Source organism: Trachurus trachurus (assembly GCF_905171665.1).
Source record: "Trachurus trachurus genome assembly, chromosome: 9".
In the NCBI taxonomy this organism is placed as follows: domain Eukaryota; kingdom Metazoa; phylum Chordata; class Actinopteri; order Carangiformes; family Carangidae; genus Trachurus; species Trachurus trachurus.
In genome coordinates, this window is record NC_139895.1 from 36517839 (window position 1) to 36806196 (window position 288358).

At 42.4% G+C, this 288358-nt stretch overlaps 10 protein-coding genes across 29 annotated transcripts in view; 4 read left to right on the forward strand and 6 right to left on the reverse strand.

The window, feature by feature from the left end:
- The first annotated feature begins 23260 nt into the window (after window positions 1-23260).
- On the forward strand, window positions 23261-41630 carry tango2 (transport and golgi organization 2 homolog). Of its 4 annotated transcripts, none has more exons than XM_083979460.1 (10): window positions 23261-23393; window positions 23865-23928; window positions 24193-24316; window positions 29342-29430; window positions 31785-31904; window positions 32104-32221; window positions 39112-39179; window positions 39327-39480; window positions 40754-40858; window positions 41357-41630. In XM_083979460.1, exons 3-10 carry the CDS (start codon window positions 24261-24263, stop codon window positions 41475-41477), a joined length of 831 nt encoding a protein of 276 aa, XP_083835586.1. In that variant the 5' UTR covers window positions 23261-23393; window positions 23865-23928; window positions 24193-24260; the 3' UTR covers window positions 41478-41630. The 4 variants fall into 4 exon arrangements, with proteins under 4 accessions (XP_083835586.1, XP_083835589.1, XP_083835587.1 ...); XM_083979463.1 differs by having other exon boundaries at window positions 39330-39480; XM_083979461.1 differs by having other exon boundaries at window positions 23277-23341.
- A 2384-nt stretch (window positions 41631-44014) lies between these two features.
- On the forward strand, window positions 44015-55618 carry dgcr8 (DGCR8 microprocessor complex subunit). Its single transcript, XM_083979454.1, has 14 exons — window positions 44015-44341; window positions 44726-45688; window positions 48013-48175; window positions 48581-48723; window positions 49964-50303; window positions 50417-50614; window positions 50988-51089; window positions 51290-51388; window positions 51572-51654; window positions 51888-51988; window positions 52142-52248; window positions 52552-52679; window positions 53097-53210; window positions 53723-55618. Exons 2-14 carry the CDS (start codon window positions 45008-45010, stop codon window positions 53804-53806), a joined length of 2343 nt encoding a protein of 780 aa, XP_083835580.1. The 5' UTR covers window positions 44015-44341; window positions 44726-45007; the 3' UTR covers window positions 53807-55618.
- An 11-nt stretch (window positions 55619-55629) lies between these two features.
- Window positions 55630-63005, reverse strand: trmt2a (tRNA methyltransferase 2 homolog A). 3 transcript variants are annotated; one of them, XM_083979455.1, is made up of 12 exons: window positions 62963-63005; window positions 60047-60667; window positions 59745-59853; window positions 58934-59115; window positions 58718-58832; window positions 58509-58624; window positions 58314-58425; window positions 57338-57460; window positions 56968-57043; window positions 56561-56677; window positions 56378-56474; window positions 55630-56236 (listed from the first exon to the last, which is right to left on the reverse strand). In XM_083979455.1, exons 1-12 carry the CDS (start codon window positions 62968-62970, stop codon window positions 56059-56061), a joined length of 1854 nt encoding a protein of 617 aa, XP_083835581.1. In that variant the 5' UTR covers window positions 62971-63005; the 3' UTR covers window positions 55630-56058. The 3 variants fall into 3 exon arrangements, with proteins under 3 accessions (XP_083835581.1, XP_083835582.1, XP_083835583.1); XM_083979456.1 differs by lacking the exon at window positions 62963-63005 and adding an exon at window positions 61146-61210; XM_083979457.1 differs by lacking the exon at window positions 62963-63005 and adding an exon at window positions 61146-61166 and having other exon boundaries at window positions 60047-60664.
- Window positions 61984-66491, forward strand: ranbp1 (RAN binding protein 1). The gene is made up of 6 exons (XM_083979464.1): window positions 61984-62117; window positions 63641-63774; window positions 63938-64095; window positions 64473-64601; window positions 64791-64859; window positions 65274-66491. The coding sequence occupies exons 1-6, from the start codon at window positions 62103-62105 to the stop codon at window positions 65417-65419; spliced, it is 651 nt and encodes a 216-aa protein (XP_083835590.1). The 5' UTR covers window positions 61984-62102; the 3' UTR covers window positions 65420-66491.
- A 2455-nt stretch (window positions 66492-68946) lies between these two features.
- On the reverse strand, window positions 68947-134566 carry zdhhc8b (zDHHC palmitoyltransferase 8b). Its single transcript, XM_083979692.1, has 11 exons — window positions 134302-134566; window positions 82764-82885; window positions 78850-79007; window positions 77923-78095; window positions 77698-77800; window positions 77228-77319; window positions 75247-75379; window positions 73541-73646; window positions 72289-72395; window positions 70256-71325; window positions 68947-69720 (listed from the first exon to the last, which is right to left on the reverse strand). The coding sequence occupies exons 1-11, from the start codon at window positions 134403-134405 to the stop codon at window positions 69588-69590; spliced, it is 2301 nt and encodes a 766-aa protein (XP_083835818.1). The 5' UTR covers window positions 134406-134566; the 3' UTR covers window positions 68947-69587.
- Window positions 134567-135444: 878 nt separating this feature from the next.
- pgam5 (PGAM family member 5, serine/threonine protein phosphatase, mitochondrial) lies at window positions 135445-140408 on the forward strand. Of its 4 annotated transcripts, none has more exons than XM_083978736.1 (6): window positions 135445-135918; window positions 136387-136559; window positions 137433-137558; window positions 137912-138000; window positions 139326-139459; window positions 139862-140408. In XM_083978736.1, the coding sequence occupies exons 1-6, from the start codon at window positions 135680-135682 to the stop codon at window positions 140010-140012; spliced, it is 912 nt and encodes a 303-aa protein (XP_083834862.1). In that variant the 5' UTR covers window positions 135445-135679; the 3' UTR covers window positions 140013-140408. The 4 variants fall into 4 exon arrangements, with proteins under 4 accessions (XP_083834862.1, XP_083834863.1, XP_083834860.1 ...); XM_083978737.1 differs by having other exon boundaries at window positions 139329-139459; XM_083978734.1 differs by having other exon boundaries at window positions 137433-137557; window positions 137905-138000.
- Window positions 140409-140487: 79 nt separating this feature from the next.
- On the reverse strand, window positions 140488-160670 carry ankle2 (ankyrin repeat and LEM domain containing 2). 2 transcript variants are annotated; one of them, XM_083978732.1, is made up of 13 exons: window positions 159546-159666; window positions 157950-158456; window positions 156297-156491; window positions 155718-155902; window positions 147005-147193; window positions 146779-146901; window positions 146348-146411; window positions 145697-145876; window positions 145495-145597; window positions 144638-144828; window positions 143670-144546; window positions 142895-143026; window positions 140488-142395 (listed from the first exon to the last, which is right to left on the reverse strand). In XM_083978732.1, exons 2-13 carry the CDS (start codon window positions 158443-158445, stop codon window positions 142185-142187), a joined length of 2946 nt encoding a protein of 981 aa, XP_083834858.1. In that variant the 5' UTR covers window positions 158446-158456; window positions 159546-159666; the 3' UTR covers window positions 140488-142184. The 2 variants fall into 2 exon arrangements, with proteins under 2 accessions (XP_083834858.1, XP_083834857.1); XM_083978731.1 differs by lacking the exon at window positions 159546-159666 and adding an exon at window positions 160557-160670 and having other exon boundaries at window positions 140493-142395.
- Window positions 160671-160991: 321 nt separating this feature from the next.
- golga3 (golgin A3) lies at window positions 160992-177622 on the reverse strand. 3 transcript variants are annotated; one of them, XM_083979435.1, is made up of 24 exons: window positions 177566-177622; window positions 176134-176434; window positions 174807-174962; window positions 173646-173758; window positions 172422-173140; window positions 172160-172268; window positions 170534-170840; window positions 170239-170441; window positions 169975-170112; window positions 169289-169450; window positions 168821-169189; window positions 167609-167686; window positions 166454-166717; window positions 166219-166313; window positions 165726-165942; window positions 165239-165382; window positions 164889-165086; window positions 164667-164783; window positions 164431-164570; window positions 164161-164293; window positions 163801-163923; window positions 163408-163572; window positions 162933-163099; window positions 160992-162819 (listed from the first exon to the last, which is right to left on the reverse strand). In XM_083979435.1, the coding sequence occupies exons 2-24, from the start codon at window positions 176303-176305 to the stop codon at window positions 162627-162629; spliced, it is 4482 nt and encodes a 1493-aa protein (XP_083835561.1). In that variant the 5' UTR covers window positions 176306-176434; window positions 177566-177622; the 3' UTR covers window positions 160992-162626. The 3 variants fall into 3 exon arrangements, with proteins under 3 accessions (XP_083835561.1, XP_083835560.1, XP_083835559.1); XM_083979434.1 differs by having other exon boundaries at window positions 162933-163096; window positions 174681-174962; XM_083979433.1 differs by having other exon boundaries at window positions 174681-174962.
- Window positions 177623-200910: 23288 nt separating this feature from the next.
- The window catches only part of chfr (checkpoint with forkhead and ring finger domains, E3 ubiquitin protein ligase), a 262229-nt gene continuing 174781 nt past the window's right edge, over window positions 200911-288358 (reverse strand). The window contains exons 2-19 of the mRNA XM_083979476.1: window positions 211375-211440; window positions 210300-210420; window positions 209465-209564; window positions 209171-209280; window positions 209021-209080; window positions 208739-208927; window positions 208293-208355; window positions 207889-208063; window positions 207623-207777; window positions 207290-207452; window positions 206438-206637; window positions 206104-206220; window positions 205699-205782; window positions 205344-205414; window positions 205055-205142; window positions 204743-204850; window positions 204507-204579; window positions 200911-203864 (exon numbers count right to left, since the gene is read on the reverse strand). Of these exons, the coding sequence (XP_083835602.1) occupies window positions 203822-203864; window positions 204507-204579; window positions 204743-204850; window positions 205055-205142; window positions 205344-205414; window positions 205699-205782; window positions 206104-206220; window positions 206438-206637; window positions 207290-207452; window positions 207623-207777; window positions 207889-208063; window positions 208293-208355; window positions 208739-208927; window positions 209021-209080; window positions 209171-209280; window positions 209465-209564; window positions 210300-210405 (1905 nt within the window). The 5' untranslated portion in view covers window positions 210406-210420; window positions 211375-211440 and the 3' untranslated portion in view covers window positions 200911-203821. The remainder of the gene's footprint in view (window positions 203865-204506; window positions 204580-204742; window positions 204851-205054; window positions 205143-205343; window positions 205415-205698; window positions 205783-206103; window positions 206221-206437; window positions 206638-207289; window positions 207453-207622; window positions 207778-207888; window positions 208064-208292; window positions 208356-208738; window positions 208928-209020; window positions 209081-209170; window positions 209281-209464; window positions 209565-210299; window positions 210421-211374; window positions 211441-288358) is intronic.
- The window catches only part of fbrsl1 (fibrosin-like 1), a 275251-nt gene continuing 214630 nt past the window's right edge, over window positions 227738-288358 (reverse strand). For 3 of the 9 annotated variants that reach the window (XM_083979470.1, XM_083979469.1, XM_083979466.1), the window contains 14 exons: window positions 262339-262387; window positions 244259-244718; window positions 243173-243435; window positions 241237-241487; window positions 237648-237698; window positions 237352-237447; window positions 235614-235685; window positions 235337-235366; window positions 234968-235039; window positions 234041-234173; window positions 233181-233264; window positions 231820-231903; window positions 230750-231020; window positions 227738-230237 (listed from right to left, as the gene is read on the reverse strand). In XM_083979470.1, coding sequence (XP_083835596.1) covers window positions 228938-230237; window positions 230750-231020; window positions 231820-231903; window positions 233181-233264; window positions 234041-234173; window positions 234968-235039; window positions 235337-235366; window positions 235614-235685; window positions 237352-237447; window positions 237648-237698; window positions 241237-241487; window positions 243173-243435; window positions 244259-244718; window positions 262339-262387 — 3216 coding nt within the window. In that variant the 3' untranslated portion in view covers window positions 227738-228937. Of the gene's footprint in view, window positions 230238-230749; window positions 231021-231819; window positions 231904-233180; window positions 233265-234040; window positions 234174-234967; window positions 235040-235336; window positions 235367-235613; window positions 235686-237351; window positions 237448-237647; window positions 237699-241236; window positions 241488-241659; window positions 241821-243172; window positions 243436-244258; window positions 244719-262338; window positions 262388-288358 lie in introns of all 9 variants that reach the window. The other 6 variants (XM_083979474.1, XM_083979467.1, XM_083979468.1 and 3 more) reach the window with 5 other exon arrangements.

Consider the following 288358-nt stretch of genomic DNA (forward strand, 5'->3'; position numbering starts at 1 on the left):
GATAGTGAAGTTTCCTGATGTAGTCAGAACGTAGTTATGTGTAACACGATTCTGTAACATCTTGAACTTTATTGCAGTCATTGCTTGTGAAAGCAGGGGCATGCCTTCTGTAGAGTTCTCAAGATTCTCAAGTGTCTATGTGGCTCTGTAGTTTGGTGTCTGAGGGCATCAACAAATCTTGTCCAGGTGTTCTTCAGAAAGAAGTGGAGAAGTCAAAATGGGAGTGGAAAGGGGCAAGGCGAGTTGTTGTTGTTTCCTCCACCGAACAAATGTTTTTTAAGGTAGGAGCATGGAACAGTGTCTGACCATGGTTCAGTTTCTTATTTGTGGTGGGTTTGGGTAGGCAGCATGGATGGAGTTGAAGTATGGCAAGGGTAGGAGTCCTTTTGCACACACGACAGTGGAATTCTGGCTGTTGAGGGCTATGGTGTGTGTAGTAAAATTTTGATGTAATCCTCTTGGGTTTATTCTTTGGGCATCATATCTATGCTCGCACTGTTCTTCTGATCTCTTGATGGTTGTGTTCTAAAGGAAGTCTGTCATCTTCTTCTGGGCCATCAGGCCTGCGCTGCTCCTCAGATGTGCTGGATGGGTCTATCATCTTCTTCCGGGCCATCAGGCCTCCTCAGCACTTGTGGCAGTTTTAGGTGTGATGGAGAAGGTTCTATGCGTTTGGATGTTTTTTGTTGATTCCATGGAGTTCCTCTTTGTGTCGCTGTGGTTCACAGCAGATTTCTCTGTTGGCTCCTTCCTGCGGTGACTGGCATGCACCGACGCTGCTCTTTCAGTGATCTTTACAGCTGGAAATCATGAAGTGGTGTGGACGCTGGTCTTTGATCGTGAAAAGGCAAATTTTTACTTGCTGCATCTGTTGTATAAAACAAAACATACACATCCAATATCCCCCCTTTTGACACATGGTTTTACCCATGTGTCACATTAGCAAAGTGGGAGCAAAATAGTGAGAGGAGAGTGAACTTAAACAGTTCTAATACAAGAAAGAACCAAATCAGGTTAGATAGTTAGTTAGTTAGTTTGTTAATGGTTATTCTTGTCGGTCCAGTCTTGGGGAGTCAACCTGTTGGAAGACAGCAATTCAGTTATGCCCTTTCCATCATCTGGTGGGGGGAAAAGAGTGATAGGGTTTAAAATATTGCATCTTATGACAGTAATGTTGGACATTTCTAAAAGTAGGCTAGAGTGTCAAATTTTAGTCATCGTACTGTGGAGAGGTGAACAAAGGTGTGCCAACTGGGGAGTCTTTACAGGGAACAATTACTCCTACTGCTTTAAGAGACTCAAAGACTGGCATTATGTAAATCGATAGCTTCTTGATTTTGGAGTGATCACAATAGGTTCATATTTGATGAGGCCAATAGTGACTGACAACCCACAGTGTCTTAGGGACCTCTTGTAGGGCTGAAATAGTTTTAACTTGTTTCAGACAAAAACAAACAAACAAACATACAAACATACAAACAAACAAATAAACAAACATACAAACAAACCTAAAAAAGTGTTTTAGGTACCAGCTGGATTTTCTTTGAGTGTGCACAACAGATGTTAAACTCTTAAGAATAGCTCTAGATTGATCAGATGTTTTCTTGCCAATTGGCTGCGCGCTTACATTGTTTTTATTAAATGGGTCCCAATCTTCCCTCTAATTATAAGTGTAAATGTGTAGAACCAAATGGTTCGTGGTGTACATGTCAAAATTGAACTGGTGTGTGAGAGAATGATAAAGCACATCTGTGTTGTCCGATTGATGTGTGTTCACATTATCAACTCTCTTTCCCAACCAACCTTTTTCATGTCTCATCAGGTCCTGGTGACACAGAGGTGCAATGCAGTTCCTCTGTTGTCAAAAACTGTTTTTCTGGCTTCTGTAACAAGCTGGAAAAGGCCGTTAAGGGTTTGCAATTTCCATTGATATGCATATTACTGCAGGTCTAGGGTGTGGTGAACAAAGTAGTGTGAAAAATATTTGGTTCCAAATTAGATCAGTCTGTTTTGCTACATCTGGGGTTGAGACCAGACAAAGGCCTAATTTGCACATTAAGTATCTGCCCATCAGGTTAATGGGGCATTTGGTCCATCTGCACATTTAAGTGGGATGGTAATGGTATCTGTAACTATTTTGACCTGATGAACACAACACATAATTTTTTTCTCAGTTCTTTCATAACTTGTGTCAGTGTTCAAACACAATTTGTAGCGATGTGTATAATCTATACACTCTATGGGTGTGTGTGAATGTGGTGCAGTACCTTTTTCAGATTTCACAGGTTGGTCAAGCTTGTCAGCAAGGATCCATTCCCCTCCGACCATCCCCGATCATCCTCAGTCTATGTTTGTTTGCTGGAGTTGATGATGTTCTTAGGGGACAGTTATGTATCCAATGTCCATGTTGGCGACAATGATAGCAGATGTCACTGGGAACTTTTCTTCCTGAGTTCCTGTGTCCTTTCTTTTTGTGTTCATGACTGAGTTGTCCATGTTTCCAGACTGTGTTGATGTCTGTAGTCCATTCACAGAAAACCATTGTTGTACCTTCTGGTCCTGACACTTCAACCATGGGCATGTTGAAGGCTATATCTTGATTGGAATGGTGTAGTCTGTGTGCAATTGGAGAAGATGCTGGAACAGGCACATCAGAATGGGCTGCTCCTGAGCTTGGTTTTTGTTGTGGCGTGGTGGAGTCTGTTTCTCTTCCCTTGCTGGGTGTTGCAGAGTTGTGTGATGGTGGAGCTGAGGGATGATGGTGGATGGCCATTGAGGTCTGGATCCAGCTTCAAAGCTGCCAACTGTGGAAACAAAGAAAAGGAAATCTACGAGCTTGGTGCTCTAGTGTCAGTGTGAGTTGCATTTTTTGCATTTCTTTCTTTTTCAAAATTTTTCTCTTTTTTTTTTTTTTTTTTTTTTTTTTAAAGAAGCAATTCTTGTGTTGCTTTCGCCATCTGTAAACATTCTTTTAACCTTTCATGATTTACAGACTTTTTCCTCATTTCACTTTTTTGTTACCGTTAATATTTTCTTCAATAGCAGTATTCTTCTAAAAACCAAGGGATCCCCCTACTGGGAATCCAGACTCAGCGATACAAACATTCAAATATTTAAAATTTTAGTTCCCACATTTCTTTTGTTCTCATAATATCCACAATTGACCCTCCGGAGACCTGCCTCAACGGAGCCTTACTCCCCATTCCAGCTGTGGAGGCCGTGCACGACAATTTCAATACAGACGTCTCTGTAAGGACCACTTTGTTACATATATCAATATAATAAAATATTAATATAACCCGCACAAGTGATAAAAGCGAAACCCAAAGTATTTAAACTTTGACCCCTGAGTCATAGACTCAGATACAATTGTGGATAAAATCAGAAATGGAAATGTTATGCCAAATTAAATCCCAAATTTAAAGGAAAAGAATAAAAAATGTCAATATTTCAGTGCTCACCAGAGAAATTTCCCTGACTTAGTTCGCAGAATTCCAGCGGCAATGATCCAGGACGACAGAAGCAGCCCTCCCCTCTTTTTGAGGTTTGGAGGCTGGAAAACTTTTCTCTTTCCAGGCTGGCCTGTCGCTGCCAGCCGTCCATCCCAGACGATTGCACGAGGAATCCCGGACGAGCCCCCAAATTGTCGTGGAAATTTTCTGTTGCTGTTGCTGGTGAAAAATGAAATAGAGACTTGGCCGGCCATCATGATTTTATTTCCTTGCAAGGAAAGGTCCATTCGACCCAAGTGGGTGATGTTAATGAAAAGACAAAGACAATGGGGCGACCGAAACACTTATACCTGAGGAAACACCCCCTCAGGTATGCCACACCCCTTTGTCTGCTGCAGGGGTCAGCCCCCTACTCAGGATATCTTTTCAGGTATTGGCACCGACATCCTGGAGTGTGATTAAGAGGTCTAATCAATGTACTTTAAAATACAAAAGGGTTTGAGTATATCATGAGGAAATGAGAGGTTGGGTGTCTCTGGAACTTGAAATGCAATTACAAGGTCTAGACATTAGAATACACAAATGGGTAACAAACAAAAGAAGATCTGATACCTTGGAGGGAAAGCAGGGGGTAGGGACGTCACAAGTGATGGAATATTCAAATTTACCATTACACAAGAATCTTTTTTCTTTTTCTGGAGGGGTGGTGGTTTTGCTTTGCTGTGTATGCAAACTACCTGCTCAGAATATTCATGTCCATTCCCAAACATCTGAATGCAAACTGTAAAACCAGCGGGAGCAGCTTGAAGATGGTAGAGATATGCAAGAACCTGGCATGACATTTGCAATCGGTGTCGAACTGCACTTCTGTGCTGCCTGCGGTCAGTCCGCTGATCTGCAGTCAGTCCGCTGATCTGCAGTGCTGTAATATATGTTCTAAATCCCTCTGTTACTTATTTCTGAGCAGTTTAATAAAGATGGAGAACAGGAAACAACAGATTAACATTCGCTATTATACTGAGACAGGAGATTATTTGAGGCCACTTCAAGCTGTGACCATTCTTGCCTGAAACATTTTAAACAGACACAGGCAAAAGGATTACTCTGTAGTTAGAAACTTGTTTATACAGTTGACTGCGCTGTAATTTCAGAGAATTAACTTAATCTACACCATTTTTTATTCTGGATATTATCTCTACAGGGGAATAAAAGACAGCAAAACAAAGATGACATAGTAGCGCATCACAAGAGCAAATTCAATCTTTTTTTCTGACGAGCTGTTTACACCTTGTGTGCCTAAATGCATAATCCTGATTAGAGAAAACATGCTGTGATTCTGCAAGAATCCTGGCTTTTTCAGTGCTAAAACCATTCAAGTGCATTGCAGGCCTGTTGTCCACGCTGCTACCGTGGTTAGAGTGAGGTAATTGAGGTCATATCACTTGTCGTAGAGTTTAATTATTTTTCAGATTCTTTCTGCATATTAAACAGGACCTGGCAGAGGAACATCTGGGGGTTTAATAGTCATGGGGTGAAGTGTATGTTTGTGTTAGACGTAGGTACCCCAGCATACGGGGTAGGCTTATTACACTGAGGTTGTGGAGTTTAAGTAGATGCAGTCCCCAAAAAGGTCAAACAGGATTGCATTAACAAAATCACATTTCTCCTCTTGAACTTGGCAAAGTTTTGAAAGGTTCATGCAAGGACCTGAGTTAAGATAACTGTTAGAGAGAGACAACTGTTTTCAAGAAAACCCCAACTCCTTCTTTTGTCATAGTTATTGTAAAGCACTTAATAAATAAATCATGAATTAGAGCTCTGACTTCATAGTGCAAATTCACAACACAATGAATGAACATGAAGAAAACTACCTACCACTAGGGGCAGTGGAGTGAACTGTAAACACTGACAAATCACATGAGAAGATGATTTGCAAAGATTCCTAACACCTACTAGATCTAAAACAAACTTAGTATCACTTCATCTTTGTGCTTTAGGCTGCTACTAAATCTAAGTTCAATTCCCTTCTCCTTTTAACAGTGTTTTTGTCGAGAAAATCCTCCTAAATTCCAGATGGTAACTTGCTATTTTCACCATTAGTGGCTAACATTGCACATCTGCTGTTGAGTACTGCACAGGAAGCATAAATTGGGTTCATCAGACCTTTATTCTCTGAGCAGTGACAATGAGCAAAAACAGTCAGGTCACAGTCTGGACAATCAAAACACTTAATTGAAATATCAAATGAGCATATTGGATGGTTCTCTGTGGGTCTGACACTACAGCAGCACCTTTCACATTATATGTATGATTTGATCCATTCTAAATATTCGCAGGTGCAGCTTTAATACGACTGGAGTGTACCAACAAACCTCTCTCCCTACATTATGAAGACTAATATGAGGGCCATGTTTTATTTTGAAGCCCAATTATGAGACATTTTTCCTCAAACAAAATTTGTTTCCTACACAGAAGCTCCTTATTTTAGTCAATCTCAAAACACACAAACACAGAGGGAGAGCTATCTCATTAAAGCCAGTGAATATGAGAAAGGGAGTTTCCTCACTATGTAATGTAATTTCTGCAGGCTGTAAAGGCTAAGGTTACACACAACTCTTATCGACCAATCCGTGATTGTTTACTTTGAGTGACAGGTCTGAACAGATTTTGCTTTCTTCTCATGGACTGTTTGCAGATCTGGTGCATAATGTGAGAGATGGAGAGAGATGGAGTAGTAGTACTGATAGAGATCCACATTGATTCAGCCAGAGCCAGCACACACTCTGATGTGATCTCATAGTCGAAGGAAGGAAGCTTCAGCATATGTCACACAGTATGCTAGTGCTAGTGCATTCATTCAAATAAATCAGCACACACACAATCCTTTAACAAAACCCGCTATATCATTGACCATGACAAATGTTGTAGGCCAATTGGGTCCCTCTGGGAGAGGGCTTTGTCCTCTACCATGCCATGCCAGCAACACTGAGGGATCAGTTACCATGCAATCCCATTACCCCCTCCCTCACGCCTGCCCCCGCTCCCTCCTTTACTCCCTCTACTGTCATCCTATGCACACATCTGTTTGAAGTGATTCAGTAATGAAAAGGGGGTGGGGTGGTGAGGGTGTTGGTGACACAATGTATTGATATCAGTGTATAGAGGATGAGTAAGTCAGTGCTGTGGAATCAGTCTTTGTGCTGCACTTTTTTCACTTTTTTTTTATGCAACCTATAAGAAGTTTACAGTAGCACCAAGTTCTTAACATCATTTATTGAAATATTTGTAAGACATATTTGTTGAAAGATTTGTTTTAAAAAAATGAAAAATGTGTTATTTATTCTGTGGAAGTTATTGATGTAAACAACACTGCGCTCATTAATTTTGCATTAACAATAAACTATTTGAGGTCAAAGTGATTTCAAAGCGGCTGCTTGTAGATACATGTATCAATTAGTTTGAAACAGAACTTCAAATGAATGCTTATGTTTCCTAGTGTAAAGTAGACATACAGGGTTTGCCGATATGTTCTGTATAGTACTGTAGGTGATGATATGTTAATGTGTTCATAGTTTGTGGTCAGAAGAAAACTAAAGTCAACGCAGTTTTCAGTATCTTTAGCGTCAGTAACGTGGGGGCGAGGTTTAGTTCGTCAGGGATCTAAATCAAATCCTTAAAATATAATTGGATCACTTAAAGTGAGCGTGGCTTCACCAACGACACTATAGCATGAAACAGAGCTGTGGAGAGATATGAAGCTGTAGGACTGTTGGCTTCCACCCACACCTCCCTCACACATGTTGTGTTAGCGGGGGCGTGGGATGTGGGTTAAATGAATAAATTACACTAAAATCACAATTGTTGGATACGTACTCAACATTTTGTGCCAGCTAAAATCTAAACACACACTTCTCACTATCATATCGATTCGTTACCAAAGCGTTTCTCTACCTACTTATCCCAACTTTCACAGAGGTTAAGATATGTCACTATTTTTTATGTCTTTCTTTTTTGAATGAATGAAGAGAAAATATAAAAACCACTTGGTACGGTTTGGCGAATGGCAAGATAAGGATAGACATTTAACACAGGACTATGTTCATTTATTTGAACAGAAATGTCATTGTTGTGGTTTCTATTAGTTATGATAATGCTGTAGGCCTACTCATTACATGTATTTGCTGGGAACACAGTCACATTGTTAAAGCCATATCACAAGCATTCAGATAATCAAACATGTTGTAAATAAGCCAGAAATGGTGTCATTGCCCCAATAAAAATAATTAATTAAACAGACAATGATTTTAAGTGCCAGAATTGGAATCAAACCCTAAACTAGTCCTTCTCCTAAACTGACTAGCACAAGGGTGTTGGCTGTTTAGATCTGCCACTGGTGACATGCTTCAGAATATCACATCAGTGCACGCTGGAGTTTCAGGTTGAACAAGTGATCGAAATTTTATCAGTAACACAATATGGCCAAGTGCAATATCCAAATCGCAAGACCTTCAAATTGCATCACAATTTACAATAAACAAAGTATTGTTATGCTGCAGCTACAGAAATGCACCAGCCCAGCCCATGCCCCCCAACATGTTCATCTGGTACAAGACCCAAAACAATATCACATCATCTCAACATCTGCAAAAAGAACCACAATATTATTAAAGCTTCTCTCATCATTATGAGGGAACCTTTTTTTCCCAGAGCAGCTCTTCAACCTATACCCACCCGACACACACTCTCTCTCACACTCACTCACACACACACACACACACACACACACACACACACACACACACACACACACACAACAAAACCTTGAAGGAATGCTCTGAATGATTAAATCAATCTGAGCAGCAGTGATGCCAACAGTTCTCCCTCCATTCCTGCTGCCTCCCTCTTTCCTTTTCCTCCTCACTCCCTCCATCCCTACGGACTTCTAGTAGCTAAGGCCTCCTGCTGGGTCCGTGGCTTAGAGTTGTATAGTGAACACCCATCACCCATCCAACAGCACCCACCCCGCAGGCCTGCAGCACTATCAAAGAGCTGAGCTGAGATGGAAGAGGATGCTGTCTGCGGCTCAGTTGCCGGGGCTCTTGTTTCCACACAGGAAAGGAGATGCACATTTGGCTCGCGCTGATCGATCCACATCACTTGATGCCATGGTGGTGCCTGAGGGCTCCCATGATGCTGTGTGGTAGTCATGCTACAGGATGACTTCAGTGAACTTGCTGAAGAGCAGAGGTAACACAAGCCCAACACCTGGACGTGAATAGAGGCTCACGCAGCTGGAGCTGGAGCTGGAGCTGGAGCTGCAGCTGGAGCTGGAGCTGGAGCTGGAGCTGGAGCTGGACCAGGCCCCCGAGTCAACTGTAGTTCTGCGGCGGGGAAACCAGCAGAATAAGAGGATTACTGTGTTTCCCACAAATATGATGATGACAAGTTGGTGCAGACACCACGGCAATAACAGAGGACGTGAGAAGTGGTTGGATTTATTCAACATACTTGTCAAAGTAGGGCACAAAAAAGCTTAGCCAAGCTCTTCCTGTTGGAGAATTATCAGCCACTGAATTCAGGCTAATTATGTGGATTCTAGTGCTGATTAAGCTTGATTTGTCCTATAGTCTCATGTCACGTGTCTTCTTTGGCAGTTGTTTTTATTTTGTGTATGTGTTTATGTATGTATGTGTGTGTAGCATGTGCATTAGTGCAGTATATAGTTCCATGGCTGAAAGAGCCTCAAAGACACTGCAGTACTGCCCTCTATACTGCAAAGCTCTGCAGCAGCCAGAATTGATTTCATTGCAACCACAACATTGGGTGGCATAGAGACTCTCATTTGCAGTGCTCCTCCATGGTGAACAGAGCTCTGCATTTGAGAAATCTCCACTTCAAATAGAGGGAGAGACGTGGAGAAGGAGAACATGCTTTATTAATGAGCCAGCAGCCAAAAAGTGCTTAGGAGAGGTTCCCAATTAAGCTGTCACAAACTTAAAACAAGTCACTTCCAATCACCCAAATTCCTCATTACAGGATCGGGATACTGTTACTTTCCACGCTCTATAGTCATTCCTCTCCTAGAAGCATATTCAGCTGTACGAGGCCGAGGCGAGAGAGAGAGCTTGCATCCATGGTCGTGCAGTCCCAGCTGGGCAAAGCTCCTGGCTTTCACCCTCCACAGAAGACCACTGCAGCGTTAGGCCTGCACATCAAAAACTCTCCCACACATAAAGCCTGGTATTGATGAATGCGCTGGCATCTCCTCGACCACATTCATGTTCTGACAGTGTCCCCTTTATATCTGCTGCCAGCTCTTAAGTAGGGGAGAAAAACATTTTCCTGTCTTTCTATGACAGCCTCTTCATGGGGCCATCTCGCATGCCCTCCACATAAATTAGCTGTCACACTGCTGCTTGGCCAGAGCAACAAACATGGAAATGGACATAATGTATTTTTCTTGGAGTAAAACACTATCATCACTGGTTTCTTCTTTTTCGCAAAGACAGGTTTGTTTAAAATGTTTTGGGCAACTATACAAACTAAAATGGCAGTACACGTTTTGGCAGTTTTTGTTCCATCCTCAGTCAGTGTTAGCCTTCAAAAGACCAATGTTTCTTTTCTCTTTTTTTTTTAAAGGGAGCAGTGACTAACTCATAGAAGACTTCATCTTGAAGCAGTTGATGTGATATTAATCTTCTCATCTGACTCGCACCCAGAGGCATTTCCTACAATTTCATGACAATTCTTTTAAGTTAGGTCAGGATTTCCCAAAATACAGCATCAGAAAAGGAACATGTGTATAGGGAGCAAAGTGATGTCATGGACACGATTCAGACTCATTTCATTTAGTGATGAACATTTCGATTTTGACTGTGAAAACTGGGGTCTCTGTTGAATTGCTGTGTTTGTAGCTCATTAAAAGTAAAGAAGTATTCACCACTTATTTCAAAAAGAAATTCTGTGAGATTGGGCTAATTACTTCCAGAACGCTGTAATTGCTTGGAGTATTTGTGCTATGATTTTTCAGTTAAATCCCTCAAAGTCATAAATGTATTCTCTCTTACCTTCCAAACCTCAATTACTCATCTTGTGAAAGCTCAGGAAAACTAAATAGTTTGGTTCAGCGCAGCAGGAGAGCAAACATCAATGCAGTCAGAGGAAAGAACTTAACTATCTGAGCCTCTAATGAGGTTTGCACATATCTGCATACATTTACACCCCGGAGGATTTTTTTTTCTTCTTGCTAGACTAAAACTGATGCTGAATGCCTTTCAGTGTGTCCTTTCAAGTCCAGGTCCAGGAATCCTATAGCGGTCAGTGGACTGTGTCTGTACATTTTACAGATAACAATAGTGTTCATCTCTAAGCAGCCTTCCTTCTCTCATCTTAATTGGAATGAAATGACTTATTACCTCTTAGTACGCTCTGGGATTTTGCTTATTGAAGGACTCTGACCTCAACCTCCTACCCCTAACCTAGTGTATGGCTGCACTACATCATAAGCTACTTGGTGTCAACATATGTCAGCCCTTCATCTGTTTGCTTCTCTCCTAAAGTCTGTGCTCACATTTAAAGCATTTACTGTTATACAACACAATTGACCCTTTGTTGGCCTTCTGATTGGTCTGCTGTTCCACCAATCAGAGAGCTTCTCTCCATGTCACGTGTTGCGCAACATTCTAAGGTTGGACAACCCTGGAATGAAACCCTATGAAACAAGACAGCAACTTTTGGGCAAAAACTACTTTATAATTTTTCAATATGGTTAAAATGTGTGCCTGGGGTTCCTGCAATAGTGACTCACAATATCTGGAATGTATTGGAGTCATTTTTATCCCATTCCCTAAACACAAGACATCAATAAACATACTTAGCCTATGTACTGTATATAACATTACTTTATCCTTCTGTTATGTATTTAGTTGAGCTTAATAATAGGGTTTGGGGGAGATCCACTAGGGGGAGCTGTAGGCATAGGTCAGGGGTTAACTGCAAAGTTTTGTTTGTTGTTGTTGTGTGCAGTCCTCATGAGAAGTGAGCCCGTTTTCCCTGGCTGTACTGAAGTGCTATTGAAGCTCATTCATTCTCCAGTCCACTCTCTGGTCGTGTTCATAGACAGAGAACATCTAATACCTTCAAAGTTATCTAGCAAACGTAATATTACTGCTACTAATGTCTTTTGAACTTTGTGAAGTTTTACGAGGAGAAACGGGAGATCGGCGGAGATTAAGCGTTAGCTTGTAGCTAACGTTAGCTAGCGCCGTTAGCTACTAGCTAGTGAGTGACCAAAACAATGATTGTTCCCCATTTTTCGGAAAAGTCGGGTAATGCCCGTTCAATCGCTCTTTAGCCACGTCTGTCTTCTATCACGGACACCATTTTTCTGATATGTAAGTTAATTCAAATTTCCCTTACTAGCAATTTAAATCTACCTAATTTTCAATGGTTTCCAATGGGAGTTAACCCTTCCGTGACCATTGTTTGTCCAACCTAGCAACAGTAACCGTGGGGGGCGGGGCCTTGACAAAGGGTCAATTAGCAATAAATGTTTCTGACTGTAACCATATTTATACTGATACGCAACTAAATGTTAACCAGCAGTCACTTCCACTTCCGCAACAAAGCTGCTGCTCTGCACTGACTTCATATTCATGATGTCATCTGACAAAGTCACTAAATACATCTCCATGTTGCAATATTTACTTCCTGGGGGGAAAAATGTTGTAACTGGGGTCTGAGAAGGGACGAAGTTGGCAACATTCGCTTGACTTCTATAGGGTTGGGCTGTTGCTGTTCTGCCAAAAAAGTAGTCACTTATTAGTTATTATAATAAAAAAAAATTCAAAACTGGCGAGCTATTTTTCAGTTAGACTTCATGTTAAGAAACAAACAATAAAAACATACTGATATATCATACTCTAGCCTTTGTAACTTCCTCTTAATAGTTACATGCCCTCCCTATAGAGGAAAAATAGGACAAAGTGCATTTGAGGGGGATTGGGCTGTAATTGGCTCTGACATTGTCGTACACCAGGGACAGGTCGCCTGAGATTTGACCTCAGCTCTGACATGACTAAAATGCCAGATGGCCAACCTGTTCCACTAGACTTCATTTAACACTTGAATTTCCTTAATTTACTTGTTTCGCTAAAAATGTCCACTGGAGGCATGAGGCTTTTTTTGGCATGAAGATGTCCCTGTCAAGCCCTACTCTCCAGAGGACTGGGGCTTCACACAGCACAAAGTTCAAGAGGACACAGTTTTCCCACACTGGAGCTCACTCCGGACCACCTACCCATGATTTGCTTTTTCCTTCTTATCTGGGTCCAATGAAGCCAGCAGGAAAAACAGTGTGTCACCAAAACTGACACTTTTCATATTTTGGAAATCTAAAACAAACAGCTTCAAGCGAGAATACACTTGACCAAGAGTGACTCCAGAGAGGCGCCTCATTGGGAGTAGGGGAAAACAATGAAGGATTGCTGCCATGTGGCTCACCGCCCCCAAATGAAAGGGTTAATTAAAGTCTTGATGCAGTGTCTGATGATTGGGGAGGTAAAGGTCGTGGCATGCTGACCTGAAGGCTTCCTGAGAATATCATGGCACTGCTGAGAAATATCTAAGTGTATGACATCATGAGGTTCCACCAACCTCTCCCAGTGATGCAACTAAGTACTGAAGCAAATAAATTATAGTTACTGCTCGTGCTCAGGTGCCTAATCCTCCCTTGAACCATCTAATTATATGCCAACTTCATTTCACACTTTCCAGCTCCACTGCAAACATCAAACAGGAACAAAATCACAATTTACAGCTGCAGGCAAATTATGTGCAACTACAAGACATGAATGGATTTGAACCAGATTACATTATATTCTGTCACTGAGATATTGATCAAAGCTTAGCATGGGTAGATACCACAAAGGGACACTAGTAGATTAGACTAGTAGACAGTAGACTGCAGTGGATCTAGATGTGTTGAGCTACTGCAGAGGTGCTCACAGTCACACACCAAATCCTCAATTACTACTGGCACTGTGGTTGAAGAATGTATCAAGTGTGTAATTGTGAAGAAGGTCATAGCTGATAGATGTATACAGTCAAAATTTAAGATTGAGATTTATTTCTATTTTAGCTCAAATGTGTTCTGTGCTGCCAATAGCCATAATAGGTTTAGAAAACATTCCCGATGTAATTTTTTTTAAAGGTGTAAGTGAGTTATATTACCTTTCTAAAAAAGCAATACAGTAGCAATGCGGGGATAGCCTACTGATGTGTCATCTAATCTTGGTTTTAATTAGTGAATGCATTTATGAATTTGACACTTTATTTTTCATATGAAGCACCGTTAATAAATGGAGGAACACACGCAACATCGTTTTTCTTTCACACCTCACAGCTCAACTTCTATAATTAAATGTGTGAAGTGTATTTCAGTTTGATATGTTTAGATATCAGTAACTATCAACAAACAGGCTGAAAACATAACCTTTTTTGTCCGTTAGTGAGAAAATGTGCCGGTCATCTGGGATCTTTCTAGCAGGCCAGCCAGGTGAATGTTGCGTTTCCACATTCTGCTGAGTACTGGGCTTCAGTGTGTGGCCTGAGCTGATCCGTACTCCTGTGTTTATGCTGCTCAGGACAGCTCCAGTGATTACAATTAAGCAGCTCTTATCCCTGGACATAATCAAGCCAGGCCAGAATGTAGACGGTGGGGTTAATCCTCCTGTAGCACAGAGACCCAAGTCTGGGAGTGGAGCAGGGAGGAAGGGTGGGGGGTGTGGGTACAGACTAGTACAGATAGACAGACCGACAGATGAGCTGACAGACACGGTTCTGGTTGGTCACTGTCTCAAGTGGATGCTACCGGATAAACACTGCATTACCATACAGACTGTTTGGAATGCGTGCATGTGCGTGTTCATGTTCGCGTGTGTGTGTGTGTGTATGCTTAGCAAAAAGATGAAAAAGAAAAAGGTGTATACTGTAGCTACTACAATCCATGGAGGGAGGAGGGAGGAGGGAGGAGAGGGTGGACGGAGGGAGACAGGCTTCCGGAATAATCAGAAGAATTCAATCAGCGCTCTATGTTAATGCAGAGCCCATGACACAGGGAGGGCGCAAGAAAGGGGAGTGGATTATCAACGAGTCAGCATGTTACAAAGCACAGGCCAGCTGATATTCTAATAACAATGCAACCCGAGGTCCCAGCTATCGGATAGGGAGATGATGCCACGAAAATCTGATTTAAAACCAATTTTGACACAAGCGTCATCGTGTGTCTGGCAGCAGAGAGCTGCCAGCACTGACCCCGGCTTTAAGGACACAACACAGCATCAGACCGAGAAAAAAATTAAACCTACTGAGAATATGACTCAAAACAAATATCTCTGTTGACTGAGATTAACTCTGCTGGTACTGTATAAAGGAAAGTGGTGATGGGTATTCTGAAAATGCATAATAAGTCTGCTTTTTTTTATTACAAGCTGATTGTTTGCATTGACTGAACCAAACTATGACATTTGAGGATTGTTGATGCTTTCATTTTTTTGTGATCTAATCTTTGGTTGGGTGATTAGAGTTGACATCAGACTGGTAATAAAAACTGGTGATACATGGGCACAAGCATACACTCTTCATTACACTCAGCTGCAAGAGACAAATGTATCACTTAACCGTAATATAATCTTTATGATCAGGAAAACACATGTAGGCGATATCGTATGACGGCCTATAGTATTACTCAAATCCTTGATAAAATCTCATCTTGCACTTTGATATCAACATTGTAACAATGAATCTCCCAGCTGTACCCAACCCCACTCAGCAGGAAAATGAATATTTGCTCCCCGTTACAATAAAAAAAACAGTTTTGAGAAAAAGATTACAGAGCAAAAAGATCAGAGCGCTACAGTTGGAGTTGAGAGGAACACTTCATTGACAACTGTGTAAAACAGTGTGGCCCCAAACATGAGTCTGTCAATATGAACAGAGGAGAAAACTAAGAGCATGTACTTATATCAAAAGGTTTTACAGAACCTCTGGTTTGACCCACAGGAGAGTTTCCAGAAAGAGGCCCCAGATGATATACCACAGATAAACTGATTTGCATGGGTTTAGGGACAGATCATTGTTTTGGGTTACAATGAGCACCTAGTAAAAAAGGTCTACTTCTCACAAACCTTCCAAATGTAACCCCTTGACAGAAGAAATCAGTACAATCCCTCAACAAATCTGTAGTCATGCTGTGTTGGCTCGGAGCAGACACAGACACAAGTTACATCCTATGCAGGATGGGAGGTGCAAAACAGGTGCCAAGACAACAGAGCAACGCCAGGATGGGTGGCCGAGGGACTGGAGAGTGGGAAGGCCGGGGAGGTTGGAGGTGCATGTTAATCACTTCAGGAGCAGGAGGCAGAGCTCTGCAGGTGTCTGTCCCACAAAGGACCATTCACTCTGAGCCTGCACCGGCTTTAGCCCGACCACTTGCAATTACAGACCGCTTCAGTCAGCTCACAACAGCCCCAAAACACAGCTCATGCATGATCCATCGCAGCAGAAGGACTCGATCACAGTCGTTTCAGTTTCAGTATGCAATAAAAACACTGAGGAATATGCCTGTGTCACTTGTAATGTGCACTGTGATAACCTTGCTGATAACTAGTGGTGTATTTGACTCAGTCAAGCAATACTGCATATACCGTACATTTTGAACACAGATTTATGGAATATGTACTAAAGAAATTAGATGACAGATATCATAATTCCTCCTCTGTGGTACTAAGTAATTTCTTCTTAACTTTTGGTGTTTGATTTGTAAACTGGCAAAGGTCTCTGGTGGTGGGATCAAACCTATATTAAATTGTTTTTTAAACTTAACGGCTACATCAAAAACAGCGGAGCTTCAGGCCTCACACACAGGTGCTCTCACTGATAGGTCTCTCCTGGTCACTGTGAGCGTATGTAGCTACAGAAGATATTTGATTGAAATCACTCGGCTCCATAGAGTAGCTCCAACTTCAAGCTAAAAAGAGTCTAATCAACTAGGATGTGTGAGTGAGTGTTACATGATTCTTCTTTAAAGCAATACAAAGACAGCAGTGGCATTAGGCTCCCTCTCTGGCCTTCTCTCATTGAGCAGTCACACATTATATTTTCTCCTCTTCCTCTTCTCTTCTTCTATTTTTTTGGTTTTATAGTGGTCGTTAACTACAGACATGTATCCACTGACAACGACACGGAACATTTCAATTCAACAGATGATTATATTGAATGCACTCCATTAAGCTTTACCTACACCTCTACTGAAGTTCCACCTGTAGGCTACTATAAAAATGTATTGTGAAGAGGGTCTAATAGATTTTAACTGAATTAGAACTTGATTAAAAACTAAAATTATACTTTGTTCTGCCTTTTATCTCAAGAATCATGATGTTTTTACTTTATGTAAAATCTGAATCTTTAATGACTGACGACTGATTGTTGTCAGTCATTAAACCATATCCCCCTAAATATTCACTTTCTTTCCAACAGCTCTCTGAATAAAATGTAAATTAGCAACGGCATGGAGTTAATCACTCTCAAGAATCTGCCATCCCTGTTGTTCAGAAACAATGTGATGGAGGTCTCCCCTGACCACACCCACACAAAAATTAAAAAAAAAAAAAAAAGTTTGAAAATTCTGCAAAGAAGGGTGTAGGCTAATGTGCACATTTCTTGCCTTTATGGCTTATTTAAAAATATATATTTTTGTGTGTTCTTATTTTAGAGGACAACAAATGCTTACTATTCCATTCAATCACACAGTCCAGAGGGGTTTTGAATTACATCATATGATCCAATCTGAAGAGTCTGAAATAATGTGAGAAACACTCATCCTGGATCCCTGGAAGTTTCTGTCTTAATACACCCTACTGCAATACATTGCAACTGATATTGCAGTGTATTGCAAACCCAATTAATGTGTGCAGACTTTTTTTCTCCTGTTTACTACATTCCTTTCTGAAGTGCCATGAAGACGTCTGACATAAATAATAATAATACAAAATACTGGCTACTGTCGGCTTGTGCACAAAAATATTACCAGCCTTCAGAGACACATGAGTGAAAAATCCAAGAGCCTTTTAACATTCATCACATGAAAAAGCCTTCATGCTTTGTTTTCTTGCTTGATTCACATGTCTTTCTGATATATAAGTGGAAATTTTCACACAGGTACAAGAGAGCAGGGCCAGTCAATATCTGCAGACACAGCCCTGAATAAGCAATCCAGAGGATGGATAGAGGGGAGAACAGAGTGAAAGCGTTTTGTCCAAACCAAGGATTCCTATTGCCATGATGCCATGGCTTTTAAGTTCCTACAGATTTGAGACAAACACAGGATCTGACTGACAGTAACAAGCATTAAACCTAAATTACTATCACACTGCAGAGCTGAATCCTACATCTTCTTCAGGCACTGTGCTGCCAAATAACTTAGTGCATTAAAGCATGAACTGCATGTGAGATTAAAACTGACCTCAGGTCTTGTCAAATCCATTAGAAAAATCACATTTTAACCTTTGAGATATTTAAGTTGTGACAAAAGAAACAGTTCAGTGGCAAAAAGACCCCATTTCAAAGCCAGGGCCAAATCTGTGGGTGGTAGTCTCCTTTAACCAGAATATAAATGCCAACCCCAAATTCTCCAGAATAAAAAACATATCATTATGGCAGACATTATGGGCTTACCACAGCGAGGTATGTTTTGTTGGTCATTTATTTAACAACAAATTAACAACTGGTTTTTGCCAAGTAAAGGGAAAACAGAGGCAGAGGACACAAAACGGCTGTTGTAGCAATAGCCTATGTGGGATAACTTTAACTGGAAACCATTGAAATAGGAAGTCGTAGAAAGTCTTCTTGTTTGGCCCCAGTTCCTGAATATTTTTCATTGCTCAGTCAGCACAGTCACAGGTGTTGCTGAGACTCCAGTCCTGCCCAGAGAGACCGTAATGTCTTTCACAATAATGTTTTGTTTTCCAAATGGTCTAATTCCAGTCAAGCAAGACTCTCAAACATTTACAACAAAATCTGTTGGTACAGTAAGGATTCATATCTGCAACAGCCAAGTCTTAATTTGGTCCATGCTGAAACTGAACATTGGATAATTTCATGAATTCTTTTGACTTGATTTTTTTAATGAAACATTGTGGATTCCCTGTTACTCTCTGACACTTCCTGCAGTGCATGAATGGTCTAAATTCAAGTCCTCACTTCCCTGGCAGAAATATTAAAATCTCTGAAACACAGATCAAAAATGGGTTGTGCAGTGATGATTTCTCTCATTCAATGACCAGATTATGCTAGCTACAATGGCAGACAAAATCCTCCAGCAACCAGATAGAGTCTCTCCCTTTTCCTGTACCTGCCACCCTTTTTCTGGTTTTGTTTATTTGTTTTGGTCCTTAACGACATGCCATACAACCATTTGTACGTGGGTCAATGACAAATAAAGCTTCTAAAAAGGTATTTTTTAAAAGTACTTTCAGGATAGATGCAATGCATATTTTTGAGTCCAGAACAATGTGTTTGAACAAGTCTCATTTATTGAACAACTTTTCTAACCGTTTTAATCAATTTTTTAACAGTATTTTTAACTTCACGGCAAAAAAAATGTCAGGTGGCGCAACCAAATATTTATAAAAATATATATACATTCCTAATCTTTATTTTAAGGTTATTTCTTTGGTATCCATCCCTTAGGGTGTCTACAAACACATTCTTATTTTATCATTGTGTTTTTTTTTGTTTTTTACAATAATTTAAGATTTTTGCATTCTGTAGGTCAGGTTTTGAGTATCGTTAACAGCCAATTTTACATTTAAAGACAGGAAAATAATAACACAAATACATAAATTCATATATTCAGTATAATAACTACACACATTACATATAGAAACCATTTGGTTAATTTAACCTATCATTTTTTGGTTTAAATTGGTTGCACCACCTGACGAAAATTGGTTGTACCACCTGACAACATTAGTTATGACATGAAATATGCTAAAAAACATGCATTTTCATTTCAAATAGTAACATGTGTTTAGTAATCATCAGTCTCTATTTAAGTTAAATAAAGACTTAAGGGGATATATTATGGAAATATCACTTTTTGAAGGCTCTTTAACATATTTTGGGGTGTTTGTTTTGCCTTCCGGCCCCCAAAATGCGAGAATTGACAAAAAAATATCTGTAATTTGAAATCTATGTGGTTTTACAAACTGCTTCCTCAGTTGTTGGATAGTGATGTAACTAGATTCAAATTTGCATAACCCCACCCCTACCAAGTACCAGTAGAAGGGGTGGGGCAAGCAGTGGTTCATTTGCATTTAAAGGGGCAGACACTGAAACCAGCAGTTCTGAACAGGGCTGTTTTGAGATTTTTCTTTAGTTGATAGTGGCATCTAAAATGTACAAATTATCATGTAAAATGTTTTAAAGTGTGTATTATCTTTACATTTAAAAATAGTAAACATTTTAGAAGTTTCATGGATAATCTTAGAGCTTTAAATAGCATTATAGTGACATTCCTTGCAGTTGTGCCACCTGACTATTTGGTTGCACCACCTGACAATTTTCAACTAATCTCAAATTAAACAGACTTCTGTTTGGATGCTAGCATTAGCTTCTACCCTTATCATAAAGCTCAAACAGACCACCTTTTTAGAAAATAAAGAGTTTTATGATAAAATAACATTTTTCTAGTTTTACATTGGTTGTACCACCTGACATGGAAAGCGTAACAGCCTACATATGAGTTAAAAGTAGTTATTTTTATCAGTATTTGACAGAGATCTACAAACCTTTTAGCTTAGTCACAAGGGTCTCTTGGGGTCCTATGGCTGAAGCAACATGCTCTTTACAACTATTGTCTCTTCACTTCAAAATAAAAGTCCAATGTTTATGGTTGCACCACCCTGACATTTCGGAAATGTAAATTGCTGGACGGAAGTTTTGCAGTTATTTAAAAAACTTTAAAACTATTGATATTAGAAAAAAACACATTATCCAAAAGACATCAAACATAAAATAATGCCAGAGTATTTTATTTTGAATTTATAATTATTAAAATACCATTTTTAATAGTTTTCTTAGTCTGCTCACTTGCTCGGACAGTTGCACCACCTGACATTTTATGGGTTTGAGAGGCCAAAAACATAAAATAATATAATTATTTGAATTTACAGAAAGATGTATGAAAATAAATAGGTTTTATAGAATGAAGTGACAGAAGTCATGAATAGATTTATTTTAATTTTTTTTTAAATAATGGACTCGGACACAAAAATATGCATGTCATGTCATTGACCGACCAGCACACCTTGTTGGTGCATTTTGACATTCCATGTCTGTCTTCCACTTCAAACAAAATGAGAATGTTCAGTAGCACTATGAAAGTATATTTTCAGTCTGTTTTCACCATCCTTTGCAAAAAAGGGCTAACCTGCAACATGCACTGACCATGGGCACATGGATCAAATGATGTTTAAATGAAAAATAAATGAGTCGTTTTTCACAAAGTTATCTCAATATATTAAGAATATATTATCTCATCATATATGTAATTAAATTTCGCTGAGGTTGCATGCTGTGAGTTATTTCCCTGTAGCTATGCAGCCTATCACCACTCTTCTATAACCAGAGGCTAAAAGCACTTTGTGAGTTGAGGGTTTCAAAGGCATTGACTGCTTCACATTGAAATAGCAGGCTACAGTATCAAATAAATGCAAATTAATTGTACAAGTTCAATTACTTTAATTGCATCCAACCATGCTCCGAGACCATTACTGCCCAGCTGGCTGTGAAAGAGCTGACCAGCACCACTCATAATCTACTGAGAACTCATTTGCAGCCTCTAATGACCTGAGCTCAGGTTGTTGTTTTGAAGCATTCACTCATTCTGGCGGCTACTCACATGGGACATGGATAGAGCAGAGCAGAGCACTATTAACCCAGAACCACTATCAGTCCAGCCACTGACAGCCGCCCCTTCTCCAAATAAGGTAATTAGACGAGAGTAACCGGAAGACTCTCCATGGTAACTCACTCACAAACAGGAGGGGCAAAACAATGGACGAGTAAGGATGGGATGATTGACAGCTCGTTGCGGCTCGCGCTCGCTGCCTTTGACCGCATCCATTAGCAATAAGTGCTCACAACAACACACGAATACACACGCATATATTACCTACATTATGTCAAGGTATTTGGTTCCAATAAACCACCCAGCATCATGTCTCTCCCTGTCGCACCGCATTAAAAAAATACCTACTATTAAACAAAAGCGTGGTAGCCGAAATAAACAGCGCTTTAACACACCGGCTCCTATTTCCTAATCAATATGCTTCACCCGAGCACCTGCTCATTCGCCTGTAAGGAAGCCGACGGTTTATTTTCAGATTTTCCAATGTCACTTAACATTATTGTTATTACAAATTGTCACACCCTCCTCCTCCTCCGCCTCCCCCCCTGAGTTGTAGCCTAATGGCACAGGCTAAAACTTGGCGTTGCAACATAATTACCACATGGATTTACTCTGGAAAAGAAAGAGCTGCAATGATATGAGCCTACCTCAGTTTCTCTTGTTCCGCCTTGTTCTTGCAGGCGAAGTGAATCTGTGCAGTAGTCCGAGTCGTTATTCTGTATTCAACTTGGCTGCTGCAGGGATACTACTGTTACAACCCTCCAAATCTCAATTTGTAGTCGCCAGGCTGCCGCTCCTGCTCCTTTTTTTTTTTTTTTTTTACCACGCGCCACTATGCATAAACCGACGTATCCTAACAGATGTAAAAGTTACTACGTGTTTACGCAGCTTCTGTCCCTAATAATTACTAATTAGTGTCTGCGACGTAGTGTTGTGTGAAAGGCAGAGCAGCCTTTATCCCTCTCATCCACTACAGAGCTGGATGCTGTTGGTCACACCAAGTGTCTCCGCCCCATCACCACTCGCACTGTATCTGAGGAAACTGGTGATTGATTATTGGACATTTATCAATTAAGTATTTTACTGTCGTTATTAGACTACTTTAAACTGTTCGATTTGGCCAGTATGCTTTCATTGTTTCTATTAAAATATAAAACTACATTGTTAACCAGCCCATTTAATGCTGCAAAACACAGAATATGATTTTCATTCAGATTAACCATTTAGATACTATGCCCTATTTAAAAAAAATAAAATAAAATCTTAATTTTATTCATCTCCTCGGTCTCATTTGTCTATTTTCGGCACATTGTTGTGAAAATAATTTACTCTAGTTTACTGTGCATTGTCAAGTCAGCAGAAATATAAAAAACATGTCTGGTGAATATTTTTTCAAAATAAAAGTCGTCGAAGTGATACAAAATAAAACAAAAGCACAAGTGTCAATGTGGAAACGAACGAAGGCAGAAAGAGATTTGACTTCTGCTTGTGGTAGCAGTATTCTATGTGCTATTATCATCATATTCTTTCTCGTATTGTCTCAACATAGTTCACATAATTGCAGCAAACCGGTTATAGTAAAGCTTTTATTTTGAATGTAACTAATTAACCGGAAATGTACTATCATCTTGATGGTTCCTTTACTGCCGTAAACTGGCCAATCACAGTGAACTTGGGAGCCCTGCTGGAGGCGCACTCGTTTTGATGTATGTGCAGTGCCCGGTGGGCGGGGCTCAGGAGAACGAACAGAAGATAACCCCTCCCACCCGGTGTAGAAGCTTATGACGCGGCCGGGGACTCAAAACAAGGTCACTCTACCAGAGCACTTCCTTCTAGTTGTCAACAGCCAGTGTAAAGGGACAGAGAGTCCGGTTAGCCGACAACACACAGCAGTAGCAGTGTAGCAGTCAGCCGGGAAAGAGTAAGCTGAACAAATGTTTCCAGTGTAATGTGCCGCGCATAGCTAAGTTTAGGTAGGTACTGTATCGACCGTTTGCTTGGTCTGTCTCTGTTAGCGTTATGTTATTGGCTGTAACCATGCTAACGACCGGTGCTTAACGACTTGTTACTGTTAAGGTTACCAAGTTATGCTGAAACTAGTTTGTCGATAAAGGTGAAACTACCTACTTATGCAAAAGCGTTACTTCACCACTATTGGGTGTGCAGGGCTAGCTACATAACAAACAGAGGCTATGCTGTTTGGCTAGCTATGTAACTATCAATAGCCTGTCACAAAGCTAAGTTACACACAAGTTATCACACTGATAACATGTTAACTGTGTAGTAAGAAGCTCCAACCTACCAGCATGGTACTATCAGATGATTATTATACAAAACCTGACACATCATTGAATGATAATTGTGGTCAGTGGGGGAACCACTGAACCACAGTTACTTTACTTCTGCCTTCCTGCTCATAGATGCAAATCTGAACGTGTTCACAGGGTTACACACAGCATGCACTCTGGATGGTCCAGTTGTTTGTCCTACTGCAGCCAAGTAAAGTGTGTAAGTATTCTGTTAGGGTATCCTAAAGATATGCATCATTATCAAGTCTTTTCCTCATTGTATATCGTTTATGTGAAGCACATTTAGCTGCAGCTGTCATCTCTATCCAGTTAACATTGCACAATTTCGTCCACCCAGGCCCAGGCCATGATCTGGTTTGGCAACAAATGTCCTCATCTCTCCAATCACTGTCCTGTCATGTGCCACGTATACACCAACACGGGTGCTGATTTATTTGTATCTCTGATTGCTTCTCTTTGTCAGATGTGACTAAGATTTCAAGGCAGATGCGGACTGAGTGAAAACCTGGTCATCTATCCCCCAGTACATCCATGTGTATAATATTCTTCAAGTTTGACCCCCGGCCTGCGTCCAAAAATGCCTACAGGTAGAGAAAATATATCTTTGATTATATATTGATACCAGTTCTGCTACACACAAGGTCAGCAATGGAGTAGAAGGGGAATTTTGAAAGGAAAGGATTTTTTATGAAAAATGGTAATATTACAGATGCTTCCGGAAAATCATGAAATGCGTCACACGCACAGAGAATGTATGTTAAGTTAATTTACAATCACAGTGTTGTACTGTACAGCTGAGTTGCAAATTCACAGATGCATTCCAGGACAAACAAGAGCTGCCTCCAAACCTCTGACAGAAATAACAGCTCAGCAGAATTACTCAACACACGTATCTTGAAACAACCCCTCTTCATGTACATAGGTCAGAGAGCACATTCTGGACAAGCTGAAATATGTTTCTCATGAACATTTTGATAAGGAAATGAAATAGTTGGAAATAGTCTAAACAGGAAGTGGAGAAACATCACTTTTGATTTCAGAACATTAGTATAAGTATATTGACCTTTCCAATCATGAACTACCACTGTTTTGTTCATCTTGATAAATATAAACTATACAAATAATAAATATACCATTGCAAAAGAAACACATGTCTGAAATTTTGACTCAAAGTTGGAACCATAGCTTACATGAACATGCAGCCAATATGCAGCCTCAGAACATTTTTAGAATAAAGTGAATATAAACAAAACAAAAACTGTTGAGGCTGATGTATGAAGACACGGCAAGCCTTCACATCACTTCTGTCATACACTGACAATGCTGCAATGTGCCCTACTTCATCTCATTGCAGGATTGTTTTGTCTGCCACTTGGGCTTTGAGCAGTTGCAAACACACACAAATAGCTGTAACAAAGGAGTTGAGGGAAAGGAAATGTCTCCTCTGTTATGGTATAGTATATATTTAGGCATGATGTTTTTTTAGTGTTGTACACTGTCATAGGCGTCTGTGAAATAATATAAACAGCTGTGCAACACACCTCCAGTCATATCTGGCACATAATGTTCTTACGTATTACGGAAAATAAGGAAAATGTTAAGCTCAAATATCACGTTTTAAATACTAGATGGATCTATCTGCACCCTTTTATGACCCAGCAGTAAATGTGTACCGTACTTCTTTCAGTGGGATGCACAGACATGTGCAGTCCTAGCAGTTAAAGCGAGATGCAGTGTGTTGTGAAGTCCAGCTTATTATAATCCCCCCAGCTCGAGAGTGAGCTCTCTACCTGGCCATAGTCCATCTCTGTCCTTCCCGCTGGGAGTCTGACCCCGCCTAAGGAGATCACATCAGAGGTGTGTTATGAGCACTGACTCAGACCTAAACCTGGGGAGAGGTGAAACGTACTGTGTCCTAATGCGGTTACATCAGTGCTATATATAGACTACCAGTTGCAGATGAAGTTTTTGTGTGCTGCAGTGATGTGTTAATCGAAACAAATGTGTAGACCAAATTGGATTGAAGGCAACATTAAAGTTTCATTATGCACAATTATTTAAGCCCCAGCCCATCCACTATACTATGCTTATCTATGCATCGTAAAGGGGGGAGGGGGAGGCTGATGTAGGGCAAAGGCAGGGTACATGCAGTCTACCACGGGACCGACACATTGTTAAACTTCCACAGCAGAAAATAGTAGTAAATGTCTGTAGGGGTTAAATGGGTTCATGTTAAGGACAAATGTCTCCATGATTACACACATGCTGAGATTTCTGAAATACAACTGCTTCTTTATTTTCTTTTTCTTTTTTTTCAACATTTCTGTCCGCTCATAATGAGAGTCACGCTGCAATCAACTAACTAGCATTGTAATTTGATTTCACCCTTGATTAGAGCACTTCTTTGTGGCTGATCCATGTCACCTAGTGGTCTCTAGGAGCTTGCACCCAAAAAGATGAGAAGCATGGACCAAACAAACACCATTATGACAGTTTTTGATGGAGCTTTTACATCAGTGGAGGTAAAAAAAAAAAAAAAAAAAATCACAATAGAAGTGTGCAACTTCTGACAATATGTAGCTATTTAATATCTTTAGACTTGTGCCAATGGTTCTGCAGAGGGCCACTGTTGTCCAGAGTCCAGACTGAATTTTCTTAAGAGTTATTGATTGGATTGTCATCAAATCTTGCTCAGATTCATTCCCACTAATGATTCCTACTGGATGAGCCCTAATAAACCCTTTTACTGCCCCTTGACTACTCTCCTAATGCTACCAACAGGTTAAACTTTTCACTTATCTGATAGAATGCTATATCTCAACATTTCATAACAGTTTTGACGATGATTATCTACAGCTTAATACACAGAGTTGTCCTTCTGCTCCAAATGACCACTAAACACAGTTTGCTGATCAAGAGGAAATTTTAGTTGACATAAATGCGAGATGAAAGGTCGAAGGTGCACCAAAATGATATGAAATGATTCTATTGGTATCAACAAACCCACTGAGACTGCTCCCAAGTCTGCAAGTCTGTGTTTGTTGAATTAAAAAACAAAAAATAATCAGAGGCTGGCTTTGATACCTCTCTGCTGCTCACCATCCCTTGTACATGATGCAGCTGGCCTACTGTCACTGTGATCTGAGCTGCTAACATGCGATTTTCCCCCGCAGGATCGGAGAGCAGATGCTCTCTCTTGCGCGGCATCATTAGTGTTAGCTTTGTTTTCAGGAGCAGCAGTGGCTCACACAGCGCCATGGGAAATGCCTGTCATTAGCCTTTGATGCGCAGAGGTCCACTCCTATTAGGTCAGTTTGGTTTATCTGTTTGCTCTTACACAGGATCCACGCTCCCTTTTCTGAAAGATTAATAGGAGGACCATTGCCAGGCTCAGAGGAAATGTAAGGCCATTCAAGTCAATAAATTTCATTTGCCCTTTTTCTGGCCCGTGGAGTTAGCCCAAAGAGTGTTTAAGTGCCTCTCTGCTGTGTTTAAATCTATATGTCAATGACCTGAACTCTTATTCTATTAACGCACAGCAAGTGGCTGTATTGGCTTTCCTTTATATGTAGTGTAATCCCTTTATACACACCATAAACTACAATCGTCCACAATACTTAGATGTTAATTTATGTTTACAAAATTCACATGGTGCAATAGAAAGAGGTCATCTTTTCCTCTAAGCAAAGGAAACAGTTGTTTTTCTTTTTGTTTCATAACTGCAGAATAGGAGATGAGCTGGATGAAGACTTGTGCGTGTGTGTCACTGTGTGAATACTAGGTAACAGATGCTGAGGGAGGATAGAGAGCCACTAAGTGATGTTATGTTTCTTTGCCCCACAACTGACAGTAGTGAGTAAGTAATGGTCAGCGTTGCATTAGATACAGGTCACAATTCAGTTCGTAGCAGTTAATGGTCAGGAGTCTAATGGCGTAATTACTCACCGACTCCCTGAGTAATATTGCAGGTCATAGTGTAGTGCATCGCTGAGCTGACAGGCAGCCTCTGTCAGACCGCACAGTCGCATCCAGGGTGATTTATTTGAAATCAGCTCACGCTCTCGTTCAGGCTGTTCACTCTTGTTTGTAGTGGCAAATGTTTGTGTTGTAGCAGTGCTTTAGCAATAAAAACAGATTTAGGATTGGATAAAACACCTGCAGAGGTTACCGATGCGAGGCAGGCACAGCCAGCTTTGCAAAATGAGATGTAAATTAGATGATTTACCTAAATCTGCCACAGTTTTCTGCAAAAATTCAAAGAGTTTTAACCCACTGCATGAACATTTTATATCTTAAAATAAGTAGTTTTATAGCTTTCCACACTAGCACCTCATTTGAACCCTTTACTGAAACTACAGGATGTTTTTCTCGGAGTGAAATATTTTAGACCCGTTGTAAGTTAGTCTGTATCTTTTCAGATGGTTAGTGTTCAGGATGTACTGCACATCATTTTATAGACATTTCTAAAAATTCAGCCTGTGTGGGGAAAAAGCCCTGTGCTGTGGGTTTGAGACAGTGTTTGCCAGCACAGCATGATTTTAATGACTGCTAATGATGAGTCACTGGGGTTCAAGAGTTTAGAAAATTAAATGATTAAATATAAAAATTTTAAAAGATTTTGTGGTTTGCTCCAGGAAAGGAGGACGTCCATTTCAGTGGGAAAAACAGAAATTCGCTTTGTACTTTGTGAATACCTCAGATAATATCATAAAATCAGCACTGGTATAACACTATGATAGCATCATGTTGTTAACTTTTGTACAAAGCCCTAAAAAACTACCCGTAGTTGGATTTTTATAATGCAGGGAAATGAAATCCCGTCTCGAGAGGAGTGTAAAAGCAGTGGAAAGTTTTATAGTAATTTAGAGTAAATGAAAATATAATGAATATAAATGAAAAATATGAATTAAATCAATTGCACCAAACTGCCCTGATGTAGTCAGAACACTAAGACCATTTGGATCACATTTTTCTCACCTTACACCCTGTGTTGAGATTAGTTGTTTTATAACTGTTATATTGGCTCATCCTTTGACCATCTTGTTCTTTTTTGATCCTCTTTCCTTTGGTCGTCATCATCAAAAGGACACCCATCTCCTTCCAACCTTGACCTTTCATATCCTCTACACATCCTGCTCAGTTAAATGACACACTCTCTTTGAAATCACCTGGACACATCTGAGACCTTTTGTTCCAGTGGAAAAACCTACAACATGGTGTGCCCAGAGAGAAAAAAAACTGAGTCTGTTGCAAACAATGCAGCAACTTATTTGTGTAATGATCACTTGTGTAAATGTTGTTGATCAGTAGGAAGGTCTACATCAGTCACAGAGAAGGCACAGACAAAACATATCTTTTTTTCTAAAGAGCTGCAGGATATAAAGATATGATCAACTGCCAACTGAGAATAAAGATAAAGGAGATGGGATGTCATGTGTTCACGATGATGAATGAGCCACTGGTGATGGATCTGCTGCTCAGACCACCGACGACCTTCCGTAATACCTCAGTGCTTCACATCAAGAGCAAATGAACAAGACCCACAGCACGAACAGAAATAACACAACGACACGTCCAACTCCTCTCTTTTCTCTTCTCTCTTATCTCCTCAGGCTGATTTTGGCTGCAAACAGAGATGAGTTCTACAACAGACCGTCTAAAGCTGCAGACTACTGGGGGACCAACAGTGAGATCCTCAGTGGTAAGTCGTAAACATGAAGCAAGTCCGAGCTGTTAGTTGTGTTTTCAAGTTCTGGCTTTGCCTCATTGAATCTTTAACCTTTCACATCTATTTGCGAAAGAGATCTAACAAAAGATTAAACTGGCAATAAAACATAATCAGGAAGAAAAACACATGTTTAACTGATTTAAATGGATCTGTGTTAACCCTGTTTGGTTCTTTCTGATGTGGTGAAGCAAAATAAAAAAAATAAAAGGAAGCAATAACAAAAGATAGATTTTTAAATGTATGACTTACAACTTTGTGTTCCCTGTCCTTCATTTAAATCTAGGCAATTTGGAATATATGCTGAGCTTTAAAACTTGACTCCTTCAGCTCTGTGTAAATACTACATGTTGGGTTTTAGCAGCAGTTCAATTCAAGGCTAAATGCCTTTCACAATAATAAAAAAAAATCTGTCTCCTTCACCTCTGAAACCAGTGCTCCTCCTTCTCCGTCACAGGACATATCCCCCCCAATGGTAAACTATATTTAATTGACTGATGTGCAATACACATTATAGGCAAGCGGAGGAAATCAATCATTCCCTCTTTCTGTTGAAGGAGGAAACACAGAGATAGCCTTGTTGTTCATCAGTCTCCTCTCCCCTCTGTAATAGAGGGGTCAGGACTCCAGTAGTGGGCCTTTAATTGATGGCTGCTTTTATGCGATGTGACAGGAATAAATGGCTCTGCCTTATCTGTGGGGCTGTGGGGGGCAGAGGCAAGGCCCTGAAGGAGACATAGCATGACGAGAGAGGAAGTAAGCTATAGCTCCCAGTGGGATCTGGCTATAGCTTTCCAACCAGCCCAGAGGAGTGAGAGTGTTTGGCCGCCTTGGTCATTGTCAGTGTAAGTGGACCTGTCTTTATCGATCACCAGGAAGTACAGGCGACTTAACCAGGCCCCACCTCTTCTGTGTCACGTCTGGAGGAGGAATAAAGAAAGTAAACAACTGATTTATTGACATAAGACTTATTAAAAAGACTTATTAAACAATGTGCACTTCATATACTTGCTACACTGTTTTATATAGATACAGTCCAGCAGTTCTCTCATCTCTCTCATCTCATTGGATCTATTTTAATGAAGGCTAGTCCATGTTAAGTGTATTTCTTACTGCCTTTTGTACGAGGGTGATGGACATTTTGCTTCACGGTTTGCATCACTGAGGCCTTAGCACAGAAGTAGATAATGGGGGAAAAGATCTCCAATGAGATTAAGGTCAGTGTTCACTTCATGATTTAATGGTTTTCTGCCAAGCCTTACTTTGTTTGTTTTTTTAAGTAGTTACTTTGTTAGTTGCTGAATTACTTGAGGAGGATTTTCTTAAAAAAGATAATAGTTACTTATAATTTGTTTATTAGTAGAAACATGATTTTGGTAACACTTTATAATAAGTACACACTGTTAAGCAGTAGTTAAGCGAATTCATCATTTATAACACATAGTATTTTATACATAGTAGTACACACAGTGCTTATCAACGATGAGTAAAACATTTTTAACTAACTGTATTTATAAACGACATACTAATGAGTATTCATGTGAATTCAGTATTTATTAATGCTTAACTAATGCTTAATAGTGTGTACTTATTATAAAGTGTTACCATGGTTTTTATATTGTATGCTGTTGCTGTATACATCATGAAAACACCCTATTGACCTCTTAAGGGAGACTCACGTGTGGTTAGTTGGGACTAACCTTAAAGAACGTTATTTCTAAATGTTGCTATTGCTATATAGCTAGCATTAGCATTAACAGCTGTTTACCTACCAGTCTAGAAGAAATGCTGTGACTTCAGTGTTAAACTTTCATCCTCATCAATAGCTGGGCTCAATGATGAAAAACAATGCCAGTATTAAATATGATTTATTTTCTTACTGAAGTTAGTGTGCAAACCAGTCAGCACTGGTTTGTCTGAGCTCTGCCAGTAGCCTCCAATCTGCCCTGAAGACAAAGCACTTCCGAATGAGTCTCTTTTTACACAACAGTAGTTAAAGCTCTTGTCAAATGGCAATCACCACCAACTGCTCCCGGCAAGAATCCAAATTTGGTTTGAGAAAAAAGTCCCTAAAACCCTTGAGGGAAATCTGCCAAAACATGACAAACACTTCACATCACTAAATGGATTCCCCCAGGGTATTGCATTTATCAGAACCATTTAAAGAACATGGAAACATGTATAAATACTGTACCACACATTGAAATCTAGGTCGTCATTTTCTATATCGTGGCCGTTCACTGACTGCTGACAGTGATGTACAATATTTGTTCACTTCTGATGAAGTCAGAGCTGCGTTTAAACATTCAGCGACTTCTGTTGTGAACCAGGTCTGGACCAGGAGTATGGAAAGGAAGGAGGATCATGGCTGGGCATCACCAAGAGGGGAAAGCTGGCTGCCATCACTAACTACATGGAGGGACGCCCCAACCCTGATGCACAAGGGAGAGGTGAAGCAGCCACAGATATGATCACTGTCAGCAAAAGTGTTAACTCATACATCTCAAGTCTCCACAGTCTTTTCCACTTCAGATGTATGATCTAACTGTTCCTAATGCATTCAGTCTACTCATACAAGTGTTTAATTAAGATGGTGTTTTGAGTGCATGATTTAAGAGGCATTTCTTTTCTGCTGCTGTTGATCTGCAGGATTTTTAGTGTCTAACTACCTTATGGACAAGGATGTGGAAAGCTACTCATACCTGAAGAAGGTGTCAACAGAAAGCCATCTGTACAATGGTTTCAACCTCATCACAGCAGAGTTCAAGTGAGTGAATGAAAGAAGTGGTGAAAGCCGTATTAAGTGTTGTGGAAAGCTGAGTCAAGCAGTTGTGAGAATCTTTGCACCACGTTTTGCCTATAAAAACGGACTTCCAGTCAGCAGCCATACCATCAACAAGTTGAAATGTATTTCACAGAGGTAACATGAGGCTGCTGGATGTGAAGACACATTCTTTATTGTACTGTGGGGGTGTCATGAGGTGACTTCTGGTCACCTCATGACACCTAGGGACAGTGGCCAAATCCTACACCACCAGCATTTTAATTCAAAGAGTTTTAAGCTTGCTGAGAGTAGGTTGTTACTCTGTTCCTCTGGCCTTTTCTAACCTGGGGATGAAACAAAAGCAGTGTGTTCATCTCTGGAGTGCAAAGCAGGCAGAGCTGAAAAGAAATCTCAGATGTTGAGCTGTGGAAGAGCCAGCATTAAAGCTCTAAAGGAATACCTGCTCATGTTTCAGGGTTTCAAACACAGAAAATCTAGACAGCGTTAAAAATAATGAGTTTTTTCTCCTCCTACTTCTTCTTCTGCTTTGTAGGCCTGACTGATTTGACTAAATTTAGTAACCTGGTTAAGAGGGAAAAATCAAAGTGGGATCAGTGCATTCTGAGGGAGCTGTCATTGCCCTGTAGACAACTGGCATGGAAACAAGTCTCAGTTTCTGCCAGCGAGAGGTTGGCGCTTCAGCACGCATATCCCTGTTGCAGAAGAGGAGAAATCAGGGTTTCCACAGTGGAGTTTGGTGTCATGATCTGTGCCTTTTGTTAACATGGCCTCAAGCAGGATCTCCTCTCAAAAGGGATTTATTTATGCTCGTACATCCCTTCCCTGACAGTCTTAACACTGCAGAGGCTACAGAAATTCACTACACATTTTATAACCACTATAAGTGGAGGAATCTCTGTCTCTCTGTCGGTATTTAAATTTTCCTAACAACTGTTTAGCTGATAATCTTCAAACTATGGTGCATTGCTCATGATACAGCAACTATAATATTGAGTCTGAAGTTATGCTGAATTCACTCATTCAGCAGTCAACATGATTCCAGGCAGAGGTTTTATTTCTAGTCATTGTTTAAGCCCCATTAGGGTTGTATCTTCACACACTATTATGTCTGTGTGTGTTTTTGTTCTCCGTATACTGTCAAAAGTGGCCATCCAATCTCGTTGCAGTGTGTAATGACAATAAAGGCATTCGTTATGTTATTGGTATTCATATAAAGTAGTCCCAGGTTTGCAATACCTGCACAAAAATATTCATGGATCCCAGCGTCTCTTCAGCCTTTTATCACTTTCATTTCAGCCCCTGGAAATCCTTTGATTTCTCCCTTCACAATCGACTAAACACATAACAGCAGCTAAATGGCTCAGCTGTCACTGATATGAAGAGGCTATCAAGTTGCAAATGTCCTGACCATAACTGGTAACTGTCGTTGCCCCTGCACTGCCCCAGTGGCATTCCTCTTAAGGGCCTCCTCAAGTGATTACTTGCATTAAGACAATTATTCTTTGTATTACAATTTTACTAAAAGTTTACTTTTTAATGTGCAAACATGCCATATAAAACTCTGAATATATACTCTTAACCAATTTATACCATGTTTTTAGGAATAAATCAAGCTATAAATGATATATGAACAAACCCTGCTCAAAAATCTTGGGAATAGAAATAGGAATAAAAGTAAAGTTTATCTAAGGAGGTGGAGATTTCTGCCTCAGACTGTGAGAAACATTTTTGTTCTTTGTATTTATGTACTGCATGTTGTTAAATTTCTTCATTTCCTAAGTTTCACTTTAACAAGTGGCTGCAAAGTAAACACATAGCAAACGATGGTGTTTGGCTTCAACAGCATTGTGCAGGGGAAAGAGAGCTTTACAATACAACAATACAGAGTCAGATGAACAACAAAAAAAAGTATAATATAATAATCACCTAAAAGTGACTTTAGATGTTTGCTTTCCACTCGTCTGGGAGATGTTATAGAATCAAAATGACCCACTATGTCAAAATTGACCAGTACATGAAAAAAACAACAACTGTTTTTGTCAGCAGTGTTCCACCCTAATGAAAAAATAAAGTGCCACCTCATGCTCATGATACAGCAACAAAGTGAAAGTGCCCTGTGTTTATCTTGCAATGACGACAAATGTATTTTTTCCCCTCAGATCCCCATCTAAGAGCCACATTCACTGCAGATAGAGATGGCACAGTAATAGACAGCAAGCCTACATCTATTAAATAAACAGCGTCATTACCAGCCCATTCATTTCCACTGTGACGTGCCCAGCAGGTTAGAGGAAATCAGGCGTCTAGTTTCTTTCCAGATCAATAACTACATCTGGTGAATAGAGGATTTCTCATTCATCTGTAACCAGAGAGTGATTTATGATGTGGTGCTGATGCAGGACAGGATGTATCATCTTTTTTTTTTTTAACATTGCCTGTCTTCACCCAGTTATTGAATGTGTGTGTGACCGTCATTTAAATGCTTATGAGAGACTTGGTGTACTCGTAATACACAACCCAGAAGCATTAGAACATTTCAGTTGGCCCAGTGGATGCATGTATTGCCTGTCATTAACTGTGGTACTTGTTAAATCAGGATCGGCCTTATTAAAGAGTCTACAGTACATACAGTATCTACAGTACATGCGAATGATTTGCTCAGTGGCAGCAATGCATTTCCAAAACATTACACTGATCTTTCTCCCAGTGGAGCTAATACCATATATATTTAAATTCAGATCTCAGATATTCTCAGCTTGATGCTCTCAGGGCTCCATATCCAACATTTCATCTAGACTTTTCTATAACGTTGGTTTTTGATCCCACTTTATGTCACTGTTGCTTTAAAGTCGGTGCCCAGAGATTATCCATTTTAATGAATATTTCCTCTGATGTTTGCCTGCAAAGAAACGCTACCCCTGATGCATTTTCAGTCAAGCAGAGTATGGCTATTTTATAAAAACAACTTAAGAAAGTGGTTCAGTCTTATGGCCTCAAACCATGTGTTGTAATTCTTGGCAGAAAGTTGTTCGAGCTAAAAAAGAAAAACAGCAACACAGCAGATACAAACATTCCAGAGTTTCAGGGCTGGATGAACTCCCAACGTTTTAAAAAGGAACATTTTTTATCAGCAAAAGTCGTTTAGTGCTTGTAAGGGGACTTATATGATAACACATGCACTTTCTATGGAATATAATATATAATTTTGTAACTGTTGATAGATGCTCACTGTAAATAGTTCAAATTTAGCTCTCATTGTTCATTGAGTGAATCCAGATGTTAAGAAAAAAGGCCAGAAAAATAAAAAATAATGTTGATTCTGGCTCCGTAGTTTTTCACATAGGATCATATGGTTTTATTAGACAGGAGATCTACAGCCCTCTGCATTGTCCTACATCTATCCAGCTATGAAAGGCAGCCTGATCCTAACCAATCTAATAAGCTGATTTCACAAGACGAAGGTCAGGTGTGGTAGGGTGTAAAGTTATAAAAGAACATTATGGTTTTATGCTCTGTTTATCAAGTCAGAGATCACCTGAAGGCCACGTACAGTAACTAATGCTGAAATAGTAGAATCAGTATTATTCGTTACAGTTCAATCAAGATAATAGTCTTTACTGTGTAATATATCTCATCATAACAAGACAAGAATGTGGATGAATTAATACACTCAACATGTTCAGCATTGCAGTTCAGCATGTTGGCTCGCTAACATTGGTTTATGAAGACTAAATACAAAGTACAGCCAAGACTGATGGGAATGCCATTTGTAAGATTAATCATAAACCACAGCAATAGAAAATTGAATTTTTTACACCGATGTTTTTACAGTGTAGCGGCCTATGGGTAATGTGAAATAGTTTGGGAGATATTTCGGTCTGGATCAGTGCATCTGTGAAGCCGCTTTTGCTGGCATGGAGAAAGATGATTAAAAATGGACAAGCCAACTTTGTTCCTTCCATCAGATGTGTGTGATTGGGAACGAGAGTACATGTTGTACATGTTGTACATGTCGTTACCCAGGAGCCCGTAACAACATGTCCATCCACATTCTGAGCCGATAAGGTTGAAAGCTCGTCCAACCATCTCCAGGCAACTAAACCACAGCTGGCGATGGGGGGAAATTGCTCTGCAGCCTCAGTACAGAGGACTCTTCATTAGAACATCTCCCAGCCAGCATACTGATTACTCTCTGACAGAGATCTGAAAAAGCCTGGGTTTTTTTTCCGACTCTCCCACCCTGGTTTTTCTCTCTCTCTCCATTTGCCTTGACCTCCTGCTGTTCCCTCATCTCAGCCCAAATCAAGCCACAGCACACCTGATGGGGCTCTGGATACTGTAGCCAGTTTCAAAAGGCAGAGATAGAGCTATCTTTCCACAAATCCTCCACCTGCTGCCACTATGGACAGTTTTAAGATCAGCATGGGGAAGGTGTATATATATATAGAGAGAGAGTTAAGAGTTCATTTTAAAAATGTTTATATGTACTGGAACAAAATTATGAAAAACACAAGGCAGAAGACAGAAACATCACACAAAAAAAAAAAACTCTATTTGGTTATAAAAAAGTCTCACGTTAATGTGGATTAATCTACATTACCCACACTTGTTAATGGGCCCATTTTAGATAAATATATGGTTTTGTCTCTATCGTTATTTTGTTTTTATTAGTGGTGGTGGAAATGCTGGTCGAGCCGACCAGCGTTTCTTTACTTTCGGTTTTGTGGCGAGTCATGAGAATAACGCCACCGAATCGCCGTTTATAGTCGGAACTACAACGGTATCCGTACCTCTTTGAACCTCTGACTTTAATTCTTGATGAATGAAAACATGAGTCTGTCTTGCGCCGGTCAAAGAATTTCACGGTGCGCGGAGGCTCATAAATGTAGTGTGAAAACGCTTCGCTTTTCCAAAACTCCTCATTGTCCCTTTAATACTGTATATTTAAATAAAAAGGTTACAGTGATAAATAAATATCTAAAAAAGATTTATTATGAAAAAACTGAAACCCAGAATCATTACATTGCACAAATGCCTATTTTTTAAAGCGTACATTAGGTCAACACTATAGGTTTTTGGGGGATTGTTGTGTTCAGGCCACAGCGTCTCTGGTCAGAACATCAAAACAGTCTTTGATATTGTTTGCTGCAGCAGGACTGACAACAGGTTGGGGAGGGGAGGGGAGGGGAGGGGGTGTACAGACACTTCCATCTCCTTTCAGGTTGTGGTGCCATCTGGTTTCCATTGAGCAACTGTGCACATGCTAGGATGAGGGCGACTGCTATCGGCCGAGTCAACACTAGCCAGAGCTGCTGTGTTCATGGTAACCACAGGAAAAAGAAACAGTCGTTGTGTATCCAGGCTGCTCAGCTGGGCTCTGGGGGGGTCAAGATGGCAACAATATTAAGGTCTTTGATTTGTTGTTGTCAAAGGGACGGTGTAATGTCAACCTACAGCTTTGAGGATTCTCTCACAGCTGCTTGGACACATATTGTCCAGCCTTTAGAAATCGCTCTGCCTCAGGAAATGTACACAAGACACCGAAGCTCTTGCGCAAACAGTTAAGAATGACCTCTGCGCAGGGGCAGAGTGTGTTTATCTCATCATCTGAAGGGTATGAAAGTGAGAGTGTGTGTGTGAGGTTGGCTCATGTCAGTCTGTGTCATCATATTCCCCCGGTCCTTGGTAGATTGCAGAGGTTAAAAGAAATGGTAATGTCCCTGAGGAAAGCGTGGAATGAATTCTGAGAGATGCACAAAATACTAACTGACAGATCAGATGGCATCAGATGATTTTAATTAAATGTGAAAAATGAGAAATGAAAGTGTATTTACTGTCACGTCAGATCTTCTCTTACATCAGTGTCTTTGGAGCTCGGTGGACCCATCAGATAATGATCCTCACTGCTCCTATTACATTTGGCCCAAGAAGAAGAGGACAATTGTGGCATTGTATGAGCCACAGTCAGACTCAGGTCCAAACAAACATGAGTAGTTTAATACTTTTTTTCAGCTTTGAGCAAATATGCAATCTTTGTAAGTGGGTTCTAAAGCCACCAGTTGGTGATAAACGGTATCTAGACCAGAAGCGTGGCTCAGTTTCCTGCTTTGTATTTTGGCCTTTTTACAACTATCCAATACATTTAGCTGCAGAGCAACAGGCCTAGCAGCATATTCTGATCTTGTCTTGGCAGCTCTTGACTGGGAAACTTTCCAAGTTAGATGTTGAAGCAGTGTTGCACCACATTTCAGATTGACTGATGCGACTGGTATGGCTGTCATAAAATTGACATCAAAAAATTCATTCCCGTACTGGTTCAAAGGAATTTGGTCATAATTTATTATTCACTCTCCTGTACCAAAGCCGTCACAGATGCCCTTGATGTCAGCCTGATTTTTCAGGCGGAATAAATTCCCTCTAACTGAGGACTTTGCAAAGAGATCTAACACCGCAACTAAATGGTTTTGTGGTCGTCAAAGGTGTTTGCATCACTAATTTATATTTTACCCAGTTGTCCCTTTGGTGTAAGATTTAAATGCTGCAAATTACTGTGGTATTTGGTATTTTCCCATTTGAATTGCATCCACCAGTTAAACAGCCTTCTTAATTCCTATTTTCCAGGACTGCCAAGAAAATCAGTCATTAAAGAATACTGTATGGTGCAGTATTGATATTCTCCATCACCCCGAGCACCCATTTTACATTATTCCCTCAGAGGGGCTCCTCTGAACATCATCTTTGCTGTGTTTGCATTCATTTAAAGAGCGTAGACACATTACGACTCTTGCCACTGCCTTCATAATTAGATATAAACAAGTTTAATCATCACTAAATGCAGTCTCTAATTTTCTGTCTTACTGTGTCCCATGTAGAGCCAAACAAGACATTGTGTGTTACTATGGAAACAGAGGCAGCCCTGAGCCCATCCATCTAAAACAAGGTCTGTGTTATTTAACATGGTTGCTGTAGAAACCGTTCATTCCACATTAACCTCTCCTCTCGGCCCCATGGCCCACTCATGTCCGTGGTCACTGTCAGGCCTTAACCGGTGTACGTATCTGTCTGCGTCCTGCATGTTGCTCCTCAGCAGGGATCTACGGCTTGAGTAATTCACTCCTGGACACTCCCTGGAAGAAGCTGCTGCAAGGCAAGCGTCACTTCACCAGCGTCGTCAACAACCAGTCCCTGTCATGTGATGGACTGGTGCAAGAGCTGCTCAATGTCCTCAATAATGAAGAGCTGTGAGTGATTATCATACACCTATCAATTCTCATTCTATAGATTCACACACCACAATAACCTGTCATCTTCATTTGTATTTATACACTTTTTTCAGGGGATTGTATTATGACATATTGAGGATATTTACATGTATATTCACTAAAATATCAATTTACTCTGATTGTGAACATGTATCACAATCGATTTTGACATGTGTGGCAATACACTTGTTCAATTCCTAGCTAAGAGGAAAACATTGACACCTCTCTTATGTGTTTCACAATAAATAGGGAGATATGGCCAGCTTTGTTAACTTAGCATAGCCTGACATAAGCAGTGGGAGCAGGGAGACAGCCAGCTGTGCTCTGTCTGATGGAAACAAATCCACCTACCAGTTCCTCTAGACTTCACTGATCTCATTATTTCTCCCTTGTTCAGGCAAATCTTGGTTTTCTGGTTGCCTTGTTTTTTCGGTCAGGTTGGACGTGTGTATAAAATCTGTCTGGTCACTGATGTTTACGATTTGCAGCATGATGATTTCTCTTTGAATCGGTATCTCCAGTTGCGTTTAGTCCTGCCAGCCACATGATGTATCCCAACAGAGTGGAGTAGTCTGATTTTGTGAACTCATAGGAAAGATGGCCAGGGCTGCAGTCCGAGCTGTAGAAAGAATTTATCTCTAGCACCAGTGAATGTGCAGAATTTGAAATATCAAACTCTTGACAGGAGAGCATACAGTTGAGTTGACCGAAAAAAGGAATCAGGTGAACCCAGCATGTCTTACCACCCTGTGAGACCTTAAGGCCAAGCCTGTGGACTAAACCCAAAAACCTCTGCACAGCGGTACAGTTCCACTGGGAGCTGGTTGAGCACAGACAATGGAGAGAGAAGAAAGAAAGAAATAGTCAAATATGAAAAAAGCAATTGTTGCATATGCATTACTGTGGACCATCTTGAAATGAAATGATATTTACCGAAACATTGAGCAGCAAATTTTGCACCTGCAGGCTGCTTCATCAGTTTTGCTTGTGAAGTAACTGTTGTTTTTATAGATTGTGAAATGAATCAAGGCTGCTATGCATGGCCTACTTTTGGCTGGAAATGTTTTCATAAACAGATTTTAGTGAGATATGAGTTAAGAGAAAGTTTCCAAACATTATTGTTCTTTTAGGCTTGAGAGACACAGGGTCTGAAATAAATGTTCACTACTTAAGTATATTTGGGTGTTATGTATCATCACTGCATGTACTGAGGCACATGACTGTTGAAGTAAATTGTGTTTTTGTTTAACAGGAACGCACCTGATCCAGCTCAGGAGAGCCAGGGTGATGGTTACAGTCAGCCCATGATCCAAGCTCTGTCAGCGGTGTGTGTTCGCTCACCTCATTATGGCACAAGGTCAGTGTCGTCCACCCACACAAAAACCACTATCTGTTATCTCCCCCTGTTTCTCTCCACCTGAGTTAACTGACAGGACTGGGTTAGACTGCAGGATCATAGACAGCAGAGAACTGTTGGTACATAAAAATCCCCAGTGAAATCAATCCTCCGCAGCGAGGAAATGAAAGGGGATTGTCTACACTGTGAAGCCACGGTGGATTAGCGGATACAGAGACTGTCCTGTAGCCAAAAGGTCAGAGGGTCAGTCTTTGTCAGAGCCATCAAAGTGTCATTTTGCAGAGCACTATCTGCTTCTGGCTGCTCATTTTTGATAAGGCTGTTTGGCTAAATACCTGAAATGTGAAAATTTGACTGTTAAATGATCCTTCAGTAGTTGCCCAGTGTAACCTTTCCCATCTGCCTGTGTGTTACTTTTCAAGCTATTTCCCTCAGTAATTTTTATTTCATTTTTGTTTGTGTGCTTGTGTCCCCTTTCCCCATGCCCGTCCCATTCAGGACCAATACAATAATCTTGATAGACGCTGAAGGGAATGTGACCTTCACAGAGCGCACCATGCTCAACTGTGATACAAGTAAATGGAGCACCAGTTCTTTCCAGTTCAAGCTGCAGGGGTGAAGACACGATGGAGGAAACCCACTCTGTGCCTTTTTTTGCATCACCTTTCCTTCCGTCACCCTGGTCCCCAGCCTCCAGCTGCACCTCATCATAGCAGCCATGTGAACATGAACACTCATCTGCACTTTCTCCTCAGCTAGTCGGCACTAGCTGCCTCTCTAACTTCAGTGATATGTATTTCTTATTCTCGATTTAAGTTAAAATGCATCTTTTTAAAACATATATTCTAATTAAAAGATTGCCAAAGAACATGTATAATTTTGTAGAGGAAAATATTTCACATAACAGCAGGGTTGCATTGCTCGAAAAAGTGTAATCCATTACTGATCGCAGGTAACCTGCTATGAACGTCAATCAGTACTGTTTTTACCTTTTAAATCGATTATATGAAGTGAATATACACTTACTGAACATTTTCCAGCAACAAAATGACTCTATTCAGCTATTACAAAGTAAAAGAAAAAAACTGATTGAAATGTTTCCTATTGTTTTCCATTTTACACACTGAGGGGTCACCAATGTTTTTCTAGAGAATGTGTAATCTGATGTAAGATCACAGTCAAAGGTAATTTGTCATTCTCCATCCCTGCACAACTATAGTGTCAGTGTTACAGCAGCTATCTCCGTACTGGATGCAAATTGTTTCAGGCACTGGAACTCTGACTGCTTCCATGGTAGGATAATGGCTTTTACAGCTGCTTGACAATAAATACAATATCCAAACAATGACTTACCATGGAATGATTGTTGACAATACACAAACACACTGTGAGGCATTCAGTTTTTTAGTAACCATGTGTATTCTAGAACCTGTCAGGTGAGTTCTGCATTTTACTCTATTTAAAACCAACTACTTCTGAGTGGGGTTTAAAATTGACCTGACCAAAATGTTGGTCAAATCTTGTGCGTAACACAATGAGTGTGAGGATGCACTGTAACAGCAGCTTCCTGTGTTAAGGTCAGACTTCAAGAACCCAGGGCTGATGAGACTGTGAAGACATTTTCATTTGTCTGCTGATGAAACCAGAGCTGTAGGCATATTGTTTTCAGGTTTTCTGTCTGTACATAAACCCATCCATCCCATTCTTGTGGATGCAATTTCTCTACTCACTAATGCCATGTTTTTTAAAGTGTTTGGGGGTTATATTATGCCTTTATTTGATAGGTCAGTGAAGAGAGACAGGAAAGCAGTGAGAGAGACTGGGGAAATGACATGCAGTAAAGATCATTTTGGTCCTGAGCCAAACCGATGATCACTGCTTTGGGCTATGCCAACATAGATGTGCTATAACCATTCAGCCACAGAACACCCCCACTAACCAATGACATATTGACAGAGCTTGGCATAAACAAGATTAAAGGATGAACTGACCAGGTTTGGGGGGGGTCAAAGTTCAAAGGTTTGGTGAATAGTATCTCTGTGACACGTTGAGGGAATTTATCCAGATTTGGTACAAACGTTCACTTCGACACAAGGACAAACTGATTAGGTGGTCAAAGGTCGACAGGGATGTAACCTGAAACTAGTCCAAGTGGCAGAGACAGACAACCGTGGTACTCTACACATGCACTTTTACCTACTGTCACTTTGTGCCATGTTACTGTCCCATATGCATGAAGGAATAGGCTTTATCCTCTACAGAAGGTCAGTGGGTCTTTTTCACTTATTTTGGCATATCATACAAGGAGATGTAAAAGTTCAAATAAAGGATGCCTGAATACCTTTTAGCTGCCTTGGTGTCTGGATGCATGGTGATTTCATTCATAACAACTGTCATTTTTCCTTTCTTTCATAAGCCTGACTATTTAATCAGAAAATAACCTGTGGCACTTTTTAATGAAACATAGCAAATATTACAACATTAATCTTAATGTAAAAAAAAAATTAAATAGTAGCTTTTGCATAGAATTAGAACTAAGTATTATATTAATGAGACACAACAGAATTTATCTCTGTTATCCAACTCCTACTATAATTATGCTAACATTAAAGCCAGGCAGGGAATAGAGTATTGAAATACACTATTCCATGTTGGGTACTGTTAGTCAGTACTGACCCCAACTGGCAAGTTGAGATACTGTGGATTCAAATGATCATGTTCATGTAGTCTGCTCTCAAGACTGGGGATGTTGAAGTTGTGCCTTACATACAACATATTTATTATGTGACCACTGAAACTAAAGTCTGATAATAAGCATGCCACTTCACTTCATGGACATTTATGGCAACAGTGTCATAGACAGTTTCTCGCTGTTGTTCTTGTCAAACAAAAAGCACCTATATTTAACAGGTTATGCATGCCAAAGGCCTGAGAATAATAGGCTAATTAAAAAAAAAAAAAAAACGGCAAATACAAGATTTGTTTGCAACATATCAACCTCACACACAAATCAGTTAATTTGTGGTTTCTATGAATTTCTTTCTTCTTTTTTTCTTTTTTCTTTTTTTAAGATGAAGATAAAAGAAAAGCGTTTCTTATGTTGTAAAGACGTTTTAACTACAACAGAAGGAGGAAAAGAAGATGATGATGATGATGATGATGATGATGACGGGAGTGATGATGATGATGATGCTGATGGTGGTGATGGTGATGATTCTGGCGCTTACGCTGTCACCAAAATGTCAAATGCGTGATTGGTTTAATGGTGCCAGTGGATGCGGCGAGGGACGTCATGATTGGCCCGCAGGTCCGTCACTCGTGAAAAAGCCGGTACTGGGAGGCGGGCGCTGAGCTGGATTTTCTCTGTGGTTTTCTTCAAGATGGCGGGGCTGCGAATGAGTCCTTGTGGTGGCTCGTCGAGAATAAAATAAGTTAGTGAGGTAGTTAGGCGCCTAGTAGGAGACAACCGGGTCACATTTATCGGTGAGTATTTATTTAACTTATACCTGGCTGTTTTTGGTCTAGCTGGCAGTTTTTGCAGACGTAGACATCCGCACACTAGCCCTTACGGTTGCTAGCTAACGTGTTAGCATGGATGTTAACGTTACCAGGGGCCCGCTGTGCAGCTGCACACAGCACAGATGCGCCAAAACGAGCTCATTCCCCATTTTATTGTACAACGGCATGGCTTGTCATTTGAACCTGAGCAAACGTGAATCATATTCCGGGGTAAAATGACCAGCACTTAACGTTTAAGCCATTCGTTAAGTTACTCTTAGAAGTACGTTAAATGTTGTACATTTTTACACTGTTAGCCATGAAGTTGTAGTAACTGACATTTTTGCTCTCCCTGGTCTTTTCTTCTAGCTCCCAGAAGATCCCACTGGAGGATGAGCAGTGCCTAGATCCCATATTAAGCTGAATGCATTGTGATTTCCAATAATTGAGACAGTGATTCTGAAAGCTGTCTACATTAATGAAAAGAACAATGTAGTCAGCTTAGCATTTTCACCTCTGGTACGTGGTCTATACAGGGATGTGCTTCTGCATGCATTCTGGGTTTAGATAAGAAGGAAGTTAATCAACAGGTTAGATTTTTTTTAAATTAAACACTAGTCTGTATATGAAGTAGTTGTTAATACACAGGAAATGGAGATAGATGATGTTCTACCCCCTCTCCCCTTGGAGCCACCTGATGATTTTGGCCAAGATGAGGGCAGAGCACCTCCACCACCTCCCCTGCAAACGTCCAGTGACGCAGAGGTAATGGACGTTAGCTCTGGTGGTGATGGATACACATACACCCCAGGGGACGGGGAAGCCCCACCACCGCAGCCCCTCAGCAAGGGCTCAATCACTTTCTGTAGCCACCTCTCAGACGAGGCAAATCCCAACCCACCATGCCCCAGAACAGCCCGCCACGCTCCCCCGGTCACTACGTTTCTACCCGAACTCAAGTTGCTCAGAGACGTTAAGATTAGCGTAAGCTTCACGGAAAGCAGCAATAGTAAAGACAGAAAGGTTCTGTACACAGGTGAAGGGCAGGAAGGAGGAAGTGATGATGGCTTAGACGGTCTGAATGGTGAGTTGCATGACTGGACTAATGAGCAGGAGGTAGCTGAGAGCAGCTCTGGAGCAGGAAATGCAGGCAGATCAGAGGAGGCTGAGGTAGACGCGGAAAACAAGGTTGAGTTTGCTGTCCTGGATGAGTTGGATGACTTCTATGACAACTTCCTGGATCATGACGATGGAGATAATGGCGGCTTTAAGTCTGAGGTCATAGTTCAGCAGGAGCAAGCAGATGAAGAGGCTGGTCCGTATCCCTATGAGGTATGTTTGTTTATGTCTGTTTATCCCTTGTTTCTGTCAACAGCATGCCCGATTGAACTCAATTGTCAAACAAAAATATTGTACACTTCATGGAGCTCGCACAGAGCAGTTGTTAAAGGAAAAAAGAAAAAAAAGGACATTATCAGGGCAGCGCCATTAAATTACAACCCTCCCTTTCATTTCAGTGAGACCACTGAGTTGGCACAGTGGGGTGCAGGATGAACAGTATTTAAATAATGACTACTACATGCCTGGATAACAATCGAGAAAGCACCCCCATTAACCTTGTTGTGTTTGTGCCAAAGACATTGTTTGTAGGTGTCAGATGAGATCATACGTCATCAAAAGCACTACTAGTTGTAGTCATGGAGATTATTTAAATTTCCTCTATGCTGCTTTATGACACCTCTTAAAGCAGCTGAATACCATTAGAGTTTAGAGCCTTCAAAGCATTAAAAACTGAACAATATGAAGTTGTGACATCAGTCGGTACAGGAAAGGTTGTACATTGTACTTGTATGTATAGTGGAAAATAGCTGAAACCACTGCTACTAATAAAGTAACAATATAGGCTATTGAAAGAAATACTTATTATGGAGTAAGTATAGCTGGTGCTGAATCAAACCCAACGACTTAGAGAAAAATGACAAGTGAATTTCTGATTTTGTGGTTTCACATCACTTGAGAAATTCTGCGCATTGATATGCACAGCAGGTTAAGCCTTGATAAAGTTTCATCATAATGGGGCTCCAGACTAATTTTCTCAGTTGGTTGCACCAGCACATGTTCAGGTTGCATATAACATATTTCTTCATGAAGGAGACTCCTCACCTTTACTTGTGTCAAAGTAAATGTCAAATGTATCACTATTTTTTTGTAATGAAGTAGCTAAAGTACAGCTAAAGTAAGCTAATAATGAATGAGGAGAAAGTTGCAGAGTGCAGAGCGTCACACCTGCCTGTGTGCACATGGCCTGAAAATTAAAATTCCAGCAGAATGGGAATAAATGAATAGAATTATGGGTATTTCTCACTTTGCCCCGATGATGTGAGGAACTTGCCGTCTTTTCTGTCTGTGTGCGCTCGGCCCTGAATTGTGCAGCGACCTTAAACTTACCACAGAACACAATGATTTTACTGAGTGTTAAATTGAGCCGTTCACACCGTCAGACTGTGTATATGCTATAAAGTCTACTGACTGAGAGATTTAATGTTAAAGTGTGATATTTTAGGATATTTAAATAGTAGACGAGAAACTAAGCAGGATTATCCCACTGGCTATGCTACATTTTTACCTTAATTAAAAAGCTCCAGAGCAATTGTGATATATATAAATACATGACTTGTGACTTGTTACAAGTGAGAATGGAGGCTCTCTGCCTTCCACCTGGCGTCTCATGGCTGAAAACCAACCTTGCAACATCAGTGTAGTATTTGGTCACCGTCCCAGCTCTTGTCTCTGCGCACCGCGACACAAACGCGCTCCGTGACCCTGTTTTTATGATAGTTAAGACTACACAAATACACAGTTGTAACATCATATAATATAACGTTGACCATTTAAAAGAAAAGAAGAGGGAGGGATTCAATCTGGTTCTAACAGGTTTTGTGCTGCAAGTTTTAGGTTAAATTGTATATGGTAACAAGGTTACAGTTGTTTGCTTTGCTTTGCACTCATACCACATCCACAGGCACTGGGTGAACTCAATGTCTCTGTCTGCACCTGCATTCTGATCAAATGCAGCTACAGAGAGACTGAGTCAGTGAAGGAAGAACCAAATCAGCTAATGAATAATGATCAATCATTCACATATATGCACATGTGTAGAATTTTCAATTCACACAAAAGATTGTCACGTGTGTGTCTATTGTGATGGCTGCTTGGAGCCCTGCTTAAAGCAGCCTAATTATAGAGAATTGTTTGTTTTTTGTTTAATTCTGTTTTGTATTACTGAAATGAGAAGTGAGATGCTCAAAGAGGTTAGTGCCACTTTTAATTTCTTCTTTTTAAATTCTGAGTTTCCTTTTGACACAAAAGTAATCAATTGTAATCAAAAGGAGGGTCTAACTGCTAAATGTATGATTTTATTTGTAGTAGGTGTTTATGAGTCCAGTATACTCTATTTCTGAATCCAGGAGTATTTCATTTTTATGCCCTCAAATGGAGCAGATAATTTTTGTTGTAGTTGAGGACTGGTTATGGTTTCATCTACTTTTTAGTTGATGCATCACAGTTTAAGTTTCCTCTCAGGTGATGCATTCAAAAACTCCTTTGATACTGGTGACGCATCCTTTTCTCCCAGCCTTAAACATTGACTCTTCCAGGAGGAGTTTGACAATGATGTTGATGCTCTGCTGGAGGAGGGCATGCCGGTCCCCAAAAAGATGCGCCCTGCAGAGGACAAATATGGCGGGGACAGTGATCATCAGTCAGATGGCGAAGGAGGTGTTCAGCCAATGATGACCAAAATTAAGACTGTCCTGAAGAGTGAGTGGTGGGTCCGTCTGTTTAAGGGTTGGGCAAAGACCTTGGTGTAGGATGTGGTTTCTGTTGTGTGGAGCAGAACATGATACGTGTAACATCAGTTGCATTTATGTAAATGAAGTGACCTGATAAAGTAATAGGATTACAGTGTGTTTTTAATTTAAAATCTTGTGTTACATAAAATGATAAGGTTCCCCAGGGAACTCTTTTTGCAAAAATGTTAAGCTCTTCACAGTCAAAGTGGATAACCAGTTACTCCCCTTTTTGTTGTATATCTTTGAAATAATCTATACTAAAATATCTTACTGTTTCTCTCTCTTTGTCATGAAAGTGTATGAATAACTTAACATGAGATAGTAACATTGTAATTATTGCCTGCACTTAACACATGTATTTCCCATTTGCCAGGTCGGGGGCGTCCACCCACTGAGCCTCTACCAGATGGATGGATCATGACATTCCATAACTCAGGCATTCCAGTCTACCTGCATCGAGAAACCAGAGTGGTTACCTGGTCCAGGCCCTACTTCCTTGGGACTGGCAGTATTAGGGTAAGATGAAACACAAGCCACATGTCTAAATAAGCTGTAGTACTGAATAGTGATGGGGTTTTGATTCATCATTGGATCAGTGCTCATTTATGTCAACTCTCCCAACAGAATTTTAAGAGATGTTTAGTTTGTTTGAAGCTTTTGTGAGAGTTCAAGGAAAGGTCACGAACATTTTGTTATGAGTTATATAGAGAGCAACAGGTCTTTTCAGGTCTTAAACAGGACAGAATGTCCCTCAGTTGCTAAGCATTGGTGGGCAGGGCAGCATCCTTCCATCTTGGTAAAACTGCATGTCTGACTAAAAGAGAGGCAAACGACAGTGTTCATCATTTGTTTGTTTCCTTTGTTGGCATTAATGCAGAGAGAGCAGAGCACAAGAGGGTTGGAGTCAAAGTCACAATTGAGGATTATGGATAGGACTTAGAAAACAAGCTAGGTTATGTCCAGTTATACCATGGTCTGGGTGAATACTCGATTCTGATTGGCTGCGGCGTGTCCATTAAAAAATGATAATGGACACCCATAAAGACGTTCAAATTGCCTGATTACGGTTCTAAATATAACTGCGCAGGCTCAAATGCTCAGCACATCATGACACTGGAGTCTGTAAACACACAAGCGGTAAGAAGTGCACTCGCCTTCTGAAATAAAACTTTGTGTCACGTAACATTTAAGCCAACACCTCGCCTCCCTTCACTGATCAACTATCAGGCTGCAGCAGAGTCGCTGTGGCTCTACCCTGCGGCCACAGCGGGTCTCTCTCTTTTTCTTTTTTTTTTTCTTTTTTTTTTTTCATTGCCAACGAGAGATATTAAATAGTCCGCTCAGCCGCTTATTGTGAAAAACGTATTATTTTAACGGTAAAAACAACATTATAGGCTGCTCTTTCGGTCGCACAAGTAAACTTTGTTGTGCTGTTTCTGTTTTTCTTAACTACACAATGACAATAAAATGATTTGATTTGATAGTATTAGTAATTGATTTAATATTTATTTCGTAAGTGACCATGGTATAAGCGGGATAATGCCCTTCAAGGTGTCTGATTATCAGTAATTAATGGACTTCGCGGAAGCAACCGGTTCAAGCCTCCGCGTCATCCATTAATTTCTGATAGTGGACACCTCGAAGGGCATTATCCATTACTTAATTAGTGAGACTTTACTCCTTTTACATTTGAAGTGATGCTAATGTTGACACAGTTTGTTAAAAAAAAAAATGCCCCTCTTAATTTCTCTCACAGAAACACGACCCTCCCACCAGCAGCATCCCTTGCCTACATTACAAGAAAATGAAGGAGGTGGAGGAAAAAGAACTGAACGGAGATGCGACTCATAACGCAGAGGAGTCTCCAGTCAAGCCCAGGCAGGAAGCAAACGGAGAAGACGGAGCAGGCAAGTCAGACACTGCAGCTGAGGATCAAGACGGCGTCCCCCCCTCTGTTTTGACTGATGCCGCCCCAGACGGAGAGGGGACTGCCGACAACAGCCAGCAGGCTAAAGAGTCCCATCTTTTTGAGATCGCCCAAGGAGCGTTAGGACAAGTCAAGGCCAAGGTGGAGGTGTGCAAGGACGAGTCAATAGGTAAGGATTGTCATAGTACTGGTACTACCGCTATACCATGTGTTAGCTCTGGTGACAACTTGTCAGCAAGCCGTTTGACATCGAGCAATGCCACTTTGTAAAACCCTCCCCAGAACTTGAAGACTTCCGCCTGTACCTGGAAAAGTGCTTTGACTTTGAACAAGTCACTGTAAAGAAGTTTCGCACCTGGGCTGAGCGAAGGCAGTTCAACAGAGACATGAAGAGAAAGCAGGCCGAGTCAGAGAGACCTATCCTACCCGCCAACCAGAAACTCATCACGCTGTCAGTCCAAGATGCACCCACTAAGAAAGGTGAGTTATGAAGAGACACAATTCATGTTTATTTTTTATTACCAGCAATGACTGAATCCATTAATACTTTTTAGTTTTTAGTATTGAATGAGTAGCCTGTTTAGCTAAATGCACTATACTGCATCTGCGTGACATAATTTTTGGCCATAAAATTTTTTCCATATGCCTGTCAAACTACAAAGATTTATCACTTTGTTTGTCTGAACTCACTCACGTTGCTGAAGGAACTTAATAACCGTCATCTTGTATATCTCTTTTTTTGCAAAAGCCTGGAACTCAAAATCAAGTGATAATATGCTGCTACATGTCCTATTAGTGTTTTATTTTATTTGCTGATGGATTTCAGTTCTTTTTTCCTATATTTTCTCAACAGAATTTGTCATCAACCCCAATGGAAAGTCTGAAGTTTGTATCTTGCACGAATATATGCAACGTGTCCTCAAGGTCCGACCTGTTTACAATTTCTTTGAATGTGGTAAGTACTTTAAAGGGGGCATCAGCTTACTGTCTCTTGATAAATGTGTGTAAATCTGCCCAGTATTCCTTTTTGTCATCTACAACCTGGCCCACATTTGCCATATCCTCATCGCCAGTCTATGTGCATGTTTGCCCATAAGCACACAAATCTATTGCTGTTACCTCTTATAAAGGTTTGTTATTCTTTGTTCCTCACAGAGAACCCAAGTGAACCCTTTGGAGCATCAGTCATTATAGATGGAGTAACTTACGGCACAGGAACTGCAAGCAGTAAAAAACTTGCCAAGAATAAAGCTGGTAATTCTTTTTTTTGTTTTAAAGTACTGAGCTATGCAACTGGTATTAAACATAAGTGATGTATTATAGAGTTCATCTCCTCTCACAGCCAGTTGTCTCTGTGGCATCTTTCAATACATATTCTGGTAAAGTTGCATGTTGTAATTTGACCTGCACTCACTGATAATGTGATGTCCACTGCAGCTCGAGCCACACTGGAAATCCTCATCCCTGACTTTGTGAAGCAGACCTCGGAGGAGAAGCCTGTTGAAGGCGATGAACTGGAGGTACTGGTTTCTCCTTCTTGATAGTGACTCTTACTCTGAATCATTTTCAATGACATGAAACAGATTAAAGCTCACCTCTGAAGCTACAAAACACAAGCATTGTTAAGGAGAAAAAATAGACAATTTTCCCTTAAAGTTACTGCATTTAAAAAAAAAATATATATATATATATATATATATATATATATATATATACACAACAATGATAACATTTAATTTGTTCTATTTTGCAGTATTTTAATCATATCAGTATTGAAGATTCGAGGGTGTATGAGCTGACCAACAAAGCAGGACTACTTTCGCCATATCAGATTCTTCATGAGTGCCTTAAAAGGTAAGAAAGTGAACTTTTATGAATGTTTGTGGTTGTGTAAGTTAAAGCCTCTTATCTGTTGCTAGTATTACAAAGTTTAAGCATCTTCTTAGAACCAAGGAGTCAGGTTGGAGATAAACATTGAGAAAATGTATTTCTTGGTGTTATTTGCAGAAATCATGGGATGGGAGACACCAGCATTAAATTTGAGGTGATCCCTGGGAAAAACCAGAAGAGTGAATATGTGATGACATGTGGGAAACATACTGTGCGTGGCTGGTGTAAGTAGACCCTGATCCTCATCACAACAAAAATCAAACTTTCACATTACATGATGCATTTCAATGAAAGTGAAGTGTTCCTTGAATTGCCTAGCATGTAAACAGTTACAATTAATATTGAACCATGACAGATATGTAATGAGAATCGAATGAATTGGGTATTGGAGCCTTCAAAATAGTGGTACTGATGTTTGATATACACCTGTTTAGGTTTTATTCAACTTTGGTGAAGTTCATGCCAGAAGCAACAAATCAATGTCAATGTTCTCTCTTATTTTGTATGTTAACTGTGTTTTCCAACAGGCAAGAACAAGAGGGTTGGTAAACAACTAGCATCTCAGAAGATTTTGCAGATGCTTCACCCCCATGTCAAGAACTGGGGCTCATTGCTGCGCATGTATGGTAGAGAGAGCAATAAGATGGTCAAGAAGGTAAATAACCTGCTCAGCCACTATGAAGTGTCAGATCATAGAAAGTTTGGAAAGTATTTTAAAGAGAGATTTTGTTAACTGCTCTTTGGTCAGACTGAATTATATATCTGTGTAGATGATAATTGTATTTATGATGATGATGTGAATTTGTTTTCCATCTCAGTGTGATGCTTGCCAACAGAAATTATGAACTGCCAAGCCTAAAAAGAAAAAAAAAAGCAATTAAAATGTCTCTTCAACATAAAAGTCTCTCACTGCAGTTAGTTGGAGCTTTGGCTTTTTGTCAGATTGTCAATTGCAAGTGCAGTTATTGGTTAGAACAGTTAATTGGTATGTTACACACTGACTGCCACATCACACAGCAGACAGTCAGACTTGAATACACCAGTATTTGACTTGTTACACAATGTTTTGCAGGAGAGCTCGGACAAGAGTGTGATCGAGCTCCAGCAGTTTGCCAAAAAGAACAAGCCAAACCTTCATATCTTGAACAAACTGCAAGAAGAAATGAGGAAGCTGGCCACGCAGAGGGTGAGCAGACTTTTGTTCTGTACAGTGCAGAAGTTTTAAAAAGTAAACTGTAACTCTAGCAGCTGTGAAACATTTATCACTTGTTTTTCTTGTTTTGAGTGAAGGGCTTCTGGCATCAAGTTGAGGGTTGTCTGTTTTTGATATGCACTCATCCTTTCATCTTTGGCCACGGACCTGAGGGGTGTACTCTGTGAACACTGGAAGTTCTCTCACTAGAGCTCATCTGAGGAAAGACGAGGTGGTCGTTTTCATCTAGATAGAACACAGAAGTTCATCTGCCAAACAGTGAATCTACAGGGTTTCAATTAGAGGGTGTGAGGTTGTCTCTGTTGTAGCCACACTTGATACTTGAGGCTGTAAAGACGAGAACATTGTTACACAGTGTAGCTGTCGGTCCCTGCTTGACAAATGACATCGTCGCTGCCAGTATTTGTATATTTCTGAATGACTGAGCTTTCTTTATAAATCTACTCCTCATGTATCATTGTTTTTTGTTTTGTTTTTTTTACCAGGAGGAAACTAGGAAGAAACCCAAGATGACCATAATGGAGTCTGCTCAGCCAGGGAGCGAGCCTCTCTGCACTGTTGACGTTTAAGTCTCGGAATCACTGATGAACCACAGCACTGAAAACCCCAGTCACTGTCAAGACTCGTCACACACCATCCATCACTTAATTATGCATCACTAAGATCTAATGGCAATATAATTAGACATTGACCTGGCCAGTAGAGCGGCTTGCTTTCTTCATTCACCTATATTGGATCAGCCGGTAGATTTAAAGGTAGGATTAAATGCACTAACAGACCCTAGAGCAAATATCGTCTACCTCTCTAGATGCACCCTCACTATGGCACTAGGAAAAAACAAATCACCCAGGGTGCAGAGAAGTTAACATGACTTGACAACATACAAACCACATCGGAATAAAAATGCATGCTTCCTTGACTGCAAAAAGCCACTACTTGGTTGGTTTCGTTTTGAAGTGACGTTTTTTTCAACAGCCGCAACATTTTAGTACCAGCACCTCTTAGTTTTGTTTGTGCTTCAAGTATTTGAAAGGGACTACTAATACTTGTGTATTTATTCCATTCGTTTAATTGGGAAAACAAAGTTACTTGTCCATGGGATACTTTAATGGTAGGTGTTAGATATTTTGGGTGAAACACAAATTATGCCCATTTTGTTTATCTTCGGAATGGACAGTTGCTGTCTCGGTTTGCACGATTTTAAAAACATGCGTTGTGAAGTGATCACTATTCAGAGCTATTGTCATGCACATGCACACGTGTCCTGTTAGATTTTCTTTTGTTGATAATGCTGTTGGTACCGAAATAACTGCTTTTATCACTCCTTGTATTTGGAGGGAGTTGACGCCTTTTTACTTTTGTTGTTGTTTTGTTGTGGCAATACAACAAATTAGACCTGCTGGGGCCACAGAGTATAGTAAGGTAAAAGATCGCTTCTTAGTTTTTTGTCTAGCTTCTTTTTAAAGTATTAATGCCATGCACACCAACTAACCACTTCATACATTTCAGTTGCTTTTCATTTTTTGGTGCCCTTAAAAAGAAAACCCCGTTGGCTACATGTTGCCTTAGTTAATCCATTTCATGAAGGGCTCAGAGTATATACAGTACATTGGACCTAAAAACCCTTCGGCAGGAAGTGGAAAGACCAAGCCCCCTTTACCTGATAAAGCATTTATTGTTTAGTCAATTAGTATTTTTAAAAACAACAGCCTATAAAACAAAATTTATGGAGAAATGCCTACAGCATGTGCAGATTTTTAAGACTCATCTATATGGATTGTGTATTTTGTTTGTGTACGTTTGCCATCATTGTGACACACGTTCAGACTTTTTACCAGTAGAATACATTTTACAAGAGGCAGCCTTGCTAAATTTAGTTGGCACACTGACATGAACAAAATGCGATCGAGTCATTGAGTCCAACACAAGCTGATGAAACTGTGTATACCAAAGCTTACATACAGTCTTATGCATTTTATAGAATACTTAATGTTGCTGCAAACTGTAAACATCTATAACACAGGAAAATACAGACATGTTACTTGCTGGAACAAAATAGAAAACTGCTGTGCATTCGGTCAAGTATTTGGTCTGTGCTTTTTCTACAAAACATAAAAGTACACGTCACAGTTTAAACACCAGGCTGTTGTGACATTGTAGATTGCTTTAAGAATGTGCTTTTGCCCTATGTGCGTGTTGTCCTGCCAAGTGTGTGTCAGTGTGAGAAGACCGGAAAAAGAATTACTGCTTTTAGATGTGTTACTGTTGAGTACCAATGAACTGTTTGAGATGTTGCCTAGAAAATGAAGTATGTATTGCAACCTGAGCTCCATGAATTTTGTGATACTTGTTATGCAAATAAAAAATGTCTTGACTAATGATGAGAAGAGATTTGTTTTATTCAGTCACATGAGAAAAGAGGAAAAGGTGGAGCTATTTATTCCGTAGTTCTGAGTGTCATCCTGCCTAACAGTTGGACCAAGTATAGCATACTGAAAACTGCCACTTAAATCTAAGTAGCTGTATGGTCTGAAGACATAGCCAACACAAATTCAAACTAAACTAAAAAGCATTGCAGATACAGTCCATAAAGCTCAGTTAAACAAATATAATACAGTGCTTACTGTAATAACTAATCGTTACAAAAAAAATTAATTCTGCACCATGACATAAGAGGACTTCACTGTCTGGATGAACGGGTCCTTTCAATAGGAAATGACAGATGAAAGAATGTTAGCATTAACGTGTGGTACTGAGTCCGTGCATACAGTTCTAGTATGGAAACCCATGCTAGCTGTAAAAGATCTGTTTTTTTTAAGACTTAAGAGCCTGTCTCTTCCTTATTTCCACTGTTCTGCTGTTGCTGGGAATTATAGTCCACTCTCTCAAGCAGCAGAAGCATCTCAACGTGCATGGTCTGAGGGAACAGATCCACGGCCATGGCTCGTACAGGACGGAACGGGGCTCCATGAACTCTGTTGGATGGTGCTCTGCACAGACTAAAAGAAAAAATGCCAACGTAAAATTTATTATTTTATAGAACTGGTCACTTAAAAGCACAGCTTCATATTTTCATGTACCCATGATGTACCAATAACACTGACAGCCAAAAAAGCAGCCAAATTAAAATATGAACTTACTCAATGAAGTTAGTCATGGCTGCCTTTGCATTGCAGGCCACATAAACCAGCCTCTTCAGGTGCTCTGCTCTCCGGATGGCAAGTATCACCTTAGAATCTGTATCAAATTAAAACAAGTATTTGTAATGCAACACATCCTAAAGCAAATTAAAATGCATTTTCAGGTTGAGGCTGTTCACTCACGTAAGCCAGCCCTTGGCGGGTCCACAATGGCTGTGAGGTTGGGTGACACAAGAGCGCCGAGAATGTTGGGGAAGACGTCCTCGGCTTTTCCACAGTGAAACTCAATGTTACTAAGACCTTAAAATACAAAAAGGGAGAAGTGACTAGGCAATCAAACAGGAGGAAAATATACAGCATGGCTAGAGTGGACAAAGAATAAACTACAACAGGATGATTCAGTTCAGAGAAACATGGTACCCAAACACTTAAACCCTCTACATCTTCACATTTTTTCAGGGAAGATAACAGTAAAAAAACAAACACATCTAATCATCAATTACAATACAAACAATTGTGTTACTATTCTGACAGTAAAGTATGAAAGTTCAGAGTCATTAGCAGAGGTGTGATGTCATCTACTGACTTACCATTCAGCTTTGCATTAACTTTGGCATCCTCCACTGCTTCCTGGCACATCTCAATCCCAATCACTTTCTTCACCCTCTGGAGACAAAAGTCACTTACAATTACAAACTTGCAGTTGTGCAAATCCACCAACCAAACAGGTTGCAGGAAATGTGGTCACAATTCCCCACAATCTCACTCTGCCCCTGTCACATGCTCATCTTTCTTCAACATACTGATGATGACAAGCAAATTTCCTTGTCTGCTGATGGATAACAAAGGCCACTATACAGTACGTCAGTGCTGGGTGTCTGCTGACTTGTGTGGAGTTATTCTAACCCAGAGTGTCCAAAAGAAGCAATTTATGCAGCGAGAAGATGAGCATAAGATTACCTTAGCCAGAGAGATGCCAATGGTTCCCGTCCCGCAGCACACATCCAGCAGCGTGCTGTCCTGATCCAGCTGGGCCCACTCCCCCACAGCAGAGTACAGCACCTCTGCAGCGCCAGTATTCACCTGCCAGGTAACACACACTTGAGCACCTGTTGCACATAGTTTTTTTTTCTTCCTGACATAGCTGTTAAACGGCCATACACAAACACAGCTGGAACCATCTTTTATGTGTGCATTTTAAAGGGATAGTTCGACATTTTGGCAAATTGGCCCATTGCCATAATCCCTATAGTTTTAGGAGTAGGTTTTTAATTGTCGGTGCAAGCTATTTTCAGAACGGCGAAGCAGAGCCGCAAGCTGCTCAGAACTACACTACGGAGGCTAATGGGATTTCTTGGTTTCCCTCATCAAACTACTACAAATACACAATCCAACAACTCCACAACGCTCTGGTGGACAAGTTGTGACCTGCACATTCACCACGCTGTGAGATAATAACACAACGTTACGAGACAAGAGTTGTTTTTGAGGTAAATTCATGCAAAACCGCTGACGCGCGTTTCTGTCAGGGACAGTTTTTCGGCAAGCAGTCTCTGCATTTGCCTCAATAACAACTCTGTCTGGTAACGTTCCGTTATTATCTCATAGTGTGAATGTGCACGTCACAACTCGTCCACCAGAGCGTTTTAGAGTTGTTGGATTGCGTATTCGATGAGTTTGATGAGGGAAACCAAGAAATCCCATGAGCATCCGTAGCGTAGCTCTGGGCAGCTCGCGGCTCTGCTCCGCCGTTCTAAAAAAATAGCTTGCACCGACAATTAAAGGTAACAAACCTACTCCTAAGACTATGGGGATTATGGCAATGGGCTAATTTGCCAAAATGTTGAACTATCCCTTTAAAATAAAATATGAATGTAAACACAAAGTATGATTTTGCAAGGGGAGAAAGAGCATGTGATTGTGAAAATCTTCTCACCTGGAAGAAGGAATGAGGGGATACCCGAAATTTTAGACCCAGCAGTTCTTCATGAATGCAGTTCTCTCCACCCACCAGTTCACAGGGCAGGTCCTCTGGGTTGGGAGATTTCCTTCACACCCAAAAACACAGGTTCAGATGAATAAACTTGCATAACTGTGTCGACTCTCAGTCATTCAATGCATTCTTTCTCACCTTTGACCCTCTCTGACGAAGTACAGAGACGTTACGCCACTGTCTTTCCCCTCTCCCTCTATGAAGTGCTTCCTCATGGAGCTCTTCAGAGCATCCAGTTCCTCCTCTTCAAGTTTCTAAGAGTCATTGAACAAGCGAAAGATGTCAAAGGGTGAAATCTAACAATCTGTGATTCATGTGAAAAAGTTCAAATGAGAACATTTCATCACCTGTGGATTGAAGAACACCACAGCCATGGCTTCTTTGGTCCTTGTAGTCCGTACGGTCAGCTGCTTCCAGTGTCCTTCATATGTCTCAGGACTGTACACCGAGTATGGGGTGGTCCTGTTTACAAAATTAAAATGAGATCGGATACAATACAAGAAATATGTCTGTGAGAACGTGGTGGTCTTGGCACACATTAAACAACTATGACGCAATAATACCTGATGAATTTCTGAAACTGGCTGACCACGCTCTTGGCCTGGGCTGAGACGTGACAGGACTCAGCCGGCCCCACCACAGCACAGGAGCCTCCTTTGTATTTCCCCAGGCGGAAGCCGATGGTCTTGTCCTCACCGTCCGCACCCACTGAGATGAGGAACTCACACTTGTTTCTATACTCTGTCTGCCATGATAGAGACAGGATCAGGGGGAGATTAGACACTGATCTGTTTCAACATCTGAGAAATGTTATGAAATATTGTAAGGCACTGACAGCACCTAATAAAACTGGGTACTGTTTTTTAAATATAGAATAGTGACACAGTGAAACTTCTGAATATTGGACCCTCAGAAGAATGAACATTTTATAACACGCTGGAAATGTGATCTAATGGTATTCAAGTATCAAAGCTGAATTTATTAGTTAATTAAGTAACCGATTTAAAACCATGTATTGTTACTGTCTTATTTGCAACCCTTGCTGTATTGAAATTTTATTGTTTGGTTGTTTTTGCTCTTGTTGGTTGTACTGTTGTTTGTTTTGTTCTAATTGTACATCTGTTGTATGTGAATGTATTCTGGTCTGGTTTGAAATAAATTATGGAGAAAAAAAATATGGAAACTGGAATTGGCAGCAGTTATGATAACTGTAAATCACTGTGTTCTGGCATGTGGTTAACTAAACAATTTGATAATAAGACCATGAAAGTAGGGCTGGTCAATGTGACCTCTAAGTAAAAGGTTTGGTAAAGCATCTTATGTGGATCACATGTAAAATAAAAGCCCACTTATAGAAGAGATCTAAATATGTACCAGTGTAGGAGACGGTTTAATAGTTTCCAGGGGACAACACATTTTGTTGTATTTCCCTTTCTGCGCGAAGAGCCAGGGCAGCATCGCTTTGTTAGTGCCTCCAATCTCTCTGAAAAGGAAACAAGCATTTACCATGATGATGTGGATCATTTCAATAAATAAGAAAAAAAATAAGATGATCAAAGTTGAAGCTATTGTTAGTAAATGTCAGGCGCTACATGGCATCAGTCAAGATTTAGTGTTGCTATCAGACAACACCTACAGCTGATATGGTGTGACTCCATATAATTGACACCACCTACTTGGCCAGCCTCTGCAGGACCCCCACCACCTCCTGCTCCTTCCTCCTCAGCTGCTCCTCATAAGGCACGTTCCACAGAGGAGTCACCACGTTGGCTATCTGCACGCTGAGCGCCTCCTCTTCCTCGCTCCCCTCGGCCCGCTTGGCCGGAGGCTGCCCTCCTGCGCCCTCTCCTTCCTCCTGCCTCCTCTTCCTCAGGATGGGGTCTACTTTGGGCTTGGCCAGCTTGACGCTCAGCACCTGGCCCTTCCACTGCATGCCGTGCACCATCTTCATGGCCTTGTCGCGCTCCTCCTCATTCTTGAAGGTGACAAAAGCAAACGTCTGTTTGCCGAACAGCTTGATTTTGTGCGGGTTGAGGCCGTGCTTGCCCAGGAACTTCTTCAGGTCGCTGAAGCCGACAAACTTGGGCAGATTCCTGATCTCCACTTTGAAGATCTCAGAGGTGAACAGGTCCTCTTTGATGTAGCGGTACTTGCTGGGGTCAGAGGCTGCCTGGCTCTCTCCCTCAGCTTTGACATCAGACGCTCCATCCTGGTTGCTGGAGGCCTGTGGGGGTTTCTCCTCCTCTGAGGGCTGGGTCTCAGCCACGGCACCGGCACTGACATCTGCCATCACTCTGCTGGGTGGGAAAACAATCCAGTTACTGCACTTATCTTTTATTCACACACACCATATATGAAAAAAAAAAACTTACCGGTATATCAATCAATCAATATACTTTTTGTGTCCTTTTAACGACTTGTCACGGTTTATGAAACTTTGTAACTCTTTAGAACTCGTCACAGTTTTAAGCACTAGAAGAACCGCTGCTGGAGCGACTACAGATAAAACAGTGATATAACTGCATGAACTGCTGAACAGAGTGGATCTGTATCTGTCTGTCACGTAGACAGCTCACTCAGCTACATCACCGTACATATGTCGACTAAAAACTGAGATGGATAATTCATTGACGTCGCGCTCTTTCCGCTCCGTCACCATCTGTTCACTGCCCAACAATACACACTAATACACACTTTACTACACATCTATATGTATTTATACTCTGAACGACAGAGTACTTCGAAACGAGTCCACATACTTCCAGTGAGCCTTACCTCTTCAGCTCCACTTTCGGTTCTGCTTATCGCTCACGCACAGGGCGCTGCCATGATGATTTGACCATGTGGAGGATGAACTTTGAACTTTGTTAAAGTGGTAGTCCCTATTTTTTTTAACAGTCTATGGGTAGTCCACATTTCGGGGCTCGAGCTTTGTGTGTCTACGTTTTCATAGCTACATTTAGATGGCTAAATGGAAAGCAGAAAATATTACACTTGTAATTTTCAACAGGCCTATTTAGAGAGTTGCTGTTGATTCATCCTGAAATGACTGATTGTTATGATTTGCAATAGCTTTCAGTCAAATACAATGATCTCTCACTACTGCAGCTCGTGATGGCATTAGGTTGAAATCAGAAAAACCCATAACATCACAGAAATATACACATAATAAAAATAAAATCTAGTGGAATTCCTTCCTACTTAAATTTAGTCTTTGCTCAAATGCTGCATTTTACTCATTACAAGCGAATAGAGAAATGCGCATGGGGATGAGGTCCATAGAGGCTCATGTAGCTCATTTCAATAAAAGCATGACACATACAGATCTTTGTTGCATTTGTTGCACATGTGTGTGTCCTCCACTCCTAGTGTCGCTTACTTCGTCTCAGTTTGACTTCTTGTTTTCATACATTTAATTATGCCCTTACACTTATGTGCAATTCTACAATATTGTGAAGTGGGCACCGTTCAAACTGTCACCTTTTCTGATTGACAATCACAAAGTATATAAGAGAAAGCTCGGTGTGTAGAGAGCCACGCTCATAGAGAAAAAGTCCCATCCTGATGGGGAGAGGCGGTGCACTCCGTCACAGTGGGCGCGGGCATGCGTAGGAAATTCGGCGCGCGAAAGCTGTAGCAGGAAGTGAGTGTAGCTGAAGCAGGGAAACGGCGGCCAGTTTGGGATTTGAATCTATCAAACTACTTCCATAATCTACAAACATCTACATTAATATGGCAGACCCGAAGGTGAGGTCACACGTTTTAGGTCATCTAATATGTTGTGGCTGCTTTGAAATGTGAATTTTGCGACGATGGTCGTATTTAACGTGTCATAATTCGTCAAAGTTTGTCAAGGGAGAATGCCGACAATGATGTTGTCCCTGGTGATGCTAGAAAAGCTAATCAGTGTTTATGCAAGGCTGGGAGATGAACTGTACGGTCCAGAAGTGTTTGACATGCAGCTAGAAATATCTAGTGATATTTTTACACTCCGGGACATTTCCTCGGAGTTAGCGTTGGTTCGCATAGAAGTCCTAAAGAGTGTGCAGCCAGTCAGCATGTTAGCATTAGCCTCTTATCCTGCTCGTAAACGAGAGACAACGGACACAGAGCTGAGAAGTTCACCGAATTATCGCGGCCGTCAGTCGATTTAACGGGGAGTTTAACAATACGTGTGCAACCTGCTGGCCAAAGACAATAAGGTTAGCTAAGTTAGGTCTCCTGCCTTTGTCTGGCCAGCACAACCGTTGCTAACACTAGTTGGCTAATGTGAGCTAGCAGGGCGCTGGACAGTTAACTCCATGTTGTCGGACAGTTAACGGTAACAAGTTCGACGTTGACTTAAGTTGCAGTTGCCCTGGAGATTGTGTCACCCCGAGTCCTCTTCATTTCTCCGTCAGCTAGTAACTACACGCCGCGGTGCGAGAAGCCCCAGCCATTAGCTCCCGACTAGCCTGCTGGTCAGAGGCCTCGTTATCAGGCTAGGTAACTTCACAATGAGTTGTATAGGCAAAACAAAGTTGAACAACTATTTGTTAACTTCATTGACGTAAAATGTAACTCCGTTAATAGCAGAATGTGTAAATGCCCACCTGCTCATTCAAGCCAGCTGCCCAATTAGACGAATTGTGCGGCCATTGCGTTGTTTAAATTTCAGGATGAGTAATGCAGCTTACCCCCGTTAGCTGAGTCGCAAAGAGCGCTACATAGTGATAGCGCTAACTCACTATAAGATCATAAGCGTAATAAACCAGGAGTTTGCCGCCTTGACGGAAAAGAAAATCTCACGCAATTACGTGTTAACTTAACGATGCTACATGACTATTCACATAGTACTCGTCACGCATTGTCACTGGTCACGAAGCTGCACACTTGAAACAGTAATCGTCTTTGTTTTCAGTTCTTTTTGCGTGAAGAATAACTGTTATATGTGGCGTGGCCATATTGGCTATATGTTTTTTATTCTTACATACACAAACGTGAGAACGTGTTACACGAAATGGCATTAAAGATGCTTGGCTCAGCAACAGTGATGTACAAAAGGCTTTGCCAATTCCCCCTCACAAAAGCTATACTTAACCAATGAGCTCTTAAATCCCTCTATTGAAGCATTCATGGCCCGTTGGTCAGTCATCAGAAGTTAGTTTGTGCCAGACAGTTTGAAGAGTCTGAGCTAACATGTGCCTGGATACTTTAAACTCACTCTGAACAATCTACACATGCAAATGGGTTTGGTTGGGGGTTAATTTAATTACTACTTTTCCTTTTAGGACCAAGAGGACCATGATGCCACTGCAGATAGCACAGAGGAATCAAATCACGATCCCCAGTTCGAACCGATCGTGTCCCTTCCAGAGCAAGATGTGAAAACATTAGAAGAGGATGAGGAGGAACTTTTCAAAATGTAATTTTTTAAAACGGTTTTAATTTGTTCGCTCATTTTTGTCATACAGATGTTACCTAATAAACACATAAATGGCCTGCATGTGACTATTTGGTAAGCATGTACATTGGTATCTTCACATAGCACAGCATCATATTCATTAAGTGTATTGTGGTTTTCTCAGGCGGGCTAAGCTATATCGTTTTGCCTCTGAGAACGACCCCCCAGAGTGGAAGGAGAGGGGAACAGGTGACGTCAAACTGCTGAAACACAAAGAGAAAGGCACAATCCGCCTCCTGATGAGGAGAGATCGGACCTTGAAGATTTGTGCCAATCATCACAGTGAGTCAAGTTTGCCATAATAGATAGGATAGTTGTTAGTACTATAAAGGAACAAAACAAAGAAATCCCGATATGTATTGTAGTCTACTTTTATATAGCAAAGCCTTATGTTTCCTGAAGCACAAGTGTATCCGTACTACAAATACTCAAACTATGATGATGTTACCAGTTGACTTAGATCTGTAAATTAGTTTGCTGTATTTATTTCCTTAAACAGATTCCAATGGGGATCAAAACATATCCGAACACACAGTTAAAATTGATTTTTTTTTAAACTATAGAAATAACCATTTGCCATAATTAGAATCATGTGTGTCTGACACTTATCCCACAGTTTATATGGCTATATAGTAATTATTCTCTCCTGTAAACTTTAGTTACGCCTATGATGGAGCTGAAGCCCAACGCTGGCAGTGACAGGGCGTGGGTGTGGAACACACTAGCAGATTATGCTGATGAATGCCCCAAGCCTGAACTCCTGGCAATACGCTTTTTAAACGCAGAAAGTAAGTATTTATACATCTAAACCAATATTACACTGGAAAGCCTGACCAGATGCTGTTTTTGGTTTCGGCTGTGAGACTCTTGGTTTTCTAAATCAAAACCAACTTCTTTTTTTACTGGTTTTCCTCCATTCCTTCAACGGTGCAGCAGCTGGATTATGGGAATATATAACAACTCTGTTCTGTTTACAGATGCCCAGAAGTTCAAGGGGAAGTTTGATGAGTGCAAGGAGGAGGTCAGAAAAAGTCTAGAGAGCACAGGTATGTAAAATTTGAAGATTTTTTTTTTATTATTGATTATCAATTTAAATATGCCTTTCAAAAATGTGTAATTTAATCCATCCACTTGCTACTACCTAACAGTTTTGATGATGCAGACTCACTCTGTTCTTTGCTGCTCCTCCAGCCTAGAACTTTTTCTGTCTGCTACATGAACATGCAGAATGTAACACTTAACTGGCTTTCTAAAAGGCTGGTGTCATTATGTTCTGCTACATGACAACAGACCTTTTAGGTTAATATTTTTTTCTAGTCTGACCTCAGCAGCAAAGATGTATAATAGTCGTTACATTAGTGACAAACAAGCATCCCAGGCAGACATTTAACTGACTTGAACTGTGTTCAGACTTTCTAGCTTCATCTTACTTTATTGTTCATTTCATTGTTTTGCCCTAGGCGACACTGATACTGCAAACAAGGTAGCAGAGAAGCTGGAGGAGCTCTCCGTAAAAGACAAGGCATCAGAAGAAAAGAAGGAAGAGGACAAAAGTGAGAAGAAAGAAGATGAGAAAAAGGAGGTGAAGGCTGAGGAGAAGAATTGAGAACCAAGAACTTGCTTTGCTGATCTTCAAATTATCAGTTTTCCTCTTTTTCTACAATAGACTCTGAACGAACTGAATTTGGACACTTGCATATTATTAGTTTTTTTTTTTATTCTGTTTTGCCTCAAGATCACAAGTCCTTGATGCCACTGAGGAGAAAAATACAAGATAGAGAATTTATGACAAAAAGAAGCCCTTCCCCTCTCATCCTTTACCCTCTTTGCATCGTGTAATGCCACACTTTCCATCTTTGTCACCTACAGTTCAATGTTACATTTGAGAAACTGTGAAGAGGCTTGTGATAGTGATAATTCCCACATTGGGTTTTTCTGTTGTTTTGTTATCTGAAGCAGAGTTTGTTTGTAGGGGGAGAGGATAATGTAGCCTGCTTGTTAGCAGCACAGGGTCAGGGACCAGGCATTATGGAGGTGCATTATTAATATAAAATCCCATCATTCATCTCAGTGGGCCTTCTCAACCTGTCCACTGTCTATGCTTCCACTGTCAGAAACCGCAAATAAGATGAAGACCTCTCAGTGGATGCCTTGTAGAAATAGTTGGGTCTCAGCTCCTTCTTCCATCAGTTCTGCTAGAAACTGACTAGAAGAGGAATTCCCTCCAGACATTAAGGGGAATCAGATGCATGCTGCACATCGGTGTGCACTGATAGCTGACTGATAGATCAGATGCACTTAGCTAAGCTTATTTTTCCTTTTGTTTTAAATATCAGAAAACCATGAAGTCCAAAGTGAACGGTTCATCAGAGTTTGGTGCAGCTACGCTCTGACTTAAGTTTCTGACCAGGAAACCGAGTTTGTATTCTTTAGATCATAACATTCCCAAACTTTAAAGCATGTAGAGTATATGTAACAGAGTGTGCCCTATCTGATCTGTGTGCTCACCTCCCTCTCCTTTTCTTTCCACTAATTAAGTTCTTAACCTTGCCTCTAAAGTCCATCTAAGTGCCAGTGCATCTGTAAATACATGTATATGGATGAAATGTTACTTCTCATTTGCACTCAAATGATTTGAAATGTTTCCTCCACCTTCGAATAAAAGCTGTCAAAGACCACATGTTTGCAGTCATAGAAAAATCACTTATTTCCTGGGAAAGCTAATGATTGAATGTGCACATATAAATAATGCTGCTTATTTATTTAAACAAAACTGCTCAAACGAGATTGTGAAACTGGTTGGATGCAAAATATCAATCCTTGATTGATGAAGATTAAGTGGTTGCTGTGATAAGACAAGCAGCTATGTGAGTGTGCAAGTATTTGACCATTTCATCAAGAACCAACCTCATTCACTCAAAGAGATGGAAACTTTATTTACTCTTCAGGTCACTGGGAAATATTTCCTCTTCACAAAAATAGGAACGCATGTACATTTATAGTATATTCTATATTTTGATACATTTTCTAGTTGAGTTTCAGAAAACAAAAATCACCTTGTGGCTGATAGACCAGTTTCATTGCTCACTGTCAGGAATGGTCCCTGACCTGCAGTGATGTCCATCCCAAAAACAAGAACATTGGACTATTGGCAGTCATCTGAAAGAGGAATGACATCGACAGTGTTTTTATATGTGGTCAAACCAGGGTCTGAAAATGATCACAGACTGGGGTATGTTGGGGGCAAGTCAGCAGCTAACGGTCTGCTCAGGTATTTAAGATGCTCCTGTTGGCTGTTTGACTGACTCATGTAAAAGTAGCCCTGTGTACCTCAGCCTTAGACCAAAAGCAATTATTAACAATTCAGAAATCCATGACGTGAATAGAGTATCCTGTCAGTTCACATCACTGTGTTCATGGTAAGGCAGCTGGGTGAGACCTTGACAGGGAGACCATACTAGTCAGAAGGTTGTAACTACAGCCAGTTTTGGTAACATCCAACCTTGTCAGAAAGCAAGACTCCACCACAGCCACCAGCCTGTACATTGATCTCTAGAAAGAAAACTATGAATATATCAGAAATCAGGAAGAAAAGACCTGTAAAAAGTAATGTAATTTCATAATTAAGATTAATACGTTTCACTTTGTACATTGGCTGTCCTTCCACAACTTCTGTTGTCAAAATTTTTCATCTAACCCAGTCTAAGTTATGTCACTTGCCATTTGTTGCTCATCACAAAACCTTTGTCACCTAAGGTACAACAATGTTTCACCAGCCACATTTCATTGTGCACGAAACCGCTTTTTTTTTCCTGTCAAAAGGCAACAATGGTTTATTATTAATGTAAATGTAGCTGGACCAAATCTGCCTCTCCACATCCAAGTCAACTGTGGCATGTTTTGACATAATCAGTTGTTGCAAAATATTAATAAAAAGCCTCCACTTAGACATTATCAGTTTATTTTTTTAATGGTCAAAAGTAATATTATTAACAGCGCAAAACAAAAAAAAAAGTTCCATTGTAACTGAGTGGTGAGTAATACTGAAGCTGTACCAGACAGCTGCTGCACATTGTAGCGATGTCACCTGTTTGCTGTCTGTGACAAATAAAGGGGATGTTGCCACTTTTGGCACTGAAATCTCAAGGCTTCCACTGAGCCCAGTCTTGACTCGTGTACAACACTTCTTATTGGCAGTTCAGTGTGGACCATGTGACTGTTCACTGGTCAAGGTTGTGGCTTTATTATTTCACTTCCTCAAGACCACATCAGTTAATTAACATTTCGTCATTATTGTTTTTTTTACACTGCAAGGTAGAACAAGCTATATTTACTTATTTTTTTTTTTTTTTTTACTATTTTACCCATTATTCATGTTCTCATTTATTTATATGTATATATAATTTATCAACAAAAAACTCCACTCAAAACATCCATTCCAGGCTTAAGTATCTGTATAAAAAAGATGTATCAAACATAGTTTTTTAAAGGTTGGGTATATAAAAAGGAAACAAACCAATTAAAAAACAAACTACAAAATAACGAATGGGTGACCATCTACCTTCATTTTACCACATGGGACAATGGCTTGTTTTTCTTCACCCTTCCAATCCTATGATAATAACAAACATAACTTACATACTAAACACTTTTTTAAGCACAAAACATGAACAGAATAGTTGTTTTGGTAGTGCAAGGCTGGACTCGCTCTGATCTATGTGAGAACCGTTGGGATGAGGTATTCTGATCTTTCATACTGTAAATCAGCCCAGCTCTTGGATCACGTTGAACTCACCTAACTGAACTTCACTAAATAAACAGAAGCCTACAATGATGTACTGCACCGCCATGAAGGGAATAAAGGGGGGCCAAGCTATATGCAAGCCCTAAATATCTGCACTAGACTGAGACAAAAAAAGGAGACATTCATAATTCATGAACTCATATCACCTAACATCTCTGCCGCTTGCATTCATTCCTGAGAAAATTCTTTTTCACAAAGATGTAGTTGCAGTTTGTTGCAGTTTACTTTAATTAAAAAGCAAAGCCTTTCTCAATGAATTCTGAATGCAACCACCAGACATGATTGGATGAAATTCCCCTCGATATCACTCCTCCTATCTTCTCCTCTCACTTGGATCGTGTGTCCTACACTTAGCGTTAACGTAACTAATCTGTCCTCCACCGCTTCTCAAAGCTGTACAACTCCACCACATCTTTTGGAGACAACAAGAGCAGTAGGGTTAATGTGAAGCACCTTGACTTCTTGAGGTGAAACGACATTCATCTCTTCTCACAGACGTCCACAGGGAGGACGCCGGTGTTTGATTCATCCATCGTGTGTTTGTTTCCTTCAGCGCTTCTTGGAGCAAAGTTTGTGTGACACTTTGAACAACGTACGCTTCATGACCACATCTGAGAGACAACACTGCAAATAACATTTGATGATCTTCTTCCTGGACGGTCCACTCTTACAACCAAGATGATGAGCCACAAAGATGTTTAAGACAAGACACTCCTCACACACACAGTACAAACTACAGCGGTACCAACTGACAACCAATCCCTCAGGTATAAACACACACGGGCATTTGGCTAGACAGACCTACACAGGAGCAGACAGCCTCTGATTGGACAATAACTCCATAACCGAGGAGTGCTGTGTGCCCCCAACTGGTCATTATCCAGACTTCAACAAAATAACAGAGGAGACGATCTCTTTGTAGTGTGGTGGCTGTTTTTGTTGTCGATGCAGGTGGATGCAGTGTCCCTGCTCACACCGATATCTCATACGTGGTGCCTCCTACGCCTGTCACCTTTTTAACGTTACTGTGGCGACTGGGGCTGAGGGTCACACCTTGGGTGCTGGGGTGGCAGTCCATCTGCCCATTAACTTTCATGGCCTCTCTGAAAGGAAAGAGGAGAGAAAACAGAGACTATATTCAACACAAAGCCAAAGAGATTCAACCCATGACAACATGCACAGTAAGTATCTGGAGCATGACAACTTTATGTAGCAAAAACAGACTTGCAAGTATGGAGGTTTACTTGGACTTGTTAGTAAAGACAAAGGCGTGGAAGTGTTAGAGCAGTGGGTGGAAAAAACATGCAAAAGAAAAAGAAATGAGGAGTCACACAACTTTATTCATCTGACATTCGTGAAACAATACAAAAAAATAGTATTTTTCTAGAAAGGCAAACAATCAGAACAGACATGTAGGAGGTCACACCAGACACAACTTGTGAATAAATGGACAGACAGACATAAATATCCAAGTGCTACATGTTGCCTCAGTTAGGACTAGTACACTAGTGTCCATGAGTCGCTGGCTGTGTCCAGCAGATGGAGCTTGGTTTCCAGTGGGAATACATTCAACGCCCACCGGTCCCCATTGGCTCCCTGTGCATGCAGTCCCACAGGGGGTAACATTAGGATTCATACCTTGGACCCCCCAGACGAGGCGACTCTGTCCTCTCAAGGGCACTGATGTAGGAGAGTTTCTGATGAGTGAAGGAGGGGGATCGGGGCATGGCGGGGGAGTGGGGCTGGTGGGCCGGGGAGCGGTAGACGCCCTCGATGCCCGAGGCCCTGGTCTGGCTGCTGTTGCTGCTACTGTGATCCGTGTGCAAGGAGGTGGACGAAGTCCTTGGGGCGCGGCCCAGCGTGGAGCCGGCGTGGCGCAACACCGGGGTTCGCTGGCCGTAGCTCACCAGCCCCACCCCCATCAGGTTGTCCCGGGAGCCTCCGTAGGCCGGGGGCGTTGGGCCTCTGGAGCCAGGACCGCGAGGCCCGTCTGAATAGCAAGCAGTGGGGGGTAGACCGTAGCCCCCGTCATACATGCCAGAGTCCTGGGCATAGATGTGGGTCTGGGAGCGCCCATGCAACATCTGCCGCTTCTCCCTCTCCTCCATCTCCTTGCGCTCCTGGATGGAGGCCATGATGGTCTGGGAGAGGTTGTCATAGCGCACCGGAGATGGGTCCCTGTCCCTAAGGTGAGGGGATTGCCTACCCACTCTGGGTGGCAGCACTGGGCTGTAGGCAGGGACGACCTGCTGCCTCTGCATTTCAGGCTCCCGGATGTGGCACATTTTGGTGGGCAGGTAGGGGGAGTGGAACCCCATAGAGGGCACACCCACACCGCGATGGGTCACGCACTCACTGGCAGTGGCCGGGGAGATGCTGGGGTTGAGCAGACTGTCGTAGGACAGACTGCCATTACGGTTGGAGAGCGTGTTGGGTGAGAAGACACTCTTGTAGGGGGTGGATGTGACCGTGTGTGGCTGCAGGGCCGGGAGCTGGCCTTTCTCCGGCCGGCGCTGACCCTGCTTCAGGCTGAGGGAGCGGGAGGTTATGGGGTCAGTGTCCAGCTGAAGGGGAGAGGACTGGAAAGTTCGGTGGAGGGGGGCGTTGGTGTACTCCGGCAGGTCCAGATTCGGTTCAGATCGATAGTCATGACCACGAACACCCTCCTCCAAGATGGCTGATGTCTTACGCTCATCTGACATGATGATCTGAGGAGCGAACAGCAGAGTGACGCGTCAAAAAATCTTAGTGAAATTCTGATGCAGCTACTGCTGAACCACTTTGGTAGCAGAACTGGCTATTAAAGGAGAATTCCGGTCATTTTCTAAATAACGCTCTACAGCTCTAGGTCCCCGAGTGCTATGATAGGAAAAGACCAGAGATAAATATGTGCATCCAGGACCTAGCTCTCCTCCTGCTAGCTGCGCAACATTGCAGCTAAACAGCAAAGTAATGGGGGCAGAACTTTAAAACCGTGACTTTGGCCTCTGTTATCCTCAAAATATCACTACACATGCTTTGCAACATCCACCAGTGCCTTACTACACAACACTGACTGTGCATAAACTCTGTTAATATGAGAGAGCAGTGCTACGTGTGTGTTTTTGTCATGTAGCTCTGTTCATGCTGGCTTCCTTGGTAGACCTTACTAATCGACTGTCGAGCGCATGCCCAGTCTGCATCGGTGCAGAAAGTGGAAGAAGGAGAAAATGTCCGGATCCGATGTTGAAGAGATGGAGGAACATTTTGAATTTGATGGTCGTGTGTTTATTCAAACCAGAGCATAGAGATGAGGAGCAGTCTTCATTGATATGGAAACAGTCCCAAGCTTGACAGTGTTGTGTGGTTATAAGGCACTGGTGGATGTTGCAAAGCATGTGTAGTGATATTTTGAGCATAACAGAGGCCAAAGTCGCGGTTTTAAAGTTCTGCCCCCATTACTTTGCTGTTTAACTGTAATGTTGCGCAGCTAGCAGGAGGAGAGCTAGGTCCTGGCTGCACATACAGTATCTTTCTCTGGTCTTTTCCTATGGTCGCACTCGGGGATCTAGAGCTGTAGAGCGTTATTTAGAAAATGACCGGAATTCTCCTTTAAGTTGGTGCTTGAAAACATAGTATCATAGCACTAGTGATACTGCCACTGTTCATGAGTGTAAAACAAATCCTCTTACCTTCTCTCCAGCAGTGTGGTAGTGGACTTTCGGCATGGTGCCAAAGGACGGCCTGAATTTGTACATGGCTGGAGTGGAGGGGTGGGTCTTACCAGAAAGGGAACTCTCTACAATACACACAGACAGAAAACCACAGTTAACAACACAGAGATAATTGAAATGACACTATTACACCAGCTCTGATTAAAAGTCCATTCAGGGAGAAAAAAGAATTCTGAGCTGACTTCTATTGTCACGAGTAAAGAGGCTGGAGGGAGTTCTTGATTCTCACGCTATCATCATTCCTACAGGATGAAAGTGATTGGAGTGGCTGAGAAGCCAGGCAGTCAGAGTCCGTTCAGTAATTGGTATGTAACACATGTGAGTGCTGCAGCCAGCTATCCATTGCTAACAAACCACTTGAATAAAACACAAAACCCTTAAGGTACTCCTACACAAGTAGTTGCTCTTGTGCAGAGGTGCTTGAGAGTCTCAGAGGGAGATGTAAAGAACCCTTACTAGTCCTCTAAACCTCTTTTACAAACAGGCAATTCATTTTCAACCAGATGCATTACTTTAAAGTACCAGCAGGTAGCAGTAGTGCTGCGTGGGCGAGCAGGGAGTGTTCACTCCCTGACATAATGCACCATGACACTGGAGATCCTCTGGTAGGAACCTCCTGTTTCAGGTTCATACTTTATATTACAGACACTTCATACTATTGAACAGGATAAAGAACACACTGGCAATGGATAGGAGCTCCAGATGACAGCACAACTGGATTCCTCACAGTTTCTAATTTGCAGAGATGACTTGCAGAGGCAGTCAGCCCTTTATTAGTTGGAGCACTCATTCTAGAGAGCATATTCCTTTCCCATCCCTCCATTTGGCAGAACTCCACGGCGACACACCACCAACAAAAAATGTGGTGATTAACACTGCGATGATTCACTCTGAAATTTATCCACAAATCTGCTGATGCTGATTCAGTAAACTGGGCTTGCCTCCTAACTACAAATCACGCCCGTTCTCTGGCTTGGCATATGAAGGGGCCATCGCCCTGCCAGTGAGACACACATATATCTGGCTAAACTAGCACCGAGTCACACACTGGGACTCTGATGATCTACAGGGGCAGTTTGGGGAACTGCCATTTGGTGCAGACTTGACAGGAAAGAGAAATCGAATTGATGATGACTGTCAGGAGAGAGGGAGGAGAGGAGAGGTACAGGGAGTTGGTGAACACAGGGGAGTGTGTTTCTGTGTTTCTTACCTTCACTGGAGGTCATCTGGCTTTTCAGCTGGTTGTACCTGTCAGCTTTGGGTGGCAGTGGCGGCTGGGTCTCTTTGTCATCCAGGCCATCCAGGCTGCATTTGGACTACAGAGAGAAGAACAGAGTGTTAAAAGTATTGAGAACAGGTGGGGGGACAGCAGATGAGCACACGTTAGGCTGACTGTTAGGGATAAACCAACACAACTCACACAGCTACTCCACCTCATCTTCAATTCTTTTTAGTGGCTAATGCAGTAAAAATGTTGAAAGAACATTATGTCAGAGTTGGACAGATCATTATTTTATCTCATAGCAGTACTCCACCTATTACACTTTGCACTCCTACACTGTCTGATTGCGTGAAAGTCGATGCAGCACAACCAGATATTGTCTTTTTCGTTCCAATGCGGTCCTCTTACTTTTCAAATCCAAGCACTCACATCACCCATAATGCAACTCAACTGCTGACAGTGTAATCTGAGATTTTGGGTGCGCTGTAAACATCTGATATACTGTATCTTTGAGATGGTGGAGCTAGGTAGAGGAGCAGGCCACAGAGGTCTGTTGAACTCAGTCTTTTCCTACTCCACACATCAGGACTCTTTTCATTTTCAGACTTTGTAGTCTTTTCACAGCTCCCCTGTGGAGCCACAAAACCTCTAATCTAGTTTATGTCAAACCCACAACATCTGTAAACAGAGAATGGAGTAATAACATCTTCAAGTCAAGAGAGATTTTTCCATTTTGCCTCTAAATTTCACCTAGTTCACAGAAAAAGACTCCTCCACTGAACCTGAACATCAGAAATGATTTGATCTTTATGTTACTCTTAAGGGGAATTGGACTCTCTCCTGAAATGGAGCCACATTTTGTACTTTACGCTGATAAAATGAGACTATTTCTTACAAGCAGCGACAGAATCAGCTATGAATGGTCTTAAAAATACAAAACCACTACAATTGCCCATGAAGCATGGGTGTTTTATATATATATATATATATATATATATATATATATATATATATATATATATATTTTTTTTTTTTTTTTGGATACATGTTTGACTTTACATGAGCTATCTGTAAGTACAAATCCAGCCTTAGTAATAACAGCTGTTTACAGTTCTGCCAAGAGCTTCAGCCATCATTGGATCACTGCATTTACAGCACAAGAGGTTATAATACGCTCTACTTCTTCAGAGTGGACGAGACTCCACTGTGACCCAGAATAGGAAAAGTGACTTTGTAGGCCGAGCAGGCTGGAGCTAGCTGGTTAGCATTCCCCCACCAGTGGAAGAGAAGAATTGAAAGAGATAGAAGCAGCTCAAGAGGGTTGTTTTCTACCTCTGGAGACAGTTTGATACTGAACTCACAACATTTCTTCCAGACTGGTCTTACTGACAACACTGACCAATAGAAAAGCATATTAAATCATTTATCTATTATATTATTTCATCATCTTTATCAAATATGATGAAATCAATTTCTCCCTTATCTGAGTGACTTGACTCAAGTGAGCTAACTGTATCCTCCCATTTGCTGCATTGACTATTAGCCTGCCCTGCCTAAAGAAAAATAGGCAACAGGGAAAGTGAAGTACAAGAAAATGAAAAACACCACCTTAGAAAAGGGATTAGCTGTGTGTCAGTCTTATTATGACAGGATAACAAGAAAGAAAGCAGGTCTGTTAGGTTTGAACAACTCACCTTAGAGCTGATGATGGTGCCGTGGACACCGTTGTCACTGATCTTAATGGTAATTTGTCTCTCTGACAGGTCTGGTCTGATGAAAGGAGGCTGAATTTTGATGTGGGGCTTTTTCCTGGGGTCCATCGTGTACCTGTGTGGAAATGGGCAACATGCTTTAACCAGAACCTTTCCTGTCATGTTGTGCCACTTTGGCTGTTTAACAATCTCTAATGTAGTCCCACAGCATTGTCATTAGATTCACAATGTAATCCACTGCCACACTGGGAACGACCAGGATGAGAAGTTCATATCTCTGTTGCACAGCTGTACCAGCACATAATGAACCATTATAGTGCTTCACATCAAAGAACACACCAGATATCTGAACAGAGGCACCAGCATACAGTAAAGACCATTACTGCAAACTGAATATGCACTTAACAAAAATATAAATGCAACACTTTTCTGCCATTTTCTCCTATTTTTCATGAGTTACCATAAAGGATCTCAGAGTTTTTCGAAGTACACAAAAGGCTTGTTCTCTCAGATGCTGACAAAAAAAACAAACAAGACTGTTTATGGTAGACGTGCCAAGTGCTCGCTCTCTCAACAAGTGCGACATCTGTGGCTTTGTGTTGCGTGATGATTCTGCACATTTTATAGTGGTCCTTTGAATGTGACTAGTCCAAGACACACCTCTGTGTATGAATAGATGGATTATATAGACAAAGAGGAAGAGCTCACTGACATGGATTTAAACACATCAGTTACCAACACTGAAGAGACATCTTTTATCTAAAAATGTCACAAAATCAACATTCATGCCAAAGCTTATTTGATTTGGATCCTTTCTTATTCTAGTGTCAGCAGAAATTTAATCTACAATGTTCTGATTGTGTATTTATCATAAACTTTTAATATTCCCCTATCAATTCATTGTTGGCCTTTGGAGTACACTGATGATGTGTGAATTTCACATCTGCACAATCCCATTGTGTTTGTTACACAGTTTAAAAGACATTTCAGACACAACTCCCTGACAAAAAAACAGGGTTTTAAGTGAGTCTTACAGGGTTTGTTCATAATTAAAAGGGTTGTCACTGTGAGTTCTTTTAATGTTTCATGGTTAGCGTGGGAACTGAGGGAATAAATATGTGATGTATTTCCCATGGACTCTTTACATCTTTGTAATCAACCCTGACATAAAAAATCCATGTTACTAAATTAATGTTACTGATTTGCTGTTGCTGCTGATTTAAAAACAGATCATTCACTATAAGAGGCAGGTCCAACATTCTTGAGTCAGCGGTTTAGAAAATCTGAAACCCTCAATCACCGACTGTGAAACAAGTTGAAGACAGATGTTTGTAACACAACGTTTCACCCCCACCTGCTGTTGTCCCTGCAGTCACACTGTTGTTGTATACGGAGAGAAACTTGTCCCAGTGGGATATAAAACCGGTATTCTTGGTCTCTGATGTGTGTGTGTGTCTGTGTGTGTGTTAAAGAACGTATACTAGCTCTGCGCTCTGTTTCCCATTAACTCTTGTTCTACAGACTGTTTCAGTTCTCTCAGCCATCTGCCTTTCCCCAGGGTTGCTGGCTGCTTTCAGGCAGAACTGGATACACACCTCCACAACCACCTCAGAGCACGTGAATATACTCATTACACACACACACGCATTCACAAAGAGAGAGAGAGAGAGGGAGAGAGAGAGAAAGAGAGGATGGATGGACAGAATCCCTGCAGTTAGATGATGCTGCGGTCGAGCCATGGCATAGATGTCATGGGCCTTGATGAGTCATAACTTGTACATCCTGTACATATGCAAAAGAACATATACCTGCACACACACACAGTATATTCTCTCATGCATGCAGGACAATCCATTCAAAATCAATACTGAGTTAAATATATATTAACAATCCTGAAAAGCATGACACACATACACAACACAACACAACACAGACACGCCTGCAGTAAAATAAAGCATTTTACCTTGGTGCCAGTGGACTACATAAGACGTACTCCACGTTGCCACAGCAACCCTTGGTGAAGGGATTTACTCCCCCACGAAACTTGCCCGTCACCTACGGAAGACAACGGCTTGTTTAGAGTCGGCAGCAAAAAAAACACACACACACAGAGACACAGACACACACACAGGGGTCCAGGGCTTGAATACACAAAGGCTGTGGTGGTGGTGATGATTGTTTGTGATATTCCCTCTGTGTTTTTTCTATGTAGTTCTGTCCACACAGGTTAATTGGACATTGCAGCACCGTGGCGACCAGAGGTTTGCACTGACCCAGCAGTACAGCTGCTGCAGCTGTAAATGTTTGGATCTATCGGTGAATGTGAAGAAAGACCACACCGGTCTGTTCACTTTACCGGTCAGTTCAGAGTCAGTAACTGTGTATGTATGTGTGAGTGTGTATGTGTGTGTGTGTGTGTCCATGTCTCCTCACCTGTTCATTGGTAGTCCGACCCCGAGCCACGAGCACCATATGGAAACCTGTGAGTCCCATGACTGGAATGAAGAAAAGCCCTGCTATACACATTACCACCAGACTGGACAAAGGTCAAGGTCAACAGCAACAATAAAAGGTACACAAGAACATGAGCAAATAAACGATGAGAATAACCCAGATTACACAGACGGACAGAAGTAGGTCCTGGCAGTGGAAGGATACGTGACAGTGGTGTGCAGCGCGCCCAGCCTCTCTCGGTGGTGGAGCACGAAGAGGAGGCCGAAGGAAAAAACTCCAACCATGTGGATGCTGAGTGACAACAGGAAAAGGAAGAAGTATCGGTAGTTCCTCCGTCCAATGCAGTTGTTCACCCAGGGACAGTGGTGGTCAAAGTCCTGAGGGGGAGAGAGTGGACTTCTAGTTTACATTTACACAGCATGTTCATGAGACATTTGCAGTGTGACCAACAAAAAATCTGGATTTGGGCTTCAAATGTGATTTAAATCAATGTTCACCAAGGCATCAACTTTTATTATTGATATCTTGACTAGTCAATCGTCAATAATATCTCCAAAAAATAAATTGTGATAATAGTCAATATCATCATTCTTTTACAGATTTTCTATTACTTTGATTGTTTTGATTGTAAATTAAATAAAAAAAGTAAGAAAACAGGATGTAGTACGACCTGTATAATTCTATTAGTAGACTGTGGGACCAAAACAAGGATTTAAAGCTCATACTAATGACAGTGTTTTTGTTAAAGCCGCCAAAGGCTGATATTTATGCCGGTAATTATGATCCCTAATGATGACGTTTTTTCTTGCCAATAAACAACAGATTTTTAGCAAAATAAATTATATATTTATATTCAGTGTTTATCTCATTTTGTAATTCTTGGCAGGACAGAAAAGTCTGTGGATTCAAGCTGCAAAAATGTATGTAAACAAAATGCGTCATATTTCATAAAAAACATTCCAAACACAAACAGGACAACATCAGATATTGATTCAATGCTAATACCGACCTATACTCTATATCAGTCTCATCTTGATGCACATTTAGATTGAATGTACAGTCCCTCTGTTTACACATGTGCATTCATTTGTATTCACACATACTTGTGCACACAAGACAACACACACACACCTCCACACAGTTGTCACAGACGCTGCAGTGGGAGCAGCGAGGCGGCCTGTAGAAGTGGCAGGTGGCGCACCACTTCATCCGGACCTGAATGCCCTTGATCTCCACGTTCTTGTAGAGCGGCGCTCTGAAATCATCGTCCTTGTCCTCGTCCTCGTCCGCTGTGGAGAAAGACATTAACACATTAACAGAGATGCAGATGCACATGATGGGGTGTGTGTGGGAAAAACAGTGCAGTACACACACAAACACATGGTAAGAAGAATGAGTTTGATTTAGTTTGACAAGAACAACAGGGGAGCAACCTTAAATGAAGCTCACCCCTGCTGCTGGCTGTCTGCAGAGAGAGCAAACACAGGGAGACGTGTACATTTTTATAGACATGACCTATTCACTCTGTTTTTAGCATTTAGGCTGATTAACAAGCAGCTTGTGACTCATGTATAGCAGAAGCTGAGTTTTTAGAGATGGGACTTAAACCTCACACCAGGGCAGAGACGATTCTTAGCTCTATCAGACCTAAACATGTAACTCAGTGTTTTTCAACCTTGGGGTCGGGGCCCCACGTGGGGTCGCCTGGAATTTAAATGGGGTCGCCTGAAATGTCTAGTAATTGATAAAAAACACTAATAAAAAATATTTTTTAAACTTTTTCTTTTTTTCTTTTTTTTAATTATGATTAAAACCCTCCTGCTGTCCTCCTGGTTCAAGAAAGGAAGGAAGGAAGGAAGGAAGGAAGGAAGGAAGGAAGGAAGGAAGGAAGGAAGGAAGGAAGGTAGGAAGGAAGGAAGGAAGGATAAAGGGATAGAAGGATTGTGGAAAGAAGGAAGGGAGAAAGGAAGGAAAGAAGGAAGGATGGAGGAAGTGAACAGATTGGGTCAATTTTACCCAGAAGGAGGAGGGTTAAAAACACCACAGACAATCTTAAACAAATGTATTCTATACTTTCACTTTCTCGAATATAAAAAAGAGTTCAAATAAAATGTAAAAATATCTGAGCTGGCGCATCTTGGTTGACGGACGCAGGGTCGCCAGAAATTTGTGATGTCAAAATGGGGTCACTGATGGCCACTGATGTAACTTAACCTTGCACCTTTAAACTACAGTGTGAGAATACAAGCAGCATTTGCACTGCCCTTGGTGTGACTGCGGCCAATCAAACTGTTTGTGTGAAGCTGTGTGCCTCTCTTTTTTTCAGCTGATCAAAGGCCACATTCAGACGACACGCACAAAGCTGCGACGTAAGAAAATAATTTCACAGCACAATAGTAACTGCGGGGAGATCCAGGTAGCTGAGCACACACAGAAAACGCGCAAGAGAGAGAGAAAAGAGAAAGCGAGGAAACAAAAGTAGAGCGCAGGAATAAACAGTTCCACGGCGGGAGATGCTCTCTTATTATGGCTCTCAAGTCTCTTCAAATAGATTTTAAAGGTAAACTGCCTGCCAGAGCAACAGACACAAACAGCGGTTGTGCTTGCATCTCCTCTGACAGCTTTGTTTCTACAAATGCTCAATGCAAGACGTGGCCTATTTTATATAATACACGTTTACACTGTAACAATAACGTGCACCTCAGTTCAACTGCAGCCAGGTTTGATGATTTGCATTAAACACATAATCACTCATTGTTCACGATTGTATTTTTAGCACTGCAGAGTGAGGTGTGACACCTTATTATATCCAAAGGAAGGTACAGACTGTATCAAATATATTTAAGGCTTAATCCTGTTTCATCATTCATGTTAAAATCCACTAATCCTCAAATGATCAGAATTTAAACTGCAACCCTGATACAACAATTCCTTGTGTGAAGGTCATGTGCAATCATTTGGGTGATTTGTTTGGAAGAACAAGTTGCTATTGGTTATTTCAGGGCTAGCATGCACGAGTGTTTGCTATTGATCAAAAGAATACCATTCCTCATGAAAGGGTGAACTGTGCGTCTATGTGTTCCAGTGAGGATGCAATAGCTCTTCATTTTGCTCAATGACACTTGGATGCTTCTAAAAATAACCGCTCGCTATAAAGTTGAGAACGAGGCGGATGAGAGCGTTGAGACTGAACAAAAACAGTGAAGCTGCGGGCCATGAAACCAATGAAGTGAAACATGCTAAAATGTTCTGGAGAGCGGAGCAGCAGGAATCGGTGGCAATTCTCCACTGGTTCCTCACTTCAAGAGACTTGGTCTGCGTTAGACAGTCTTTTATCCTCAGCTAGTGCAGCAATTGATTGACACTTTTTGTAACATAATTTAGGATCGAATCAGGATGTTCTGAAATAAAACTCACTGCATCGCTGGTTTTCAATTTTAGTCTTAGCCTGTGATTACCAAAAGCTGAGAGCTAAGGTCAAACTGCAGTTTTCAGACGTGAGATCTTGCATGATGTCAACACACCTTTTAGGTATCAGGGAAATGTTTAACAGTTAAAGGGATAGTTCAACATTTTGGCAAATTGACCCATTGCCATAATCCCTACAGTTTTAGGAGTAGGTTCTGTACCTTTAATTGTCGGTGCAAGCTATTTTTAGAACGGCGGAGCAGAGCCGCGAGCTGCTCAGAGCTACGCTACGGAGGCTAATGGGGTTTCTTGGTTTCCCTCATCAAACTTATCAAATACACAATCCAACAACTCCAAAACGCTCTGGAGGACAAGTTGTGATCTGCACATTCACCACGCTATGAGATAATAACGGAACGTTACCAGACAGAGTTGTTTTAGAGGTAAATTCATGCAAAACCACTGATGCACGTTCCCGTCAGGACCAGTTTTTCGGCAAGCAGTCTTAAAAGTCTAAAACAACTCTGTCTGGTAACGTTCCGTTATTATCTCATAGTGTGGTGAATGTGCAGGTCACAACTTGTCCACCAGAGCGTTTTGGAATTGTTGGATTGTGTATTTGATGAGTTTGATGAGGGAAACCAAGAAATCCCATGAGCCTCCGTAGCGTAGCTCTGAGCAGCTCGCAGCTCTGCTCCGCCGTTCTAAAAATAGCTTGCACCGACAATTAAAGGTAACAAACCTACTGCTATGACTATAGGGATTATGGCAATGGGCCAATTTGCTAAAATGTTGAACTATCCCTTTAAGTAAATTTTTCTTTTTAAGTATATTGCAATCTGCTGAAGTCAATAAGTGACATTTTCAGTAAGAAAACTGCACAACTACCATTATTACTTGCAGTTATCTCTTTGAATTTTCCCCAAAACTCAAAGATCCAAATAGAAAAATCCTGAGTACACATCAACCTTTCATCTGAACTTTTACAGTCCGGATGACAAAGTGATTTTTCTGAGCAGAAGTCATTTATGTCACTTCTTCATTATAACCTCACTCGCAGATCCTGCCGCCTTAGAGATATATACAACATGGAGAGCTTAGAAAACAACCCATCCCTCAGTAGTCTATAAAACCCAACAGGGCAGCAGCAGCAGAAGGCCACTGTCACCTCTGAGGAGGAAGATAACCTGCACTTTATACAACCTAATGATTATTACCCCCTTTATGGACAGAGAAAGCTCTTTCCAAAGACAGGTGCTTATCATTTACAGGCACATTACAAACATCCCTGGGGACTGGTTCAATCATCATTACTTCACCCAGACAGCACTGAGGACAAGGAGCTCGCATCAGAGGCATAAGTCAGTGCTGCTTGTTTGACAGGCTCAACAGCTGAGAGATACTCAATACACCTCGCAATATGAAGGCTTGTATAACTTCCCCCAGCGTGCTGCATGTGGAGCATGTGGGCTTTACAGGCTGTAACAGGATGATAATGGGGTAGTGAAACATCGTGCTCTGATACATGTGGTGTGTGCCCTCTACACCAGGAATAAACACAGAACTGCCATTACTCAAACATGTGGGACCAGACGCTGAAAACTAGTTCTTACAAACTCACAAACATGCAGACAAACCTCTGGGGTAAACACCAGGGTCCATGAAGGTTGCCATGCTGAAGTTGGCCAAGACAAAGAGGAAGACCAGGCCATTGTAGAGAGGCACAGCGGGAGAGATCACCTTCGTCAACCAAGGGCACCTAGAGACACAAAAGAGGGGACAGAGATTAGGATGTGAGTTATCATATTAAGTTAAGTTTTATTTGCACAACTGTAGAATCAACAAAATAAATGAAAGAAAAAAAAAAAAAAAACATGTGCACGTGAGGTAGAAACCCACTCTGGGCTTATTTTTAAACCTCACCTGTAAAAAGTAATTACACAAATAACAAAGCAAAACAAACACACACAAAAAAATCATTAATATAACTTGAATAGCATTACAAACATATCAGCCCCTAATCAAGATATATTCATATTATGATTCTTATGAGTCTTGGTTGTAAATGAAAACCCAAATCAGAGAGCAGCGTAGACAGTAGTACAACTTGTGACATACTACAGAAAGTCAAACAACAATAAACTGTAATTCTTTACAAATTACCCAGACGCTGTGAGTTTCTGTGGAAACACTTACAGTAAAGGGTTGAACCTTAGCCTGAAGGTTTCTTTAGAATTACAAACAAAATGAATAATGTCACAGCATCAGGTCACAGCCCATCCCAGCATGTGAGCCAAGCTGCTGCAGTGACGTGTTTACAACAGAAGAAGCGGTGCGCTGTTAATCAACCAGCTTTTGGCCAAACCGCACCCAGTTACACAAACTACTATTACACGAATAGGTGAGACATTTGGCAGTGTGCCACCATGCCACTAAATTGCAGGTATGGTCACCCTTCACTGGAAAGCAGCCTGTATCTCACATGTGTCTGAACACGCTGCTGTGCAGGTAGCTGAGGCTTAATAGCAACCTGTCAAATTAGTTATCAATGGGAATCCTGCTTTAAACTCCACCACTGTTTTAGCATCAATTCAATTCAATTCAACTTTATTTAAGCGCATTTAATGCACAAGGCATACTCAATGTGCTTCACAACACAAGTAAAAACAGTCATAGAAAATCAATTCGGAGAGTGCAAGTGCAAGTCAACAATCGTATGTGTCAGGACTGACCTTCACCATAACTCATGAATCTCACACCCATGGCCCCACTCAATCACCTGGACTCAGCTGTCATGACAACATGTGCTTCCCAGGACGCTATATTCAAATCAACTGTTGGTCTCTCCACAGATGAAACACCATCAGAATGAAAATAGGTGTGAACGCCTACGGCTGGATGTTATACAGAGAGAACCTGCAGGTCACAGACCCTCAGAGAATTTATGAATTAATAAAGGGAGGAGGGAGGTGGGGGGAGAGAGAGTTATTTTTACAGAGATTTGAGAATGTCTCTTGCTCTCTTTCCTGAAATAATGACTAGCACGCTGTCGCCCACGCCCACTTGCACAAGTAAGAGAAACACGCACACTTAACACATTCAAAAATGCTTTTCTAGCTTATTCTGACGTCAAAAACTCAATTTCCTGGCACCCGTGCCCCGAGATCATCTTCAATCCACATCTTTATCCTGCTCCACCGGCACCTCTTTTGCTTTGTTGAATAATTCAGAGCCGCGGCTGTAGAGAGCCACTATCAGAGAATAGAGAGGCGCTAACAGGGATGAGCTGGCCTGTCACATGCACATCCAGTCCACACTATAGGCCTGATTAATTCTTCTAAGATATCACTGCGACATGTCAGGGGAGCAGTGGGACTGATTAACTCTATTCACATCATCTGAAAACACATCTCAAATTTATACTATTTTCCAGCGATGTATCACAAGCATATTATAAACTCATCTGAGGCAGAGATTAATTAGACAATTCTCAGGAAATCCTCTGCCAAGTGTTATTTGTGATATCATCATTCAAATTGTGAAGGTAACTACCTGAGAATGAAACAAGTAATAAGTAGTAAAAAACTGTATGGCTTGAGGAATTACAATGCAGTTGCACCACTTTGGTCCAAACTGGATTATTTATTATAACTACTACTGGGCACAATTTTCCCGTAGAGACATTTATTACTCCCCACTGATAAACCTTAATGACTTTGGCTCCCTGTCCGTTCCTCCAGCACCAGCAGCTGCTTTAGATTTTTACTTATGATTATGCATATCTAATATATGAGATATCTTTCTCTAGTGCCACTGCCACCACACTGACAGTTTTCATGATTCATCTAATATCATCACGAGGTGTATATTACGTGTCTGTCAATGATCTGTGTGTGTGTCCATTTCAATCCCTATGATATTTCTGCGAACGTAGATGAGACAACTCAATGAAAAAAGGATTTAGTAATAATTGGTTAAAAACTTGACAAGATTAATGACCAATTACCTAGAACATTGTTGACATTCATCAGCTTCAGGTTTACGTCCAGTGCTAATGATCAAACCTCTCCATAGCTCCACAGCGACAGCTTCACATAGGCAAGTAAGACTGCAGACGACACAGCTCTAAACCTGGACTTGACTGGTTAAAAAGTTAGTTGAGTTGTTAGACTACATATGAGATACTGTATAAAGTCTGTAACAGTACAATCTGGCCACTGACCACTTTTATTTACCTGTTTGTATTATCCTTTAAAGGGGACATATTATGGAAATATCACTTTTTGAAGGCTCTTTAATTTAGGTGTTTGTCTAACCCCCAAAATGTGAGAATTGACAAAAGAATCTGTAATGTGCAGGCTCCCTATAGGTTGAAATCCACGTGGTTTTACCAGCTGTTACCTCAGTTGTCTTCCAGTGATAGGTAATACCACCCCTACCCAAGTACCAGTAGAAGGGGCGGGGCAAGCAGTGGTTCATTTGCATTTAAAGGGACAGGCACTGAAAGCAGCCGTTGTGAACAGGGCTGTTTAGAGAGGATGAAAAGAGCTGTGATGTTTGATCCTTGGGGGATTTTGACCAAAGCATGTCACAGACATGTCTTTAAGACACCTGGGAACTATTTTAATTTGTGGAAAGGGGGGATAACATGTCTCCTTTAACTTATTGTTTAGTTGTTGTCCTCATTCTGTACGTCTTTTTATATACGTGTGTACAGGGTAATGTAAAAAGAGTCAAATTCCTTGTATGTGTGCACATATTTGGCCAATAAAATTGGTTCTGATTCTGATTGTGACCTCAGTCACCACCAGTGTACGTTCACTCTGAATTGGCAATGGAAGTTTTGCTGCCACATATTCTCTGAACACAGTTTCAGAAGCGTATTTATGGCACATATTAAGTTTAGCAAGCCAACAAGCACAAAGTATATTTCAGTAGAAATGACATTGACTCAGCCGACTGCAGCAAGTATAGCACCATGCTGCGTTGGCAACAAATAGACAAGGTACAAACCCTTACAAAATTGATCAAAGAAAAGCAAAAGCATGCAGCTCCACCATCTTACAAAATCCCAATTTACTCGCCTGTCAAAGGATCATGTGTTTGTGCCCACAATGTGATACAGAGGAGCCGGAGATAAGGGACAAATGGAGTGCAGCTGACAGCGACCATTTTAGGAGCCTGGGTGCAGACAGCGTGGGAGGAAAATGTGACTGGGAGAAAGCCTGATTAAAGCCACAGACGTTGGTTAATTGTGTAGGAGTAACAAGTAACCACAGACTGCTTATCAACTCTGTTTACAAGCCACTTTCTTTACTACTTGTGTAACCGTGAGACAAGAAAAGCCCTCGGCTCGTCAAAAAACTTGGGAGAACTTTATCAAGCTGAGAGGACTTCTCCTGCCAAAGGTGCAGTAAAGTAATGAGTCGGCTTCTGTCTATGTTTCAGTCCTGAGGCCGGCCAAAGTGGAAGAATAGCTTCGACTCTCTGTGGTAATTAAAGGGCCGGCACACAGGAGCTGGCAAGATCTCAAAGCAAGCAGCCTCCACCCAATCAGCATTTAAAATGGAAGCTGTGGGACCCTGGAACATGCACTGCTCACTTGTTCAACAGAGGTGTAAAAGGTCAAACTGAGGAATCAAATGAATGAAAATCCAATATCATCTCCTGGTTGAGATGAGGAAGAGAATATCATTAAAAAAACAAGGGAAACAGAGGCACACACCATATGTTTTGAAGCTGAATAAGTGCATGTATATTTTAAAAAGTTAAACCAATACATGTTTAATATTACATTGGAAGAGATTTTGGTAAATCCAATTATTATACCAGCATCAGAGAATGTTTGAGTGTGTTTCGGCTCATTGGTCTTTGCAATGACAGAATTGTGCAGTGTGTGAATGCAGGGCCTCGGGGATGTGTTTGTGTTAGGGATTGGCAGGTAGGGGTGGGTTGTGCGTTTTTCCCAGTTCCCATCAGCCCTCTCTCCGGCAGCAGCAGACTGACTGACAGCCACAAACTGGTGGTGATCACACTGCGGCATTCAGCAGCAAGGATTATTTCATTTAGGAGTTGGTGGAGACCAGAACTGAGCCAATCAAATCAAATATTGGACCCCAAATAAATAATTATGTGGCGTTGCTGGATGTGTGAATAGAAAACTGTTTTCCAGTTTGTTTAGTATAACCACTTATCAACATGATGTCAAGAAGTGATCAGTGAAGATCTGACAGATCCCCTCAGCAGTGATCGCCACAAACCAGGACCAGTTTTGTGTGAAGTGCAGATTTAACTCCCTCAAGCACCCCCCCCCCCTTCTGTATCATGTCACATGTCATATAAAAACGATGATGGCGCATCTGCTATCCACCCCAAAGACCTGGTGAGATCATGTAATACACACAGCCGGACACTTAGCTTTGTCCAGAGTCAGCTCAGGGACTGAGAGACAGAGTCTTAGCCTCAGGTGTGTGATAGCCTTCTCTGTCGCATGCAGCAGCAGGGCTGTTTGTGGTTGGAGAAAACACCCTGGCTTCCTGGTGATGATAACCCAGCTGTCTTTCCAAAAAAAAAAAAAAGAAAGAAAGAAAAAAAAAACCCAGGACACAAATCCTGTCTTAAAATTTCAGCTGATTGCCAGCCACCCTGAAACACACAGGCTTCAGTCTGTTGATTAAACAAAATCTGGGCAGAGGCATCTAATCCCACTGCTGAGGAAAACCTATAGAGAGAGGGAAAAAGCACCATGGTCCATGTGAAGTAATTAGAAGCTCGAGCTCTGGAAGGATTGATCAGTTGGCTCCTATAGCGGGCTTCAATATTCAATCACATCTACCATGAAAAGCCATCTACATGCTCACTACTACACATCCCAAAGCGATTTGACTACTCAAATCTGTCTGTCCTTTATTTGCCTGCTTTTGGATCAGAGCAGAAAAAGCAGCCCTCTCTTTGAAGTTGCTCTTATCTGTTCTCTTTTAGTGGCTCTGGGAGAGGGGGGGGGGGGGTCGAGGGGGGGGGCAGAGACAGAACAACCATCAAAGAGAAAACTGAGTCAATCCAGGGAGCTTTTGGCACTGACACTGATGGGTAGCACTTTTCCCAGTCCAACACGAAGGTCGACGCCTTTTAGGAGATGCCACTCTTTGTGAATGAGGTGTGATGGCCAATACTAACACACAATATGCTGTCCATTCACTCAGGTGTTGAATGTAGCGTGAGTGAAGAGTCAGCTTCAATAAAACTGGGAGAGATTAAAATGAGAGCTGCCAAATGTGTTACAGCAGGGAACAATTTCTGGATCCTACATTTCCCATAATACAGCCAACTATACCCTGTAGGGAAAATGCCAAAGTCCACACCCCCAGTTTGTATTGCAGAAATGTCTAGTGCCAACTCCAGCTGTTTCTACAGAGCCACAGAACAAATTAAACACCTGCTTTCTCAACCTAAGGAGCAGTGTGTGACCTCGCTAATCTCATCTGCTGATTTAACTCCTCATCTTGCAGTAATGTACAAGTGTTACCCAGGGTGCACAAGTACAGCATGACTTCCCCCATCAGTGATGCAACACTAGGTAGTCGAGGTAAAAGAAGATATTTGTCTCTCTGCTTCTCATTCTGGTTAGTATCAAACACAGAGATGCTACCTTGCTTTTGAAATCAGAGTATTAACATAAGACGTATTCCACAGAAAAAACCTAAATATCAGCTTTTCATGGAAGATGTTCATCTAGCAGGATCGGAGCATGAGTGACACCTGTAACCCTAGACAATACCATTAGCCCACTGGGAGTACTTAGTGTAATGTATTCAGCATATGGTGAGAACGCCATCCCATTGATTAGTTCATTAAGGCTCAACCCAGTGGGACACTCATGGGAGGCCTGTTCTCCTGCAGACCGCCTGCTGAGACCGAGTCATCCAATCTCTGATACATGTCTGGTGTTGTCTCACCTCAATGGCAGTGAACCTTCATGATTAAAAATTATAAATTATATTTTACAATGAAATAAGAGCGATATTCAGTCCTGATGTTCATGTCATATTGAGATGTTTTTCACATTTGGTTTGTCGCATAATTTCGGCCCCCCATCCTCACACTGTGAAGCGCTGCACCAGCTGAAACACTGCTGGGGTTACATCCCATATTCATCCCCGCTCCTCAGAGTCTGTCACACCTATTTTACCCCTCACAGGATTCATGAACGGCAGCATCATCCACTCTCTACTCGCTCCTCTGGAACCTGCCAATCCCTAACGCAAACACATCCCTGAGGCCCTGCATTCACATACATGTCATTTGGTATTCCACACACACACACACACACACACACACACACAGCAGCAGCAGGCCTGTTGCCGGTGGAGACAGCAGTGATGTTAGCTGGAAGTGTGGAGCAGAGCGGTTCAAGGCAGGTCAGGCGAGAAGCAGAGCTGCACGGATTGATTGAGTAACAAGAAATTCACTTCCTCCGGTCATTAAGTTATTTATAAGGGAGCGTTATTGTAGATTTTTTCCCCCCACATAGTCTTTAGCCTTTAGTCTAGAAAATGGTGACTATCACAAGTTCAGGCTGAAATGTTTAGACTTGCCAATAGACAAATCAGTTAATTAACTAATGGTTTAAGCTGGGGTGCAAGTATAAGTATAGGTCTTATAAAACACTCAAGAACAAACCTGTATCAGAACCATTGTATATTCAACTGCTGCCTCCACACATCTTGACATAGCCTATAATCTTTTTCTTTCTGAAACAATAATTTCAGTTTTTATGATTTGAGAGTTGAACTCTCTAGGTATACATTAATTTTCTCTGCTCTGCTCTCATTATTCAGAGTATCTTCACTGGAAGCTTACATAATCACATTGGGTAAGCTGTTTACGGGACAGTGACTGGCCCATAAACTAGCTGTGACGTCAAAAGCCTGAAGTCTTACACAAACTTTTCACCTTCAGGATAAAACCAGTTTCCAGTTTGAGTGAAACAAATTTTGGTTGAGAGTTGTTATTTTTGTGTTTTGTGTTTTTTTTTAAATGTTGATTATGTATCGGCGGATTCAGAAAATAATACAGATTTCACAGAGCAGGACAGACAGTGTGAGTTCCACTGATGAGGAGCGAGAACAGTTGATTTTACTGTAAGACAGCAGAACAGAGAAGGAAGCTGTGCAGCTGCATGGCACACTATTACATCTGCATTTCAGCTGAGAGCTTAATGTCATTTGCATTTTCATAATTACATAAGAGGTCTATTTGAAATGAAATAAAATGCTTTGCCCTCGCACACGCCCTTTAGTATTTTACATATTCAATCATAACCCCATTTTTATTGTCTGTAGAAAGAGGAAAGCAGGAAAAACATTTCTACTTCGCTCATGCAGCCACAAATGGTTTACCACAGTAAACTGCATCACTATAAATAAGCACGGTGAGCAGCGATACTATTTCAGATGCTGTCTGGCTCCATACGTACGCATGAGGCTCATATTTAAATCAACAGTTTTTTCCATTCACACGTTCCAAAATCTATATTTGCAGTTGATACCTCATGCAGCCTTGAGCTTTGACAGATTTCAAAGATTCAAGATCACCAGTGTCAGGCCAAGATAACATAATCTGATTCAGGATAACAAAGTTTCACTCATATTCCCTGCAGAGTTTCCTCTTTATGTGGGCAAGCATTTTGTGGGAGCAGATGTCACAGTATTTCCATATGGGAGAGGGATGAGGTAGTGGTGTGCTTTCAAGTGTGTGTGTCATGGGGAGGGCTTTAGCATCACCTTTCTTCCTTTTATCCTCCTACTCACTGTCTGTGTAGTTTAACATAATACACTCACACTTTGTTAATCTCCCCATTTATTTATCCCTCTGGAGAATCTACGGAGACACAAACCTCACAAACACACGCTCGAAAAGATTTCCTCATGTGTTCTGTTCAGGCTCAAATAAATCAACAGTGTCTCCTCTTATAAAGCAGTAAATCAAGTCTTGATCGCTTTTCCTGATGAAAAACAGTTCACATTAACCATGTGTCACTGAAGTAACATTCCCATCTGCACGCAGTAACAACCACAGTGTGTTGTGTGGGCTGCTGTGTAGGGGAGGGGGGCGGGGGGGGGGGGGGTGACACATGTGCTGCCTGCCCGTCAGCCTCTTCGTGGGAAACTGGAAATCAGTACAGGTCCGTGGGTCTGCTGGAATAAATAGGAGGCCAAAGACAGTGAGGCTTAGCAAGACAAGTGCAGTAAATATCTGTGGGTATTTAGACCACCGGAGCAAGGCCAGTCACCTCTGCCAACGCAACTGTTGCTTCTGTTATGTGTGTGTGTGTGTGTGTGTAGCATATCAAGCTCTTCCACTTTTAAATATGCATCTGTATGAAACCCAACCGGCGTATTGGCTTTTGTGGGGGAGACGAGTGGGTGGATTCAGCGAACATAGATGCCCCCCGCATCAAACGACCAATCAGTTCCCATGGCTGATGTAGAGGGAGGGAAAGCAGTGCCTGCAGAAGTTGGCTTGCCCTGTGTCACATTCCTAGCCACTCTTATTCTAAGCCCCGAGCACTGCGGCCTGTGTGTGTAGCCACTGTCAAGAACTTAAAGAGTTATGACCCAAAGAGGCGACAAGCAGAGTCGTTCAATCTGTTTCCAGGCAGTTGACTGCTGAACATTGGTGTTACAGAGCAGATTCCAGATTCCCAACCTTTTCCAACTCAGAGCCCAGTAGTAGCTGGAGGCTGCAAATGTCGGTAGCCAACATCTGACCCTGGAACATTACAGAGGGCAAACAGTAAGTTCTCACAGTGTTTTTCATTTGAATGAACATTTAGTGTCGAGCTGAAAGCAGGGGAGGATCAGTTTTTCTTTGACAAGAGAGCTCACTTGTTGATTCTCTTGACTCTTAAGCTGTTGCTAACCAGTATTTTGTTTTTCTACTTTTATAATGAACGTAATCAAGAATATAGACATCTAGACTGACATACTGTAGTACACAAGAATGCCAAGTGGTCCAGCTGGCCACAACAATTAGATTCCTATCACTGTCACATTAACACAGTGATCGGCCTTTACATTAAACAAAAAAATTAAAAATAAATAAGGCTTTTACATATCTGTGTATTATTTCATTGTAAAACAAATAAACAAATACATCAATTAGAAAACTGAATGAGTTAAGCTTCCAAAAGTCTCCTGCTCTGTATGCAGCACATCTTGCTGACAGCATGTCAGTTCAGAGCACTTTGGTAAATTTAGATTTATTCCTAGCCAAAACAGTGGGCGATGATGCCAAATCGCCTTTACTAGCAACAGGCGAAGGTGAAGACTCAGCAGTTCTAGGAAAATGAGGGGAGGAGGTGATAAGAGGAGCTGATCTGAAACCTGAGGAGCTACTCCAGAAATACAGCAGATGGTAGAGCCACACACACACACACACACACACACATACCGGGCCAGAATGTTGAAGTCAGACGAACACAAAACCCTGACAGAGTTTTAAAAAGCAACACTATTTGTTGACCTGAACGTCCACGCTGTAATGCACAATGACCCCTCACCGTCTTAGTTAGGGCTATTTATCTGTAAGCGCCATCTGCGAGCCACTCCATCCACACTAGTGAGGTCAGTTCAATTCTCTTCTCACTTCCTGCAGGAAGCCACACACACACACAAGCTGCTCTCCAGAGAGCAGAGCAATCCTCTAAGTCTACAGCAGACACCATGTGGAAATGTTGGAGAGTTTAATCAGGGATACAGTGGGAAACAAAATAATCTCCCCTGCTGTAGAAAAAAACAACAACAACCCTTTATAGTTCACCTGTGCAAACTGCTTTTTTATGACCCACAAGTACATTTTTGGTGTTAGGCGTCCTGTGGCAGCCATATTACTGTAAATAGTGTTGTCGCTTACTTACTTATTTTAACCCAAACCACAAACCAAGTAGGTTTTGTGCTTAACCAAACTAAGATGTGATGGTTCTATACTGAACCACAATATTTTTGGGTGGCATGGTGGTTGACCTCCCATATGGTTGGAATAGATAACCTGTGTAATCACAGGGTGAAGGGCTTGCTGGCGGAGGCAGCAGAGTGGTGTGTAGATGAACTACCTTGAGATAACAGGTCCTTGAAGAACACAACCAATACTAATGTTTGGGCTCTGGAGCTGATGGTAGCTGAGGTGTAGCTACATGAATATGATATGATATGGTACACAGAACCTCTGTCAGAAAACAAATGGTTCAGTTTCCATTTATAAATGAAGGTTAAACACACAAACACACGTGCTCTCTTCATGCCTAGTACAATCACATAGCTTCTCTGCAGGCAGTGCTGGCAGTCAGTGGTGGACCAGCTGCTTGCCTGCCTTCTGGTCCTGGTGAGATTTACAGTACAACACTCACCCACCTTTTCCAAAAATCCCTGATTAAATGGAATGGGTAAACACTGTAATTTTCACAGCTCAAGAATGTCTTTCCCGCTTATCCACTTAATCACATAACTGAAACACACGCCCCACAGAATGAGAAGCACAATGGCAGAAGCCGTGCAAACAAACCTCAGATACTTAGGTGACTAACAAGAATGTATTTTTTGCATTCAGTAAATTCAGAGCGTGACATCTATCACAAAAGCTGCGGAGCCGAGCTGAAGTGAAATGCTGACGCAGCTGGTGTCACAAGCCACAGCAAATTCTGGTTGTATTTTAAATCCACTTCTTGTCGCTGGATGCGTGTCTGCCCCTGCAGAGCCCATCAGCCTAATGAAGCGTTCATCAATCAGTTTAATGTACACACACACACACAAACGCTGGGCCCTGGCTGGTACAGAGGTTGGCAGAGATGGATGGCACAAGACCCGGCTGGTAATAAAACAAGGGGAGATGTCCACACACATTCCTCCTCCCTTCCAGCCCAAGCTTCATTTAAATAGAAGAAGATGGAGAAGTTTTCCACCTGGTGAGGCCTGTGTAGACACAAGTGCCAGGATCCTGTCAAAGTGATAAAATGCTGCTGCAGAAGAGCCACAAAAAGACAAAAGAAACAAAGGCCAGCGTCATGTAGCCGACTGCTGCAGCCTCTGTTCAATAATTCAATCACACAACCTGACTAATCCCGAATATTAAATCACAACACCATCACACTTAACAGATATAACTCACTACTGGCAATTCTATCATATTGTGAGATGTACTGCCTCCATCTCAAACTGTTATAAGTATCTTAATATCATCATAATGAAAATAGTAAAGACTAAAGTTGTTGTGGAAAAACACTATAGAGCAGAATAACTGTTGTAGTTTTTCTTAAATGATGTGGCACATATTGTCAGACAGTACAGTAGCTTAACTTGCGGCTGAGTGGCAGCTATTGTCGCCACAGGTGACAGTTATATAAATGATAAAACATGGTGTAGCTGTAGCAGAAGAACAGAAGTCAGCAAACTACACACAGCAGTGTCAGTAACACAGTCATAGCTGTTTTAAGTCTGCTATCAATGGCTAACATTAACCAAAGGAAGCAGCTAGAGCCACAAACTGAGCAGGGTTGTGCTTTATTCAGATGTGTCATGTTATACATTATTTCATCACTTAGACAGGACAGTCTCACTTTATGTGTTAAAAAAAGCAGCTGGTTTATAACTGATAGGTGAGTCATACTCTTTGGAAACTGTTAAGAAACAAACAGACCAACTCTTATAAAGCTAAAACAGAGCCACACCCTCCCTTCAGTTTTTGATGAAATATCACGTCTTAAGTAGAATATGTTTCAGATCCAACTATTTTTCCTATTGATTCACTTGGTATCTTGGATTATAAATGGGTACTGGACAAAATATTCTGAACTGGGTGCAGTTAAACATCAGTCAAGTCCAGCCTTGCAGTATGCTGAGATAACATCATTAACTTTCCATTCACCACAACAGTAAGTTAAATACACATGGATTTACTTTGAGTTAATAGTTGCTGCGCAGACAAGAAGTGAAATACTTTCAGCTCCAACATGCATCCAGCCAAACCCTGTCTCCAGGCTTAACACCTCAGAAGACTTCATTTGCAACTCATCTGGCCTTCCACTCACCTCTAACTGTTTGACATCATGGCAAAAAGTCATCATTGGACTTTCCCTAAAGACATTACTATGGGATATTCAGAACCAGACTTAAGAATATGAAATTCTTAATCCCAAGTGATTGTCCATACGAAGCTCATAATTCTGTACTTTCCAATTCAATACAGCCGCTGACAGATTTAGAAAGAGATTGAATCCACAGTCAGACTGAATATATATTTAGTACAAATTACCATGGTGCACTGTGAGCGAGGCTGGAGCAGTCCTGCTGCACAGTGCTGACAAACAACGTAAGCAGAATGATACAAAGACTTGATATTCAAATTGAAACAGGGGGGGACACCTCTTTCCATAAATTTACTTTGTGTGACAGTTTAACATGACAGTTTAAAATAAGCAACTTCATTTTGAATAAAACTAAAGACAAATGCACAACTTTGCATAGTGGCTTGCACAAGACGTCTTTGTTCATGAGGCTGGGTGGGATTTTCAAAGTGTATCTGATGTTTTTTTTTTCTCTTTCCATTTACAGTATGTGCATGTGTCCCATATGCATCGAACGGCCTTGAACTTTGAAGGGAGGTTTCTGTGGTATGGTGGCGGGCTCCGTAACAGCCTACCCTTCAATGCCATGTATGCATTATGACAGACCAGGCCTGGGACCAGACCCTCACTGCTGATGTCCAGATGTGCCTCCCTGTGGGTCTTGGTCTGATGCCTACCGTACCACTGGAGGTGGAAATAGCTATGGTTAGTGTAGGAGTGCAAGAGTCTATCTTATTATAGAGGTGTTTGTAGCCTTTGTGACCATTATTATATTTGGTAAAATTAACTCTTAAGTAATGTCAAAAATGCAGCTAGCTTTAATCTCTGTAAGTGTTTCACACAGTTTGACATTTGAAGAAATCTATTAGGCTATCAACTGTCTTGCAGTGAGAGAAGATGCATGAAGCTACAGCCAGGAAACCATTACCTTAGCTTAGTATAAAGGCAACATAAATGGGGTAAAACGGATAGCCTGTCTACTACAGTACTGTAGCTCCTCTGAAACTCACTAAGTGTTAAATCAGACTCACTGTTTACCTCAGTCTTTATGCTAGGCTTAGCCTACCTAAAACCGTTTTGGCTGTAGCTGCTCATTAAATGAACAGATTTGAGGATGTATCTCACTCTTTGCATGAACGTGGACAAAAAAAGTTTTACCCAAAATGTCAAATCCATTGAGAGCACATTTCCTAGCACAAACACTATTTGGACGATTAATGAACATTTGTGCAATAAAACAACAACTTTAAAAAATCCCAGCCAGTTGGCAAACAATGTGAAATCCAGTTAAGACACAGAGGAAGCTGCCAATCTGCTTGTTACTTTGCAGTGAATATACTCCGTGTAAAAATGAATGTGGTAATGATTTATTGATGTAGAAATATGAACGTCAACTTGAAAGTCTCTCCGCTGAAAATGGAAATGGAATCATAGCAAATCTTCAGAGGTTTAAACAGGAGAAGAGAATTAAATTAAAGCATCTCTGGATTTGTGGAGCTTTTCAGGGGAGAAAGAAAAAAATAAAATCCATCCTGGGACCTTTCAAAAGAACCTCTTTCCTGAACTATGTGGATTTAACATGAATTAACCCCATCCCCAGTGTCTTTGTGTCTGCACTGCACAGATGTGTGTGCTGAACAGGATAAAGTAGAAAATTTGTAGGAGGACAAAATGTCCTTCACTTCAAGCTCAAACCTGCCCCCCCGCCCCCTTTCCTTCCCTCGTTCCTTTCTCAGTTGTTCCTCTTCATCCATCATGAGCCCCAGAGCTGAGGCAGGTGCTTTCACTAAACCTCCCTGAAGATCCCCACCCCCACCCCCACCCCTCCTCCTCCTCCTCCTCCTCCTCCTCCTCCTCCTCCCACCTCTCCTTCTCCATCCAACCCACCTCCCTCATCTCTGCCCCCGCACCTCTCTGTTCTCTACTGAAGGAACTCATCAGTGGCCCCTTCACATCTGCAGGAATCTTAATTGTATATTGTCAAATGGGGATTTTTCCCCCCCTTTATCCAGTCAGAAGGGGTGATCTAGATCAGCTGGAGGGCTGTAGGGACTGTACGCGTTCACACATACACAAACGCACACACACATGTACAAACACTCACTGATGCATGAACACAGCACTCATGTAAACACACACAGAACACTATCTATAGATGGAAAGCTCATTCACAGAGGCTCAGAGGGAGAAAAAAAGCAGGATGGACTAGAGGCCTCTGAGGAGACGGAGTATGGAGCAGCTCTGTGATATCACACTTCCCTGTTTCTCCTCTGTTTCAGCAGCTACAGAGACTGAAATGTGACTATCTGCTGGTCCTTTTCGCCACCTTTCAGAGCGACACACATACAGTATGATCTGCTGAATCTACGCTCAGCGTGTCAGTACTTGGGCCGGAGCTCCACATCCTACATGGAGGGGAAACAAAGAGTCCCATTGATAAAGCGCGCTGCAACAAGACAAGACAATGATTCCCTTCAGCAACAGAGGCTGGCAGCACTGGGCAGAAACCCACCACTGTTCTCTGGGAACCGGGAAACAAAGAGGAGGACAGACAGAGGGTGGGAGGGTCAGTAAACTGGGTTGACCTATCTTCAATGCTAGCTCTGTTAGCCGCGGCACACAGCAGCGAGTCACGGAGCAGCATGATGGCACATACATGACTGGGCACATTCACGCCAACACTGAACAGTTGCATAATTAATATTACAGCAGCGTTAGCGTTTAACGGAGACCGTCAATATGTTCTTTCACATCAAGTGCCAATTCACACGCCACTGCCCAATGAGCCTTGCTTAGTTGGCAAACTTGTTGCCAGTGGACAGATGTAAATATAGGGCGCTGACGTTAAACCCTCACAGGGACGGTTACAGCGTCCAAGCTGCGCCGCCTACCCCCCAAAAAAGAACCTCTGCTGTAATGCAGACTCAATTGAAGAATCCATTCTTTCCAAGAGAGCATTTATAAACCTGCTGACGGAAACAGAAGAGGGATGGATGGCAGTTAGAGGAGCTCAGGCTAAAAATGTGTCCTGTGGCAACATTAATGGTGGGACAGAGGTGGCAGCTGTGAGCAGGAATCATATCACAATGGACGGTTATAGGATGGAGATCAAGGGGTTGAAGACAGAAAAGTGGAAATTCTGGTTTAATTCACACAGGAGACATTATGTGTAAATTCCAGTGCAAGGAAATCAAAATGATTTTAATCAGTAATCACACATTAGTGGCCATAATAGATAACAGGCCTTAGATGGTTTTAGAATGGATATTCTACAACCTTTGATTATGTCCATAACTACTTTGAGAGTGCAGTAAGATTGAAAAAAAATGATTAGATTTCACAAAAGCTGGAATGTGAGCTCAGTAATTGCTGATGGAAACTGATTTACAACAATTTTAAGAAAAAAAAGAAAAGAAAAACGTTGCCCTCTGGCTCCCTCAAAAGGCAAACCAAGATTTACAGTTTCATCTGGCTCTGCTCACACACCAAAAGGATCTTGTGAATATCATATGAAAAGGCAGGAGTTATCTTCTAAAGCGCCTGCTGCTGGCCTACTTCCCTTATTAAGGGGATTCCTCTGGATGCCTCTCCCTTGACACTCGGGTTGCACCATCTGCTCCGCCTGCGCTGGGGAGTTTGTTACAGCGCTGACAGTCCTGCAAATTGTGACCCTTAATGAAATTGTTGAGCAATATGTAAGGTCTGATCCGCTTAGGGGTCTGCTGAGGTCTTCCTCCCTGCAGCCGCAGCAGGGGAGAGAGCTGGAGAATGGGAGCAGCAGGAGCCTGGCTGGAGCCATATGTAGGGATAAACACTGATGTCAGGTCACTGCTGATTCAATAATGCCAACTCCAGGGCTTCTCTGCTGGGCTTTTACAATAACAACACATTCACATTAATGGTGTGGGATTTCATTACTGAATTGTTAAGTGATTCCTAGGCGTAGCTTTTGCTGAAAGGCTCAGAGCAGGGATGGGGAGTAGCGAATTGGCAACATGCTGGAATGACGACTGATGGATTTTATCAAGATAAATGTATTTTGTTCTTTCACCGTATCAGCTCCTGTTACTATAAGAGTACAGCCCTGGAGACGATGAGAGGGATAAAGATTTATTTGCTATGCAGAGTAAAACTCTATCCTTCCTCGTTCCTGTCTTTCCATTTCATTACAGCTCATACCTCAGCTCCAGCCGCCGAGCGTTTTATTCTGGCTAACGCTCAAACTGGTTATTTCACAGGACGCTAATGAAAGAAACTGATAATCGCTGCATGGTGTTTACTTGGAGCACAATTCAGGCCATTTAGTGCAACTAGCTCTGTTTTGTGTTTAATGTGTTTGGAAAGACAGATTCTGTCTATAAATACACATGCTAACCCAATTATAGGTGGAGTAGAGGCATCTGTGATTTAGACTGTTTGAAGCCAGCCAAAAAAAATCCCCTCGAGTAGGCTGGGTGGGGCTAGCCAGCGCTCTGAAAACAATTAGAGCTGGATACAGTCAAAACGAAACAGTCAGACATCCGTGTTCCTCAAGAGTTTGATTTAGAAATACTCTTAAACTTGTGTCTGTCTTAAAGCCTTTCAGTGATATGTTACATGAGGCTAAAAGGGCAAAAATAATGTGAGATCCTATGAGTTCAGCCAAAATGCACAATCACTCAAGAGTTCATACACTGTATGTGCTGCATGTGTGTTGATTTGAAATGCATCCCTGTCCACACAGAAGAGCCGCCTCGCTGTACGGCTGAGCACACATATGCATCCTTTTATCAGGTCTCAGAGGGAGGGTTTCTGGATATGGATTTTTTCCACTTGCAGTCATCTTTTCCAAATGATACTGAAACCAGAAAATCCTTATTTGGCCAGGTGGGAGGGGAACTTCTTGATGATGGTGAGTTACAGTATAAGGAAAGGTGGAGGCTAAAAATCATCACCAAGGCAGACAATGGAAGAAAAAATAAGGCACAACTTCTTCACTCGCTCTCAGCAAGAGGCCACTTTCTTTCTTCCAGCTGAACAACTGTGAGCAGAAAAGCTAAGTCTGACTACAATGGACACACATTTGTGCATGCAGCTGTCACATATACCTCGAATCTGTATCTGAATGTGAATGAGTGACTTGCTCATGCAAGTGTTAACACAGCATTTGACCTTCTCCTCACCTGTTGTGACGTGATCTGCTCTCACCAGCATCCTCTAAGCCGTCAGCCTCCCTCCTTATCACAACACCTTGCCTGAGGCACAGTAGACAGTAACATCCCTTAATCCAACTCGTCCAATTATACATGCTCTTTCAGCACTTGTAAATAACATAGATATGTGAATATTTGCATCAGGGATCTGACCAGTAGATCAGCAAGTGTTTCACTCAAGGGTATCTAACTGGCATTTGCTAAGGAAGAGAAGAGCTTCCCCAGTTGGTTCAGGCATCTGCACCAGCGATGTCTTGGTTTCAAGCCAGACAGAGACTTCTCACAGAGCATAAACCAGAAAGGAAAGCACCAGGACCCTGGTTCACACCCAGGCAGCCATTAGGACCCAGGGCGTGATGGGGAAACATCCCCACTCAACCAAAATAGAGCTTGGCTTCCTACTAATCCCAGATGAACAGGTGCTTCTATTTAAAGGACCAAATCCTCTCCAATCCACCCCCTGGAATCTGAACCCTCTTTCTCCTCTCCCACTCTCTACTGTATGTGTGTGTGTGTGTATGTGTGTGTTTTTCACAATTCTCCCTCAGTTTTTCAACTGGTTCTGGATTATGAACAGAGAAACAAAAGCACTGAGCCCTGAATGAGCCGAGGAAATTGGCATGAGGAAAACCACTTGAGCCACCCAGTACCTCGAGTGCTGCAGAGTTTCCTGCACATACTGTCAAATACAGTGCTAAATTCCCATTTGTCATTAAATCTGTTTTATACTGAAAGAGGGTAAAACCTATAGATGACGACCAATATTAACTTGTCACACCCACAAACGCCTTACAGCCTTGATTTATACGTTTCCAGAAGCATGACTACATTAAACAGCTGAGGAACAAGCTGCAATTATCAGTATTTTAATATTAGTAGCCTAATAGATTAAATAACTGTGTAATATGACATTATCACCTTTGCAGCTCACCACGGCTCTACTGAGCCTTCCAGCCTCCAACTTTAATCTGTCAGTCTCACATCTCTCATTGCTCAATGCAATTCCTTCCCAGCATAATCCAACAAGAAGATAGTCAAAGACCAGTTGGTGAGGATAACAGTGGTAGCTACAGTGAACCAGATATTTCCAGGTGGTGGTGAGACCAAAATGGAGCTAAAGAGTGAGTGTCAACTACTTAAAAATGGTGCTGGATGCATAATACCACATTTAAGTGTTTATGTGTGTATTTTAATTTGTTAATTCATGTTTAACTTTTTTTTCTGTAAAGCTCACTAAACTGAATTGCATAAGTTAATGTGTGGCACAACTTTTTTTTTTTTTTTTTGCATTGCCTTAACATAGACTCTTGAATTTGGCAGTTGTTACTGTAAATCACTGAGATTGTCATAACTTCATAGCTTTAATCCAAATTAAATAACATTCAAAAATTATATACTGTTAATTTCTAAAAAATTAAAATAAAAAATAAAAAGTCAGTGTATCTCTCTGAATGTCAGAAATAGATAAACCTGTCTGTTTTCCATTTGAACAGTTGATGACAGAGAGGATACAGTGTTTTATCAGCCCCATCTGCACCATCTGCACTTCTACTTCCATTGTATGAAGCTGAGTCATTAACAACCCAGACAGCAAAGAGTGGAGATTTCCTTGTTCCCAGACTGAGAGGACATCTTAGAAAGGTTCACACAGCACTGAGGCAACATGGATGACAGAGAGGGGCCCGGGTGGGAGGACAGGAGGTAGAGGTGGAGGGAGAGAAGAGGAGGGGGACAAGGTTTACTTTAGACTCTTCTCGGTTTTAGTTTGACCTCAAGACCTCTTGAAAAACTGAGAGGCCTGTCAGGCAGCGCAGCACCTGGCAGACACTGAGTGACAGCAAAATATGGCGCGAGCCTGGCTCTGACAGCATCAACAAGACAGATTGATGGCACCCTTTGAGTGCGGGATCATCACAGCAGCACAATAAGGCAAACCAAAGCTCTCATGAAAGCAGCTGAGTTTGAGGTCTGCTAATTATAATTTTCCCCTTGGGCCAGAAACCAATTTGTCTCGTTTTCAATACCTCCAAGTTTCTCCTATCATGCTGACAGAATGGCCCTGGGCCCTGTTTGAAAAGCTGTAATAAAAACAATTTCTTCTAGTAACGGTTGGGGTCTGGATCCAGCCTTGAAAAATGCAGAAAGCGTAATCCTTCCACTCCTATCGCTGTAAGTGGGTGGGGGAGCCAGGGAGCAGGCAGACATAAATTCTATTGTAGAAGTCCCAATGTGTTATGTAGTTAAAGGGGGACTAAGGTTGACAGGCCCCTGGGGCTAGTCTGGGGAGCCAGCTATTCACACAAGCACAATCACGACCTTTCTAAATATGAATGTTGTACGGCCTGTGCAGTCTTGGCTTTTGTTGTGGACACAATGTGTCATGCATGGGCTGTGTTGGCTCAGCGATATACAAAAAGAAGGGAAAAGGCTGGAGGTATCTTGTGTGGGACAGTGTTCCTGGCTTTCTTAAAAGCTCTGGTTCTCTTTCTGTGACCTGAACTGATGAGTTCACCAAAAAAAAAATAGGGCATTACATAGCCAAGACCAAGATAGACAGACAGATAACAATAACAATACTAATGAAATTATGCAGAAACACAAAGCAAGTACTCAGAATGAAATCAGGCCTGTGGCAAAACACTGCGATGAGCTGGATTACCAAAAATCAAAGCAATACAGACTTTCAACAATATTCACAATGTTTACAAGGAAAGATGAAATTAATTAAATAGTACAAATATAATCTTGGATCTTTGTCACCGCAGTGTTTGGGAGAATGAAGTTGCATTGTGGCTAAATTTGTGCCAGGTTCAAGTTTGTACTGTAGTAGTATGCATCTACCAGAGCTCTCCATGTTGGGATTCACATGAATGAGCTCTGAATACGGCCTATAAGAGCTCAGCCATGCAACCAGCTCCACAAGACTATATACTATTGCCTTGAGCCGAATGCTGACATCATCATCCTAACATGCTAATGTTTAGCAGGTCTTCTAAAACCTTCAGTCCATACAGTTATTCATGCACTCAGCTGATATTCAACATAGGGTAAATGGGCGCTAACATACAACAATACAATTTCATTAAAAAGCATCAACAATACTGTTAGCCAGGCTGGATGTTCTGATCATTGTATGAAGAGCAGTTAATAAAATCATCCTTTCAAACGGTGGCACAAACAGATGGTCCTCCTGACTGTCAAACCGTTGAGAGGACCATCTGGGAGGGAAAAGTTGGGACCTATTAAAACCAAAACCACCACCCCCAACCATGAGATCCAAAAAATCAGTGGGAAAGAGTGTGTGTGTGTGTGTGTGTGTGTGCTGTCCACTTCGTGACTTGGCTGAGATTCACTGAGCATTTTGGGCCCACACTCTCTCCTGGTGCTAAATCTCAGCCATGTCCAGTGAGAGACAATGAAGAGACAGACACCCAGGTGAAGAGGAAACTGACAGAGCAGCTGCCTTGGTGGCGTGACGCTTCACGTGTCAAATGAAAGAGTGGCCTGACTGTGAGGTCAGACTTCTCCCATCTGACGCTGAAGACAAAACTGTGGCCCCTCAGTGAATGAGCCTGAGACATACAGTACATCACACAAATGTACCTACTTCAGAAATAAATATATTAAAAGTATAAAACATTGTGGTAAGGTCACAAAATGTGTGATGTTGACCAAGTATATGCAGCCTTAAAGGAGCTGACCTTAGACATCAAAGATAGAAGAGACTATCGCAGCTGCTGTGGTTCACCATCGTCTTTTATTCAACCTCCTCCTCCAAAGTTTTAGCTGCTCCACTAAAAAGTCGTGCTTTTACAGAAAGTCATGGGATAAGGCCTGATAGTTTGTAAAAACAGAGCTCACTATGTGACCATTAGCTGCAGATCATTCAGACATCATTCAACTATTGTAACTGACTAACATTCACATGTAACAATAGCATGTTAGTAGCTAAAGTAATTCACCAGCTAAGTGCTAATAGCCACCGGGCTTCAACCAATACTGCTTTGATAACATTGTGAACTTTGCTATGCTGCTGTTCTACTTCATCAACTCTTCAATATCTAAAATAACACACAAACACAACATAGACCCTGGTACCAGTTACTGCTACACAACTGTGCTTGATATTCTACCTTGTGAAAAAAAAATGCATTATGCAGACATTAAGTGTGAAATTATGGATTCGTAGTGCAATCTTATCTATAATCAGCTGCAATGCAAATATTAAGTGTGCTGATATTGTTGCATTTCCATATCTGTCTGCTGACACCAGAAACATGCAAATATAGTGAGCCAAGATGGGGAAAACTGTAAATGAAGTAGACACTGAAGGCACACAAGAGATAAGAGTACCTTGGTAATAGTTCCCATTTTATCTTTCCTCTCTCTTTGCGTGCATTTCACACATAATTCATAAAAATTAAACAGGCCGTCAAACGGCAATTAAATCCGAACATGGGTTTACTGAGTCAACGTTCTGTGCGAATCTAATAACAGCAGAGCGAGGCAATAAAAGAATAAATGAGCTGCAGTTAATCTGGAAGACATTAGCTATATTTATGAAACTCCACAGTAACTGTATGCAGATAGTTTCTAACATTTGAGATTCATCTTGACATGCCCGCATGGACATCAGTTTACATTGCTTCAGTTTGTATCAACATATCAACGAGTACTGTGCTTTTTGCAGTGAATGATGAGTCAGATCCATGCAAATCTGCCCACCAGGCTTTGGACTGAACAGCACACTCATTGAGGAGACAGTATCAGGCCTGGCATCATCAGTATGTCCCATGACACTCCATCAGAAGGCTGAAGCAATCACCTGAGGTACAACCACTGGGACATGTGAGAGAAGGAGTTTTATAACCGAGAAGTATATTCGGACGGTTTAACAGCATCGACAGTAGAAGTACAACAAATATGAGTAAAGTCAGCGTCTCCTCTCTGTGAGCTCAGTGCAGCTGAAACACACCGAGTCGTTTCACACGACCCGGTCTGACGCAGCCGGATACAGCGGGTACTTTCTGATCCTGCTTCCAAAGAAATCAATCTCTGGGCCAAAAGTTTCCTTTTGCACTTACTCCCCGTCAGGTCAAGCACAAGGGGGAGACTTTTTCTTTTTGATTTTTCTTCAGTGACTGAAAAGTTCAACCCTCCACTCTGTACTCTGCTGCTTCATCAGCCCTCTCTTCACCGCAGTAACCCGGCCATGACTCCAGCTTTGCTCCGTTTTCCCCCCCTCCTTCGTAGAAAGCATGGAGCAGCAACAATTTTAAAGCCTTAGTCTTGTCAGGTATCACTTCATGACACCATGTATCACTTGAAATCACTCCATCTCTACATCTTTCTCTGATATTTCTATCTACAGAGTCTTGCATTCTTGACATAAAACTCACTGAGCACTCGCTGCGATCTCTTCTTGGTAAGAGCATCGGCTTAAACGTGGAAGCGGGAGCCAAACAGTTTATCTGTTTATTGAACCACCTCCCTGCTGGTGTGACATGCAGGAATTCAAATCATATTCCAGCAGATTTAAGAAGACTGAATCAGCACAGGGATTCCTTGAAGTGAAATATTGCTTCCCAGAGGAAGGTTGAATTATGGGGCTTATATCAGATGTTTACAGTTTATACAGAGAGCTGCAAATTCATGGAGGGCCGATGAGAACATTAAAATTCTTCCATAGCATTGCAAAAAAGATGTTAAAAAAAAATTTAAAAAAATTGCATCTGCCAGAGTAATGCAGCTTTTCAGTGGGTTTAAACTGACTAGAGATTCAATTCTCATTCAATTTGTGATGGTGGCTGGCAGCCAGCTGGAGTACAGACTTCACAGTGCGTCTCTTATGAGAGCTGGGGGTGGTCTGTGTGTGTGTGTGTGTGTGTGTGTGTGTGTGTGTGTGTGTGTGTGTGTGTGGGGGGGGGGGGGGCAGGGGGGTGCTACTGGCTCCTCACAAGTCACTATCTGTAAGAAGGGGAGAAATGGCACATGATCGTGAGCCTTTTAAACAGAAATATTCTTGATCTGTTGCTCCTACCTGGCCGGACTTTAAATAAAACACTGTTGAAATAACTTAACGATCCAGCATCAGGCCAAAACAGATTTAATTAGAGGATTATTTCTCTTGTTTGCTGGCTCTCTGGTTGTGTTTTGTGATGGGGTGGTGGTGGTGATGGTGGTGGTAGTGGAGGGGCTCAGTCTCATTCTGTCTGCAGAGAAAAGTGGCAGAGTGGGGTAGGCTATTAATTGTTGCACTGTCAACCGCGGGCGCTCATCTCATCCAAGAACCATTAATCATAAAGTGAGAGGCGGGCGAGGGGTGCAGGGCCAAAATCACATATGCATGAAGGCAATTTGTAACACGAGGAGTCTGATCAGAAAAAAGCTAATTTTGATTCATATGTTGTGCGTATTTGATCAGCAGTGACTGGTTCTTCTTTTGTGTCTTGTAGATCCTCAGGAGGCCGACACCTTGCTCATCAGTCCATTTCAGACTAACTGGCAGGACGAGTTTACAGTAAACACACATACGTGGACGCAGGGTCTCATTAAAAAGTGACCACTGACAGAGAAAGGTCTGCCTCTCTCTCCACGCAACAATGCAGCCTCTCTTTCATTCCCCATAACCTCCCTGGAGTCTGGATTATAACCAGCGCCGGCCTCTCCTGAGCCATGAATATAAAGAACAGTTCATGAGTCAGAACCTTTTTACATCCACACCTATTCACGAGGAGAAGAGAAAAGCAGCCGTTACTTGGTGCAGTCTCCACCTCCCTCCCTCGGTTCAATGAATGAATGGAGGCTCTATTGAGCCTGGATGGTCTGTTGCTTCAGCCCACAGTGGAAAATGTGACGACCCGGCACCAGGTAGGAGAAAGAGGCTTCGGGGATAGCACGGGTGAGCGTGGATGTTGAGCTGACAGTTATAGCCGGGGTGACTCCAAGGCTCAAGGTTCAGCTTTGTCTCCAAACTGAGTGATTGAGCTCAGAGAACATGGGCAAATTAAGTCCTAACATGGGAACTTCTTCATCCAAGGCAGAAACATGACCCACACGTGCACCAGAGAGACCTGGTTCTGGTATTCCCTTTTTCAACACAAATCACAGGCTCTTAGGGAACGTTTGCATTTTATGGACGTGAATTCTCTAGAGTGTTGCAGAGACAACACGAACCATATGATGCAGGTCAAACCGTGTTTCCAGGTCTTGCAGTGCAAACACAAGAGAATTAGTGTATTTCACCACTGACTGCAACAACACTGTGTCCATTTATGTGGGATAACAGCAAACAGCTGACAGCATTACTAGTTCTGAGCACTGATATAATGTCTCATCTTAAAGGGATAGTTCAACATTTTAGCAAATTGCCAGGTTCGTTACCTTTAACCCTAGAACACTAACGTTACAAAAAGTAACATCATCACTAACGTCGGGTATTTTTTACCCGATATAATATACCCATAAAAAAATATTTCTCACCAAAGTATATTAAAATACAACAATACATGGCAAAATTGAAGTACACTTCCTTAATTTTCCACTATACAATGTTTCACAAAATGAAAAAAAGGTATCATGGTGACCCTATAAAAAAATGTCCAAAATTTGTGATTTTTTTTTTTTTTTTAACAAAAACTTCCTTAAAAAAAAAACTAATGGAGCTGGGACTTTGTCCTTCAGACCACCCATTTGTGGGACATTTGAGCCTTATTTGGTGGAGTTAAAAGAAAAAAGAAACATTTTCAGCATCACCAGAAATGGTGGCCAGATTTAGATACATAAACACTAACGTCGGGTGAAATCCACCCGAACATGTGCCTGCTGAAAAAACTAGGGATGGGAGCAGGGTAACATGCCTACCTTCAATGACATCAGTGAGCAGTATGAAGCTACCCAGGGACCCATGAAACTCAGACAACAGCAACATAATGAAAATTATGAAACAATAATTTCACGGGTGAAAATCACCCGACGTTAGTGTTCTAGGGTTAATTGTCGATGCAAGCTATTTTTAGAACGGCGGAGCAGAGCCGCGAGCTGCTCAGAGCTACGCTACGGAGGCTAATGGGATTTCTTGGTTTCCTTCATCAAACTCATTAAATACACAATCCAACAACTCCAAAATGCTCGGAGTTGTTTTCGAGATAAATTCATGCAAACCCTAACCCGCTGATGCGCGTTCCCGTTGGGGGCAGTTTTTCGGCAAGCAGTCTCTGCATTTGCCTCGAAAACAATTCCTCCTGGTAATGTTCTGTTATTATCTCATAGCGTGGTGAATGTGCAGGTCACAACTTGTCCACCAGAGCGTTGTGGAGTTGTTGGATTGTGTATTTGATGAGATGAGGTAAACCAAGAAATCCCATGAGCCTCCGTAGCGTAGCTCTGTGCAGCTTCCGTCTCTGCTCCGCCATTCTAAAAATAGCTTGCACCAACAATTAAAGGTAATGAGCCTACTCCTAAAAATATAGGGATTATGCCAATGGGCCAATTTGCCAAAATGTTGAACTATCCCTTTAAGCTAATGTAGCAAACCTACTAGTAAACAGGTGCTTTTTAGACAAGCAGCATTAGCATTTCTGTTGGGTTGTGTTTGTTTTTTTTACAACCTGACACTCTATAATCTATCTAGTCTCTACTAATTCCTAAGAGAAATGTCCCCCGTCATTGTTCCATGCTCCACTGTGTGCACCAGCTCATCACTAACTGTGTCGATTGGTGCTCAGCAGCCAGTGCATGGTGGCTGTAGAGCTGGAGCAGCTGTCGGCTACAGCTGAGAACAAAGCCATGACAGCAGTGAGTGTAGAGCAGCGGGCTGACAGATAAACACCGAGCTGAAACTCCCTGTAAAGCTGTGTAAAGGTGAGGGGAAACTGCACTTTCAGGTGATAAATCATTGTACGTACTCTCTGCGTGACCGCTTCCACTTTTGTTCTCCCACTGTGTGATATACACCACTTTAAAATGTGGTGACAGTGAAACAGCCACAAAGAAGATGAAGCTGTCACACAAGATGCATTGTGTCAGTTGGCCACTGTATATCACTGATTGAGAAAAACCTGCAACTATCACAAGCAAATGAAAAGATCATATATTTAAAGGGATAGTTCAACATTTTGGCAAATTGGCCTATTGCCATAATCCCTATAGTTCAATCAGACAACTCTGGAATGAGAAGAAATCATTTATTGAGCATAAGCATAGCAAGCTGAAGCACAGCATGGATAGCATATTCTTGAGCATGGCTGCAGCAGGTTTGGCGTCAGGCTCTGACTCATATTCGTTCCCTGAATGATCTGCCTTGCCAGACATTACAGGGAATGAAGCGGACCCCCCACAGGGGATCAAGAGACAGAGCCCACAGGTGGATGCTGGGGAGGTGGTGGGTTTGCTAAACCTCATGGGCAGCAAGGCAGCAGCAGCAGTAAAGAAAGGCAGAGCAGCAGCGGACTAGCAGCAGAAGCATAGCCAGGGACGAGCAGGTGAGCTGGGAAATAACCCGCCCTATTTGGGCGAGGAGAGCATGTGACTGATCAGCTGATCAGGATGGGCGCGGCTTGAGTCGTCTGCCTGAACTAGCTTTGCAGGCTTCGCATCATTTATAGCAGTAGGTTTGTTACCTTTAATTGTCAGTGCAAGCTATTTTTAGAATGGCGGAGCAGAGCTGCGAGCTGCTCAGAGCTACGCTACGGAGGCTCATGGAATTTCTTGGTTTCCCTCAAACTCATCAAGTACACAATCCAACAACTCCAAAACGCTCTTGTGGACAAGTTGTGACCTGCACATTCACCATGCTATCAGCCCCTGTTGCGTAGCTCTGAGCAGCTTGCGGCTCTGCTCCACCGTTCTAAAAATAGCTTGCACCGACAATTAAAGGTAACGAACCTACTCCTAAAACTACAGGGATTATGGCAATAGGCCAATTTGCCAAAATGTTGAACTATCCCTTTAAGATTTTCTTGGAATGATTTTGTACAAATTATTTTACAGATATAACCACCACACATTAACACTCACGTCATTTCATCATATTTGAAATAGCTCCACTAACAGAGCACGCCAGTCAACAGCCTCTAGAAACTTTCTGAACTTCACTGTCAAAAGGTCAGAGCTTCCTCCTCTTCCTCTTCCTCCACCCACTCTTTGACCTCACCAGAGTTGTGCTGATCATTATCAAACATGCCTGATATTTCTGTTGATGGTCGTACAGTGTCAGCAGCATGAATGAGCCTTATTGTTACTCTGACCAGAGGCAGAAATTACGCCCATTAGTGCGAGGTGAAAAACAGTGTGTCGCGGCTGCGTGGCCTGTTAGAGAGCAAAGGTTTTGTCTGCAGCACACAGACATAATAACACAAAATTACCTGGTAATGGAAACAACCAGCGAGGTGAGGGAGATTTTTTTTTCTCTCCCTCTCACTTTATTATGAATGCAGTGTAACAACGCAGAGAATCAATATAAGGTATTAATATGGTTCTCATGACAACAAGCGCAGGTAATGAACAGCTCCAGCGCAGTGCTCTGGAGCAAGAGGTTGCTGAGATAACTGGCAGCCTCCAGGAAAACACACAGCACCTCTTGTCTGGCCTCCCTCCACTTCCATCCTCCCTCTCCTCTTTCCACCGACCTACACGCTCCGTCTCTGATGGCAACGCGCGAGTGAACGTTTGCCCAGCCCGTAAACAAATGGGACTTCACCCTAAATGTCTCACTCCTCTGCAGTGAAATAGCTTTTTGGTCAGAGAGCACAGTGACATTTTAACTGGGGGGAGTACAGTAATAATCTGACACATTTTCCACACAAAAAAGAGCAGTCCACAGTCAGAAACCAGCAGCACCATGTCTGAGTAATTAATACACAAAGGACGACATTAAACTGTTTTAAAAAACTAGGTTAGACTGATCTGTTTGTGATAGAACCAGCTCATACTAACATTTTCTCACCACAAAACCACCTTCAGGTATCAGCTACCTTCAGCTTTGTTTCAAATGTTTTTGGCCTTTAAAGATGCATTCGATGAACGTTAATGGAGTTATATCAGCCAGGCTTCATTGTAATCATTTTTTGAAAAGGCAATTTAGCAGACAACGCCGTGCTGCACACATCATCAGCATCAGCTAACACCCTCCAACATTATTTATGAGTGATTGATGTAATTTCATAGACGGCATCTTCTACAGCTATCAATCTCCTGCTAACGGTTACGCCATCCATCAATTCTTACCCAAGCAAAACAAATGACTTCTCAGAGATGGTGGAGGAAACAACATGGCGGGTTCCCTCCGTCTACAAGTCTAACATTAGACAAACCCGTCAACTTCACAGCCGCTGCTCATTCAAACGGAGAACCTAGTCTTGTTGGAACTGTGCAGAGCAAAAGACAAAAAGAAATTTCCATTGAAGGATGTGAAATATTTATAGCTGCCAAATGTAAGAGGAACTTGTTCTAACTGAGTCAGAGCTGCTGCTAATGTGGCATTTAGCAAGATGTAACCCACGCACACTCAGGTGCCTGTGAAGCCCTTTCAGACCACATGCACCAGAAGATGCTTCAAGTGTGTTTAATTACACAACTTACTGTGCATGATATCACATTCAACCTCCGACTTCACTTTCAGCTGAGCACTGATTGATGTCAGTGCTATGACTCACAGAACGGCTCAATAATCCTAAAAATTAATTAGACACAAAATTACACTGTGCAGCCTCTGTTGTCTTGTGTAGTGGAGTGATGCACTGGCGTTCCCACAGAGGTGTCACTGCAGCGTTTCTCCACTCAGACCTCAGCTACTGCACGGACTTCACTGATGGACACACCCCAAATTTAGGTGATAATCAGCTATACTTTGAAGGGATTCTCACACTCATTTTTCAAAATTTGATTACCTTCACTGGTCTGCATGTGACCGTCACCTTGTGAAGCAGCAGTTCATTGAGTGCCCACACGGAGCAAGAACAATACTTCCACATTTAACAGTTTTAGATGCCAGAGACAATACATTACTTACATAATCAATCCTCTGTAGATGTAGGCCTTACTTTATTTGATTTGTATGGTAACCCATGGACATGAGTTTTCCAGGGTTATTATGTGCAGTACATGTCTAAAATGTTTCATAATTAGTGAAAATTTCATTTTAAATTCATATAATCTCAGTTCATATGACATATTTAACAACATCTGGATAAGGTATATCAACAATATCCTAGATGGCCTCTCACAGAGTCAGTTGGTTTAGTCAGTGTGCAACAAATACACTTGGCAGTTAGTAGGTGAAAACATCTAGTAATCCCTACATAAGAATTAGTTTGTGTGCTGTACTTTTACTTTAGTGATGCATAAATATATCCACTAATATCCACTTAGTGCACACTCAGATTAGAACTAAGCCAAGCTTCAACAGCTGCTGCAACTGGCTCCAGTCGCTCATATTCAGTACAATGGGTAATAGTACACAAACCACACACACACACACACACACACACACACACTGGAACCAGCTGATGCTAAATTAAATGTTGGCCTTCTATAGACTCCAACTGGCATTAAGGTTAAACTGGACCCATGACTTTCCATTGAAACGCGGCTACAGACTAACTTTAGGCGGGTTAATCTTGCGCTGCTCTTACACTGCCACAGATAGTTTCCATTATTCCTCAAGCCACCCATACTGAATATGTGCACTCTCTAATGAAGGCACTTTGGATAAAAGCAGTACATTACAGCACTAGGAGAGTGTCTATACACATTTGGTATGGGTGGCTCCAGGAATGTGCTTTGGATAAAAGCATCCATTAAATAGCAGATAATATTATACAAAGCAGCACAATGTGCTGATACAATGGGCAGTAAGAGGAACGTAATCAGTGTGCTGTCATTATGTGGAGACAGGCGTCTCATGCTGCAGGGATTAGTCAGGGAAAACTGGGCCTTGCTTGTTATGTCACCTTGCCATGACTTCACACCTCTCTATAGCTGTGACAGGTCACAGTTCACAGTTCACACACTTACACACACACAAACACACTCGCACAGCTGCATAGCCAAAAAACCATAGCAAGGATGAGCACCTTGCCCCCGGCTTGCCCCTGCATTGTATGTGAACAGCTTGTTTTGTAAACTCGTGTGTGTGTTTGTTCTGTCCATTCAAGCTGTTCGGTCTCACAGTGGGAGAAATGTCAGTGCATCTTTGTGTTGAAATGCTTATATTTGGAGTTTAGCACAAAGGGAACAGTATGTCGTGTGTCTCCTTAGCGCTGACTCTGCTTATCTGTCTGCCTCGACGGTCACCCCCTGGCCTGCGGGGTCAGTCTAATAAAACACCGACAACCCCAAGTCAACATCACTATACAAGAGGGCTGCCACTGTTTTCAACCTGCTGACACACTCATAATGATTGTCACAGTTTCACATGGAGAAGGTTGAGTGGGTGAAAAGCCATTAAGTGGGTTTCCAAGGCTTGCAAATGTGAGCACTTTATTATAGACCCATAAAAGCTAGTGTCAATTTCTGTGCATTATTAAGTGAAATACGGTAAATTAACAAGAAGATTGTGGTCCCTTAGTTTAAAAGTCTTCCAATTAGCCGGAGCACCTTTGTGCTAATGGTAATCAATTACCAATTTCAAAAGCAACAGTAATTTAAATGCTCCATTACCAGGCTTCACAAAAGACCCAATAAAATGACTTGAATCTCCTCCAATGTCATTATTTCAAATGGGCTGAGCATCCAGCTTTGGGAATAAACTCTATGTAAAACAAAGGTTATCATTCCAGCTGAACGCCTGCTATAAAGCTTTATTCCTCTGTAATTGTAATGGTGATCCCTTTGTGTTTGTTTATGCGTTTTGTTAAACTGCCAATGATCAAAACTAATTTCCTCTGTGTGACAAAGATTGGAATTGTTGTTTTGTGTCGACTAGCAGGAAGAGAAGTGTTGGCTTTGGAGCAACATTATCATAGATTATTCATGAAGAGAGATGTGGGACAAAATGTTACAACAACCTGCTGCGTTTTACTATTCAACCTCAGCTCACTCAGCAAAGCAGTTTACAGTTTCTCCCTCTGCCTCTGTTTTTCCAGCAGACTCAGGTCATACATAATAACCAGCCACTGCCTTCTCTGTGTGTGTCCCTGGGTGCTCTTCTATGTGTGCATAATCATGACTTAGGCCAGGTGCATCTGCTGAGTGTTATGTATGTTGTATGTTGGGTCTCCACAGAGCTCCAATGGCTGTGCTAAACTGCAAAATATGTTACTCAACCCAAAGCCATAGACACATGGATACAAAGAAATTGCAGAACGAGCACGTATTTCTAAAGCCAGTCATTTGAATTTTAAGGTATTGGAGCCTAATACATATAAATCATTACACTCACAGAGACATTTAAATAATCAAATGTATTCATGAAGGCTACCCACAATGTTTTTCCATGCTTTACCACAGGCAGAGTGCTGTAGTTTTCTCATTGGTAGTCCTTCAACATGAATTAGCATGAACCGTTTCTATCATGTTGTCAGGTGACATGGCAGCTTATTGCCTTTGTTACCGGATTAACTGACCTTTCCGACCCCTTCAGTGACACGCTTCTCCATCCTTATGCCAGTGTTATACTTTCCAGATCTGCAGGTCCACCAGGGTCTGTGTGACATCGATTTTGTCACTGCAGAGTGTCGCCTACGTGCAGCTCTGGTCTGAACGTCCATGTTCTCCAAGCAGAGTGTAAATGGACTACTGTCCTTGTACACATCAACAAGCCAGTATTACTGTTAGTATTTGAGGCCATGGGCCCTGATCAGACAGAGTGCTCTTTTATTGTTACTAGGCAACCATTAATCACCTGTCCTTAGCCTAACCGTGTTGTTGTACAGTAACCTCACAGATCTGCAAATGTTAAAAATGTCGGCTACAGCCGGAGGGCTCCTCCTGAGGATGAGAGGCTGCTCCCAAGTAACTCAAAGGACACAGGGAAGACCAGATAGATCTGAAATACTGAAATCTAAGAGATCAAGTCAAAGAAATGACATGCAAGATGGACGGGTGTGAGTGTGGCTGTGATCCACAAAATGCAACAACCTGGACGATGGTATCAGGACCCTGATCCTCATCTCCTGAGTCAGTATCCAGTGTTGGGACTGGGCCCCTGCCAGCTGTGGCATAAAGCAAGCCTCATTAGGCCGGGGCATCAAAGAGATTGGCAGTGCCCGGGCGACAGAGTGTCGCTAAGACACTTCATTTCCTCTGAAATGCAGCAGGTGTAAGATGAGAACAGAGGACTGATCTCCATTACAGGCTAATGAGGAAGTCAGCAATATTCAGACTGATTCCAACTGTGCTGTGTCACAGCTCCGTAACAATGAAATATCTTTATTTGATGAGCAACTGATATGTCAAGTCCAGTCCACCATGACGCAGGAAACATGAGGGCTTGCTCTTTAAGCCCTATCACATCAATATAAAAGGTATCTGTGTTTATTTTTCTTATATTTGTTGTTAACAGACTTATGGTTCAAAGACTATAAGCCTCAAATACTCATAATAAAGCCACACTCTTTGACTCTTCGCTGACGCAATATATATAAACCCACGGCTGAAAATAGCCTCTATTATGTACCCTTTACTTGTGGGTTAGGGTTAAAAAAATCCAGCTGTTAAGGGAAATTACAGAGCCTTTGTTGAATGAAACTATCTGTGACCTGTTTACAAATCTTAAACAGGATTGGACTAGGACAGTCAGGAAGTACTGAGTGGACAAATAAAAATAAAATAGTAAGTCAGCCTTATCTATCTCTAGCAAGTCAAGTTTCTATACTCTACACTGGCTTTGCTGTGAATGGAAAACCATGAGGATGAATATGGACAGAAGACACACATCACCTAAACTGTGTGACTTCTGTTTGGGGCAAAACACTCACAGTCTAATATAGTCACATCAACTAATTATGCCCATCTGGCTGAGGCTGATCCGACCTCAGCCTACATTATCAGATCAGTGTGTGTGTGTGTGTGTGTGTGTGTGGGTGTGTATCTCCAGGGCCACGAATCCCCTTCATAATGCACAGGTGATCAGCCCATCTGTTCCATTCATACCCAAAGGAGACGGGTCACAGCCACAGCAAGGCATTACCAGTGGACTGATGATCACCAGGTGCTCAGACGTAAAGGACTCTTTTAGAAATCAAATGTAACAGAGCTTTATCACCAAGAAGTAAACGTCTCCATCGAGATGCTCGAAAGTTTCAAGATTCACTCATGTGTTCACTTTCCCACCATTAGCATGATGATGGTTGAACTGTTCTAGAGGAGGAAGATAAAAAAAAGAGGTAATCTCAGTAAACTACCCGGGCTGTGTTGAATTTGTGCACATGGAGCAGTGATAAAAATGTCCTGTGGATATGGTTTGAAGATAAGGACTGGCAGGCGCCCAGCTCACTGAAGCCCAAAAAGCAACTGAGATTCCTGAGAGTCCCACAGACAAGTTCAACTCCTAATTTCTCCCTGCAGCAGCAGCATTATAGTTAAGTGCAGATCCCATAGGTGCCAGATAAAACTGGATTCTTCATCCACTTGTTTTTGTCACACAAAAAAGGAGAGGAGGAAAAGAGGAAGATGGGAATCAACCTAATCTACAACTACGCGTCTATAGTTGCTGATTGACAACTACCTGTCTTTTAGCCCTGTTACCCATTTCAGTAAGAGCGCAGTGCTCCAGTTACAGGGGGAGTTAAAAATAGGCCTCACTCAGTCACCACTTAGCCTGGCAATGTGGAGAGCAGATTGTAAATGAGCACAGTGAAGTGCTTGAATGGCAGGCCTTGTCGCTGGCTCGCTAGGCTCTGACACGCACAGTGAATGTAAAGCAGCAGCGCACACTGCTAACGACTGACCAGTAAACACACTTATCGTGTATTAAGGGTCTGTATGCGAGGCGAGATAAGGACAACAGCCGCTCTGTTGCTGTGTTAAGAGTGTGAGAAGAAATTACGCTCAGTTGTGTGGTTAGACCGCCACAACGACACTACAGCCTCCAACTATAAGCTCTGTGACACACGTGAAGCAGCTGAGGACGCGTCATTCTCTGAAACAAGTGCTTGACAGGTGATGAGCTCCCAGAAGAGTCCGACACAGCGGTTCCAGATTGATGAGCTGGTGGCAGCGAGCCTTGTAGGTGAAGCATTGTCACTGACACAGAGGAGAGAAGTGGCTGGTCTGGGCTATACTGTAGAGAGTGTGACAGATGACTGCTTTACTGCAGGCCTCCACCAAAAAATGAAAAGTCAATTGCAAGTGCCACACTGACACATCCCACTGCAGTCTCTATTACTGTATATTCACAAAGCCAAACAGCACATAAAAGAGAGTAAAAGCTAAATTTAAAGCAGAGAATTCATGTCACTCATTAACTCTATGTCAAGTGTATGCTGCTATGGACTCGCACCGTTACGCCACTCTGACTGCCTTCATGCACTCTCTCTATACAACATTGTCTCTATATCTAAATAATGAGCTCCTGCTTATGCATAGCCCATTAGAGGGAAGATCAATACCCTTGCTCGTTCAGCCTGTGCTTCATTAAGCGCACCACGAGGCATCACTGCGACAGGGCTTGAAAAATGTGTTGGCAGCAGCAGCAGCCTCCCTCCTCGTCGACTGCGCTGCTCTCGGGGTGTAGAGCCACATGTCTCCAGACACCCTGCATCAGAGGCCGACAGCAGCACATGTTTTACTGCTCGTGCTAACCCACAGGCTCAGTCACACTGAATTCTGACCCCGCAAGCTATGAAGACAAGATTATACAGTGATTATACTAATGAAACGGATAGTAGTGCGGAAGGTCACAGAATAAAGCACTTTTCCTGCAGCCATGCTTAATGTTGCTGCAAATTCTATAGTTGTTCTAAAAAAGAACTAAAAGTTCACAGGCTAGCATAAAATAAGAAAAAGTCTGTCTAGGCCTAAGCAACTAAAGTCTATTGTTTTGGCTTTGGAAATGTGTGTGCGTATGTGTGTGTAGGAAGGTGTGAGGTCATGTCAGGCAAAGAGGCTGATGGGAAGATGTGACCTGAAGTGTGACCTGAGAGTCTGTTAGCAGAACCAACCTGTTCCTGTGCTGCCATGTGGCCTTAAGTCGCCCGAGCCACATGTTACGCCGCGGGCTGAGCTGATGCTCCTCTGATGTCTACGTTACAGCACTGGGATCAGTGTTGGATTACAAAACGGATATCGCCCAGTCACTGAAAGCCATGTCCAATATCCTGCAAAGACTATACACTTGTCGTCTGTGGGAAACCTATCCATCTGAATTGACTCTAATGCTCTGTTTCGCTAAGGCACAGAACAAATGTGTAAATATGATGTCATCCTTCATCATTTTACAGAGCATGGGTATACAGTAGTGTGGTGTAAATGCCATTTCACATGGTTTTACCTCCCTGCCAACAACATAAATATGTGAGGACATTGAACACTGGAGACTTTCTGGCATGAAAACCATCAAATTTAAACAAAGATCAGGCTGATCCAAAACTGAACCTGTCAGTAAGGAGGAACATGATCATATTCAAATACTTATTCCACAGCTAACATGTTTTGCAGAGAGCTTGTTTCTTCCAGATTTGGTTTGCCATTTGTTTGACAGAGCTGGGACAGAACATTCAGCTGTTTTTCTGCTGTAGGCATATAAACACATAGTTTGACATCTTTGTACAATTTCAAACTTGGCTTGAATTTCATTTCTACCGTCTTTTCCCATGTGAATAACCTCTTTCTATCTTTTACCATGGAAAATATGGCATTTCTAACATTGTACAGCGCGTAGACAGTGGCAAATTTGTTCAAGTCAACAGGACTAACATCTCGACAGGCCCCTGAAATTGCCAGACAGATGCTCTGATTTATATTAGAGATGGTCTAAAAATATTCTGTGGGAATCTACAGGAGAAGCAGGAGGCTGATGTACAAACGCTGTTCCTCTCTCTCTGTTTTGTCTTCTTCAGCTTCAGCTCTGCACATCTGAGCCAGCACTCTCCAGTTCCACCTGCCACCACACCTCAGCCCATGCCACATGAAAGCGCCGGCTGCGCGGGCAGCTGTTGTCACATTCCCTGCCACCCCCTGCTGAGAGCGGAGCCTGTTCTCAGCCACTCCAGACACAACAACATCAACTCCTGGACCAATCACTGCCAGAGCTGAGCTGACGTTTTTCTAGAGTCCAGGGCTGAAATTTGACATCTGAGTTTGCGTACGTACGTGCCCCTTTGAGCCTGTACTCACTTGGTGAGACAGCTGTACTGCTGCTATTTCACACCATCCTGAACAATTGTTTATGTTGCTAGTGCTTCCTGAAACCAGGTGCAGCTTCTGACTGCTCAGCAATTTCTTTGAGATTCCCGGCTCCTCTTCCCCCACCTTCTCCAGGAAACTATTCATTTGCACTTTCAGTCAAATCAACATTGTTCCAACATTGTTGATATAAGTTGTGGCTTCTTGTTTGGTTGTCTCAGTTGTTCTTGCCCTCAGACTCCTAAAACACCCCCAAAAATAGCTGTCAGTCACCAAGGCCACCTCAAGACCAACAAAATGCACAGTTAATTTCTTGCAGGAATGCCTGTGGCCTGCAACACCATAACTATTGGATACACTGCCAACATTACAGTCTGATTTATCACACTGGATAAACACTGTTACTTTTAAAGGGACAACGAGGAGTTTGTCCGTCTTGTGCCGGTCCAAGAATTTCACAGCGCGCATGGAGGCTCATGGTAAATGTAGTATGAAAACACTTCGCTTTCCAAAACTCCTCGTTGTCCCTTTAATGTTCAAAGTACAGCAATGTGGGAAAAAAACTGGTCAAAATATGTAAAGCTGGAGTAAAAAAAACTATTTCTAATTAAAATTAACTTAACAAAATGAAATGAAAATAGACATTTTTCAAATCAGGGAAGAAAAGTTTGTTCTGAGGGTAAAATGTGAATGAGGTCTCTGGGGAAAGACCAAAGAGTCACTAATAACATTCTTCACACACTCTCAATGGGAGCCTCTCAATTTGCAGCACCCAGCGCATTAGTGCAGGCAGAAATATGCTCATGAGAGTGAGGAGCGCCAGGCCCTGTTGCAGATAAGCGCCGCCACCCTGAATGATTTCATTAACACAGCAAGACAGACTTAACCTACAGGCATGTATTGGAGGGGCTTTAACCTGCCATACTGCCATAAACATGTACATCTCCTCAAACAACTTCCCTTGTCACATACTGAATGCACAGACTGAATCATAGCATTGTGTTTGGGTTTTTGGTTTAACAGATAGCCTATGAATATGCTTATCGCAGGTGTCTGTGCAGCACTTGTCAACCTAACTGCAGCAACCTGCTTTTCATTTTGCCAAAGACTTTAGGCAGATTAATACTTCCAGAGTGGTGAATCTAGCCAAAGGGAAAATGGGAAATGACGCAAGGCAACATCTTTATAATACACATGGCAGAGGAGGAAGTGCAGGATCTGAATGTAAAATGAATTAAGGAGGGAAGCGAGTACAGAGCAGGCTGTGGCCTCGTATAAAGGTCGATAAAACAAACTAATTGATATTCACATATTATCCTGCCTGACATTCAGTGATGCTAAAAGCCAGTGCTCTTGTGGGTATAATGCAAAGAAAAAACATTTTAACTGTTGCATTATTCAGCATCTGTGGGAGAAACTGAAGTATAGTTTCAGTCAGAGAGAGGGGAAGTGTCCTGAGACACTGCGCTGGGCAAATATTCAGCTGGAACTTCAACATGGTTCGGTTGGAGCTTGTCTGGAAAACTTGGCTGTTGCTGCACATTCACAGACATTGCTCATCACACAACACACAGCTGGACCCACTGGGAAGGATATGGCACCCCGAGTGGTGCAGTTAGTAACATGACATAACACCCTGCCAGGAATGCATCCATATCTGCCATCAAGTGGATACTGAACATTGACATTTTCCGCCACCTCTGCCATTTTAAAGCCATTATCTTCAGAAACTGGAAGATAACTGAAAAATAAGGGCAGTAGGTGTCAGTCTAGACTCTGTAATTGGTCTTTGTAAGGATGGTGGCCCTGCTGTCAACAGAGAATACCATAAAACAATTTGAGGGATCAGCTGGATTTGGCCGGGTGGCTTGTAGTTCCACAGCAGTTTAATCAGTACTTGAGCAATTATTCACACTGCTGAGAGTGCACATGGTGGCAGGAGTGGGGTGCTGTGCGACAGACTTTGGGAACAGCAGAGTCTGCTGTTCATGTCAGTTCTGATCAAATGCTTAAAGGCTGCTGAACCAACTGGTTGCAACCGGGTCAGTGAATTAAATCACTGCAGATTAGGAACTATCTAACCAACCAAGAACCTAATGCTTCTCATTTGGAGTAAAGTGCCATGGTTGAGTGGCAGTGAAACTGCGGTGCAGCATAAGGCTCTGTTTTACTTCGCCACTCACTTGGCTCCAGGTCTGCTGGTATTTTACACATTAGGCACAGTATAATTTGCCTGAGTAGATAGTGTCTGAGGTCTCAGCCTGCATTAACCGTTTTAGCAAAAGGTTCAGGCTCCCGTTATCTCATCGCCCAAGATGGATGAATTCACTCAATTCCTCCGAGAGAAGCAGCAAAACAAACAAAAAACATCCTCATGCCAAAAGAGATAAGGCGGGATAAAGCTCCTTCCCTGGGCCTTCAACTTGTAGTGGACCAAAAGTGCTTATGATTTCACCTTCTGAGTTATCTCCAGCTCTGCACATATGCACTTTAAAATGCTAAAAGTGATCTCCTTTTTTTCCTAACAGTCAGAAGTATGCTTCACATTTGTAGCCGGTGATCATCAACTTTGCCATCTGAAAGCTATGAGTGGCAGATTTGAGGGGAGCATACGTCAGTCCGACCGCCCAAAAGTCCGACCGCTCCGACTACCCATTAATCCGAATTATTCTACAGTGTTACGGTTAGGTTTAGGGTTAGGGTCGGAGAAATGGGAGGTCGGACTAATGGATGCAAAAATAAAGAAATGATGGTTGACAGGGCATGTTTCCAGTTGATGCGTTTTCAAGTTGTTCTTATAAAAGGGTTTCAACTATGACCCTCTGAAGACTGAGATAAAGTGGTGACATTAGCCTAAACTCTACTATGCTAGTAGTTGTGAACATGACTGTAACCTATAATCACAATCAGTGTTGTGCTAATTGGCTAACTTTTACTTTAACTTTTCTGACTGTTGCAGGGCATTTGCATTCAGATTTTGCTGATATTGAGTAGAATCCATTCTGTCCTGTTTCTGTGCTGTGTTTTTATGTCCTACAACATTCCCCCCCCCCCCCCCCCCCCCCGTTTACTTTTCATTAAATTCTGCCAATTTTTGTCTTCAAACACAATTTAGCTGATTGTTAAGGAAGGATGGGCTATTAGGGCCACTCGTGAAAAAGAAAAGGGAGATCAGAGTAGGTTTCTGAAGTTATGCAACTGCATACTTAATTGATATCATATCATGTGTATCGACAATCAATTGTAATTATTTCTTACCTAACATTTCGACTTTATTCTCGATATTTCAACTTACGAAACAAGTTATTTCTCCTCTCATTTTTTTTTTCACGAGTGGCCCTAATACTCTTCTGTAGATTGTGGTTCAATTTTAACTTGATCAATCTACAGCACTTGTTTCCCATTAGCTCATCCAGATGTTGCTTTGCAGATTTAGAAACCCTTGTGTTGAGGTAACGGTCAAGGTTTCCTTCTGATGTATTTCCATTTTAGACCCTCTTTGTTCGAGCAACACTGCACAGGGACTGACTCCACCACCACTCCTGTGCCAACTAAACCCTGCAGCTTCTTTCCAGTCATCTGGGGCTTTTGCTTTTGACTTTCTGCCCAGCGGTTTTTTATCTGAATGTTTCCTTGGTCTTCAAAATGTGGTCTTGACTTCCGCAGTATTCCCTGACATTTTGAACAGTGGAGTCTCAGGCTGGAAGTGCTTTGATCCCTTTAGCTTCTCCTGCTTTCCAGGCATCAGTCAGCTTCATGTTCAGATTCATCAGTCGATTGCTTCGCTCAGAGCCCACGGCTGTTGAGTGTTACTGCAATAATTATCATCAGCTGAGAACTTCTAATGACAATTTTTAACCTGCCTTACAAGTCCTAATGAGTCAATTAAGGGCTAACGAGTTAATGAGGTTTTACAAGCAGTTGGATGCACACAATTACAATTACTTATTTTTTAAGTTCACACAATAATAATAATAATAAAAAAAAACATTTGATGACAGTCTGTTTTCAATGTCTGCTCGGTCTATGTGTTCATCTATTTGCTGCTGGAGAAGGGATATTAATGCTGAAGAGTTTATCCACTCCTTACACTTTTTTTTAATCCTCCAAACTCTTTAAATTCAAGTATCGCCCTTACTACAGCTCCATGAACACAGCTTGGTCTTGTGGGGAAATTTAAAGCTGAACACACCTGCTGTGCCTGCTAACGCTATGATTTGCCAATCATTGTTCAGGAGAGAGGTTTAGCAAACCGAGACAAGAAGCAAAATAAACCAAACCCAGCCTCATCCTGGAAGAGATAAGGTAGCACAAAGCCAAAGCATGCAGACAGCTGCTGAACCCCACTGCACACTGCCCAACTAAAACACTCAGACCACCCAATTAAAGTGCTTGACTGACCCGTATCACATTAACATGTGAGAAGGTGCTGTGTAAATAGCTCTATTAAAGCCAGGGGAACCACTTTGTTATCATTTCAATTACGTCCACGTCTGCTTTTTGTGTCGATCATTGTATCTGAAAAAGTGAGTGAGAAGTAAAGACAGATCCAAAGTCAAACTTCCTGTCCTTGTTTTCCAGTCAAAGATAGAGCAACCATGACTTCATCAGCTGTGCATAGACGACACTCACATAAACTGCAGGGCTTTTTGCAGAATTTTGCACTTTGCTGTGCCAAAGAAAACAGTTTGACAGAGGAAATCCACAGCTCAGGGCTGGCTGGCTACTCTCCCACAGAGTCCTGTCTATGTCACAGATGCCGTCAACAACTTCCTTTGGTGAAACATTTTTCATTGTGTGTCAAATTGTGTAATAAAAATATCACAGCTCGGTAAGTCTCTTTTACTAGTCTGAAAAAACAACTACTGCTAACTAAAACAACCCTCAAAGTCAATTCAGAGTCAACCATTGCATCGCAAACACAAAATGTGACCATATTCATGTCCAGATCTTTTAAAACAAGCTTCAAGATCCAGACCCTGAGTGTTATTTCTCTCTACATGACACGCGGACTATATTAGGAAGAAGTAGACCTGAAATCCACAGAGAATGGCGGAAGCCTGAGGGCTGGACACATTTGTCCTTTGTGAATTAAAGCCAATTTAAAAATACCCCCACTGCCAACCATGATGCCATTCTTTTAAATAGGTATATGACACAAGGATAAGAGTGACTGAGTGGAGCCCAGTGGTTCTCTTACTAAACGGCCCATGGTGAAGCTTCACTGCACTTTACTTTCTGTCCCTACATTCTAAATCTATTAAGTCCAGCATAAATCAAATGGTATTTATATTTGTTTTGGAGCCAGAGGAGTTCACTCACTATTTTAGATGTGAAAGTGGAGGATGGAGAGTGGGTGAAAGCTAAAAAGGTGAGGCTTGTGTGGAAGGCATACAGCAGCTGATGCACGACACAATGGACCACTAAAAGTATAAAAATAGGTTTTGCATGCCTTGAACTAAACAACTTATAAATATGAAGGAAAAAAAGCACATTCCCTGGATACCACAGAAAAGTACCCAAGTGTATTATGATGGGGCTTTTGTCGAGTAAATTTGTATGAAGGTTTACAAGCAAAAAAAGGGCATCTCTATCTATAAGTACATGGCTTTTGGCAGGTTGGAGCTGTGATAAATATTAATATGAAACTGATGTCTATTCATAAACTGTCCAGAGAGGTGTGAAATAAGAGCATGTGACAGATGCAACAGGATAAGGTCATCTCTACACTGAAGTACAAAGGGAACGGGCAAAAGTCTAACAGAAACTAGCCTGGCTGGAGCCCCATGGATTCATGGCTTCAAAGAGACAGCCACTTGTATTTATATACACAAACACACACACACACACACACACACACACACACACACACACACACACACACACACACACACACACACACACACACACACACACACACACACACACACACACACACACACACACACACACACACAGTATACAGATATACTTGTATAGCTATTAGTTGTTAGTTAAGATTTTTTGGCCACTTGGGGTTAGCAAAACAGGATGAAATACAACACTTATAGATTATTAACTTTTATGTTGCCATGGCTGGACATGTGTTAAGAAACAGTTGCTTTTACTGCAACTCCAAAGCAAAAATCAACTGGGATTTTAAAGCTTTGTCACTTGTCAGCTGCCTGCTGCATCGGGGAATGAGTCTGATGAAAACAGTACAGCTTCTTCACACAGTAAAGGTGTGGGGTGAAAAAATGACCTGAAAAATGCTAAAAAGCAAAAGTGGATATCGTTTGTGGATTTACAACTAAGAGCAACATTTCCCTACCAAAACTATTTTAATCAGAATAATTTGAGAGATGCTATCACCTCTTCAATTTCTTATCGTGGCTTTAGGTTCAAAATTGAGTTGATATGTGTCGGCCTATACGGTAGCTGGATGGTTGAACTCCACTACACAGATGAATGAGTGGTGGCTTTGTTTGATCAGCCCTCTCATCTCCACAGACTTTTACTTGAAAAATGTGGCTAAAAGATGCGGAAGACCTGCCCTTATAATCACAGAGTCTATCTGGTTGTCTTCCTCTGCGTCCCAGAGATGGACACAGCCACACTCTTGTAAACACTGTGAGCTTCGGCTTGCTACACACTCCTTGATCTCTCAGAAAGCCAGTCCAGCCGAGGGTGTTAAGACACAGAGCTCTGTTTCTACTTATTACGAGTCATGGTCTCCCTCTGGCAAAACAACACGAGGGGAAACAGGGTGGAGACACCCATGGAGGGAGAGGCTGGAGGTCTAAATTAATCCCACATGTTCCCCAAGAGGAGTCTTTCCAGGCGGCCTCAGTTTATTCGGCTGGTGGGAGGCCGATGGAGTACAGCAAACTCTGAGAGCACCTCGCTGCACGTTCCCGCACTTTTCACCCACACACGGCTGTGCACTGAATCCACATGTATTCCTTTACCTCAACTATGGCATCGCAAGGCACAATTTAGTTTCTTTGGCAAGCACCAGAACTGCAGAGAGCCGGTGCTTCAGAGAAACCAAAAGGGTTTAAAATAGACATAGAGAAAGGAGCAGAGTCACGAGTTTCAGTGGGAAACAAAAAGAATCTCAATGTTCCTCCAGTTCTATTGATCTACAGCCGAAATTACACATTTGGACAAATTTAGGACATTTCTTCCACATTCTTCAAGCCCTATAAAGTTTGTTTAATCCATGCATATTACAAAAGTTCAGCACTTGGCAGAAAGATCATGGACTTTTATAAAGCAGTGACTTCAATTAAAGCTCAACATGTACTGGAAAATCATAATAAAACAAGATGCACAACTTAGACTCCTCATCTCCTGCTGTTGAACATTAAGACATCAATGCCTTTATTAATTCATGATAAATGGTGCCTAAGAGCAAGCAATATTCTTACCCTGTTTCTCACAAATTGTCTTATGAAAGTGGGTTTCTGCCTGAAATCAGGACGTTGTTGCATCCATTTGGATAACGCCACAAAACATGGAACACACTGGTTTATTTGGAGAAATTATGTAATACATCTATTTCAGTAACAGCAGTTTTACAAACTTGTAATATATACTGGCATTGACTTGATCACACAGGAAACTGTTAGTCTTTTATGGAGCCAGATAGGCTTATTAGCTATCAAATATGATCATACAAATTACAGAAGAAACAAATCAGGAAAAACTTGCTTCGACCTGACGCTTAATGTAATTTTGGCTTGGCACCAGTTTGTGTTTGTGCGCCATGTAGTGTAGTCCGCCCTGCTCAACCATGCACGGTAGATTGCCAGGGAAGAGGATCTGTCAGCATTATCTTAACCTAGTTGTCGAGCAGTGACAGGAAGGCTGGATGGAATAAGATTAGATGACCTGGTCTTTTATTCTCCGGGCCTCTTTCGCTCATCGATACTGACAGAGGCAGATCACTTTGACTGTATGAAAGCTTAGCAAGTCACCCGCATGAACTCTGGTGGTGGGAAGCTCAGGACACTTTTCCCCTTTTAAGTTTTAAGTTTAGGTATGAGCCACAGGTACAATGGTTAAGCCTGAACAAGGCTGTAAGCAGGAAAGGTAGTGCAGCACACAGGTGGAGTAATTCTTTTAGTGAGATAATAATAACAGACAAATGACATTAACTTCTCTATTTCCCTGTGGTTCCTTAGGTGTCCTGAAAGAAGGTCTGCTGGACTCCTGACCCCCAATGAGGACCAGTACCCCACAGCTTCAGTCAGAGAAGACACAACAGCTGGACATACCGTGCTTTAACAGACAAGCTGATATATGATAGTTCCCTGACGCAGTGGATGGGACACTGTGTGTGTGTGTGTGTGTGTGTGTGTGTGTGTGTGTGTGTGTGTGTGTGTGTGTGTGTGTGTGTGTGTGTGTGTGTGTGTGTGTGTGTGTGTGTACTTTGGAAGTATTAGCTGTTTGGTAATGGTTTGCTCCAAGCCAAAAATGTCCCATTCAGAAGTCCCTTAAGATCTACACTCATCATTATTAGATCAAGACATTTGTCAGAAACTCACATTTGATCCCATTACTGTCAAACAGTCAGCGGCTAAAAATATATGAGTAATGGAGTCCAGATACAGAGCATGGATTTCCACTGGAGTAGAGACACAGGTTCTCCAATTTTCTGCACTCTCTGTTTGCATTACAGAAAAATTCTAATTCTAAAATAGCTTTTTGTAATGAAAATGAATACTTTTCTGAATCCAGAAAACATTCATAGTATTCCAGAAAAAAATATTCTGAGCTTGGCCTTTGTGTTTAATTTGTTTCAAAAAATCTGTCAACATCCAACAGTCTACAATGGGGGAAAAAAAGAGTTGACAGCTGCTAATATGGAGGTCTTACTTTACCTACAGTGCTCAGAGCAATATGATATGACTGTTCACCGCCTTGTTTTTCAGGTTAAGAATTCCCAAATTAATTATAATTCATCATGGGGACATAAATGTCTGAATCAACTTGGTGCAAACATAGCAACTATGACACATGAAAGGAAAATTCAGTCAGTAAGATCCATCCTGGAGACCATTAATTCCTGTATGTAAATTTTCCTGGCAAGTTTGTACCAGAGTGGAGCACCAGCCTGTCGACATCACAGCAACATCCCAGAGCCGTGTCAGTATGGTGGATATACAAACAGACACACATCTGGTCAAAGAAAAAATGTGGGGACAAATATATAGGAAGGTATTTTACGCTGATTAAACGGTAAATTGTATAATATAAAGGCAATGTTAATTGAGTGAAAACTGACACTAACTAGCACACTAACTGGGATAGGTTCAAATGAATTCTCCTGCACTGACCATTTTCTCATTTAGGGACTTGCTGGAATTCTCAAGGACACCTGAATCCCCAGAGCCCCTCTCAGGCCCCCTGGATGTCTAGCAGCAGAATATGTTGAGTTTCAGTATCAATGTTCTTCTTTGTAAATGAAAACAACACAGTGCTGATGGATTTAAATAGAAAGTATCTCAGATTGGAAATGCATGGCATCAAACAAATAGAAAAAAGAAGTACTGATGAGATCACAACTTTGGAGGATGGAAAACAACACAGGAAGGGACTATACTGTAAGTATAAATAGTTCACAGTCAATGAGCTCAAGCACTTATTTAACCATAATACTTTAGAAAATGGACATAGGGTTTTGTAACTACCAGATGATGGAGCTGGTCTGAACTTTGATGCTGTGAAGCTGCAGGGGCGCTCACTGGTCAATCTGTAATAGCAATAAAGGCTGGAACTATGCCTTGTGGTAAACCATAAACCATAATGAGAATGAAAATTAACCATAAACCACCACAGACACTAAAAATACCCTGTAAAAGCAATTGACTATAAAGTAAACATACGGCTTCTGTTTTAGTTCAAAGTGAAATAAGGGTCCTTCTTCATCCATTACTGCGTGTCCCCTTAAGTAGCTACCCCCTGAGAGCTGAAGGGACAACCCTGCACTGCAAGTGTCAATATCCAGGCCCTCACTCCAATGTGCTGATGGATGAGGACCTACAGAGGAAATTACATCGTTATCTAATCTGACAGAGATAGGCAGGCCACACCAACCTGCTACTGGTTTTATCCATGTAGAAAATAATGATATAATAAAGCAGATATCAGATTACGTAGATATCTCTACAAACAGACTGTGACATGTGGACTTTATGAATAGGCCAAGGGGATATTTTGGCCCCGGTGAGCTCGTACTGTACGTCTATCTGCTACTTTTAGCCATGTCAAGATTATCAAAGTTTTATCCTCTGTGTGACACGAGGAAGGGATAGCTCCTTATCCACCTCAGCTGAGGGGCTGAAACCTAATGCTGTGACAGTGTGTGAGGACAGAATAGTAATATCTCAGCGAATGTTTCAAATGGAAAGATGGGTAGTATGTTGAAGAGGAATAGTGATGAGCTTGCCTTAAGACCTGTAATTTGCTACTCTCGTGGGAGTTGTGGAATATTTTTTGTGAAGCTTACTTGCAGATTAAAGTTGTGCAAGCATGTCAGAAAGCCCCGTTCACTTGCTGTGCATGAGTATCACATCAGTGAGGCTGGGATTCTCTGGTTTCTAGATTTTATTGAGCTATTCGATAATAACATGCCAGTTTGTGATTTCCTTCTTCGGAGACACACTCTGCCTTTGCAACTTTTCTAACTTGACATCATACCTTCAATCATACATTTAAATAAACAAACGAAACCCAAATCAGACCATGTCACATGGGCAATATTTAAAACATGCAGCCAAGACGGTCTGGCTCCCACACCAACCATAAACAAGACGGGTTAAACCAACAATTCATTTAACTACATTCAAACATAGGAAGCCTCGAAGCCACCATCGTCACAAAAGAGGAAGGTGGACAGGCTCTAATGGACACTAATACCAAGCAGTGAGGCATTAATGATTACAAGCTTGTTAACCGGACCCCTCGACAAAAAGATGACAGCGGCGCAGCATACATAATCACACGCAGGACGCAGATTAGGATCAATGAGCAAACACTTTAGAACTTCAATTAATAAGAGACTGAAAACCACGATGTTACACACAAGTGAAGAGGGACAGGTGAACGCTGAGAGGGCTGTCACCTCAGAGTCAGTTCACAAACACCACAGGGCATGGCCACATTAATGTTCAATGTAAAATAAATTACAATTAAGATTTTTTTTTTTTTTACATGAATCCTGTTCTTTTAAATTATCTAATAAAAAGGCTTTTAAAGGAACCCCAGGTGTAAATCCCTAAAATAAAGAAATATTTGCAGCAAAAAGGTACTTACAATTTACAGAAAATAAAATAAATCATTACATTGTCCTTTGGCTTGGTATGAGCCACAGGTACAACCTAGTACCTGTTGCCAAATACTGGTGGGGAGCATTACAGCTGCCATATTGTAGGCTACAACCAGTTTCAACCAAAACAGTAACGTTTTGGTTGTGTCTTACTTGAAATGCCTGCTGAATGCTCCCTGGATCATTTCCTGCTCTTGTACTGTGTAAATGAGGTAGTCTATGTAAACACTTCCTCCCAACACAAACATTTTGTAAAACAGAGGTACTGTGTGAACCAAGATATAGAACCTAAAAATGTTTAGCATTTGTCTCAACAGTCGATCATGGGTGATTGTCTTCCCCCTCTTCCACATCTTTTGACAAGTCTGCACGCTTTCCACTAACAGATCGGAAATACCTTTTAAAAAATCTCTGCAAGAGATTCAGAGTGGTGCACAAATGCAAAACAATGGCTGCTTCGGGATCTAAATGAAGTGTGATTCAATGTACAGTGAAAAGGAGGAAACAGATGTGGAAGCTGAAGATTAGAGATTCCTGTCAGGCCTGCTCTCTTGAACAACTCTGCTCCCAGTCTGCTAACATGCTGGCTTCAAATGCCACCACTGACTACCTTTCTCATAATTCAACCGCCACACAGCAGAAACTGCTGAACACAGGTTTTCTCTGGGTGATAAGTTGATTGATCCACCCATCTATTCGTGCAGACGCCCCAGTGTGGACTATTAGGCTTGGCAACAAATTTGAACGGCCAGTCTGGCTGTTCTGTCTCCAGAACAGGTTATACATTTGGCATATGGTCAAGGGCAGTGATTAAGCCATTCTGAAGACCGTTTGACTAAAAAGGTAGAATAAAGCTTGTTCAATCTAGCCATACAGATCTGGGACAAATTTAGATATAGTGAGATTTCTGAGCTACTGTATAATAGGATCTCATTATAAGACCCAGATAAGGTTGGAATAATATTATGATGGCTTAACCATGACTAAAAGCTTAATTTATCTTCAGTATTTTTTATGATGAGTTGTGGTCATCCTGTGAAGATATAAATAATTCTGCACTAATGTGTTCTAATTCAATCTCTGTGGGAAAGACAAACTGTCAGGCGTCAGTAAGCCAAACACAGTAACACACCACGGGCAGTGTGTGTGTGTGTGTGTGTGTGTGTGTGTGTGTGTGTGTGTGTGTGTGTGTGTGTGTGTGTGTGTGTGTGTGTGTGTGTGTGTGTGTGTGTGTGAAAGAGAGAAAGAGAGAAAGAGAGAGAGCCAATGCTGACCACAAGTCTCATCCTCTGTTACACCAAATGGCCTGTTGGCAATACTGAGACCTTTAACACACTGTGGCCTAGGAATTAAAAAAAACTGACACACTGCTCTACATGAGTGCATATGAAAGGGTGGTATAGTTTTGTTTTGAAAATTTGATAACATGAAAATTTGGCATTTTCCTACTGTTGCACTCGCTGCATGTTATCTTTTAGGCGACTTTAGATAAAGGTGCACCACCGCTAAGTGGCTTGTGCTGTAAATGTGGAGCTTTGCACTCCAGTCACAGATGACAGATGACTGGGTTCAACATAATGGACGGAATGGATGTGTGTTTGAGGATGAGGAGGCATGGCCTAGTTTGGACATACACTGCTCCCCAGGGAGTTCCATTATACACAGCTCAATCCTCTGGGCCTTTTACTGGGAAATAAAGGAGCAACAGAGTAAAGTCTTAATCCTCACCCTTGAACCATCTGCCGGCAGATGAACCTTATAAAGTAGAGAGTGACCTGAACCCCAGCAAAAGAAGGATTACTAATAATTTAAAAAGATATGAGCAGCAAAAATCTTCTGCTATTTGCAAACAACATGGCTAAAAGGCTGATTTCAAATTAAATCAGAATACATGTTTATTCAAAGCCCTAGACTGTGCACAAAGAGTGCTGGGATTGTTAAAGATACGACCTACTGGCACATCCCACAAACACCATATGTTTCCTTTAGTCTCGGTCGTTGACCTGAGACTGAGAGTGCAAAACCACGAAGGGTGCAGCTGAAACCTTTTCTGTGTCCATGCATTTTTCCAGGAGGTGGACCGGATATTGCCTGTGCTGCAACTCGCTAATGCTGAACTAGAATGTGATATGAAGCAATTAATAATTGGGATGATCGAGCCCTAAGGTGTTAGTCTAGATCAGAGGTGCCCTTAATGATTATCAGGTCCCCTCAGATAGCCCTGTGGATGTGAGATTGAACATGGCATTGATTTCATTGATAATCCATTCACCTGGGGAGGTTAGCAGTAGAGGAGAATGGATGTGGGAATGGTGACTCAGAGATCAGACCAGAGATATCAGTCTCTCGGCTGTCAGCGGCCACGATGCAGCATCAGCTCTGCATTTAAGTCACAGCTTTAACCTCCTCATCTATCAGATGAAAGCCTTCCTACGTGGGGGTCCTTTTGGCATGATTGTGATGCTGGCTGGTAAGGCTCTGTGACTATGTAATCATCCAGATTGCAGCTGGTGTGGACAGCCCATAGTGTCACCAGCTGAAATAAAATCTGTTTTAGAGATAGCAGGCTAAGGACCTGTTGGCTTCAGTCAGGAGCAGAAGGTTAACCTCAGCTGATCACATTTTCTCCAAAGGAAACATTAGATTAGGGTGTAGAGCCAAGGTGGGGCGTGGTTAGTAGATGCACTGAATCCTTAGGTGGAGACTCCCCCACTTTGGGAACCCCCTATACCCCCCCCTATACCCATAATGACTGTAACGATTCCTGTAAGTGGTGTGCCTGTCTGTGACTATCCCAACTGAGCGTGCACGAATCAGACACAATCGCCCGGACGGACACAGCCGCCTGCTGCACCAATGCAACCATTTTAATTGCACCTACAACCGCCTGCGGCATTTTCTTCAATGGAAAGTGAGTATCTGCGGCCTAAACTGGGGTCTCGTGCACGCCCCGTAGCATTTTTGAACTTGCATCGCTTATTGGAAGTTTGCCTTGCAGGCACTGTGGCTGAATGATGTGTCTGGGGCTGCACAGGAAGGCAGCATCTGAAGGCTGCTCTGTTGCAAAACGCATTTCAGACCCCGCTGCGAGGTTCCACTGGGATAGATAGACTCCTATAAAAAAAACACTTATTCCACATAAGTGACTGAATCCACCCATACAAACTTCGAGCTGCAATCCACTCTTGTCTGTGTAATCTCAAGACACACGGTTTACACACAATCCCCCAGCATGCACAGAATAAGAACAAGAAGCGGCGCAAACTTACGTGAAAACGAAAAATAAAGTGGTCGAACCGACCAGGAGTGTGGCAGCAGTGGACACTGGGATGTATTTGGTGGGTTTAAATCTCTTTCCAGCGCTGTTGGGCATTCTGTAATTTCCACATTCCTCAATTATTTATTCCCGATTGGAGTCGCATGGAGAAAATGATCCAGTGTCCTATATTTGGTCTTTCTCTGGGAATGAAAGGTACAACCAGTCCGTCTTTGCTATCGTTGAAGCCGCATAGATCCTAAGATAGAAGAGGCAGGAATACATGGAGCTCTGTGAAAGCCTGGAAATCCCACCCTTACAATCCAGCCCACTAGTGAGGTCACTGAACCGCTTGAAAAAAGGCGGAGCCTCTCTGCGAACCGTGCAGGCGACAGGCGTGCTCCTGAGAGAAGTGTAGGAGCTGTAGGATGATGTTTGTTATTTTCATTTGATCGGGAAGCATGAGTCAGTTATTGAAGCGCTTTCCCAAAAATGCTCAAAAATTAAAAAACAAACAAACATGATGATAGGCTAATCAGTTTGAAAAAAATTGTGTCTAAAAGTTTACGTGATGTCCTCATGTTGTAATATCAACCCCTCGCTGCAGTGCAGGTAGGCTACCTGCGGATGCAGCTCTCCCTAACTGAGGAACACAAAACTGCATTTAAATCTGGCAGGTTGATCTATAAGCTTTTAAACAGATGGTCAGTCCAGGCATGATACAGTCTGTGCACTTAACTCTTAATTTATGTAGGGCCACTGACTGTAAAACAACAACAACAAATAAATAGCCTATCAGTTGTTAAAATGACATTATTCCTCTGACTGTGTAGCCTATGTCCCAAAGTGATGAATGGAAACCATCAGTGGTAACATGATTATTGTGTATGAGTAGCAGCCTAACTATAAGTGCATGGACATGTTGTGTCTGGTTTACAGTTTTAGATGCTTAAACATGTGCACCACTGAGGAGTTGTTGACCGTTTACAAAGCCTCCTCAACACAGCTGAATTAATAGTGTGGTTATGGCTTTAGATTTTGGGACTAGAGCGCCCTCGCGTGGCGCTCCTTGGGACTTGTGTGAAAAGCAAAGCCAAATGTTTGGGTTCCGCCCGGCCACCGTACTGTTTGTAGGAAGCTGAATAGATTAGCTTGCTATCTGTTGTGCCGACTGTAGTTTTAGTTTCTGGCCAAGGGTCGCCGCGCGGTAGCTGCCACGGGAAGCTCGGTCTCCCCGGAGTTGAAATTAACACTCAGGCGCCTTTTTTAATTTTTATCAAAGCCGAAGCCATACATTTGTGAGGAGGGACAGCGATACACCTCGTTAACGGTACACCCGATAAGCTGAGCTAATTAGCTAGCATTAGTTTGGTTCCTCTGCGGCTCGCAGGATGTCGTACAGGAAAACTTTAAAACTTGTGTGCGGGCTGGCTGGGGGCTCCGCCGTGCTGCTGTTCACGGCGGCGGCCGCCGACTCCCGGGGATGGGGGGGAAACCCCGGAGAGCAGCGCGGGGAAACGGCCACTCGTTGGCCGAGACTGTCCGTCCTTCGAGCTGCGCAGCCGGCGTGGACACCTGCCAAACACACGCCAGCCCCGACTGGACACGCCTGGGACTTCAACTGGGACAAGTATGTTCCTCGACCGTCATGATTTCTGCTGTATTGTCTCTGTTTTCCACCTTTTCTCTTTTGCACGTCAATCAAAATCTCTGTCAAATGTCTATGAGTCCAATGACCCAGCTGCTCACCACCGCTAACATTAGGTTGATTTCGATAAGGACAATATAACTTATATTGGACACATTTCGCATTGTTATATTTAATTGGCGTTTTTGCATGGCGAGTGGCCTAACAGGATTTGTTGTAAGTTAGATGTCAGGATACTTACTCCTCGAGTGACTCTTGCTGACCAGCCACCCCGCTATAAATAGTCAAATTGGAAAACGACTAGGGAGACTTCAGATCTGGATGTGTGTTGTAGTTCTTGAACGTTTCATCTGAAACCATAGTGACATTAACCCAGATTGTCCATGCCTGAAGTTAACCGTGTCAGACAAGGCCACCTCTAATCTCAAGATCTGGTCGTATTAACTGCAGGAGGGACCCGTCTGTACTGACCAACGGGAAGAAGAAGGAGAGTGCAACCGAGGACCCCAGCTCCGAGCAGGACAACGGGAAACCAAAGGCTACACGCAACATCCTCCTCATCAGACACTCCCAGTACAACCTGAGTGGGCTCAGCGACAAGGAGAGGATCCTCACCCCATTAGGTTGACTGATTTAATGGCTGCTTAAAGGACTAGTGTATAGGATTTAGAGGCATCTATTGACAGAAGAGGGATATTTATCCACAAACAGAAACTAAGAACTGCAAAGTTTTCATTATCTTAGAATAAAGCCTTTATGATGTATATGGGATTGTGGCCATATTCCAGGCTAGAGTATGTTAACTCCACCTGACTGGTATACAAAAGAAGGCAATGTGATTCGTCCTGAATGTGCTAAGTTAGTATTTCTGTGCAGCTACTCTGAAGAGGTCATCTTCCATGCTGCTCTACAGTGTTTATTGCTTTATTTTTACTTGGCTTTATTTACTTGTAAAGCTTTTCTATTTTACTTCACTCTAATTTGGCCTTTTGCTATTTTTTTTTATTTTTTTTTATCACCAATCTTTTTATGTGTGTTTCCTGGTGGCTGTGATCCTTTTAGTTACATTTTTACTTGACTAAATTGTAAATGCAGCTTCGACCTCAATGTGTGTCAGAGCTAAAATGCAGGGTGGAATTAATTTCGTACGTTACCCGAGGGTCATTAGTTCTTCTGAACCTTTGGAGAGGTAGGGGTGAGCTGAGGTTCATTTGTTTGCAGTCTACAACCTCACCACTGGATGCCACTAAATCCTACATACTGGTCCATAAACTTGTACGTCTATGTCATTTGGAAGGTATGCCACTCTGCAGGCTGGGGAGTAATTTTAGTCAGACAACTTTAGATATATGTCTGGCGTTGTTGTAGACTGCTCTGTGAGGGTATCCTTCTCTTGCTCGTTGCCTCACCCAGATTTTAACCCAACATTTTGATGATTAATATTAATCTGACATATCAGTAGTTTTTGTTACAATGACAGTTGTCTCCACTTGCAGGTCGTGAGCAGGCAGAGTTGACGGGCCAGAGGTTGGCAGCGCTGGGACTAAAGTATGATGTTCTGATTCACTCCAGCATGGCCAGGGCCACAGAGACCGCAAATATCATCAGCAAACACATTCCAGGTAGTAAAAGGATACGCTGCCTTTCAGCGCTGCGCTGTCAAACACTCAGGCTTCTTACTTCTCCAAGCTGAGAAAATTGTGTGTAAATTTTATTTTTAAGGTCTTAAAATGTCAACTTTCTAGCTTTACTCTTCATACTCACATCTCCCCGACACATTCTGGTGTTGAGATTGACTGTAATTGACATTACTTTCTGTTGAAAATATTTGTCACTCTGTTGATCTTTGTTGTACCTGTCACTATTATGTTTTTAGCATCAGCCCCAGTCATACAGTAGCTGAAGCAGAGATGCTGAAAATCACAAACGTATATTAACATTTTTTTTCCTTGCTTCAAACGTGGTACGGGTCCAGGAGTGGAGCTGGTGAGCTGTGATCTGCTGAGAGAGGGAGCGCCTATCGAGCCCGTTCCCCCCGTCACCCACTGGAAGCCCGACGCTGTGGTGAGAGAAGCTACAGCCTCTCTACCTCTAGGGGGGACTGTAGGCCACATTTTCTACATATCCTTGTATAGGCAACCTTGTGCCACCAGTGTGTCTGTGCAGGTGTCCTGTCGAGTGCTTTTTTTTTTTTTTTTTTTTTTACACTTGCAGCTCCAAAATCAGCCAATACATCAGGGCAATGTCTCGGGAATGGACCACAGGAAGAGTTAATTTCCAAAATGCCAACGTTAAAGGAGATCCAGCAGCCATGAAGCTGTAGTTAATACAGGTTATTCATTAGCCTTATTAACATTCATACAGGTAGTTTTGTCATTCTTAAAGGGATAGTTCAACATTTTGGCAAATTGGCCCATTGCCATAATCCCTGTAGTTTTAGGAGTAGGTTTGTTACCTTTAATTTTCGGTGCAAGCTATTTTTAGAATGATGGAGGCTACGCTACGGAGGCTAATGGGATTTCTTTCTCATCAAACTCATCAAATACACAATCCAACAACTCCAAAACGCTCTCGTGGACAAGTTGTGACCTGCACATTCACCACGCTGTGAGATAATAACGGAACGTTACGAGACAGAGTCGTTTTCTGGGTAAATTCATGCTAAACCGCTGATGCGCGTTCCCGCAGTTTTCCCGCAAGCAGTCTCTGCTTTTGCCTCGAAAACAATTCCATCTCGTAACATTCCGTTATTATCTCATAACGCGGTCAATGTGCAGGTCACAACTTGTCCGCCAGAGCGTTTTGGAGTTGTTGGATTGTGTATTTGATGAGTTTCATGAGGGAAACCAAGAAATCCCATTAGCCTCTGTAGCGTAGCTCTGAGCAGCTTGCAGCTCTGCTCCAACGTTCTAAAAATATCTTGCACCAAAAATTAAAGGTAACGAACCTACTGCTATGACTATAGGGATTATGGCAATGGGCCAATTTGCCAAAATGTTGAACTATCCCTTTTTAACAGAATTGAAAGGCATTGAAAATCGTATACCAACAACATTTTTTTATCCTGGAAAACTTCATGCACAGACTATGCTCCTATACAGAACCCATGTGTTAGTCAGTATCACCTTACCCTAGATGTAGGACATGGGATTATTCATATGAATGTTAATATAGCCAGTGCAGCAGCAGCAGCAGTGATTCAGTGGTGATTCAGATTTATCTGAAATGATGTTTTCTACGTTGTTGGCCATATTTTGGCATGACACTCTTGGTCCATTCCCTGCACTGTCCAGCGGCATCATGTATTGACTCTATACTGACTGAGGGGTTCAGACTAGAACCCCTTTCATGTGACAAAGGTGGCTTTCAACCTCTCTACCGTCCTCCAGCAGTACCATGAAGATGGAGCTCGCATTGAGGCAGCCTTCCGCCGCTACATCCACCGGGCTGACCCCAAGCAGAAGGAGGACAGCTATGAGATCATCGTGTGTCATGCCAATGTCATCCGTTATTTTGTCTGCAGGTTTGTGTCGCCGGCGGCCATGGTGATCGCTGCTCTGCCGAGGCCAGAGTGTGGCCTCTTGCTTTGCTAAACCTTTGTGTTTAAACTATGCTGTAGTTTTGTCTCATGAGGTTTTTAATTTGAATTCGTGCTTCAGTTGTGTCACTGCAAAGGAAATTTTCCTGTTTAATATAAATATCATAGCTGCTGCACACAGCCTTGTGCTTTTCTTGGCGACTGTTTGTCCTGTGCTTCTGGTTAAAGGCATATGTAGTACATTCTTCTAAATATAAATATCTTCCATACGACTACTTATTTGACAATAGCACACACAAGTAATAAAATAAATGCCTTTAATATACAGTAGCTCATGTACGTAGACATCCATTGTCAGTTGCTCATACTTGTCTCCTGTTCTCTCAGGGCCCTGCAGTTTCCTCCAGAGGGCTGGTTACGCATGGGTTTGAACAACGGCAGCATCACGTGGCTCACCATCCGACCCAGCGGCAGGGTGGCCCTGAGGACTCTGGGAGACGCAGGATTCATGCCTCCAGACAAACTAACACGGACCTAAGTAAAGACCGCTAGTTCACCGGACTCAAGTCGGCTGCAGGGTCAAAGCTCAGTTTTCTCCTTAAGTGTCTTGAAAATTACTTTTTGATGTTTATTATTTTGTAAGTGGACTACCATCAAATAATGAGACTCAGTGGTGGTGGTGATATTGTGATTACTTCTGTGCCATACAACGCCCACTGAAGTGATTAACAGCTGCATAGCAACTCCTGCTGAATGTAACTGAGGATTTTTACACAAGTGACTGACTTTTAAACCAAAAAAAAAAAAGTTGTATTTGTATAGCTGTTGTAAATGCAAATCATGCCGTTAGCTTTACATGTCTTTACAGTATCTGATGTGAGGAATATGTGTGATACAGTGCAGCTGTAGTAAATAAACTACCACTATAATTGCAGCAGATTCTGTCACATTTCCTTTCTCACTGAAATGAAAGCACGTAGACACATTGGCAGTAAAGTAGGAGTGATGTTTTATTGATTAGTTGAAAGCAAATGAGGTCTAGACATACAGAAAGAGAATTCACCATTAATTTTTAATAAAGCACAGAATGCTAAAAGCACAAGAAGCATGTTTTAAGTTGTTTAGGTGCATTTTTGCAAAGTTCCACATTCATAAACATTCAGCGACCAGAAATAGATCTGTTGTCACCTGAGAGCACGAGGATGACAATACAATCTTCTCAAGTGAAGTAGTTTGTGCTCTCAGATAAAGGTTTAGTTCACAAAAAAATTTACATTCAGAACACTTGTTTCTCTCAACCTAAATAGAGTGGCAATCTGAATATTTAAAATGATTGGCTTTTTTGTCCTCGACGTAGCTGATGAGCCCTGATACAGCAGCAAATTTCCCCCTAAGTTACAAATTATTTGGGTGCAGCAGGTTTCTACACAACCACGTTCCAATTGAGGTAACATGTGCAGGAACCTGCTGTGTGTGCATGAGTTCACTGTGAGTCAATTTGAGATTCAAGCCTAACAACTATGATAATTCAAGATCTATTGAGCTCTAATTTTTAAATTAACGCTGAATCACACTTCTATTTGGATGTAAAAAGGGTTGCGAGTATCAGGTGTGTTCTCTGTAAGCTTAAGGCAGTTCTTTGTTAACAAGATGGCCACAACAGGCCACAGAAAATATCAGGATTTTGTTGCTGTTGAGTTAGTTTTCCATCTCTCTGCCCTATAGCAGTTACAAATCTCCTAGTACAGCTTTAAGGTCGTCTCAAACTGAGCACTTTTAAGGTTCAGCCCAGACAAGACAAATTTGAAAATATATTTTACTGATGGGTGTGTTTTGTCACTCAGACTCACACTGTGCGAGATGGTTGTGATTGAAAGATAACTTCAGGAAAACATGAAAATAAAAATTGCACAGTCTAAGGCCGCCGTTAGTGGCTGAAAGGAAAAGTCAAGACATGTCCAGGAACCACCGAGAAAAGATAGAAAATGTATGCATTTATTGAAGAACAAAATAAAAACATGGAAGATCTCAGTCTTATCAGTTTTTCCCATGTTTGCCGTAATCATCTGTGACCGATGCAAACTGACAGAGAACTAGTCCATCACTTCAGAAAATTAAGGCAATTCCTGAACTGAGGAAAAACATAGGAAATGGCAGTCGGTTTTAACACCATTAATAAAAACATTTAAATTTTGTGCTACTGACCAACATACAAAAAATAATTTTTTAAAATATTGACATTTTACTTTTTTTTTTTTTTTTAAGAACATCTCCGGTGACAGATTCCTGTTGAGGATTGCACACCAAGGTTTTAGTGACCAACTAACTTTGGGGAGTGCGGCTTGAATTCACGATATTCAAAAAAGTTGACTACAGGTGCTTCACACTTGCCACAATTAACATTACCGTCAATTCCACACGATCCACACCCATACAGTACATAAATTACCAAGGTTTTTTTTTTTCTTTTTTAAAGTCTTGAGTGTACATCACAACCCAACGTGATGAGAATTCCTGTTTTACATAGGAGTAGTACCATACATCATTAATACAAATTCTTCCAGACAATTGTGCATATTTCTGTTAGGTATGTGGTTTCTGAGCGTTGGTGTAGCCACCTTGGTGCAGCTGGGTTTGTAGTGGGGAGGGAGGCGGTTGGGGTTAGGGTATGGCCGCAGTGGGATAAAAGGCGGAGGGGGGTGGGGAGGGGTTAGACTGGTGGCTCGTTCAAGTGCTTGAGGCGAATGCGCTGGATGTAGCTAGCATTGGCAGGGCTGTATCGGCTGGGGCTGAAGTCTGGTGAGGCAGCGTGCCGGGCAGGACTGAAGCGACTGCTGGGAGAGATCAGGCCGCTGACCGGGGAGCCAGGAGTCTGATGCTGCTTCCTGAGTCGTGGTTTGACCACCGCAGGGCTGGGCCAGCTGGACAACATACATCAACACTGGTCAGTGGTTACATTTACAATATTGCTGTGTTGCTACTAATACTAAAAGGTAAATGAGTACGGTACAGGTTTACAGTCTGCAGCACAAAAGACCTCAAGAGTGCTGACCTTCTGCAATTGTCTTTACCGTAAACACTTAATTCACTGGCATTTCACCTCAGTATGAACTCCTGAAATGTCCTGTGAGTGTAGTTGCAGAGCATTTTAATTGCAAAGTCTTTCTGTGTTCATTCAAAATGGGGCTTCTCTTCGCCTTAATGTTGCCTAATTTCTGAATTTTAACTTTTAATGGACTGCTCTGCAGTTTCAGTACTTTTACACAATTCTCCTTCTGCATGAACATTTTAAAGAATATGCTTAAGATATTTAACTAGCCAGTTTATCAAAGACTGTTCTGATGAAATGATATCACAGTCAGGCATCAGGCGTTCTACATGATCCCTAAAAACCAGTAAACATGTCAAATGTACACTAACCTCTGCATGTCTGACATAGAGAACGACGTCATTGTGCTCTTCCACTTTTGAATGCTGGGATACTTCTGGGGATCGATGTCTAAGCCGTCTATTGCCGACATGACCTCTCTGTCCAACTTGGTTGGTGAATCTCTGTGAAAACATGGAGAATAGGGATGTCACGATTATAGACTTTCTTGGTATGATTATTGTCAGAGAAATAATCACGGTATTATGATTATCACGATTATTATGCATCAGTACATTTCACAGCACTATGAATGTGTAAAATCAAATATAGTCCAAATATAATTACATTAGTAATCTCTTAATATAGGACCAGTTATTAATCCCCCGGGGGAGGTGTTTGAGATATTTAAATCATTAATTGCCATCCATACCAAAAGTTAATTGTAATCATTATTTTAGATTACAAATGACACGCTAACATTTAAATTCCTACCAATTCAGCATTACGTTAGATAAATGGACCAGTATCTGAGCATTTTCCTTCACTTTGGCGCGCATCTGCCGATATGGTTCCGACATAATCTTTTTTGGAAAGTGACGGTATTTAGGAATCTTTACGATCAATTAGGCTAATTGTGGCGTTTAATACCGCGATTAATTGTGAAAACAAGTAATGGTGACATCCCTAATGGAGAACTGATCACATTGCCTCATTGTCATCACAACTTTCAAGTTAAGGGCATCATCAGTCCTAAGATATCATCATCATCCAATGACACATTAAAGGAGACGTTTCCTATTGTGCAGAAAAACCAGAGTGACTCACCCTTCGATGAAAAGTCCTCTTCTAATGTGCGGTGGAGTCCTGGGTAGGAACTCATGGGAGTTATCTAAGGACTTATAAGAAGACCCAGAAGACCCTGAGCTGCTCAGGTCCCTGCCCCCATGGTCCCATGACTTGGACCTCGCACAGAAGTTGCGCCCCCCTGTTACCGGCCCCCTAGTCCTGCCCAGTAACTCGAGGCTTTCCTCAGCGTCAAAGTACTCCTGCGAGCTGCCGCTGCTGCGCCTCTCCTCCAACTCCCCTCCCTCGGTTCTCCAGCTCGGACCTTCCAAGGCCTCGCCGTCCTGATTACTCTGACCAAGAGACAGGCGGTTCAGCCCGGAGCTCAGGTCTGTGGCTGAGGAGGAGCTGTAGGAGTCCCGGATGTCCCTGTGCCGGCTCCCGCCGCTGCTCCTCCTCTCCCTGCTGCTGGGGGGGCTGTCCAGTGGTTCTTGCAGTGACATGCGCTCAAACTCCACCATGAGGTTGGAGATGGGCGACAGCAGGCAGGAGGACGACGGGGACGTGCGAGGGGAGACCTTGTCTCCGTTGTGAGTCCTGTCTCTGGAGGAGGAGGAGGAGCACAAGCCGTTTTTGCAGACGACGCCAGGCGAGAGGAGGCCGTCGTCGCAGCAGCACAGCAGGTCCTGCTCGGCCGCCGTCTCGATCAGGTCGGCCCCGCGGTGGTGCAGCGCCATGGGCAGGATGTGGAATTCATGGCCGCCCACTGCTCCCTTCAGGCCGTCCTTAGATGCAGCAGAGGCGGTGATGCTGGTGAGTGCTGCGTTCTGCCGGTTCTTCATCTCCTCGAGGCTGATGTCGTCACCCTCGTCCAGGAAGGCACCAACGGAGATGGAGTTGCAGAATTTTTTGGGCTTGCCTGCAATGAGGGATAACAGAAACTCTTTAATTCTAACTACATTTCTTCATGACAGCAGATAATGTAGCCCACTCAGAGCAGGTGAGTTTACCTGGAGAGGGGGTTTTGAACCTGTTGCTGGTCTCGTTTTCTCCAGCCTCCTCATGAGCCCGTGGGCTAAAATCCTTCTTGCTCAGGTAATCTTCGAGCTTTCGAAGGCCCTCGGTCGACGACAAATCCACAAAACTGTCCAGGAAGTCCCAGTACTCAGCCCATGGGTGGCCCATCTCATGTGCCAGGTCTCTGTAAAAAATGATTACATAAATGAATAAACATGATCTCTGTATTTATTAGTCACAGATGGTGTTGTCATGTTGCTGGTGCACTGACCTACTTTCACAAACCAACTTAAAATCAACATAAGATCTAATTACTCTGTAGCTTTATACATGTTTGTCTGTGAATCACTTGCCGTTACCGTGGCAGTGAACCATTTATCAGATGGTAGAGATAAAGTAGAGATAAACAATTACTGGTTTCACCCTATATAGTACAGTAGGGCCCCTTGTGGCTGATGACAGATTGATGTGAAAGAAGATGTGCAATATGTAGGTTGAGGCAATGTGTGGATGTGTTGCATGCCATTAAAGTCTCTAGTTAGTTAGTCTAGCTAGTCTTATTCATTTTCCTTTTTAAAAACATGATTAAATGTCACATTGAAATCGATGTTGCATGACTAAAGAGCACACACAGTCTCAGCAGAGAGAGAGAGGGAGGGAGCTTTATCTGCTGTATGTATCAGACCTGAACACCGTAGCTGCATTGAAGGACCACCTGCTCTCCTACTACCGACTGCCAATCCGAGTCCAAAGACAGTTGCATAATAAATTTAAAATATTTTACCTTTTCAAAAAGATTAAAACTTAGCTTCGCTGCAGCACTGCAGTGAGGTAAGCATGTGGGACTAACCTTCCAACTCTCTCTGCCCCACGGTCAGGATCAGACTTGAGGATGTGGTGAAAACGGTCGGCTCGGTCTCTGGGTGGCGTCTTCCAGGACCGACGAAAGTCATCTGCCTACAAGGAGATATTGTATGTTATATATTATATGTTATTTATTATGTTTGTGTGTATTCTCTGCAGACAGAGAGACTGATTTTAAGGTAAAGAACTTGCTTTTGACGGGCTCAGCGGTCCAGCAAAGGCGGTGACCGTCATCAGTGGATCCTTGGGGCTTCTTGTGTGCCGCTGGATCAGGGAGAGACTCTCTGAGGCCTCGGGTGACCATGGAGCCCCTATGATGGGCTGGGAGGTGTTGTCGGTTGCCCTCAACAAAGGGATATAGCAGCGGTCTATGAGAAAACAACAATTTAAATTTGATTGAGAAGACTTTTATTCACAGCACTTCACAGAGCAGTGGTGAGAATCAAAGCTCAAGCTGGATGTCTACTTCAAGACAAAATCTAATTTAGTGTGTTGTGAAATCTATTGCAAATGGTGCTGTCAGTCTCTGCACAGGACAGCAAGAGATACTGTATAAAGAGCTCACTGCCAAGTAGCAAGCGCAGACAACAAATCCAGTATCGTGCCTGTCTTACACTGCTTAATTTATCATTTTCACACCCCAGACTGACTCTAATGATGATTTAATCCTAAATCCTTCCATCAGCCAACATGGCTGACACCATAACAGACTGAAAAGGTTAAAAACTAATAATACTGATGAGTGTTTGTAGACAAAATGGTGTCCTTTGGGAAACAGGGGAGCATGAATTGTTAATGTTTTAATGTTTTAATGTTTTAATATATGTGTATATCCTTACCCTCCAAATATTCACTTATCTTCTGCCTCACCTCTTGGGTTTTATTTTTTCTGCTACAAATAACCTGTGGAAAGGAAAAATAAACAGTTAATTGTACGTGCAGAGCCATACAGCTGTTGCTGAATCAATTGAGGAAAGAATCTGCTCATCTAAGTTTAGCTTACAATGTGCAGAGTGACTGTTGCCAGGTTTGAAAAGCAAGCTTAAAGGTCACAACTTCAAAACCTGACTGAGCATAACTCTATCTCCCTCAGCTAATATTGCCAGGTCCTCTGTGTTCAGCAGTACTGTGTGAGGCTGAGTAGCTTCCAGACAGCTATTGTATATATGTCCACACATTCAGAAATATTTTGTATTAACCTCCCACAGTGGCGGTCCAGGCTATACTGAATATTCTGAGTGTACATGTAAAGTTAAATAAACCTCCTTACATCACAAGGTCTCAGGCCATCTTTGTTCTTACAGTTCTTATCAGCGTCAGGATGCGAGCACAGAACATTGACCACGTCTGGGCACCCAAATTTACAGGCAAAGTGGAGCGGTGTTTCAAACCCCTGGAACACGCAGAGATACACAACAAAACACAATGTGAAAACGGTCCGGTGACTTCATTTGGAAACACTGTTATCTGGTTTCAGCTGGTATGAAAGAACTTACAGCCTTATCTGGAGTGTTGAGGTAAAGATCTACAATGTAGCGGATACGTTTCTGCAGCATGACTTCCTGATCATCTGGGTACATGAGGCGCATGAACTCTGGATTCTCCAAGGTGTCCAGCAGCAGCTGGGCAATGCCTGCCTGGTTCTCCTTGGCCGCCACGTGCATGACATTGTATCGACAGCCCTCCTAAGCAGACAAATAGAGGAACAGCTGTGTAGATCAGGACATAATCTTTTAACCAACAGGAAAGGATGCTTCATTTTGTTCAAACGCAGCATCTGTCCTGAACGTCACCTTCTAAAGTTAGGGATTTATCAATCACCATTTTTTCCCCCTAAGGATTAGATCTTAAGAGTCAACTGTTGGAGGCAGATGACCACCCACCCCGGGTGTGGTTCGAGGTTTCTGCCTCTTAAGGACATTTTTCCTCACTACTGTTGCTGTGTTGGTGGGAATTGTTGGTTTTCTGTAAACACTATAGAGGAAAGGTCTAGATCTGCACCATTTGAAAAGTGCCTTGAGATAACTTCTGTTGTGAATTGGCATAACAGAGAAAAAAACTGATCTGACCTGACTTAAGAAACTATTTATTTCCAGTTAAATCTAGTTAAAGATTAAACTAACAGGATAAGAAAACCACCTCTGATGCACATTAAATGTAATTTTTATCATTCAAATTTGAATTGGACATTGGTGTGGCCACTTCGTGACACTAGGGGAGTTCAAAAATACAGATTTTTGGCTGGACCGCAGTGGTGAGGCCAGCCCTATGATTTGGATCGGCCCTGACCGACTGATCAAATTTCCACCTTCAGTCAGCTGAATGCCTCATCACTGAGTTTGAGTCTCTGGCACAAACAGTTTCTATTACAGGGGTGTTTACAGTCTGCAGTGACAGTGATGCCAACTTAATGCATTGTCACAGCTTGGAAATGTTTTTTTCCATAATATATATAGAGCAGTGACTGAAAACAAAGCTTTGCACTAAAATATAGCTATGACTATTCTGCCCTACAACGGAAGAAAGGGGTAACTCCTCAGAGTGCAGTTCTGAGAAAAATGAGTTTAAAGTATTTTTGTTGTCCAGTCAACTGTATTGAATTTAGGATTCTGAAAATTGGTCAAATCCTTGCTTTTGCCAGTAGAAGTCTAGCTGTGTAAAAATATTCAACTTAAACTTAACCTTTCACCCTTATTTTAGAGTTACCTTTGTCTATCTGTGCATTGAGGTGAAATATAAGCTGGCCATACAACGCAAGAAAGGGGTAACTCCCTTGATTTGTAAAATGGTTGCCGATCACTATGAGATTATTCACAGATTACTCACAGATACTCTATTATAATAATGATAATCTTCAAAAGCTAATGTAGGAGCACAATAACATATAATATATAGATCAATACAATATAAAATTTAGTTTTAATTATTGTGTATATGTGTATTAACGTGTACATGAAAATACCTTGACAGCTCGCAACATATTTTTAAGCCCGATTGGTATTGTGTTACTTACTGTGTACTAAACTTAACCATTTCTCTTTATTTAATGTTATATTATGTTGTAACTAATTTTTTCAAAGCCAATAACAGATACTGAAACAGTAAAAGCAACAGTTTTGCTAAAAAATATGTATGAAAAAATTGATAAGATATAAGTTGAAATGTGTACCATTTAATAAGATATTCATCAATATTGACAACAAGACATGGGAATACAGTATATTATTATTTAATTCAGTACAGAATATTCAATTTCACAGACATTAAACTATATACAATCAATGCATAACATCAACCACCCTCTGCAGTCTGCCTTCACACAGAAGAGGAGCACATTCGGTGAGAGACTGCTGTCCCAGTGGTGCTCCACGGACAGGCTGGGGAAGTCTTTTGTCTTAACAGATACTGAAACAGTAAAAGCAACAGTTTTGCTAAAAAAAATATGTATGGAAAACATTGATAAGATAGAAGTTGAAATGTGTACCATTTAATAAGATATTCATCAATTTCGACAACAAGACATGGGAATACAGTATATTATTATTTAATTCAGTACAGAATATTCAATTTCACAGACATAACGTTTATAAAACAAACATAGACCCTATAATCAAACTTCAGAGTCATTAGAATAATAAACAAAGAGTGCTATTGTGAACCTACCAACCCACTATTTATAAGATCTAATGCATTAACATTTTCAGATATTGTGTTCCTAAAGACAATGGAAATCATTTTTCGAGTAAAGAACAACAGCCTTCCAGCTTGTATCCTTCAGTTATTTAAATTAAGAAAAAGAAACTATAATTTAAGAGGGTTATTGATTTTTGAAATGTGTAAAGTGAGAACTAATATAAAATACAAATGTGTTTCAGTCTTAGGAGTAAAAATGTGGAATAAACTCAGTGAGGAGTTGAAGACATGTAGTTCTTTGTTGAGTTTTAAGAAAGCCTTGAAATGTAAAATAATGAACAATTATAAAATACAGTAATGATTACTTTCATCTTATTATTTTGGACTGCTGACATTCTAGGTAATTTAATTTCATAGAGTGTAAAGGATAGGCAAATATAAGCCTTGGGCTTCAGCCTATTCCCTTTTCGGTCACTGTATGATATATTTTGTGTGTGTGTGTGTGTGTGTGTGTGTGTGTATGGTTGCAATTGTGTATAATATGTGTTGGCTAAATTGTCCACACAGGATGGTTGATTTTGATGTTGGTGTTGTATGACCGAAATAAACAAATTCCAATTCAATTCAAACTATATACAATCAATGCATAACATCAACCACCCTCTGCACTCTGCCTTCACACAGAAGAGGAGCATTTAAAAAAAAGGAGATAAAAGGTTGCACAATTCTCTGGTGGGGAGGGGGGAGGGAACTGAGGATACAGAGACATGACATGGCACTACAGAACTTTATGGTGCACTAGAGCACTTTTGAGCAGGACTAACTAATATTATTTTAACTTGTTTTATTTATCTATGAATTATTAATATTGATTCTGTGGCATGTTTTTTTATTGTGTGAATGAGCAGCTGACCAATGTGGAATTTCCTCCGGGATCAATGAAGTTGCATCTAAACTAATCTAATAATACAAAAGAGTATCCAAATGCAGTACAAAACGAGGCAGAACAATTTAGCCTACTCTTCTTGAGAGATGGTGACAGGCAGCGAGCACCAGAACTGCCTCCTGGTGGATGGCATGAGGGGGCAGAGGGTCTTGACGATGTCATTTTTTACAGACACCTCAATGCCCTTATCCTCTGGCCTCCAGGCAGTGGGGATCTGCAAGAGGTATTTGTTTTGCAGGAAGTCACACTCTCGAAATTCCTCCTCCCCATGTGCGCTCTTGGTGTACATATACCTGTACCCACGCCGAAACTGCAACACTTTTATTTCAGCCAGTTTGGGCACTCTCCTTCCCTTCACAGTGGAGTGGCCATCCATCCAGTTAAGGACATCTTCATTTGCCAACTTGACCACTTCAACCTTCTTTGAGTTACTCTCCCTGACCACTGAGAGGAAATCTTCGAAGTCGTAGACCCCTCCTCCTGGTCTGTACTTCATTTGTAACTCCACGCCATGATGTACACTGTCCGCAGACATGAAAGTGTGTCCAGACTCAAAATATTTCAGTGTAATGTCCTCTGCCGCAATGGTGTCAGAGTTGACAATGGAGACAAGAGATGACAGCAAGCACCAGTTCTTATTCTGTGCGCTGCAATTATCCACCCAGTAAATAATGTGCTTTGCATCCCTCTCCCTCTTAAGTGCAGCAAAGTACGCCGAGGTGACCTCCTTGGCACTCCGACCAGCGATCCCATCATGCCAGACCACTGAGAGGTGTTTTCTCCCTTGGACTCTCCCCACGGTGGCAAAGGTTTCGTGAAATGTTGTGAGTCTTCGCGTGAAGACAGCTGACTTCACGCCCGGCATCCGAGGGAGCATTATGACTTTTTGCATGTCCACGCTTCTGATGGTGGTGTCTGGTGGAACATGCATTTCAGCGTCGGACCGGTACTCTGCTCGGCTCTCTCTTGCTGCGTTAATATGTTGCTGCCACCGCTGGCAACTTTCGCAGGTCTCCCCTGCATGTTCCTCCTTCATGTGTTCCTCATGTAGCAGACAGCCCTCACACTGCTCCTCACCAAGCTTCGCGAAGCTGATCTTTTTCTTTTTTACCACCCTCCTGGAGAATATAATAAAATTGTATTATTATAATGGTATATTTGCTGATGTTGGAATCAAAGGAGGAAGGTGCACACACATCCAAAAGAGTTAGCAGGTGCAGGACAGAAAAAATCTTTTCTAATTTTTCATATTTGCTGATGTCCTCATCAATCCAGCATTTTACAACTACAAATTAGTCTGATAAATATTCTATGACCAACATAAACACTTACATGAATATGAATAATATACAATACTTATACTGTTCATATTCATTTGTCTCTTTATATGCAGTGATCACTATTTGTATATCCTGAGTACTAAATGAAATGTACCTGTAGGCCTCGTAGGAGCAGGTGTTGCCTTTGTCCAGGAAGTCCGAGTGCATCAGTTTGATTGTGATGTCACTCGGAAGGTACCGGCGGTTAGGGGCGTGCTCCCTCCTATAGTGACTTATGGCCGGATGGAAGGACTCAATGTGTTGATCCATCAGATCCTCATCCAGCTTGTTTAAACGGACATGCTTCCCTCGCTGGTCGTTTTTTGGGGCAAGTGCCTGTGACAGGTCACTGCCAATGACAGAAAAGATTATACTGTCATTACTGGGGTGGTAACCAAGAGTAGACAGGTAAAAGAGCTTGCAGACACGCTGCATGACGTGATGGTCATCCACAAGCTTGTACATCAGCGATCTCGCCCGCCGACTTGCCTTTTCCTCTTGAACAACATTTGTTGTAGCTGTTGGACCTTTCTCCACAGTGTGGAAGACAAAGGACCTCTTTTCAACATAGGTCAGCTTCCAATACTGCTCCCAGAGCACTCTCCTCCTCTCCTCTGAGAACTTTAATGAACATCTCCTTCTGCATTTTCTGCCACATCCTTCTCTTAAAGGCGGTCTTGGAGTGGCCTCTGGAGTAGGGGCTGGTGTGGGCTCTCCTAGCTCTGACATGGGGGCAGACGTGGACTCTCCTAGATCTGACATGGGAGCAGACGTGGGCTCTCCTAGCTCTGACCTGGGGGAAGACGTGGACTCTCCTAGCTCTAACTCTGGTGTACTGGAGTATTCAGGGAAGAGGGAACCAGGAAAGAGGTCCTCCTCGGTCAGGCAGTTGTCAAGAATTGCCCATTCTTCCTGTTCAAGGCCTTCTGCAACATCCCCACATGAAACTGAAATTAATAAAACAAATAATAATTAGAGACCTCCAAATAATAATTACAAATATGTCACATTCACAATGATATTGTAGCCTATATTTCAACATAATATTATAACAATATTTGTAAATACATGTCAACCATAATATCCTCCTGAGACCCAGCAATGCATTTTTGTACACTGTAGTGCACATCATATTCAAGCCCATTTCTTTTATACTATGGATGTCATCTTATTACGTCCTGTTGTTCACTACAGAGGACAACTGGCCCTTTATAATGATATCTTGTGTGTGGGGTGTGACATTAAAAACTTCCTGTGTGTCTCTTGGCCAACATCTCAACAAGCACATTTTATGGGAAAGAGTAAGAGAGCATGGTATTGACAATTTTAAGTATTTTGATTGTTTATTATAAATAATCATCTCAGCAACATTTAAGTGATTTTTCATAACTGGATTGTTTACTTTTCATATGAAAAAAAGCTAATTTTACTAATGTACTGTACACTGTAGTGGACATCGGGACTCTGTACTTGTGTTTTGGTCACATGTTTTTCAGGGACAGCTTTTGACAGAAGCTGTCTCGCTCTTTTGCTCTAAAACTTCTAAATGCTCACTGAAATACCATCTCAGGAAGAATGTCTAATGATGAAATCACAAAGATAAGTAGTGTGGTTGATAAAAAAAAACAAAAAACATAATTGATATTTATATATATATATATATATATATATATATATATATATATATATATATATATATATATATATATATATATATATATATATATATATATATATATATATATATATATATTACTGTATATATATATATTACTGTACTTCACAAGATAATTAGTCTTTCCATGTACATTATCATCAAAATATTGCATGTTTAGTAACAGTGCACATGTTGTAAAATCAAAATTAAATTAAATGTTCATATTTTTTTCTTTGCAATTTGTTCTTTACCACCCCAACATTATGTAAAAAAATAAAAAAAAATAAAAATCAGAAAACTTTTTTTTCCTGGGTCTCAGGAGGATATTGAGATTAAGCCTATAACCCACCATCTGCATGAGGCAAAACTGGAACCACACTGTCTGGTGTGGTGGGCACTGCAAGAGCTGAAGCAGAGGAGTTAACAGTTAGACATTCAAATATGAATTGGCTTAATATTTTCATGTTAATATGATATTTTTAATGAGAACTATAGACTGATAATCGATGACAACTTTAGCAAATAGGGCATGGATGTACCTGCAGAGGGCACTGTGGCTGATAGGAGCTTTCTTTTTCCACTGGAAGCTGGAGAGGAGGAGGAGGAGGAGGAGGAGGAGGAGGAGGAGGGGGACATTCGTGAAAACATTCAACAAGTAGAGAATATTTTGATAGCAAAGCAAATGCTGCCGTAGTGCAGAGGTAACTATTATGTTTAACAGCGTGGAGACCCGGGTTCGAGTCCCACACAGAACTTTTTATTTTTTTAAATAAAAACTATTATTTTTGAAAATAAAACAGACAGGGGCAGTGAAGGCAATCAAACTATAAATCAGATTGCACAATCTTTCAAATAAGCCAAAATATTAGAACTACGTTAGAGTAGTTTACAAAGTGATAGCTTCTTTTTTTTTTCAAAGTAAAAGCTTTGCGTGAGATAGTCTGTTGTGAGATGTGATTTGAACTGGGAAGTAGGACTTCCTCGGAAGAAAGAAGGATAAAACAAGAGGGATCTGGCAGCTTAAAGGCTGTCCGCATCCTAATCATTTACATAATGTGTGGGTTAGTATGTATATTACAATTAAAAATGAATAAAGATTGTTTAAAAAAAAAGGTTTGCACTCGGGATCGAACCCAGTATGCTCGCACTGGTAACGGCGATGTTTCCTCTGTACTAACATCAGTTACAGATGTTATTACACTGAGCAGACCCAAACTACTAAATAAACTGTAAAAATGACAGATCTGCTTGGATATTCAGAGTGGCGACCCTTTTTCAAAAATAATTACCGTCATAAACATTATGAAACATGAGAGTAAACGTTCGGAAATGTGGGCTTATGGGGTTATGCTTCTGTAACTTGAGTTAGCTAGCTAGCTAGCTAGGAGACACAGCGGAGATCCACCGGTCTGTCAAGCCGTCAACGCTGATTTATTTATTACTTACCGGTACTATGGAGGCGGCGCTTCAATGCCAAATCCACCAATAGCTTTCCTCTGGAAAAATGGGCCATCTTGCAGACGAAAATCTATAGGCTGTTATATCTATCGCTCTGGCTGAAACGAATCTCTAGCACCAATAAAAATCTGTGTTGTTTTATTCAGGGTTTATGAATGGAATGCGTAGTCAAAGCGCGGCAAAGAATCTGACACGTCAATACACAGAAAGAACACGGTAACTCGGGTGGGGGTAACTCAGTGTGTGTACAGTAGAGCTTGTTGGTGTACGTTCTACAACGATAGAAAGCGGTATCTCAAGAGCGTCTAGTAGTCCGTTGTACAGTAGGGCGTGTTGTGCGTTCTATACACAGATAGAAAAGGGTAACTCGTGTTACGGTGTTCTCCTGTTGTTTCCCCACAGCTTTGGGTAGTTCTATACACAGAGAGAATAAGGTAACTCTAGTTACGGTGTTCTCTTGTTGTTTCACCGCTGTTTTGGGGAGTTACCGTGAAAACCAACCACAAATATATCCCAAATAAGATCAAGATAAGTCAAGATATTTATTCACATGATGTAGCAGACCTGTATTGTCCCAAAAATGTCAAAATCTCATTTTTGACAAAAAATGAGTTACCCCCTTCTTGCGTTGTAGGGCAGTATTATACATAATATATCAAAAAGAGGAAAATGGAAATAAAGACCTACATCTATGACAAGGCCACCTCAAAAAGTAAATAAAGGCAAAACTACTGTGGATCCCAGAGGAAGGATGTGCTCTCTGTGAGACAAAAAAGAAAGATGGTCTGTGTCCCCAAACTTTTTCTCCCAAGTATCTATTTAACAAATGAAAACAAAGCTGAAATCACAGCACTGTGCATTTAACTTATGTGTTTAGTGGTTTTGTCAGATAATGCCGCAATTATGAAGTGAGGGTGTTGACCTAGTCAGGGTTTTGAATGCAGTCATTCGATACATCTGATCGGATATGTTTTCATTTTAGAAACTCTCATCTCAACAAATGCAGTGGCTAAAAGGTTGGCAATGATGTAAATAAAAAAAATAAAAAAAGGGGGTTATGAGTGAACAAATAATAACTTTCAAGTCAGAATATGCATCTATAAGTGGCAAATGCCTCTGCAACACACTTAGACAATGATCCTTTTTACTTTATCTATGGCTTTTATGAATTCCTCAGGAAAACGGGCAGTACATACCTGCACAATAGTGGGATTATCCCCTGACCCAATGAGATAGCGTGGGTTGCTCAGGACCAGCTCGCTGAAGGCCAGCTCATCACCCTTTTCCACAGCTTTCCGCAGTTTGGCAGTCAGGTCCTGGGTGCGTGGACTCTTGAAACTGTTGGCTCGCTCCCGGTTGATGGTATCAACCTCCATGTTGTCTAGCATGGAGAGGGGAGAAATAAATGAAGGATGAGCATAGCTATTGAAATACTGTTCAAGGCTGCTTAATGACCCAAAAAGAGTGTGTAGATTTGGCTCGATCTGTCTGTGACATGCTGTCTCAGCTACTTCAGACCTGACTTTGACACAACTTGGCAAAATGATGTATCTTGACGCTGTGCTGACATTTTTAAAAATTAAAATGACTAGATCAAAGATGGCACTTACATCAAAGGCAGCAAAAAATATTCACAAGGTCACTATCATACCAGGAAGAAACCTAGGCGGAATGTTGAATAAAATATATAACAGATCCATTGTTATATATTTTATTAGAGAATGATTGACTTTGGCCATTTCTACAAGGACGTCTCTTAAATCTTCTCAACTTACCTTTACTAAGGACCAGGCCTGGTTTGACAGGAGATACACAGGGTGTAGATTTGCTGGGAGAGGGGAAATAATCACAGATCCCCTTAGCAAACCTCTCAGCATCCTCACGGTTGGGAAAAGCTTTGAAGCGGGCTCCCTTCATCATCTTTACAGCTTGAAGTGCGTCTTTCTTATCTGTGTATACATGTGCTCTCTCTAAAGAAGACAAAACAAAACCAAAAAAAGCAATTAGCCATGTTCTCATATTGTCATATTTTCTACACAGTGACTACCTGTTTGTGTTGTTTTACTCATCACAGATTGTTAATGTGCCTTTTAGAGGTTGGTGTTTATTTCCTTTTCTGTAAAGTCAGCCCGTAGAGTCACATTTTGATAAGGATCTTCAGAGAGTGTAGCTGGAACAAACGCTTGCCCTGACATATTAACATTAACAGAATTGATTTTTATAGTAGCTCAAGATTCATTAAGATCAATAGTCTATTTCAGAGAGGTCAGGCAGATGGACTGCCCTGCTGCTGACCACCACGGAAACAACAGCAAATTATGTCATCCACTGAACAGAACAGACAAACGTGCGTGTCTGACCACGACAGTAGCAAGTAGTTCAACATAAATACTGAAAATGGACAACACACACTATATCACCAATAAACAAACAACCGACAGGATTATCTGTCTCGAAAGATTCTTTTCAGTATAAGGCCAAAATCAAACTGTAAAAGAAATAGTGCTCAGACAAAAATATTAGAGAACCAATCAGTTAAAAAACACAGATAATTGGTTTACAACTGTTTTATGATAAATATTTAAATTGGAACTATATCAATATGCTTGTTTCAATGTGCTGAAAGTACTGTACATTGATGTACTACAGCTTTTGTTGTGGAAAAGAAACATGGAAATAATTTGTTAATGATGGGAGTCATATGTTTACAATTCCAGCTGTTGCAAGCATTGACTCCTTAACCTCATTATAATATCATTGTTGTGTGGCACTAAAGTCAACATAAAAGTTCTGGGTATGAAACTTTATCTACGCATGACAATAATTTTTCTAATCAACCTGCCAGTTATTGTTTAGTTATGAATAAGTGGTAACATCCTTATTGTTTTTAATTTAATTTTGATACTGGTGATATAACTAGATGCTTAACAGGAAAACAAAAAATCTATTTCGTTCAAATAAATGTGCAAAACATTTGAAAGTTTCAGCTTCTCAAATTAGAGCAATTAATGCTTTTCCTTGAGTATCACAAACTGACTATGGTTTCAGAAATGTTGACCAGAAACAAGCAATGTGACTATGTCCCATTTTCGCATAGTTAGAATGGGCATTACGTGGACAAAAAATATTAACCACTGAAAATTATCTGCATATTATCACACAATGAGAGTAATAAGTTCGCTGTCATTTTTAAGATTAATCTTTAAGATTGTTTCATATTGTGCAGATAAAGTACAAGCATACAAGAGATGTAGTTATCTTTGGAAAATATTTTTTGCCCATGTTACAGAAACTTTTTCCTGCAGTTTCTAAAAATTCTCGCCAACATGGCAAGTAATCCTGAATGCTGCTGCAACTTTTGTCAACTCAATAATCACACGACATACAAACGTAACAGCACACAAAGTAACAAGCTCAGTGTCTCTTACCATTTCTAGCCAAGACGTCCTCCCACAGTGGGCAAACTCCATAAAAAAAGGATGGGGACACTTGTGCAGGCTTTGAGGGGGTTTCTGTTTTTGACTGAATGTGACTGCCTTCACCAGAACTGTTTGCGGTTGCCTTTACAGAGATCTCCTCTTCCTCTGGGGGGTTCAGACCCAGACCGTAGCCAAAGTCCAACTCTTCACTTGCGGCCTCAGAGCGGCTCCTGCTTGTAGCAGCATTGGTGGGAGCTGAGGTGGCACTCGGCACTGGGTTGGCATGATTGGCAACAGTGGCTGTACTGTCTGAACTTCCAGCTGAAGTGCTGTTGTCCGATTCGGGGGCGCTGCTCTCTGGCCCGGCCAGGACTCGGGCTAATTTCCTCTCAAAGGTGGCTCGGGTGGTAGCTGTGATGGGGCCGCACTTGACGTCCGCTCGGGCGAACTCCTCCCGCAGTTCATCGGCACTTAGCCCCCTCAGCCTGGTCAGAACCGCCTCCATACTTCAGCTCCCTGCAATACATCACACAATACATATCAGCATCATGAGCAGCTGTTGTTAACAAGCTGTACAACTTCCATATAGGGAAATGTGATAATTAGCACAAGTGTTGTTAGTGTTGCAGACTAAATATAACACAATTAACACTACATCACAGCTGCAGTTACATTTGAGGTGTCACATTTCTCAAATTTGTAGTACTTGTATATCAAAATGAGAATGTCCCCTGATTTTGTCATTATCATTGCCAGTACAGATAAATGCAAACCATCCAGTCTGAAACCTTTTAACAGTCTGAGCATAAAGTTTCTTAAGGTTTGGTATAATTGAGTGGACAATACAGCTTTGACTTTACTCATTAAGCTCATACACGTGTATTTGACATCCTTGGTGAGTTTAGTAAGTTTCCCCTTCCTCAGTATTCCTCATAATAAGAAATCCAACAGCCTGCAACAGTTGTGCGTGCACATAAATATCACACCACAGTAAGTAGTCACGCACTGAAACACATACAAGAGTGATCTCACCCCAAAAAAAATAAAGTACTCTGCAGTTACGAATATTTCCATGTTTAATACACAACTACATAACATGTAGCTCACATATCTGTACAAAAACAAAACACTATATTTTACAACTATAAGTACATGTAATGCAATGACACAGCAGATGCTACTGGACTTCTAGGTTTTCACATTATTAACCCCAGACATTATGTTTTTTGAAGACAACACCGCACTGTTGTGGGACTAGCATCTGCTAGCTAGCCCGCTAACCAACAACAAGCCAGCTTTAGCAGGCGGGGGCTGTGCCGGGCAAAGCTAGCACAAGGGAAACCGCTTAGACGGAAAAACATGACTGACATGGTCAAGTCGGTAGTTTTGTACTGAAATGTTAACGATTACAAATATGTAGAAAACTGTATAAAATGATAACAACATTAGTCGGTTCATTCCCACACTGTCACGCCCAAGTATGTCATGCGAGGTGGGTTTTCGGGCTGCAACGTAACACATTTGATACGTCTTCTTGGTGATGATACCGACGGAAATCAAAGTGTACGTGATGACATCTAGTAACAAATGTATCCCTATACTTACCGAGGAACATTTTTATTTTGTATACGCAGAGATAAGGGAAACCGCGGTTAGTTTTGCACAGATAAACTGTTGGACAGACACAAAGCTGGAGACGGTCTGGAATAGTCTCATTGTTTACAACATTTTCTGCGCATGCTCCGTTGTAAGGGAGGGCGCACGCTGCATTTCAGACCAGTGGGAAAACTCAAACCCGGACGACATGAAACTGACAGGCGCCAAACATAAAGTTAATTATTACGTTTCTCCCTTAAACTCACAGGAGCGACATACAACAGCATTATGCGCGATGACTAACGTCGACTTGCAGCACTTTACTGAGGAGCGCCACCACTAAAATCCCTCTACAAACCGGTGCCATTGCTTTTTCCATTTAGGAATTAAGATTATAATGAAGCACAACACATGATTTGAACGTCACTGGTCCATTGTTAAAAACCACCACATGATATCTGAGGTTGTATTTTGAGAACGTCTCTGCTATTTACACACTTTCCTCAAGATGTGAATGTAGCATCATGCCCTCTTATTGCAGACGTGACTAATCCATGAAACGGTCAACTAGCAATGTCGTGTCTAAAAAATTATGCTCAACAATATGTTAACTATCAAAAATAACAGGCAGTTGATCGAGATGTAATGTCATGTTAGTATACGGCAAACACCATTTTTAATATCTTGTTGGCACAATCCCATGAATGCAACCCAACTCAGGCATGCATTCGACAAGCCCAAAGCAAGATATGACGATCTGTCATTGTAGTCACACATATACTAGGACAAACAGCAGTTACACTTACAGATCAGTGTCTGCTTAAAGGCAGAAGTAAAGACAATTCAGACTGACGTTAACAACACGGTCCTTTCTGGGAGCTGAGCTCATCTGGACAGGCATGCTAACAGGCATTAGCCGTGTAGCAAGGCGAGAAGCTAATCACTCAAGCCGCCAGTTAGCGATAGCATGCGTTAGAAAAACACGCAACGTTACGGTAAGAACCGGTCTTGTATTCTTACCATACACCCGACACTTAAACCTGTACCACAGTTTAACACTGAAGCTGAAAATATTGTCGGTTTTACAGAAGCATGCCCACCTCCTCCTCTCTCCCCGGCTACTGTTGCTAGGTGGAGGTGTCCGCGACCAGTCCGCGACGGTTTCAAAATGCAGAGGGCGAGGACCCGCTTCCGTCCAACACCGTGCCTGAGCTAAAAACAACAGCTCCAACGTGGGGACCTATGGTGGGGACACAACCTGGAAGTCCCTGACGAGTGACGACAGGCAGTATACCTTAATAATACATCCATGCAGTATACCCGGAATGAGCACAAGCTGCGATGATGGATGGATGAATAGTGCAATTTTATGATAAATACAATCACATCTCCCAAACAAATGTTAAAACAGGAATGAATCGATTCCAATCTTTAAAGAAAAGAAAAAACAGCAGGTACAGCAAGGGTTATGCATACAGCGCAGGTGTCCCAGTACATGTTATTACATACTGCGTATAGTGAAAGGTAGTTTATACAGTCAAAAAGTTTTTTTTCAGAATACATTATACCAATCTCTTTATTGTTATTAGCCCCCAATAAGCATTCTCCTTAAAATATTTATTGTCCCTTTAGAAATTCATGAGCATACACTGTTGTCTAAAAAAAATTATAGTATGGGAATGAGCACTGACAGCAGCTGCAGCTCAGTTGCATGCACAAAGTTATACCATCCAATGAACCCTCAACACTGAAATTTTAGTGCAGCTGTACCAAAATTAGTATCTCCACTTTGACTGATGGTTTGCATTTTCATATCTTGTTTTTTTATCTTCTTTGTACTATTAAACAATTATGATGAATTCACAATCATACAAAATTGTATTTATATATTAACTTCTGGAAACAATAAACTTATGCCCTAACCCAAGAAACAACGATAAAACAAGTATGACATCTGATTCAAGGGTAGTCTTTTTTTTTTTTTGTAAATACAGTATGTACCAAATGTAACATCAGAAAATGAACACATCTGATTGCACCTGCAGTAGAAGTAACTTTTCTGCTTTATCTTGTGACTTCCTCTCTCACTCAGTTTAGGTGCAATCACTTCATGTGCAATGTCAGTTGATCCACCCACTTATTTTTACGATAAACCACTCTTCAGTAAAGATTTCCACACATAAACAATAAAACATATAACATCTTGCACACACCCTCAGCAGAAATACGTTTCTCCAAACTGACTTAGTCCTTTACAGCGTATTAAAGATTGCTTAAGGCTTTTTTGCGTGCGAATTACTGCAGTCCATGCTTGACAAAACACCTCCGTACGTAACTGAGATTAATATTTTTAGACTTTAAGAACCCAAGGTGATATGGTAACAACAAATTTAAGAGACACTGCATTTTAACAACAGACCATACAAAAAACTGACCACAATTGTATGACTTTTAACTTCATGAAAGTAAGTGATGATGTTTCATCACAAGCTGCTTGGAAACCATGTGGAAGTGTATAAGCATGTCAGTTAAATCATAGATGAGCGACTTCACTCATACACAGGCACAAAGAAATGGAAGAACAGTTCGTTGCCAGTCTGGTGGCAGACTCAGAGTTGTTTCTGTCACCAAGAACACTTCTTAAAATAATGTCAGTCATCATTAAGCAACATCAAAGCTGCTGAATTAATATTATAAGAGGATGACTAAATACCCTTTAGTGAGTAAAACTGCTGATTCAACGGGGAAAAACTGGCCCAACAGAGCAGTTTAATTAATATCTATGATAACAAAACTGAAGATGAACGGTCCTCTCGGAGAAGCCGTCAAATAAAAGTTGTAATTCCTTTTAACTCTAAATAAATAAATGTGACAAGAGCATAACAAAATATAAACAACCGTCAAATTAAGAGAAAAGAATAAAGCTATGGTATATAAAGTATTACTCTGCGAAAGCACTTCTGTGCTGATGGGAGAATGCCAAATGTTGGCAGCAATTGTTAAGAAAAGAGAAAGGGATTATGGGGCTAAAAAGTGCCTTTGTGGATAAAACTCCACTCTCCCTCTGATGGCCTGAGAAAAGTTCTTCTGTTATGACTGCTGCTCTTCTGCCTCGTTGTTATTTTCTGCCACCGTATTGTTTAGCGGCATTGATGATTTGGAGATGTTGTTTTGAAGCTCCACTTGAGCCAGTCCCTCCTCTGTGTTTGTCCATGAGCTCACTGACTCATGCACTGTTACTGTGTGTTCCTCCATCTGCCTTTGGAGGATGTCCATCTCCTCCCTTCGAAAGAAAAAAGAAAGACAAACACATTTCATGTACAATCACATTCACCACAACACAACAAAAAGCTCAATGTAGGTATGTTGATAATGTGTAACAGAAAATGGGCTTACTTGAGCTGCCGTAGACAGTTGTGTAGGTTATTGAGAGGCTCCTTGTTGACTGAAGTTGATGGTTTCAGCAACTCATCCAGTAACGAGGCAGGCACTGGGCAGTCTGGGATCTTAACTGGTGTCACTGGGTTGGATGGGTTCCCCTCAGTCTTAAGCTCCATACGCTGCTGCTCCAACATAATTGTATTTAGTCATTTATCATCAGTAGGCACTTCTTATTTTGCATCATACTGAAAACACTGGCCTTTAAAACTGTCTGAAGACAGGCTGCTGGCATTGTAAGCATTACTCATGCTGCAGAAATTAAAGGGTACGCCCAGTTGGGTAACAGCAAAACAGCAAATTGTTACATACTCTTAGTTCAGTGATACTGTCTTATATCAATTTCTGCTAATATTCATTGACAGGATTTTCAAACTGCCAGTTCAAGAGCATTAAAATAATCACATGACACAAGGAGAGGGAGGTTTGTTACCTTCCTCAGGCGGCTCTGTTTCAGGTCCTGTTTGAGTTGCTGGTTCTGCAGTAGGACTGTCTTCATGCTGTTCCTCAGCTCGCCCACTTTGGCCTGCAGCATGAACTTATCCTTCCTGGTGCTGCTCAGCTCCTCCTGCACCGACTCCAGTTCCACCTTGATGTTCTGGACCCCAAACAAAATCCTCTTAGTATAGAGGAGTGACTAGAGTGTCACTCCATCTCGATTCCCTCTGGATTCTACCGGTTTACTGGGCTAACATTTTTATGAAGTACATGTAATGCAGTGCATTCATAAATCCAAGAATATTTCAATTACTTTTAACATCTGGTTAAGCAGCGATCAATATTTGGCAGCTTTGTGCCTATATTTTATAATGAAGTGAACACTTGCCTGGAGAGCTGTCTGTAGGTTGTCCAGCTCCCTATGATGGCACTGCTCCATCATCTCTACCTGCTGCTTCTGAGCGTCAATGTCCCTCTGCCTCTGCTCCACCTCCCACTTCAGGTCCTCCACCTGTATGGACATGAACAGTCAATTTTAGTTATCAGTTGTTTTCCACAACAACAAATTGTGGATCAAAGACTGGATGGAATTTGAAAAAACTGGGATCATAAAACTCTTCACGATCATCCAGGGCAATGATTAAAGAGTTGTATTAGAATAACTTCCAAAATGGATGAGCTTGGCTTCTCGCAGTCACAATATTCATCAGCCAAACATGTCAGTCTGACCCTGGTTAAGAAGCCCTACCTCCTGGTGAGTGAGGGGCTGCTTGGCCAGTTCCTCATCCAGTTGTTTCCGGAGGATCTGGAGCTGTGAGTGAGCCTCAGCCAGCTCCTGCTGGAACCTGGAAACCTCCTGAGTGTGCTGCTCATCTTGAGACCTGTAGAGGATCATACACTCACTGATAAATAACTTCTCAGATGTACAACTAGTACAGACTTTGGAACAAAGTATTGGATTTTTAAAAAGGTATCTTTCAAAAATGACTGTATTCTTTCATCAAACAAATTGGTGTACCGTAGTTTGTGCGCTTCACTCTGCAGAACTTTGACCAGGTCCTCTTTGGCCTGCAGGTCTTTCTTGATCTCTGTCAGCTCCAGCATGGCTGCCCTGTAGTGCCGCTTATTATGGGCTGCTTCAGCCTTTGCTGCTGCCACCTACAGGACAAATCACATAAAGACCCAAACATTCAAACATATGCACATTGTTAACTTATTTTAAAGTCTTTCTGGTATATGACATAGAGCTCTTACCTGCTCCTTCAGATCATTGACTTTGGTTTTCTCTTTCTCCAAGGCAAGCTGTAGAGTTTGCACCACTTGCTTCATTTGCTGGTCCTCCTCCTCTTTACGCTTCAGAACAGCTTGAACCTGTAAAAAAGGATAAATGTCAACACAACGTTCTCTTAAAGGATTTTTTTGTTGTTACGTAAATAAGTATTCCAATATTTATAAGATGTAAACAGGTTTTTTCACCTGTAAGTTGAGTTGAACAAGATCCGCTTCTCTCTTAGCTAGGGCAGACTCCAAAATGTTGGAATGCTCCCGCAGTGAATTGTGGGACTGTGCCAGTCCTGCTAATTTCCCTTTTTCATGCTCCAGCTCAAGTGCTAACTTCTTGTTGGCATCCTCTAACTTTCTGATCCGTTTCTTGAAGCATCGCGACTCCTGAAGCTGTGAAATGAATTCATGTCATTAATAAAAAGCGGCAAATGTAAATTGTGTGATTCCAGCTCCTACAGGGTTGTGATCTGTATTATTAAAGGTACAGAGAGCAGTTTTGTGTTCCAAAAACCTGACTGGATTATCACAAACTGATAGTTTACCTCATCCTCAAGCTCCATGACTTTCTCCTGGTACTCCTCCAGCTCTGTGGAGGTGAGGGTGATCACTTCCTGCAGCTCCTTCTCTAGCATAGTCTTGCTTTTGGCCACAACCTGCAGCTCAGCTTGCAGGGCCTTAATCTTCTCCTGGACAACAAAAGTACAGCCACACTGAGTTTCATTTTTCTGATACTAAACAGGTGCACCCAGGATTTTTCACAATAAAAAGAGAAATATCTTAATGATGAAGGGACATCAAAGCAAATTTAAAGCAGCACCCTAGTGTCTTACTTATTACAGTAAGTATAATCATTGCCTTGTGGGTGTTCGCCTTCAACTGACCAGCTAAGTATCAGAAAATATGGTCACAACCTCTCCTTCCTGAGTTAAACCCATGTTTTAAATTGTGTCATAATTAATGTATTAATTCCTGAGTTATGTTGGTCAGAGGTCACAGTGACTGCCAAGGTCTGACAGGATGTTCCAGTACCTGTAATGCCTGGCTGTTTCCCTCATCCGACACCTGGGCTTTGAGTTTGACCAGCTCTGCCTCAGCCGCCTCCTTGTCAGTCAAGGCCTCTTGGAGCCTCCTGCTCAAGATGCCCACAGCGTTCTCGTAGGCCTTGTGTTTGGCTTTCATCTCCTTCTGAGCGCTCGTCAAATCCGTCCCCAGCCGCTTCATGCGCACCTTCTGCTCTGAGATGGCCCTTTTCGATGCGTATAAGAAAGAAATGTTACTAACAACAGGGAAATGTTGGAATGAAGAGTGTGCATGTTAAAAATCTCATTTAATTGACAAATACAGGTGATAAACAAAGAGTGCAACAATGTGGATGGATGTGCTTTTCAACCATGTAATGATTCAGGAATTGTATAATCAATGTCCTGCATTACTGTTTATAAATAGCCCCTGACAACATGATCCAAGTCATTACTGTAGGAATCATTGAAGCTCCGCAAATCTGGATGAGCACATGACTCACTTTTTGGCTCCAGCCTCCATTTGCTCCACCTGCTTCCTAAGGCCTTCATTCTCCTGTGTCACTGCTGCTAGCTGGCTCTGATCAAACTGCAGAGACTACAGGAGGAAAAAAACAAAACAAAACAAAAAAACAACTAACATTACAATACAAGAATTTCAACATTTCTTTTTTTCTTTATCTTGTTTTTAAAATATGGTATGAAGTAAATTTAGTGAGAAATGTATCAATGTAATACCTGGATCTGGGTCTCCAGCTGATCCCTTTCTTTCTGAATAGTTTGCAGATGAGCTTCCAAGTTATTCATCTGCTCCTGGACTCTCACCACCTCCTTCTGCAGCCGGGCCTGCTCCAGCTCTGCCGTCTGCTTCTCCCCCTGCACGCCCAGCAGCTCCTGCTTCAGGTCCTTCACTTCTGCCAACAGACGCTTCTTGGTGGACTTGAGCTCGCTGATCAGCTGGTCTTTGGAGCTGGCATCCCGCCGATACGCTTCCACCATCACCTGTGAAGTAAACCACATTTTGCGTTTGATGGAGGTTTATGGCAAAACAAAACACTGGTCAAGTGTTAATGAAGTGAGTATTTTCGCCTGCGATGGAGTAGGCTTGCTCATATGTGTCTCCACCGAAGCAGCAGGCTAAATGACATTTGAGATACAATGAGAGAGTGCTGCAACAACATTTGAATCCCACACTGCATCATGTCTAGAGCTCGATGTGCTTTTTTCAGCCCAAATTTCAGCCTTTGTGTTTGTTTCTAAAGGAAGAAGGACATTTCACATTATGTTAAAGGGAAACCACCATAGGAGAGCTGAGAAGCAGCTCCTTTCTTGTTTAATATATTCAAACAGATTTACAGATTTCAATGTAGATGTGCTATAAAAATGACCACATCAAACATTGACAGAGAAAGTGAGTGAATCTGTCAAATACTGATAACACAGACAGTTTTTCTTGTTTGGCACCTGAGGGGGCACAGCAATTTTCCCTTTATGAATTTCTGATAGCAGTCTGATTTCAAAGAGGAAAGTTAATGCACGAGTCCGAAGACGGTCTACAAAAACCCTGTAAAATATCATTCATATTTCTGTCATTCTGTCAATTTAGTGCACGCTCTTGATGACAGCCTGTCAATGCCAAAATGCATGGCATCCTCCACCGCCTAGTCCACGCGGAGACCTATCAACCAGCACTTTGGGCATTCTTCAGCAGTGACAGCCATCTGGTTCTACAATACATCCTCCCACAACACTGTCAGTCTTATCAAGCTGGGAGATTTCTGACAAGTGTTCTAATGTCTATACAAAGTCCACACAGTCCACGCTTTGTTCTGCCTTCAACTATCTTTACACAATAGGAGAGAACTGTACATAGGAGCAGTGGAGATGTCTTACCTTCTGTTGTTGGAACTGCTCCTTGAATTTCTGAGCTTGTTTCTTCACGGCACTATTTTCTTGTTGTAGCGTTTCAATCTGTAACAAAGTAAAAGCCTTTTATTATTCACTACATAGTTACAGAGAGGCAGTCTCAATGGGATAAAATGCTACATAATATTTAGATTAAATTAACTTAAAGCAGAAGTAAGCTAACTTCCTGTCAGCCGATGGAGTTAGCAGTCCCTGCCCTCGTCCCTACGTCACCACATTCACGCGCATCCCTTGGCTGCACACACAGAGAGGACCGCCCCTTTATGCCGTTCTCTCTCCTCATTGGATAAAGGTTGTAGGATACAAGGAAAGTTTTCTCCTCGGCTTACAGCAGAGCAGAGTGACTGACAGACCCGTGTTTCAGACCAAACACTCTATAGAAGTGATTGCTGTCGGAAGATACAACTATTTAAGACTTATATTAACACAAACATTCCGCTTACTTCTGCTTTAATGACAAAACTAATTGTAGAAAACAGATACATTCAACTACATGCATAAAAAGTTGTTCTCTGACTAAGTCACAAGCAGCTCAGCATTTTCTGCAGTACTTTATAGTAGTGCTGTCAAAGTTAATGCATTCATTTTGGAGATTCATTTTTAAACATTTAATGCATTAAAATTTGCATGAAAAAAAATCGTTTGGTTTACTTCCGGTGGCGGCTGACCCATAGCAGTAAAGCAGCTAAGCAGCTAAAAAGCTGCTTTAATTGTAGAGCTGTTAATACGTCACTTTATTAAGTTTTAATATTTTTCATGTGAGAAAGTAACCGTTTAGATCCCAATATGTGGTCAGTGTGGCAGAAGCGGTCTGGAGTGGTCTTGATGGTTTTGATATTCAACCTGCACTTCAACACATGTAGCCTGGGTTATGTTATTATTTTTTGTGCCATATTTGTACTTCACAGGAGAGAAACTGTGTTCTAAGTTTAAAGAAAGCCATTAAAATAGTCTTTGAATTTAAATATACTTTCTTTGTGTTTATTCTATGATTTTACATCAATAAATATTCATTATTAGCTTTATTCTTAAGTGGACAAATGCAATTAATTAATCGATAAATTGATCGCGATAAATTACAGAAAATTGTGCAATTAATTTGTTAATTTTTTTTAAATTGATTGACAGCCATACTTAATAGCCAAAACAACATCTGCTCACCTCCCACCCATTTCATACCTGATTGGCTTTGACCTGGACTTCCTGTCTGAGCTGATCTAAGACATCCGAGGCCACCAGAACGTCCTCTCCGAGCCGCTCAGCTCCCTCGTCAAGTTGACTTTTGTCAGCGCGAGCAGCTTGCAGTGCTACCTCCAGGACAATCTTCTCGTTCTGGAGGTACTGGATGTTGTCGTCCTTGGCATTGCTCTCCGTCTGTAGCTCGGCCAGCTGGGCCTCCAGCTCCAGGTAGCGGGCCTCCAGCTGGTTGATGGACTGCTCTTTGGTGTGCAGGTTCTCCTGAGTGGTGGTCAGCTGGCGCATCAGCTCCAGATGTTCTTTCTGGAGCGCCTGCAGCTGCACATCTTTCTGGGAAAGGGTTAACTTCACCTAGGAGAGATGCAGTATGGTGTGAAGGGAGTTTTAAGACGGTGTGCAGTAAGAATCTTACTGAACATATGAGGTTATGGTGGCACTTGGTGTAACTACCTGCTCTAGTTCCCTCTCCAGGCTGCTGGCTGTGTTGGCCAGTTTCACTAAACGGTCTCGCTCTTCCTCAAACTCTTCCAGTTTGTGCTGCAGGTCGTCTTCCACCATGCTCTTTGCATCCTGGATCTGCTTGTAAGCTGCTTCCTGGGTCAGCATGTCAGCCTACGACACAAACAGTAAAAAGGTTTACATTACAACAATACGCTCCATCTACTTCATACTACATTTTATGTGCAAGTCAAACATGCAAACCATGGGCCAAAGCCGGCCAGCCAGATGAATTTGCCAAGTGTGAAAATTCCATTAAAGACAGAAGAGGCATAATATTGTTGAAATTGCACTTTTTTTTCTCCAGAAATTTTAGGTTGTTCATAATATGTTTTGTAAAAGAATAGTTCATTTAATGTAAACATCTTAATAATGTACTTATTTGCACTAAAACAAAGAGAAAAGTTAAGAGTTTTCATTATTTATAGGTTATTACGCTATTATTTTACCGGCCCGGCCCACTTGAGATTAAATTGCACTGAATGTGGCCCCTGAACTAAAATGAGTTCGACACTCCTTATTAAAACCAATGCTGTCTCTTTAGAAAAGTCTGACAACATACTGATTCATGTATGGGAGGATATAAACACAAACATGATGATGGAATAAGGTCAAAAAACAGATCCTCAAGAATGTACCTCGATACTCTGCAGCTGAACAGCTATACGTTCTTTTTCTTTGATGGAGCGGTGTTGGGTCTCATTGAGCTGGTGAGACAGCGTCACATTCTCCAGCTTCAGATGTTCCATAACACCAATCTGAGTCATCTGTCCAGCCTGGGTAAGAAAAAAAAGCCCAAGGTGAAACACCTCACTTAGGATGCTTTGTCTTTTACATAACAACTTTTGTCTGTCTAGTACAATACATGATGACAAAAGCAAATGCATCGACCTCAGCCTTACCTGCATGTTCGCCATTTCTCCTTGCAGTCGCACCCTTGCCTCCTGGGCCATGGCCAACTGCTGCTGGTACCACAGTCTGACCTGCTGGAGCGAGTCGATCTCAGCCTGCGAGGTCTTCAGTCGGCTCTGCAGGGTGCTGCGCTCCAGCTGGACCTGTTGAAGTTGGCTGTGAAGGCCACCCATCTGCTGACGCAACTCCTGAACTGTAAAAGTAAACATAGATTTTTAACACAGATGAAGGTGGCAATATATTTTTTTTTTTTACACTAAAGCTCTCTGGGTTGCCATCACTTACCTGCATTGTCTCTTAAAGTCACAGTGCTTTGCATCTCCTCCACCTTCCCCATCAGCCTGTTGTACTGGTCCTCAGCCACTTTCAGGTCGTTGCTTAGAGAAGCCAGACTGGCATTCTTGCTTTCCAGACTTCCCTGAAGCTCCACCATGGCCTTCTCTAGCTGGCTGCAGTTCTGTCGCAGCGTGCCAACCTCGGTGGTGAGGGTGCTCTGTTTCTCCTGGCTGACCTGAGCCTCCTCCTTCTTAGCCTGTAGCTGAGCATTCACTGTAGCCAGCTGGGCCTGAAGCTCCGTCTTCTCCTTCAGAGCCTGGAGGACAGCAGAGTGTGGTCAGCACTTACGCTCAATTATTCCCGCTGTTTTGAAGACGGCGTTATTATCTGGGCAGCCTGCCCAGGTAACTTAACAACCATCAATATAAATCTTTTTGGGATGCTGTGATACATGACTTGGCTCAGTAGCAGAACAGACATTTATTATGGTGTTAAATGATCCTAATTAATTGGATATAAGTTATGTCAAATGATACACAGCCTTATTAGCATATTGAAGTGTGAGACTTAATGTGCAAGAAAGAACTGTTAAGTGGACGACCTCATAGCCAAATGGTTGGGATGCCGACCACCTGCCCTGAGCACTCAGTCCCTGCTTTGTTTATGGTATGTCATTCCTCCACACTCTCTTCCTGCATTTAAGAACTTAAAACTCTATCTATTTTATTTTATTTTACTTTTTTTTTTTTTTTGCTCCTGCTTTTAACTCTGTGTTTTTTGTGTTTATGTTTTAAAAAATGTTTTGTCTTTATGTAAAGCACATTGAGTTGCCTTGGTATGAAATGCGCTATATAAATAAAGATGCCTTGCCTTGCCTTAATGTCTTAAGTAAGGTTCTGTGACGCTGCATGTACTTAGGCAGAGCGGTACATGCTTCACTAAAAACAAAAATGTCACCCTCATTCTGGCATCACAGAAAAGTATGAAATCACAATACATTGCAACCATGAACATCTGTAACACATTTTGCACCCATGTATGTTCCATAAAAATGTCATAGTATCTCACGGTGAAAGGAAGCTGTTATCTAGTGCCACCAGCATGACTAACACTTTTTTTAATTATAGCTTGGGCGGTTGCTGTTTATGCCACTCAGTGCAGTGTATAATTTGTAGATAAGAAGGTCTATTTTACTACAAAACTAACTGTGTTTGAGAAGTCCATTCAACTCTATGGACATTTTTGAGGATGCAGCTTGTTAGAGAAAGTAGAATAAAGATATTTCAAGGTGTCGGTAGTATGTACAAAATGTGTATGGATGAATACTTTCTCCAGAACAAAGAGATACAGTATTACGATTATAGAAATGCGTAATTTCATGTTAATGCCCAACCACTGCTCCACACTGTTCATCCTTTTTTGTTTTCTCTCTCTCTTTTTATTCCCAACAAATTCAATTTGCCTGCTCAACACCCCTTATCACAATTCCAACCCTTGTTCTTTGTTTTGTTCTGTCTTTCTTTGTTCTGTAATTGCCCCTTGTCCCATATTGTTCTGTACTTCCTGCTGTAATGTGTGCATAAATGTTCAATAAAAAAAAAAAGAAATAAAAGAAAAAGAAATGTGTTATATAACCTGATTGGCCTCAGATGACAGGGACTCCAGCTGGCCCTCCAGTCTCATCTTCTCTTTCATCACCTGCAGCATCTCATCGTGGCCCATCACTGAACTCTCCAAAGAAACACTAAAACAAATGATTGAGAGAAAATGATAAACGTTAATATTATTAAAATGACGGCCTTAAGCAGGCATTGTAAGCTTTCTTGTTTTGTCTTTCTTTTGTTTTTTTGTCTCTCAAAATATGTCAACAGTTGGTTTCAGAGACTCTGACCAGTACCTGCTGGAGAAACTGTCCCTGCGACTACGAGACTCCACTGTTCCCTCTCTGTCCTGCTCCAGCTCCAGCAGGTGCTGCTCTTCGCTGGCGGCCTGCAGCACCTCCTGCAGGGAGGGGAACTGCCCCATGGCCTCGGGTGCGATCTCCCTCCCCTCCACCGTGTAGGGCCCCCGCTGCCTCTCCACTGCTGTGGACAGCATGCCGTACGTCCCCCTGGTGGACACGCTGCTGTAAGATGAGCTGTCACTGTCGTTGCCGTCATTCCCCAGCCTCATCCCCGATTCGCTGCCGTTGATTTCTGAGGCGTTGTCCCCGACGTTGGAGCCCGGAGCGCCGGGCTGGGACTCTGTCTCGCAGGTGCTGCCCTCTGACATCACACTGACCTCAGACAGCGTGGACACGGAGCTGATGGTGGACTGGAAGGAGCTTGTAGTGTTATCTGCTGCTCTTGCTCCACCTCCTCCACCTCCATCACTCTCAGGGGACTTGTAGTCAGCTAAGGAATGGATCTTGCTGGGCCGGGGAGACCTGGACTTCCTCTCCTTGGAGGGAGGGATTCCCAAGCTACCCAGTTTTGGACCACGTGGGACACTGGTCCTCAGGAAGGAATACTCCGTGGTCATGGCCACAGTGCTGGCCCGCGGCAGAGCCTCAGGATGCAGCATGAGCTCTGGATCCAGAGTGCTGGAAGGCCTGGTCTTGCCGGTGCTGCGATGAGACTGGAAAGCAGATGAAAAGAATCAATGGTCTTGCACCGCTGAGAAAACCTGAATGTGAAATCTGAAGGTTGCGCAGTTTGAAATCAGTAACTTCTAACTAAATCTAAGCAATGACAGAAAATCAATAAAACAAATACACAAATACAGAACACTTATTGGAGCCAAAGCTGCACTTGCAGAATATTTTCTCCAAACTGTGAAAATGTGTTTAAACTGTGAATCACCTGGGTCACAAGAAAATAACACGCATGATTTGAATGCCAACTAGAACACACGTCTTATCTAATAGCAGAAATCCAAAGCTGAAAACACGAATACACCGGGTCACAACTCTATCCATCAAGCTTCTTCAAATTGTATTGATTGCTTTTGGAAGCATATCTCTAATAGACGGGCAACGATTGCTGAGTGGATGACAAAGGTGGGTGAGGAAACTAGGGTTTTGAAAGGAAACTGAGGGCTAACCTACAAGTCAGGATACATTTTGAGTGCTCCGCTCACTCACCCTCTCCTTATGCCTTTGCACTCTGTACTGCTTCAGCTGCTCCTCCAGGCGCCGGCGGGCCTCCAGGCGGATCTTCTCCTCGTTCTCCATCTCCAGTGATGGCTTCTGGTTGGCTAAAGGGACAGTACATTAGGCCAAAAAAAAAAGAAATCTGTATAACATCATGCACAAGTACACAAAAGTACTCTATTTAGTTTTACACGGGACGAGCTTCTCTACAACTGTAAAAGAGGAAATCCTGGCAGTGATCCCTCTGCTGTATACCTGGTCGGGCATACTTGTACGATGTCGGCCGTATGTAAAGAAGAATAAACTGCTTTGAACTCTGACCAACAATTAACAAATAATTCAAAATGGAACGCAGTTAATCTCCAGGCTGGAAACAATGACAAGTGAGTAACAGATTACACCTGCACTGTTTTTACATGACACCTACAGGTGACAGCATTGGTGTTGTCAGGCACAAGCTTCACCAATAAAGGCTATGTGAATTATTGAGGTGGTTCCCTACACTATATCACTCTCTCCTTGCTTGGTTTGTTAATACTCACATAGAAAACTTGACCTCAGTTATGACAGCAGCCGATCTGTAGTCAGTAAATTATAGGATTCTTCATGTGGTGAAACACATATAGATTGTGCGTATGAGCTATAATATAAAGCCAAACAAATTCACCACAAGCCCTAAAAATACATTCCAGGTTGTGCTCATAGCATTGATGCCTTTGAAATCCCACGTAAGAGATAACATAACAGAGGGATTAGTTCCAAAATGCAGCCATTAGTCCAAACAGTGATCCAAATGAAGCACCCACACCAAAGTCTAAACAGGCAATTAAATGCCTTGGGAGTTGCAGAAAGGAAGCAAACTAAACAACTAAAAAGAAATTCCCACCGAATCCATTTGTTAATCAGATAATACACAGACAAGGGAGTTAAAAAGGATATGCACATAACCAAACATCCCACAGCAAAATGAGGTTTAAATACGGGGGACATAGAGGGGGCATTCACTCCATATAAGTTTATGCTTACACAATTCAGTCTCCTGCATAGGCATACTGAGTCTGAGCGACTGCAATGCATCACTCGTGTGAATCGTGACCCCAGCACTAGCCCCCTCAGACTTCTCTAGCATCATGGGTGGATAAGCAGCCACACCTGGGGAGGGCCCTTGAGTCTGGGAGTTGACGGGGGAGCTGGTGTTCTGTGGAGGGGCCGTCGGCAGCAGGGACCCATTTATACAGGCATCCCCTGCAGCAATGAGGCCCTCTGCCAGTCCATCTCCATTTGGCATCAGATCTGAACTAACAGGACCTGGAAGAGAAGGGGAAGAAGAAGCCCCGGAGGAATGTGACAGTTAGCCATGATAAGACAAGAGCTACGCTGAGTAGTAATCAATTCTCTTGGGAAACTGGTTTGACAACTTTATCAAGCTACAGTACCATGCAGCATATGGCAACTGAAGCACATCCAGCTGCACCTACTCTTAACAATTACAATAATAATTACCAGGCTCTTTGTGCTAGAAAAAAATTTGAATCACATTCAAATATGCACTGAATATTTTTTTCAACTTTGACTGCTGCTTATTCAGTCATGGATATTGGATATACTATATCTACCGGTAATATTTAAAAGAAAATTATCATCATTGCATATTTATCAGGGGTATAGTCATTCTACAGCTTTAATTGATTGCTAATTGAAGAAAAACACAGGAAAACACAGCAAGTCTTTATCATTGTTTGGGGTTTTTGCAAGTTAGTGAAAAGGATCCTCTGATTAATGAACCATCTCTGATTTGGACCATCTCTTGTGCACAACCCAACTCTACATTGTACTAAAAGCTCACATTTTCAGTTTGGCTTTCTTCTCCTAAAACTTAAGTGTTTGAGGCTATAAACACAGTTGCCTTCTGATGGCAAACTAATTAGAATTCAGCTCAGCTATTTAACACATTAGTTCAAAGAGTGGTGTAACACATAGCAGCAGAGGGCCTCGGGCCCTGTAGTAGCCAACAAAACAGGTCATGCGTGGCAGCACACATTGTTAGATAAAATAGATACTAGTAATATCCCCAAAGGGGAACAAACTTTTCAAATAGGAAAGCTCATATAACGCAGTAGGAAGCTAGTTCTCAGTGGGAGAATATCAAAAATAACAACAACAAAAAAAAACAATTATTTCTAGGCTATGAAGGTCACCAAATCACTTCAACCTAAAACCACTAGGCTACTTCACTGCTGCAAACATACCTGTATAATATGAATTTAATAGAAGTGAAAATGAGGCAATACGTACTTTTAATCAAAAATTTTTAATCTAACAAATCCACAGATAACAAAATAGACTTTCTTAACCAGGATTCACTGTGGTGGTAAGACACATTCTGCTTTGCACAGGATTTGTATAGCTTAAAATTACCATGGTGTTGTTTGCATAGAATGAATATGCATGTAAACAGACACACACAGACCGGACTCACCATTACAAATATTCCCTTTTGTATTTTCTGTGTTTGTGCGTCCCTGTTGTTTCAGTAGTGTATCCCCTTCCATGACATGGGCTTCAATCTCTTTGGATTTGATAACTCGGCCTTCTTGGTAAGCATTGGCTTCTGTTTGAGCTACTTCTGAATGGTTAGTTTCCATTTCCATTAAGAAACTGGACAGTCACAGTCCTTCTGGTGCTGCTTTGGAAAAAATGTCTCACAAAACCATTTTCTTAGGAGGCAGGCCAGCTGGGCGTGTGTCAGTGTCCAGGAACACTTCTGAATACTGGCAGATCTGTAGAGAGAAAACAGTTCATATGTAGTATAATTGGGAGGTTTTGTTTGCAGAACATGAATCATAGTAAAGACCAATACACATCTCAGAAGGTGGGACTCCTTACTGCTGATCTCATTTAGACAGTGCTAATGTTATATAACAACACAACTGGTTTTAAGCCCAAGTAAAGGGCTAACAAGATGGCCTGGTGGTTAAGAAGATTGTAGCGCGTTAAATATAGATTAGCTAACTAGCAACTAACGCCCGTTGAATCCTTTCACTTTCACAGAGAAACGAAGTGGGCAAACACATATGACAGGCAGAAAGTGACGATCAGCTAAGGTTCAGTCTGTAAAAATGTAATTAGATTACAGCAGGAATCTGCTGATAAGTCAGACACGCGCCTTGTCAACCAGAGGATGGGCATTTAAAATTAACCCCTTCAGCCGGTAAAGACTGAGGAGTGTCAGTTAGAAATGGTGGAGACGAGTTTGTTGAATTTGCACCAACAACTCTACATAATTTTGTACACTTGTCGGCACCCCGCACCATAAGAGATTAGCACATCAGGATTTTGAGACTTAGGCGCGGAGGGAGGTGCACAGCTGTCCTGCAGTGACTGCGATATTGTTCAAAATTGCTAAACATCTGTCACTATATTATCATAATTTGCCATATGTTACTGATGACTGCAGGACTGTGATGCTAAGTTCTTGTTGTGATCTGACAGTAGCAGGATTCCTCTGCTAGCCTCCGTTGAGCACCATCTCACATCATTTTGCTGGGCTCACCAGGACAGTCGTTGATAAGACGAAAACCACGGAGCGGTTATATTAGCTTTATACGTCACTGACGCTGGCTAAACTCTAGCAGCTAATGGTAATAGATAATAGACTATATGGGAGGCGAATGAATCAAGCTAACGGCGCTAGCGACAAAGCTAGCTGACTGTGTTTACGACGGGAGCTGTCAGGCTAAATGTGCTAACTCGTTAGCTCGGCTCGCCATCGTAGGTTCAGCAGTGATTTTTGACATAGTTTAGCTAATTCAACGGATTACTCTGCTGTCGCGTAAATGCGTTACAAATCCCACGTGTAAATGATAAAATGACATGTTCGGTAAATGTATGAAAAGACATGAAATGCTCACCTTTTTGCGAGCTTCGCCTTTTACTACGTGGCTGTTTGGTTTCCGTCCCTTTACCTGTCCGACTAGAAACACAGGGCGCAGACAGAGCAGAAGCCTATCTGTCAGAGCAGGGAGGCTGCTCAGGGGGCGGAGAGGGGCTGTGCGTGCTCATAGCGTTTGGATTTAAAATTTAAAATAAATACATAAAATAAAATAAAAACTACTGTATTGTTATTTTATTCTAGAAATATATATTTGAAATGCCTATGCCAATGATAGCCTGAAGTAGGCTACATTAGTTCTGCTGGATTTAGCGGATGTGGTACATTGCCTCACCCTTGTGGCCAAAGAGCAGCGCCTTATTTCCCCCGTCCCTGTGCTACAACGATGAACCTGAAACTGGCAGAGGTGACTGACTACACACAGGTCATAACTGCCACTTCTTGAGCCCTGTGCCATACTGTCCACACAGTAGGCCTACATGGATTGCATTAATGTGCACACTGTATCATGCACTACTTAGTATAATGGGATTAAACTGGATTCTACATAAAGGATTTACATTTAGTTACAATTGCACTGGTCTTCTTTCCTTTTAAATCTCTGTTTAGTCTGGGTTAAGCATCACTTCCTAGGTTGAATTTTGATTACATCTGTCCAGAAATAACACCACTACCACTGACCTGACCTGACCCGGACCTAACAGTAGGCCTAATAATAGTATTCGGTTCATATTTGTAAAACTGTTGTGATGCCATGTGGCATGTGGCATGTAAAATAGAAAAATAAACAAACAAAATGATGGTATTCACACATTAGGATTCTAAAAAAAAAAAAAAAAGAAGGAGAAGAAGAAGCAATAATTCAACTGATACAATAAAGTCCTATAGTTTATTGTCTTAGGTTACAGGCCAGCTAGGACACCTATAAGCTATAAGAAGGAAGAGTCTGTGTGTAAGGTGCAAAGTGTTGGGAATATGACATCCAACTCTCTGGTCATGTCTACAGCCTACATGATAGCCTACACAAAGTTAGATCCTACCTCCAATGTCCACATTACTGACATTCTCATCAAAAAGAGTTTGTCCTTACAAAATATAATTACCACTACTGATACACTTTGTAATGCAAATAAAATGTAAACTAAGGTTTAGGTTAAGACTAACACTTTTAATACATAATGTGTGTTACATAAAAATGAGACTCATTTAAAGCTACTGTGTAGGATTTAAAACTCTCTACCTTTGACACCATCTAGTGGCAGTCTTAAGGACAACACAGTGAACAGGGGACTGGACTGAAAACATCAAATTCAACCACCAGTTGTTCACCATGAAGGTTTTGTTTTTCCCAACTTCAAGACATCAGAGTATGAACTGAATAGGAGTGAAAGTCTGCAGTCCATGTAAGAAACAGCCTCTCCTTTTATCCATCTCCCTTATGTTCTGCCAGTCTGAGATTCTGAGTGACAGTGATTGAAGATTTAGCAGAAGTTTTGATGCTCTCTTGAAGATATAACATGATGATGATGACACTGTCTAATGGATCAGAGGAAAGTGCAGCCTTTGTTTTGATGTGCATCTACAGCATTGATCTTACATTATAAATATTAATTATTTGGTCTTATTATGCCTGTGACATGCTGCAGAACATAGGTAGACAAGCATTTCTTTTTCTTTTTTTTATCCAGATGTCTGGATAAAAATTCATCTCTCTGTGCAGGGCTGCTGATCTTTACATAATGAAATGCAAGCCCCTGTTCTGATTATTGGAGGTCTCATAAAATAATAGTTTAGACTTAAAAGCTGATGTTTCCAGATATAATTGTTTCATCAGTAGGCACACAAACACAATGCTATATTATAGACTTAACCTTTCTGGACCAATCTTGACACAAATTGTAAAATACATAGGCTAATCACATAAGACTGCAAAACAAGATAGCCTATAGCCTACTCTAAATGAATGTTAAGAAATAGAATTTGTTTACATGGCTTTACCCAGACTCCACAGGACTAATTCATTCTTTTAGATTGTAGGCTAGTTACATTCAGGTTGTAAATTCAACAATTACAGTGTACACTGGAGAATGCATTAGGTTGCAGATAGACTATATGGCCATCAAAATGAAAATAACAAGTTTCTCTTCAGATTCAAGATGGGTAGGGAAAAACAGACAAAATTATGTCATAGATAGACCTGGTCAGTTTATTGGACGTGCAATTTATAGTCATATCAACTTTAAAGCATGTCAGTTTCATAAACGGAATGGTTACGTAGGCTGTCTGTGAGGTCGAGGACAGGGGAGTTTTTAGGGGTCTGGTCCTGTGTTCGAGTTCGCCCATGAACGATGGAAGCGCGCTCCCGACACTTCAGGTGAATGAGAGGGAAGCAGCGGAGCGGGACACGGTTCACTGTGCGTCGCATTTAAAAAAAAAAGAAAAAAAAAAGGAACAATTAGAGGAAAATGAGTTGTGTTACGTCGCTTGGGGCACATGTGTTTATTACAACCTATCTTCTCTTCGTGATGGGATGCGTTGCACAGAAAGTAAGTTGACATTTGTTTACTGCAGAAATAATTTCCAAGCATTACCTCCAGCCCTGGTGAGCGCCGTGCTCAACTTGTGTGGAGTAAAAACCAAGTCACGAACTCCGCTGGTAAATGTCGTTATTTAAGAATTGTTTACTTCACGACAAATATTATGACCTCGGAGAACTATAGTGAAGTTATCCTAAGGAAAACCAGGTTCCACCGTCCACTTCGGCATACATTTAATACACAACAGAACAGGTATACCAACTACATTTGAAATTATAATATTGTTTGTCTGTTATGTACCCAGGTCTGTGCTTCAAAAATACAATGTAGCGTTGCAGGCGGCAGCAAAAGCGTAACGTCGCACGAGCCAATTCCCAAAAGTTGTGAGTTAAATATTGCAGACGTTGTTGTTAAATCACAGCTAGGCCGACTATATTAGAAAAACACTTTTCTTCAGAAAAAGTCCAAGTTCATGTGTTACAGCATAGGTAAGTTTGGCAGCTGGTGGGTGGCCTTTAAAATGTACTATTTTTACTATTGAGTTTTGCTCACGATGTGTTCGATAACAGCAGGACGTAAACTAACCTCCTCATAAACACAGACATATGCTGCCTCTGAAATGACGAAATCTGTGCAGGAAACAAACAAAAGTGAATGAAACAGTTGTCAGAATGCTCCGGTGGTGTCAGTCCATAACATGTAGTCAACACATCCGCCTCATGTAGCCTGCAAACTCTGTTAATCAACTGAGGGTGTTTTTTTATTTTACTTTTTATTTTTTTTGAAGTGCTGTACGCAGTTCAAAAGGGGAGGTTCAAGTTCAGTTTCATTTTTTTTTAATTTTATTAAAATATTCCATGTGGTTATTTGACCACCAAAAACAGTCAAATTTGGAAAAATAGACTCCTTCAACATTATATCCAGACTTTTTAAATCACGTTACGTCATCCTCACTGACTCCCCTCGCACCCTTATCCACAACAAAATTATTAAAGTTTGGGCTTTATTTTAAAATTTCTAAACTTGGAATGTGGCACATTGTATGCTCTAGGGCTTTTAAAGGGATGTTTTGATGGCACAGGCATGTTTTGATGTTATGCACTTCTCAGAGTTAGAGAATGGCATGCGGAGCCCAAACTGCTGAAATGAGAACCACATTGAGAGCATGTTAACCTTATGTTGCACTTCTCAAACTCATTGAAGCAAATTCCCCAGCTTTGACTCTTGACATGCGAGGTGCTGGTGAACAAAAGTTTGTCTCTGATGAACAGGAACGCAAACAGTCAGGGATTGCTACTTGGGGATGTTTTCCATTCAGCCCGGCTGTCATTCATGCAGGACATGTTTTAGCCTCTCCTGTGGGAGAGACAAGCTCCTGTGAGGTTAACGAGCCTCATAACTGCCTGTGGGTGCCTCACAGGTGATTGGTTGAGGTTTAGAAGTTGTTTTGATGATAAACCTGAGTTGTCACTCACTCTTTTTTTGGATTACTTGGGTCCAGACAGGATCACAGACAGGGATGTATGCTTCACATTTTGTGCGCATTGACAAGTGCCCGAACTGTAAACTGTGCCACCCACACAGTGCTCTGATCCCATATTCTTCTATTTTGGAATCATGTGTGCTGCAGCATAATGCCCCCATGTGTGACAGTAGCTGGTGTCATAACACAAACAGACTACCCTTGGCACACATCGCCTCCAGGACATCAAGACCATGTTGTGAGCCAGGAGAAGCTCTGTGGCTTCCACCTGTCAAGAACCGTCCTCTTCTACTGATGCGCTCAGCAGCACAGTTCTTGGAACTAGACAACAAAAGCCCTTGGTATATTGAATTGTCAGCGTCTCCAGCTTTAGTTCCTGTGTGCATAGGGTGCTCACTATCTTTGCAATTATCTGCCTGAGGGGGCACGGTAAATGATGGCTTTGTCCTCTGCTCCCCTTTTGTATTAAGTTGATTTTTGGAACAGCATAAACAAGCTTGGAATTTATTCTATCCCACTCAGAAAAAAATGGGAGGCATCCAAGTCTGTTGGTCCACAATTCAGCGTTGTGGACGAGTGAATTTGATCCTTGTTTTGTTGCTCCGCTCTGTCCTCTGGAAGGTTTTATTTGGAAAGAGGGGACATTCATCTCTAATTGAACTGAATTGTAGGACCCTTTTGAACTGTGAATTCACTTATTCCTCCCATGAGTTATCGGACAACAGATACCCACAGTCTGTCAACAGATAAACATATCACCACGTGACCGAGGCGTGGGTGAGGATGAGTTAATGGCTGATAAAAACATTTTAGCTTTCAAAATAAAAGCAGCAGAAACTGCTATTGTAATTTCCAGAGTTAGGTCTTTTTCCTATAAGTTGTCACTGTTTTCTAAGCCAAACAAACATGGCAGTTGAAAATAACATACAGTATGCCTGAGGTGAACAACATGAAGCAAAATTCTGGGATTTAATGTATGCTTGTCTAGTTTGATGTAACATTCTTAACTTCATGTTTTCATTTGTATTTTTTCTGTTTTTGGATAGAAGAAGGCTCCTTCAGTATTTTCCATCCATATGCTTGGAAGGCTTTTTGCATTACTGACAGACATTCAAGCAGCAGTAAGATTTTTTGAGTAATGTGTTGTTTTTTTAAATAAAGTATAGTATTTATTGTTTTGATTGAAGACTTTCACAAATGTAAAATCTATCTATTGCACGTCTGCCCGTCCTGGGTGAGGGATCCCTCTTCTGTTGCTCACCCTGAGGTTTCTCCAATTTTTCCCTGTTCAACGGGTTTAGTTTTTCCTTAGTCGATGTGAGGATCTAAGGCCAGATGATGTTGTTATGATGCTGTGTAAAGCCCTTTGAGACAAACTGTACAAACAGGCTATACAAATAAAATTGCATTGCCTTGAGAAATAGAGTGAGTTAAGTCTCTGCATTTTGAAGCAGAGAGGAGTAAAGGGTCTGCTACAGCAGAGACCTTCAGTGATGCTGAAGACAGATGTGAAAGCATCCTGTTGTTCAAGCGGCTATCAGAGTTGCTGGTGCATTTTGATGCTGTGGTTACGCAGGGAAATGTTATTGTGTCCATTTAAAGTCTGTGATTACAACATCTGCGTCAGTGCAGTGTAGCCCAGTTTACATGATTGGGCTTCTCACTAAGGTGCTGCCCAAAAGACTGATTATCATGGATGCGTTCAGTGGATTACATTCCAAAATCTGGAAATGATTCCACCAAATTGGTTGAAACCACCATAAAGATAAGGTCATGATGCACCACAGGCTTTCACAAGCCACCACAGCAGCAGCACTTCTTTTCAATAGCTTTTACATCACAAACACAGAAGAAAGAGCCTGCATCTGCTTGTCCTCTCGCCCACCCATAGTGACATATCAATGTGAGTTTGAGGACCACGGGGCGAATAATTTCCAGTGTCCCACATTGCCATGTAGGATGGGTCAGTAAATAAAATGTCGATCAAACATAGTTTGGGCTCAGAGAGGCTTTTCATAAGTCACTCATGGCGGTGAAAATGTGCTGAGGCAGCGCTACAGTTACTAACCAGGGTGACCCTAGAAATGCCACCAGACTGCCACACCGGTTGTTTGTAAACTCAGCCTGGCTTGAACGTGCAGGGGCTGACATGAGCCCACCAGGAGAGGCATTGACATCACAGGGGAGATATGTGATAAATCCTGGGCTCGAGTATCAGTGCCTTTTCACAGCTGTGCAGAATGACCTCAAGCTGCTTCTTTTCTATCTGTGCATTTGCAGGCAGCTGTACAAAATATGAAAACAGAAGTGAGGCATCTTGCAGAGATTGAGTTGCTTTCGGTTTGTCCACATGGATCTAGTCTGTGTCTTTTTTACCTGCTTACCCCTCTCTATAACCCACATATTCTATGAAAAATCTGTGCTTTTTCACCCAAATTCAACGCAGCGTTGTACCTCAGCCCTCAAACACTGTCGTCTTACAGTAGGTGAGTTGTTGTGTTTGTGTGCTGCATTACTTCACAGGATATCTATATCTTGCAACTCACCAGTGCAACTCAGAGAAATTCCTATACATTTGTTGCACTTTGAGATGAAGGCCCTTTTTAATGTAATTAAATTAGTGGCCTTCCTAATCTTGTTAAACAAAAATAGTCCCAGCTTGGATTTGATTTGTAGCATGAGTGCCTTTATTGTTGATTTTACAGTACATATTGTCACTTTTTTAGTTGAGTATTCACTTTTCACGTCCCCTCTAATGTGCAGCCCATCACATGAATGTGTAGCTGCGCTGTTTTCTTAATCTTATTTTTTTCTGAACATTGTTTTGTCCTCAGGTGTGTATCACTTGGATCTCAAATCAAGTCACACTTAAAAACACTCAAGGGCTCTCAAATTGAGAATGAGTATAATTGAAACTGTCCTCAGGTTACGTGCCGCTTGTCCACAAAGCTTTACAGTGTTGATATTGGTCCTGACCTGAGAAATTGAGTGCGATTGTAATGCATCCCGAGTGGACTGCTGCTGCCTGAGCGCTAGCCTGTGAAGCAGTGTCACTTTTCTCCTCCAGTAAACAGGGCTAGTGAGGATTCCTGCCCCCTTTTGAGGGGCCCGCCTGCCTGTTTATGAGCCAGTCCGGAGCTGTTTGTGCATGAGAGGCAGAGAGTGTGTGTGTGCTTGTGTGTGTTAACAGTACTTCAGCAGAAGCCAGCTCGTGTTGCAGAGTTTTCACAGTGGTGTCGTCAGCCTGGGTGGTTTAAAAAAAAAAAACATGTTACAGCGAACAATCAGGTCAGACTGCAGATCACCGTTTTGAACCAGAGGAACTGTTTTCCTTTTTGTTTCTGTCTCATCTTTTCAGACCATTTCTCTCCATTCACCTAGATGACAACACTGAAAAAAAGTGTGTTAATTACTTTGAAATAATTAAAATCACTAATAAATTGATTGATTTAAAAACAATAACTGATGTAATTGTATATATGGCATAATGAATGGTGTTGTACAAACAAATCAGCTCTGCAGCATCAAGTCAGTGGATTTAAAGTTGCCTCTGTGGTAATTAGACAGACATATGAACGCCATCATGGAATGTCACTGAAACACTTCTTAAAGATGTACTGATACAAAGTGAAAACAATAGAACAATAGCATTTTGTGCCTCTTTGGGCCTCTTAGCAATGACAGCAGCTGGTCTGATGTTTCACTGAACAAGTCATTTCAGACAATTATGAGCTCAGTTGATCTACTTCTGTCCAGGAAAGCCCTTGTCAGTGGCATAACTGGGGCGCAATGACCAGGCTTCTCTTATGTAAACTTCCAGCTTGCCTTGGACTTATTAGCATCACTTCATTAAAATATTATCTGCCCTTCCCGTTTGTGGAGTAGCTCACCAATACGGCACTGCGGCCCATTGTTTCGCCATGAGAAAAGGCATCCTTGAATAATTAGCGGCCTGCCTGTGAAGCGGCCTGTGATGTAAGAGAACTGAGATGTTTGGCATTATAAGAATGTCCTATTTCCATTGACACTGTGGCACTTTGGGGCCCTTTAATGTGTAGTCTAGCATGCACATCCCATGCTGCTGGGGACCTCCTGGCCACCTTGTCCTGGTGGGACCAATGATAGTGTCTCTGCTGATGGCCCAGTTTCTTTTTTCATATGTAGCATTCTCAGCATACATGAGAATATTATGACTATTAATGTGATTTTACATTTTTGGATGCAATATTGTGTGAAATGAATTTGTGATAGCTAGCAAAGCGGCAATTTGGAAAAAAAAAAAACTGAACAAGCATAAATTCTCTGTGGTCATTTTTGTCTTAAAAAGAGGACACGCTGTCCTCATGCTTCCCCCTGTTATCCCCCCATATTGTGAGGCGGTTCCCCTCATTGCGCAACCTCGCTACAAGCACTGCAAACCCCAAATCAGCTTACTCCCTCTAACCTCAGCAGGAATGGCATTTGGCCTGTTCAAATGCCATTCGTGTAATTCGTTGCTGTAGCACATTAATTTCTAGCAAAGTGTGTGGGCAGCGCAAGCGTAGCCTGTCAAGAGCTAATTTAATTGTCTCCAAGTGTCATTCCGGGAGAAAAACAGAAAAATAGAACCATGATAAAGGACTGTAATTATAGCGATATAAATATTAGGATGAGGGGGCGGGGCAACCATTTCATGAAATATATTGCTCACTACCGCAAACAGTCCAGTGATTTGTGCACTGCACATGCAATAATGTTCTGCACATTTTTTAACAGCTTGTTGTACCTTCAGGATTTTTCTGTCCATTTGCATGTATTGCGTCATGGAGGAAAAACAGACCTGATCATCAGAGACCACAGAAATATTGAATGTAAATGCAGGTTTTGCCTCAGGATAAATATTGAATAGACAGTAGACATCAGTGACATCATACAAATGACTTTGGTGAAGGTTATTTGAACACCTCACACCTGAATCAGTCATCATGATCACCATGTCAATTAAATAGGTTGAAGTTTAGCGGAAGTTGAAGCTCTGATTCTCTTGATCTTCTCTAAATAGAATAAGTCTTAACATCTTACTAACACACAGCAGAGCACACACACACACACACACACACATTCACACAGGCCATGCTGCCCTCTCTGCCCTCCTGTTATATGCCCTTGTCTGGATGATAGATTGTCATTTCTATCAGCTATGTAGAGGAGAGAGCTTTGGGTTTGATTTTAATGACCAGAGGGCAGAGTGAGTGCTCCTCTCTCTGTCATGATTGTCAATTATGTGTAGATTTTGCTACTTAAAATATACTGACTGAGAAATGCCTCTGATAAATGGATTCAGATGGGGGATAGATGGTCCATGGAGCAATCAGAGAGCCTGTCTGGCTCCGTAGACTTTAGGTTTCCTGTTGCCCTTTTTTCCCCTCCCATCAGAACTGCATTCTCAGAGTGATCTCTTACGCTTCTTAGCCCAGTCCAGAGCACAAGTGACGCCCGAGGGTGTTGGTTTGTTACCTGTCTGGTATTGGGGTCTGCCAGTCTGGGTCATTCCCACCGCCCAGAACTGAGGCCAACAGGAAAGCTCATAAACACGCAGGCCCCCTACAAAGGTCTCGTCGTCAGCTCCCCGGCCCAACCACACATCTGCCGCTGCTTAGGGCCTAAGTCCCCCTCACATCCCCGCACACCTGGGAAGAATTATAGCCAGCATGTTTGAAGAAATGCCCTCCCTAGGGTTACCCAAGCAGGCAATACAGACAGAACACAGGCTTTGATATAAAGGCAGAACGGTGGGGTCGAATAGTTTAGTTTCAAGCTGGTTTATGTCAGTGAGCAATCAGACCACAAGTCGAGTGTATTATTTGTTGACTGACACCATGGTTGTTGGTACTTTTGTCATAGTGAACTCAATCACCTAGTGGCCATTATCTGAACACGTGACTCACCCCAGAATTTTAGACAGAGTGTAATATGATACCAGTCGACACTTTTAAACATAATGCCAAACAAAAACGTGAATGGGTGGCACCGGTGCGAATCAAAAGCACTCACCTTGGCAGAGCTTGTATTGTGCTCAACCTGTTGAGTTGTGTGAGTCACGTTAGTTGTTACTCTGAGCTAGGGTGTTGGGTGTCGTTAAATGCCTGAAATATTTAAAATATAAGGTTCTTAGATCAAGAACTGTCTGCCGAAAAGAAAGAAAAGAACAAAAAGCAGATTCAGATTTGTGACACAACTGATTTTCTGTAACTCCTATTGCAGGTGTACTTTGACTGTGGCGCCAAGGTGGATGTGGTGGACGTCCAAGGCCTGATTCTGTCCCCTGGCTTCCCCTACAACTACTCCTCGGGGACACACTGCGTTTGGCTGTTCATCGTGCCCGTCGATTATCAGCTCATTCTGGAGATATTTGACTTTGATGTGTTTGAAAGCCATGACTCTGCAGCACAGTACTCAGCTGCCACTAATTTTGAAGAGGAAGCGGCAGATGAAGATATGACTTTCACCCCTGGCAGCTTGATGGCAGATGAAACTTCACAGGCAGCTAAAGGTCCTATGCTTCAGAGTGTAGGCGATGTCACAAAGACTCAGCCGTCCTCCCAAGACGGTGAGGTCAAGCAAGTAGTGGTCCAGGAACAGTCCACAAAGATGGAAATTACCAAAGTCTCAAATTCTGCCAAAAGATCTGCAGATGCCTCCTCTGGCCTTTCTTTGCCACCTCCTTCCTCGCTCTTCCTTCTACCTGAGACTGCGCCTTCAAAAGATAAGGCGGTTAACTCTGCCTCCTTGTCTCACCTGAGGGGAGAGCTCAACCCCAGTTCAAACCCAAGCACAGCTGTGGAGGAGACAACCCTCGCCTTGCCACACACGACTGACACTCCAGCTGTGAGCCCCGAAACCCAGCAGTCAGTGCTTGACGCCTGCCCCCACGACGTCCTCTACATCTCAGACCTGATCACCTTCTCCTCCAGGTTCTGCGGGTCCAACCGGCCTCCCAGCAGCCAGCTGGTTTTCGGCTCCAGCCAGGAGATGGTGGAGGTCATCATGGAGCTCATCACCACCACGCACTGGGGCCGTGGCTTTGCTCTTCTTTTCCACTACCATAATCTGACAGAGCCCGGGGGGGCCAGCCGTGCCTCCGCTCCTACAGCCAGCAGGGTAGACTCTCTGCTGGCGGCTGTCAGTGGAGCTGCCTTCTTCGCTATGATACTTACAAGTGCCCTTTGCATCGTTTTCAGGTAACAGAAACACAGTGACTGTATTTAGAAAAGAACAGGAAATACAAAAATATCACAAACAAACTAGGTCAGGAGCATTAAGTGCAGCCACGAGATCATCAGTCATTTTAATCCAATACTGTTGGTCATTGACTTGCCACTAATGAACAGCAACAACACAGCAAAGTTTTTGGATTAAATTGCTACCTGTCATCAGTCATAGTCACATTTAGACCATTTTTACCTTTTTTTTGTTTGTTTTTTGTTTACATTTTCAAACTTTACTATAGATCAAGCTGAAAACAGCCAAAAAAAGTACTTTTAAAAGCCAGAAACCGGCCACTACATTAAGCTTCTGTTTCATATTTATGAATCATCATTTCGGAGGTATGTAGATTTTGGGTGAGTTAAGTTTTTGAGATTGAAACTTTATTTAATTTCTCAGTCTACCTCTGTGATTCAATACATAATATCTTAATAACAATATCTCAGTTGACTTCAATCACATTAGCTACATTCGTGATTACCAGAGAATAAATAATTTTGCTCTACTGCCACAAGAAGGTCAGTGTTGTTGCTCATGTGTGTCTGGACAACTGTTGGATGGTTGGATGAAAACTGGTACAGATATTCAAAGACCCCACTGGATGACTGTACAAGATCAAGTTATTCATTGATCTGTCATGCATCTTCAGCTCACTTTTCCGTTTGTTGTTATGCTGATGTTTGCATTTGGCTCAAAATGCTGATGTGAGCTCCTGCTAAATCGTAGTTTTGGTTAAAAATGTACAGTGCCTGCTGAAAACAGATTTACTTTGCCTTGTGGAAACTAACCCCCTGTAAGTCCTCAGTAAATTGTGTGTTTTTGAAAATCATTCATAAATCCTATCTTTGATTCATCATGAATGAAAAGGGGGTAGTCCAACAGTGAATACACACACACACAGACACGCATACGTACAGTACATATTTGCACATACGCATCCACCACTTTGCTGTGTTGACTCAGCTGGAAGCCGTAGTCCCTGATGTGGTGACCCTTAGTGATTAGTTGGGTTTGGCTGCAACTGTGCGGCTTCCTTGATGTGGAGCATTCTCACCATATACAGCGGGGCATTCAAGGTACAGCACCTGGCATCAATTCCAGCACACAAAAACACAGAGGCTGCATGAAAGTGAATGGGTGGGGAAACAGGGAAAAGGGGACAACAACAAGGACAATTAAAGGAGATATCAGTGAAATGTTTTTGTTAATATAAGTCCTAATTAGTCATATTTTCCGTCAGCAATCACTTACATAGAGTGTTTCGACCGGAACACGAGTCTCTCCGTCACTCTGCTCTGCTGTAACCTGAGGAGAAAACATTTCTTCTGGGATACAAGTGTTATCCAATCAGGAGGCAGAACGGCATGAAGGGCTGTGTGTGCAGCCAAGGGATGCGCGTGAATGTGGTGACGTAGCACGAGGACCAATTGATGCCTGACAAGGGCGGGGGCTGCTAACTCATGGTGCGTTCAAAGAAACTCGTACTTTGTGTTTTTCCTTCCTGTGAAGTCATACCAGTTCGATCTGGTACGAGTTCACGGGTCGGAAGTTACGAGTGGCCGTTATAGGGAACTTTCACAGACAACAGGATGGTAAAAACACGAGCTACGGGTTACCTGGAACGCTACCAAGTCGTAGTTGTGACTTGAAGCTGCAACTTACGGTTTCAAAAGCCTGCCTTGAACGCAGCATTAGCCGAAACGGCCGCGAAGCTGATATCTGCTTTAAAACCGAATGTGAGCACCGATGGTCAAATAATCAAAAGATGCAGTTGACAAGCTGTTTTCTCTGGGATCCAAGACGTAAATCTATAGGTTGGGCTGGGATCGGATGTCCAGCATTCAGAATGGTATACATTTGCATCTGTCCTATTCAGCTTTCTGGGAGAAACACCCCTGTTTAATATGATCTGTGTTAATTACAAATGCAGCTCAGTGTCTCCAACTCATCCGTCAGGCACAATAACTCCACAGGGTCTCACTATTAATGACAGGGAAATTGGAAACATGTGTTCAATAAAATGAAAGTGTAATTAGCAAGAACAACAACACGAGTCATTCAGAAGCCAGGAAATGCATTACCATGAAACGTCAAGCTCATGAGCACCCTCAGTAGCTGTTTTTTTTCCTCATTCATTTGTTCCCTATTAATTTAAACAAGTTCACAGAAATCAATGGAAAACAACTAGCCTGGCGAGCTAGGCCAGACCTTGGAAGTTTAAAGCAGCAGTGAGATTAACTTACAAGGTCCCTGCTGGTCAGAAAACAGCCAAAGGTGGATGAGGGTCTCAGCAGGGGTTGCCCTCAGCTGCTGGTAATGAACTCATTCAGCCATAAGAGTAATTTTTTAATAAGTGGGCACTTGCTCATGTATTTCTGCATGCTTCATTGGTTTATATGGATTTTAAGAATGAGACAGGAAGCCTGGATGAAAAGCCACTGATATCAAATATTTGAGAAAATACCACAATGAAACAGAAGGTTTAATCTAATGAATGATCTAATATCAGTAGCTGCGTGTACCACTGGTAGCAGCTTGGGTGTTATATGCGATATGGTTTGGGTACAGTCAGGGATTGCTAACGCACATCTTTCCAGATGAGAATCAGCAGACAGCAGTGCATCCCGACTGTAAAAAGCAATGCATAGCAATGACATCTCAGAAAACAACCACTATGTGAACTGCTGGAGTTGTGGCATGTGTGTGAATGCAACATTGTGGTGTATCTTGCTCCATCATTCAACACCACAATAGAGCATCTATTGAGGGAGAAATAGCCACGGGTATGTTGGAACCATTATAAATTGAGTGAGGTGGTTACTATGTCAAAAAGATCCCATTTCAGTACCGTTGCATGAAACAGTGTTCATTTATACATTTCTGGTCAAATTGTGAACACCACCGGAGGGATTTTTATTTACTTGAGAAAACACTGCCAAAAGTGGGGGAAAAAAATGAGGACATTCATAAAAGCTGGTTTTCAGATATGTCTGTAATTATAAACTGAGTTGCTGTGGTGCTTCATGTTTTCCAGGCCCAAGCTGTGTCCAAAGCGAGCCAGCTCCTGTGCGTCCACCAACTCTGAGGTACAGACACGACCGTGCATCCTTTCGTCCAATCTCTCTCGGCCTGTGTCATATGATCTACATGTCGCTCTCTCCCCTCCCCTACCTGTCTTCTTCTCTCTTCTGTTCTTCTGTCTTTTGCCTTATTTGTCGGCCAGACATTCCTCTGAAAACAGAGCTTTACCTTGGATCACTGGACATTTCTTTTAATATTCTTTGCCTCCCAAGCCAACACTGCTGTAGCACTGCCCCTCCATTCCCCACAGAGCCACGCCACCTCGGGTTCATACGAGGTCGCACTAGTGTAAAACAAAAGGAGGATAAATGTGAGGATGACATACGGGCACATTAGAAATAGTTTACATTCATTTGCATAATGATTTCATGACTTGACTCATTATCCTTACCAGTTGTACAACTACATCAAAGTACTTTTATAGCCTATTTCTCTGTCAGTGGAAAGTAAGATCAAGTCTCTGCCCTTTTATGATATATTTAACATGTGATCAAACAGATATATTTTTTTATTTAAAGGGGAACTAAATAATTTTACACATCAACATCTGTTCACAGGTCACAGGGAGTACTGCTGCAAATGTGAAAAATGTGAGGATTATATCTCTTGTACTAATGTATCAGTTTTAGTTCTATTTTCCTGTTTTGTTTAAACTGTTTATTGTCAGTCATGCAATATTACATGTAGTGTAATGGAGTGTAATGCTACAAAGGTCCTAATCTAGAGCTGCAGCAGTTAGTCAATCGATTTGTCAATTTGTCAAATTAATTGTTCTTTTTTTATTTTTTGTTTTAGCAGAAATACCAAACATGTGGACTGTTGGTCAAACATAACTTTATTCAACAATCACATTATATGTATAAAACATTTTCTCTGACACAGAGCTGCAGGTATTTTAACAGCAGCACTAAGTGTTTGTTTAGAATGCCAAGTTTGGGTGACTTTCACCTCTGTGGACATTTCAGGAGCATTTCTGTTTCTGACAAAACAAATAAAATGAAGACAAAGCAAAACAAACAAAACAGGCTGAAATATAGATGAAATGGTCTTTTTAGAGTTCCCTAATTCATTTACCGGTAGGTCTTTGTCATATCATCTGCAGTTGTAGGTATAACTCCAAATAATGCAGCCATATCTAGCAGAAATGCTTCCATTGTGATGGTTAAAATGTTTAGTTTTTGTTTTGAAGAGGTGTCAGGTCTGACTGTATGATGACTTTAGGACATAGGCAGGGTGTAGTTTGTGCAGCCGTTGTTGCTGCGTGAACACATGAATAGAAACACCTGTCAGTTTAATGCAATGCAGCTCAGCAGCACTAGAAACTGTAGCCTCCAAAATGGCCATAAAGTTGATTCAACACCTCTCTAAAACTGTTTCAACAAAAACTGAACACTATAACAATCCTGGAGTGAGATTTACTACAGAACTGTTGGATTAGACTTCAGTAGTTTTAGCTTCGTGTTCTCAATAAACTGCCAACTGAGTGTGCTTGAAATAAGATGTAACACTAGCGTGATTTAATAAACAACCAAGGAAACAGTTTTTATAATTGGAGAAAAATGTGGCCTGATGTCTGTTGAAGGTGAATGGCATTGTTCTGTGTTGCAGGTGCCAGAGAGTGCCCCGAACACAGTGGCCGAGGTCCGCGAACTACAGCTGATGGCCGAGAATCAGGTCAACCTAGAGACGACCGCAGAGCAGGGCAGCAACGACGACAGGCCGCCACACACAGGTGGAGAGACAAATGCACACACACACACACACAGACAATAGACAGGCTGATTTACTGTAATGCCAATGTGCACCCTTGTTTTTTGTTGTTGTTTTTTTAAAGGTAAAAAGTAAAGCTGTTAATGTTCATTTGCCTTTACAATGTTCTCAGAGTTTGCTTAATCTGTTTCTTTCAGTAGAACATCTCTTTTTCTTCCAACTAACAGACAGACAATGAAAAACATAATAAAGAATAATCATACAATGTGATAAAAAATGAAATAAGAAAAGATAAATAAATAAATATATATATATATATATATATATATATATATATATATATATATATATATATATATATATATATATATATATATATATATATATATATATATATATATATATATATATATATATATATATATATATATAAAAAGAGCAACTACTAATTCAAATAATTTCAAAAGGTTTCAGTCAGAGGATACATAGAACATCTCTAAGAGGCACTGCGTCATGAATTGCTCATAACTGTGGATGTCATTCATTTTGATTTACATTTGCACCACATGTTTAGACTCTTTACTAGAGTAATTTCAGGAATGATAATAACACCTTCAAGAATATAAATCTGCCATTAATTAATTTCTTGGTGAAGTGGTGATCTGTTAAATGTGCGAGTGCAGTAATTCAAAAGTAGTAGGCCTAGGGTTTGAGGAATGTGCCTCAACTGCTGTGAAGTTTCTCAGGAGATGACTTGTCAGTCAAACAGTGTAGGATATTCTGCTGAGGAGTATCTCTAGGTGGTGCTCTTTCTATGTGTTTTCATTCACTGTGTTTATCTCTGCTTATGAAAACCACCCAGTTCTTCTGCTATTTATTCAAACAAATTACCACAGCTGTTTCTGGGAATGAAAAACAGGAAATCTTTCTTGCCTTACAGGAGTTTTCCTAGGAAAGACTTACCTAACACTGAGTGTAACAAGTTATCATGAGGTGGTTTAAGGTTGAATCACTTCTGGGTCACAAACATGTTGTTACTTCAAATTAAAAACAAGCTGTGTATGAGGAGCCCTCTGTGGACGGGGTGTGTCAGTAGGGTTTTCAATGGAAAGGAAAATTGCATTCGATTTAGTGCAGCACACAGGCTTGATCCAGGAACAATCCAAAGTCTCTCTCTCTCTCTCCCCTCTCTCCCTCTCTCCCTCTCTCCCCCAGTGGGACTGAACACAGGCTGAGAGATTTGTGGGTTGTGGCATTTAACCCACAAAGCAGCCTGGGAGTAGTTTGAACAACAGAGGAGTACAGTCCCCCTCTCTGTGTGCTCTAGTCATGGTGTTAGGAGTTTACACCAAAACACACAACTTATAAACAGAGAAGGAGAAGGTGAAGGAGTTGAGATTAGCCTACTCTGCATGTTATTTCACTGAACCATTGAAGTTGCAGTAAAGCATCATAAGCTCTGCTGCTATTTCTGAGTAGTAAACAGTCCCTACTTGAAGAAGAAGGCCATGTGAAATCAATGTTGAGCATTGATATACATTTCTTTGAAAAAAAAAAAATCTATTACAATGTACAGCGTTTGACTTTACATGTAACACTAAAGCAAGACAGCACCATGCTGCTGTAGCTACTGAAAGTGCTCTGAGCTCTAACTTATTTGTATAATCACTACAGGTGTATGTCAATAACAATGGCATTGATGCTAAAAGACCTATCTTTTTATTCTTCCTGTGTTTCGTAGTCAGCGCTTCCATCGACATTTCCCAGAATGCAGAGCTGGACCTTTCCTGCAGCGGTCTGACTGAACTTGACCTCGGTGCGGACGAGGTTTTCATTGTCTCTTCAGCCCCAAGCCCGAGCAGGCTACCCTTCTCCCCTCACACAGTAAGAACCATTTCCATGAGAATGCAGTTGTCCATGTTGTCTCCAAGTAAGACACTGCAGTGTCCAAAAGTAGAGACACAGGAGTCTTAAAAATCTGCATGCTAATAACAACAGTTAAGGGAAAAAAAGAAAGAATCTGCATGCTGGCAGCTTGGCAGGTTGGACGGCAGTGTGAGTTAGTTGGTTGGGGCACACAAAAACATTTCAACAAATATTGGATGGATTACCGTGAGTTTTAGTTCACATTCAGAATCCCCAAAAGATGAAGCCTAATGACTTCTGGGATCACTGAAGCACCACCAGCATGTAAATGGACTTGGACTTGCATTTACAGAGCTTTCCTGGTCTTACTGACCACTCAAAGTATCATCCATTCATTCATACACACACTCATACACTGCTGGAATCGCCACCACGGGCAATATGTTAAATCAGTTGTATGGTACTGTCAATTGTGTCATATGTTTTCTTCCTCATCCACCGATTGATCAGCACAAATCTGGTGCAGACATTCGTGGTTCTCCGATGACTTTAGTAACCCTTGAATCTTCATGTAGCGTCACCTTCTGGGCATCATAGCACAATAAACTAAGATAATAGACATATGAAACAGTATAGCCAGAACATGAGCTTGGTAACATCAGCATTATGAGCATGTTAGGATGCTGGTGTTTTGGCTCAAAGCATCGCTGTGCCTCACAGAGCAGCAAGCACCGCTGTGGACTCTTAGTCTTGTCTCCTCATTCTCCAGGTAAAAAGAGAGAAGAGTTTGATCTGGCAGTAGCCTTGATTTTACACACAAATTGTCTATTTGTCAATTAAACGCAAGGCCAAACTCCATGGGTGTTCTCCTCGCTCCAAGCAAATGATCCCTGAACATCAGAGGTGACACAGCATTCACTGCATTGAATTGACCCAGTGTTCCTAATAAGACTGACACCATTTTATTGGTGTACGCGTGGTACAGTCTAAAGCTATGAAAACTACGAGGACATAAATGGGAAATGGGGATAATTAAAAGATGGGAGGAGCATTGAGGAAGAAGCAACGGTTCCACCAAGCATTTTTTTCTCTGCTCTCTTTTGTATTCTCTTGGAATAAGAGTTGGCATAAAACAGCTCTGGCAGCTTTTTGAAGGACTGGCAAGCTTTTCTGCAGCCTAGGCTAATGGAGTATTATCTACAGAGCCAGATTCCCAGCTCCAATTGTGTGTGTGTTTGTGTGTCGGTGAGTGCACACTTTGGCACACAGTGTGTGGTCTGCCTGTGTGTGTCCTCAATGCAGAGGTCCATGTAAATAATGTTTTAGAAATGTTACATGAGCTAACAGTGGAAAAGGTCGGAGAAAATGGCCTAATTCACGCTGATTGGCAGGTGAGCTTCCAGGTTAGCGTGGTGTTTTCCTGCCTTACACCCCCAAAAAGGTAGAGCTTCGTTACGCCATTCATCCCCAACTCATAACATTTTGTTGCGAAGGACCCCTTCTAAGAAAGACTTCAATTTAGTTACAATAAAGCTGGGGTCGTCTTCTTGTGTACCCCCAGGACAAAGTTCAAGGAGCCAGGGCGATGATCAAATATTCAAATATTGGAAGTCTGCATCAAAATATCCATGTCCATGTCGTTCCTCCTCATGCATCTCAAAAGGATCTCATAGCCAACCTTTGGAACCACGGTTTATAAGCAACTGCATTAGGTGGCTGATTTCTTTCACTTCATTTGTCAAACCTTAACGTTTCCATTGTGTTTGTGGGGCTTTAGTGGCCAAAAGAACATTTTATCTAAACCCCTAGCTAATTCTTGTCTAGACAAAGCTAGCAACGAGTGATTCTGTGGGAGGGATTATCTGGACCTGTTCTCTGTCTGTTGGGTGCAGCCCCTAAAACCTTCACCCTCCCCTGACCAACAGCAGCTGACTGACCAGGGAGGATAAAGTAACATATCCATCATTACTAGTTTCTGCTTTAACAAATATGACCTACACAAGTTTCGATACAGTACAGTGCCCTATCAAATAGTGATTTGTTTATACCTGGAATGTACTCCTCAGACGATAAGACTTGTGCAAAACAACAGTGACTGAAATGCTTCCAAAGCCCCTGCTATTCTCTTGACAGCTTTAATATACTTAGACTCATAGAAATAATGAGTGAGATTGGTACATGAGCCACACACACGCTCAGCTGGCTGGCTGGCTGTGTGACTGAGCGGGCCAAGCTAATCAGCACAGTTCCTTCTTGTTAATCCATTAATGTAGTACACAACACAATCTGTCAGGAGGAATTCAGGTGTGAGGTGGAAATGCAGCAGGTGCAGCCAGCAGACTGGCAGCCTGTCGGTTCCTAATATCCCTACTCTAAGGACTATGTTGTTGTTGTTGCATGCACTGATACTTTTGTTAAGAGTTGTAATTCTGATTGACAGCTATTAGCCGAAGTGTTAGGCAACAAAGAGTACTTTCTTTCTGTTTGAGATGTAATCATTTGGCCATTTTGGTCATTTTTCTCAGTGTTTGTGTTTCTTGATGTCTTACTTAAACAATTATATTTCCAGATCTGATCCCCTCCCCTTGTGGCCTGATTGTACTGTCCATCTCCGGCCATTTACATCAACATTTGTAGTACAGTACAGTTTTTTCCATTGATGCTCAGTACCAAAGATGCATGTGACCAGCTCCCTGCTCAGTGCAGGTCATTGACCATTGTGGCTGCAGTTGAGTGCTTGAGCATAATGCCACCTCTGATAATGAGCTATTTATGTTGTGTGGTCACCTTCATTTCTAATTAGTTTGTTCATCCTCCTTATCTTTCTCCTCATGTAGAAATACATGTGTCTCTCCTTATTTACTATACATACATGAAACCAACAACCCTCTTGTGGGACCCACTTCATACAGACATACTCATTTAAATTTTCATGTATTCTGTGTGTCATAGCAACGGGAGAGGTTTCTCCGGCACAGTGACACTGGTCCCGGCCCTGTGGGTGACTGGCCTTCCCCAGACTCCAGCAGCCCATCCATTGGTGCTAGGTCCGCTAAGGACTGCAGCGGTGGCGGCTGCGCCAGACCACGAGCGTGGAGCGTACGCACCTTCCAGGACTTCCTCCCTCCACTTCCACAGCTGCATAAGAAGTGGTGCAGCTGGAATTCCACCAGTCCATTCACCAAGCTAGTGGACAGCGTCAGTACTAGAGCCTTTGCTGTTTTAATACCGAGGGGGTATTTGAGGTTAATAAGGCATGATCACTGTGTCAGCAGTTGCTTGTAATAATTCATTTTTCCCCCAATATACTGTAAATGAGTTAATCTGTAAAATTACAATTTATTACAGAATACCAAATTATACATTTTCCCCTTACCTTTTGTGGTACATGGATAAAAATCTGGTTTTGGAAAAAACAACAACTCAGTCCTTGTGTTTTGAATGTTAGCTCATCAGTGTTTTTCTTACTGTGATGATCCATCATTAAAACTGTCTCATATCATTGCAGGCTCCATCCAGTTTGACGGCAGATGGCAGGGGAGGAGACAACAGGAATGTCTTCTCTGAGGTTCATTTGGAAGCCAAGGCAGACAACAGCATCAACTCTGATTCATCCATCAGCAATGCCTCCTACCCACTTTCACAGGCTGCCCAGAGGCAGCGGCGTCTCAACTCTACCAGTAACCTGCGACGCTCTCGCTTCACAGGGCCTTGCTTTGGCCTGCTCTCTGGAACAGCAGACCCAGTAAACGTCTCTGGGGTTCCTCAGTCCCAGGGATCCCCCTCAGAGCTCAGCAATGGCTCCTCTTCCTCCACCCAGAGTCAGATGGAGAGCGGCCAGGCCGGAAAGAGGCGTGATTTCCCAGGCGAGGGCGATCACGTCAGCGTGCCGGTGTTTGCCATCTCCGAGGAAGAGGATCGGCAGCCTTTGGTTTCAGCTGAGCACCTGAACCAGATGTCTGCCCCTGCTGTGTCGAATGGACTGGTGAGGGGAACATATGAGGGGAAGAGGCCTGTAGCAGGAAGCACAGACCTCAGCCCCCAGAGCCAGAGGGCCCGGTCGGAGTGGAGGCCATGGGGGAGCCAGGCATCAGGAGGGGCTGGTCCACTCCCCTCCATCACACCCACCACTGTGACCGAGTCGAACGCAGTCAGTGACAGCCAGCTGTGTATTGGTCAGTCAACAGCGCTGTGTAGTGTGACCAACCAGATGTGACCAGATGGTGACAAAAGGAGGGACTCTGGTGGGTCAGTTTTGCATTTCTGAACTCTGTTAGTGCCACTTTGTGAAATATATATAACCTACTTTCTGAAATCATCTTTTACAAAATTACCACATATTCTTCTCACTTTAGTTGTTGTTTATTTTTATAAAGTTGTGTTTGGACAAAGATTGAATAATATGCTGCTTACTATGCCCAGGCACTGACTGCTGTGATATTACGTGTTTATATGTTGAAAAAAGATGACTGATTGCAAACGTGAACACAAAAAGTATTTTGTGAGTGAGTACTCCATAACCCCCAACTCTTAGGAGCACCTTTCAACCAGATTTATTAACCAGATTGATGCTATTCAGTGAGTTATAATACTCCAACCATTGCACTTTGCTTTCAATAGCTCTTTCATTGTGGATTTTGTGCTGCTGTGCCAGCTCTCCACCTTTCCTTAATGTGGTTCTTCATGTGTTTTTTTTTGTTTGTTTTTTTTAGCACAGGCTAATGAATGCTTATACAATTATCCAAAAGTGTTCTGCACAGCATAGATCATACATTAATATCAATGCTGCAACAGTGTATGCATAGAGTATGTACTCCCATGGCTGATACTGGATTATAAAAGGGAAATCAAAATAATGTAAAAGCATATACAGCACTAATACACTATTATCTAGTATAAAGAGAGAACTAGCAATCACAATAGTATTTAAAATGAGTTATGAATTAATGTAAAGGTTTAATAAAGGCTATGTCTTCCACGTGTTTTGTTCTTGATCTGACTAAGGTTTTTACTCACTGAGGACAGGATTATCAGGAATCGTAAATCGGGATCTTATGCTGATCTTTTGGCTGAGTTGTGAGTTTTTAAAAAAAAACCATTAAGATGTTTTTATGAACACACTGACTTTAACTTCAAATACAAATATAGAAAATTGATTGCATTAGGTGATGCTACAGTTTTTACTAAAATGGACAAATACAATTTTAGCATGCAACATGCAACATGCAAGATGTTTCCTCTTCCCTCATAGAAGTCGCATATTGGACCACGGCTGGCTTCTTGCCTGGTTGTGACGTCAATAAATCATCTATTACAAGATGAATGTGAAAACAGCCTCCTTTGTGTCAAAGTGTGCAAATTCACTGAAGCCCAAACATCCAGTGAAGTAATGAGCCACAAATTTCTTTAAGTAGAGGGGAGCATTTACAGTGTTGACAACCGCAAGCCAGTTTCTACAGACAGCAGTCTTTTAATTTGTTAAGATAAACAAGCAAATCAGATCCATATGCATTTTTAAGACAGAGACAAAGATTTTAGCATTGCTAATACAACATTAAGGGAAAAGAAGCATTTATCAAACTCTCAAACTTAAGTCCTCAACAATGTTTTCCATGTGCCTAGTGCTACTCTATAGTGATTTAACTAAAAGTGGATTATAGTCTAGACTAATTGTTCAAATAGTGCATTGCATACAAAGTTTACAGGCATCAGTGAGGACGTCCATCCCTCATACTGCGAGATCCATGCCCGGCGTTGAACTGATGTGACTGATGCCCTTTTTAGTCTCCCACATTCCTGGAAGCTGTGATGAGGTAGAATGAAACCTGCCTCTTCCATACTGCTGAGCAGCCTGGTCCAGACTTTTGCACACAAGGCGAGTAAATATTTGTCTCAACATACAGCATAACCCTGCACATCCCACCCCAGGGAGAATGCAAAACACTCCTCCAAAGCTTCTTTAATACCAGTTCCTGATTGGAGCGGCTTGAGACTGTTGTTGGCTTAGGGTCCCCAGATCTCCTGTAGGGAATAATTAAAACTCAGCCACTCCGTCGGGGGGGATCGACTCGGCTTGTGCTGAGGGCCTGAGCCGCTAAGGAATGCCAATGTGGACCCACTATGACTTAGGGGGCCAAAAAAAAAAACCCCACCTAAACCACCTTGCTAACACTACAAATTAACTAAGGAGCTCAGGCACAGGCCAAGAAAGTGCCCATTCACAAACCCATTTTGCCAGTCTTGTAATGAAAATATGAAGAATTGTATTCCAAAACAACACATACTGCTAATAAATACTAAATGCACATCATTTCTTAAATTTCAGCACTCTCTAGGATAACCTTTAAAAAAGTTTATTTTTCTAATTTGCACTTCTCTCATTGATGTCTTATTTTGGAATGAAATCCTTCATATGATTACAAATGAGATATAAGCCAGAGTGATGACATCCCACACATTGGATACAGACAGGATGCTGGCTTCATATCATGGGTTCACCTCGTAGACTAGAAAAGACACCTTTAAATATGCATGAAACAAATCCGTGCAAATATCCTCAGTTGTACTATAAAAACACAACTAGCAGGAAAAAACTAAATAAACACTGAAAAACAAGCTTAACGTTTGTGTGGAATAATACACAATAATGAAGCCATGCAAGCAAAGGCCTGCCCTCAACCATTTCTACTCCTCTATTCTACACACAAACAACAGTGACCCTACAAATAAAGATAACAGGAACATCAAAACTATTATCTCATCCTGGTATTTCAACATATAAGGCCTCCTGAAACCAAAGGATGTTCTTATTTCACCTGGCTAAATAAGTAAATTGTCAATTTTTTTACACTGAACAATACTGTGCATGTCTGTATAATGGGGACTTACTGACACTATGATAATGATGATAGTCATAAATTAGACGTTATCAGATTCAACACGTCTCTAAGTGACAGCTTTTGCATTTTTGACACATAACTTTTCTAACCACCGAACATGGTTAACCTGCAATTAATCCAACAAAACAGCAGCTTTGTGTACCTGAGGAACCAGAGAAAAACTATCTCACTTCAATTTGATCTAACCAAATCTGATCAACTAATATCTCCAAAACCGTACTATACTCTGAATCAAATCTGATCAACTAATATCTCCAAAACCGTACTATACTCTGAATTAGAACCCAAATGACAGAACATATTGGCACATTTCTCTTCACCGTCAGCTTCAGCATATTCAACCGGAACTGGCTGCTCGTCTATTTTGTCCTACCTGGAGTCTACGTGGAGTAACTGTTCTGTCATCACAGCTTACTTAGCCTTACTATAAGGCTCTGAGAACGTGTCCCTCCTACACTACTTTAATCACCTTGGAGATGATTATCCAGAGCAAAGCATACAACAGAGGCCCCTGTGCCCTCTGACAGCATTACCACACATTGATCCCCTTCCCACAGACATGAAATCCTATACAAATATCACATGGGATTATGAATCAGTTGGTGTGTGGGGCTTTGACGTGGCTTTTTGCCCTTGCCTGGGAACAAAGTAATGCCTTGGCAAAACAGGAACAGACCCTCAGAGGCGACACACTCCTGTGTTCGTTTTGTTTAAAGTTAAACACTTTGGATCTTGGAAGAGTATTACTGTTACAGCAATACCATCTGTCATTTGACTTTAACAGTAAAGGTAACAGATGTTTTCATTGCCATCATGCTACTTGAAGACCTGGATTCTAAACTCAATATTTTCTAAGACTGTTAAAAACACATCACAAGTAAAAAAGGAAAAGAAAAGAAAATATGCATCAGGTCCTCTCAGTCTTGATAACCAAGAGTGGAGGATATAATATAAAAAATGCGCACCATCATTTGTAAGTGTACATACAGTACATGGCCATAATCCAGACAGATTGCCTCTATCGCTCTATATCTGAGAGGAAAACTAACATTTTTGTCACACAGGCTGGAGGAAGCACCTTTAACCATTTCACCACCCAAAACAAATAAGAGGTGGTTGGGTATCGGGTAAATCTGACAAGACGCATGAGCCACTGACAAGATTAAAAATGGCGGCTGGTGTGAAATGCCCACCCAGGTTGTTAAGTCACAACAACTTCAGACCTTACTAAACTCTGAACTTTAATTTGAATGTGCATAGAAATATTTCACTGTGTCAAGTAAGACACTGGTTTCTATTGTAAATGGATGTTGATTGTAATTTCTGCATCAAGTTATTGCATAATATTGAAGGCAGTTTGCTACAATGGACACAACAAAACTGAACAAGGTCGTATCACTCCAATGCATTAGATGCTCAGTTATCTTCATGCAGACAGTGAAGAAACATGCCTCTCAGTTCTTGAAACGTGTCTGCTCACATATGTGGTTGAATTTCCTGAAATGAAAATAAAAAGGGCAAAATATATAAATGTATGATTAACCACCTTGCACAGCCTAACAACACAGCAAGAAACTGTGGGATTATCTTTATACAATGACTCCTTCTAGTGGTAAAATAAGTGAACTACATGCAGAGAGGTTGTACTCCGTGTCTCACTAATACGTATGCCAAGGTAATATTCATTCACATCCAGATGGCTTAAAGGACAGGCTTTAAATTGTTGTTTTTTTAAATAATTGACTATAAATGCTCAGGAATCTCTCTGAAATCTCACAAATAACTATGTTCACTGTCAGTAAAATACTGTGGCTCAGAATCTATTTTATACCCAAGAAATCTATTAAATATGTCAATGTGAGATATGTTAACATGCATGCATGCAGTTAGCTCTCGGGCAAACTAGACAATTACAACTCAATGGATTTTTTTGTGCTGTTGAATGAATATTAGAAAAGAGACCCAAAGAAATTAAGTTATTCACTTATCATTCCGTACAAATAAAACACCCTGAAGCACTTTAATATAATGTGACAATGTTGACCCTCAAAGGAGCAAGGGAACATAAAGGAGTGTCGGACAACCACCATCACCTGTCTGAGGGAGTTTATGTGGTGTTGTGTTTCTAATAAGACTTACATTGCATGATGTGCCTTCACCTGCGTGCGACAGTTGCGTCCCCAGTAACAGTCAGGACGAGTCGCAACAGCAGCTGAGAAAAAAAAGAACGGGTGTCATGTCAACTTCTTATGTGAAGTTTTTACAACTGTTTCCGAATGGATGAAAATCTTGAAGTAAAAACAGTTGTATTCCCTTTTTTGTCTCAGTTGCCTATGAAGTGTGGTTTTCTTGAAAATGATTCTGATTAGACTGACCTGGCAGTTCGGATGTAGGGATGTTCTGTCTGTACTTGTAGGCCAGCTCCTTGAATGCCCGCAGGCCACAGCAGAAGCAGAGGATGGTGTTTGCAGAGATGCGGCAATCTGAGAGTCGGACAGGACAAAAATGATACCATTTCTTCTTTTGTATGACAGTGTATTTATTGTATGGTTACATTTTAGTGAATGAGTCACTGTGAGTGTCACAGTAAAGCTTCCATATGTATCAGTTTTCAAATCCTCTATGGCATAAAGTTGACTTAGTTTGTCAGAAAAGAAAGTGCCTTGAGTTTTGATGTGAGAGCTCACCTGTCAGGTAGTTGTTTCCATGCTGCGAGCCATCCAGAGCCTCCTGGCGGACATCTCTCCATGACTTCCCTCTGGAGGACAGGTAGTTCTGGTAGAAGGATCATAAGACATGATAAACATCTTAAAATCATGCAGTGTGTGCAGACTTGGCAGTTTGCAGAGAGAAGTAACATTTACAGTCTATTTTGTTTAGACACAAACCCAAAGTGTCTTAGAATCAACCACTAACAGATGACGTAAATGGCGACCTTTAAGTCATCCATATACAAACCAATACAGTCCATCTTACCTGGAGGATCTCTGACTCATAGTTATTGTTGTTTAGCACTCCATCCAAGCATTTGTCTGTCAGATTGAGCTCTGAAAAAAAACAGTGAATTTTAACTACAATGCATAAATGTTTCATTAATTTTCCAATGTGTTAAGGTAAAATATTCATGGGAGACACTGTCTTTTTAATTTGAGAATGACAGTCATCCAAATTACAGATGCTGATGACAGTACTCAGAACAGTATCTACCTCAATTAAAGCCAAATTAGTTACAGCCAAAAAAAAAATCCAGCACTGCTCAATGCTTGCTACCCAGTAATAAGGCCAACAGTTGAGAGCCCCCTGAGGCTGTTTTGCTGGAACAGATACATACCACTGAATCGTGCCAGGCAGCCTTGACAGCCAATTCTCTGGCACCCCCAGTACATATGACAGAAGGGTCGCTGGCACAGCACACCTGCCAACACACAACACATCATGCATCCAAGGTGTATAATGGAGTTTTTGAAACAATCTAACCACATATGAATAGGCTGGATGGAAAAGTTGTACTGTATTAATCAGTTAATTATATGTGCACTACTACAAAAACACTAACCTGATATCTTTATTAAATATAATATCACACTGTACTCACACTGACTCACTTCTTTTTGTTAATGAATTTCCATTTCCATTTCATTTAACTCCCTGCCTATTTCACTCTAGTGTTCTGGCTGGGTATATTTGTATTCATTTGATTTGTTCAGAGGGTCCAACAAGTTCAGGGACCACTCACATTGTTGAGCAGTAACCTGCTGGCTGTTTAGCTCGGCTCGTCTGTCTGGCATGGGTTGGAGGCAGCAGGCGCAGATGAGATGGCAGCCCTGAGGGGGGCAGCGGTACTCCTGAGGAGCTACAGACAGGACAGGGGCAGGAAAACACATTTAAGACAGGTGCTGAAGCTTGGTGATGTGAAAAGACGGCAGGTAGATTTCCACAGCACACAGTAATTCTTGTTAACCGTTTTTGGTATTAGGATTCGAACAATCTACTGTATCCCGCAATGTCCAGTGAGTAAAATGATCAACTTTAGCCAATAAGCATCCCATCTAATCCCCACTCATAATCACCCAAGGGGACATCAGTGGATGTTGAAGGCTGTTCCCCTGCAGGCTTGGCAGCCCCCTCATCAGTTGCTGCTTTGGGAGGAGCAGGAATAGGTGGTGGAGCAGGCAGACCAGGGAACCAGTAATTTGAACCTGTAGCGAACAGCACCTGACTGACCTCCCTCCTGTAGCCGGGACACTGTCGACACACCACCAGAGGCTGACTGGACACAGAAACACAACAGGAAACTCATCACATGGAGAAATGGTTCACTGCTAGATCAATCAGTCGACTACAGTTCCATCCATGATATTTTACATACATTGTTCTATATAGATTCTTAAAGGGATAGTTCAACATTTTGGCAAATTGGCCCCTTGCCATAATCGCTATAGTTTTAGGAGTAGGTTTGTTACCTTTAACTGTCGGTGCAAACTATTTTTAGAATGGCGGAGCAGAGCCACGAGCTGCTCAGAGCTACGCTACAGTGGCTCATGGGATTTCTTGGTTTCCCTCATCAAACTCATCAAATACACAATCCAACAACTCCAAAACGCTCTCGTGGACAAGTTGTGACCTGCACCTCACTATGAGATAATAACCGAACGCTATGAGACTGAGTTGTTTTCGAGGTAAATTCATGCGAAACCGCTGATGCACGTTCCCGTCCGGGATGTTTTTCTCTGCATTTGCCTCGAAAATAACTCTGTCTCGTCAAAAGGTAACGAACCTACTCCTAAAACTATAGGGATTATGACAATGGGTCGATTTGCCAAAATGTTGAACTATCCCTTTAATGATTACCTATGCAACAAGTTGTTAGAAATATTTGATATTGGGTTTCCTGTAAATGCTAAAAAAGTCAGAGCTTTTACCTAAAGTCTGAGGAGTCACTGTCATTATCGGAGAACTCAAAGAGGTAATCTGAACTGCCCTCCTCATCAGAGAATGACCGCTCAACTTTTGGCTGCAACATGTCCTGAGTTATCTTGTTACGGCTGTCCATGCTCTTCAGATCCTCCTCACTTCGACATTTTTCTGTGGGACAGAAAGGGGCACATATACATTCAAAGGGTCAATGTCCAATAAGAATTTGAGGGAATATACTACAGTCTATACCACTTTTATATATTATAACATAAGTAGACAAGGTGCAACTCCTCCTCTCCTGTTTTACACCGTGTTAAAATGATCTGATGTGTTGAGACCTGGGTGCTGAAGGAGGTAGGCCTCCACCAGATTGTTGAGGATGTGGTTCTTATGAATCCTCTCCACAGGGCAGCGACAGGTGGGGCAAAGTGAAGAACGCTCCATCCAGCCTGAGTAGCAGGCAGCGCAGAAGACATGCATGCAAGGCTGCAAGCTGGAGCAAAAAGAACAGACTCTGAATTATTTACATGTCATGTATGTTAAGTGCCTTACAAGACCAGAGAATCCATGTGGTGCGATCCCTCTATGGCCCTTGTGATCTTACCCAACACAGTCATGCAGCAGGTCCTGGCAAATGACACATGTCAGAGTCTCCTCCATCTTGTCTGTTTTAGTCGCTTCCACTGGAGGTTTAGACAAAAGACTCCCAAGACTTCCCCTGGCTGAACCAGCCACTTCAGTACTGGAGGTATGTGGCAAACCAGAATCAAAGTCTTGATCTGTGGACACAGAAATATATAGGTTATATTAAATGTTACACTGATTCATTTTTGGGAATTGACAAGTTTGGCTCACAAAAAACTCTAAGCCAGCTGTATGGTTGAAAATACATGTTTGGGGTTAGAACAAATGCTCCTAGTAGAGCCCCCGTAGAATTTAAATCTCCTATGAATAATCAATGAAAACCGGGTTAATATAAAAAAAAAAAAAAAAAAAACAGCAACCAACCATCATCTTTTCTCCTGCGCTTGCTTTCTGGCTCCATGTTATCCAAGTCCTCTTTAGCTTGATCTGATGAACATAAGAGAACCAACAGACCTGGGTCACACAGTCATACTTCCATAGGTGATGCACTGGGGATGTGTCATACTATACAATTCATCATTAATGAATGTTAAATAGACAAAGAAGAAGAGAATAAACACTAAAAAACACAAAGGTTATTTACCCTGCCATCTAGTAATGATGTTTGCTGCAAGGCAACCTGTGCCAGGACCTGACTAAGTTCAGTTTGATCTCACTGTATGTTCACCTTGTGGACAATTAGTCAGGGCAGATGTTCCTAAATATTTTGAGGGAATTGTAGATCTTACAATAAATATGATGCGATATCAAGATATGATGATATCATTATTGCCCACTTTAACAGCACTGTACGTTAGCATGGAACCTACCAGAGGCAGGAGAGGCTGGGGTTGCCATGGGACCAGAAGTGAGAGGGCTCTCAATACAGAAGTGGGAAGTGGAGGTGGAGGGCTGAGGTTCCTCCTGAGTTGGAGCCTTTGTGAGCATTACGGGCTCCACAGAAAGCACCATATCTGAAGCTGGAACAGGATCAGGACTGCAGGCTGGTTTGTCCATCTCTGAAGTTCAGATACAGAGTGAGGGGTTCGGGTTACCAGTGTAGCTGTGGAATTAAAGTGACGGAACTGGACAAAAAGAGCCACACTGCTTACCATAGCTATCTTGGGAAATAGCTTGCTCTGTTTTGATTGAGTGGTAAACATAGGCGATGTCTACAGGGAGACAAGAGAAGAGGTTGTCCATCTGTCCTTCTTACAAATTCATATAAATATATCATTCAATGGCTAACAAGAGGAACTCACTTTGTTCTGGCTCACTTTTCCTATATACAAAGTAGATGACATCGCCATTTTGCAGCATGTGAGTTTGCTTTTTGACCAGTTTAGATGTGTTGATCACGGTGCCATTAGTGCTGCAGACAAACAAATGTGTAATTATTTTTCCCTGTGCACTGTAAAGATTTGTTGTGTTTGCTTCATGAAAGGACAAGTATGGTTTCACATTTACAAACACTTTGTTTAGTGAAGCTTCTAGTTAACACATGATACATGCAACATCTCTCTTTCACAGGTAAGTTGACATTTAGCATACAGTACCTCATGTCTTCAAGCCACACCAGCCCTGAGCTTTCATCTTGCACAATCTTGCAGTGCTCCCCTGAGACTAGCTTGCTGGCCGGAAATGACAGGTAACATCCTAATAATGATTTTTATTTTAAAAGAAAAGAAAGAAATAGATGTAAATTAAACACCACTATAAAGCTCTCTATCTTACTCCACAACTTACTCATTGTTTTCAGCTCTCCTGAAAGTAGTCTCCTGAGTGTAATGAATAATACATATTTATATTGTGTGTATGATCATCACAACAAAACACATTCTCTGTGATTCTATCTGATATGTCAATGCAGTTCTACAGCCTAATTTATTAAATATATACATACATACTAAATTTTACCTCACACCACTGTGATTCACCTGAAACTGTTGCCATGCCATTTTTAAATCTATTAATGCTCAGACATAAGCTAACCAATTAAAGCTAGTTGCTTTGCATTGCAAAGAAGTAGCGCCCAAAAGCTCTCAACAAAGCAGACACTGGGGGAAATATAGGCCTAACCTTTTCTAAAGCAAAACCCATACAAAAAAAACTCTACTTAATATTCCGCACACACGTTCTCAATGGACGCCTTTTGTTATCATCACAAGGGGCTGTCTAAGTTTGGTGCACTAAAGAAGGCTTTGTGTTTTCAAGGGGGAGGTTTCAAAGGTCCTAGACACTGGCGGTAATGTCTACGCTACAGACAGGATTGTCTTTTATTACTAGGTAGCCCGTATTCTCAACTTCTCAGAACAAAAATGTTAGTTTTCTGAAATAAGATATTAAGCAAATCTCTGTTGCTCATTCCATGACATCCATGAAGCAACTGACCTTTTTTTCTACCAACTGTGCATTCCCTGTTGAAAAGCAGGACAGTTTCACTGGAGTCCACTTTGACCAGTTTCCCCCATGGTTGTCCTCTCCTACTACTGTCCATCTCCTGATGCCTTTTCTGTAGGAAATTAGGAGAAAACAGTACAAGACAGTTTTAAACAAATATTCTTGTCCATGTGGTTATAATCCATAATTGTTACCACTGTGCCATTGTTTTATAGTCTACTAGGAGCATGACATGGTAACAAAGAGAAAGTGAAATTATGTAAACAGTGTATCACACCACAATCAAACATTTTATTTGGCCATTTATGTTATAGGCGGTTCTATTTGGCCTGGTGGCAGATGTCTAGGTAGAGAAATCTGACTTCTGAAGAAACTCATCCTTATAAAACAAGATACAAACACTTACAGAGAAGAAACCACAATCCTGTTCACTCAAAACAAAACAAAAACCAAAAACTAAACTGTATTATTTCAATAAGATAACAATTTATAGAACTGAGAAATATTTAATTCTCTTTCTCCTAAGCCAAAATACAGATCTTAGAAGTAGCCAGTTGTGAGTTTGAATTTGATTTTGACGCCATTGCTTTTAAATACCTCAGGTGCTGTGTATGCCGAATTCACATGTGCGCTTTATGGACTCAAATATAACAATGTACACCGGTCATATAGACACGTAGCCTCTTAAATACACAAGACAACATTAAACTGAAGAGGTTCTCACGAAGTTTGTCAAATAAATCCCCAGGACGAAGTCCGCTAACCAAACCTAGCTTCACTTGTCTTATTCTGGGCTTCCTGGGTTTCCAGCGTCATTAGCCGACTGCACCGTGTAACAAACTGAAACTAAACCTGGTTTCAATCGTCAGCAATCACTGTGGGAAAATGTTTCATCGTTGTTGATATCAACAACAGTTGACGTGAACACACAACTTCGTTCACACTAAGCTAACGCAGCAGCTAACGCTAGCATCCCACCACACCGTGTATCCAGGAGAAAATACACTAGTACACGTAAACTACCATCAACGTTGTGCTTATCTCACGTTTGACACGGTTACTTTACCGTCAAAAGCTTAGTTTGTTGTCCCGGTAGCTCTGAATAAACCAGCTTCTTGTCCTCATGATCCAGCTATACGCTCCAGATGCACTTCCTGCCAAGCTCAGCGTTGACAATATGCATCAGCTGATGGAGGAGGGGCAGTGTGGGCTGGTGTTTCAAACTTCACGTTGATCCATGTGCTGCTGCCATAGGGCTGCTGCTGAGGCTGACATCCACACAGCCAGCTGCTGGGGCCAGAGTAACACATGGTTAATATCATGAGAAACAAACATGATGTAGAAGTATTCACGGGATAGCTCAAATTTACATGGAAAAGATTCAGATATCGTTTCTGAGAGCGCAGTGGCCTCCATCATTCTTACATGGAGGAAGTTTGGGTCAACCAGGACTCTTCTTAGAGCTTGCCATCTGGCCAAACTGAACAGTTTGGGGAGAAGAGCCTTGGTAAAACAGGTAGGCTAACCAGGAACCAAAGATCACTCAAAATGTACCTTATAGGCATATTTCTAGCGTTTGGTCATTATCAAAATACGGTGATTTTCCGAGTCAAAAAAGTAAAAATTTTTAATTTAGTTTTCACAAATTTAATTTAGTGGGAACTATTTATTAGCATGTTGACCATGTTACCAACTATAATGGACAACTATAATATTTTTCTTTTTTTATCATCTATCAAACGTATTGAGTTTTCTGTCATTGGTGTTACCACATGGTAACACCAATGACAGTAACACCAATGACAAATATCTATAAAAGGCTAATTACACAAAATAGTGTCCGAGCTAGCTCAAAGCCAGCATGAGTTAGCACCTTAAAATCTATAAATTATACTTATTAAACAGTTTTTTTTCCATAAAAATATTTCATTATAGCGCAAATCAAAGTAACACCAATGACACAAAAAAAGAACCACATTGAAAAATGACATTTTAATTGGAAATATCTTACTTTTTACTCATGAAAGAGACACTCACAATGTATTGTCTTAAATGGCTCTTTTTCTTCTTCTTCTTTCTGACCTTGCAAGTTCTCTTACATATTCTTAACCTTTCAAAATAATGGCCTGTGATACCAGTAACACCAATGACACCAAATTGAAGGACAGAATTCTTTTAAAAATATTTTTATTATTAAACAGCCAATTTAGATTTAATTTTATTCATATATTAAGCCCAGTGTTTGCTCATTATTGACCACTTTTTTTTTTTTTTAAACAAAAATGAGGAAATATTTTTACACTGTCCAATAGCGTTGAACCATGGCAGTGGGACAAGTGTTTTTTTAGGTACAAAGGAAATTAAAACTGAAAAAAATAAAACAAAACAGTAAATATATAAACTGAAATTATCATCATCATTTAAAATGGTTTTAAATTACATAATTTTGGTTTAATGTGGATGATCTTTTTAAATTTTCAAGCATTTGTGTGTCTGGAAAGTGCAGGGACATGTTTTTCACCGTATTTTGATAATCAAATAACACTTAATTACATAAACATTCAAATGAATTTCCCTATGGAATAAAAGGCATTCTATTCTATTCTACATGTGTCCAGAAACCCTCAAAGACCTCGTTTGGCGTTAAAAAAAAGTGCTAAAAAATATATATAGGCTATATAACATGACAATTCCAAGCTCATTAGGCACAGATGAGCATACAGTCATAAGCTGCTCAATTTAACATTAGCCTACTCAGTAACTAGACAGTCAGACCCCCACCCTGAAATGTTGTCTCTGAAACAATGGAAGTTTTACCCCAGACTGGATGTAACCACTTTGTGTATTTACACCCTTTCGTTATTAGTGATTTAATCAATTATCTTTGTTAGAGTTTCACCATTTGATGACTGTCTCTAATCACAAGTGTCTCAGTGCGAGAAGTATAAAGGTGTAGATACATAGTCATTTGAAAAGACTCCCTGATGAGCAAAGGTCTCCAGATGCGAATGGTGTCTCCATGCAAAGTCCCAATTGTTATGTTATGTTCTGTTATGTTCTGTTCTGTTATGTGAATTAGAAGTGTTTCTGTTCTGGTTGGATACTTAAGGGAAAGAGCAAGAACCTCACTTTGAGTTGATCTGCTTACCAGAGCTCCCACACATCGAGTGTGTTGCATTATCTGTTTCTTAAGTATTGTTAGCCTACTATTTAATTGGCTAGTTTGTTTATTTTGTATATCACAATAAACTGGAATGTTAACCCTTCATTTCTAAAAATTGTCTTGTTGAGACTTTTGTTCTAAATAATTAAGAATCTGCTATTGGATATTTATTTGATCTTTAGTTATATGGTAAGTTTCATTTGGTAACATTCATACCCTTAACCTCTGAGTTGAATAGAAAAGATTGAGTATCATGTCCTTTAACCATTGAGTTATATTTTATGACCTCTGAATATCTCAACCTAGGTGTCAGGGCTGTTCTTCTATGTTAAGAAGGTCACTGAATAGTTTAAGTCTATATCTGCCATCCCTGAACTAAGTCAATCTAAAAGATCTTAGTTATATGGTAAGTTTCACTAGGCACTATTCACACCCTTAACCTCTGAGTTGGACAGAAAAGATTGAGTATCATGTTCTTATATCTCTGAATACTTCAACCCAGGCATCAGGGATATTCTTCTATGTTAAGAAGGTCACTGAGTGGTTTTAATAATCTACACCATCACTGAACTAAGACTGATTCCAGATTTCTTAACAAAAGAATGAATTCTAAATGATTGATTAACTTTTAATTCCACCAAGATTTAAGAGTAAAGTTATTTTTAAATGGAGTCAGGGTAAACAAGTTTTTACTTTACTTTATTTTGAAAACCTCATCTTAACACCGGAAAGACAAGACACCTATTTGGGAGATATTGTTTTATGTCTCTAGATATTTCCTCCCTTACATAACACCATATGGGTGACCAGGCCTTTGCTGCCTGGGCCCCTCAGCTGTGGAAAGCGCTGCTTGCCTGGAGATCTCAGGCAGGCACTCAGAATCCTCTTTTGAATCACTTCTTTAAAAAAAACTAGTTTTTAATTCTGTATTCCTGCAATTTAATGTTATTTTATTGTAATGTATTTGGGAGCCAAAATTGCATGCTAAAGTGCCCTCTTTAGTGGCGAGGACGCGCTGTATGTACCCTTTTTTTTTCTTTTCGCCCGTGCCCTTCAAAAAGTCTGTGCACGCCACTGCGCATGTGTACCTGCGTACCAGTTATGTGCACCCCTGGATATAACTGCTTCTATGTGGTTCACCTCCAGGGACATAACCTACTTGGCCAGGTCATAGTTCTCTATTTTATTTTTTATGTGCTTATGTCAGATTTTTCCAGTTTGTTTGGGATCATTGTTGTTCAAAATTCCTTTCCTGTAGACTATGCCAGGAATCATCCTGTCAATGAAAAACGTTCCCGCCTTCTGCCTTCATGTTTGGTCTTGGCAGTCATCGTGGTATTCCCAGCTAGGTCCACAACAAAAACAGACCCCATCTATTATATGATTTAATCTCCCCAAAGGTGCTACATCTGGGCTGCCTATTTTATTTATTTTAATTTTAGCCTTGTTTTCATGGTTTCCAGCCAAGTTAATCTTGTGAGCATTAGTTTTCTTCTTCTTTCTTCTTCATGAAGAACTGTTACACAATGCACTGTCTAATCAGTCACTGAAACGCCATTTCCACAAATAATCCATGTCATATTTTTCAGTGCAGAGGCACATTTAACAAATACTCAGAATATGGTGTCTTACTTGTTTATTTGACATTGTGTATCCATGTTCTAGGCATTTTACCAGACACAAACAAGACCAAACCTAAGGAAGCAATTGTTTTTAAATGGAAACTACAGGTATAATCACAGTCTCATTCAACATTTCCTGATATTGGAAAAGGGTGGACTTAGTTTTGTTGTATGTATTCAGGAACACATTAGCTGACAATGATGGTCATGATCATGTGAGCAATGGTAAATTGGTGATGTGTGTGTGCCATCAGGACAAATATCAGAATATGTGCAAGGATCTTCATTAACTACAACACTTCTCTCATGGGACCTCCTGCTGAAGGATTTCCTGCAGACCTTTCAGGGTGGCAGCATCCTGGCTGTATGCAATTTGTGGAATAAGAGGCTCTGAAGAACAGATACTGCCTTCAAATATTGCATTCATAGCTATTCCAGGCACTTATAGCAGGAAAGTGCTGATAAGGTCAACAATGTGCTACTCTGCACATCATTGCACATCATTGTTGAGGACATTGGTTGTGATTTCTTCAGATACTATCTCCATCTACTGAGTTAAATACTGTCCAGCTAGAGCAAAGGAAACAGCCAGGGGAGCACTGGTATTCATTTGAGGAACACTGCCATCATCTTCATTCTTCTTCTTCAGAGCTGTGATGCTAATATGCTGGTGTCCTCAGCCTCTTCTGGCAGGCCCACTGCTGGCTTCAGCTCTGGAGCACAGCAGCAGTCTTCAGTCTTTAGTTGGTTCAGTGAAGCAGGTTCCTCCAAGCAGTCTGCAAGGTTCAGACTTATAGGAAGACTGTCTCACTACTCCCTCTTTGCCAAGAACTCGGTGTCTCCTGCGTTCCAACAGCTTCTGCAGCATCCAGCTAATTCTGGATGAGGTCTTTCTCCTAGTCTTGACAATCTCATCCAGCTTGTGGAAATATCCATCAATGCGACACTTGGCTTATAAGATCCAGCTGTTGGCCGCTGATGTTGAGGGGATGAATCAGACAAATGACTGATGCAGTCATGAATAATGACATTCTTTGTCAGCCGGATTTTTAACAGGTCCCTGATGAATAAGATATTTGCAACCAAACTCTGGGAAGCCATTGTTTCATTGGGCTGCACCTGTACATGCTCATCCCCCTACAGACAGATTGCAAGTAAACATATACTTGACTGCATTCTGGTTCAGAAACACCGGATTGGTCTAATCAAAAAAGACAAAGCAAGCATTATTATCTAATAGTACTCGAGCAACACAGGAGGGAGACAGAACCCAAACTTTAGGCCCATAAATGGAACTGGACATTTTCAATTAGTTTCTGAAGACATTTCTAAAGGAAGACATAACACCAAATCTGAGATTAAAAATGGATTCTGTTCATTTCCTCAAGGTTTAAAAGGCAACGGCACTAACAACTGGTTTGAATCAGCTGCATGTGCAGAGACTTAGGGTCAGATTGTTGTCAAGAAAGCATCTGCTGGTGTTTTCCCTCCTACTTCTCCATTGCATTTATGTGACTAAACGTGCAAAATTATTTTAATTTCAGTTTTGATTCATTTGTCTTTAAACAAGCTTTTTTTTATCTAGCAACAGATGAGTGACTTACCCCCCATGAGGCATGCAGCAACACATGCTTGCATGTAGCAGAGAAGAGGAGCTGGGCCTCAACATGGCCTTCTCAAAGACGAGGATTCTTGTCTGTCCTCAGTATGAATATACCTCTGATAATGGTGTTAATCAAACTGAAAAAGTTTGGTTTCTTTCCATCAGGTCTTCTAGGATGAGTAGGAGGCAGCTTAAATGCAGCAAGGCCCCTCTTGTTCATCTTTGGTTTAGTGTTCCTGTTTTGGAGGCAGTGACAGCTTCTTTCCTCCTCGAGGATGCTGACCTCTCTACAAAAACAACAGGTGGCTTCTTCACCTCCTTCTTGGTTGACATAGCTAGCCTCTATTTAAACACTACAAGTGGCCTATGTCTGTTCCAGCCTCATCTATTTCCTGGGTTGTGGATGTTTCCCAGGCAATGTCACTGTTCAGACACGACAGGGTCCCTCTAATGTCAACTGTTCTTGACCTTGTCATTAGACAAATTCCTCTCAAATGTTGTCTACCTATGTCTGCTATATAGGAATGACAAGACTGCAAAAGCAGTAAATTTGGCAGTAAAAACAATGTACAACAAAGAAAGTACAAATGTAGTGTACAAATGATGAATGAAATGATACATATATCATGTAATGTTTATTTCTGTGTGGCTATTTTCAAATTTATGGAAACCTTTTGGAGGTTTTTTATGTAAATATCAGACAAATAATAGGTTTGTTCTGTGCTTGGCTTTTGGGTGTAGGTGGAAATCATACACTTTGTGTGTATGTGTTAGCTCCAATTAGCTAGTAGACTACTAGTGTCTCCACTTACCATATCTGGCTTAATTTGTTAATTCACCAATTAGCAAGCAAATGAATCAGGCTTGGGTTAGCCTTTCAGCGGGATGTCCAGATACTCAGCTGTGCTAACAATACTAACAGGAGCATGTGCATGCCACATTTATCAATCTAGTCCCCTTGTCCATTTTTGGATTACCAGGGAGTTAGATGGAGTCAGAAACTGCCAAGATGGCAACGGTGGTGTTGTTCACTCTAAACTGCTTGTCAGAAACCTGTGTAACTGAGTGCTTATCTGCATCAATGTCAACTTCCTTGCTCATTGCCCTCTGTTCTAATTTCCATTTTAAAAAGGTATTTAAAGTAACAGTCTGACAGTGACATGAAATGCTCACCAGGATTATGGTAAAAACACCAGTCAGTCAAGTGGTGATTTTCTCTGTTCATGTGGGAGTGCTTGGTGCTTTATAAACACTTACATCAGCACCCACTCGGGGCAATCAGCTACTGTCAACCTTTCACCTCAGATGTCTTGAGCAATAAATGCCACATTAACCATGCACAGTGAGCCTACAGCTCCCTGGCTGCAAAAGGAGACAGGTGGTCTGAATCAGACATTTTCACTTAAGTTTCATGCCAGTTGACAAAGAAATATTCACAAATAATACTTTGGCAGTGAAAGTCAATCGGCAATGAATTAATATTGACAGAGGGGGCTCCCATTTTGGCTGCTCAAGACTCATTTATGGCTTAAAGAAGATAACTGGTGCAATGTTTTGTGCTTCTGGTTTTTAGATTTTGGTAGAAAGTAACTGAAGAACTGCTCAAATGCAATTTTATGTTACTTAGCTGATGTGGTTGAGAGATGAAACTAGATGACGTTTCTTCCTTTTAGACATTTAGTCACATTTCAAATGTTTATGAGTTGCCAGCAGTTCCACTTGACAAAGTTCCAAACCTTATAAGATTGTGCCATTTCAAAAGTTTGAGGCTATAGGCTAACCCTGAGAGTCAAATGGTGGACAGATGTGGGGCAACAACACCAAACATTCTATCAGTGAAAACAAGTCTGCTGCAACAAGAAAATGCTACATACACTCTTTTGCATAAGTATTAATAATTTGATAATGTCAAATATTGTAATGTATGACTTGCATTTAAAAAAAAAAAAAAAACTTTACCCTTGCTGATAAGACTGATGTTTTCTAGGATTTTGAATGCAGGATCTTGTGCATCTTCAATCCAAACACATTTAATACCCCATTTAACAAACAACTAGCCTACTATAAACACTGAGCTGGAAACGCTGGATCACTAATATCCAAATTACAGTATAAGGAGAATGTCTCTGTGGAGGGAGCTGCAGCATTAAAATGAAGGTTGAGGGGGTTCTTGGCAGGGTAATAGTGTTGGGTTATGATGGCCACACTGCACAACAGCAGGAATATGAATGGGTGCTGTCAGCCAATAGCTACACAGCTGATGAATGTTTTGCATGAATGAAACAAGAAGGCTAATGTAAGTGTAGCATTAGAGCCTTGTCTGAACCGACTCCAAATGTTTATACATCCTCATTTTGCAATTCATGCCAAATGTCAATTATGAATGCTAATGTCGTTCAATTACAGACATACATTGATTTAAATGTTCGTCCCAGTGTGATCTGTGCAGTTGCAATAATACAAAAGAAAAAAAACCCAAAAAACCCTGTTTTTTGATATTAACTGTATTCACTAATTCCACACAGAAAAACCCCAGTGGAGTTCTGGTCACTGCTCACATTGAAAAGGAATTACACAGCTGGCTTTGCTGGACCGCTGACAATTTTGATATAGGGTTTTACAGTCCAATTACAAGAGGGCTGATCTTTCTTGTTTTAGAAAGCCCAACATGTCTCTAATAGAAAAAGCAAACGAGTCCTTAATGCAGGACTAATCTCAGCACCAACCCCCATCTATTCCCTGGCAGTGCATTATTAATGGGCAGTGCGGCGCTGGTGAGTACAGGGGCCTCTCCTCACTAATGCGTTCATTCCTCATTGTTAGATGTCTGGCGAGGAAAACACACACACATCCTGCCTTCTCACACACTCATACCTACAGGCGTGCATGTAGGCACATGCACATGCATAGACACACAGGTGTGCCATCTATAGGCAGAGGATATTCTTAGGGGAAATTATTATATTTTTAGCTGGCATTTAGTGTGAACAGTGAATCCTCTAAAGATCCCCTGATAAGGTCACAATGGCAAATTGAATGCAGCTTATTGAATCCCACTACCACACTGTCAATCAGCATTTCCTAATTGGATCAAAGATTACTTGTGGCAGCTGTATAAAACATCAAACGAGTAATTAAATGAAATAATGAGAAAATAAACCTTAATGTTGCCAAGTGGGAATGGAAGCGAGCTGAGGAACGTGACTCCGCTTTGCTCTCTGAAATTATCTCTCTCCGGCTCAGGCTAATTGCTGGAGGATGTCCTCTTAACTGAGTGTGAAAAGCTGTGTCTAATTACTGCAACATTAATCAGGCATTAGCATGTTATCACAAGGTTAACTTATCAGGAGGGGCCCATGAGCAGCTGGAGGTGCCATTTACCCACGCTGCACTGGGCCAACAGGGCCACAAGGGGTAGTGCTTGTTCTTCCTATGAATCATTACTCATTGAAGCCTGGAGCTGAAATCAAAGGCAACCATGTTGAATTGGACTGAGTGAGCGTTTCGGTTTTGAGATTCCTCAGTGTCGTATGAGAACGGTCAGGATCAATATCAGCTATTTCCTGCTCATTGTGGAGCTGAAATGGGAACATTTATCCTCAGGGGACTCAAATTTTTTGGCTGTAATTTGCTAACATCTAACATCTTACTTTGCACAGACACACCAAAGGAGAGATTTTCACCATACACTGTAATGAAGAATTATATGTACTGAGAGAATCTGCAAAATCAATGACAAGCAATTGTGTGCTTGGTGGAGCAGTTGAGTCCAATGTAATGAAGATTGACTGGATGGCGACTGCATCCGAAATTACCCTACTAGTCAAATATGAATACAGATACAACATCAGCCATCACTGCTTGTTGCAAGATGTAAAATGTAAACTATTTTACTCTGCTGGAACAAGCAGAATTTATATCTAGTCAAAATTCCCTTTTTAAACAAAGGGGAATGCATCGATGTAAGGATGTCAACTGTGTGTTTTGGGCTGTTTTTGTAACATCTCTCTGGAAAATGGGCTAAATATAATTGCACAAAGGTGTGTATGTGTGTGTGTGTGTGTGTGTGTGTGTGTGTGTGTGTGTGTGTGTGTGTGTGTGTGTGTGTGTGTGTGTGTGTAATTTTGAGTCAGTGCATGCCAAATGACCTGCATGTGTGTAGATTAAAGGTCATTTCTGGCAGCAGGTTGGTCCTGTGCCCTGACTTCATTACCAGCAGCTCCAGAGAAGTCTCATCAGGATTCCAGCAGGGCAGAGAAGCTGTACCTCCAGCAGCCCTGCCAAAGGCGCTCATTTGTCAGAGAGGCATGGAGATCACAGGCCGACAAATCTCCCACGTCTCCCAGACTGTCAAGCTCTTTGCCTGCATATCAAAGACAAAAGAACAGAGCTGGAGAGCAAGAGAGCAGAGCAGCTATTCTATTCAGAGATGGTCAGCCGTTTAAACCCCCCAAGCATGGCCTTTGAAAACGCCTATTAGCCTGGGTGAGAGAGATTACAAGCAAATAAAATTACATTCATTGTGATATTTGATTTCATAATACCCCCGGAATTATAATTACACTGCGCTCACACTTTTCATTTAAAAACCATTCGCCGACAACAAAGCATCATAGATGGGAATGAGCAGGTTGCGCACCTAGCGAGTGAGTGCACATTATCAGGCCTGTTTCACTAGAAGTAACAATAAAGGGAAAAGAATGGAGGCACTAATAAGAATGTAATCAGCTGAGAGAGTAGGATTTAATGATATGGAACACGGGGCTTTATTTTCATCTGTCAGTCTTTTGGTTCAACAACAGGAGTGCATGTCGGAGGAAAATGCCTTTTTTCTGGCGTTCCATTCCTCCCAGAGGCTGCAAAATGGAAGCTTTTTTTTTTTTAAAGGCCTGTTTCTTCCTGCCCCTCCCCCCATCATATCTCAGCTGCAACCGGTCTGTCTGTCAGGGTTGCACCAAAAGCACAACGGTGTATTACAGGGGGAAGGTGGGCATATGCTGTCTGGCTTAAACCAACAAGCAGAAGGGAAAAGATAAGAGACATTCTTGGGCGGCACAGAAACGAGGCATGAGAAGGGCCAGCTTGATAGCAGTACTTGTTGTTCTGATGTGTTAAATAGCTGGCCTTCAACACCCCAATCAATCGTTGAGTGAGCCACTGTGTAGCCAAGGGTTCTGTGAGATAGCCAGATGGCTGAAGTCAATGGAGCTTTGCCTGGTCTCTTGTGTTACAAAGGGATGATCATGAATCTGGCCACACAGCCTGGACAAAATACATGAAATATTGCGGGCTGAGTGTTTCCCGAGGTTGATAAGCTCAAATAGATGTTGTTTTAAAATGTAGCACTGATTAAGGTTCGCTGCTAATCAGCAACAGAATAATAACAAGTCATCCACAAAACATTCAACAACATAGTTGGCCTTGGGTGGCTGTCGAGGACATTTTTGTTTTGGCTTGCATGGCGAGCTTGTCTGATGAGATAAGTATTACTGTAGATCTCTCTGTGTGTAATGATGCCTACCAACCATTGTGTGGTACTCCAGCCATTTGACACAGGAAAGCAGGAGGCAGCCAATACGCCAATGTGCGCATACAAAAACGTCTGTGTGACAAGACAAGCATTTTGAATTCACTCCAAGACCTCCAGAGGCCTTTGTTGACTAATCTGCAAACAATCCGCTCTGCAAGCCCCATTGCAAGTGGAAGAACAAGCCCCTTAAGCTGTGACATTAACGAACACAGCGAGATAAGATAGGGTTTGTTATCTTGGTGCATGGAACTCCTGCCCAGATAGGAGATAAGAGCCATTCAAAGCATGTTTGCTGCCAGACAAATTTCCAAAGAAGCATGGGAGGCAGGCAAAGCCAGGCCTGGAATGCAGAGGAGCTTCACTCAAGCCAGTCTCATGAAGAATATGATCCTCCTGCCCTTTTCCACCGTATTATAACCTCCTTTGGTATTTTTGTGAGAGGGTTATAACTCGAAAATGACATAAATGCACTGAGACTGTACTGAAAGCAATAACAATCCAATATGCACCAAGAGAGCAACCTCATGCAAGGCTGTGGAGCACCTGAAAACTCAAGAAAAAAAATCATAAAATAGTAACTGCAGTTTGAATGTAGAGTAGTTTTTTTTTATTGGTTTATATATTATTCAATGCTCGGGAGTGAATAGCCTTTAATAGTCTCTCCCTGTAACAGTGATGTCACACAGTCATAGTTATCAATGAGCATCAGCACTGATGTCTGAATTGTGTTGTTTCTTTGTCCACTCATATTTGCTGACACTGTAACCTGGATGTTGAAGAGTAGTAACCACTGTCAGGCCAAGTGCTGCCTAAACACTATACATGACCTGTATTTAGAGGTCTTGAGGCAGAGGATGTTGTTTTGATGCTGTGTTAAGCCACTTGAAACAAACTGTTTGTAAAAATGGACTATACAAATAAACTTGCCAAACCTTGCCTTGCCTATTTCCATTTCTTGGTAACATTGGGGCAACAGACCTTCAAGAAAAAGAGTTCAGGTTTATACAGAAATAAATCAATTTTAAAATGTATGAATTAAACATTTTTTTTCTAGTTTAATGAAAAAACATTCATTTGCTTCCAGTTTCTACATCCATTATAATTTTTCTATGTCTCGACAGCCACTTCCAAAGCTGTAACATGCCTAATTTCAACACCTTTTTTTTTATTACCACCACCAAGAGAATTACACGTTCATCTGTGTTTGACTGTTTGTTTGTCAAGGATTTTGTAAAACAGATTTGCAGCAAGCTTGGTGGAGGGATGAGCTTGGACCAGGGAAGAATCTATTAAATTTAGGTACTTACCCAGTAAAAGAAGTGGATCCAGGAATTTCCCATAACATTCCTTTCAGTTTCTTCATTCCTACATATATATGATTGTCAGTTTCTCCATGAATAAGATTTTCACTCTTGTGGTGTTCCAGTTAGTAATCCTATGTGTCTGTCAGATAATAATTCAGATAATAACAGAAACCTGACTGTTTGGCCTTGGCAGAGATACATACTGTACACACTCTACTGCGTGCTGTTCTGGTTGTACAAGTTACAATTCCACCAATTTCTCTGGTGAAAGAAATGAACTGAACAACTTACAGACTCAACATTAACCAGCAGTAGTATTGGAAGGAACTCTTGAGCACAATTATCAAAGTGCAAACTTGCAAAAATACCTAAATTTAAAATGTAGCTATCTTAAAAGTTAGTAGTGAAAATTTGACAGATGACTGTTAAACATTTTCAATACAAGCCAAGACACTGAACAGCTAACTTTAGCCAGCACTCCATTTGTTGGGTTAACTATCATAGTAACTATTTGTTTGTAGATGGGCCAGCTTCCAGTGCCTGAGGGGAGGGAACTCCTCATCATGTTTACGCCTGTGGTGATGCAGTGTGATCTGACTGCAGTTACTGTGTACCTGAGATGTTAGAGTCTTGATGTGATCAATCTCAATTACACAACTGAATACAGTTACTGTGCTCTGTTGCCGGTTGTCTGCTGGTGGTCTCACTCAAAGTCGAACCCTAGCTGGCTCCAAACACTGACAGTTTAATGTAAGCTCTGTGTTTAGCTCTGTGGATAGCATGGTTTTATGTGGAAAGATAGGATGTTTTATTTTTAAATGTGTTATTAATTCATAAGCTGTAAAAACAACCTTTTTTGTCAATTTCATAATGTCATATTGGAAAGGAAATCCTCACACATGGAAGCCAAGAACTAGGTGTTGCGTCTCTGCCAGCGTCAAACTGAATAAACGCTTATGAATATGCCCGCACCACCAGAGGGGATGGACTAAATCGTAATTCTCATTCTGCGGCTTGGAAAAACTTCCGCCTTCCCCTGTGCCAAGCGGCTCTGAGGCGATCCCAGTGATGAGCCAGGGAACGCTCTGCTAACTGAGCTCTGGAGAAATACGGTCACGGCAAGATCCATATTCAAATAAACTTCACTCTTGGCCCGTGCACACAAGCCATGTTGTCACCAGCTGGCAGTGCCTCTCACCGCCTCTTCAAATACTGAGCCACTTTTGATTAACGTCTCTACGGCTAATCATGTGCATTAGCTGTGCCAAATTGGACGAGCCACGTATGGCCTCCATTTGCCTTGAAATCTCTCTCTCTTTAAAAAAAAAAAAAACTCATTCGAAGCGTTTGAGAGCTTCCCTTTACACCACCCACCCCTCCCCTAAGTCTTCTCTTGTCTAGTGCCCATACATAGAACAGAGAGGGTGGTGTGGCGGCACGGTGCCATCCTGTGGGTCCCTGAATGAGAGGACTATCGCTGCCAGATGCACCCAGCTGCATAAATGTTATTCATTTTTTATGGCTTGTGTACATAATATGGCCAGTGTGGGAGATTGTGAGGTTCCACTAAAGGCTGGAAAAATACTCAAAATTGAATCAAAGTGGAAAACTTATTTTGGCTGGTAGCTGTTCTGGACCTCCTCCTTTTCCATCTCCCTTAATTCTCTCCTACTCCTCCCTGTCTCACATGGAGCTCTCTGAGGTTCCTCTGTGAGTGATTTACAACATATTCTTTCTCCTAGGCTGCACTGGCTGCTCTCCTTACGCAGCCATAGCGGTGGTGGTGTGAGGCAGCCAGAATACTTGTCATAGATCCAGAGGTGCAAAGACATTAGACAGCACTTTGTCACCAGTGTCTGGAATTCACACCATTTGGCTGTTTCCAAGTCACCTCCTTAACCGCTGACTGGCCTGCTTTCTGTCAGCTGCCGCTCTGTTGACATTGAAAGCTAAAAAAAGATGGCAACATGGCCGGATCTATGCTGTTAGCCTTTTTAGGTGGTCAAAACAACATGCAGTCTAAGAAGGGCGCTGTGACCACGCTCCACTGCCAAAGCCCTTGACTAGGAGCTCTCTCCCTCAGTTCACAGTTCAGATATAGTTTAGAGGTTTAGAAAGGCTCTTGTTAGGGTTTGCTGCTCCCCGCAGAGAGATGGGCTTGAACTCCAAGCAGAGCCACGGTCTCCCAAATCACCAGGCCCAGCGGAGGCCCCAGCAATCCAAATGTGATAGTGGTGGGGGCCTCCCGTCTCATTACCAATCTCCATTTCAAAACAGCCTTCAAATGGGAACTAATGCATTAGCTCTCGCTGGGGTAAAAGTCTAGGGAGCCACTACATAGCGGCTCAAAAACGCTTTCATACATGTTTTATCAGCGGGGGAAGAGCAAGCAAGAGAGAAAAGGAGCTTGGACTGAACCATTCATTTGTTGCCCATCTTATTAGCTTGGCACTGTGTTATTAGCGGCCATTGTGCTCCATAAAAGCCCCTTAGGTTTGTTCCACTGTTCGCTGAATCTGGGGTGAGCTCTGTGCCAGGCGCTTTTTGGAGGTATTTGAGAGCATGAAAATTCAATCCCAAACCCTCAGCATTGAGTTTTCTCACAGATAAATGAAGAGGATTAGTGGAACAATAAAACAATGTCTTACCTCAGATACCACCGTATCCTATTAATTGGGATTATAGTGGAGAAATGTGTAAAAAAAAACAACCCACAATCTTGTATCACAGTCGCTTCTTTGTGACAAGCTGATACATAAAGCCCTGTCATAGCAACGTTTCATCAAATGGGAAATGTGTTCCAAATAATGAAGGAGTAAATATAGAAAATCATAAACAATGGCATTAAAAAAAAAGCCTGAACATATGAAGAATAGCTCTGGAAAAGCTGACAATATTGGAGACGCTATAATAACCCACCTTGGGTTGGATATGCTAGGCAATGTGTCAATTGATTCCCATCTGATGATGGACTGTGTGTTGAAATAAATTGACCTTGCCAGACGATGAGTGAAATTGATGGAGCTTTTCATCTCCGGAGGGCCGTTCCACACTCAGCCGTAAAATGGATAGAGCATAGGACAGAGTGATTGAGTCGGGGGGGAAATGTAAGGTGTGGATTTTTCTTCTACCAATGCTTGCTTGGTAAATAATAGTTACAGGAAAAATCACTACGCTGTAACTACAGAGGTTAAGTACCTGCTGTTGACTAGATGATTAGGACTAAAAGCACACAGCACTAAAGCGAAGCTGGCCACTGACAGATGCTACCCGTTGGAGGAATATGTGGCTCAATTACCGGGCGCCTAAATTGAAAGTGATAGTGATTTAAGTCTTCCCAATACGCCAGCCCTATTCTGGCAAGCAGCCTTTTCAAGAAGCCCTTTTAAAAAACCCTGCTGGAGTGTGTGAGACACAGGAGCGCCATTGATTTTCAGTAACATCCCCTAATGACCTGGCCACGGCTTGATCCACGCTGTTATTATGGGCTGATACCATGGGACAGGATTGGTGGGTCTCACGGCGCACAGCAGCGAGATGAGTAGTCAGGGCATTATCAGGATGAATTGGCGGCAAGCACAGCCGAGGTCTTGTCAATAGGAGGACAGGGTGCCTGGGGGCTCCCTCCGCGGCCCACACCACAGCGCCTTCCGGCCTCATTAGAAAAGCAGATGAGTGGTGTGCATGAGGAGCGGAGGCGTGTGAGAAGGGAGAGGAGCCTCTCCTCCACCATCTGATAGCTTGCCTCCCAGGCATTGCTCCTCTTAATGAGTCCAGACCACGGGTCAATATGCCACTGGGCTGCCAGTCAATACCGGTTACCTGCAACACAAACACTCAAAACCTGCTTTCATACAAAATCAATGTCCTATTAGTCCCTCCCTGTATTGCCTTGGCTCAGTCTCATCGATCCCCTCTGAAGAGCTCTGCAGCCCATGTATGACAGATTATGGCCAAATGATCTGATGGCTTAGGCTACTCTGCCGGCCAAGTCTGTTGCCTTTATGATTTCAAAGTAATAGCTTGATATCAGATGAGCAAATACTCTAAATGCTGAAAACCTGAGGCTCGAGCGTTATTGGCAAACCCATCAAGCTAACATCAACATTCCCCTCAGCAAGTTTGGCTTACAGACAAATTCAGTAGTGGTGTCGGCGGCGCTGACAGCGAGCACCGGGATAAAAGACAGGCGGCAAATATATGACATTAGGTCCAAACTTTATTCCGTACATTTTAAACCATGAATGTTCATTTTCATTTTTTTGCAGGCCTAAAACTCTACTTGTTTTGTATACAAGAGTCTAAGAAAAACAACTGCACAACACCACAAGGTTGACAGAGAAAGTCCTTTTGCCACCCACTAAAAAGTGTCCTTCTTGTCTGTCTGGGGCTGGTCCAGTTTCTGACTTGGAAGTCTTTCAATAATTCATCATTATTTCATTGGTAAATATAAACATGTGTCGATCCAAGTTTCTCTCAGTATCACCAGAATCGTCTGCTCCCTCCATGTGATCTCTTCATTAGGGTGCTGTGTGCTGCTTTGCATAGATTGCAGATGATCCTTGTAGGCCCCTTTACAACACCCTCCTCCTCCTGTCACACTTAACATCCATTGGCCAGGCTTGTCTGTTACCATGATATTTAACGAGGAAGTGATTCCCCATGTTTCATTTAATTTTGTTTTTCTAGAAATGGTTAAAAAGCCTAATAAATTTACATGGTAATTTTGCAGTGAAGGAATATCAACAAGTTATTTACATCAGTTTTCTTTACAGAGACTGAACAAAGACCTCATAATATATATTTATCTGCATATCTCAAAGGCAAAACAAATGAACAAAACAAATCGGTAATGTAACAATTGTACATTGTAATCATTGAGGATATCCTGGTACCATGAGGTTAAATTACTGAAGGTTGAAACCAAAGTCCAGTCTTTACAGTGGGTCATAATGGATATGTCTCACAATCAACTGGGATAAATATTGTAAAAGGTGTGACTGATGCACAAAATACATAAAATTCATAGAAATGATATCTATACATGGAACAAGGATAGGAAATGTACAAACTCATTTCAGGACCTCTCTTTTTGCACAAAGCTGAAAAAAGGTATTGGATTAATATATTAATAATTATCAAATATTTAAGTCGGATATAAACATACACACATTGTGTTCTTTTTACCGACATTATTCAACCTCCAGTCCACTAAGAGTAAAGTCATGGCATGTGCTTTATCAGCCTTACACACCTTTACTTTGTACAATCATACCCTTTCCCTTAGGGAGTTTTGCTCTTCTCTGGCGAAGAGCAGTGCATTTTGTTCACAAGAGAATGTCAGATTGGGGGGGGGGGGGGGGATGGGGAGTGGGTCTAGTGAGACCCGGTACACTTTTCTCAGGAGCTACCGAGCCTCGACCTCTTTTGGGTTGCGAGATGGCGAGTAGTCCCGTGGGTCCTGTGTAGTGAGGGGGGTAGTCCTCCGGGGTGAGGCTGGTCTGGCACTGCCAGCTGGCACTAGGGGTGGGGGTGCACTTAGTGCAGCAGTAGGGGGTGTTCTGTTCAGAGGGCCGTTGTGTCCTGTGGACGGGCTGAGTCTGGGATACGGCATGCCACCAAGGTGGGGCATGAAGGGGGGCATGTGGGGTAGATGGCCCTCCATGGGGGACTGGTGCAGCTGATGCAGGCGCGCTCTGTCCAGCTCCTCCCGTAGGTGGAGGCGCTCTCGCTCCTCGGCCTGCTGCCGCATCCTCTCGTGCTCCCTGCGCACCTCCAGCAGGTGCTCGTGGTGAGAGTAGTCGTGGGCCTCCCTCTCGCGGTACGCCCGCTCCTGTTCGTACACGCTGGGGAAACGGTGTCCTTGCTCGGCCCGGAGCTGGAAGTCCATGCGCCTCTGCAGGTCCAGGCTGCGGTACGCCTCTCTGAGGGGGTCCCAGGGGAAGGCCGGGTGAGGCAGGCGCTCCCTTCCTGCCAGGGGGCTCACCCCCATGAAGGGAGCCATGCGAGCGCGGTCCAGCACGTTGAGGCTGCCCATCTGGGGCATGGCGTTCATGGAGAGGGGCAGAGAGTGTGCCATGGGGACACCGTGCAGGCCAGGTGCCGGGATGTCACTGCCGCGAGGTGAGGGAATGGGGGGCTGCTGAGACAAAGGCGGGTGGTGGTGGTGGGGGTTTAAAGGCTGACCGACGGGAAGAGAAAGAGTCTGGGACGGGGGCTGAGGGGCGGGTTCGGAACTCACCACCATGACCTCCTGCTCCTCCTTCCTCTCCTCCTTAATCTTCATGTCATTTTTCACCTTGTGGAGGAGATCTGCAGGTGGGGGCTCTTTCCTCTCGCTGTCCTTGAGTGTAGGGGGGGGCCCACCTGTCATCTTCATGCTCTGCTCATTGATCACTGCCTTGGAGTACGGAGAGGGAGAGCGCTGAGTGGGTTTGATGGAGTCTTCTGAGGGTCTCCTCTCCAGCATCTCCTTGCCAGGCGAGCGGCTCTCCTTCACCTTGATGTCGGCCAGTGTGGAAGACTCTCTGTGGCGCTCCAGCAGCTCCTTCTCTGCTTCACGGACCCGGTCCACGCTGCCGCTGTGATGCCGACCTGAATCATTGGAGTTCTGACTGTTCGAGCGAATTAAGCTACTGATCTGGTAGCTGACTGGTGCTGAGGCCGGAGATGAACGGTTGGAGTGTCGGTTGCGATCCACAGAATCCCTGTAATGACATAATAAAATAGTTTGGTACCAGTTAAAGGAGGCATCATGTAGGTGGGCTGTATTAAATTTCAACATAAGAGTTTTAATTCTCACAGGAAAAAAACACATTTTGCCAGGCTCTTCCTCAAATAATATTTACTGCCTTTAAATCTGAGTTCCTTCTCTTTGAGCTGCTTGTCGCCTGTTTGATTTGTGTTGGTCTTATTGGATCCATGCCTTGAGTTTCTCCACAGAGGGGATTTGATGATGTTCATTGATGAATGTGTGTGTGTGCTTGCTGGAAAATGGATACTCAGCCATGTTATAATGTATTTAATATTGTTTTGTTTTGTGGATGCATTGTGTGTATAGTCAGATTTGTTAACCTCTTGGGGGAACATCCTGTGCAATGAGGTGAAATCTCAAATGTTACAATATGGTAGAGGAGTAAAAATGACAAAAAAAACACATCTCAAAGCTAATGTACTCCAAATAAAACTCTACAGGTGGATAATAAGACCACAGACTCACCTGTCTTTATCCTTCTCTTCCTTCCCAATGGAAGAGTCTCTTTTCTCTCGTTCCCTTTCCCGTTCCCTCTCTCTTTCCCGTTCCCTCTCTCGTTCTCTCTCGTGGCTGTTGGCCGAGCTGCTTCTCTCAGCGTCTGCGGTTTTGGGCCACTGTGGCGGGGTGGGGAAGGACGGCGGGGTGCGTCGAAGTCTGTTCCAGGTGTCGTGGTGGGGGCTGCCAAACGTGGGCAGTCCTCCTGGCCCCTCCTTGGTGCCAAACACACTGTTGGACCCTGGAGGGAAGAGGGAGACAGGCGTGGGACCCACTGTAAGTTAATTGGGCACAAAACCTTCTTGAGGACACATAAGATGAGAAAGACTCAACAACAAAAGCTGCTTTTGTCTTTGTCTCTGGAGGCTCTCTCACTGAAGCTGTTTGAAAGAGTTAGAGGTTAATGGCTCCCCCCACCAGTGGAAAAAAAATACTCATTTGCTTTTGGACTAAAGGGCCCCCCAACCCCCCTCCCTATTTGCACCGGATGAACAGGGGAGACTCACTTGCCCTCTGGAGTCGAGGGCTGTGAAAAGCCAAGGGAGACCTTAGCATTCCACGGCATGTCTATTCCAATCACATCCATTTTCACAACAGGATTTGGCACACAAAAATAGGAGGGATGAAGAGAAAGAGAGAAAGCGTAGAGAGAAGGATGCAGGGGGGAAAGAGAAAGCCCTCCGTGGTGGTGCAGAAGGGGCTTGTCAAATAATTAATAGATGAATTGCCACCAAACAGCAGACCTGAGAGTGCCGGTTGGCAGCAGCGCAGCCAGATTAAAGCCAGGCTGTTGGGGCCATGCTTGGTGGATGAAGTGGAGGCAGGGAGGAGGTTTGCTGTGGTGTGTTGTGCTGCCTTGTTGGGCCTTGCTGGGCTAGGGCTGCTTTTGACACAGAAACTAGAGCTAAGTGTCTTAATTTTTTTTCCTCCCCTCCTGGCTCTCCCTGTGGTCTAACTATGTCCTGCTCTGTTCTGTCACTGGCCACAGGGGCCAGACTGAAGGGGGGAGCGGTGGAGGAGGAGAGGGGGCCAGCGCTTACCAAGCGAGGGGTTGCCTAATCCTCCGAAGGCACTGCTTGAAAGGTTGCCGAGGCCGCCAAAGGAACTGGAGCGACTGAAAGGATCTGCAAAATGCCAAACAGGGATTAGCAAAAGGGGGGGTGCTGGCTAGCAGTGCTCACCCCAACACCAACCCGTTCCACTCGGCTTTTCTCTTACAAGCGAGCTGTGGTTTTTTTTTTTAAGCGCTGCCACCTTAGCTCTCTGCCTGGTAATCCTGCAGTAGCCAGGTCGCTGGGTGCTGGATTCACTGCCACTAACTGGAGTGGAGTGTCTCTGACCCTGCTGGGCCTAGCGGAACAACGCTGCTTGATGGGGAAATTAGTTTTGAGTTGTTGGAGCTTGGCTGAAAATGGACTGTGGTAGGGCAGGGGAATTAGAAGCTGCAGAAATTAGTCTAGACAGACCATAATGCTTTGACTGGAGAAGCAGGGCCTGATGAGCTCAACTGGTGCAAACTCTCAATTTAGAGTAATGACACAAATATTTACCCTGAGAAGTCAGTGAACAACATTCATCTGCTGATTATTTGCAGTCCCATATTAATTCAGCAAAAATCCATCAAGAAATGCAGAAGTTATCAACAGATTAGGGTTTAAGGATTTTCAACTCTGGGGGTTGTTAATATATCAGAAAAGACAACAATTGAGAAATCTCCTCTGCCTCACACATGAATTCCCTGGGCAGGAAAATTCTGTCTGCTAAGTCTTCGTCCTCTGTGGACCGTGTGTATTCACAAGCGCAAAATGGATTGACTCAAGGGCTTATTCCATGAAATCAACTTGCCACTCTGAATCCAAACAGTGTCTCAAATAGAATGGTGCAAAATACACAAATGAATGAAAATAATTACATGCACAAGTAAATCCAGCAACATTAACTATCTCACTCCTTCTGCGAATTATGAAATCAACTTTGCAAGCCTAAAGGGAAGTAGTGTCATATACGCTGCTGCACTGCCTTTACATTCTCCAAACAAATGAGGGATGACAAATAGGGCAGAAGAGTGAACACTAGGCTGGCCTCGTCTTTTTAATAACCCCACACAGAGTTATTTAAGGCGATGTTATGAATCATACTGTCCAATTACATTATGGCTACACTCTCCTATGAGTTTGCTCAAGAAGTGCCGCAGCAGACTGTCTACACTGGCCAACTGGATTCCACATTAACCTTCAAACGAATCTGAGATCAAAACTAGAAGGATCTCAGTTTCAAATTACACCCCGGTGGCTTGTAATGTGTTTAAAACATGAGAGCAAAAGAGAGAGAGTGGGTGAGAGAGAGACAGAGGGAAAGAGGAGATAAATGTATAAAAAAAATTGAACATGGGGTTACTTACACTTACCTGCCAAATGGCTAGGAGGCAGGAAGCCGCTGGGATGTGGGGCAGGGCCGTAGGGGGAGGGAGCTGGGTGGCCGGAGCCTATCGGAGACAGAGGATAGAAGAGTGTTGCTATCAGACACTCATGAACTCTAATGAGCATACAGTTAGACAAAATTATGGTCCACCCACGATAATCACACTACTGACCCCCGTGATTAGACAAGAACAGAAAAAAAAGTAAATGTGAGTAAATACGAGGTGTTTTTCCTGCAACAGCATCACAAACTTGTTGAATGTGCTGTAAATAGAAGCACAGAGGCGGCTGAGTAATGCCATTGAGGGAATTAGCAACTGATATTTTGGTTTTTATTGCAGCTGTTGCCTGTTTGTGTTCAGGTCTATAACTGCTTATTGAGGTCAGCTCCAGAGTGTGCAACAAGCTGGCCTTTCTCACAAAACACAGCTACCATCACCCATATTCCATGAATGGTTAATGAAAGAACCAATTACAGGAGTGCCTCTGACACACCACTGCATAATTACCAGTCAAAGGCCATTCGCCTCTCTGTTGCCCTCCAACGCAGGCCAAATCAGTCAATTACCTAACTGGGAGTCATCCATATTCATAGACGTAGCTGACTCCCTTTACTGGCAAAACATTTGCTACAAAAGCACTATAATTAAGTGAACATTACATGAGAAGAGAGAAAAAAAAGATACAATTTCTTCACACTGGCGGGGAGACAATTATGACATGCAGCTCTAAATGCGTATTAGCCTAAAGACAAAAATGCAGTTGAAAAGCCTTGAGAATGGGATCATTTAAGTGTTTTGAAAGATTTGAATTGGGAGATGCACGGAGAGAACCTACTGACCTGTGGAGGAGAAAAGGGGTCGTGCCAGGTCATGAGGGTACGGGAACCCTGGGAAGACTCCTGGAGCTGGGGGTCGACTGAACAGGTCCAGTTTCCCATTCATGTCTAGTTTGTGAGGATCCAGCTGCATTTGCTATAGTCAAGTGAGGCAGAGACAAACAGAGGGAGACGGACAAAGAAAATTAGGTCGGTAGGCAACAGTACTTAACATTTCCAACAACAGTGAGAGGGATTTATCCTCAGCTACACACTGGGTGAGAGATCAGAGGAATACAGATACATCAACAATGGATCCATGTCTCCAATTCTGGCCAACTGTGTTATAACAAATATATGTAAGCTGATTAGGGACACTAAATCCTTGGTTACGGGGGTTCAGAGCCCAAGAAGGACTGACATCACTAGGCCAGAGGCCTTAGCAGAGGATCTCCATGGCGAGGCCACACCATCCTCTGTCAGTGAGAGGAGTAGTTCCACACAAGCATTTGTCTGTGCTCACATGTTGTAATTTGGTCAATGCAGCCATCACTATGATCACTGATTCTGTTACAGCTGTTAATGTGTCAGGTCATGATCTGCCCGTTTCTTTTTCGGGTTGAGTGAGCGACGCACAGAACATTTACTTTGCTTTAGGGAACACTAAACAAGAGGAAACACAATTTTGTTGGATTGTGAATCATTATTACATGTAACAGATTTCTGTTCTTATTTTGTCATCTGTCTTTTCCCACCCACATGGTCTTTCTGAACCCAGTAACACGATTATAGATAGTTTCACTGGTAAAGATCCAACTATGACATGATAAGACCTACTGTGTATTCAGTGAACAAGTATGTTATTTGGGTCGTTATTCCATTACCAATATACTGTATCTGGTTTAAATGACAGCAAAACTCCTGCAAGACATCATTATCCATCTCACGCACCTTCATTTTCTGCTGGTGGTGGTAGATCTGCCATGCGATCTGGACATGCACTGCACACCACTTGCCAGGTTTCTAAAAATTTAGAGAGAAACTGAGGTTAGCCTGCTGGCTTTAATATGGGGAACTAAATATGGATTCTGGCATTGTGATTTTCTGGCCAAACTACAAAGCGGGAACTCGTCAGAATTTTCAACCAGGCAACGGATTAAGAAAATCTAACCCTGACTTTAACCCAACAGAAACCTCAAAGCTAACTGTAAATGCAGCCAAAAGCCGGCAGGAATTGTTGAAGAATTTGCAGTTTTAGACTTTGTGGCCTGGCCAGAGAGATGTCACATTTAACAAGAGATGGACAAGCCAACCACTTACCCTAACAGATGTCCTGAACGGATCTGTTATCTGTATGGATAAACAGACAAGCGTTATCATCAACAACAAAGCAATGCGGCCAAATAGTGCAGGCACTGTGGATACATGCGTGCAGCGACAGGCATGAGGAGAAAACATTCCATCTCAGAGAGATGCTAATGCAGAGACAAAGCAATCACATCTCTCTGAGACACATACTGTGTGTACACATGTGGCTTTCACCAGGAGGGACAGAGCAAGAAGAGACTTGTTGGGACACTGTCAACTTGACGCTTACCCGTGGGTCCTTCTGTAGGAGTGTGTGAGGTACCGCTCCAGGACGTGCAGCTACGTCGATGGGATTTGATGCCTGAGAGAGAGACAGAGAGAGAGACAAAGAGAGAGAGAGAGAGAGACAAAGAGAAAGAGAGACATGGTAACCCATCAGATCTGTAGTTGTTTAAGTAGTTAAAGCCTGAAAAGACATTATAAAGCAGAAATGCACTAAGGGAAATAAACCAAAGCATGTTGCGTAACTACTTTATGCAGGAGGTAAATTCATTCTTAATCCAGTAATTCTCAGTGGGGTTGGAGGCATCTGCGCCGTCCTCGGTAGAGAGCTTTTCATTTTGGACTTTTTTTCTCTCTGAATAAATACTAGAAGTACCCTGAGACTAAATCTTGTGTCCAGGCTCTGGGTGGACGTCTGTGGCATGGAAGCATGTCAGAAAGTGGCAGTAGGAGATCCTCCAGCTACAGACGCCAACATCACCGCAGCTCTACAGTATATCCTCCCTCAGTAGCATTATAAATCTCTAATCCTCAACTACAGCTGTTATATATCTGATGTCATAGATTCAACTGTAATGATGCTGAAGGTGCTGAGTCACGCCAGTGTAACACATCTCCTCTTTAAGTCACTGAAGCGCAACAGCCTTATTAATCCATCCCTATACCGGGGACAGGAGGGTCCTGCAGGGTCCTGCAGGGTGACCTGAGTCACCAGCCCCCCACAAACAAACACACATCCCAAGCCTTGCCTCCCCAAGCTCCCCTCCAAGAATACTTAGCAGGGGTTTTAAACTGTTCCTTGAACCATCTGGAGGGACCTTTGACAAAAGGGCCCCTTCCATGACACAGTCTGCTGGGAATAGGGCCAGCGGATTTAGGGCAGCTTTGATTAGGGGCTTACACCAGGTCACAGCCGCTGGGCATCTGCCAGACAGACTCACACCCTCACACCCCTTCCCATCCCTCACATCCCTGCCGCCCCACATCTTCTCCTGTCTTGCTTGTCCTGGCTGGGGTCAGCGCGCGACTCTGACCCTGGTTCAGTTCCAGTCAAGTCTAACAGATTATAATAAAAGGATTTCAATGGGATGTGGCCAAGTGCATTAGAATCTTATTTCATCGATACTCAGCAGCAACAGAGCTCTGCTGCTTCGCTCATTCAACTCAGAATATCTGATATCAAAATATCTAATGTACTGTAAGTGTAGTGTGAAACTGTATTTCTGCTATGGTTTTACTCTCCAAGGATCCTTAACTCACATATACAACATAGTTGCAAACAGTTTTTTTTTTAATCTAAATCTAAACCTCCTTGTTAGAGGTGTACTAATCATCCATGGTGCTATTGCTTCAGTGTTCGGTGAGGCTGAAAACCTACAGAAAATTGGCTCATAGAGGCACATGGCATAGAGCTGTTGGCATACAGTATATTACACACCTGCCTTTGAAACCCCCATGAAAAGTCTACTTATTATTCCTCTCATTCATTTCCCTCAGTGAGCACATGAAGCCATTGTCACTCATGCAAAGTCTTTACTGTATATACAGCAGGGCATTTACACAGCCTCCGCACTGAGAGAATTAAAAGGAAAGAGAGAATTAAAAACTTTGTCTCTGTCTTTTGTGCTATAGTTGAGTTTTTGTTTGTTGTGTACAAGCTTGTGTGCGTCGTTTTGTGCCCATGCTTCCTAATATTATCTGTCTGTTTGTAGACTGTGGGTTGAGGGTAGGGATGTGGGGCTGACCTTGGGCTGGAAGGCTCCTTGCAGCGAGCTGAAGGGTCCTGAGTGTGGGAGCAGCGGGGGCATGCCTGGCATGGTGGGGGGGTAGGAGGGGAAGAACTGGGGAGAAAAGAGGAGGATGGGAAACACAAAAAGACACAAAACAAAATCAAACAGAGATACATACAGGACTCAAGCATATGCACACACAAAACCACACAACACACAATAAATGCTGTCATGGCAACATTCAAATATGTCAAATATTTGATTTGCCGAATGCAAATAACAAATTTAAATTTGTATGAGGAGGAACTCACGTTTGAATGTCTGATGAATGGATTGTCCAGTTTGGGGGTGTATTTGTCGAACTGGAAGAGATAAGAGAGAGAAAGAATTAGAAAAAAAGGAGTCCACAAAATGATTTACTTCACCAAAATCCTTCAAGCAAAGGCCTTCTTTAAAAATACCCTCTCATTATTTTTACATCATAAAAACATAACATGTGATCAACATCTGTAACTGGTAATAAGCAGGATTGTGCTCCAGAATAATAAGCCCAGGAGTAAAGCAGCTGGCTTGCACTAGTCATGGGTTTACTTAAACTGCATGGTCAGATAGGCAGTTAAATTACTAACAATACAGCCGCTTTAGCAGACTGCCAAGATGAAGGCAGCCTGCATGATTTTCCAATTGAGCATACAGAGGTTGGGCGTGGAGGCCCAGCTTCGAGAATCATACCATTTTAAAACCAGACCAGTTGTTTCTATTCACTGGAAAATTTGTAGAAATGTGAATCTAATTGCTTTTGACTGCTATGGCCTTTTTTTTTTTTTTTTTACAATGCTCCATGATGGTATAGACGGGAGGGGAGTACACGGAGACATATAGCTTGTTTTGGGTGTTAGACAACCAGACTTCAAAAGAGATTTAGTGAAGAAAAGAATCAGATTCTCCATGCATTAAATCATGGAAAGAATATATGGAACCTCTTGTGAGAGCAGTCTGTCTTTTATGACTGAAACTGAATCGAGTAGACGACATTTGCAATGGTTAGGGGCTAATTCAGGACAGATCAGCATGAAACTGATATAACCTTGAAATGCTGAACTGATGTGAGGAAACCATTTCTGTGGCAGAGCTTCTGCCTACCAGAATAATCTCAGTTAGAATTTGCCATATAAAAACTGTGTTGTTGGATGAAAGAAATGTTTCTGATCATATCCCGAACACATGGGAATCTAGTCAGTAAACTGAGACGGAGAGGAGGGAGAGCGAGAGCGGCGAATGTTGCCCCACGTATGAAAGGGGGCTTTGTGTGTCTGTTCACTGGCCCTCTATTTTGAAATGGGCTAATTACAAGTGACAGTAACTTATTCCTATTCCGCAAATACACAAACCATTTGCAGGTACTTTTTGCGAGTGTTTTCACAAAGCTCTCTTGGCAGGCGCAGCCGTTTTGGGTTTACATAAAACAAGAAAATGAGTGGGTATGAATCAGTGTTTCTGTGTGTGCGTGTGCTGCAGCACGGGTGGCTGAGGGGGTAGCGGGCGTAGGGGCTGGCTGAGCTGCTGGTGGAGAGGCAGGGGCCGGGTCAGGGGCCATTCCAGGGCCATTCACATATGCACACAAAATGGCAGCGGCAGCAGTGATGGTGTTGACGGCCCTGTTTGTGGGCGATAATGGGCCCAAATCAAAGACAGATAGCCTATTGAGAGGAAACGCCGCGCCAGCTTCCGAGCTCATTAAAAAGCTCCTCTGCATTTCTGAAGGCGCGGCCTGTTTAATGTCTGACACTGGGAGAGGGATTTTGGCTGCTTTATGGCCTTGTAAAAAAAAAAAGAAAAGAAAAAAGAAAAAGAAAAAAAAACTCTTGCCCTTGTAATTTATGGTGCCTGTCACAGTTTTATAGTAAACAGCTTTGGCTAATTAAAGCTTAATATTTCATCTTATAACAATTAAGGATATTCCTTGTCCAAAGACAAGGCTGGGGCAAGGAGGCGGGGTTGCAAAGACACCGCTGCCATTTGGCAAGCCAGCTGCTTGAGGGCGTAGAACAATAAACAAATATAGAGGCTTCATAATTTCATTAATTACAGCCATTAGCCAAGGGCTGTTACATAGCTGAAATGACATGGGACATCTAGAGAGCAGGAGGAAATAAAAGAGAGAGAGACACTGAGAGAGAGAAAGAGTGGAGAGAGAGAGAGAGAGAGAGAGGGAGGAAGCACAACTGGGCTATACGTGGCTCGCCTTCTCACAACAAAACAGTAAGACAACCACAACATCATCATTACTGCTGCCTCTTTAAGCAAGCACCAAAGAGAAGAAAAACAGCATTGTTACTGAGGAGAGGAGGGGAGGGGAAAAGACATAAGTTAAGTAACAACACACTTTCAATTAAAAGGGGAAAAAAAACAGCAGAAGACATTAATGGCAGTCTCAAATCCCATCGCAACAACACAACAAGAGATGGGGGAGTATGTACATCATGGGCTACATAATGCCAGCATTAGTGAGATGGGAAAATCGCCTCTTTCATCTTCAAAGGGAGGACTGCGTACTGTATATAATTCCTACCATGTCAGGAATGAACAGAGGAGCAGATTAAGGCATGTGTGTCGGCTGAAGGCCTGAAGGACGGCCTAAACGCTCTCAATACTTATCTGAGACTGTGCCATAAATACCAGAGCTTTGATTTCTAATGTACAGGATGGGGATAATCTTGGAGCGGGGCCTTAATGGGACCACAGGCTCTCAATCAGAGGTCATGACATGATGGATTAGATCTATTAGACTAATGCCAAAAAGCTACAAATGGGGCCCCCGTCTGAATCGACTGTGAGAGATTGCTGTGCATTTCAAATGATGGATGAATAGTTATAACCTTTTTTCCTCAGCACTAATCTGAGAGTTGCCAGACTTTGACCCCCCCCCCCCCCCCCCCCCCCCCCATATCCAGACTTGATGGCAGTCAAAGCACGGAAGCAATTAGAAACATTATCAAAACAGTTTTGCAGTGATGTCATCCACACTGAAGTTATTTGACCGGCTTTGAATTTGTCATTGGCAAGTATGGTTGCTTTTTAACGCACACACACGCACACACACACACACACACACACACACACACACACACACACACACACACACACACACACACACACACACATGAACAGCAAGGAGTGTGCATACAACTATGTCTGCAGAAATGCACACAGATCTGTTTGACGGCGCCTTCGTTGCTCTTTGTTAACAGGCAAATGAAAACATTCAAAACCATTTAAAACACATCCATATGCAAACAATTGAAAAGCCTGCCTTCAGGCAGTTCCCCTTTTTTGATCCTCAGCAAACTCTGAACAGCAAAATCTATGTCACAGTTAAGAAGAAGATGAATAATCTAAATGAAATTTGGTAATGTTGGTTTGGCAGACGTGCTACGAGTCAGGTAAGGACCTCTATGATTATATTGTATATGTGGGGTTTTATATATGATTCTACTATGGATGAATAAGTTGAAAGTTGTAAAAATAAACATGTGCTTGGTCAGGTTTGACCAGCCTGAGCAGGAAGTGGCATGATGTATGTAATGTGTGTAATGGGAGGTGGCAGCCAGCGGGCCGTGTCTGCCCTGCATTTGTCCTTATTACAGAGGAACAGATGTGACGCTTTAAGCTTCTTGTCAGCTCTCAGGCTTTAGAAGCAGAAATCAAAGAGCAGAATTCAAACCGAGTCAGTGGCATTATTTTCTTTGAAGGGAGGGGTTCCTAACAGCTACGGGACATATTTGGTGAATTTTTGGGGTAAAGAAAAAAAGGGAGAAACTGATCGAAGAGGGGAGATCGGGAGGGGTGACAGGTGGGTGGGTGGGAAGTTACTGGAATTTTCTTTTTACTTATCCTCACATTTCTGGCTTGGGTACGCACCATGGGGGGTGCGGTGGGCGGGGTGAGGATGGCGGCCGGGGGCAGACTGGCGGGGAAGGGCGTGAAGGTGTGCTGGTGGGTGTGTTGGTGCTGGTGCATGTGCTGGTGTTGGTGAAACTCGGCCCTCAGGAGCGACACGGGGGCCAGCGGCGAGGCGGACGGCCCCCGGCCCCGCTCTGAACTCTGAACCAGGAAGCGGTTGTTCAGCTCCTGCCTCAGGAGGTCATGCTCTGCAAGAAAGGAGAGCGAGGAAAAAAAAAAGGAAAGAAATAAAAGAAAAAAGAAAAAGAAAAAGAAAAAAGGGGAGGGGGAGGGAAGGAAGGGGGGGACACAAGAAAAAAAAAGGCACGGGCGCCCAGTCAGTCTTCACAACAAGGGTAGAAGAGAAGAGAAAATAGTCACCTGGCATTCTCTGTTTCTCCAGCTCATGCTGTGAGGGTTTTCTACGTGGGGACTCATTGGTGGTGGTAAGAGAGTTGCCTGTGACAATGTGCCAATCAGAATCCCCGAATGAGGCTGGCAATACATGATTGGTTGGTTGAATGATATCAACAGACTGGTATCTAAAGACAAGAGAGAACCAAGAGTCATCCCAGCAGAAAACACACACACTCTTGCCCTCTATTAGAAAGTCAGTGCACAACTGGCATATTTAATACACACTCTGGAGACACCCATCGTCGCTGGAGACGGTTGTTTCCTTCTATTGCAGAATACAATTGCTCGTTTTGAGGAAATTGTAAAACATATTATTAAATCTCTTCAATGCACACATTACTGGAAAGAGAAAACACAGATCTGGTTGCTGGTCTTGGATCAGATTGCATGACATTTTTCAGCAGGTTTATTCCTTGTTTTCAGTAGCCCAGTGCTCAGGACGTCTCCAGCTGTGATGACTGTCCACTTGTTAACTGACATTTTCCAATGATGCATCCAAGTCCTTGTACTGTGACCTCATCCATGCTTCTATAAATACAATCCATCTTAGAAAATGATGCAGGATATTCTCCAGTGGAAATAAAACCTGACATTATAGCATGTGACTTTTAAGAGAAGCAGCTCACTGTTGATTTTTACATTTAAATCAGATGTATTTCCACTCTATGCTGTACAAGGGTGATTGGCTAATGAGGCTCTTTTATCAAATTATTGATTACTGGTAATTGGTTATTTGAAGCATCTGTGGCTGCTCCACTAAGTGGACCACATTCCTTATATTTATGGGCAGACATTAAAGGACTATGTTGAGGTTTTAAGGAAAACCTCTTTAACTTGCCTTTACTGTTCTAGCTTTAGTATATTACATGAGACATACACTGCTTTTAAGATCAATGCAAAATTATTGCTGTATTTTTTTACTATTCACTATTTATAGGAACTGACATATACTAGCCATTAAAGACAAAACCATGATTTACCAAAATGTGTTTTCTCTAACAAGTGAGTGCAACCACCTGTTTCTGTTCAGTACAGGAGTATGATTGGATAAACTGTTCTGTGCTGTATCAAAGGATAAAAGAGTAAAGAACGAGCACTTACCTGGTCAGCAAATCACAACTTGACAAGTTTCAACACCATATAACACATGTATTATGATATTAACAACATACTGTAATAACCAACTAATTATTATGGCTGAAAACTAGTTAATGAATGTCAGGTCACATGCATGGGTACATATGTCACATAAAGATAGTAGTGCTATCTATATTTTATATTTATATAAAATGGGAACTATGGGAAGAAATGCTGGAAACTCGTACAGTGATTTTTTGCTTTTTTCCTTTAGTCAGAAGGTGTTGACAAAGGACAATAGGGAAAGGCAGTGTTGGTCTTTTTAAAGTTGCCATGCACCATATGAGTTTGTGTCTGCATTGGCATGCTACCATCTAACACGTGAGGTGCACGGCTTTACCTGGGTAGGGGGTGCCGCCGGGGTGCCCAGGCACAACTAAGCTGTTGGTTGGTAAGGTCGGTGGTGGAGGCAGTGTGGCTGGGGTTGCAAACATGGCCGGATGGCGATGGGCCGGGCTCCGTAGAGAGGAATAATGTGAGGTAGAGAGATTGGCTATGGACAGAGGCAAGGCGGGGGCCGAGGATGGGAGCCCGCTGAGGTGATGGTGGTGAGGGGATGGGGGCAAGTGTTGTTTGGGAAGTCCCACTGGACTGCTGCTGTGGCTGAAAAGGTAGAAAAATACAATTAAGTAAATGATAATTTTTACTGCTAATGGACTGATGATGTATTCAATGCAAGGATTTCTAGCATGTGAAACTTCCATTTGTTGGTATAGTACACTAGTTTGCTTGCTTTGTTGGTAGCTCACTATTAGATCAGCTTTACTGATATGTTTGACACTCTGTTTTGACAACAGAAGAATGATTTTCCAATAAAGTTTCTTACGTTGATCTAAAAAAAAAAGGGTGAGAGCAAATTCTGAGAAAATTTGATAAAATGGGAAACAGCTGAACGTTCTGGAGAGCTGCTCAATGAAATACAGTAAATCTGACAGCTGGTTATTGCAAGTTTGTGTGGTAAAAAAATCTATATCCACCTAACAACAGCCAATATTGTGTAGAATATAAAATGCACAGTATCTTGTTGGAGTACACTATATTCATTTTTAAATTGCTGCAGTTTATTTCATTGCCGTCTCCAGTAAACTGACACATTAAAGCAAAGTAGAGGTTAGCAGCAGCGTGACACCCTGGCCTAGTACATAAGTTGGTACAGTGATAATCTCTGCTCTGTAACTGTTAGTCTCCAGTGGTCTGACACAGACCGAACTGATCTGGCCACATGAGGCTGAAATGTTGCTGAATACCACTAAGCTAACATGAGTGTTACAGTTTCAGCATAACCACATTAAAAAGTGTGTGTTTTATTGGCCTCTTTTTCGCTGCTGACTCTGGGTAGCCCGCCAATTTTAACGAAGCACAAATGTCTGCAGTCTTGTGCGTGTCCCTGCCTCGGGACACAAACATCCCCCGTGTAACAGCCCACCTGATGTCGTGGAGGCTGTTGTACTGCAGCGGATGATGCACCTGGTGGCTGATTACTGGCCGTGCGTGGTGCTGCGGAGGCGGAAGGACACGGGGCTCCTGGTGCAGGTGAGGGTGAGGGTGAGGGTGCGGGTGCGGGTGCGGGTGCGGGTGAGGAGGGTGGGGCTGGGGATGGGGAGGTGGTCTCAGCAGCAGGGGAGGGGTAGGGACAGGGGGCGGAGGCGGCTGCTCCTTCTTGACACTGAGGGGAGGCGGGGTGGGGAGGCGGGACCTCGGAGGCTCTGGAGGGGCCGCCGCTGCAGCGGGGGCGGGGGAGCCCGTTGGCGCCGAGGCCGGGGTGGGGCTGGGCACGGGAGGCGCGAAGGGCACCTCGCTGAGGCTTTGCTCCTGGCTGCGCTGAAGCCCTGAGACTTTGGCTGAGCTACAGGTCTTGGACTCGGGACTCTCATTCGTCGGCACACCTGAGAAGAGAAGAAACAGTGAAATGTAAGAAGAGAGTCTGAAACCCTGATCTGAAGTTCACCTGTTTTAGATATTCCTGTTTGATTTGAAACCACCTGATGACAGATAATGACTAATGACTGAATGTGCATTCAGAGGCCTATATATGATCAATGATGAGTAAAACATAGTCCCTTTTCCTCCGTTATAATGTTCTCCACATGTCTCCTGCCTGAGGTTCCTCCTGTTTCCCTCTCCCTAGGTTCCATTAAGTGTTTAATCAGGTCATTTTCATGCTTGACTATAATCAGATGATCCAATTTCTTCTCGCGATCCAGTCAGTATGAATAAATCACAGCTAATTAAAGTTAAATGTCGGCCCCTATTCAGGGCTTTGCTGAGCACACAATCTGGCATGAAATAATTATGTTTCAATTGTGCTGTGAAGAGAGATCATGGCCCCTTATCTTGGCCTCTCTGCCACTGTGCTTTTCTGTCCTCCCTTCCTGATCTTTCAGGGGATTTGGGAAACCGCAGCAAAGCACTCTGAACTTGGCCACTTTGTCTTTACCATTCATCAGGGGTCTTTTCACCAGACAAGAAGCTTTTATGATCAGCATTCCACTCAACAACGACTTTTCATACTTAGGCTGTTGCAATTTAATCACTGTAATTATGTGCTGTTGTAGCGGCAAAATGGAAATGGCAGAAAATGCAGCATCTCGATACCTTTACACAGACAAAGAATGTCATAGCACTTATGCATCAATGAAAACGCCATGGAGATATTTGGTGATGTTCTAGCTCTCTCACAGTGAAAAAGGAGAACAAATGGGCCACAAAAAAATGAGTTTGCGGAGATGTTAGAGCCACAACTACAATGGAGAAAACACTGAACTCATCAAAGTGGTGAGTGGTGGAATTTGTTTTAAGTACAGACACATCATATGCATAGAAAAATCGGAGAAAGAGAATGTTCACACACGGATAGAGACAGATAGAGACAGAGGCGGAGAGGAGACAGCCCGGTGCAGATGAGGCTCTCTAGGCGGCTCTAATCTACAGCTAAGACGCAGCAGTACTTCAGTCAGAAGGCTTACTAGAGCTGCAATTAAAAAAGCTCCATGGGCACTCTCAACGGTAACAAAAAATGAGAAGAGCCGGGAGCTGCTGTCAAGCCAGTGAGAACTCGATATGCAGCCTACTAATGGAATATCCAGTCCCTATTAACAGCCTGCTTAATCTTTCAAGGATCCTAACACCCATAAAAAGCCCAATAAAAAGGCAGGGCAGAGCTTTTATTTTTTTATTTGTTGAGCTCCCCTCCCTTGCTCCTTGCATTTTATGGGAGAACTGGGGCTGGCTAAGGTGTCACGATTTTCAAATGAATTCTGGGGTCTGGGTGTATATAGACCTGCAGATTTATAGGGGTCTGGGATTTGGATTAAACTGTCAGGTCTCTCTTCCTGCAGGCGAAGGAGAAAGAGGAAGACTGAAGGCAAAGACGGAGAGACACCGACAGACAAACAGAGGCGAAGAAGCAAATATCCACAGTCGAAATGTCGCCGTTGGGTGATGTTGCCGTGGCAACCTGTTCTCCCAGACACAATGTGAGGCGAGTGATATGGAATGAAGTCTCACTACGACCACTAGGAGATAGAGAGGGGTTTCTAATACTAATGCTGGGAAGCCAGGGCCAGGGTTATCTTAATGATGATTCTAATGGGCTCTAATGGAGGCAGGGAGGTATCAGCTCAGTCCAACCCATCCCTCATTAAAATCCCTCTGCAAGCAAAGACACTCACACTCGCGCACACACCCACGACTGGAGACAACGGAGGGTGGACACAGAAAAAGTTTTCAGTCTGGGCACATTACTCACACACAAGCACACATAGAGAGTCCCATAGTCTAAATTCCGGTAAAGGGCAGCACAAAGCAGGAAGAATCTGAGCAAGTCTGCTACAGAATACTGTAGGTACATCATGTCCATAATGCAATGATTTAATGCGAGGATGAGGATTTGCTATGGAGACATAAAGTATTAATGTGTGATAGCTCCTTAAACTACAGGTGCTCCAGCTTGTGCAGCAGCATCAGTAAGTCACCTTTACTGTGAATACAACCTAACACATGACCGATTTCACTAGTTTTCTGAAAGCAGAAGCCATTTTGAGGGTAAAGACACAGCGATAACAAGATGACAGGAACACCTTTCTATGACACATGTCACCCACTGGCTGTATTGTTGCTGTTTTTCAACAAACCTTCAAAAATGGAAAAACCACACACGACTGTCAGCTGGGGTTTCAAGTGTTTCAACAAACTGACAAATTTGTCATTGTATTGTTCGTCTTCTCCTCAGGACATGGAAGACGCTTTCCCTGCAATCTCATACTGAGGGAAACAGTGGGCAAGCCACAGGCAGTCATGTGAAACAAATACCATACGAGTGTATGTACAAAAAAATGTGTTGTCCTGAAGCCCTGCCCCACAAACCTGAGCAGATGGTGCGAGTGAGTCAGGCAGGTTGGAGGGCAGCCCGGTGGTGGGGGGTGGCAGCCCCCCTCCCACCTCTCCCGTTAGCTGGGTTAGTGCACCGGGGGGACAGGGACATTCCCTAGGGGGGTGTTGGCAGGTCTGCTCACCAGATGACATCTCATCCCACTATTGATCTTTTTATAGTTGTTCCTGCAGCCCTGCTTACTCAGGAGAATTGGGCCTTGCCCTGTGTGCACGTGCCTGGGTTTGCAGTGATACGAGGTAGGGGGCTGGGGGGAGGAGGGACACGGAGACTGAGGTAGCAGACGGACAACAGGCCGCTGGGATTCACTGGTGATGACTGATGTGTCCAGCGGGGAATCTGGGGTGAACGCAGTGTCGCTACACAGCTGTTCCTGCCTCCGATATCCTTCACTTGTGACCCTGTTTGTCCCTGTGGAACATCTGGAGAGCTGGCACAGATCTGGTCCTCTGTGGCCTTTATGCAGCCAGATGGCCCCACTCTGAATGGTTTGGACCAGTCTGGAATGGCTTGGCCCTGAATTGGACTAGGATGGGCTAATTGCCATCATTCAGGAGACCCCAATAAAGGATAAAATTGCTGCTTGTTGTGACCTGGATATCCCACTTAAGTAAGGTCTGTTGACACACGACGTGTCAAGAACATAATGCGGAGGCCCTGGAGGACAGCTCTGCACAATTTTAAATGCTTTACAAAACCATAGCCTTTAAAAAGCATTCACTTTGAAGCTTTTTTAACCACTTTAATTGAAACACACACCTAGCTACTTGCAAAAATGGACGCAACAACCTCCTCAATGAGACGAGAGCCCTAGAGAACATTCTCATGTGGCCTCTGCAAACGAATGCTGTGCATGCAAACCAGTATGTTACATAAATTACCTGCTCAGTGCTAACACTGATGCCAGTGTATACAACTGCCATGGAAATAGAACCTGTATGCAAAAAGCCTTTTCAGATTAGATACGAGCGTATGCAAATTTTTTACCAGTGACAAGGGGGTAGGGGCTAAGAGTAGCTTAAGGCCACTGGGTGTTCTCATTTACTAGGCAAACACTGCGGTTCACTCGCCTTCATGGTCTTGCCAAAGCATAAACAGGCAGGGCACTGATAAAATAAGGACACGAACAGGTAGATATATAAATAAAGCGGCATATCTGCTGAAAGACGTTGGGGGATGCAGAAGGTATGTGAGAATGCACGCTGCCTTGATCCGTCTCCTGCTGGCTCTGGTTGACAGAATATTCTGCTGCTCTTGACGGTTGAGCTCACAATGATTTGGTTTTTGTACGTCTCTAGACAAGCAATCTGCACAGAGCCAAGGCTTAGCTCACGAGTGAGTGACTGTGGAAGATGGCTATAACAGATACCAGCAGAAGGCAGGAAACCGCAGTCTTGCCAATCAACACTTCATTGCTGTGAGGTATTCAGTCATAAAAAAAAAAGGTGGGGTGATTTCAACAAAATGATTTGGTATGAGAGGAACAGAAGGGCTGAGCAGTGTTGAATCATTGTGCTAATAATAAAATCATAGGAGAAATTTGCAATGGCTTGCTTTCCCTCACACTATTTAATCTGCCTCGAGCATCTCCAAGCTGGTAACGAGGGGAGCCAAGGCGACGTTTTTGCAAATCACTCAGAGATGTTAATGGGGGAGTGGACGAGCAGAAAGCTGGCCAAGATAGCTAAAGAGTGGGGACAGCTGGCACGTTTCAATTATTTCTCTCCGTCTCTTCGCTGCAGCTGACAAAAGGAGTGGATGGCAGCAGAATGGGGATGGGTGTTAAGCTGTAACACGTTTACAGTCAAAGCCCAGGCATAAATTGAGAACCTAATGTTCATTTCAGAGAGCTGGCAGCTCAAGCTGTGGGATGAATCAGTTTTTCCTGCGCATATCGGATCCCGATTCAAATCCCAGCCATATGGTACAGGACACATATGCCACTCACCTCTCATGGCACATATACCACTGTTGTGGGTGGGAGAAAAAATGATTGGGGGGGGAGAGAAATACAGAGGTCTAGATGTTGACTGTCCAAATCCTATTATATCGCACACGGTCCAGCGGTGCTCCAACACAGTGTTAAACCTTCATTAACCCCTGGTTATAATGTGCCACAGAGAAGCGGGGACACACTCGCACTCTCCCAGAATCTCTTTATCCCCCCTCCCCCCGGCAGAGCTGCTTCTAGCAGAGCTCATGTGGGACAGCCATCAGTCTCAGCTTCTTATGAACACAACCAGGTCGTCTAAGGTCAGTGCCACTGGGCTGTCCAAAATAAAAGGGGTGGACATCTTGGAACTTTCAACAGAAAAGCTCAAGTCTAATGGTTCCTCTTGACGTGGCCCACCCTGCCAGCCTGGAATCTGACCCCTTTCACTGTCACTGACCCGGGCGACCCCTCTTACCCCGAGGCCGCTGAGGACAGACAGCCAACAGGCAGGGACAGGGACAGGGAGAGGCCACCCCAACTTTAAGGATGAATTTTGTTCTTAAGAGAGGGGGGGGGAGCCTTCAGGAGTTATTTGTGCAATGCTGCGAGCACCAGCCTTATCATTTCATTAATTAGTCTGACACGCCCGCCTTATGGACTTGAACGCAGCAGTGGCAGCTGTCTCAATTGATTACGGCGGTGGACGTGTTGCTGCAATTATGGAGGTGACTAGAGACAACGCCTGCCACTTCTAATAAAGGACTTAACTCCCGCTTCCCACATCACAGCACAGCGGTGAGTGGACAGTAGCAGCCTCCCTGTGTCTCCCATACCTTTAAGACCTTTTCAGAGTCTCTCTACGGGCTGCCGTGGTGCTCAGTGTGGGCTGTAGTTCTTGAGCAGCGTGTCAGCTTTACTTAAGCTCGCATAACGCCTTAACAGTATCACTTTGGTGCCCCACAGGAAACCATCCTCTTTTAGCCCACCAGCTGGCTGACAATCCATAGAGAATGGAAGGAGAAGAGGTAGGAAATAAAGAGAGTGAGAAAGAAAGAGATATAAAAGACACAGACACAGGAGCTTTTGCCAGGAAGCTTCAAGTCCAAGCACAAATGGAGGAGGTAAGTGCTCAGCAATGTAAACAGAGGCACTGCTTTCCAGCCTCATTTCATGTATGAACATGCATAAAGCCCACATGCCTCTAAGTGGATATAATATTATCTTTCAGTGCCGTACTGATTACTTCTCAATGGAAGGGAAATGGCTGGGTGAAAATCCTTCAACAAATCCTAAGTGGCATGACAGTGGGCTGAAAGAGCCTGCATGTTTTTCTTTTCCTCCTCCTCCATCTCCATTTTCACTCCCCACTCTGAAAGCAAGACAACAATTGGAAGCTGACAGCTCCTAACCATTCTCCATACCTCATTCACTGTTTTGACATATGCAGCCTTTGCAATTTAGAGCCATGAAAGGGGAAGGACAAACATCTTTGCCGACATATCATATTTCTTTTGAGTGTTCTGCAGATGCAGGGTTTTGTCACCACGAGTATCACAAGCTAAAGCTAAGACGTTGCTCGACCACTCACCTGCTACATGCGTATAAAGTCATTTTCATAATGTCATATGATACCCTCTGATAGCCAAGAATGCTGAGGCAGCAAGCGCTGCTCTTCTGTAGGTGGCGGCGGCTAAAAACAAATATCTCTGTATCAACAGCTGCCAGGGAGCCAGATCATCAATCAACCATCACATTTCTTCTTCTTGTCATGTTTACATGTTAAAGCATCCTGTTATTACAAGCCAATAGGCTGCTGATCTTCACTACGCCGATCAAAGTTCAGGGCTACTTGTCTTGTCATTCAAGAGCCTGCCAGAGTCCCATCTCTCACACTGTACATTACTGCATGCCAGAGACATTTCACTGTACGCAGAACAAGCATTAAACTAAAAACACTCCATTTTACCAACTGATTTGTAACCACAACATCAACAAACAGCTGCGTAAAGAAAAGATTTCACCTGGTTTAACTTCCCATAATGCAGATGGTTAAAAATGACATTCATGGAGGCCAACAAAACGTCCTTCAAACTACAATTAGAAAGGATTTCTCTGAGCCACCGTCTAAAACCCAACCACTTAAAAGAATATCAAACAAACAAGCAAATTCTCAAATGTGAAAACTATCACCAGATTAGGTTTCAATGATGAACTGACTATTAAAAGCAATGTTGATAATATTCGTCACTGTTTCAACCAACAACATAATCAATTCATACTTGCATAATTTACAGTTTGACAACTTAAACGCTTGTACTGGTTTATAGTCTGTGGCAAACTTAGAAGCATCCTCTACATGATCTTCGGGGATGATAAGTGCGATAGGTTAAGATCGTATTTGTCTAAAGATAGCACCCCAGTGTGCATTAAAGCGCCTGGGGTTAAGTTACACATATCTGTAAGCCCCCCCAGGGAAACACACTGTCCGGTATAGACCCACTGATGTAATCAATGCCTCTTCTATACGAGGATCCTGCTGCTGAGCTGCTCCTGGGGTGCTGTTGGATAATTAGGCTTACAGATGGAGACCCAGCAGCTGTTGAAGACTAGACTAGGCTGCCATTTTCCCCTTCTAATGGCTACGTGCCAAAAGAGCTGCGTTCTTATGAGTCACAAGCCTTTTTTCTGCTGCAGTCGGAGCTTGTGATATGTGAAAGTAGAAAAAAAAAATCTTGTTTTCTTTTTTTTGGGGGGCGATGAATTACGTGTCAAGGCTGATGACACACTTAGAGGACCAAGGTGGAGATGTTTGAAATAGCTGTCATACAGGGCTTAGTTAGACAAACACACACAAAAAGCCTACCCCCCCCCTCCCTGTCCCCTGTCCCAACTACCATGTTCTCACCCACCACAGGAAAAGAATGACAATTGGAGGGTGTATCAGGTTCGCAAACATTCAATGTCCTTCCTTGCACCCCATTCATCATTCTTGATTAAAGCGACAGAGAGCATGACAGAGAAAGACGGATAGAGTGACCCAGACTGGGGGAGAAAGAGGGAAAGAGAGGTTAGTTAATAAGGCAGAGGAGAGCAGAGGGCAGGGAGTTGTGTCAGGTAAACTAATGGAGACAAGGCCGGGATCCTGACCTGAGGGGGGGGCTCACCCAAACCTACCACTGTCTACTCCCATCTGCACAAAGCCCTCACTGCACATGCAGGTGGCCACAGAGATGTAGGAGAATCTGGGTCTGGCCTCCTCAAAGCCTCAGTGGACAAGGAACATAAAAAAAACAACCTGCACATTTTCAGGGCTGCAATGAGCTGCCGCATTTCGCTGCGGTGTTCCAAGTGTGGCAAGTGCAGAATTGATTTGTTTGGAGTGTGAAGGCGGCGTGTCAGTTTGGGGAAATGTGTGAATGTGAGTATGTCTGTGAGGAGAGGGGGTGGGTGGGTGGGGGGGCGCGTGGTGAAACAGGAGCGGAATTGGACTCCAAAACGAGCCAAATCGCTTGTGAGATGAAACAGACTACACCAGGAAGAAAAAAAAACAGAAACAACAAAAAAAAAAAGACAACAACAACACAAGGCACCAGAAAAGTGTCGAGCAACGCAGGCTGGCACGAAAGCAAAAGACGGAAACAAAGCAAAACAAACACCCTTCTCTTTCTGCTCGACATATTTCAGACTGCAGATGACAAAAACAACACTGAACGAGTTAGAGGAATCAAAATCAAACCACCAAATGTGTCTGGCTGTTTCATGAATCCGTGTCGAAGCGGAGGCTCCACACCACATCAAACCCTGTAAATTCTCCTGAAAGCCTCCTCTCTCCCTTTAGCAGCCAGTGCTTAGATTATTGTGTGCAGCTAAAAGGTAAGTGCTGGGGGTGTCACACTTGATGGTGTGTTTTAAGCACCATAAAGTATCAAGACCCAGATGGCTCATCCTCCCTGAATAACATGTCCACTCTACCTCGGCTCCAGCAGCACCTGCTACCAGGATTAGGTCAGTGCTACGCCAACCCAGCACTAATACAGTGTGCTGCAGCTGATAAGGAGCCCAGGGCACTTCAGCACCAGCCCTGCACTTAACAGCTGATGAGTCAATACCTGTATCATTAGTGATAGCAATAGCTGTATATTGATCTTTTCCAAAAACACAGGCAGTCATGATTTTGATGCAATTTGTCACTGGTGAGCTACAACAGATGTGGTCTCTTCATGGTTGATCTAAGGGATGGATAGATTTGACGGAGCGTGAACAGAACTAGCTTTTATTTATGCTTCCAAATACATTTGAATGTTACATGTTTCATTTTGCTCATAAAGATCAAGAATAAAAAATAAAATAAAATAAAAAGTCCTAAGAGTATTAGAACTAATTCATACAGGTGGATTATAATCAAGATTCCTCAATTTGGGTTATGGACTTAAAAAAAAAAATCAGAGTAAGCACAGATAAGTTCCATAATTTGTATATTATAAATAAAAATGTGTTATAAAAACACAGAAAAAAAATATCTTATCAAAAGGCAAATATCAGCATATCACCATATATGAGTCTGACCCTGGTAGATACTGCTGCAGGAGCTCTGTGCACAATACTCCATGGGTCGTGTGGCTTTGGAGCAGACTTTCTTGCTTCTTCCCAAAGCAAACAGCAGTGAAATCCCAGTCCTACTGCTGCTCAGCCCTCGACACACAGCAGCACTGACCCAACAGCCAGGGAAGCTGGAGCCCATGCTCTGCTGAATGGGGTATTACAGTCAGTCAGAGGCCATTAGGGGCCCCACCACCAGGGCCCAGTGCAGGGAATTCAGCAGTAGCCAAAAACAACAGCCAAACAGATGACCGCTTGAATATTGGAGGAGACCACACTGTGCATGTTCTCTTTATAAAAAAAACCACCCTGAAAGAGCCAAAATGCAAGCCCCTGTGTCTCAGCGAATTACCGCCTGTCTGTTAACAAACACTGGTTTGATTAATGGTGCTAACGCCCAGTGAAATATGGGACAAAACACAAGCTCCTTCTCAGTAGTGCGTGTCAGGTTACTGTGTTGACTTCAAGGCTGGATCTAAATTCTGTAGCAGACCTCTCCAAACCCAGCTCTCTGTCAAACACTCTGTATTAGTCCAAGCCTGTGGTAATACTTCTAGACAGAGTGTCTCTGATAAGTCACTGATAGAAACATGGATGCTAATATGCTAGAACTGGAGAGGTACAGGGCTCAGAAATGCTAAACAAACAGCCAAGGAGGACCACCCATCTAGAAATACTTGGAAACTAATGTACATGGCTGGCTGATATTTGTGTTTGATCTGGGATCTTGTTTCCTGGGTTCATCTCCTTTCTCCCGAGAATCCTCTCTGGCATGTTCTTCTAATGCATGGACGTCCTTGTCCATCATGGAATCTGAAGCATTTTACATCCGCTCTGTTCCTGGCGATGGTTTTTCCATCTTTATAAGCCTGTGTGAACTGCTTCCCAAAATGTCCAATCCATTACAAGCATGTTTGTAATATCCATCTAGGCTGACGACTGTCCCCCTGCCAGAGATTGTACATTATCCAAGCGTCGTGTTTGGCCACAATCGCCTACCATCTGGCTTTGTCAATGAGCGTTACAGCCTCATCTGCAAACAACATTGGCTCTGAACTGCTCAACACAGATGAGCTTAAAAGTGGGGAACTGGGATCTTCAAACAAATGCAGGGCGGGCGGGCAGGAGGGAGGGAGGGAGGGGGTGGGGGGGGGGGACCCACTCCTGCTGGCAGAGTGACTGGAGCTTGGAATAAAGGATTAAAAACAAGAAAACCTGTGAGTGATCACAGACGACGCGCTTTACATTTCAGGCCTGACAGCAGTGATAAGACGCTGGTCATGTATTCTCTCACAAGTAAACAATGAAAATGCCTTCTACACTGCAGCTGGCTGTGCCGTCATTGGAGGAGGAGGAGGAGGAGGAGGTGGATTAAGATTAGACATAAAATGTGATGAGAGCTACTGCTCTCTGGAGTCATCCTCTCTAAATTCTTTTCTTTATCTTCTGTGAAAAACAAACATAACAAAAAAAAGAAGATCATTTTCAACAGTGGCAACAGGGGTCAACTAACTGGAGGGAGTCCAGCTCATCTGTCAAGTCTTGTCCACAGTTGAGGTTTCAAAGTCTTTCATAGTCGAGTGTACCAATTTCCTATGTTTCCCACAATCCTGTGCTGTTTACACTTTCTGCCTCATGGCTATGTGGGAAAAATAGTGAGAACATGCAAAGTACTGATGAAGAAAAACACTTTCAATCCTTCAGGATGAAGAGTTGAAGGGTTGGTTATCATGCTTCACCGGTCAGTGCTGTAGAGAGAGTGGCCGTCACACTGAGGGTTCTCACACCGGTTGCAGCCAGCATGAAGCCTTGTTGTTGTTGTTGTTGTTTATTTATATTTACTGCATCATCTATTCTCTTCGGTGTGTGCGGCTTAGCTGAAACACAGTAGCAGATAATAATTCAGCCACTGCCTCCATTACAGTAACGCTGTTTCCTGGTTTCACCATCCAGAATACCGTCTTGCTGCTGTGTGCTTGCGACTGATGGCTGCACAAATAGAAATGTCAGCTGAGGTGTAAGTGTCACATCTGAGTTACAACCACAGCAGAATTCACATGGGCTTTTTTTTTTCTGGTATAGCGTGAAGCGCGGCTGATGGTGTGGTAGCTGAGGTGCAGTAGGTGAGGGGTATCATGCACAAGGAAAGGGCAGGGTGGCAGTACCTAGCATTTTATCATTTAACCTGAGCTGGAGAGACAGCAGTGGAAGGCCTCAGGGGAGCGCTGGTCTCTGTTGTGTATATAGGAGATGACTTTGAGGCTTCACAGTAATGCTCAGTATTGAAGTGATTCAATATATTCACTTTGGCTTTATCTGATACTCTGTGAAAGCCTCTCTGTATACGCCAGCCTGCTCTGGACCATCAGATGGGAGGCACAGCTCCGGGATGACACACTCCTGCTATTAGAACCTGCGGATGTATGGTGAAAAGTTCAGCAGAAAGTCCCTCATGGCCTTTAGTGATTTTGTAATTGCTCCCTCAACACAGTTGAAGCTGAATCCATATTCAGTCAATGAACACAGAGACACACAATGGAGCCTAATCACACAGCTTTCAATGAGACTCCCATTTTCTGTCACAATAGCTGATCACCACCCACGGGCCTGCTGACACAGATGACAGGCGCTGATAGGACTGATTGACAGGTGTCGAGCGCTGTGACATGTTATGGCCAACATGGACGAGGGGTGGATGTACACAGAGCCTCAAGTTCAAGACTGAAGCTCCACCAGCAGTGGCCCAGTACCCTGAACAGTTAATATTTCATGCACGCTGGGCTCTCTGCAGCGAGCAGACACTTTTCTAATGGATGTAATAGTGCTCTAAAGGCGCTGCGGAGTGCACACGGGGATAGCCTGACATGCTATGACTTTACAAGCCGGCTAATTGCAGTGCATAGAAAATCAGTCTCTGAAAAACAGGCAGCTTGTCAGAATTGGTGCAGTTTGAAATCACTTCCTGAATCACACAAAACCAAACAATTCCCCCCTGTCAGCGTTTTAAGGTGCCAGGCCATAGAGGGGTTGTGGGTAATGTGGCTTGGTCCTTTTGACTGCCTGCCGCTCTACATAAATAGTACATGACGCTGTAATCGTAATTTAAAACGCTATAAATATTGAAGAAGAATTAAAATAATTTATGGAACACCGCAGTGTAACAGGACGTGTGTGTGGGGGTGTTTTGTCTCCTTTCACTCCTCTCTCGCAGCGCGCAGTGAAACGATGGGCAGCAGCGGTGCAAGCTGGGAATTCTGTAATTGCTTTTTCTGTCCCTGAAGCAGGCCTTCCTGCTTTAAATCAAAAAAGGCAATCTCTGTCAGTAATGGCTCAATTAATAATTAAACACATGTCTTATCTCCGCCAAGCTCCCCCTATTTATTTTCATCTCTCTGACAGGGATGGCTGCACAAACAGCATTAACACCATCAATAAAGGGAGCATTATTATCAGCCCCTTTCTCCAAAAACAAATCACCCAGCTCATAAGCTGTCCCATGTCTGTGAACAGTAATATCCCAAAGATGAATAAAGAAACAAGTCATAGCCATGGCCAAGTGCTTTCTCTTCCTGAACTAAGAGTGCTGGCGTACCCTCTGCTGTCGGTATTCTGTTGGAGAGGTCGTACCTTTTTAATATCTAAATTAAATCAGCAAAACAGATGAGCTGCTGTTCAGGCTCAGTAACAAGTGAGGCGGATTTAGGAGCAAGAGGAATGGCTTCTTTTATGCGCCCTCAAACTACCGACCTCTGGCTCTGTTTTGCTCCCAGCATGACTGTCACCAAACCTTAACACTCCAGAGCTTGACCATAAGTGTTATGTCAATACGGGAACATTGGTCTTCTTGATAGAGAAAGTGTTTCCTGCAAGCTGCCTGGACTTTGTCAAACAAATCACAGTAGGTACAGCAGGGGAGATTCTCCAGGCTTAGATTCCACAGCAGTGATGCCTGCTTTCAATTCCAGCACTTGCTAATCTGGCCGTGTGAAGCCTCCCGAGCCCCTTTTGTTTTCCCAGCAACATGTCTGCCCTCCAGTCATATAGTCTGCTTACTGGCCAGACAGACAGCCAGCCAGCCAGCCAGCCACACTCTCCGTCTACCTCCACTCTATCCTGATTCAACTGCAGTGAAAAGCTGATTAGTTGGTCAGAGGGTCAACCTCCATTCATTATTTAATGGGTGAGAGGCTGCAAACAGTCAGGCCGGCCGCCGAGGTTAGTGATACATTACACTGACCTGGCCAGAAGAGAGCTGCTTGGCCGAATACAAACATGCTCTCTCATCTACTTCGCTATGCCTGAGCCGCCCTCAATCCCCCCTGCCCCTGACCTTGCTGCTCCCTCTCCAATCACCATCCTTCCTCCCTTCTCTGGCATTCGCAATCCAGCAGGTGAGACTGTGTTTCTTTTCCCTGTAAGCTTGCACTGCAGGAGCAGGAGCAGGCCTGTAGCTCGGGCTGCCCCCGGTAACGGAAGAGGCGGCGGGGATGGAGGAAGAGGAGGAGGAGGAGGAGGAGGAGGAGGAGGAGGAGGAGGAGGAGGAGGAGGAGGAGGAGGAGGAGGAGGAGGCCATAGTTCTTTTATTGACACGCAGCAAACAGCAGTGGCGGAACAAAGGCCACTCAGCACCTATTGAGACAGCGGGCCTAAAGACAGGGTGGTTGATTAGTGATTCGACACGGGGACCCTGGACTGTGTAGCACATAATGAGAGCTTAGGGAGCGAGCCATGAGCCGATGGGGGGAAGGAGCTACAGTGGAGGCTGGACAGAAGAGAGCAGAGACATAAGGAATAGATTTCCCACAACAGCAGAGATGGATATATGAGTAAAAAGGCTCCATAGAAAAAAAAAAAAAGCAAGGGGTATGGCCAGATCCTAAATCCTTAAGCTACAACATTGGCAATGTGTTTATATATAAACAGTTAGAGGATAAGCCCTAAATCCACTGCCAAGCTAAATGGTTTATGCATCTTTTTTGTTTGTTTACTTCTATGTCAATTAAGCAAATTGGTCCGACATCCCTGACGAGCAAGAGATCTAAAGTGAGTGGATTTTGCATTCATGTCCAAAAGCTTCTATCTCTCTGAACCGCACAGTAACCCTGTCTTCACCTTTCATGTGGTCTCAGAGAGATGTTAGCAGAGTTAGCTGTGCACGATGGCATGTGTGTGTGTGTGTGTGTATTTTCTCTTCTTCGTCTGCACGCTCTCTCCTTTCTTTGTTCCACTGGTCTAATCCAGTATGTGTGGGCCGGTAAGTTTAATGGAAACAATTTATTAAGTCCGGCTTAAAATGCCATCTGCAGCTAAGCCTCCCAAAGCCGCTAAGCTCCTGGTTTCGCCCCGGAGCTTGCTGTGTTCACGCTTACTGTAATGCTCTGTTTAAAATGAGCACAACGGGTCAAAATTAATCAGGATTACAAGGGCACAAATCCACTTCAGAAATGGGTTTTCTACCAATCTTCCTCCTGCTATCCTAAGATGCCCCAGGTTTGTTGGTTGGCACGCTGCATGACTTTTACCTTCAGCCCACGGCAGGTAGCACCTAGCTGGAACAACAAGACCTCAGAGACTATATATACACATCTATACATACGGACACTGTACCTATTACGCTAAAACGCGCAGATACAACATTCAACACGGTGACTGTAGATTCCAAAGTGCTCTTCTCAAATATTTCTAGCTGCTGACAGCTCGGTGTTAACTCCCCACCACTTCCATAGGCGCAGCATTGTGAAATGTCATAAGAAGGCTTACCAGTGAAGTGTTTATCTGTGCTCTGTGGAGGTGCCGTGTACATGCTCGGCAGCTACATTTAGCTTCTCATTTGCCTTCCAGCAAGTGACAAGAGTAAACTCTGACCTGCAATTCAATAAGGCTAGCCCTGAGTGGAGCACAAGTCCTCACAGCGCTTTTACTTAAACATGCCATCCTCCAGGAAATCAATAATTTGCAGGAGGTTTAAGACAGGAAATAAACAAAAACCAATACGTGTTAGATAATGCTTGCCCTGCTCTGTACCTTCCTACCTCATAACCACCAACACATACCAACGTTGAGCAGAACTTGTGCTGGCACTTTGGTAACATCATCCAAATAGGACTGTACTGAGTGTACTGTGTTATTACAGACGCTATTAACCAGTGGTATTACCAGTAGTGCCACCTTTATCCATAACAGGTTGTCAACAGACTCGCAATGTACAGATGATGAAAAGTAAATATGAGAGAAAGAAGGCAAGGGTGTCTGGGTTTTGCCCAAAACCATGTTCTGTGTGCATAATTACAGCGCTCTGCCTTCGCTGATTACAATGTTGGTCTTTCTTCTCCTCTATTAACCCTGAACCGTTTCATTAACATGACAGACTGTGGGCCTGTGTGCAATTTGGACTTAACCTCAACTGTTTGTACCCGTAACTGCTCACAAAAATAAAGTTCAGAGCACCATGCTGAAGAAGAAAAAGAAACAAGACTTACTATCTGGCCAAACATCATCGCAGCACTATGTATTTATGTGTGTTGTGTGTGTGTGTGTGTGTGTGCGCGCATCTGTCTCCCAGCCAACAGCTCAAAAGGCCTGGTGATCAGAGGAAAGCAGGCTTTTCATTGATCCCACAGGACCGTGAGCGAGACCGGTAATGGGACACATACGCTGCATTCTAAACCAGAGGAAAAGAGCCTGTGGGCTGCTCTGTATTACACACACATTATACACACACACAGAAAAACCAGTCTAGGCCAAAAACAAACACTCTCCTAGAATCCATTAGAGCTGAAAACAACAACATTGTAATGGCAGATGACAGCTGGCTGGTGGCATCTCTGAAATTGTAGCATGATAACTTTTTTCCTCAACGTCCCTAAATCACTTCATCAAACTGCTGATTTCTTTGCTGCTTCACCCTGTCTAACCCCTTTACTCTAATCTGGTACCCGTCTTCCGCACTGCCCCAAACAGGATCTAGTTGATCTGTGTGATAATCACAAGAGACTCTGATTGGATTGTCTGGATGTAATTCCAAGGTCCTAAGCTCCAGCCCTGTGTGTGCACATTAGCAAGATCCACAGAGGCCTCCATCCACCAGCTGTCTTGAGTGGATGAGCGGAAGAAAGAGACAGTGGCTGTGTATGTGCCTGTACTATCAGCTCTGCTCTGCGCAGCAGACTATATGTGTATAAGCAGCCATGTTGTGTACGGGCATGCAGGGAAAATAAGTCAACACTCTGACAGCTGACAACAGCAGTAGTCCAGCGGCCCGGTGGAGAATAAATGGAGTCCGACGTGGTCTAGTTGTTTTCTAAACCATGCAAGTCTGGAAGTCATTGTCATTGTGAACGCTGGTTTCATGAGGCCAACGCTGGTCACAGGTCATCTACATCACACGGCCGGGCAGACCTGCTTTCTCTCCGTGTTGTCAGCTACGCTTTTCCACTCAGCAGTCAGAGCTACTGCACTAAACCAAGGAACACCTTCAGACGCTGTCGAGGGGAAATCTAACTTTCACAGCTGATGCTCTGCTGCGAAGGTGAGTATAATAATGAAACCTCTTACTTGTGAAAAGGCAGGGGGTAGATTTACTCTGATGCTCTACAAGTAATTACAGTATTACAGTAATTGCAACAACAAGACAATGAATGCGATCTTGGTCACACTAATAATAGTCTTATAAGAGTTAAATAATAAAATATGCTTATGTGACAATCCAGGTTACACTACTATTACAGTTGTATTGCTGAGACATTTGTCCACTCTGTCCCTCATGTCCAAAAAAAGAGTGAGAGAGAGAGAAAAAAATATATATATCATAATTGACATTGTTCTGCACTTCCACCTCCTTCTAACTCTGCTTATGTTAATAGCCCTCCTTCCTGGTCCCTGCCCTGGGGGGACATGGTCTGCATGCTGCTGTCTGTCACTAGTCGGCTGCTCACACCTCTCCTCCCTTCCCTGCCTCCCTGCATCCACAAATTGACACCTTTTTCTCTGCTCTGACCTGGCAAGCATATTGTGTTTAGCGAATATATAGACACAGCTGAATGTCTGCGTCCATATGGCGTCTGCAACGTGCCAAATGCGCCAACACATGTATGTGGTTGGACACGCAAATGCATAAAAGTCACACAAAATCACACATGAACATACAAAGGCCTTATAATCCACATATGTGCATATGTGAATGCGCACACACTGAGTTTGTGTTGTCTGGGGGGCTGACAAAGCTCTTTCTCTCTCTTTCCTTTGGCATCCATTATGTTCCAGGCCTGCTGTCAGAGAGCTTGTATTGCCTGAGGGGAAGTTCCCATTTGTGGGAGCATGTGGCAGGGAGGCTCTAAATCCCCTCTAATGAACCAATATGTAGGAGGGCTAAGCCTTTGGCGGGGTCGTCCAAGAAACGCCACTCGGCACCCAGGCAAAAATGTATGCATATGTAGTCACCAGACCTTGCTTATGTCTGCTGACATTTAAATCTGAATGGGAGCTACAGGATTAGAGCAGGCTAGATTCTGACTTATTTGTAAACCCTGGTTGTTGTTAGGGTTAGGACTGAGCAGGGAGTGGAGAAAACAGAGTAGGTTCTTACCTTTGGGTGTGGTGGGGGAAAAGAGCTTCTCCGATCCTACATCAGACACCTGGAAAAACAAGAAGGCAGGCCTTTAGTGGATTTGTCTGAATCAGAGGCAAACTTTGGATGATCCTATTTAAAAAAAAATGACTCACACAATTTAAGATCATTCAACCCAATGCAAGCACTGACACATATCTTGTCTGCCTAGTGAAAGGCTTATTCAGTCACAAACATGACCACAAATGCTTGTAGTTAAAGCTCAGATCCCATACACAACATTATACACCGACAGTCAGTCAAGATCTTCCAATCTGCCAACAAGAGGAGCTCCCTCTGTACCTGATGGTCCCTGCATGGCTTTTTCCTTGTGAGGTAACATTAGGTGGCACTGTTGTGCCACCTGAAAACCCTCAAAAGAAACGCTGTCAAAGTCAGAGGAAGTCAGTAATGTAGCTTTGCAGCGTTCGAGCACAAAGGCTCTGGTACATGCTGCTTGGTACATGCTGCTTGCTCAGAAACCACATTTTGTTCTGCAATATTTTTGAATGGAAAAAACTTATCTCATGAATAGAATGTGGTTCTTCTGTAAAAGCAATACAACTATTTCACAAATTCATTCATATCAAAGACAATACGCCGTTCTGTGCTTGGAAGTGCACAGATGATATGTTAGTTACATGAGCATTTCCTGGGTCAAAAACAGTCAGTGATTTGGTTGATGTGACTGACAATGAGCAGTGGGAGTCTGGTGGACTGCAGTCAGATGGAGGCTGAGTCAAATAGTTGAGGAAGAAAGGCATCTGACTATGAAGTGATAGTGGAGACTTCTAGACTAAACACTGCAAGGTATTTTCCTCTCTCCTTTAGATGAATGTAGATTCTGGCAGGCACCACCTAAATCAAAACACACCATACATTTTTACAAAAATACACATCCACTGGCCAGACTGGACATCTTTAAACACTATGACCCAAAAGCAGTAAAACCACACACTAAAGAAACGTCATTGTGCAAAACAGCATAGCACAAAGTCAGTGTGCTTGGAAGATAATGTTAACAATGAAAATCCTCCTCAGCATATAATATCAGCCCTTATAGGGGCTTTGTTTACAGCCCAGGTTTCCCTTTGCTTTAGCTCCTCTCATCTGGGTTCGACTGACTTGTAAAAAACTGCAAGAGCTGAACATATGTTCCACCCAAAGGGCCTTACTGTCCTTAACTGCGATGTATTTTATGCAGCACAAAGGGAGCATATGTAAAGAATGAACAGTGAATCAGAGTGAGTGCAAGAGAGACAGAGACAGAAAGAGAAAGCAAATGATTTTGTAAACACAGATGGCTGTCCTTGGCATCCCTGTTAGTTCTTCACAAGTGTTTTGAGGACGTCCTCTTCTTTCCAAGACCTCCCAATTTCTCCTTCACTGCCACTGTGTTACAGTTCTCCGCAGTGTTTGTCTGTCTGCGCTTGATGTCTTGTTTCAGCTCGAATCACAACGCCTGCCCAAACAACCTCTCAGCAATCTGCTTGGTTCTCTGCAGCCTTGTAAATCACAGGTATCTTACAGCGTGCATGTAATCGGTTATGTGTATTCAACACATTATAACAACAATAAAAAATCTAATATTATATAAGCCGTGAGGCAAACTGTCAAACAACAATGCAAACAACCACAAATAATGGAGAAGCTTAACAACTTAGTGCCTTAAATCTTTGTTATGTTTGTTCCAACTTTCTATCATTAAAATCTTAAGTGCAGTTTCTAGCTGTGACCTGTCTGCATGAGCAGTTGCAACAATAGTTATCAGATTCTCTGTGTGAGATTGTCAGATCGATAAACCACTATATAAATAGAAAGACTGGTTAACCAGGTTGTTGAAGGTAGCTGAAATGTAACAAGGGGTCAAATAAGATCTCTTCAGTTTTATCTTGATGAGCGGAACATTCAGAGGAGAGAAAACACTCAGCGAGTAGAGATGTTTCCTGTTTCCTCCTACAGTAGGCGAGGTGAAAGACTATAGAGGAGAGACAGAGTGTTGTGCATTGCCCTCTTTCAGTCTCCCAGAACCAGGGCGCCAGGCTACAACACAGGCTCTTTGTTAGCTTTGGACGACATTAAACGCTCCAGTACCAAGCCTCAGCAGCGCAGCAGCACAACCTCAGCCTTGAATCACGGCCCCGGAGGCCCTTGAAGAAAAATATGGGCTCAGAATGAAATGAAGCTTGTCAAATGGACACGGGAGCTGGCTCAGGGACTCGCTTAGTGTGGCATGGGGTCACAAAAGCAAAAAAAAGAAAAGAAAAAAGACAGCGTAGGTCATGCCCATAACTCACTTTAACAGTTGAAACAATTGTTATAACCAAAGTGGTTATCCAGAGAGCAGAGCAGACATAACATGTTCCTGAGAAAGAGAACAGAAAATGCTGAGTTTACCATGTGTCAACCTAGATCTCCTTATTCCTTTTCTGGCCATTTTGTGTGTGCAGTGAGCTGTTTTATATTCCAAACATATTCCAAGTAACATCAACAACCGATATTTAGCCTTTAATGCGGTGTTTTGCACCTGCCAAGTCTGCATGAGTCAGTCGCATAATCCACAATTACAAGGCCGGTTTACAAAAGCACTTCTTAAAAAGGCATGTCAAAGCAGAGCCCTGATTTGGCTAGCTGTTGTTTTTGTAGAACTTTCTGGGTTTTGCTGGTGAAGTTGACATATTTTCATGGGGCTGTGCTGCTGGCAGTCTGAGCTGCCTGTGGTTGTGGTGTGCAGAGGTCATGTATAACAAATTCTTCACACTCTCTTTGTTGAGGCAACCCTGGGTGCCATTAAAAACAGACAGGGAAACACAAGACAGAGGGGAAATATATATATAGAGAGGCAGACAGACAAAGAAAAAAAGAAGAGCAAAGGCCACGTTTTCCAAAGGAAACAGGGAAATTTAACCATTTAAAAAAATAATGGGGGAAATTCAAGCCACATTGCCTGGGAGCCAAAAGCCCTTGGAGTGGGCCGCAGGAAGCCTGACCTTTGTGGGGGCCGTCTGCTATTTGAGCCTGGGGCTTCGGGAGCCTGGCCTCCTCTCTGGAGGGCCGTCAGCAGGCCTCAGCTTTCCTTCCCTATTCTATTCATTAGCCATGCTTTATGATTCAGCTTCCTCTGAGCCACACAAGAGCTCCCTGAGGAAAGAGACTGCTGGAGAGAGGGAGAAAAAAGGGAGTGAGACTAAGGGAGGGGGAAAAAAGCAAGAAGGAGGTCATAGGGCCCAGCCGGGGCCCAGCTCTCAGCAGCTGTGAAATCCTCCCGTTTCCTCGGCAGTCGTAAAAGGAACAAGGGGGAGAAAGAAAGAGAAGGCGGCCAGGGAGGGAGCTGGGCCAGTAAACCCACCATCTGAGTGCTAACTCCCTGAAGAGCCACATGCACAACCATAATTCCCAGATTTAGGGAATGCCAAATTACAAATTACACTGCTGTTTGTTTTAAAAAGTCCCCAACTTCCCTGAACAGCAATGACTTATTGGCTGCATAAATCTCCAGATAATAGCCGAGCCGCAAAGGGAGAGCAGAGAGGCAGAAACCTTCGCTAGCAATAAGTTAGACATTTACTGTGAGGCAAAATGCATTTGCTGTCACAGCAAAGAAGCAAGAGGGAAAAAAATAAAAAAATCAGCAAATTTTCCATGTCCACATCGCTTTTACTTAACAACACAGCAAGCTAATTAATTTAGAAAATCAGAGACAAGCTTAATTGCATTTTTTTTTTGCGTTAAAAAGCTTCCACGCTTAATTTTTGCACAATGGGCCAACTGAGCGAGGCGATGCAGGCAGCAAGGGAGGGCGGCATAATAAACTGAATGACCTTCAGGCATAAATTTATGAAAGGCATTGATCAGTTAAGGCTGGTGATTTCAATGAGACAGGAAAGTCAGCAATTACCAAGATTCAGTTAACCTCATTTAGTAAAGACTGCTGAGAGACCAATTTCTTTCCCCACCATCCCCCTGCCCACCAACCCCCCGCTTTATATCAAACGATCCGCAGGGCAGTCCATCTACCTTTGATTTGAGAACTATTGTGTGTCCTTGCATTTTCTTTCTTTCTCAAAGCAAATTATCAAGAAACAGGAGGAACTCTTGCGGACAGAGGTTGCACATTAAGCCTTTCCCCTCCCAGGTAGACATGTTGTTTCTTTTACAGACTGGCGGTGCTATCACAACAGCTGTGGTGTGAAAACAAAGAAATGTGTTAGCGGGGTTTATTGTGCGATCATGTCTGCAAAGACTGTAATTACAATTCATTTTTCAGTCATTTGGCACATGTTCTGTTCTTGACAGACTGCTGCAGGACAAGTGGTTGGGTGGCTAATTCTAACACGTACGTACCACAAACCAAATGTGAGAAAGTGAGTTTTCATAATGACTTGAACTTTGCATAAAAAGGAAACTCTCGTAAAATGATTGACAGCTCAGAATCAAAACCAATTTAACAGGACAAACGACATACAGGCAGGTGAAAATTAACATCCCTACTGCTGGTATAGATAGAATGTCTTGTCGCCCTGTGTAATCATCAGTAACAGAACAGGTAAGCAGCGCAGCACGTCACCGCGCATGCTTCCTTGACAGTTAAATGAGAGGGTCGAATGTCTTGGTGTAAGGGGGGAGACATAAGAATACATGGTTTCTGTGTGCTATATTGATGTGATATGATCCTGGTACTGAAAGAGCTGTCCGGCAGCATTAAAGAAAGAAAGAGACATAAAAGAGAAAAAAAAGAGAGTGAGAAAGAAAAGAAGGGACGTGGGCAAGAGGGCACATATCCTGGCACGGACGATCAGGTTCTCAATTACCCTGGCCTAACCTGTCTGTACCTGGAGCCACACTCCCCACACCTCCTCCCACCTCCACACACACACACACACACACATACACACACACACACCAACACAGTGTTAATCTGCTTCCCTACTCGGTGTTTCATCACTGTCAACTTCCTCCTTCACTGCCCTCTCTTCCAATTTTGTAGCTGCTGCCACGAGTTCAGTGTTACCTCTCTTTTCTGGGTTGCACCAATAAATCTTTTTCAAAAACCTCCAATCACGATGATGAGGTTTATTCTAGTGTATAATCACTGCTGAACCGACTAATCTTAAAATGCTCGTCTTCCCTCAATGATTTAACGTGATCTTCTGATCCGACTCTATTGATTGTCTCTTTTGTTTTTGTTAAGAAAGCTTTTTAAGGTAATGATCTTGAACGCTGACATAAAGAAGCTTATCAGTGGTGATATTGTAAAAAGGGCCCTGGTCCTCTGTTCATGTGGGAGTAGCTTGGTGCTTTGATAAACACTTCTATCAGCACCCACTCAGGGCCGTCGACTACTGTCAACCTTTCACCCAAGACGCCCGCTAATGCTACTTTAGCAATAAATGCCGCATTAGCCATGCACAGTGAGCCTACAGCTCCCAGGCTGCAATGGGAGACACCAAATTAATTATCTCCCCTGCATTTGTCCTCGCGCTGTTCCAGAAACTTAATGACCTCCCGAGCGGTCGTTTATTATAAGCCGCAGCAGCGCTACGCATTCCCAGGGTAGGGAACAGCCACCAGCTACCTTACCTCCGATTCCCACCCACCGCTACCGCCACGGCTGCCACCGCCTGCTTGTCAGAACAGGTGTGGGCCAGCGAGGCTGTAAAAACCCCCGGCGAGCATGATGGGATGTACAGCATTCACGGGAAAGAGAGAAGAAACCTCCCACGCAACCGTCAAACCAACAGATACTCGCCTCAACTGGAGCATCATTAAGATGATAATGAATTCCATAGTGACCATGTAGAATGAAGTGGTCTCCCCCCCTGCACACACACAGAACACACAGAAACCTCTTTATGCCCCGAGTGCCATTTTCATAGCTGCGAATAATGTGTGTGTGTGTGTGTGTGTGTATGACAGTGGGCCGGGGCTGACAACTCCTGCTCCCTCTCCCCCTAGCAACAGACGCAGGGAAATGAATGCCAAGAGAGGAGCAGGGGGGGGCTTGAGCTTTGTGTAAAATATTACCCTTCGCCTCGCTTACTGCACCCCGCGCCGCCGCTCCCCCCTCCCCCGGCTGTGCAGCAGTTGCTAGCCCTTATCACGGCTGCCTGTCAGTTTAGTATACAAATTAGCAGTCTATCAGGGGAATGCAGGGGCCTGTTTCATCAGTAGGGAGAAGGGCAGAGGCACGCACTGCATTAAAGCCTCTCGCTGCTGCAGACAGAGAGGGTCACAAATCAACACCGCAGCGGGCCCACAGCCAGCACTAACCAGATAAGGAGAAATGAAGGAAAAAGGACAAGGCATATTTCACCGGAGAGGATCCAGACCAGCTCAAACTCCCCTGCAAGGGCCTGGAATGAAGGATGGAGGTGGGCTGATGGTGGTGGTGGTGGTGGGGTGGGGTGGGGGGGGGGGGGGGGGGTTGTAAGGATAGAGGAGGCAACAAATCACAATCTCAACCCCACAGATTACAGAGTAACAAAAAGAACATGAAAAACAGGTATGGGATTGGAAAAAATGTCCAGAACTTCCATTTCTAAAATGTCAGTGACAGAGTCAGAGGAAGTGCTTTCAATCGATTATCATCTAAAAATTGCAGGAAATTAGGGCCAGCACATTCCCGCTCTCTCCCGTGAAGTGAACCTGTGCATGTTAATACCGGCGGAGACAAAACGGCTGCGAAGGGCTCTCATTAAGTGGCATAATGCAATGAGGCACAGTCTAAATTGCAGCAATAAAAGCCGACAGACAAATCATCTCGACCATCGCAATCCATTTAACTCAATTAATGCAACACCAGATCTGAGCTCAGTGGTTTAAAAGCATGCGTGGCTCTCCTCCCTTGTCAGGCTTAGGGGAATTGGAGAATTGGGGAATTGGGGAAGGGGAGGAGGAGGAGAGGGGGTGGAAAGGTTAGTACCTATTTTCATAGGATTAGATAATGGTAAGTGTGGTGTAGCTGTTGCACTTTGATTAAGTCCTGCTTAGGACCATGGAAATGGAGAAAGAGAGAGAAAGATGGAGAGATAGGAGCAATGGGAAAAGGGAAAACAAAAGCGAGGAGATAGCAGTAGCTCTGCTCAGCGCAGCACAGCTGACTATAGAAAGGGTGTGGCCTCCTTTCCTTTTTAATGTCAAAATGTGTGCCAGCAGCGATAAGAGGCGCAGGTAATCTCCCGGCGGAATCAGGGGGGCCGTTCGTCATTACTCTCTGGCCCTGATATAGATCAGAGCACCGGTGGCTTCTCCTGGCTCTCCAGGCTTCTCTGCAGCCGAGATAGCAGATAGCTTTTTAAGACACGGCTCACTGCTCCCTGATTGGCTGGTCAACAGCCACAACCAAATCCTGGCTCTCTCGAGGCCGCTATGAGGAGGTATGATAGGACAGGTCACGGAAACTCACTGTCCCCATATCCACATCATCCTTTTGTTGTAAAGCCTTTTACCCCATTGTCAGTGTGGGTGGTGGAAAGTAAAAAAAAAAAAAAAAAAAAAACCCTTTCTGGATGTTATTGTCTGAGAGGCAGGATAACAGACAGGCGGATTATTTCAAAAACAGCTTTCTCCAGAGCTCTCACAATGCGGCACCGTTGTTGCTGTGGAGAGGATCCTGGAGGAGATAATAATAATATTCCTAGTCAGAGCCTTTGCTGCAGTAGAGCTGCCTTCTAACAGATAGATACACATCATTCTGACTGGCCCGCCATGACATAATCGCCCTGCGGAGAGCTGCAGGCAAGCTTGGTAGGCAAACCACCTCTCACTGCAGCTTGTTAAGAGAAAGGTGGCTTTAAGCGCCGCTCAATAGAAAACTCCTATTGAACTTGTGTTTTTTTTTGTTTTGTTTTTTTTTTCTTTACTCTATCTGAACAATGTCTAGGTGAGTCATATCCCACCTCAGGCTACACAAGTTACAGTCTCCCTTTCTTCTTTCTCTCTTAAGATTATACTTCACTTTTGACTTGGATGAATTTGCTAAGAGGGGAAAAAAACAAACTCGTCAGGATCTTAAATAATGCAGCAATAAAAAAGCTGTGACCCTTTCCCTTGCCTCAACCCACACACAGTGAATTTTTCTTCTGCCGTGAAAGACAGCGCACAAAGAGAAGAAAAGGCAGAGCTGGCACTACATGGAAATGTGTGGTAGGCATTGGTTTTTTCCTCTGGGCACGGACACCTCTAATGAGAGGAAAAAATGTGCAGTAAAAGGCAGATCTCACCCATACTATGCCAGTGATTTTGAGTAATATGAATCAGCTCCCCTCTAACACAAATAAATATTGTTCTAATACCAGTGGGAGTTTGAGGCTGACTGGGTGAGGAAAGCAACTGGGGATCCAAGTTCCTCCACACCAGTCATCCTGCATCCCAGCGCCTCCTAAACCCTACACCGTGCACACACACTGGATACCCGTGACCCCTGACCTTTCAGATTGGCTCTCTGCTGAGCTCACACTTTATCAGTGCGATGGGCGGGGTGCGAAGTTGTTGATGCTGGCTTAGTAACAGCATCTCTCCTAAACGACAACAGGAGCTGAAATGAGGCTAAAGGAATTTATCTCTGCATCCTGCTCGTATGTCAGCTGCTACCATGAAAGTCGGCCAGGGCTTCTCAGGGTCAATTCAGCCACTTGTCCTGCAGAGGAATGGGGGGATGGGGTGAGGGGGTGGGGAGTGGAGGACAGGCGGTTTGCAAGAGGAGCAGTGGAAAACTGGAAATGAGGCAGGGAAGACAAGCACTTGTTGCCAAATGTCCCCTTGGTCACACACCACCACCATGCCCTTGCCACTGTAAGGCACACTATCTACGCAGCTAGCACAAACAAACATGGTATGTACTATATAAAGGAGGCTCAAACCTCCAAAGCCCCCAGGTCATGTTGGAAAGGGATGTGGCACGTTAAGTGGAATTTACTTTTGATGCAGACATCAGGCCTCAGGTTTCTGGCAGCTGTAACTCAAGCTCTTCCCCAGGGCCTCAGTGTGGGGTCGGACAGGACACCCAACTCCTAGGCAGTCACCTTTAGAAATACCTACGCCGCTCAGCTGCTCTTATAAAACGAGGGGGAGGCCGACGTGAGTGGTTGCTGGGGGTCGCTTTCTGCAGTATAAGGAACTGTTTACACTTTAATTTCGTTGCCAAATAGAGATGGCGGGGTTGCTACTTGAAGAAGAGAGAACATGTTTATTTCTAGTATCTGCTACTTGCTGTATACGAGCTGTTAGTGGGTTGAGTGTGATGTTTTCTGAGGTTACAGCAGCAATTTAATATAGATCATAGACCCCAGCAGCCGACAGTATGCCCACTGCTTCATCACAGCAATGCAGCTTTTGCACTTTGATGTTGTCTTTTCATTTACACCTTTCTCTCTCGACATGAATGCGTGATATGGTCTCAATGCAGACATGTGATGGCTCTTTACTATGGGAGAGTGCAGGGCTTTATCTGAGCTGTGAACCCTCCGCCCTCCTTGTGACACGGTGTAGCGCTTGAGCTCTTCTGTCACTGACAGTCCAGATGTGTGACTTAATGTGGGGTGGGTGGGAGTATATAAATAACCATGATGACATATTAGTGGGACATGCCAGGAGCTTTGTTCTGTACGGGAGGAGGTGCTGAGCTTACTGTGTACCTCTAGGGAATCCAGCACAAGCTAGTTTAATGCCAACAGGACAACTGCAGAGACCTTGTGAGAGAGCTTATGGTTTTAGACTCGACACTTACTGTATAACGTCATTCTAGCAAATCGCATTGTGACCTGACCTTGACAACGGCCACGTTACTAGCGGTCTTCAGTTACAATGACCATTGCTTACTGCAACTCTGTGGGAAATAGCCCTGACTTGCATGGGCTCATAATATCTGTGGTCTTAAAGTGTCACGTAGAGAGTGACGACAGCCTGTCATTATTGAGTAAAGGTCAGTTTTATTAACCTTAACATGAGCTCAGATCATTACTGAGCACTCACAGCAACCAACATTTCCACTAATTAGTCACACCATAATGTGTTGTAATTGACTATTTTGTGAGCTTTGCTTCTTCTTTTATGAGCCCTGGTGAACTCCGTGTAAACCCACTGGCTGGTATCTCCGATAATAACGTAGCACCTGTGGAGGAATTTGATCTGGCATCCATCTGAACACAAATCCCTGGACGGAAGAGAAGGGCAGGGTGTGGAGGATATATTTAATGTGTGTGCACTGCTAGATCAGATTTATGAGCAATCACTGCAGAGAGTACTATTAAAAGTTGTTGGCCATGCCAAGTAAATTCAGAGCATCATTTGCTCTAGATTAAAATATAATGAAGCAAGTGAAAGCAACTTTGTCTTACATGCAACTCCTTAAATTATTCAAGTGGAAAGAAAAAACAACAGGCAAGGAATGTTCCCTGGAGCACTAATACCCTTTTCTGGGCTTGTTCATGATGGCAACAATGAATATCTTAGCACTTGTTAAAAGCTTTGTTTTCCTTGGGAGTCTCTGCACATGAGTGGACTAAATGAGTAAAAAGGACGCCAAGTCACATTCACAGGCCAGTCATTTTCACCTCCAGTATGTTGGCTTCAGTGACATTATTGGAGTGTGTGTACATAATGCACTGGATTGATTTTTTCTGCAGTGTATGGGAAGAGGCAAGGTTAAACAGCTCATTACTGCAGCGCCAGATCGCCTTAACAAGCCAGTTTCCTGTCAATAAAACAAACCTGACAATTACACTCCTAAACTAGCTCTTAAATGTTGAGCTGTCTGCATTTTCAAAAGGACGCCTGTACTTGCCGCTGACTGTCTATGCCGCGCTGATAACTGGTTGAATTAGCTGCGTCTTTTAAAAACTTGTGCTTGCTTTTCTAAGGTAATTCTATGGCAACCTCTATTTCCTTGAACTTCATTTCAACATCCTCACGTCCAGAAACACTCAGCCTGGCTCAGGTGGCTCCTGTCTGTATTTGAATAAGAGATATGCAAACAGATGAAGTCAAAGCAGAAGCTTGTGTGCTCAAGCAGCCTTTTCTCACATTTGAGAGAGTCCTTGGATTAGTTAGTTGGGGCTCCGGGGCTTTTATACTGCATGCTATTCATTCAGCAGAGAAGGAAAAAAAAGTGTGTTTGCATTTCATGTCTGTCAGTGGCAAAGATGTGTGGGGTTGGACTGTTGGCCAATGTAAACAGAATCCCAAATAAAAAGGTGAACATTATAGCCGGCAGAAACCAGATGACCCATCATGCAGGGTCCTTTGGAAAAACCCTCAGAGCATCTTACAGTTCTCTGTCAGTACAATTAAGGATTTAATCAGTGAAAAGACAGTTTAATAGAGTGTTAAAAGCTGTGAGGCAGGGCACAGTAGGACGATAAAGGGTGTAGGAGGTTAGCTTAAGCTATGCCTTATTCATGCTGCTCTTGTTATTCCCCAACACGCTGGTTGAAGCACAGTCAGTCAAGGATCCACAGCTTTCCCTAAAGGAAGGTGGGCTGGTGTGGGTCTAGACTAATGTGTTTTTCCAACCCCAGTTACTATTTCTACTGCTCATGTTTTTTAAACATGAACATGCTGCGGTGCATCGCGGCAGGGGGCTGCCCCACTTGACCTTGTGAACCCTCACGGCATCCCACCCCATGCCACCCCACAACAATGTAACAGGAGACCTCGTTGCTGTGATGCCTCTCTGAATACTGAGATCTCTGCCCAGGACATCGCCCACGGCCATGATTGACAGGATCCTAGTGGGATGCCAGTGCGGTGAGGCAGGAACTTCTGGTACAGTTCCCTTAAACCCACCACAGATCAATACCTCCATATGCAATTAGAGGAGCTGAAACAGATGTGCTCACAGGCTTCAGTGCTCTACCCTCACTATCCACCACCGTGACACCCCCTGCTTCCCATCACACAAACACATACATGCATGGACACGGATGTGTGATCACACTCACAAAAAACAGGCAGGCTGGGAACTTCCTCCCACAGACTATCCAGACAATTCTACTTTCAGTAGTTTGAGCTGCTATGGCAATGCCTCCAGAGGACTGGGTCACAGTTGGAGAATGCAGAGGGCATGTGTGGGCCAATGTGGTGGTGATAGGCCAGTGGAAACACTTCTTCCATCTCCCTCAGCCTCATGCCGGGAGAGACTTCAACCTGCTTCTCTGACAGTTACACTTGTTCAGGCAGCTCAGCCCCCACCCTGTCACTAACAGGTGGCCTGTCCCTCACAGCAAAGTCATTTGCCTTGCACAGCAGTAGTCATGGGTAGCACCAGCCAAGCTGCATTCAGGTTTCCAGCATTACAGCTCAGGCCAAAGAGAAAGACAGAGGCAGGATGCAGAGGAGAGGGCTGAGGGAGGGAGGGAGGGAGGAAAAACCTCCTCCGATCAAATAAATGCCACTGTAAGCACAAGTGACAAGTCTTGTTTGGGATTGTCCCTGCTCAGGGCCTGAAAGGCCAGCACTGCCTCATCTCCTCAGCTATGCCTGCAAGCAGTGTGGGTGGGTGAGGGAGGGAGAAATGTCTGATTGGTGCCATAGCCAAGAGTGAGAGCAGCCCAATTATATTTCCTATCCCTCAAGAGCCGGCCAGCCCCCTCTGGTAGAGCGAAGCCTCTGCCATCTCTTCTCTCCTCACCTCTCAAGACATTGCAGATAGATAAATAAATGACAGCCCCGCTGGGGCTTGGCCCAGCCTCCCAGAATACATTGCAGAGGCTGGCTGGCTGCCTGTCCGTTTGCCTTCACCTGGCATTACTGCAGATAGACATTTTTCACATTATTATCGTTGCATCGTCTCTGTTGCCCTGTTCACTCACTGAGTTGTGGTTGATGATGGCGGCAGAGGACCTGAGGAGACTGGAAGGAAATGTCTCCTGTCAAGTAAGCATAGCCTAGCTTAGCAGAAATTTAACAAGTTCCCTGGGCTCTCTCCATTCACTGTCTGACGGAGCACGGAGCCAGGACATGGCCTGCTGACAGCCCTGGGCATGTCACTGTCACTGACACTTGATAGGCCGGAGAAAGGAGGAGAGGCAACAGGGCTCAACCCTACAGCACTCACACTTAACCATACGGCTTCATATTGCTACTTTGCCTCTAACCATAAAACCCTTACCAAGTCTGACTTTATCTAATATAACACAAATGTAAACTGGCCTTAATCTCACATGCACGAGTTGTCTTTAATGAGTATGAGTAACAAGTATCTTCATGCTGTCACTGTAAAATGCTTACAACTTGACAGAAAGCCAGATATCCCAGGATGTTTGTGTTTTTGCAGTAATAATCAGGTAGAGGCCGACAGAGAAATACTTGAGCTTAAACTGCATGTGTACGAGCATTTTTTCCCCCCGCACTCTCACCACTCCCCGATGGTTAAACCCAAAACCAGATGTTGTGGATCAGTGGGGATAAAAAACAAGGCGAATAAAAGTGGAGGATGGAATGGTACGCATTAACTATAATCAAAAAGAAACAAAAAGGAGACCAGGATGCTTTAATTACTTCTCACATATAATTTGGTTTTGTGGGGGCAAACCATGCGCTGCCAAGAAAAGAAAGATGAAAAGCGACTTAAATTACACGGAGAGAAAGTGCAGAGGCTTTTTACACAAGGTCCATCTATTCTCCACAGCTGTAGACAAGGCTGATGACTAACCCCAAACCCTTGCTGTACATTGCCCGTGGATACAGAACTTCGATGCAGCCATGCTGAAGCTAAACATGGATACGATTTTAAGAGAGGTGTTGAAATATACTGACCACAGTCTGACGAAAAAAGACTGAACCATTCCTCTTTTATAAAAGTGTTTTTATAGCATACACGAGTCAGTGAGCGTCCAAGTTATAATCATACTTTTCTGTTGTTTTGCTTAAGAGTTCATCATCGAAAATTTCCTTCAATAATGTCATTTTAATAATTTGTCATGCCATTCTGCCAAGTAGCTGAGAATGTGCATTATGTTTGGCCACTGGAGAGAGCTTGGATGAGGCCTGAGCGAGGTGCTCTATGAATCTACATCATAGCCGTCCTCTGTTTGCAGAGTCTCTCTTGACTCGCTGGTGTTGCCACAGTGCTAAATTGCACAGCTGTTCCACAATCTGTGGTGGTGTTAATTACCCAAATGTGAGCGGCAGCTCGTCAGTTCCTCACTAACGAAGGGGCCTGCTTTCCAGCGAGGGTGCCGTATGTTTGGTATGTAGGCCCATTTCCACCCAGCGCTCCCCAGGCTGTGCATGGACCACCCGACACATCCGCATCCCGGAGAAGACGCATCTAATTAAAGCTCACGACTGAAATCTGCTTACTAAGGGGGAAAAACACGCGGGCTGGATTAAAAGACGGGGAGAGGGGTGGAGTGGGATGGGGAGCTTTAATACACTGCAAGTGAAAGGGCTTAGGAGGAAATATGAGAACTCTCAATAGTTAGATCCCAGGCAAGGCTGGAAGGAAACGCTGTGTGAATGTGAGCCGATCAGTCAGCGTTTGTCAGTCTGATCCCTTAGCACTTCCAAAGCCCCCAGGCAGAGACAGACAAGTAGGCTGTTTTCTAGAAAAGTGGCTTCTTAACTCTCCTGGTTGGCCCCTCTTCCAAGGACATGTACATCAATTCTCAACTAGTGTAACATGGAGTGACACAACTCAACAGCCTCCACTGAGTGCCAAAAACACTCAGCGATCCAACAGGAACCCAACACAAATAATGATGTACAACTTTGGTGATGTTTAACAGCAGCTGCATATGGAAATGTGCCTTTTATTCCTCTCACCCTCTCACATGATGACAGCACATGACAATGGATCCCTCTCCAGGACTCTGTAAACCGTTAATGCACTGCATTACACAGTACATCACCCCACTCCTTGCATGCAATGTTCAAAACAAAGGTGTTAAGAACTCCCCTCAGGAATTATACTTGCTGGCTAAAAGCCTAGCTGCAGTGTACCACCCACCTCCAGTTATACATGAACACCAGCGCCTGAAGTAGCACTAGGAGACTACATAATGAATGCATCAAGCTAGGTGTCACGGGGGCTCGTATGGTGCACAAAACGATGGCGCAATTAGGCCCACACGACACCTCGGGATGGCGTGATGAAGGACTCCTGAGCTTGTCTCCTCCGCCTCTGTTCCTCTATCATTAAGGATTGAGCAGCCACATCTGGCTAATGGCACGCCTGGGGTTCCTGCTCAAACACTGTGCCACGCCGTGCACATTTAATTACGCCTCATAAAGGTAACAAAAGACACAGCCTGCTCTCGGGGAAGCACTGTTTGGAAATCATGAAGGGAGACAGAAAGAGAGAGAGAGCGATGGGGGGAAGGCGAAGAGCTGGCCAGCAGCCAGAATTACAGGTTGACCCAGGTCGGTAGCTTCAAAGAGGGGGAATTCACTCAAGTGTCTCCACCTTTCCTCGAGATGGGTCCCAATGAGCAGGCTGAGAGGAGGAGATACTCGGTGGCTGAGAATCAAAGGACCTGTAGTTTGTCTCCCCTTCCTCTATTAGATCATGAACTGCACTAGGAGCTGCTGTCCTTGGCTAATTGCACAAAGACTTGGGGGGGATTAAAGGAAGAGCGCTTTTGAAATACTGTATGTATACATTTTATCAGCTGTTTGAACTCAAGAGAGACTTTCATTTTAAGGCTGGATGGAGAAAACAATAACAGCATCACAGAGGAACGCATGTAAAAGCGCTATGGCCTGGTGTAGTGACCTGCACACTTCAACCCTGTCTCTTAGGCACTGTGTTGCTCAGCAGCCCCTGTAAAGAGCTTGCCACATTCAGCCAAGAGCATGAAACACACATTACCCACTGACTGAGTGACTGGCTGACCTATGACTTCAGTAGAACCTGGAGGTATTCAAAAGACCATGGATGGCTGCTTTGTGCAGCACACGGCTGACATTTTGAGCCGAGAGAGGAAAAAATTTAACAAAGGAGGAAAAACATGAACGGAGACACGAGCCCCAGGTCTCTCAGCGAGCAGATGCCCACATCTAGGAAATAACATCAGATAGGAAGAAATGAGGGACAAAGAGCTGCGGCTCATTGTCGAAGCAGTCCAATGTCTGGCAGTTTGAGAGCTGGCTAACACCACAGGAAAGGTCACTGGTCACTTCCATTTGGACCTTCACATAAATCCCCCACTGTCCGGTGCAGTTAATAACACAGCCAGCTCTGAAGGAGCTGCCATGCAATAAAAAGGGGAGAAAAAAATGTATTTTGTTTTGCCAACACCTCCCTGTCCCTTTACAGCAACTGGCCTTGCGTGGCCCTTTGCGTTATTTATAACTTTAACGTTAAAAACAGAGACATCTCTGCAGTGTGCATTAAAAGACAAGCCTGCCAAATGCTTCGCTCCACAGCAGCTTCCTCTTCTGTAAAGTCTCCCTCTGCTTTTGGTGTAGAGAGAGTGTTTTATGGCAAGTCCCTTGTCAGGATTAAGATGTAGATCCAAGTGCCACAGAGACGAGCATAAATTCTCCATCTCCCACTGTGGACCCACAAGTGGTGGAGCTCGGGGAGTGTCCTTGAAGTATGAATAACATCACATGCTATGTGTCATCTGTTATACAGTAATGACATGTCCTCGGAACAATCCACATCTCCTGTGGCCCATAAGTCTGTGAACGAGAGAACTGCTTGCTTTCTTGACAGTGAGTTTTGTGAAAGGCCATATACATTATGACAAATACAGTTCATGTATCTTTCCTGTTTGAATATGAACGCTCTATTTGCGCCAACGAATTAACGCTACATGTAACAGGCACCAAGGGTGAAGCTGTGTCAGTGGACCTACAGACATCAGATTCAGCACCAGGGAAGCATTCATCAGTTTTAATGCAGTGGGGCGGCTATAGTCAGGAGCAGGGATGAAACTGCTCTGTGTCCAGTAAATCAGAAGGGAACACCAGCCACAGATAGAATAACACGGTCTGAGCACTGTTCTAGCAGCACCGATGGCTTTAACTGGCCTACAGAATGCATGGTACCTTGTATTTCAATTCTGCAGCACAACCCGCTTCCATATGTCTTAGACTTTCTCGCAGAGGGCAGCTTAAGTCTCAGAGTATAAGCCAATTTGGATTAGCTCCACATTTTAGACAGGTTCCAGTTGGGATTTACAATACTTTTAAAACACGTTCCTCCCTAAACACAGCTTTGACTCTACATGCATCAACAACATATTTAACTGACATGCTTTTCCCCCCGCTATTTCACAGACTGTTGTATATTTAAAGCAAGACAACATAATGTAGCAGGTTTAAGAATAATTTACAATACCGATAAAATGGTGAAATTTTAGGCACTGTCATACAGGGAACATAGTGTTGTATCCAAGCGCCTGGGCTATTTTCTTGAATGTGTCTTTAGGTCATTTTTCACATCGAGTTCATGCACACATCCAGAATAAATCTCCATTTCTTCTTCTATCTGGTATCCAGGCTTCAGGGGGCACAAGGCATTAGTCTCATGATGCTGGGTTTGTCATGTCTTCCCCAGCTGCGATCTGCCTGAACTCTTACGTTACAAATAGCTGGAGGATTTTTCACCCTCTTATCACATTTGGCAAGCAGGCCTGTCTCTTATCAGCTTTCCGCTAGAGATAAATGGGCTTTTGAAGATAGGAATAAGAGAGGTTTTTGCAAGCTAATTCCAGAGCCCCATCTGCAGTAGATTACAGATAGGTGCTGGGGAGCGGGGAAAAGATACATATTTTAATATGTAGGTGGTAGAAGTATCAGGTTGAAGAGTGATTGGTATTACAATGTCATAGACTCTACAAGCCAAAGACGTGCAGAACTAACAGGCAATAACAAGAGATAATGGACTGAGAATATTTTATAGAGACTTCATCATTGACCGCATCAGTTACACTGCTGGTTTTGCACCAGTCCTGATGAGAACATAATGACATTTCCAACATAGCCTATCTAGAGCCTGCAGCACAGTAGAAGACAGTGATTGGCAGGCATAACAATGAACACAATGACACATTTCTGCATGTGTCTTATCAGGTGAAGAGGTTTGGGACGTTCAGCAAACAAAAACAAGAATGATTAAAAAATTATTCTGTTACATTTTCCACCTACATATATAATATATAATTAGCCAATTTTGAACTAATGCTACAGCCATCTGTTTCAGTGACAATTTAAATTGCAACTTGATAATTTATAATTTAAATATAATATTTTCATTGAATTATTGACCAGAGTTCTTACAATCACATGCCCCAAAAAATATTTCTCAGTGAGACAAGACACTGTATGAAATACTGTATATAAAAAACACAATATCCTTTCCTATCCTAATCTTTGTTATTTCAATGTTGATAGATTTTCTATCAGCAGCCACCGGTACCTTTAATCAGTGAGTACCTAGTGTAAAAATTAAAAAGTCAATACAAATACTAGCTCAGAAAAATACCAGTTATAGAAATATCACAAGAGACAGAAAAAGCCACTGCAACTGATTTTTTTTTATATTCACAGACAAGCTGTTTACAACTTTGGGATTATTAAAATACACAAAAATACAGCACAGATAAACAAGGGATGGTGTCACTACTGAACACAGCACTTTTATGTCCCTATGGAAAAATTATAATAATACCCTCGGAGGGCATAAAGTAGGGCAAATCACTATAAACTCACAATTGGGACGCGTGTCTAAGCCCCTATAGGATTATTACAGGGATATAGTAGTGGATTCTTCTCAGTGGGATGGACTAATAAACAACAGTAGCCTACACTTTGATATGTGGGAGCAATGATGAAGTGACAGACTCCAGTAATAAAAGGCCGAAGTGTTGAACTAATATTAACAGGCGACATGTGATCCAGCCTGACCTTGATGGTTGAGATTCTTGGGCGCGATGGGGGAAGAAAACCTAATTAAACAGCTCCTCCCGTGGTTGTGGAAGTCAGACACGGGACAGACTCACACTGTGTTAATGTCCTGCGAGGTGGATTTAGGAGTGCGTGATAACAGCCCACTGTACACTGCAATAACAAGGCGGCGATCTACAAAACAGCTGAAGACTGGAGTTTAAGAAGGAATGTGGCTACAGTACACAACCAGAGATGTTGTGTGGTAAATAGTACAATTATAAATAAACACGTACCTCACATTTGACATTATATCAGGACACTCTAACACACAGTGTAGACCAGTGTAATATATAACCTACACATTATAGCCTGTATGTATTTATTCTTTTCCCCCAAACACCCGCTCGTCTTTACGTAACTTCCATCTATTTCAATCAATCAATTTGCGATGAAGTTCACACATAATTATTACAAACAGTGCAAATCTGAACAAAATCTATCGTGGACTAAATTTGCGTACACTAAGTTTGGATGTTATTGGAGGCACCACATCTTTGTTTTAGAACACTAGTGCAGGGCGTCTCGCTAGAAAGGAAAATGCGCCTGCCACCGGCGGAGACGGGCTGTAAGAGAAAAACCCCTAACAATGAGCAGCTTATTCAAATAAAACAGGGACTAATTTCGACGAAAACTGAGCATATTATTTTCGAAAATCCTCTTCAGAGAATATGCAAACCTGAAAAACAATGAAAGCAACAAAAAGCATCGGTGGAATTTCATTAAACCTTACCGAGTCCGAATGCGCTGAGATCGGTCGCGGAGGATATCCAAATCACCCAGACTGGAGCGAATAACAACACGCATTCATTAAGATATCTGAGCGAACCTTTTTGAGATGATTAAATCCAGTTTGGATAAAAAAAAGAAGAAGAAGGGAAAAAAAGATTGTTCAACGGTTGCACGATGAGGAAACTCAATATTGAACAACCTGCCGGAACAATAAATCTTCACTAAGGGGATTTCTCCTCCGCTCTCGAAAGAAAAAGCGACGAGACCTTCAGGAAATACGATGAAAATTCAGTTTCTTTTACTTCGCCAAAGTTCTGTGGGCAATTATTTGGGCTCCTGGAGTGAACACAGTGGATCTTTGTCAAGACGGAGCACCGCTCATACGATTCCAACTCGGGTAGTGAAAGCGCCGATGACAGATCGTCCACAATAGATTCCCCAAAGTATTCGTCGATCTCAAACAGAAAACGCGACGAAATAGATATCCAAGAGCAGCGTGGTGCTTGGTCGTGCATTAGGGTTATTGTTTTAACGGTTATCCACAAGATCCGGGCGCGTGTGGTGAGACGAGGAGTCCCGAAAAACGCAGTGCGCTCAGCTCCTCTCCGACCTGCTCTCCGTGCGCAACAGAGAGAGAGACTGGACTGCTCTGCGCGTCAGCCAGCCAGGGTGTGTGTGTGTAAGCGAGTGTGTATGTGTGTGTGTGGCAGCAGCTGTTGAAAATGAGGACAGGACGAGACCAGAGCAATCAATGTACGAGGGCTTGATCTGATTTGTTAACACTATTCCCAATAATGGATCCAGGATGTTTTTAATCTGTTTCTACATCTTTGTGCTCCACAGTTTTATTTTAATTTTGCAAGGTTGGACGGACCTGTTCAGAGCAATCCTGTATACACACTCTTTTTTAATATACGGATTATACTGTACATGAGACTTACTTCAGCATGTAAACATTTTTTTATATAGCCTTGTGCAAGCTTCACTACACCACACTATGTATTATTATTATTATGTATTTGCAGTAGAACTGTATATGTTCAATAATGGAGCTGAATATGTGGGAGTATCAGCCTACTCAGAAATATATTGGACAATAGTTAGCGCATACTTTCTGACTGCACATAATACAGCAATATATAGTCTCCTGTATCAAACTCTTTCAGTGGAAATCAGTGTTATTTGAAACATTTATTATATATATATATATGTATATATACTTGATGATTAAAAAAAAATCTAAAATTTCCCCCTATTGACCCATCCAGTCTGCAATGATTCCCTAAAACTCTGGGTAGCCTGGGGAGTATGGATTGGCATCGGTCCTGGCCAAGCAGGGCTATCCATCTGCTCCTTCTCCACAGTGAAGATGTTATTCTTAAAATGTACTTTAGAGGAGGACTCTCTGAAGCTAAAGACGAGGAGGATAGGGCTTTGACGTCTCCAACAAAGTTAGCCCTGTGGTTATCTTGTTCACTCTTATGACCTGCGTAACTTAGCCGTGATTGAAGTCGGGTTGAAAGAGGCTTGTGCTTGCAAAATGCCAAGGCAGAGTGAGGGGCTTCTTTACAACTCCAGCGCCCTGTGGAGTTTTCTAGAGACAAGAAGAAGATTGGTGTTTACTTTCTGCCATGCTGTGTTACACTCCACAGATACCCCTGAGAGAATGGCAGCTCTGTTATGTGAAACAAATCCTTTTTTATAAAGAATGATAAATACAGTATTGTGGAAGGATAAACAACATACTGTTATATCCACCCAAAACTGGGCATCTACACATCTTGCCTGTAGGTTAGGCACCATCTTGCATGCAACAACAATAAGAGCTGTGGCTTACTCTGCGGGTTTGTGTCAGGAATGCAAGACTTGTAATTATTTCCCAGCTGACTGTCATTAAGGGTCATCCCCAAGCCTACAGACTTCCCTTAAAAACATCGGGCATTACGCATACAGACATACAAACCCACATCAACCCACCAACCCGCACACACACGCCAGGGTAAAAGCTGTGGGAGCATTTCAAACTCAACGGCACAAAGCTAGACGGCACTAAACTGGACCTTGGTCAGTGGAGCAGTTGGCTGTGATTTTGTTTATCCTAGAAAATCACAGCTTTAGCAAAAGTAGCTAAGAAAAGCCAGCGACCAAAAAGGTCAAACATACAGTCAATGACGCCGAACTTGGGAAATGTTCCAGGACAACATATGGAAGAGAAAAGCAGATGCTGGACCAGCAGGGCATCCTGGGAAACTGGCCTTTTAGATACTAGAGAAGCAAACAATGGATGTTTAAGCTATAAAGGCACCACCACCCCTAGGGGATGTTTTATATCAGCTTTCCCCAGCTCTCTTCTGTCCCAATAAAGAAAATCTGGAGTGAACATTGGGATTTGGTGGATTGTTGTTGCTCCGTAAAGACAGTGCACAGTAATATCCTGTAAAGCAACATTTCAACATCACATTTTAAGCAATCAAAAGTGTCCATAAGGCATCTTACTGTAAAAATAATAATAACTTTAACTCAAATCCTACTTTATTTCAGTAGAGTTCGATTTATGACAAAAGAATCTTAACGTTTTCTTCAGGAAGCTGAGACGGACACAAGAGAGACTCTAGTAGGATTCAGGCCTAAGCTGGTGAGGCCACATATAGTTCCCAGGGTAGGGGTCTTACCACTACATCACCTCTGGGAGAAAGGTTGGGTGTATTTTCTGTCCTTCAGCACTTTAACAGCCAGCTTTCAGCTCCATGTCCATTCAGCGATGGGCCGCTAATGCTGCCAGCCTCAGCCAGGAGAACAGTTAATCTCAGGTAAGCCTGCACTGACTGAGTGGATCTAGAGGCTTGGTCCAAATATCTGCCTTGTGGAAATAGCATCTGGCATACAATACCCCCCTCCTCAACAGCTTCCTAAAATAGGTCCATGTACAGTAGAAGCTGTTATGTAAAGAGAGAAGCTCGTAGTGTAGACAGAAATATGGTGATTCAGGATCAGACGCTGACAGGAGTGTTAATAGTGACCACAGAAAGAACATTGAATATGGACTTAGGGGATGATATTTTATTGCTAATTGCTCATCACCCTGTATTTAAAACTGAGACATTATCAAGAGCAAATAACCAATCCTTTAAAGCTAATGATATCAATCCAGCAGACAAAAAAACAAATTAGCCCAGCAGCTAATTTCAGAAACAGAGGTAGCATTCAGGGACAAACATGCTTTCAAGTGTATATATGTTATGTGTATACATATAGTTACAGTGAGTATGTTTATTTTTTTATGAACATACAAGCTTTCACTGAACTGCCAAAACCTATATACTGGATCACATGACATTTACAGACACAGCTAATTTGGTTCAAAAAATTACTTGTAGTTTTTCCTGTTCAATTAAACAACAGCACTGGGCAGTTACTCCAGCTCGACTTATAAAACTACACTGGAAGTCTGAATCTCAGCTATCTCTGCTTTGAATCCTCACCATTATCAGTAATGATGGTGCAGAGGCACAACATAGGCAGTCACCACCAAAAAACGGAACACAGTCATGTTTTATTCCATTTTATTTCTGCAGCTGTACATTGTAATTTCTATCTGGAGAGTGCCTTGCAGAATCCATGATTTATTCATTACGGGGGCTCGAGTAGCATAGACCAACGATGTGCGAATGAGCACCTTATTCAATGACTCCCATCTTTCAATACGGACAACATTTCTAGGTCATCCATTTGGAGCACCAGCGTACTCCAAAATACAAGTAGTGTTACTGAGAACAGAGGCCAGATGATGTCAGACACTTTGAATGACTCTCAGGAGACCCAACTAGAAGTAAAGGACTTTACAGTAATAGAGGAGCTGTAGAGATACACAAGCGATTGACTAAGATACAGCAACAAAATACTCCATGTTGAAATGAATTTGGGTGGTGGTGATGGATTTTCACTTATGTGCAGCTTGCAACTCTTTGTGAACTGCACATATTTCTGTATCTATTGCATGCATAGAGCTTGTCAGGCCGCTGGTTTTTAACCGTCTTTAAAGTTGGGCTCATCAAAGCCCTCGTGGCAAATGTTTCTGGAGGTTCCTGTTCGACATGAAAAGTCGTCCTGATTGAGCAAGGCAATGTAGAACAAAAAGCGCCCTCCGCCAGGCACATTAAAAATGAATTTTCTCTGGGATTCAAAGGGCTGCGCTGCCAGGGCAGAGGGAGATGAGAGCTGGTAACTCTGCTAGTTTGCCTCGGGAGCCCCTGTAGCAGCCAGTCCCAGCTGATCCATCCATCAGCCTTCAAGCCCACAGAGGTGAGTGACTGTTTGAAGGCTCTGCCGGCTACCTTATCCTGAGGCTTAACAATCCAATATTGGTTGTTGCCGAAGATAATTACTCTCCATTGATGCTAGAATACCCAGGGCTAGTTGCAGCCATTTGCATTGCCCAACACCACCGATCGATCAGGGAGGAAAAGCAGTTGGGAGCTGATAACAGTGTTGCGTTAGACTGGCGTTTCTGGGAGGGATGCTATGCTCTCTGTGGCTTTTATTCATGGCCTTCCTCCCCCACTCCCTCCTCTTTCACTGAACAAGGTAAAGAATGGCATCCATTGATAGAATCAGCAAGGACATTGCTGTCTTTATTCTCCCTCCAAAAGCATGCACATGTCACCTTGACATTCTTTATCTTCTTCACAGTGCTGGCAGAGGAAAATGTGCAAACTAGATCTTGGATTTGATACACAATTGTTTATGGACCCACAGCATTTTCATTTTCCCTCCTCCTGAGCTGTTTGTAAGATTGACGGAAGCAAAAAAAACTACACTTTGCTGCTCTTGTCTAGAAAACATGAAAACAGAAGACGCAGCTTTGTGTGGTCTTGTCGCTGATTTGTCTCCACCGGGGTATAATTTACACTAAGAAAAAAAGATGGAAATTGGAGAAGTGAGATTAGCAAGTAATTTACGGGCACTTAGCAGGGTGCCTGCAATAACAACCTCTGATATGCTTCGCTGCAGTGTTGCCTTGTGAGAGGACAGCCATGCCACTTGCTCCTGAGTTATAGAGCCTACACGCAGGACAACCAAAACCCCACCAAATTATGCGTGAACGCTGGAAGTGTTCGCAGTAATCAGAGCTATCTCACGTCTAACCCCCTGCTTGGGATGTGAAACGGAAAATGAAAAACAAGTGGTGTTATTTTCCCTTGTAATAAAATTTCCATTCCTTTAACAAGATAAAAGTGAATTGTGCTCCGACTCAGAAAGTGTGAAAGACGTTTGGAGATGAATTTTTCATGCACATTGATAATTTAATACAGACTGGCACCAGTTTATTAACATTCTATGACTTCTCTCGCGCTCTGAGAATAATAACCATATAATCTGTGGCTCTTTGGAGGAAACCGCCATTACTGCCTGATCAGGTGGTCAAAGGTTGGTGCTGTCAAAAAAAAAATACAGAAAGGCAACGCTGGGGGCTGTGAGTGAATATGATTTCCTAATAACTATGTAAACAGTCTGATTATAGTTACACATTATTCTCATGAGAAGAAAGAAAACTTGACTACATTGCCTGACCTCCTATTATGGAGTATTAACAAGCTCTTGAAAACATGGAAACATGCAGGAAATAACTAATACGTAGACACTGAGCTGTTGGAAAAAATGGATACTCCCTGAGCCTACAGAGGAATCCTACAAGGCGATAAGGCAGAGCAAGGTGAGCAATGGCGTCCAGGTGCTGGCTGAGAACACCCTGCACGGCCAGACAAGCTGTTTTTTAATGCACGTCTGACATTCACGGCCAAGTTGCACTGATAACAGACACTCTCAGAGATAAGTATGTTACCCTCCATTTCTCTTGTATTAGAAAACAACAGATAATGGAGGGCAAACAAAGACTCTGCAGTGGTTCAGGTGCAACAATGGTTAAAGACATAAGGAGAAGAAAATGACAGAATATTTGTTACCATGAGAAACACAGAGTTGCCTGCAGAGACCCGAGTGAGATTAAATATAGGGTTACCACAGCAAAGACCTAATCCGTTCAGAGACAAATGCAGGGTCTCTGAAGCACATTTGTTGTGCGGCCTGGGGTTTAACAACTGGCATTATAACTCCATTCCTCATCATTACCTCCCTGTACTGTAGCACTACTGAGATAGGGTCAGTCAGGGAAAACAGCAGAGGGAGTAGGAGCAGGGAAAAGTGCAAAATAAGAGAGATGATGGAAACCTCAGAGGATGCGCATTACATATTGTGTAAAGCCCTGTGTGTATTTTTCCTGGAATTTCCACTTTCTGATTTTGATTGTACGGGTGCGACATCGTGAATTATCCTCATGTTAAAAAAATAAAATAAAATAAACTGAGTGGATGCGCGT

What these genes read in the sequence shown, in the direction of transcription:
- ankle2 (XM_083978732.1), bottom strand. Translation starts at nt 158,445, where the DNA reads ATGGAGGCGGTTCTGACCAGGCTGAGGGGGCTAAGTGCCGATGAACTG. An exon ending in ATAATCCCACTATTGTGCAG is followed by an intron (nt 147,194 to 155,717) that starts GTATGTACTGCC and finishes TTGTCTGCTTAG; the next exon opens with GAGGGCTGTCGATACAATGT. An exon ending in AGAGGACTTTTCATCGAAGG is followed by an intron (nt 143,027 to 143,669) that starts GTGAGTCACTCT and finishes ATGTTTTCACAG; the next exon opens with AGATTCACCAACCAAGTTGG.
- trmt2a (XM_083979455.1), bottom strand. An exon ending in TTAAACCGTCTCCTACACTG is followed by an intron (nt 59,116 to 59,744) that starts GTACATATTTAG and finishes CTATCATGGCAG; the next exon opens with ACAGAGTATAGAAACAAGTG. An exon ending in TTGGCATCTCTCTGGCTAAG is followed by an intron (nt 57,044 to 57,337) that starts GTAATCTTATGC and finishes TTTTGTCTCCAG; the next exon opens with AGGGTGAAGAAAGTGATTGG.
- golga3 (XM_083979433.1), bottom strand. Translation starts at nt 176,305, where the DNA reads ATGGAAATGGAAACTAACCATTCAGAAGTAGCTCAAACAGAAGCCAAT. An exon ending in GAAACAGCCAGGCATTACAG is followed by an intron (nt 165,383 to 165,725) that starts GTACTGGAACAT and finishes TTTGTTGTCCAG; the next exon opens with GAGAAGATTAAGGCCCTGCA. An exon ending in AACTGTCTACGGCAGCTCAA is followed by an intron (nt 162,820 to 162,932) that starts GTAAGCCCATTT and finishes TTTCTTTCGAAG; the next exon opens with GGAGGAGATGGACATCCTCC.
- dgcr8 (XM_083979454.1), top strand. Translation starts at nt 45,008, where the DNA reads ATGGAGATAGATGATGTTCTACCCCCTCTCCCCTTGGAGCCACCTGAT. An exon ending in ACTTGCCAAGAATAAAGCTG is followed by an intron (nt 51,389 to 51,571) that starts GTAATTCTTTTT and finishes TGTCCACTGCAG; the next exon opens with CTCGAGCCACACTGGAAATC. An exon ending in ACATACTGTGCGTGGCTGGT is followed by an intron (nt 52,249 to 52,551) that starts GTAAGTAGACCC and finishes GTTTTCCAACAG; the next exon opens with GCAAGAACAAGAGGGTTGGT.
- ranbp1 (XM_083979464.1), top strand. An exon ending in ACGCTTTTTAAACGCAGAAA is followed by an intron (nt 64,602 to 64,790) that starts GTAAGTATTTAT and finishes TTCTGTTTACAG; the next exon opens with ATGCCCAGAAGTTCAAGGGG. An exon ending in AAAAAGTCTAGAGAGCACAG is followed by an intron (nt 64,860 to 65,273) that starts GTATGTAAAATT and finishes GTTTTGCCCTAG; the next exon opens with GCGACACTGATACTGCAAAC.
- pgam5 (XM_083978734.1), top strand. Translation starts at nt 135,680, where the DNA reads ATGTCGTACAGGAAAACTTTAAAACTTGTGTGCGGGCTGGCTGGGGGC. An exon ending in ACTGGAAGCCCGACGCTGTG is followed by an intron (nt 138,001 to 139,325) that starts GTGAGAGAAGCT and finishes ACCGTCCTCCAG; the next exon opens with CAGTACCATGAAGATGGAGC. An exon ending in ATCCGTTATTTTGTCTGCAG is followed by an intron (nt 139,460 to 139,861) that starts GTTTGTGTCGCC and finishes CTGTTCTCTCAG; the next exon opens with GGCCCTGCAGTTTCCTCCAG.
- zdhhc8b (XM_083979692.1), bottom strand. Translation starts at nt 134,405, where the DNA reads ATGCCCAACAGCGCTGGAAAGAGATTTAAACCCACCAAATACATCCCA. An exon ending in ACTTTATTTTTCGTTTTCAC is followed by an intron (nt 82,886 to 134,301) that starts GTAAGTTTGCGC and finishes TTGTGTCTCTAG; the next exon opens with GTGCCCTTGGTTGACGAAGG. An exon ending in CCTCGTCTGGGGGGTCCAAG is followed by an intron (nt 69,721 to 70,255) that starts GTATGAATCCTA and finishes CTTTCCTTTCAG; the next exon opens with AGAGGCCATGAAAGTTAATG.
- tango2 (XM_083979460.1), top strand. Translation starts at nt 24,261, where the DNA reads ATGTGTATAATATTCTTCAAGTTTGACCCCCGGCCTGCGTCCAAAAAT. An exon ending in CCCTGATGCACAAGGGAGAG is followed by an intron (nt 31,905 to 32,103) that starts GTGAAGCAGCCA and finishes GTTGATCTGCAG; the next exon opens with GATTTTTAGTGTCTAACTAC. An exon ending in CTCATCACAGCAGAGTTCAA is followed by an intron (nt 32,222 to 39,111) that starts GTGAGTGAATGA and finishes TGTCCCATGTAG; the next exon opens with AGCCAAACAAGACATTGTGT.